Source organism: Manacus candei, unplaced genomic scaffold (assembly GCF_025592945.1).
Source record: "Manacus candei isolate 608988 ecotype Guabito, Panama unplaced genomic scaffold, ASM2559294v1 h1tg000034l, whole genome shotgun sequence".
NCBI classification, from domain to species: Eukaryota; Metazoa; Chordata; class Aves; order Passeriformes; family Pipridae; genus Manacus; species Manacus candei.
Genome location: NW_026138082.1, coordinates 11,502,712 through 11,791,069, shown reverse-complemented (window position 1 = coordinate 11,791,069; position 288,358 = coordinate 11,502,712). Strand labels below are relative to the sequence as shown.

Here is a 288,358-nt window from a genome sequence, read left to right as displayed (position 1 = left end):
TTGGTGCAGAAAATTTAATTAACTGGTTGCTCTGTCTTGATCCTACATGAGGTTTAGAATTTTTAAATTTTTTTTAAAGGTGTTTTTCTTCAGTGTGGCCATTCCTGGGATGAGAAAAGGGAATTATTGATTTTATCACCAGAACTAATACAATGATTTTCATAAACTGATTTTTAAAAGTGTCTGTTTAAGCCTGTTAAGACCTATTTTTCTGATTTGAAACAGGAACTGAAAGATCCTATCAGCTGTACAGTGGAATGCCAACTGAGATGCGCATCTCAGTGCAGCACTGCACAGAGACTGTTTTATCAGCTAAATACAGGTCAGCCATGCCCATGTGGTTCTGCACCAAACCAGTTCTGTCCTTCAGCAGAACTTAATTGAGGGGAGCATAAACAAATAGGATTATATTGCATCTAGCTCTAAAGACAAATCAGGAATGTCCCCATCCTCACTCTGGGATGAGATGCTGACATACTCTAAACTTTTTTCTTGAACTAGAAACCCTTCAAGAATTTCCATGTCCTGTCGCTTCTCCATGTCTAGGCAGATTTATTTTCTGAAATGCAATCATGGCCAGAATGTTCGCTTTATACACAATGCTGAAGATTAAGTAAGTAAATTTTTTGCTTTTTTAAAATCTGAGATTAGTGTACCTACTTTCAGGAGGTCCAAAGTGAAGAAATTGGAGGGAAATGGAGCATCTCTCTGTGTCGCCTAAGGGGTGTTTGCGAGGTAGTTTACAAACATACATCAGCTTTTTTTAAGGCCTACTTTAAGAGTTATTTGTTCAGTAGGCTTCCAGTGGTATTGCCTCACTTGCATCATAGAAAATTTAGGTACAACATTTCAGAATCTGCATTCTTGTGGGCAATCAAAATTTAGGTACAGTCATGCTAAAATTCACAACACTTAAATCCAGTTTACCCGTGTAACCCTCAGCTACCCCATGCAGAGCAGACTTTCTTGGCTGCTGAGCAGAAAGGAAAAGTTTACCTCATAGAAATCTACATAATTAAAAAAAGGAAAATATTTCTAAAGATTTTTATAGAATTTTATAGGGAATCGTTTCACTAGAGCATTCTAAAGGATAGATCCAAACTACACAAATCAATCACCATTCTGCTTAAGGTTATTTGGCCTGCTATTTCAATATCAGTTTTCCAGAAAACTCTGGGGCTTGGGGAAAGGGGTTCAGACTGCCAAAACCAGGCCTTTTAAAATCTCCAAAATGCATTCCCACCTATGTGTATAATGTGTTTCCGTTTCAGGACAGTGAGAGTGAGCTACAACTGCCTTATTCATTTTGTGAGGGTAGGGTTAATAAGAATTGATTTATTTATCAATATTCTGCTTTCAAGGACCACAAGCATTTTAGCATTAAAGGGGAAAGGTCAGCATGAATGTTTGAGTTGCTAATATTTTACCCTGTGCTACACATGTTTTTTCAATATCTGGCATTCGTCACGTTTGCAGCTATTTTCACTGGATCTTTGTCTATTGTCTGCTTCAGATTGTAAAAAGGAGACTCAGTGGTGGGATGAAAACTTAAGAGATGGGATGGAAGGAAAAAAATCAATAAAAGAATGTCTTCAATTTGCACTGGGTTAATACTTGCTAACTGTTGCCTTCTTGCTCCCATCAATAAGAGGAAGCAATAGAAGTCAATTCATAAGGGCTCATAAGTACACAAAGTGCCAGATCACCCCAGCAAGTTTTATAAAGCAATGTAGGAAGGGACTTTAACAGTCATGGAGACTGTGCAGAATTATTTACTTACTAATATAAAGTGGGATTTTATGATGAATCAGAAAAAACTCAGCAGAAAAAGCGGGAACAGAAAAAAAAACCCCAAACATAAAAGCAGCTACAAGAAGCCTAAGGCAATAAATATTTGAAGGATGCATCCAGGTATTTTTGTCAATCACACACTGAACCCTCACCCCTACAGAACTCACCGAGAGAAACTCCAAAGGAATTTACAAACCCTTCATCCATAACAAAACTTCAGGCAGAAGTGAAACAACAAACAGAACTATGCATAGTAGTAGGACCACAACAGAGCTGTTTGTAACAGCTCTTCAGTGCTCCACCCATAACACGCACCAGCATTTCCCTGCCTTACTACCTGGAGCTGGAGAATGTGGACAGAAGGAAAGAGCTGAAATAGTGAAAAGATCAAACAAGACAATTTATTTTGTGGATAGTTCACTTTTGTTTTTTGATGAAGTTTGTAAGGTTTTTACCCTGATATACTAGTCAAGTTTTTATCGCTGACTTAACAAGATGTCCTTGCTAGAGAAGTAGCCTAGGAACTCAATGGGATTTAAGCATCAAACACTCAAGGTTGCCTTAAATTGGAAATGATAAATTGGAAGGAGAAAATCCTTCTAAAAATCAGTTAATATTTTCTAGTTTTCTTGTTAAGCAAGGACTCATTTACTCACCACTTGAACATCAATACTGAAAAGACTCGTCACCTTCTATATAGAATACTTCAGTAACACTGCTTTTAAACTGATGCGATTAGTACTCTGAAAAGTGAGGTCTCTGTGTAACAAGGAGAAGGAACACCAAAGAAAAACTGATAAGTCTTTCTTTCAGTAGTGGTACCACATTAAATGACCTTTGCCTCTTCCCACCTACCTTCAACACTACAGTGGTGCCAGCCTGTAGGAAAATGAGTGGACAGAACCTTTTTGCTTGGTTATTCTGAGCCCCAGAACTATTCCCCAAAGCAGCTTGTTATGTCACCTTTGACTAGGTTACTGGCACAGGCTGAGGAAGTGTGAGGGCAAGTGAAAAAGGAGAAATAAAGAAAACAATGCTTGAACTGACACTATGGAGACGAAAGTTCATCCAGTGCTCTCAGTCTCTGGGATTGGGGTCTTATTGCAGCAGGGTGAGATGGGGATACTCTAAACACATTTTTGGCCTTAAGAATCACACTTCAAATTCCTTAAACAGGGCAACAGTGATTTTAATGACCGTTCAGAGTTCAGGAAAAAGGCTGCAGGATTTCACTGGGTGTTTTCTGAACTTCTTTTCAAAGAAATCAGAAGCATGTTAGTTAAGTGCTTGGTAATGAGGGTTTTGGCTCTGTTGTTTTTCTGAACAGTTTCTCAAGGCCTTGCACATCTTTTATATTAGTTGTGTTTAGATTAACAAAGAACTATTACATGCAGGCAGCCCTTGTTTACAGCATTTCATTGCAAAGGACAGAGCTGACTGAGGTCATACCTCCTCTGTTTGTCCTGGAGAGCAGTGTCCCCACCAGGGTGACAGCCTAGCAAACTCCCATATAACTTCCTGCACAGGGAAGAGGGAAGAGGTGGAGCCCCTGACTCCTCTTTTGGTGGTTCCCACCCCCTCAGAGGCACAGATATGTGCTTCCCAGAAATGATTCCAGGTTCTGGAGGGGCACAGAAAACTGGTTGTTCCCAGTTGGTTGCTCAAACAGCACAAGGAGTGCATGCAAAACTAAGGTACATGGTGCCCCATAAACAGAAGTGATCCAACAGAAAAAAGGGAACAGAGGAGTGTGCCCTCGCCAACCTGCAATGACTGAAACTCTGTAAATACCTACACCCAAAGGCCCCTCTCGCAGGGTTCAGTGCTCCTGGTAGCCAGGAAATACCATGGTTGGGCCTGCACAGGCAGGACCTACTTGTTTTTAGACAAGCACAGACGAGGCTGCTGTGGGGGAGACCGAGGCAGCTCTGGTAAAGCAAGGTCTCCAGGACTAAAAGTGAAACTCGCATTGTTGTACCTTCTGATATGACCAGCAACAGCAACAGATTTCCCTTCTATTTGTTTCCTTTTTATCGCATATCTTAGTTTCGGTCTTAACACTAGAGTTCAACACCCTGCTGCTGGAATGCATTCAGCCAGCACCTCAAAAGCATTGTTTCATTTATACACAAGCTCAGCCTACCTGAGACCTAATTTTAAATCAACCTGAGCTGAGCTCTCTCCTGGCAAGACTGTTACTGAAAACTGAGCAAAGTCATTTCAAGCCAGCATGTTAGAAGAGACGCGCCTTTATTTGTGGTCTGTCTCAACACTTTTCCCTGCAGGAGCTACCCCAACTATTCATCAAAGTTTGCATTACTCTGGGCTTCAAAGAGCCAAACCAGTCATGGTATCATGCACTGCTGCTCCTTTGTGGCATGCCTAGGCATGTTCACCACACACTTAACAATGAACCTGATAGGGACAAGCCAAGACCTGCATTACAGTTCTCCTTGCCTGCTTTCAGAAGGCAATTTAGCAATCTGAGAAAAGAAAACAAACAATGAACTCATACCAAAGTGGATTTGTAAAGTACTGGAAATATTTTTAATATTAAAAATAGAAATTTGTAAAGAAATTTTTCATGTCGTTGTGTAGAGGAACCATGAGAGGCATGTATGCAGTAAGTAATCATTGTTGCTGTCACATAAATGCTTAACTCATGTTCCAAAAATTCAGTTCATCAATTCAGAAACTACAAAATGTCAGGCTCTCCACAGTAACTTTCATTTGGAGGTGCTGACTTGCAGAACTGCTGCTTATCTTCCTCTCAACATCAATCCCAAATGGCTCTTTCAGATTAGGCACTCAAAATAGCTCATATCTTAAATGTAATTAATTGTTTTCAGACTTAAGGCATCATCCATCTGGGAACAGCAAATATCTATTAAGGTAAACAGAACAGAAAACACTTATGTCAGACCTTACAGATACCAGGGGTTGAATTTTTTTCTTCCTCCAAGCTTACTTCCCTCTGATACAACAGACATAGCTTTAAGCAGAGGCATGAAGAATGAAGATGGTTTCCAAACTAAATCAGTTTCAGAGCTTACATGAGCCTTAGAACTGTCCCGCAAATGCAGTTCAGGCTAAGCAACACCTGCCTGTAAAGGGTAAACAGGAAAAAGTTTAAATTAGGCTGAATAGAGACCCATATCAGACCCCTTGGACTGAGCTGAGCAAGCACTTTTAAAGGTATCACATACAGGAGAACTTCACTAGGGTTTGCAGAGTAGCACAGCCTTGCAGTGGTGCTTCTTCCTCACCTCGTAAGTCAAACGCATACTGCACAATTCCTTACTTCTGCAAAACAGAAAGCAGTGACTGTTTTTCTTGTGCTCTGTGTACACATGGTGTCATGGGCTCCTCCTGGCTGTGGGTAGAGAGATCAGGCATTTATGTATTATTCCCATGTTGTCAATGGTTTAGGCCATGGTCTGATGAGAATGTACCACCTTAACTGGTTTTAATGTTTCCCTCTAGGTAGAAGAAGAATGTAGGATTCTGCAGGGCAATTCTAGAAATACCCTGCTTTTTTCTTTAGGATAAAAAAAAAAGAAAAAAAGGAAAGCATCTATGTTTTTGATGTTCAGGTGCATAGCACAATTCTTTAGACTTGTAACAAATGTGTCTGCTGTTACAGAAGCCCTGCCTATTCCCCAAAAGGAAGTGGATTCCTTTAGTGTTGCCACTCACTGACCATGGAATGAAAAAACACTGCCAAAAGTAGGGGAATAAAAAAAAAGGAGGGAAGGGAAACAACCAAAAAATCCTGCACAGTGATGTAAGTAGGGAGGCACGGCCTTTTCATTCACATAATGAAAAGGTTAACATGAAGACTGTTAGCACAGAAAAGGACTCCATTTTAAAATCCATGGTGTTTGAGTATTTTTCTTCCCATCTGAGCTGTCAGAAATCTCCCTCATACTTTCATTCTCCACAGAAAGGTACTAAATAGACACTTTAAAAGTATGTTGCTATTGTGATTGAAAACCTTCCTGACCAAATGAGGTCTCAGTCAGCCACAAAACACCAGTTTTCTGACTCATAACCCTTCTCACTCACTCTGATCTTCCCTCCACTTTAATCCTAAATGTCGATTTGTCTGTCTTCAATTGCTCACCAGGCTGAAAAAGACTGCTTTTAAAATATTGAGTCCACTTTGTTCTAGGCTTAATACAGCAGCACGATACAATCTGCAATGATACAGACTTTTTTTCCTCCACCAGATAAGTCTCTGGGGCATTATATGGAATGAAGTATTTTTAAAAGAGCATCACATAAAGGAAGTTTTTAAAATAGATTTAAAAAACAAAGAGCAATTCAGCATATGCATTACCCATGTGGAGCTCGTTTGGCAAATGCAACATGGAATTACTTAAAGCTTGCCCACAGCTTTTTTCTTTCCTTTTTTTTTTTTGATTCTACTTCTGGCAGCATGACCATGGAAAACGTTAGGCTCAGACTGTTATTAATACAAGTTTGTAACCTAGGAAGTTATTCTTTATTTCTGCCTGCTGGTTTCCAGTTTCATTAGATGGTTTTGCATCTGTTTACAAGTAATGCCATTTCAAAGATATGGTATCCTCTAGCGTAAGTTGAAAAGAATTGAGCACTTCATTAAATTTAATGCTGAGTGTGGTATACAACCTTTTTTTAAAATAAACTCATATAATTCCCCATTTCAGTTGAGTGTACTCTTGCAGAGGTGATAAGACTAAACAAATTGACACAAGTGAGCCAGAAAAAGAGAGAAAGATTTTGAAGGACTTTTTTTTCTAGCAAAAAGTAGCAAATGCTTCACTTAAAAGACAATGTTTGCAAATGTCTGCAACCATTCCTAGTTTTAGTGAGCTAAAGACACATTTTCAAAACTGCAAAATTATCTCACTTAAAAAAGAAAATTACTAACAGAGAGGTGGTTAAATTGAGACACAGCCATAGAGGGAGAAGAGGCTGCAGCTACTCTCTTGTCATGGGATGGGGAACAAAGAACATATTTGGTGGTGCTGAGGAAACAAGGGTGATGGCTGTAGTCTACTAAATCTCCTCTCCCTGCAAATACATCATTCATGCCAGTGCTTCAACCGTACCCAAGAACAGATGTTTACACTTGCATTTACAACTACATTTATTGAAGTAAACTTTCAAATATTTGGAGTGAATTATAACATGACCAAAAAAGGTCGCACATTAGTTTCCATGTGTTATGTCTTCTCCTCACAAATAAATAATTATTAGTTGGGTTTTTTTAAGAACCAAAAAACAAACAAAAAGAATAAAGCACAAATAACAAAAACACCTGTGGTTGGTAACGGTATTGATAATAGGTAATATTTCTGCTGCTGTGTTCTGAATATTATCTTACAGCCTGTAGGTTTGCAACACCTACTAACCATAAATAATAATCCCTTTTAATACGGTTCAATTTACAGATTTCTAAATCACACTGAAAACTTGGCTAAGAGCAGCCACATCATCCATCTTCAACTACATATATATATGTGTATATAAATGTACAGAACTAGGCAATACTATGCGCTGGGTAAAAGAAACTCTGGACTCTCAATTCCCTTTTAGATTTTTTTCCTCCCCACACACAAACTCATGTTCCCAAAATTAAACTCATTGAAAGAATGGGAAGCTGTGAGTTCCTGAGATGCATTTTCAGTGGGGCTTGCAAACACATAAATGTAAACCATGTTATAAATTCAAACCATTTTGGCTACAATTCCAAGTTCATTTTGAAGAAGATTTGCTAGAAATAAAGGGCTTCTCCTCTCTGGTTACTTCTGTACTCCCTGACAGACCAGCCAAACATTGCGCAGTCGCTGAGGGAAAAGAATGGAAGATGGAAACCAAATTAAAAGAAAAAATTCTTGACCCATCTCTCACTCCTCCCCAAGAAATAGCTGTTGATACTCATGACTCAATCACAACTCAATGAGCTGTTGGTACTCAATGACACTGCATTTTGGAAACACTCTTGAGTATCTTAAGCTCCTCCCAAAACAAATAATTCACAAACTCCTTATGAAGTGACAACATCAAATGTTTTACAAGATCCTTCATAAAATAATGGAGATGATAGTAGTAAATGAAATACAAGAAGCAATGAATAAAAAATCGTTCAGCATTGATAGCCAGCATAAACATTTTAAAAAAAAGTGTTATTTTTACCTTTTGGGTTTTTAAAAATTGGATAGTGACTGTCAATGTTATGAATAAGAAAAAATCTTTTCTTGGATATGCAAAACTAAAAAGAAATTATACAGATCAGGTCTTTAAGAAAAAAAGAAAGAAGCTTCTCTCCAGTCATAAACCCTAAGCATAAAGTAACTTTACACATGGCACAAGAGATCATCGAATCTTGTGCAGTAAGTCTGCACAAGCTGTACAAGTGTGAGCGAGAGCGTTCTTTTAAGGGTGGGAGGTAAAATGTTTGTGTCCTGAGAATCTGCAGAGTTAAGGAAAGTTGTCTAAGTAGCAAGGCTATATAAGGTTATATATTTAAATATTACACCTCCCTTTAATAATAGAGGAGATATTCATCAATCCTCAGCAGGATATGAGTAGCATTGTAGTTTTCAATGGACGATTAATGGATGAAGCAGAAAGGTTAATCTTTATGCTTATCTTGAGTGCATTGAGGGTATAAGTTGCATACATTCTTGGATTTCATTCATATATTAGGGTCTCTACTCTCTCTGCTGCTTTGTGCTGAAGCAGGCCAAAGTCACAAGCTTGAATCTTTTCAACACTTTGATCTGGAAAATGCAGCTAATGAAAAGTAGTTCTTGATCTACTTGTAATGGTGGCAGAGATTACAACTTACTTGAACAAGAACCTTGTAATAGACATGAAAAAGGTATATAACTTTAAAAAAATACTAACTTGTATGTACACTGCAAATACAGGCATATGTGTTGCCTTGAATTCTGTAAAGTGACAACTTCTGTAACACAATTTAGAGTGCCAAACTCCTTACAAGTAATAGCGCACTTATGGTGTCACTGACCTCTCCCCAGCCTCTTGGTGCAATCCTACAGCTTTTCTAACACTTCCCCAAATCCAGCCTTCATTCTCTTTGCGCTAGAGAGTGAGCAAGTATTAGACTCACATAGGAGATTGCATGCCTGCTCCCAGATGTTGTCTCCAAATCCATGATTCAGTCACGAAAACACAGCAATTCCTCCTCAAGACTGTTAGGGTCACAAAAAGCATCTCTGAAGTTCCAGGTACTGTAAGAGGGCATATATGATTCACTGAAAGATTAAATAAGTCAATTTTCAAAGCAACCTCCCATTCCCCTGACCAAACATTCTTCCCCAGTCTTCATAGAGGTCAGGTGCAGGTGACAACCCTTTTACAGCACACAAAGGTTGCAGAGGGAACATTCGAAACGTTAAGTGAAACAGTTTTGTTCTTGAGGTGGGTTGGGTTTTTTCTTCAAGGGTGGAGGTGGGGTTTTTGTTTGTTTGTTTGTTGGAGGGGTTTTTGTGTGTTTTGTTTGTTCTCTTTTTTCATTTGTTGTTTGCTTTTTTTCAAGGAAAAACTGAGCCGATCCAATACAGGGAGAGATAACATGAGACTAAGGCTAACAGACCATTTGTACTTTAACTATCTCAAATAAAACAAAAAAGCAACACTTCACTAATATGGGTACTATTGGAATGAGGAGGTTCTCAGTCTAAGCAGAAACATGTCAAAGAGTACACTGCCAGCAACAGTTCAATTCCTATAATCCCCTGCACTCTTTTGTCCCCTTAAATACTGTATTTCAGTCCACTAATTCTATTCCTATACTTAGAAATTAAAACTAACAGAACCAGCAATTAACCCATGAAATATTTAAAACTAACAGCATCTTAAACAAGAGAATCGCCATCCTCTTTTTAAACTCGTCAAAAAGGTAACTAACAATTGAAGCAGGGAATTAAGAGTTCATAGTACTCTTTGTAAAACTGAATTACTCGTAAGGCTTCTCTGTAGTCATATATAGGAATAAGTCAGCATAATACTTACATCACTGGGCAAATTTACTGCTAAAAGATTACTATGCAAATGCCAGGGAAGCACTTGTCAGCTAAACTAAACTGTGTTAAAAAATCAGACTTAAATTTCTTGCTGCAGAGTTAGACAAACCTTAATGGGAATCTTACAGGTACTTTCCTGTAAAAAAGAACATGGCACAAGTACATGGGTGTTGAAAAACCCCAGTATATCTCTCCCTACATGTTTAAAAATCTAAGCTTTATTAAGTTTATCCAAGAGTCCAAATGAAAATGTTCAGAAATATTAGAGATTAAAAAACCTTCCCAAAACCTATACTAAAAAGGCATTAAGAAACTGTTCCCCTCCTATAATATTCAAGTAGTCCTAGTTTTAGTGGAAGTTATTCTCATTGGAAAAAAAGTCTAATTGGTCAATACATGACATGCCTTCAGAAGTCTTCAGTGAATATTCCTTTTGGACAAAAGAAATGCAGAAATAATTAAAAGTTGTGCATTGGAATTTTAACATGAATGAATCAACTTGGACGTATACCACAGCCACAGAGATAGAATAGTTAAAAAAGTAGCAAGAATAATTTTTATTTGAAAAAAAAGAAAAAAGCTTGAGTAGCACTGCAATTCTGCTAACTTCTGTGTTCACTTGTCTAAACTCTTGATACCAAAGCTTATACATTTCATCAAATATCAAGCTGTAAGACAATTGTTGTAGATTGAGAAAGAAAAAAAGGGAATGGGTGCACTCAGGTCTCTGTTTGAGTTCGGGCACCAGAACTAACTAGTGAATCAATGAAGAGGACAGGCAATAAAATCCGTTCTTTTTAATGGGGACAAAGTTTTATGTTGCTCATAGTTGTAAAAAAATTGGAATGGGCTTCAAGTTAAATCCAAACTTTCAATTCTTATCTTGCAAGCTTTGGAATATGACCACATACTGATTTCACAAACAGCAAATGAATCAGTCTTTTAGATAGAAACTGATGGTGGGAAAGGTTCTTGGAAAGTACAAGGCATGTGACTGCAGTTCTAAATGTTCACAGTAAAACGTGAGTTCATGCAACCATGTTATTCCAACATCCCTTCACCCATTTGTTCAGCCCATTCAAATCTCAAATGTGTTTACACCTCCTGCAGAAGACACCAAAATGTGTGGAGCCAATGAAAGCAACACAGTTCAACTTGCATGTTCACCAGCTGTCCATTTATATTCACTAGGTACTCATAGATAAGTACAAGTCTGCTTAATTAAGTAGAGTTTTTCCTTGTAGTTCAATGAGGGACAAAAGACAACCAAGTACAATTTTTTTTTTTTTAATAAAGATAAAATTACAAAAAAGGTAAAATCAGCTCAGGAAAGGCAAATTACTTTAATAGATCAGTTTAGACATTTAACATAATAACTCACATCCATTTTTAAATACTATTACATAAAGCATGGTGAAGAAAGGAATTTCTGCCTCATAATTAGAAAACTCACAATACAACTTGCCAAAAAACAGAACAAAGCCATTTGAAAATAAATACAGTCCATGCCAAATAGTACAAAATGAAATCAGCAGTCTCTCTTCATACAAAAAGTTTTCTCCTTTTAGGTGTTCTCCAACTCTGGTATTATGTTCTGCAACTGATGAGAGGCTATCTTTTGTTCAAGGGTTGCTGAGCTGTTCTGATTTTGCTCTGTACAAAGGCAAAAATAAACTGTTAAGTTGTTTTACTTTTTTAGAAATGCAATTTTGAATTAGTAGTCATGATTCTAAAATATTTAGCATTATGAGGAACTTAAAGTGATCTCTACAGAATTTAAAATATTATAAAGTATGGATTTAATTAATAAACACTCTTCAAAATGATTACATCATTCATTAATTAGTGTTTACCCTTTGGCGTCTGTCTTTTCACCACTGCTGTCCTTGGCTTTATCCTCCTCCTTAACATCTGAAAAATCACGAGATTTTAAATATACCAAAAGATGCAAGAAAGCCTTAAAATACTTAAGAAGTAAACAGCATGACCAAAGTTGGGTTTTTTTGTATATAATTCTAGCCAGAGGGAACTAGCTTTTAAAAGAACTCACTAGTTACATATTAACATACAGTGTTAAATACATCCCTCCAAAGGAGGGATCTGGGCACAATGCCAAGTGACTCAAAATGCCTCGAGGAAAGGTCTCTCTTGACTGGCCGTAATGACAGCATGCAGTAATAAGACCTGGAGTTCCCATGAGTTCTTTGTGGTAGTCTTGTAACTTTAAGATGTATCCTGTTCTTAGAAAAATCAAGAGTCCTTGGAATTAAACTGTCCCTAGAACTCTATCCAGCTTCTGTTTCAGAGAAAATTAGTTGGCTCACCCCACAAACGCAAACAGGAACAAGTACTTTGTCCAACACATTTAAAGTGAGAATCGCTCTTATCTCTATTTTCACTGAGCAGTACAGATCTCTGGCTCTAAGATTTCAAGCTTGTGGAGAAGGAGCAATATCCCTTGCCTGAAAACACTATTCTAGTGTGAATAGTTGTATCTTGAAACTGATTAATTTAAAATAGAGGCCTTAAATATGATGGAAAAAATATATCATCTCAACAGCTAATCAACCATTAACAGATAAAATATCTGTCTCCTGGCAGGACTGACATCTGCAGTTCTAAATACAGGATGAAATCACATCAGAGTCCTACCTGCTTTTTTGTCCTCAGTCTCTTTTTTGTCTTCCTCTATCCTGGCTTTCTTTGCTCCTTTCTTATGATCTGCAACATTTCGTCGTCCGCCTTCTCCTTCATCTTCAGAATCCGAAAATTCTTCATCACAGGCTATGCGCTTATCAGATGCTCGAACTAGGATTCAGATTTATGGTAATAATTAATCATAAAGTCCAATCACAACAGCCCTAATTAAAAAAAACCTACCAAATTAAGAATGAGTAATAACATACTACAGTAATTTAATGCTGATGAACTATATTATGGATTAAAACACTATTTTTCAAGATACTCTGGGTCTCTCAGCAATATCTTCCAGAAAATAGCTTTACAGAGACACAGGGTGAGAGTGGGGAATATTTTAACATGTATCAAATAAACTTCAAACACTGAAAACTAAATCACAGGAGAAAACATTATGGTTTCAACAGTTTAGAAAATGGACAGAGCACCAATAAGAGGTTATAGAATTATTCCAATCACCATCAAAAAAGGTTAAATGTAGCAGAAAACCCTTGGCTATAGCTGAAGAACAACTCAAAGTCCATAGAAAGGTTACGGTAACAAAGTGAAGGGTAGTGTTGTAAATGTGGAAAAATGTCTCATATCAAAAAAGGAAATAAAAGGTTTTTTTCCTTAAACACTGTATGTCACTTTACATCAAAGGGGGACACAGCTTCTGTCTTTTAGTATTCACAAAAAGGTACTGTATTTCTTTCGTTAAAATTCATTGAGAATTCTGAAGTATCTATTATAGGTCTGAAACTGCCAGTCTGTTTTATAGGATGTAAAAAACCATGCTCTTCCACTGCTTCGTTAGACACTTTAGCAGGTTCAGATTTGCAGATACCACCTTAAAACCACCAAGACTAGTAGACTAGTGGCAAAATGTTTTATGTAGGAAACAAAACTGCCAGTCTTCCAATACTGCACATTGCTATGCCTAAGGTTCTGAACAATTAAATCTAAAATTACTATATTTTGACATGTTCTATCATGAAATGATATTTCTTACTAGAAATGCGTTTATCTGGATCCTCTCCATCCTCATCTCCACTGTCTTCATGAACAGCATCTTCAGGAATGGCCTGCATCTGTACACCAGGTGCATGAGGTAACATACGCAAATTCTCAAATAAGCGTTGCCTGCAAGTAACAGACAAGAAAAGTTGTTACTTCACAGAAGTAACATTTCCTTGAATTTTGTATTAAGTTCTGGAAACTCTGCATTCAAATTTAACCTGCTTCACTTCAGTCAGTTTCATTTTTCAATTTAAAAAAATGTCATGCCAAGTTCAGAAAGTTTTCCATCCCTATGAGATCATCAGTGTCCTCAGTGTACTTGAATATCATTGTCTTTGTACTTTTCAAATACTTATTTTAATTCAACCTTCAATTCCCCACAGGGTCAGCACAAGTACCACCACTTGTGCTGAACTGGCAACAGTATTTCTCTATAATCAGCTAGAGTATCAACTTGGATAATAAACTACCTTCTAGTTTCTTAGAAAGAAAGTCAGACACTTGAAGCATGATGACTTCCCAGTTGTGTGCAGCAATGACATCAGAATCAAAAGTAACCCATCCAGATAAGATTCCTTACTGTCTGTTTTAGGGAGAACAGAGAGAAGTTCTGTCCTGTCTAAGCAACCTGATGTGATGGACATCACATTCCAAGCACCATGTGCAGGAGCAGGAAAGACACTTGGTTTCTCTTGGGACTCAAAATTATCATTCCAAAGTGCAAGTAGAAAGCAAGGTTTGGCAAGCATCGAATATCAGCATTTGCAATAACTACGTCAGTATCCTTCTGCAGAATTTGAAGAGTTAAGAGGCAACTAGTGCTTTTTTGGAATCTTTACAGTCTTTACCTCTGTTTAAATCACATGACCTGGCACAGTAGTTTCACCAATCCAGGGAGCTCTGTAAAGCCAGGTCTCTATGAAAGCACACAACAAACTGAAGGAGAGTCCTCCGAAATGAGGGGTCACTGACCTTGTGGGTGCTAGTATAAGAATGTGAGATTGTGTGTTTTCTATTGACAGAGATACAATCTGTACCCAGGGATGCAGCAGCAAGTTTTGCAGACTACTCGTACCACAAAAGCTCAACAATGTAAAACATACAGCAAAGAGCCTGGCAGATCACCAGCTGGAGTACTACATTACCACAGAGAAATTCTGTACAATTATACTAGTGAAAAATAAGTGTGCTTTTTTTCCCCTCGTGCACATTATTAAAAACCCTTTTATTTGATTGAGATTTATATATTTGTGCTATGAATACCCATCACAGTCTATTCACCAATCACTTCAAAAATTAGTATTTTAACTGCTTTGGTGAATTTTGCAATATGAGAGTTTAAAAGTTAAAGTAGTACCGGCAAACTTATACAGGTAATTTCACATCTTTATTCATCTATTTTTGGTAACCAAAAGAATTCCTGTGCACTGTTAACAGCCTGTTAAAACTTGAGGCAGGGATGGCAGTTTATTTTTTTAAACCCAGAGCAAGGACAAACCATGGTAAGCAAAGAGTACTTTAGGTTAACCAATTATCTTCTGTCAGGTCAGTACAGAATCAATTGTACATATTCATTACTCCATCCCTGAAGTAAAATATTTGTTTCCAACCAAAACTTCAAGATGTGAGGAGTATCAAAAGTGGCACTGGTTAAAAACACATACCCGTCATAGCTTGGCAATGAGCACTGCTCAAACCTTGTGGATTTGTCAAACCACAGTCATTTAACTGCCTGCACACGTATCATTGTCTTTCCACAGTTTTGGATGTTCAAGCTCACATATGACGTTTTATTTTTATAGCTGACAGCTACAAAGAGTGACAGTCTCAGTTCACATTTAGATACAAGGCTGAGAATTAGAAATCCTGATCATCATGGCACACCAGCTTCCTTCCTGGCAGGATAAACTTTCTAAAAAATTAGAATGGAAACTCAAGAAAAATAGTCATCTTTTTAGTTGTTGGAAATAGTAAAAATTCAAGCTGGGTCATAAATTTTCATATTTATAGTCACAGGACTTCATAAGCATACATACTGTTGTAGAAAGAGAGTTCCAAAAAACCCCTCTTTTGACAGAAATGAAAAACATGTCAAATCTATTCAGTACTTATTTTTAGTGTGTAACAGAGAAAGGCATTCAGTTTTCAAAACTGCCTAACAATTAGGCTACTGGAGAAGCATGATCCACATGACCTACTTGATAGGTAAGATAATCATTACTTACTTGATCTTCTCCATATATTCTGGTGTATTCTGATTAGTCATATTTGAAGGACTAATATGAAGCTTGAAGTCTGGCCCAAAATATTCAAAGTAGTCGTTATATGGCAACTCTATAAACCAAAAAAACAAGACAACTTTGTAATCCAAAAAAGATTTTAAATACAACAGTAGATTTGACAGAGTTTTACTTAGAGAACTATCACACCTGAAGCATTCAGGTAAGCAATACTTGAGCATTACCTGAACTGTTCAGTGTTTTTCCTCTAAATTATTCAATAAATGAACTTAAATTTGGTGGCAAAACACAAAGTGAAAGATCTCCTGTAATCACACATTAGAACAACATAAGTAATAAATTTGATAAAATAATTAAAAATGCTACTTCTGCAGGAAAGAAGATCAACTGACGATTTCTTGCAGCTGCTTTCAAAATTAGTCCAGTTTGAAAGGTCTGAGTGAACAATTCAAAATATTCTTTCAGTAAAACTTTTAATACCCATTACTAGGTTGAAGATCACAGCTAATTCAATATCCTTGGTAAGGGCTGTACAGTGGTTGAGTGCTACCCATGTCTGTCGGTTTTCTCCCTTAACCCACTTTTCATATTTTCACAGATAATGGTCCCCTGACTGGAACACTGAATCACCAAAATGAAGGTGACGAAGACTTGATAGCCAGGACAAGAGTAGTATTTTATATTGAATATGACTGTATCTTTCCAGACAAATTAAGAGAAATCTAAAAAACCCCATAGAACCCTTAAGAAATATGACACTGAAATCCATTTTTAATTGACACCTTTATCTTTCTTCATCTATGATTATTACAGGATAAGAGATCTTGTTAGGTGGATAGAAAGCAGACAGGAAGATTAAGTTGCTATTGCAACATTTAGAAATGCACTGCTATTTCTCAGAACAGATTAAAGATAACAGGGACACAAAAAGTTGAGAGGAACATTAAAAAAAAAAAATCCAAAAAACTTCATATGCCTATATATAATTCATTGAAAGGGGCATGCTAATGGGAAAAAAATCCCAAGATAAGGAAATACTACTTTCTCTTCAAAAGCTTCGACTGACAAAGAATATATGTTGACAAGAAAGATGGAAAATATATATCTTGAAAGGCACAGTCCAAATAGTCTTTTCTCAATGACAGCAGCATTCCACTCAATGGACTGAAACACTGAATCTACCAAGTGATACATGAATAGCAGAAGTTTATCAGCAAAAGCTGAGATCCATCATGGAAAATGCCAGTGACTGATGTGCAACAAACCAGTCCAAATAGCAATTTTATATAAAAGGCATTCCAAAAACATGTCCAAGAGCATATCTGGCCAGAAGCAAAGCGAGCACAGGATCTTTGGGGATCTTCCTCAGAGAAATTACTGGTTTTAAATTTTTTTAGATAGCTTGTATAGCCAAAATTGAGTGAAATGGAAGAGTGAAAGTCCATATACTTTCACAGCTACTTTTAAGTCAGATACAATGAAGAAGCAGTAGTTTTCCTATGTAAAGCAGACACTTGCATACTCGCTAATTTCTTATGAATACCATGTTCATGTTGCAGCAGTACATATTCTATCATACTGATAATATTTGTACTAGAAGTACTTACAAGTAAGGTTTCGTAAGTTTTACATTTCGAATTTTCAAAAAATGATCCACTCACTTAAAGCTCTTGCTGAGGCATAAAAAAGTCCCAAATACTTATGTTTATTTAGTGCATAAGATACTGAAAATTTATTAGCTAAATCCTAACAATAACTTTCTACATAGTTTATTCTACACTGATGCATTAGAGCTGTCTAGAGACATATCTGCTATCTGTTCACTTAAAATCTGCCATGATTATTTCTTAATAAAATATTAATTTGAATATTAATATTTACCATTAGGAATTTCACAATCTAAGGCAACAGCAGTTTCATATGTCCAGCATCGAGCGACATTACGAATTGTATAGCCTCCTCCTCCTAACATCAGCAACGGCAAGTTAAAAGTCTTTACAACTTCCACACATTTAGCATGACCTGTCAAGCAAAAAGGGAGTTGACAATATATGCAAAATAGCTATTGAACAGAAAAATATATAATGAACTATTTAATCAGACATATGCAGTCACACTCAACAAGTAAGGACTGAATTGATTCAAACAGAACTGTCTCCCCCTAGAGCTAAGCACAACCTCACAAGAAGTCAAGACCTACAGATGAGAAATGTACAAAACACAACGAACATCATCCACCCCAGTCTTCAGAGATGCATGATGGTCTATTGTTGCTCTGAAACGATCTTAGAATGTTCAGTGTTTTGTCTTTTCATAACTCATGTCATACACAATGACAAATCTAGGGACAATTTCTCAATCAAATGCAATGGGGGAAAAAGGGAAAACAAAATCAGTACTTGGTCCTTTCTACTTCTAAATTTGAACCTGTATTAGAGGTTGCTAAGTCTTGCTTACAGAGTGAACTGGTGCCAAGACAGTACACACTCCAGGGAGATACAGCATACTGAAAGGCATCTGTAGGAGGCAGCAGCTCTCTTGGTTTCCAAGATATGTAAGATGGAAAAAAATCTGAGCTGTATGGGCAACTGAAGTAGCTTTGCCACCTGGTGCAAATCAAGAAAAGAACCCTGAAACACTGCAGACCCAACAGATACTATACTGCATTTTGTTGCCTACAAAACTCTTAATTGTCTCATTAAAGAAACCCCATAAAAACAAGAAAATCCAGAAAATGAATGATTCCAATAGGTTGGATTCAAGGCTTAGCAAAAGTTCAACATACATTTAATATTTTGTCACTTAAATAAATAATAATAAAATGATAATAATAACAGTAACATTTGTGCTATTTGCTAAATTAACATCTTATCCCAATTTTGAGAATCACAATTTTGGATAGAAATTTAAGTAATCCTAAAATACAGTAATTCTATGAAAATTAATAAAAATTAATGTAAACATTTCACTCAGTATAACAAACACCACTATAAATTTAACAATGCAGAGAGTCTTCTCATTTCAGTAATAGCTATTTTACACCCAACAAGGTGTTTTATGTTTAACATCTGTAGTCTAAGTGGACTACTAACTAGTTTTGTTATTTGCCCATCACTGTCTGCGTTGCAGACAACTGTTGTCCTGTCATTCCAGGATGCTGCTTTAAAGCTATAGAAAGCCTGTACATAGAAGAAAGGGAATCACTTGAGTGGCTAGGAAGCACATGGAAAACCAAGCTTCTTAACTTTTTTAGATGGACAGAAAGAAAGAGGCAACTTCTGGGTTTCTTTTGGCCACCCCTGTATAGCAAAGAAAGAGGTGATTAATCACATTAATGAACAAAATCTTTGTGACTCCAGTCCTCATCATGCAAGTGTCTCAAAAAACAGTATGAGGGGTAGAGGTTTCTAGTAAGTAAAAAGTTACAGATGACAAACAGACACTTTTCTGTTTACCTTTAACAGTAAGATTAAAGCATCCCAGCCTGTCACCAGACAGCGAATCTGCTCCACACTGTAATACTACAGCACTGGGCTGGTACATCTCCATTACTTTGGATATAATCTACAATTGATATAAAATAGCAAGTCATTAACTGACATTATGAAAATAAAATCAAACTAGCATCTTTGCAGAGAGATTAAAACCAAAAAAAGTACTCACTGGTTTGAATATTTGCCCATATGATTCATCATCTATACCATCCCTCATTGGAAAGTTGACAGCATAGTATTTGCCTTTTCCGGCACCAATGTCCTATACGCAAAGATGACAATACTTTAATACAAACACAGAATGTTATCATGGAAAAAATCTACACAAATCTGCTGAGCTATCATTATATATATCTGTGAGGAGTAAGAGGCAAAGTTTACTTGGTTCATGTTTTCCCATAAAACCATTTTGGAGTGCAGGAGTTACACACTAAGACTAAAATAGCAAAAACACACTCAATTTTTTAATTCAAAGATTAAGACAAAAAGACAAATCATAACTGTCTACTCTGGTAAAAATAGTTAAACAAAAGCAAGTATGAAAACCAAGAAGAGCAACGTGATAAGCATGTTTTCAGTGTTGTATAGAAGATTTGGACTTAAAGAGGTTTTTAAAACCATATTATTTTGCCCCAAACATAAGATGAGGAAGCAGCTGCAGCATAAGGGAGCGAAGAAAAATCAAACTGAGGCCACTTACAGGTGCCCTTGAAGAAACTGAGACTTTTTAAACAAACAAACAAAAAAGAAATTGTAGATTATTCTCAGTTCCATCAGGTGTCAAGACAGGAACCTCAGTAGCTTATCCTACCAGCTTTCCTAGATAACATATGCATTAAGAGAAAAAGTTCTTTGCAAAAAAAATAATCAAGTGAATACACCCTGAATCCATCCACACAAAGATCTCTGCTTGACCCACATTTGCATTTCTTCCCTTTATTTCATCACCAAGACAGACAGAAATCTGTTTTGGTGACAGAAAACTGCTCCAGTCTATAGAGCAGTTTTCTGCCACTAATAAAGGTGTAGTGGAGCAGACAGTGAGAATTGATCTGTTCAGTATGGCTGTAAACTATTATCAAACAGCAGCTCTGCAGAAAGATCTGCATTTCAGGTCCAATATATCCTTGAAAAGCTACAAGTCATATGTAGGATAACCCAGCAATACAAATACTAAACTTCTCAACACTACCTACTGTAAGTGTCATGGACTTTTTCCCTCTTCCTGAACAACGCCTCCTTAGCAGTAAATGCATCAGTAAAGTGTCACTTCCAGTAAATATTTTTAACTGGAATGGGTGAGGGGAAACAGATGGACGTGGGGAGGGCAACAAATGGCCCAATGAAACATAAACACAGGGCTAACAGTTGACTTTCATTGTCACCAGAACACTATTCATATTTCATACAGTATTGCAAGACTAGTGACACTGAAGACCCCTGCTGAATGCAACTCTGGATGATTTGAAGCATAAATTATCCACAGTCTCCCAAAGTGAATAATCTAGGCTTTAAGATGCTGAATTTTCTGAGGTGATCACAGAATGGTCAGGGTCGGACAAAGGGACCTCTGGAACTCATCTAGTCCAACCCCTTGATAACTCAGGTTTCACAGGATCACACCCAGATGGGTTTTCAGTATATCCGGGAGACCCAACAACTTTCTTGGACTACTAGAGTGCTCTTGTCACCCTCAAAGTGTTTCTGTTTGTGCCCACTGCCTCTTATTCACTCACTGGGCACTACTGAAAAGAGGCAAGTCCCATCCTTTTGACACCTGCCCTTGAGATATTTGTAAGCATTGATGAGGTGATCTCTCAGTTGTCTTTTGTCCAGGATAAAGAGGGCCAACTCTGTTAACCTTTCCTCATAAGAGAGATCCTCCAGTCCCTCCATCATCTTTGTTGACCTCCACTGGACCCACTCCAGGAGTTCCATGTCTCTCTTGTACTGGAGAGCCCAGAACTGGACACAGCACTCCAGATGTGGTCTCAACAGGGCTCAGTAGAAGGGGAAGGATCACTGCCCTTGACCTGCTGGGTCACACTCTTCCTGATGCACTACAGGACACCATTGGCTTTCTTGGCCACAAGGGCACACTGCTGGATCACAGTTAACTTGTCCACCTGGACCCCAGGTCCACAGAGCTGCTTTCCAGCAGGTCAACCCCTAACCTGTTCATGGGGTTATTTCTCCTCTTGCCTTGCTTTACAGATTAAAAAAAAAAAAAGAAATCATTAAATTCATCTTATCCTAAAATACAGCAAAGTCAAATGTTCACACTATTTCCCACTAAACAGAGTAGTTGCTTGAGCTACTCAACAGATGTTTTCTGTAACTGATACTTGCAGTGGATATAAAGACTAAAGAAACAATATAGCATTCTGGTAGCTTCCCATTCACCTACAGATCAAGCTGACTCATTCGACCTGGGCCTCTCTGCAAAGCAACTTATCTGTCCATGTATATAAATGACAAAATTAGTGTTATTATCTAAGATGTGTACAAGGTCAAATAACTTACTAAGGACACTGGAAGTTTAGACTGAACAATACCTTCAGTAGAAAATGGATGAATGCTGATGAACTAGAAAATCTCAGTGAGATTCAGCTACGCTGATGGAGCAGCAATTACAAAATCATTATGAGACATGACGTTCCTGAATCAAATAAGTGTAACCTGATCAGCAATCTAGATCAACTAAAGAATGACAGAAACAAGCTGGGAAACATGCTACTGACCAAAAGAAAGATAAGATTTGGCTGTTAAAGTTGATAAAAATAACCACCAATGGCAGATCAAGTTAGGCAGAAGCAAGCAGCACAATACTGGCCTCCAGAAGGAATACTGACTTTTCAGAGAATTAGTTCTCCCTTTAGTTCTATTAGCTTTTCAAGCTCTGGACATAGGGAAAAGCTATTTTTTTCCTATGGGGATGTAATTATTGCAATAAAGCCTGCTAAAGACCGTATGAAGAAAACAATCATTTCAAAATACTAGCTAGCAGTGCAGAATAAAAGTTACCATGCCTGAGGTACTGTTTGTCACTGACACTGTGCCAAAAAATAAAAAAAACCAATAACAGACAATATTCTTCTATTTATTTCAACTGTGTTATCTTTAAATTCTTTGTTCTGGGTGTGGTGAGGTGAAGAGTCCATAAACTTCTCTGTCAACGGGAAGTGCTGCTTCTAAAAAGCCAACATATCTAGCCCTTCAAAAAAAAAAAAAAATCTAGCCAAATTCAGCAACAACAGCTTGTCATGATAAACATCCTGGTCTGAGCTGCTTTTTCTTTGAAGCACCACTACCACCTTGTGGCCAGTCAAGTTAAACCACACAGATAAAAACTCTAACCTGATTTCTACTGAAATCAATTTAGAACACAGTTTAACAGAATCTAACAGCCATAATAACATTCAGCTCCAACAACCACACTGAAATGAATGCTTAGCATCCCACTGGGTTAAAGCTCAACTTTCACGTACTCCTGTGTCCTCTGGGTACGATCAGCGCACTGGAAAGCACACATTTCAGGAGTGTTAGCCAAAACACAAACATTTGTATCTCATGAATCAATTTAAAGATAGTAGAAAAACAGTGAATTGTTTCCAGCACACCATTTTTGTAGGCCAACTTTTCAAAACTGCTTACAATTTTTAAAAATGTTTCTAACTCTATGTATAAACTGATGTGCAAAGTTCCTAACACGAGAGGTGCAACTTATCCTGAGAATACCTCTGATAAAACAGGTTTAATTTATGAGTTTGAAGTTAGGAATATATTAATCCTAATACTTGAAATACTCTTTCAAGTTGTGAAGTAAAACAATTTCCTCTTCTAATAGACAAAAGTCTACCATGAGGAATGATTAAAAATTAATATGAAAGGCCAGGAAAACTGGGTTTCCATTCTCAGCTTTGCCAGAGATTCTACAACAGCTCAAATGATAATTCTTCACAGGCAAATGCTCCCTCCCTCAGGCTGCTACAATGCTCACTACATAACTGCTTGTGGGGCATGCTAAAGTTCTTAGGTAGTGAGCATCATGAGAATTCAAAACAAACTTCATGACATAAGAAATATTCCAAAAATGAGCCAACTCATATTACTAGGCAAATAGAACACAGTAAATTTAAATTGCAACTGAAGCTTTGTGACTATTAAAGGTGTGAAATGTGTTATTCTAAAATCTGAAATAAGTTTTGAAGGCATGTGATCTCCAAACAGTTACTTTTCACTGTAGATGCAGAACTGAAATGCATAGATAATTATAAATATACCAGACTGTCTTCTTAGAAACATCTCCAAAATCTGAGTGCATTAAACTAATGATATTTGAACAAAAAATTTCAGCCAATTTATCCAGAAATTAAGGTGTTGATGTCACTTAGAATTCCCCACTATCCTGTATTATTTTTCCTAGGATTCCTTAACAAATCTATCACTCTAGACCGACAAATTTTCTGAAAACTTACTGCTGTATACCATTATTCGACATAGTTATTGTAGCCTAGTGCTAAAACAGTATCTACAAGGAAGAGAGTAAGAGAGAATTTATCACCAATGAAATTTCATGTTTAACCTTACCCTAAGGTCTCCTGTGCCTGGAAAATATTCTCCATACTTATGGAATGATACTGTCATGACACGATCTGTGGTATAAAATGCTTCTTCAACACCATCACCATGATGGATATCAATATCAATATACAACACTCTTTGGTGATACCTAGAAAGAAAATAACATGAGAAATCATCATTATCTCTTATATTTATAATAGACTGATACCGAACAAGAAAAAAACTAGTGAAAAAACCCACAACCAGACATTAAAATCCAAGATTACAATCATGTTGATGATTTTGGTTGAGGCAACCATATCCTCTCAGAATTCTCAGTCCAGTATGAATAGCAACATTATTAAGTTTATCTTAATCAAAATAAGTAACGTATCTAGTATTTACCCCAACTCATCTCACTCTGTAGAAGCTATACCTTGTGCTTCTGCTCACAGCATTTGTTGTTCACATCTGCTGAATTCACCCCTTTCACACGACACTTCTTTCTGCCTTGTCAATAATTATCAACAGTCTGTGTTCCATAAGCCCTCAAAAAATAAATTAAATACTTGTTTTTCATTGACTTTTCTTCTTCACCTCTCCAGCTTGTAAATATAAGGACATTCTTACTTTCGAGTGTATCACACTTTCTATTTGCAAAAATTTATTACACTACTGTTATTTCCTTAAATACTGCAAATTTCAGGTCATTTGAGATGGATAAAGAAACCCGTGGTTTGAAGCCTCAGAGTACTGAAAACAGTATTGACCCTTAAACTCTATGTTTTCTAATAAAGAACAAAGTCTGTCAACATCAGAAGATGCATTTTCATCATGCTTTGTGCAGTACTATAGAATATGAGTCTGAGCAGCCATAATTTTGGGGACAGTCTCCTACGGTTACATAACCTATAACTATTTGCAAGATTCCTTCCTTCACATTCACATTAAGCTAAAAAATTGAGGACTGGACCACAGAAAATCATATCACTTTTCATAGATTGCACAGATAGCTCCTGAATATATGCTGCACATTAAAAAGTGTGTCTAATTATTTAGTCTCTTTAGAAACCTTTTCCATCTCTAAACTTCCAGATTACAGCTGCTTCCCCCATTCCTCACCAGCAAACTCAGCTGTTCCATTCACAAGAATCAAATACCTAGAATATTTCTTCTAATAAATGATATTTATGTGTTATTAGAAGGGATACAGTCTTCTGAAGTGGTAAAAGCAACATTCAGGATTTGGAATTTTAGTGAAACATTACTGCTTGAAGTTAATTATACGATCACTTTTTCATTACTCCTCATTTTTTATTTTGCAGTCACAGAAGCACAGCTGTTATTTCACTATTTATTCATAACAGCCACATTAATTCATGTAATAATCCAGGAAAGCTCAGTGCATGATCTACCCTGAACATTCCTGTTTGGTTAGAAACAACTCAAGTGATAGGAAACAGGCAGGCATATTGTGAAACCACATGGATGTAAGATTATGAGCACAATGACTGCCCTAAGGGGTCAGGGTAGTGATCGATCTAGCCCACTATTCTGTCCCCCTGAGAAGATTAATATTTCCTGAAAGCAAATAAGCCTATCCATTTTCTGAATTCTGCTACTCTAGTACTTCCCCACCATCTAGACTTACAGCACATGGTGTTTTACATGGTGCACTGTTGCTTGGATCTTTAACATCCATTTGCAGATCTCTTGTCCATGATTACGTTTAATCCCTTTTGAACCTTGTCGCTGTCTGCTTCCTTAAGCCTCCTGTGGCAACAAGTTCCAGAAGTTCACTATCCTCTGCATAAAGAATTATTTCTAAGTATCTCTTTTTAACCTATCTCCTACTAGTTAACTTTTCAGCTTGCCTGTATTTAAGTTTGAACATCCTGATGAAGCCAAACCAGGCAGAGATTGGAGCCTTCTTAATTGAAACTGCAGAATTTCAACATGGGCTACGAAAACTCACTGAAATAACTACAATCCATATCTTAAAACATTTAAATACTTAAATTGGACACTTTCTATAATTTTATCTTCATCACAAACTTACTTCAGTAACTCAAGGATGGCAAGCACAATATCATTGACATAACAGAAACCAGATGCCTCCGATTTCTTGGCATGGTGAAGTCCTCCAGCCCAATTGACTGCCATGTCTGTTTGTTGTCTGTTTAATTTTACTGCCCCAGCTGTAAAAAGACACAGAGAAGAATGAAAGAAAAGGGAGTCAGAAATTTCTGATGGCCTTTAAATCTGATACATGAAATAATATTTTGTTTTTTTTAAATAAACTGATCTTAGAACTGATCTCCTATCAACACAGATACTTAATATAACTCATATTTTACAGTCTGTAACTGATATATTATAAATAATAAATAAATATATTAAAAAACCCTTATACTTGCTTGAGTTTTAAATACGCTATCAAAATTTTAAGTTGCTGACATAAACCTACTAAAGCTACAAAAGAGCTGGTAAACAACCCAGACTTACCAACAGAGCCTCCAGTTGACAGCTGACAAAACTCAAACAGGCCATCAAATACAGGACAATCTTCTCCAACATTAACTGTGTAAGAAATGTATTACTTTTTCAAAACACCATTCCAACAGCACTGATATATACATGGATAACACAGATGCATAGTTCATTCAGCATTTTAACTACTTACCCCCCACCCCACTTCATTTGCCAGGCTAAATTTCAAACACTGAAAGCAATGTAGAATCTTTATAGTATAAGATGACTTCAAACTATCTTCTTTTTTATTTTTTTCTTTTTTTAATTCTTTTTAGTTTCTGTGGGAAGATTTGTCTACTCATTAACAAGAAGTTCGATGATTTTTAGATTTTTGAAGAAGTGCTGATTAACATAGGTCATGTTAAAAAACGCACAATTACTTAGAAAAATAATTTGCTGACAATAAAGCATCATAAAGAGGTTACAATACTGCCTTTAAAATTTATATAATAGCTGTCAAACTGCATTCCTAACAGCACTTTGAGCCTATTCCTATAATTAGAAAAATAAATTAACAGAAAGTGTGAACAGTGAAAAAGGTACAATTCTTACTATCTCCCTCCAAGAGAAATGAATAACTTCTTTTCTTGACTTAAACACACTTTAACACATTAATTTTTACTTCTCTACTATTCTAAAAGCCATTCTTTTTCAGAAAGATTTTAACGCACTTTCATAAACAGTTCACACAAAGTTTAATCTATGCATTAAGCCTTATTATTAGTAGTAGTATTTCACATCTAGAATACATCCTATGAAAGAGGAGGCAAAAATTCTTACATATGCTTAAAGAACATTTTTTCCAACATGGCTGGTTTTAATGGAAAAGTCCAAAATAGTGTAGCTAAAGGCAAGCATATGTTACTCTTGTTAAGAGTATTTCTCTAACTTCTGTATTGGTGAATACTGAGCTTTAAACAATGCTAACCATCAAAGCACATGCACATAGATTTAGCCTAATGTTGACACTTACATCTCTGCATTTGCTTGCTGTACTCAGACATATTGTCAGGCCTTATTGATCGGAGAAATTTGATATATTCATCACTATGGTACTTGGTCATTTCCTCAGCAGTTGCTTTGTGGGGTCGCTGATAACAAGAACAAATTAAAGAAATAATCAGAGCGCTCCGCAAAATCAGCTAACAATTGGCTAAAACAGGTAACTTGAAAGAAATCTCACCTACTTTGAAATGAAAACAGTTAAAGTGACAGAGTGCTGTTTCACAAAAAGCAAAGGCTATTCCATTGTGAATACACAACTTCATTAAATACTGCTTCACTTTTAAGTAAAAGAGCTCTGAATACACTAAGTATTCTCTGTTTCCACTTTCACCTCTCTCATTTGTGTGACAAGATCTTTAAAAATAACTAAAAACACTTCAGTGGATATTCTATTGCTTATACTTACGTAAATTTCCATTTTTCTGTATAAGCCATAGTTTAGCAGCAAGTTATGGGTCATTCGGATCCTGTGAGGTTTCATTGGATGCCCTTGTCCATAGTAATAGTTTCCAATATCACCTGTCAATATTACACAAAAGAATAGCTATTCATATTACAAGTTTTCATTGCCACTTAGAAGAATCATTCTCAGAAGATAAGTAAACAGGTACGATTCCAGAAAACAAACAAACCCCATAAAGGGAGTACAGTCTATTTCAAAAAGGCCACAAGGAAAACAAACCGTTGTATGTCAGAAACAAGACACAGAGGGCAAAAAAGAGCCTGAATCTAACATTTTCACTACAAGCAGACAGCAGTGAGAGAGCAAAGACTACAAGACATGGTTTCAAATCAAGAGTGACGTTCCGGCCCAATAATGGGCCAGAACTGAAGAATAAATAATGGGAAACAGAACTGGAATTAACAAGGAAGTAGAAACTACTGATGACATTGCCACATAATGACACAACAGAGGCTGTAGTAAAACCTACCATTTTGCAGGAGCTGATTTTAAGATCCTCAGCCTGTCCTGAACTACTAATACTAGCAGTTAACATTACAGAAGTCAGCTTCAGATCCACTGTGGCAACCACATGCACAAACATTCCCCGGACACTTGCTGCTAGAGATCCACAGCAGTTTAACAAGAACCTTGTAATCCAGATTATCCTGGCTCTATCAAATTGAAAAGCAACTAGACACACAATTAAAAAAACAAATTTGACACTCATTTCCAAGAAAAGAATGTCTGGTCTCATGGGCTAGTAATAAGTTTTCTTCCAAGCTTGGGTACTGTTAGAACATAGACAACCCAATTTTGAGCACTGATATTCCCGAGACATGAACCATTTTAAACAGAACAGTTTCTGGAAACGTAAATGAGCCTAAAAATTATGTCCAGTTGTCAATGGTTTTCAGCTGGAGAATTCTATAACAACTATTCACAACAGCACCTCTCTTCTTTTTGAGTAAACTTCCCGATAGGATTACTGAACTTTACCTTCTTTAACTTTTTACTTTTCTTTCACATCCTTCAACATGCTCTGCCTTGTCCACTGGGAACAAAAGAAACACTATTTTCACAATGTCATACTATTTTACAATTTTTGTCAGTCAGAGGCAAGAAGCAGCACCACTACAAAAAGAGCTTTAGTTTCACCTCTTCAGCATGAGCTTTGTGGAGGAAGGGTAAATGTCAGCTTAAGGTAGCATCATCAACCACCAAGAAAAACAAGTATTACAGCAAGATTATAAGTCTCAAAGCATTTTAAAATCCTTCAAGCTTTCAGTTTTCAAAGTGACAAGGAGAGTAAGAATACTTAAGAAAAGAGATACAATCTAATGTAACATAACAAGAAGGTATTTGGAAAGACAACCACTCAACACCTAGCTCTTTGCCATCCCATAACAATAGAAACACCAAGTTTCAGCATTAAGAACTCGGAAGAGCTTGGACCTTCTAATCTGGATACGTAAGTAGAAGGTTAGCACTTTCTGTTAGTTACTAAAACCTGGAGTCTGCAGGTACTTATTGCAAGCCTGCAGGTTTGGTCACACGCAGATCAAGAGCAAAAGGTATTAAGAACATTAACAAACTCCTTCCTTCCGTTAAAAACATTTTCAAGCATTTTATGAAAGAATACCTTTTATATTTAGTGTTTAGGAAAAATCTCTCTCAGCTCTTTGGAACTAATGCCTAGAAGATGAAAAACAACAATTCACTAGCTCTACTTTGTTTTTTGAAGTTACTGTTAAGTTCCAGATTTAAAAAAAACTTCAAGCTAGTAAGAGCTTAAATTGAAATTTTTAAGACAATAGTGACTATAAGTAATATGATGCTTTTGAGGAAACTTCATTCCAAATGCATTTGGGGCTTAAAGAATGGGTTTTTTTACAGGCCACTTCATTTTTAAACTACTTCAGCTTATATAGTCCTCACTGACATTTTACTCAGAATGCTGATGGATAGGGAAGCAGACAAGAATTATTTTGTATCTTACGTATAATGTAGAATCCATTACTTTTCCCATATGTAATAGAGAAAAAATAAAATTAACAAGTTTCCCAAATAAAATTGCAACATATCCTTCAATATACTGCAATTATTTAACTAAAAAGATTCAAATTTATGCATAGTCTATATACCATACACTGCAGCAGACACTTAAATAAACAAATCAATAAATTAAGCATACTTTTTAGCTATCACTTTATTTTTTACCAGAAAAGAGAATTTTAAAACAATTGGCACACTGGTAAATTTAATGGGAGTTTATTTAATAAAACAGAAGATCTGTGGGTGAGTATCTGGCAGAAGCTTATTGATCCTTCCAGATTAGAGGCCAGCAGTAGTGACTAGCAATAGATATCAATATAATATACTTCAGTAACAAACAATAGAATACCACTTATATCTTTCAGGTCTCAGCATCACCAACAAAAAAGGGTTTTGGTATTAGCCTCATTAAAAAAAAAAATCAAACATATGGACAAGAAGTCCATCAAGTTTCAAGGGACGGTAGTAATGTCTATGTAGGCAAGGGTGGGGAAGGAAAAGATACACAAGAAGTTCCTTTTTCTTCATTAGCACCTTGATTTTCAACTAACATCACACAACGAAGTGGACCCATTTTGGACTCATCATCCTGTGATGAAGGCAAAGGTGTCAAAAGTCTCTCCTCCTTTGCCCATTGAAAAAGAAGGTGGCTTCCTGGTACAAACACTTCATCCACTGATCCTGAAATTTATGTCTCTCTTCTTCATATGTGACAGCCTTATTGGGGCACTTAGGGGAGAAAAGCGATGTGTACCAAGTGCTAGTGTGTGTGAGGATGGGACACTGCCCTCACTAATGGAGCTAAAAAGCTCTGCACATCGTACCAGCCCAACTCTGACTGAGGTATGCTTATATAAGAGAAATGGTACGGAGAGGCCAAGCACACAAGACTATTACTGCAGATAATACGAGTACTTGACCTTAAACTTATTAATACAAAGGTAAAAATCATACAGAAGTGTTATGAGCATATTTATATATCTTACCAGTGTGGGCACATACAGTAGGTGCAAAAGAAAAATTGAATGAGGAAGTGGAGGGAAAAAATGCAAAGTAGTATATGTAGAAAGTTTGCAAATCTATTAGTCTTTCACAACAAGGCTTTGAAAACTGAAATTTACTGTTTTATATCAGTAAAAATGTCAGTTAAATGGCTCTCACTGAGAAGTAGCAACACATAATCTCTGAAAAGTTGAGTCCTTAAGTAAAGACACAAACCAAGTGCCCATTTAATGCTAGTATGAGTTTACTGCCCTGTACTGTTCAGCACCTGATGCAAAATATTACACCAACAGGTGACCAGAAGACCCATCTGAAGACTGTTACATACACTGTCACATCCTAAGTTCAAATATATATATATAAAAAAATTGTTTCTAAATTCGTACAAGTTACACACCAAAATGAAGAGCGCTAACAAATAAACTGATTCCTTCGATGAACATAAGTTTTAGACACCCACTTCTCTATCTGAGACTTTAGCAAGGCCTACAGATAATATTCTAACACACAGAAAAATACAAGAGGCTACATGTCCTAAAGGAACCTCAATTGTGTCCAAAAACATACAACCGAGCAACTACATGCTGCAATGTGCCCAAAAGAGTCTCTCCAGTTACCATGATATACCGAAAATTAACACCACTAAATTTACCCATTACAAAGCAGTCTTAAGTGCCTGAATAGAGGCAAGATATGACATTTATGCTTGTTTTTTTACTTTGCAACTTGCAAGTTACATTACTTCGTAACTTTGAACAGATAAACTGTTATGTACACAACCACATTGCTGTTTATTTTTAGTTGCCATGAATGATGAGGTATTTCAGAACTGCACTATGAGTAGAAACCTAATTGAAAAAATGGAAACCACGTGGAAAAAATATCTTAATAGCAGTAGTTACATTGAATTGACTTCAGCGATAGTAAGAGGTAAACTCACGTAAAGATGAATGTAAAAAAGACCATCAAACAAACAGCTATTCAAACAGGCCTAAAATTACTGCACTAGTATCTGAAAGGCTGGGCATTTTATTCTATTTTTAAAATTAAGCCAACAGCAGAAGACTAGCAAAGCTCTGACTTTTGAACCCTGAGCAGAGGCTGGACATCATCACCTGGTTTGGAAGCCACTGCACAAACTATTGATGAATTTCCAGAAAACACTTCAGTTTAAGTTAATTTTATCTGCAGATGTAAGCTTTAACTAGAAATGCTACTTAAACAATGTCCAACTACAGCAGCATACTGCCCTACTAAAACAGGTTTAGTCTTGTCTTTATGGGTGGAACCAACCACACTCTGATGCAGATCTCTCAAATTTTTCATGAAGGTAGAGCCTTTTGAACACCCACACTAACTTCTGCACAAGCAGAGATCTAAACAATACTGCTGGTGCACTGGCATGGAATAAACACATTCACTCACTGTAACCATGTGAGTTGCTGCGTGATTCTCTAGAACTGTGCTTTGCTGTACAGGAGCACAGAGTTGGAAAGACCATCTGGGTCCCTTGCTATGGTCAACTGTACAATACATATACCTACCTAGGAAGAGCTGAGCTACCCGGGCCACAATGTTGCAAGACCATGACAACAACCTGAAGGTACTTGGTAAGAGACTAAAATAAAAGCTATGATATCCTCCCGTATCTAGCATGGTTCTAGGCAGCGTGAGGAACACTCTTTGCTAAGCTAAGGCCATACACATACTAAGACTAGAAGCACGTATTAAAAATATTTCAAATAAGATCACCAGAGTATTTTAATTTGTAGATTTTTAGTTCTTCCTGTAGTATACTGGCTCAAATTTAAATGAAATTCCTGACTTGAACACAATTACAAGCAAGGAAGATTCCAGAAACTGGATGTGGTTGGCTGTCTATTACAAGCAAACTGTGGGTAATGAAATCAACCTTTGTCTACTTAAAGTTCATTCGTTCTGAGTACAGTATGAAGGCTATTAAAAGTATTAATTATCAAAAAAAACTGTTAACAGCAACACACTGAGAAAACTTGGCACTTTTTAAACTTAGTATACACAAGTTAATTTAAAAAAGCAGTCTTAGATGACAACCACACTGAGTTTCACAAAAAGCATGGAGAAATTTATTGCATCTCAGAAGATAAGGGTATATGCTTCTAGAACTTTTCAACACTTTTTAGTGTATACTTTGCAAGAAAGAGAGTAAAAGTATGTATGGAGGGTTAATTATGAAAAAAAATGGTATTTTACTTCAATTATGACATGCCTTTAGAGATACACCACTATCTCAGCTGTGTGCTTGAGATACATTTGCATTTTTTTTGTTTTGGGTTATTTAGGGCTTCAAATACTCCCTTTGCTGTGATTCAATGACTTTGCTGGTACAATACAGTTACAAAACACTCAGAATTGCGAGATGAACCCCACACTAGCATCAGGAATATTTACTGCATGTATTAACTCTAAAATTTCTTCTAATAACTCTATTTCCAAAAGACATGTAAAATAACTGTTGATTTCGCAATTAAATGAGACATCAGAAGTATTCTAAAGCTCTTTCTGTCATATATAAAGCATTTATTTTAAGTCACTTTCACCACAGATCCTATTTTCTCTACATTATTAACTGCTTTTATCCTAGTCTACATATTCAAGCAACATATGAGCTTCAACTGCCTTAAGTTGCCATTATCCTGCCACCTCCAAACTTCTTCCTCTTCCAGTTTCTCCCCTCTCTTTACTAGCACAGCTTTTTGGCTGTTAATGTGAATCTAATCTTGGCATCGAGTATCAAAATTCAGGGATCACAGGAAAACTGAGTATATCAATATCTAGTAAACTATAGCCATTTGACTTAATTAAAAAAAGAGCAAACTCATAAAAAAAAAAAAAGCAAACATTTGCAGAGAGAAAGCCTCTAAACTATCACTGCTGTCTTTCTTTCAACAAGGTGAAAAGTGATTCCTCTTCCCAAGGAAAAGTAAGATCCCAGCTTCACCAAAATTATCCCTAACAGGGGCCTCCTTTCCCCTTTAGGCGGAACAAAGAACCAGAGCTAGCAACAAAGAGAAGGGGGCGGCAACCACCACTCTGCCTCCTTTAGTGTGGTTAAAAAAAAAAAAAAAAAAGCCAAGACAGGCCCCACAGGATCTGCCATTTTTAAAGAATAGCAGATTTGCTACAGCAACAGACATCTTTGATATCTTAGTGGGTTTAGCCACTCATCTTCATTTCCAAAATGGTGAAAACACCAAAGCCCTATGGCCAAACATCCTCAACCTCCGTTTCCTGGCTACTATCAAGATCAGTCTCAGATGCCATTGCACAGAATTGTTACAATAGGAGGCAATTAAAAAAAAAAAAAATAAAATCTCTTAACTAATCTAACCAACGAGCTTACAAAAAGGAATAAACCAACTGAAGCTCAAGAAGAAAACAAAAAGTTCTTGCCCCTTTGGCCAGAGAAAACCTCAAATAAGTTGCTGCAAAAATCTGAAACCAAGCACAAGCTTCACGTACTTCTTCGCCGTTTCTGGCAACACAGATCACAATCCCCTGTGTCCCCACCAGACAAGCGTGCAAATTCAGAAGGCCTGCAAGCAACTAAAATTTCACTACTATTAAACACCTACGCACACAACTTTTTGCGTTTTTCAGGAAGGCAAGCTCGTGGGAGCCAGACCTCTGCTCCGATGCGACCACAGTTTGGGGAACTGGTGGGGGCAGAGTCCCCCTACCCCTCGGCACCCCACCCTTCGGTCTGAAAGCCAGAGAAAGGGAAAGGCCTCAGCCCAACAATCACCAGGTGCCGGAGCTACACATGGCCTGGACTTTCTTTGCAGAGGAGGAGCCAGACAAGGCAGCTACTCCAACGCCTCCGTGCTCAGAGGATAGAGGGGAGTGTCTCAACTTTTCCTTTTTTTTTTTCTGGGGGGGTAGGGGTGTGTTTAACAATACACACAGCACTCACCACCGGGCCCGGCAGGCCCCGCACCAACACCCGCAGCCCCCCCTCCGCCGCCCCCAGCCCGGCGGCCCCGGGCTCGGGAGCGGGGTACGGCGGGGAACCCCAGCTGCCACGGTGCCGGGACGGGGGGGATCTCCTCCCGATGGGGAAGGGACGCCCGTGCCGGCGGGGCCCGGGGGCAGAGCCCGCCCCGGGCGGCCATTAGAGGGGCACCCCCCGCTCCTACACACGCGCTCCCGCGCCGGCCCTGCTCACCGTCGTAATAGTAGCAGACTTTCTTCTTGCCACCGCCCTGACTGTACGCCATAGGGCTGCCGCGCCGGGGCCGAGGGCAGGGAGCGGGAGGCCGAGGAGAGCGCGGGGCCGGCTCGGAGGGTGGGAGGGGGCGGGAGAGCGGGAACTCGCGGCGCCGGGACCGCCAGCAGCGGGAGCGGGCCGGGCCGGCGGGAGGGGCCGCTGGTGGAGCGCGCCCAATCCGCCGCCGACGGGGGTAGGCGAGGGACAGAAGGTTGCGAAGAGGACGCACGAGAGCGAGCACGGACTCCCGCCGCCTTCTTCTTGCTGCTCTAATGTAGACATACACGCACAGCTGAGGAAAGAAGCTAGCGGGGATTCCTCATAAGCGAACTCTTGGAGGCGGCTCTTTCCTCGTCCACCCCCACGGTGCTCAGTGGTACGGTCCCCCGCGGGCATTTGGGATGTATCCCCGCCCCCCAGCGGGGCCATCTGGCGCGTGCGCGCAGCGGGCACTCTGTCCCACATGGCGGCGGCGGCGGCGGGAGCGGGAACTGGGAGCTCCCTGCGCTGGGGGAACGGCGGGCACGGCCCTGCTCGGCCCCAGAGCCGCAGCGGATCCCTTCAGCCGCCGGGCTACCTTGTCGGTAACCGGGCAGCGCTTTCCGCCGCGCTGGGGCCGGTACCTCCGGCGGGGCGGGGGCAGATGTTTGACATGTCGGTGCGTCGCGTCGTGTCCCCTCTCCAAGTGAGAACTCACCCAGACTGCTGTTTTCCACAGCAAAACCTGTTTCTGGTTTTCTTTGTTGTTGTTGGATGGTGGTTGGGATCTATTTTGGGGTTTTTTTTTCAGTGTTCTTTACAGTCAGTACTCAGGCCCTATTGACAACTGTTGCTCCTCAGTATCCTTATTCTAGAAGGAGTTTAAAGCACACTCCATAGTAACACATAGCACTTTCTCCAAAAATCAACTCTACAAGAAAGGTTTAACGTCTTGGCCATTTCAGTTTGAGATCTACCAGCAGTCTTCTCTCCTTCCCTCAGCTCAGGTACAGTCACAGGAGGAAGAAATATAGAAAGTTAACACAATCACATTTATACTTAACCTTGTGTACTTGTGTATTTTTATTTATACAGGACTTCACACTTCATAAAACTTGAGGTCTCCTATGTCTTGGGATGCGCATCAGTTACACTAAAGGTTACTGTTTCTTCAGCTGACAGGAAAGTCCTACATTTAGGGACTTACACTCATGGAAGTCTTGAGCAAACCTTTATTGATTCATGGGAGTCTCTAAAAGTACCTAAAACCCCTCATTATTGCCACATATGTCTTTTTACTTGATAACAAGTAGACATTTGTATAATTTATGTCACATGTCAAAAACAGTACACGCCCTAACACAGGTTAGATCTTTGTTCCCAGAATTAGACAACTTTTAGTCCTAGAGATACCTAACAGGAATCTGTGTCCTTGTAGATAAAAAAAAAATCATTTCATATTGTTAGAGAAAGCCAGCTGTAAAATAAGTTTGTTGACCACATGTTTGTACACAACAGCCTGAGGATAAATCTAGGACACACTAAGAAAAACGTTCTGGATTTCACCCCCTACACACACACACACCCCCTTATAACAAAAGGATACTATATTATTGTGTAGCTAGGTAGTGTAGTATTTTTAAAAAGCTTTTGTCATATTCCATTTGGAAATTTTCTCTTAGAAATAACATACAAAATTGATTTCTACAGCTTAACATACTGCTGATGGGTACTTCTTGGTGCAAACTGCAGCAAGATGCCTGCTTGACATAAGCTATATCAGGCATGATATTATTCACTTACCACTAAATTCCTTTTAATCTCAGCCTGCTTAATGCTGTCACCACATGACAACACTTAGAATGGACTTCAGAAGCTTCATACATTATTTTATATTAGGTAACCAATTTATTTTATCTTTGGCCGTTGAAATTCAATGTGTTTATGAAGTTATTCAATATTTTGTAGTTGCCTGATAAACATTTCTATTCAAACAGTATAATAACATATCAGCTGGCTCAATATCAGGAATACCTTTATTGCACCACATAGGGAATTCAAGGAAAGCAGTGATATGTTGTCCAAGTTCTTATTAGGGACTTCATATGAAGAAAAAAAAAATCGTAATTTCATTAGTAAGTTAAACCATTGGTTTCAGATGGGTACTCAGCTTCATATAAGAATAGCTTACTTTGGTTTAAATGGGCTAAATCAAGAGAAACTGTGTTGCTTTGGGGTAAAAGTGACTAGACATTTTCTTCTAACGCTTGAATTTAAGGAAGTGTAGTTCTCATTTAGGGAAACTCCTTGAATACTAACTCATTCCTGAATTGAGCAAGCATCAACAAGCATACAAAGTTATCCTTTAGCCAAAGGGATAAGAGTTCATTCACTGAATTTGCAGTTAATTCAGAATGACAGTAAGGACACTATTAGATTTTAAGGTTAGCAATGCTTAAATATCAAGTTTCACAGGTATCTGTGCAAGGGTGTCTTCCTAGCCTAGTTTCACTTCCAGAAATGCAAGTTTTTCAAATACATTCAAACCTGCTTGTTAAAGAAACGGCATAGCAACCATGCTACACAAGAGGTAATGACATGGAAGAAACTCTGGAGCATCAGTTCCCATTGTAAACAGGCGTGTACATCATCTACTTGAATCCCAGACCAGTTCAAAACCAAAAAAGACCATATAACAAAGTATCCCATTTTACTATGTTGCAACATACAGGCACTTTATAAGACAATGAAGATTTTTTTATACCTTCCTGTAATTGCTTGTTGCTGTTACTGAATGAATTTATTTAACATTGTCTCTGCATCATTATACTAACATTAGCTCATTCTTTCACACAGAATTTATGTTGAGCTTTAGGCAGTATTTGCTTAGGGGAAAAAAAAGCAGCAATAAGGATCATTTAAACAGAAGAGTAACTTTCAGCTTTGACATTTGCAGCCAGCATGGTGACAGAAAGCATTACTATTTCTTACATATTTCTCCTAAATCACATCTATTGTGACAACTCAGGAAATGCAAATAGTGAATGAAAAATGCTCTACAAGTGAAGGTTTATCCCTTTATTTTTCTTATCAGAAAGCAATCCAGAAGATCTACCCCACCCCCACAAAACAGAGGGCTTAAATGGAGGATCTACAGCACCTATTTTTTTCTTAGCAGTTGCTATAGAAAAGTGACATTACACACCACAGAAATATGCAGATCACCTTCCTCGTCTCTCCTTGCATTATCTAGAAGCAGAAAGATACAGCTTGAAAGCTTGCCATCACCTAGCTCATTACTTCCCAAACTGTACAATGCCATGCACACTTATACAGGTATAGCTACCTCGGTTCACTTTAGCACAACTTAATAACCAATCAAGTTAACACCCCCCCCAAAGAAAACCCAAAACAGACCCAACCTCAAATGAAATCCATAACAAAACCAAACCAACCAACAACAAAAATCAACCAAAAAAAGTCTTTAAAAAGCAAAGGAAATTGATCACCTAAAAACTGATGAGTCTCCTCACCAGCAAAGGTCAGAAACTACCTCATTACAGACCATACACTCCAAACTCACCTAACTTAAAAATACATACAAAATATACTGATTCGGTCACCTCCCCGTAGAAGAGTCATCCCTTATACTATTAAGTACAACTCTATTCCTTCCTCTAACCCTACGCCTCTCCTTACACCCCTGCCAACTTTTTATCTGTGAAAGTAAGCATTTTCAGGCAACACCCATTAGCAGCATTCACAGCTGCAAGCTTGTAATCGCACATACCCAAATGTAAGGAGAAAGTCAGAGACAATATTATTGACTTGTTCTATTGTCTGTTGATGGACCTTGCAAGAATTCTAGAAAGGCTAAGTGTAAACAGGGATTTAGGGTCACTTTCCTGAGAAGGAAACATGCTTCTTCATGCAGGTGTCCTGCTAATGAAATCACTTTATGCAGATGTCAAAGTCATTAAAGAACAAATAAAGGGAACTAAACAGAAAATTACCTGTGAGGTTCAAAGTTTCTCCCTTGCTTATTTATGCAATAAGCACTGGCAATATTGCTATCTACCAACTGCTTTTGAATTTCAAGGGGGTAGGCTGCTGAATATTCTTATTGCTGGAAAGTGCTAACACTAATAGTGGTTTTGTTTTAATACTGTACAGTAGTCTGGGAGCTGAGGGAACTTGCCCTGCTCCTGCAGTTGTGTGCCTGGCAGTCCAATAGCCAGGAGAAGTCTGTCTTCAGTGCGCAGCATGTAAATGCAGATGCAGTTTTTATTCAAAGTGGCATAATATAATGCAATAGGTCCAATTCTTGTCTTTAAAAAAATGGCTGTAAGCATTAATATTCAAATATTTTCTTTTAAAAACTTACTTTTTAAAGATTTGTTAAAAGTAGGAAGATGGATTAGAAACAAACTGCAACTATAGGTATAGTATAATGAGAGTAATATAAATAACCTTTCCTATTTGTACTGAAAATTTTGACAGACCTAAAGAAAATGGTATGCATTCAGCTTCACAAGAACTTTGATGTCTGTCACTAGCTTTTTCAGTTTAAATACTGTTTCTTGGTGACTGCTAGAGTGCCTGGTCTTCCAGTGCTCATTCTTTGCAAAGACAGTTTAACTTACAGTAGCTTTCAGTGAGTTGACTGAATGATATTCTCTGCATCTGGTAATGCCTGAAGGAATATAGACTTTTTTTTTTTAAGAGAAACTCTGAAAGATATTTTTAACATTCAAAAAATATAGATTAAAAAAGTAACTATCCATCACAATTTCCCAGAGCCACATACCTCCATATCAAACACAGTACTTGTGGCTTGCTGGTGTGTGCTTTACTTTGTTTTATCCTATCAACTTCTGAGCTAAACACTGAAGTTGGGTGGAAAGTAAACTTGTGTTCTCACTAATAAGTCATGTTTTAATAGCTCTGTATGCTTACAAACTGTTAGGGGGTTTTTTTGTTTGTTTCTAGAACAGTATAACTTATAGAAATTGGTATGGACATAGGCAGGTAAGTCTTTGCTTTCAGTAAGTAATGGGAAACTTGTACCGTGCTAGTGGGAAACAGTCTGCTGTTAGAAAATCCCCAGAGGACATGGATGAGCACTGTGCAGAGCATCACACTTCTCCAGCAAATCCTGAAGAGTGAGCCTTGAACTGCTATAACCTATAAATCACTTCCTTATTTCTCCTCTATCTCAGGAGCTGAGCAGGTCACAGCTGATAAGACATTCTGGTCTGTGCATGATGCACTCTTCCTCTTGATTCTTTGATTAACCATTGAAATCTCAAGCAAGCAAAAATGAGTGAGCACTGGCTATCTCTGCAAACATCCTGTCATATTAGGTGTACCTAATATTTTTTGCATATTAGGTGTACCACATGAAATGTTATTAAATAAAGATATATCTGCATAAGAAAATTGTACCAATTTATTTTAAATCCAATTTAAAATCAATTTATACTGCTGTGAAGCATGTATAAACACTATTTCAATTTGACAGTGGTGGGTTAGCTTCAATATAAACTGACTCTAATCTTTGGAGACTAATCTGATATAAAGCGGCATCCACCTAGTTATTTGTATCAATTAGAAAACAATTAAAGGTAAACAGGGGCAAACTTCTCACAGAAATGGTATCTATCAGTTTGAATTTCCTGTCTGACTGAGTCTTGGCAATGAAAAAAAATTGCTGATGAACAAAACCAGACAAAATAAATGGAATTCTGGAGTCCATAGGCAGTTCACTGCTCAGAGGATAAGACTGCTTATCACTCCTTTAGCCATACCAATACAAGGTTTAAAACCAGAAAGAGTGATCTGAGGATTGATATGTCTGAGGAGATGTGCAGTTGTCAGCATGCAGATGAGATCCTTGGCAATTCTATTGGACTTTATTTCTACTGTGAGGGAATAACCAGCAGGTTGTGGATCATCAATCTCACTATTGCAAAGTCATGAATGTTCCTTCTCTCCTCATCCGTTGTCAGAGTGAATATATCACAGGTGCAATGTACCACAACATTTCTTTGCAGCACAGCAAAACTGGGTGTCAAAGAACAGAAACAAAGGTGAGCAAAGGTTTCTTGTTACTTCTCTTAATCTAATCAAAAAAGGTCATCATTTAGAAGTTTTTAAGCATCTATTATTTTTTTTTCAGGAAGCCCAGTGGAAAAAAAATCATTATCTCTCCCAAATACCAAAATATCCATTCTATCCCACTGACTCAATATTACATTCTAGAAACCACATAAATTTTCCATTTTAGGACCTGTGCTTTTTTGGTAGCCATCTCTAACATTGTGTCACATTGTATCCAGATGAAAATACTGCATCATATATACTGTGCATATTGTGTCCTTTTACATGCAGTACTGCCTTTAGTAAAGGAAGCAAATTCTTTACACCTTTCTGCTATCATTTTTCCTGGAGCCATCAGAGTTGATGGGCTGGCTGTACTCTCACATCTCTGTTAATATTTCTGTTTCCTCACCTCACTCCACTTGATAAGCAGATTTCTTCAGGAATATCATATTCATGTGGTGGGTATCTGGGAGAGCAAAGCATCTGAAGGGCAGGATGAAGGATGTTTCTTGGCTTTGAAGTGATCAAGGAGCAAACTAAAAAAAAGGAAGAAGGAGAAAGTTCCTGTTACATTTTATTGCCCATCAAATTTCCCATACAATTTTATTTACTTTTTAATAATTTTTAGCCCATATATATTTAATATCAGGGTTAAATAAACAGACATCTTGGAAGGCTGTCTGACAGCTGGCATGGCCATAATCTATCTTACTAAACCCTACAGCACTTTCTGATTTCCAGATTTGGCTGTACACCTCAAAATCAGACACCTGGACCAAGAAAAGTGTCTACTTTATGCACCATCCTCATCTCTTCAGTCCCTTCCTTGGTTTCTATGCAGGTCTGTGCATATTGACACACCCACCAGAATGCCACTGTGGACAAAGATCAGATAGCCAGGTGTGTGGGAAGGGCCTCAGATTGCTTCACCAGTGAGAAGACTGTTGGGACCAGTGTTCTCCAAGGAGAACAACAATATGGTGTCACATCTGCGGAGTACTTGTATGATATTACAATAATAGTCAGTGTCCATCAAGCTGAAAGCTAAGAAAAAGAGTAAATGTAATGATGTAAGACTAATAGAAGTGTTACATCTAAAATGATCAGGAGTGACAAGGAAGGAGTGTGCATTAGCAAAATTATAGCTGAGAGGCTGTGACTAGTTGCATTTTACATATAGCCAGACCCTAAATCTAGCCTGATTCTTTCATATCTCCAAGCCCAAGTGTGGTCTTTCACTCTTCCCAGCATCACAAATTCCAGTCTCCTGGTAGGCAGTCATGTGTGTATTTTAGGTTTTCCATGATACTTCTGCCTGAAGAGATGCGGCAAGTCAAAAAAATGCATTGAGGGCATGAGAGATGCAGAGGGAGAAAGCTGGTTCAGGGTCTGAATTCTTAAATTCTAATCTTTAGCTAGCTTCTATCAAGCATCTTTTTTTACCTTGTCTCAGTTTGATGAGACTGGAATGTTTGCTAAAGAGGATGAGTTATGAGGTAGACCAAACTCCTCTCTCAGCAATTATAAATCCAAAATTAAGGGGACTCTAGTCAAGGAAGTATGGAAAAAGAAGAAGAAATAACAACCCATTATTAAAAGATATATATATGTTGGGAAGGACAGTAACAGAACACAAAAAAACAACTAGACAATAGTCCTGTACCCAAAAAGTGCCCTTCAAACAAAAGGAAGAAACAGTCTGAACACTTCTCTGTCCTTCAGTGCGGTTCTAATCACAGTTGGCAGAGGCGCTGTTGGATCACTGGAGGTGCAGAGCCTGCAGTGCTCTGTCGTGGCCTGCAGGGGGTGCTGTTGGGCTCTGGCAGTCACCATGCAGGGGGCTGGGGGGGGGGGTCGGAGGTATCGGATCACAGGAGAAGACAAAAAAATGGGGACCCTTCCCCCAATGGAAGAAGAGGAAAAGAAAAGCAGTCCACCCCACGGAACTCACTGTTGTTCTCGGATGACGGTGTTTCAAGGCTCCTCCCTTTTCTCCCAGTGAGCACAAAACTCTCTGATGAAAACACAGCAGGTTCAGGCTGGAGGCAAAAGCAGCTTGCAAGCAAGCCGACGCCAGTGGTCAGGGCTGACCAGGTCGGGAGCCAGAAAAACCGGCCTCAAGGCTTTTTCTCCAAAATGCCCGCACACAGACCCTGTCTCCGTTCCAGGGAGAGAGACCCAAAAAACTCTTTTTTCTCCTTTGTGAGGAGGGCCAGCTACCAAATCAAAACTCCTCCCCCCTCACTCCAGTCTTCGATGGGCCATTAGCTAGGAATGTGGCTCTGCTGGCTAGATCTTTTGTAAAGCTAATCGCCCCCCCCTTTCCCCTTCCCATTCGAACTCCATCTTTCTCCCAGTGGAGCAGGGGAAGAAAAAATTCCCCCCTTGGATTTATAACCTATAACATACCTTCTCTTCAAACTTGGTTTACTTAAGCCTATGCAAACAGCTCATTTAGCACCTAAGCTAATTATACTGGATGAAGGTCTGGACAAGTTACATTCCAAGTGATCCCCAAACTGCCTACTTTCACTGCAGTTTACTTAAATAGCCAAACCTATTTTGAGAGCACTGAGTAGTTATTTCTGCTAGTGTATTTGTGTCAAAAGTTTTTAACAGTTCCAAATATATATTTAGACTCCCAAGAAATTAATACTTTAAAAGCAATATATAGTAAAAACCAAAGACTCTAATTCTAACATGAAAAACAAATAACAGAACTAAATCTCATATCTTTTTTTCAACTCAGATATTCGATACTCAATCCTGGACAAGATGAAAACTTGAGCTTACTCTGTCATACATAACCTGATGGCCTAATTTTCCACTACTTACTTCTTCATGGAATCCTGAATTAAAGTGGGACTTAAGACTGCCTGTGAAGTGTCCATGGGTTCAGATTTTTAGGTGGCAATGATTAAACATACAGAGATGTTGGCATGCAGCATGCACAATGTTGTGAACTGTATTTTTGAACTATAAGATAAACATATGAAGCTGCATCTGCCTACTTTCTATGGCAGATGTGGAAAGAAGTAGCTACAGATTTCTTTAGCAAAAAACTAAGGAAACAGATGTTTTCACAGTCAGCACTTGAAAAGAAGAGAAAATAAATTTGCCAGTTAGAAGAGTCCACCCAATGAAGTTGCTGCATTTTGGGCAACTGACAAATTCTCCACATTGTCCAAACTTCAAGGAGTTTCCAAAGACTGAGAAAGACTTACGCCAAAACCTGATGTTTTTCAAGAGACAAGAAACAAATCAAGTCACATTTCTTGGTGCTTTTTTAGAAGAAAAATATTGAGTTCTATTGCATCTGAAGACAAGTCCAGTATTATTTTAAAGTGTTACTCTAAGCTTTGAACTGACTTTCTCAGGGGACTATATTTCACAGGAATTGGCTATATATAACTGAAAATTTATCAGTGGGAAGTGTTGGGGTTTTAATTTTTGTGTGTTTTTAGCCATTTAGAGGTCTATTTCAGTGTTCAGTGTGCATATAGGAAGAACTCACTGTACTTCTGTCCCTGATGATTCTTGAAGCAGTACAGACAACAAACTGAGTCATCTTCCAAAAAAGCAGAACATTGGAGTGGGCTGCCCAGGGAGCTGGTGAAGTCACTATCTCTAGAAGTGTTGAAGAAATTATTTGATGTGACACTTAGTGCTGTGGTTTAGTTGGCATGGTGGTGTTTGGTCCAAAGTTGTACTCAATGATCTTAGAGGTCCTTTTCAACCGTAATGATTCTATGAGTTCCAGGAATGATGATTCCAGAACTTCCCTGGGCAACCTGTTCCCATGCCTGATCACTCTTTCAGTGAAGAATTTTTTTCTGATATCCAGTCCCAATGTCCCCTAGAGTAACTTGAAGCTAGTTCCTCTAGTTCTGTTACTTGTTACCTGGGAGAAGAGCCTGTTCCCGGCCTTGCTACAACCTCCTTTCAGGCAGCTGTAGAGAGTGATAAGGGCTCCCCTGAGATTCCTTTTCTTCAGGCCAAACAACCCCAGTTGCCTCAGCCACTCCTCATAAGTCTTGTGCTTCAGACTATTCACCAGCTCCATTGTCCTTCTCTGGACGTCCTCCAGTCTTTCCTGTTGTGAGAGGCCCAAAACAGAATGCAGGATTGTGGTGGGGGGAACCATGACAAGGATTCAAGGTGTAACCTTACCAGGGCCAATTACAGGGGGATGATTGGTGCCCTGGTTTCCTTTTACTTAATACCGTAGCATCATGACAGATAAAATTTGGATTGCTTTGCTTGATTGCTCCTGAGATGTGTTCAAATCCATGCTATAACCCCAAGGGATGACACAAAACACTTCATTTAGGAGTAGGTAACTTAGCAGACAGAGCATCCTGAAAGAGGAACTCTATCAGCGTGTCTGTAAAGACTTTCCTCAGTTCTCTTTTCTTGTACCATGCATGTTCAGTGACCCCTCTATTCAATGCCACCCTACCAAGGCATAGTGCCATCACCCAATCTCAATGCTATAATATCTTCTAGCAAGCACACTGATATGATATGATATCTGATGTTCCCATATATTTTTCTAAAAGTTAGGCATTTAGTCTTGAAGCCATTATAAGGGAACTTTCACAGAGCTTTATTCATCATTAGGTTAGCCACCACAACTCTCCTGTCTAACACAGTTTCTGGATTTAGATAATGTCCTTGGACTAGGAAGGAAAAGCTCTGAAAGAAGCTATTGTGAGAGCCTTTGAAGTACAATTCTGGCAGTATGTTTCCCGTTAACAGATGTGTGGAATAGAAACAAAGGACTTTTGTTTGGGCTTCTTACAAATCCCAAGGTTGTAAATTTAACAGATTCCCACTTCTTCTAAGACAGAGAATAAGGAAGAATAAAGGATGATAAGTAGAAAATACCTCCAAATTAAAAAAAAAAAATAAAAGCAACTTTGGTATTTCTTGTTCCATCCATAACAATAGTTACTAAATGTTTGCCTCCACAAATCTACTCGAGAGAATTTGTCCTTGTGTGAGAAGTAGCTATATTAGTAATTGATAGTATTTTTTATTTATAACATAAAAAAACCCCTTTAATAAAAAATATTTCCCGAGATCCAGTGGTGTCATATGATCAGATGACCAATGCCATATGCATGATCTCGTGAATATGTACCACACCCTCCAAATTAATGTTGGGATTCCTGAGCCCAGTCCTGCTTCAGACCTTCAGGTGTCCTTCGCTCAACCTCATCTTGCAAAGGCAGAATATCATTGGTAAGTATTTTAAGGTTTTTTTCAGTCTGAGGGTTGGGGAAATTTGTTGATATGTTGCAGTCATTCCTTTTCTGTCTCTGATAAGCAGTGATAGAAGGATATTGACATTTAAAACATTATCAATGGGTAGCTAAGTTGATGCTCACTGAGAAGGATGCAGGAAATTGTTCCTCAAAACATTTTTAGTTAAGGTTCCAAAAGTGCAAGCAGATGCCACTACATCTGTTACACCCTCTTCCTGTGTTTGAGTGTATGTCTCCCACCACGTTAGCTGGAGATTTCATTCTGAGGCAAACAGCAACAAACACACATATTTCCCCTCACCTCCCAAGTCTTTACGACCTGGAGAACAAAGAAATAACATTTAAAAGATGCCAATATATTTTACAGCTTACTTGCCAAATCTAAACTGTGCATATGCTAACTGCTAATATTTACACATGTGATGCAGAAGATATTTTTATACACTTTGGGTAAATAGCTAAAAATGTGTGTGCTAAAAACAATGTGAGACCTAGAATCTAAGGAAATACTTTTCTCCTGTATGAGAAACATACGGGACAAAATGCGTTACATGGTCTATTTGGCCAGTTTCACAAAGAGAATAGCAAAAGAAATAAGCAGTAAGTGGCCAAGTAGGAAGAAGCATTTCTTAATGATACTGCTTGCAATTATGGGATAGTTATAGGTCATCCATAACAAGAAATGTTATGTGTGCTTTGTTATTCATTTTGTTGAAGTAATTCGACCTTTTATATATATATTTTTGTTTAGCATGTTCAATTAGTTTTCCCAGCTTTGAAATATTTCTGCATATCTATTAGTAGCATTGTTCTCATCATCACATGCTTAGGACATACAGAATTAGGGTCTAAGGACTGTGAATCATAATTTAAAACAATTTTTAAGTTATGATTCAAGATTTTGATTTATCAAGGCAATAATTTTCAGTAGCTGCACAAGTTCTCTCTTTTTACTTTTGTAGTATTGATACCACAGTAAACCCCAATAGAATTAATTCTGTGTTGCAGCCAATGGAATAAAAACAGCACATTGTTTACATACAGTTATTTAAGTGCATATATCAGGGAATCTGTTATAAAAGACCCCAAGAAGCTCTGTTAGGAGTCAGGAGGATAGACATATATTAAAGGAGAGCCTGTGGAAGGGAACACTTACTTCAGTTACACACTGTTTAATTCCTTTAAGGCAAGGTATGCAGACCAAGAAAACAAGAAATTAAATCTATAAAAAGGAGATTGGTCTACAGAGACAAGAATAGGCACAGTATAGGGCTCCTCCTTATACTTGCTCTTTCAGCTTCAAGAAATCCTGAGTTCTTTCTGCAAAGCCTCAATAAAAAACTTGAACAATATTGCTTTTCACTCCTCCAGACCTGTGTCTATAATTTAGCTGGCTTCTGATGTCTGGGAAGACGTGTGATAGTGTCTGAGGAAGAGGAGGGAAGCCTCTGCTTCCTATAGGTGCAGTTCCAAAGAGAGATCATCCCTACCAAAGGCTGCAGCTTCCACCTCCTCCTGGGGGCCTCACGACATGCTGATTGTCTTGAAGCCACTGGGTTTCTCCACACACTAATTCAAACCACTAAGCAAAAAAGTAAGCTTGCGAAGGCAGCAGGTGATTTTGTGTTGGATATGTCAATTGAATTAGCTCATAGGAGAATCCTATGTGCAGGAGAAAGGACGCAAAAGACATGGTTGGGAATGAGGAGAGGAGCATGGTCAGCTAGTGTGGGGAGAACAGAGTAACTGAGAGGATCAGGAGATAGAGGAGGAAGAAAGAGGAAGGGAGAGGAGGAGAGGTCTTGAGACCTGGTGACAACAGGTGTGCTAACTATTAAGTGTGCTAACTATTAAGCAGGTCACCATGGGTGAGACCATCTGGGTCACCAGAAATGTGACTTTACTGTCTTCATTTATCAGTGTCTCCAGTGATCCCTCATCTTTACTAATTTCAGTACTGGTCACACACCTGTATAACTGTCTTGCTTAGGAAAAGTTTTATGTCTAAGGATTTAAGCCATAAGTGACTGGGTTGGTGGTGTTAGAGCCTTCTCTGCCTGTCCACACGTAGTGAATTACAGCTTTCGCTGTGGAACAACTCGCCACCAATTGTGATTGGCTGTGCAGAATCTGTTTTTAATTTCACCATTTCTAGGGTGAAAGAAGAAATCACAAAGCTTAACTCTGACAGGGTGCATGTAAGGCAGGGACAAGAGCTGCTTACATTTCCATCGCTGTCAGAAATGTGCTGTGCTGTAAGCGTTCTATCTGGTAAGCTATTATACAGAGGAAGAAAGACAGCTCCAGAGATGCCTTAGAGGAAAGGTTCAGGAGAAACTGCAGTCAGCACCAGCTATCCAGAGCAGGCTGTGGGTTCCAAACAGACAGAGCACCTACCTTGGAGAAGCTTCTGAGGTTTTTATTAGCTGGCTGTGGGTGGCTTTCCATCAACCTGGAGACCTATGCAGTCTCCATTTACCATACAGCCTGATATATATTCTTATTCCTCTCACACACAGTGGGGGAAGACTTACTGAAAGTTCTGGTTTTCAGAAGCTTTTCTGAGTTTCTGAACTGTGCTGTAAAGTTAACAAGACAGCATGTAAGCATTTTGTATTTGCTGTAGGAATTAATGTCTGCAAATTCTGCATCTATTGCAGCAAACTGAACAGTTGCAGTGTGTTTTCTTAGACATTGCACCTCAAGTGTTTGTGCTGTACAAGTGCCTGTCATTGCTGGTTTTGACCCAGACTGATCATCAATCTTCCAAGCATAGGCCTTGGACATGGCTCAGAATTGAGTATGATTATGGATAATTTCCAATAGGCAGTTTGGATGAGGCCATCCAGTTTTGAAGAGTATGGTAATTTTATGTTATGAACATGTGCTGTACTCTTCCAGTTGACTTCAGTGCCACAGAATTGCCCTGACCTTGATTAACTGATCCTGAGATTAGCTCGGTTGGCTAGAGCATGATATTAATAACACTAAGGTTGTGTGTTTGATTCCTGTATGGGCCATTCACTTAAGAATTAGACTTGGTGATCCCTGTAGGTCCCTTCCAACTCAGAATATTCTGTGAAATCTGTGAAAACTCACTAGCAGAGAAATAGGAAAATAATTTATTGTATTTAGGGCTTACTGTGTTAATGCACAATGTTTAGTATTAGTGCTTAATTTGACCAGAATCAAGCCTAAATAAAGATCCTTGTGCATGAAGTCTATCTTTGCAAGTTTTGTTTCAGAAAAAAACACTTGGGAGTTTATTATTTTGCTGCCCCATCCATTACAAAGGACATTTTTTAATTGACTTGATAACACAATTAAGCAAAAAGTTTCATGTCATTGGGGCATACAGTGGTATATTTTGTTTGGTTGTTTTTTTAAAAGCCATTCAAGAGAGATAATGCTAAGTGTCTTCTCCTTTCTTTCTCATTAGGAAGAAGGAACATTATTTCTTTTTTATTATTATTTTTTTATTCTCTTTGTTGTCCTTAGTGTCAATTCTGACTTTAAAGTGAATGTCTTCCATAAGATTCTGCTAATGATTTTTTCCCCTATACCATGCAACCACTTCTTTAGACTGTACATTTTTTTTTTAATTGACTTGCTAAGCTTTCTTCCAAAAGCCTCTTTTCTTCTCCCTTTCTTTTGAAATTCAGAGAAGGCAATTTGGACTGATTTCAGTCTGCTATAGATTTTGGAAAGATTCCAGAGGCAAAGATAGGACTAAAACAAACTGGCAAAATCGATTTTTTTAAAGTTTTAGCTTTTAGTTTAGACAATTTTGACACTAATGCTGAAAGAATGTTGGAAAATGTCACAGTCTGGTCAGGAAACTGCAGTATAATGTGTGGTGAATAAATAACACACCAAGTGACACTGATAAAAGAGTTCTGAGGAAAATGACACCCTCAAAATGTTTTCAAATTATTATACCTCAATTTCTGGTCCACTTACATTGAAGTAGGTCTGTAGCAATTTCACTGACAACATCAAGATTGGATTCTTTATTCCCATAAACATTTTTACATGAAAGGTGAGCCTCATCCAAGTTATTTCAGTAAGAAATAGATATAGCTCAAGCTTTTATTGAAGGAAGGTACACCAGAAGCAGAGGGATCATTATGTCTGCATTTCACCTAAGCAGTGGGTGAATGGCACAGACTGCTGGAACATTTTCCCTTACAGCAGCAAGAAGCATTCCCAGGTATTGGAGGTCTGAATGTCCAGGCTTCTTCCCTGTGAAAACTATAAGGAGAGGAATGGGGCAAAGGAATTGGGCTGAGACATTTTGACATTTTCTGATACTGATACATGTAATATATACATGTAATTATATTTACTAGTGCTTTAGAATATGTAAAAGTAATTCATCAGCTCAGACTAAGCACTTTTCATACATCATGAAAAGGACTGGTTGATGAGAAGCTCAACGTGACCTGGCAATGTGCGTTTGCAGCTCAGAAAACCAACTGTATCTGAGACTGCATCAAAAGAAAAATGGCCAGTAGGTCTAGGGAGGGGATTCTCCCCCTCTGCTCTCCTGAGACCCCACCTGGAGTACTGTATCCATCTCTGGGGCCCCCTACACAAGAAGGATGTGGTCCTCTGGAGCGAATTCAGAGGAGGGCCATGCAGATGATCAGAGGGCTGGAGCACCTCTCCTATGAAGACAGGATAGGAGAGCTGGGGTTGTTCAGCCTGGGGAAGAGAAAACTCCGAGGAGACCTTATAGCAGCCTTCCAGTACCTAAAGATGGCCTGCAAGAGAACTGTAGAGATGCTTTCTACAAGGGCATGTAGTGATAAGAAAAGGAGGAATGGATTCAAACTGAAAGAGATTAGATTAGACATTAAAAATAGATATTTTACTGTGAGGACAATGAGGCACCAAAACAGGTTGCCCAGAGAAACTGTGGATGTCCCATGCCTGAAAGTGTTCAGGACCAGGCTGAATGGGGCTTTTAGCAACCTGGTCTAGTGGAAGACGTCCCTGCCCATGGCAGGGAGCTTGGAACTAGATGATCTTTAAGTCCCTTACAATCCAAATTTTTATATGATTCTACGATTCAAGCATGATCCTTAATTCTGAGGGTCTTGATGTAGTCCTGATTACTACATTTTCTGCAAACTACATCATTGCAGTTTTCTGCCAGTGTAATACCTTTCAGCTTCATGAGCTGATGTTGTGCAGTGGTAAAGCAGGTGTAATGTTCTCTGTCACCCAGCTATTTACTGGGACAACAGGTGTGTACAGGCAGGCCCATGTCAGTCCTCCTAGGAGGGAGACCACCTACTCTTTGAGAGGCAATGATGTTCAAAGAATGTCCTATTCAGCAGTATTTGGGATAATTACATAAAATGGTATTTTAACAGATTTTCTACGAAGGAAGCTGGGGTAACATTCCAATTTACTTACATGTTTCCCCAGAGATGTGTTTTTCTTCTTACCTCTGACCTTGCTATGAATTTCTTCAAGCACCACCTCCCAATCAAACAAAAAGAAAACCTCAGGCCTCTTAAGAATTGTCTGTTCCTTAATGCATGGATATGCTTGAATATATAGCTGAATATATGGCCAGGAAAATAGAAATAAAATGGCTTGTATTAATTCCATGTGGAATGATGTTGTCTTTCATGAGAACTGAGTTTTGTCAAAGGTAAACCTTGAACCAATGGGATAAATTACTGAAAATCCATAACCAGCCAATTCCACAGCAGAAACATGTCACTACTTTGTATTAAACCTAATTTGATCATACTTTAATCCTTTTCTTTCTATGTAAGGTATACATAATGTGCTCAGTCTGAGCTGATGACTTGCTTATATGTCTTTTGTAACAATAATAATAAATGCTGCTGCTTTTCTTTCTATGTTTGCCTCCTAAAAGCTTCCCGATCACTACACACTTTCCTTTATTCTCAGAAGATGAAACAAGTATTTGATTCACACTGGCTGAGGCAGCAATACCAAACCTAACATTTTTCCCCATACAGGCTAAACCTGCCTTTATATTACTAAGGAACAAAAAACTCCCACAGCATAAAGTGTAGACAGCAAGAAATGGTAAAGGCAACACATCCTCTCTGGCTTTGAGGAGGGCAGCAGGTGCCATTTTCTTGCCTTGTCTCCTTGTTGTTTCCAAGCTCCAAGTTTGTCGCCCGTCGTCTTTCATAGGGCATGAGCTTGGCTGAGTCCAAATGCCACACATTGCTATTTTTGCCAGCAGGAGAACTCTTGGGTCTCTGAATGGATGTTTAGAAAAATTGCTTTTTATGATATTTTGGTTCAGCTGGCTCTGGGGCGGAGTTCTGCTGCAATTGTTTGAACAGTTTGCAATGAAGAGGGCATAAGAAATAAATGTTCACTGACTCCCCTGGGAACAAAAGGAATGCATCTGGCGGTTAAATGTCTCAGAGTTTAATTCAAAGAGTAAAGTGATCCGCCCAGCAGGGTGCATCTTATCCTCAGAATTTAAAATACATAGTCCCTTAGGTTGTTTGGGTTGTGCATTTATTTTTGCTTGTTGTTTACTCTTGACTCTCTGTCATCCAAATGAATTCCTGAAGTAGGTACAATAGAATATCTCGTTTTCTCTTCCTGCTAAGTGGTTTTGTTTGCTAAGCTTATGCATAGATTAACCTTCCAGCACCATTGGGATTTTGCTTGAGATGGCTGAGTTCACCCACACAGGGTTAAGAGAGCCTGTTGGATTATTTTGCATGACTTCAGCCTTCACATGGCCATTTGATTACCTCAAGCAGCACCAATACTTTCCTACTTGATTTGTGGCTTGACATTCTAATAGAGCAATGAGGCAAGTCCTTGACTCATCCTTAACTGGCACAGCCCCTTTGATTTTAGTAAAATAATGCTAAAGTGACAAATTGTCCCGTACTTACCCTACCTTGAAACTGCCTGTGTAGCTCCAAACTGCATGTTCTCAGCCTAACAATATTCCAATCTATAGGATTTGAAAGAATTAAGGACTATTCTAGTGCTAAGCATGAAACTGGTATTTCAAGTTGGGTTTTTGTTTGTTTGTTTGTTTGGGTTGCTTGTTTTGTTTTGTTTTTTTATTTTTGTGGGGTTTTTTGTTTGTTTGGTTTGTTTGTTTTGTTTGTTTGGTTGGGTTTTTTTAATGAATGACTATTTAGATGTTAAATGTTATAACTACATCTCTTCAACTTCTTGCTGGAATGGGCACAATAAATAGGCTTGCCAGACATTTAGACCTAGAAAAAAAATACCATTCTGTAACCAAAATAAAACACTGTTACCAGGGGCAACCTCATTGGCTGAAAATTTTAGCAGACAGACTGGGTGCTGATGGAGTATTGGGAGCAATTCACTCAACATGAGCAAGGAATCTTTCTCAGGACAGTGTAGGAAGGATGCTCATGCTATACTTGCTTTGTGTAAGATTGCAGAGCCAAAGCTTCTAACACAGGTTATCCTATAGTAAATTACTTTTAGAGTAAGCCAGAAATAATCAGAACAAAGCAGGCTATAGCTGCTGTCATCTGCTTTCATGTCTCCAATGGGAACTAAATTCACTAAAACGAACTATGAAAAATAGCGGGGGCGGCTCTGTTCCTTTTCACCGTTGCCTGAATAGCTGGCTTCATCCTTAAGCTGGGTTCAGGCTAATTAGTTCATTGAGGGCAACAGCCACCTTCCCTTCAGACTACTGGCAAAAGTTTAAATCCTTTAGTTTAGTGAAAATTGCAGAGGCCATTCACTGCCAAAACAGTTCTGCGGGGGGCTAAAGGACTGGGATATAGGTTAAGAAATAATTAGAGGGAGGCAGTGTCCAGTGGAGATCTTTTTGTCCCCAGAATGTCTCTGGCCTCAATTCAGAATAAAGAGATGCAGGATATCCTGAAGGCAGCCCTCTAGGTTCACCCAGATGTTAGCACAGAAGACAAAACACACTAGAAGCAGATGCCTGTATTCACCCCATGTACATTAGTGAGACCAATCCACATTCACAACAGCTAGACTGTGAGCTAAGACATGCAAAAGGATGGGACAGCAACACTAGGCTGGAGGTCCACAACACTGGCAACACCCTCTGAACTGGCCAAACACTCAAGCAGGAGGCCTTAGGTGTCATGTACTGAGCATCACCTGAAGCCAAAGAAAAGCCAGGTGCTGCAGCTACAGCAGGTCTGTGGGGGCAGGAGCAGGAACACCACAGCAAAGAGCCTTGAGAAGTCAGTCACCACAGCCATCACACATCTGCCCAGCCCCATCCATAATGGACTTGGACACTGCACAGGCTGCAGTGGGGAGTTGACCAATGGCCCTTGGAGACCTGCAATTGCTGCAGCTGCTCCTCCCTCAACTCCCCCATTTCACCCACCACAGACACAGTAATACTGAGTAGCCCCTGGTGTTCAGCACCTGCTCATGCTACATGCACCCACACAGAATTTCTTGGCCATTACTACCATTACTCTCTTTCCATCTTTGTCCACTTCTGATCTGACATGTTAGCCAAAATTTAGGCACACTTCCTACAGCACATCATTCCATATATATATTTACTTTTTTAATTTGTCCTGGAAAGAATGGCAAGTTTCTCTTCAATAGAATTTTACATTATTGTTGCACTCTACTTAAAACTGTCGGTATTTATTGTTTGTTTTTAATCTTTCCCCTGCTGTGTCCTAGAAACCTCTCCATGTCAGAGGTCATCATTTACTCAAGACAATGATAAAATATTTTATTGTGTTTTATTTTAGAATTATAATGAAGAAATGGTGCCTCGGTCCACAGGGGCTGGAAGCTCATAAACTAAGGATTATTTAGCACAGTAATTGACGTGGTAAGTTATTTACCTCTGAAGATTCCAGAATGGGTGAGGGATTGTTTTATGGGTTTGTACCAGGATGGCATCAGTGGGAAAAAATCACTTCATTGATGAGCAAATACTTGGGAGATCTTTGACTAAAAGACAAAAAGTTACAGGGTGAGTGAGAAAAAATAATAGGAAATTTATTCCCAGGAGGAAGCTTATTTATGTGTAAACACTTCAAGCAAAATAAAGCAGATGTGATTGGCATAGGTAGAATGCTGATCTAGACTCAGCTGTCATGGGCATAGCTACCCTTTTCTGAGACATCTGACCAGCAAGTACTGTACCCCATACTGACCAGACCCAAAGTCGCTTTTAAGTATTCTGTAGTTGCTACAACCGCAGATTGTTCAGGATTTGTACAAAAGAAGGACATTCATACAAAGTGTTTGCTAATGTTACATATTCCCATGCCTGCACTCACTGCTCAGTGTGCAAACTTGATTTTGAATAAATTATTTTGCAGTAATCAGTCACATTCAACCAAGAATAAACCACTGGTTACATATTTAATTTTACTGTCATAGTTCATCTTTGATTATAGATAATCCAAAGGCTGAGATGCAGTCAAAATTTCGACCTCAACAGAAGCAAAGACCACTTCACTGCATTCAATATTCATACATTCATATCAAAATCCTCTTAATTTTGTGGAAATTTCACTCTTAGTGTAAAAAAAACTCATGACAGTTCTCACCACATGACAATACTGTAGGGGGCGATCTCTGAAATCAGGAGGTGATTGTTTTAAAACAACTAAAAGAAGTAGTTTTTACACAGTGGATAAAAAATGTAAGAGAAAGGTTGACAAACTGGACTGAGGAAAGGGAAGCAGGAGAAATTCCAATTAGGAAAATGTTTTTCACCAGAAGCATGGTTAAATACAGGAACATTTTGCCCAGAGAGGCTGCAGAATCTCCATCCTTAGAGATTTCCAAAGCTCGGGTGGGCAAGGGCCTAAGCACTGAAGTTAATTCTAAAATGCATAAGATGTTGTACTAGGTAGTTTCTAGAGATTTGACCAATCTGCAATAATCTATGATCCTGCATACTACTGGATTTTTTTCCTGAGGGTGATGGAGGGATACAGACCATACCAGGAAATTCATTCAGGGATTAGACAAATCCATTGACAATATTTCCACAAACAGATAGGAAAGAATCAGGCACAGATGTACCCTCCGACATCCCTGCTGATTGTGAATGCTGAGGATGAACTAAAAGAGTACTTGGTAGCACTATGCTCACTCTAAGTCACTCTAAGTAGCACCTCCTGTTGACTTAACCAAGAGGAAAATACTTGGGAAATGTATAGTTGTTCTGATCCACGGGACATATCTTTTTATCATTAATTCTTCTTATTTAACTATTTGCTTGGACACATCACTAATGCTGTTGTGCCTCTTACATTTCCTGGATCCAGGATTTGAATTACAAATGATGTTCAGTGCAGGAGATGTGAGCTCTGGCAGACTGGAATTTACTGTGGGAAAACTGAGCTTTTTATTTTGAATTAAGTCAGTTTTTATCTTACTAAGACAATAGTTTTCAGCCTTACTTATGAAAAAAATCTGGGCTATACCTCAGAAAATAGAATCAAAGTCAGTGTACGTTTAAAAGATTTTTCATACTTTGATGGGTTGAGCAAAAAATCAAATGAAAATCTTAGATGGCAAATAAATACCTATAAGCATTTTTCAGCATACATTTGCTAAGAAAAACCTGTAATCAAGTGCTTATATTTAAACTTGTGTGGTAGTCAAGCTGACTTAACTATTCAGCAGGCCTGAAGTGCCCTCTCTAAAAGGCATTCTTTCTAGAGTTGGGATCTAAAGCTTTCACTCTGTAACAGTCTGGTCATACCCAGATTCTTCCTGCCCTGCAGGAGACATTGTGATTATCCAAGCTATGAATGCCTCCTGAAACTTCTTCTAGCTAACATGCAATCTTAGCCTTTCTGGAGCAGTCCCATCTATCTGTAGCATAATAATTCACACATTATTCCTTAGTAAAGGGTAGAGAAGGTCATCACTCTGGGAATTTACAATCCCCTTTGGTCATCCACTATGCCAGAACCATAAAAACAGCTTTCATTATTGTGCTCTAGTTTAAATGGATGATCCTCTTTATTGCTGGCTGCAGTTGCAGTTTGAAGAAATAAACCAAAAATTATTCATTATATTAAAAAATTCTCCAATCTTCATTAATGTTGCTCTCTTTAGTGTTATTTATTGAATGATTAAATTACCATTAGCAGATGGTAACTGAAGTATATAAAATGCAAATGCCTACGGTATCAAGCAAGCATATTTTACTGACAAAATTTAATATAAGTGCACATCATGATTGCTCCATTTTTGTGCAGGGAATGGAAGATAATGGGGATGCGTACCACACCTCTCTTAGATTAATTAATCTATTTATTCAACAGATCAAGCTGATGCCAGTAGTTTGGTTAACAGTATGGAAAGATAGGTGATATTTGAGCATATGGTCTGCAGTTAAAATGAACTTTTTTGCTCTATAATAGAACTTTTTCTTTGTAATTCTAAATTTTAATGGTACACCACCAGAGGCTTAAGGCATATTAGAGAACAAGATTGTAAATTGTTTCACAGTCTTATTCTGAAGCCTCAATAATCCTATTTTATAGATGAGACTCAAAGCACTGAGATGCAGACTCTAAATACCTGAGTAGCACAGAAAATGTTCTTTTTATGGTCACCAGGGTCCTCCACATTCCCAATGCAGTTTATTTGAACTTGTAGACTGAATTCCCACTGATTTCAGTGGAAATTAGACAAGTAACATATATGTAGAGCTGTAGCCTTTGCAGGCTGTAATATAATGTTACTGGAAATCATACAAAGTATCCCTATTGTCTCATTTCCTGATTCAGCAGGATTAGTTCTCCCCGTATGCACCTGATTCAGCAGAAGCCTTATGAAAAGTCCTGAAAACATTAGGGTAACTGCACAGTGGGGACTCCCCCATGCACACATTCTTTCTTAATGTACCTGGGACTGGGAAGGCTCCCTCTGTTACAGAGACAAATGAAAACTGCTTGCTTTGGTGGGGGTAGCAGTAGCAAAACAAACTGTGTTTGCTGCATTCTTCCTTCCGTCTCTAATCGCCCTGTGATACTACAACCTTTTCAAACCACAAAGCCAGCTGACACAGGGCACAGAATTATTTCTTCTTGCATGAATAGAAATTTGTGATGCAGCCTGGACGTTACAAGCTTGCATTTGCTTAGTTGCACGTTGTTTGTGATGAATGAGAGGCCAGCAGTAATGAGAAGATGCTGTATAAATGTAATGAAAGAGTAAATTAACTGTTTGCAACATCTATATGTTGCATGTCCATGGAAATAAAGCTGTAGGTGAGGAAGGAAAGGGTTTAGTCAGTTAACAGGCAGACAGTAAGAAGAATCAAAACAAATGTTCTCTAAGAAAAAAGAAAGTATATATAGTGTTGTTGGGTACAGGGTATTTCTACAGTTTTAAGGTCAGACAGTTTGAAGGTCAGACAGTTTGAAGATCAGATCCCTTTACTTGAGGGATTCAATTTGCATTTAAAAATAAAAAATCCTACTACAATTGCACTGCTTTCGAAGTATAAACTATGGCTTCCACAGTATAAACTGTGGCTGTGAGTAGAGACATACCCGGCTGCTTACCATTTCCCTCCAGCTCTCCATAGGTAGATTGAAACATTTGGACTTCTCAGATCATATCCCAGAGGCCATAGCATAGAGAAAACATAGGCAACACCGATGTTTTTTTTTTTCTCAGTAAATGTGGATGGGCAGGGAAGGTCTATCAGCTGTGGAGAGGTATAACTTCGGCATTCCCCTCAACGTCATATATCTGCAACTTGAAATTTAGCCAAGAACCTGAAGGTCCATACTGCTACAAGAAAAAAGAGCTGTTGGGAAGACCTTTTTGTTCTAGGTGACTATAGAAGAGGTGTACCATTACAGATGAAAAGTAAACTCAGGCTTGACTTTGATAAAGAGTCATATTAACATTAAGGTAATTCTTGGGAGAGTAGCTAATCATTAGTATTTAAGTTCTACAGAGTGCGTTGTATAGCATAGAACAGTAGCTTTGTTTGCACCAGCTGAACAATAATTAACTAAATTTGATACAATTAAGTCAATTAAATCCCTTCTGTTCATTTAACTGTAGCTTATTTCACTTTCAAAGAGTTGTTACTCTTGTATTTTTTCTTTTACATTGAGTGCAAGCAATTCTTCTGTCTCAGCAGATTCTACAGCTGTACCATACTTACAGGTAGGTAGGTACAGCAGGTTCCAGGAAACCTTCCAGTTTCACTGGCTTTGTCTGCCCTGCAATTTCTGTTGGATAAATAAGCATATTGTATTAGCTATTCGATCTCTGTCAACCTGGCTCCTGAATGACTGAGAATTTACTTCAGCTGCTCAGGAGGAATAAGAGGCAGTATCCTATTGCAAAGTTCCAGGATTGAGCAACCAGTGCAGAGAAGATGATTACCTCTCTCACAGAAAGACTGTATGTGTAGAGCCTACTGCAAAATTATGGGGGTCTGCAAAATACAAAACTTCAATACTATGCAACAAAAATAGCAGGAAACTGTACCTTTTACGGGGGCTGCTGGACTGACATTACTGGGGCCAATAGTTTGTGTCATTTTGCTCTCTGTCTACTGTACAACATTAAAAAAAAACAAAACAAGTGACAGATGCTGTGTCAGATTAAGCTTTTTGAGTTCATTCACTTTCTGGAAGAAGTGAAATTAAAACCAAATTCTAGCAGCTAATCGTACCATGCTGAACTGTTCCACAGAGTGCTAGAAGTGGGACTAGGTCCCTGGAGAACATTAAAAATAATATTCTAAAGTGTTTGTCATAGATCTAGGAACTTAAGTGCATAATAATGCATTGGTCAAACATAAGCTTTAACCAAGATTTTAGTGAGCAAACATCCAGTCAGCATCTCCTCCTCTGCTCCCCAGTTCTCTGCCAAGTGATTGCAGGGACCCAGCCTATGTGCTAAGAAAAAAAAAAAAAAGAAAAAAGAAAGAGGCAAGAAAACCCAATAATTTTAATGCTGACAAAACCGGGTACCCATCCCCAGGAGGACTGGACTCCTTATCTTGCTAACTGCCACAATTCGAAGTAGAAATCAAAGAATAAACAAAGTGAGAATATGGAGAAACAGCTATAGGTGGATCCTACAGCCAGAGTGGCACAGCCAGTATTCTCTTGACTTGATGTGAGGAGGTGGAAATAGTCACTGCTAATATTTACTCAACAGGAATGTTCTTTTAGCCAGATCTTTCAAAATTTTATATAATAATAATTTTACCACCCTGGTATGACTGAATATGGACAGGCAGAGAAAGCTCTAATGCCACAGGAATTATTGTAGAGAATGTCTCAGTCAAATCCTAAGAGTCATGGACATCTTTTCCTATGTAAGATAATTTTATAGTTGTGTAAGTTGTCCTATGTCAGGTCAAGGTGAAGGGACACCGGGGGTACTAGAGGCACTGAGAAGAGAACAAAGTAAAGTCCCATTCCTGATGATGATGGTCTCATTAAGGCTCACATGCTTAGTGATAGTTGTTTGGCACTGGGTACTTATTCACTCCTTTCACTCAGCCCTCCCTGTCTGGGTATCATCACACTATCAATGATGCTGCAGCACAAATACAACCAGGTGACTAACATTTGTCATACGTGACTTGTTCCTCTCCTTCACCCAAAAATAATGATGTACTGTGTTTTGTTTGATATATACTGTTGTTTTGATAGGATTTGGGTTTTTTATCTACACTGAAAAATGTCCGTATCAGAGAACTAAGACTGAAGAAATGCAAAACTTAAAGCATTAAACTTAAAGGTCTTCATGTCTTGGAAGGGTTCCTTCCACAGTTTTGACCAAACCTAGAGAATACTTCTGGACACCATGACCTGGACCTCCATGACAGAGTGTGGGCATCTTGTCCTTCTGTGTCCTCCCTCTTTGACACTGGATATTTTCCGACCCATCGTATCTTTTGAGTGTACTGTGTTGGCCAACAGTGAGCAGTGGGGCTGCTGGAGAGGTGCTCTGCTAGGAGTTCCATACAGTGACCCAACTGGCAGGTCTATTTAAGTTTTACTGAAGTGTGAGGGACAGGGCTGAGCACAAACATACGCTTTTTCTACTGCAGCAGACTGTGGGTATCAGACATTTTATGGTACAAGAATTGTACTTGAGTAAAATCATATTTAAATCCCCAAAGTCACTCAGATCAATGTTCTAATCTTTTCTGGCCTATGTTTCTTTATTTAAGAACAGCCTCACTTCTACATGAAATTGCTTTGCAAACTATATATCAGAAGTAAACGAGGGAATACGCTGAAGAAAATCTCTAAAATTTTGTTGGTTGGGTTATAGGTATTCTTATACTCAAAATGAGTAATCTGTCTTATATTACAAAACTAGTTTCCCATTGTATTCCTTGAGGGGGAGCTCCAGTTAATGAAAATGACTCAAGGTGAAATCCACTGAAAAAAACCCACCCTACAAAGTAAAGAAATGTTTTCTAGAGACACTAATAAGCCAATTGATGGAGAGTTTCTCACTCATATGTAACAGGTTTACTTTTCTAGCTGATACACTGCTTTTTCAACTGTCCCAACTTCAATTAGTATACAATAAAGTGTTGTAATCAGGATTTCTGTGCCATCTTCAGGGGAGCACAACATTCTCCTGTGCTCATAGCTCATGCTCCTCACGTGCACAGAATTTCTCAGTCTCTCCCAGTTCAGAGTGAATGTATTACTTTTAAGGGAATTCCAAGCTATTCTCTGGGGAATAAAAATTTCCATTAAGGTAAATTTAAAAAAAAATATTTTATGACAGACAAAGAGAAATCAGTAAAATCTTTTATATTTTAAGATGTTGTTTGTCTCAACCTTGGAGAAAAAAAGGTGCAAAAGCACTACAAATTCTGTATAGAGTGCTAACCCCAGTCTTTTTGAATGTAGAATGAACTGCATTTTAAATTACAGGTTCAGAGGTTCTCATAGTAAGGTAGAATCTTTCAGCTGTAATTTTCCTTCCTGGAACTTATTTCTCTTTTATTGAAACAGTAAATTCCCCCCCTATCCCCACCTTATTTTTTTCCTTTGTTTTTACTCTGCTTTGTTTTTTTCCTTTGGTTTTTTTGTTTGGTTGGTTGATTTTTTCTACTTTAGTTTTAACATGGAATTATAATTGCACTATGTAAGTGATCTGCTACAAGATTAAAACCTTACTGCATTTGAAACTCAGGTAGATTAACCCTCACAAGTGTGCCTGGGGATCAATTTTGCCTATTATGCTTAGGAACAGGCTAATTTGCCAAATATTGAGACCTCAAGGATTCCCATCCTTGTTATCCTGTATTTCAAAATACAAAAAACTCCTAGTATTTGGATACAAAAGCCATGAACCGTCATACCAATCACTTGCATCTACATCCTCTGCAATACAACAAAACTAGCAAATTTAAATAGTTTTATGGCCTTTGTGAGTGACATGGTTTCTGTAATACTGTTTTAGGCAGGCTTTAGGCCTCAATGAGCCTCAGTGCAGCTGGAAAGAAAAGAATGTTTGTCTCTGTGAGATATAACTATTTTTACATGAATAAAAGCAACAAGATTCAGACTTATAGAATCTAGATAAAATTCAGTATAAATATGTAATTTTAAATATGTAAATAATGTTTATTATTTCCTTAAACTGTATTTAAATGCTACTTAGTCTGTATTGGTTGTTTTTCACTTTTTCTGATATGACTTTTTCTGTTTTCTGCCCTTTATGTCCTACAAGAATAGGATTTTGCTTGTAAAGAATGTATCTTGCTGAACCTGCTGCTCTTCCACATTTGTCAGTATTCCCTGGCATCAGTTATTTTCTTGACAAAAAACTCTGAAGTTATGAATTGATTGTCTAGCTTGCTCTATAACTAACATCTTGAGTAGCTGCATGATCCATTTCTTGAAGACTTCATTATCAGTAACCTAAACCATTTTGTGTTCCTTACCTATGGACCAATGAGACTTTTCATTTAAGTACTAGGCTGTAAAAAATGGCAAGTTACTCTTCTCCAGCCTCAAAATCCCGAATGTATTTTGTGCAGGTTATTGGAAAAGCAACATGAACTCCACTGGAAGTATCCAGTTTTAATGAAATATCTTCACAACCATGCCCTTGAGAGCAGTTATACTGGGCCTACCTAGGACATTTCTTTCAACAACAGAAACAGAACGGAAAAGTTTTCTGACAACTCTCTGAGTAAAAACATGAAATGATTCTGTGATTACAGCATTACAGTTCTTGCAACACAAAGCCAGATCCAATTTGGTCCTGGCCGTCTGCAGTGAAGACTGGAGGATAGAATAATATGTTAATGGTGACTAGCTGTTCCAACTAGTAGGGCTGGCTACAGCATTCAGAAATCTGTGAGTTTTTGTCCTACAGTATATATGTAGCATGGTCAAGACTTTGGCTTCATTTCCTTGGTTCTGTATAAATTTCACCTTTATAGCCTTACCTGTGAGATCTTTGAGCACCTTCAGTCCCAGTTGCAAGCTGTACCTAGGATCTGGCTCTGCTTCCTTGCTGGTTCACTGACTGATGAAAAAGGTCCCTGTGTACAGTTCACACTGCACAGTTAGTAAAAATCTCTAGACCATGAATTTCTGTATTTATGTATAACCCAATAATAGTAAAAATCGATAAACAGTAAACCTAGAAATTGGGAATCTAGCATCATTTGCAAACAAACATAAATCAAACAGAAACAAAAGGCAGCACACAGATGAATTGTTCCTTATCTCTGCAGAGCTATGTTTGGTCCACAGAATATTTTCCAGAAATTTTTCTTCCTTCCTTTCAATAAGAAAGAAAATGTAAGGATAAATTCCACAACTGCAACCAGTGATATGTTACTGTTGTATCAGACAAACACTTAGCATTCTGTATGTTATTTTGCTAATAATCATATTCTGTTCTCCAAATTTCCTTAATTCATGGTTTGTTGGGTTTTTGTTTGTTATCTATATCTATATTTGTCTATCTATATCTCACCTTGGTCACTGCTTTTGTTCAAATTATCTGCTTTAAATGACACAATAACTTCATTGCAGTCTACAACTTCCTTGTGAGGGGAAGGGGAGGGGCAGGCACTGATCTCTTCTCTGTGGTGACCAGCGACAGGACCCAAAGGAGTGTCCTGAAGCTGTGTCTGGGAGAGGTTTGGGTTGGATACTAGAAAAAGGTTTTTCACCCAGAAGGTGGTTGGGCGCTGGAACAGGATCCCCTGGGAAGTAGTCACAGCACCAAGCCTGACAGAGTTCAAGAAGTGTTTGGATAATACTCTCAGGCACATGGGTGTGACTGTTGGGGATGGTCCTGTGCAGGGCCAGGAGTTGGACTTGATCCTTGTGAGTCCCTTACAACTCAGCATAGTCTGTGATTCTGTGAAACCATCTTATCTTGGGAGAAGCCATAACGTCTTTGGTATCCAAAGAATGTTCAGGTTCTTAGTTGCAAATATGAAAACTTCATATTCTTTACTGTCCCTAACTACTGATGTGGAGGTAGAGTTAATAGAGAAATAAACTCTATTGCATTTGCAATTACACATGTAGGGAAGGAGATCCTATAGCACCAATGGAGTCTGTCTTGACCCCAATACCCTTCAAATCTGATTCTTCTAATGGACTGAGAATACAAGAATACATTTCTAAATTTTTAAAGTAGAACCTCCTGCAGAGGGGATCATGTCAGTTGTGTAGTTTATGGCACCCTGCCTTGGGAAAGCCAGATGTTTTTGATAGACAAGTGACTGAAAAGCTGACATTGGTAAAATAAGCTGTAGAGAAGAAAGTTAGCAGGAGTGTAAATCCTTAGCTAAAATATAAAAGTGTTATCATCTCCATTCTGAGGTATGAGCTGTTCCAATCAGTTGCACCCATTAGCTAAATCAATGTTATTGACTAGAGCCAATTGTATTTTGGAGCTTGTAAGAACAGAAAGCAGGAGATACCAGTGACAGATCATTATCTCTTTCCTATTTCGCTTTTCCAAAGTATCAGAAATATTTCTGTGTATTTTTTTCCATGGTGACACTTTCTGAACTAATGTGACATTTTGTCATTTCAACCATAAGGTCTGTTTGACCTTATGAACTTTCAGTTTATAATATTTCACCAGCTGTCTCCAATTCATTTACACAAACTTGAGCTTTCTGTTACTGCTGTATCAACCAGCCTCTTGAGAAAAAGAACTTGTATCTATATATCTATAGGTTCACACAGAAAGGGATGCACTCAGACTTGTAGACACACACACATGCAAACAAATTTAAGTGAGGAGTTATACTTCACTGTAAATTCATTCAGCACACTCTCACTGCCTCTATGAGTAGCTCAAGATTTTGATTGAGGCAACAGTTTGACTTTCAGGGATTGCACATCTAAGTTGTTTTGCACATAATTAGCTAATGCAGCAAGGGTGCAGAACAGGTGCCTTCTCTCATGTGGCATCTGCTACCTTATCAGGCTGCAGCTCAGCTACTGAAGCTGGAAGATGTTTTGTAGTTTGGTAAAAGTCCAGCAACTCCAAATGTCAAGGAAAAAAACCAAACCAAAACCAACATATTTATGAATTGTTTTTCTTTCACAGTAACACAGACTTTTGTAGCCATCAACTTCTGTGATATATGTCTAATTTATTTGCTCCTTATTTCTGTGCATTGCCAGGCTCAGATGTTAATGAATTTGCCTGGTATAACCTCCACACAGCACAGAAACATGATTCCCATTTTGTTGTGAAGAAACTGAGACATAAGTGACCTGCCAAAGGTTATACAGGGAGACTGAAGCAGAGCCAGAAATTCAACCCATAGTGCTTGAGTTTTCAGGCAGAGCTTTAATAGTAAGATGAGCCTTTCCTTTTTTCTGATCATATATGTTTTTTAGAAGTCAATAATTTCTCACTAGAATGCCTAAGGTTAGAAACATAAATCTGTATTTGTGTGTGCTTGCATAAACATTTGCTTTTCAGCTGCTTCTTCAGCTGCTGACTTGCTGCTTGTTTTGAGATTTTTGTTGATGTTTTCTCTGAGTTGTAAAATATATTCTTTAAAGTGGTGATACCACTTGTAAAAATAGTCTTCCCATATTTTACTTTGAAGTTTATAAACAGGCACTTATATCAGTCTTGTTTTCTGACTTTAAATGGGCAAACTAGTATGGATATTCATAGACATACCATTGTTGTCAAAAGCTTATACTGCATTAATACTAGAAAAATTTCTTCCATTTTCCTCACAGCTCATAACCCTTTACAAGCACCACAAAACTTTGTTATGCAGTCACTGAAGTTTTAATTATGCTATCTGTACCCTTTTGATGTACTGAAGATTAATGGAAGTCAACTGCCTTATTACCTTTCTAAGTGAGACATAATTATGCTTCTTTCAGGAAGGTGACTACCCTTAAATCAAAATATTTTCTCTTTTTTAAAATGTTCCTGTCCGATCTCTAAAAACTGGTACTTAAAGCTTAACTAAAAAAAAAGTAAGACTAACTGTTCTATAATCTCTGTATTCATAGGATTTTGTCTTGATTAGGACATTAAACTGGTCCATTTTCAGTCTTCCAGGGTCTCTGTTGAACACTGATTCAGTGATCTTTTTTAAAAAACTTCTACTAAAATTTTCACCAGTTGGTAACTACTGTTACCTTTAGAAACCTTGGCTGTGACAACATATGCCCTTATTCCTGACTCAGTTTACTGTAATGAAATGTTTGGGTTCTAAAGTCTTATTGTCTACAAATAGGAGACCCTGTCACATGAATCAGCTGAAAAGTAAAGGATTTGAAAGGAATATGAAGAGTAGATCAGTCACTCTCCTCTTGTCCTGCTTTTTCCAGCACTTACTGTAACTGTAGAAAAATTCGTGCTGCTATTTGGTGCTATTCACAGCAGCTTTCAGTCAAGACGGTTGTCAAACAAACCACTTCCTTGTACTCTGTGGAATGAGTTCTGAGGCTTCTTCATGAACTAAATGAAATTGCTCTCCTGGAGCATGTGTGCTTTTTTTTCCCCCTAGAAATTTCAACCGAGTACAAACAACTTTGACTCGGAAATGATTTAAGGATCTGGGCCACTGATTTGGGGTTTCCAGATATTCAGCATCTCAAGTGAAACTGTTGTGCCTAAGCCAGTGGAGTCACCAGATGTTTGGAAATCCTACCCTTGTCAGCACAACTGCTGTGCATAACGGAGATAGATCATGTGCTGAAGACACTTGCAAAAGAACAGAAATATCGTAATCCCCAGATAGCTATAAAAACTACCCTGCGTCCTGACAACTCATCCTGCAGATGGCACAGAAGGGACTGGCACATTATCAGATAACAAAGTTTGAAGGAGGGTTGGTGATACTAAAGTGGACATAATGTAAATGGTCTTGACACTGATGGAGCAATTCTGCATAGAAACTGATCTTGATCTTCTTTTTGTGTCAAGTTCAATAAACCAGTGATGCATTTTTGGTCAAAATGACAATAAAATACAATCATTGGGTAGCAGTAGCTGACTTTCTGATTATTTATTTTCTCACCAACTTTTGTATTATCTGGAATTGGCTGGGGAAAGAATTTTATGCTCATCAATGCTAGTAAAATATTAAATATCTTTGAGCCATTGAACTTTCTGTGTTTAAAAATGTAATTAATTGTTGAATAATAGTGTATTTAAGATATCACATTTAAAAGATGCATCATGGAAATTATGTTCAATTTGATGAGCTTTACAGCAGAAATGGCCTTGGACAAAATTATGACCTGCAGTACTACTCATAATATATATATATAGAATGTCATTTTAGTTATAAGTCTGGCCTTTGAATAGAAAACTGACACCTCTACTTCTTCACCAACTCTGTTGGATAATTGAGCTCTTATATTCTCATTATTTTCACTACTGTTGTTTTTCTTGTTATTATTGTTAGAATTAAAGCTGCATTAGTTCTTCAGAATTAGGACTACCTGCCTTTGTAACAGCCTAAAGTGACCTAATTGTGAACCCAGTTTAGCAGGCACTTTCAAAGCAGAGAAGCAAGAGGCAGGGGCTGTTCCAGAGAGACCTGTGTTCAGCTCTGCCACAATTACATTTTCTATGAAACCCTGACGGTGAGGGCTGCAGGTGGAGACCAAGATGCCAGATTCCAAAAGCTGACAAAATTCAAACCTAAATATCCAGATGCTTTCTTTTGTCTCTCTGTTGGAAGTAGGCTGAGGGCAGAATTGTTCAGAAGTTGCTGGGAGCCAGATAGGAAGCCTAGCTCTCACATCTGAACTGAAGAATTCAGATGAGGAAGTGGATCCTTTAAAAATTTGGCTTATAGAGGGAAATTGGAAAAAAAAAATCTAGTATTAAACTGAACAGGTCCACTTCAGGGAAGTTATTCTTATTTACAATAAGAAGGGATAAGACTTTGGTAGTCTTCTGTGTTCCTAACTGGAAAAGCAGAATAATTGTGTTGGTGGGCTTCTACCCTCATTCACACAAACACAAGGGTGCAGAATTCAGCCAGTGTCTTTAGAGAGCACAAACATGCACAGGCACTTGGGATTATGTAGGGGTGCATAATCTACAGAGCAACGGTCACCTGGAGAAAAGGCAAACACAAAAGGCAACATACAATAAAACACAAAAGGTAACATACAATATGTATCTTCAGTTTATTTTACTTCTTGTTTTTGTACTATATTTATTTTTCAAATCAATCTTTGATGTTTTTCCATTAATCAGGGAATGTATGTCCTGGTTTATTTGACATTATTTTCTTTATCGTTTTCTTTCTCCCATATGCCTGTAAAAAGCCTTTTTGATTCCTCTTAAATACTTTGTCTGACATTAGTTTTGCTTATTTCTAGCTTATATATTGTGCCCTCACATATGGCAACTGATTTATTTTATGCTTGTTTTCTATATTAAATATATCTTTTTCATACTTACAGCCACAGAATTTTACTGCTATTTCTTGTCAAATTACGTCTGTGCTTGCTTCTATATATTCTTTCCTTTCAAAGAAACTAGTGCCTTTTTTCTATTCCTTTTTTCTTCAGTTTTTTTTACATGACTTTTTATTCTGTGATACAGAAGCTGTTTATCCTTCCAAGATGCAAACTACAAGATTATAGCAATGATTCATTTGAACAGTTCAAGTTGTTTAGCTCCATGCATAAAATTTCTCATCCACAAGTTTTGCAGATTCCCCTTGCCTCCTGCAGCCTGACAAGTTCACTGTCTTGGAGATATAACAAAATCCTTACGTGAAAGGCGTGTGTGAACTGTACCTGAGTAAAATCCATACAGGTCAGGAGTCACAGCTCAGTGATGCCTGTTTTAGAGAAGCTCAGAATGTGTGCGGACACCTCTCTTCATTTGAAACACTGAACTGACAATTGGAATGAGCTCCTTTTAAAGTGGTTAATTTCTCCTATAAACTTAGTTTTAAGCTGGCTGCTAACTTGTAGACCTAGAGCTTCGTTTCACACATGAGATTTTGAAGTTCAAGGTGTTACTCCAAGACATTTGGAGTAACTGGGGATCATTTTTGCAATGTCTAAACTTTGAAACCACCTCACAGAATTTGTAAACCAGGAGTAGCTGCTAGGTTACCTTTACCACGAGTAAATGTCTTCTAAGGATTCAGTAACCAATACAGTCCATGCCAGACATACCAGTATAACCAAGACTTTGTGGCATCCATCCATTAGGCTTCCTGAGGAAGTTGTACAAGATCAGCTGGTGCTGAACAAGCCTAGCAAAGAGTCCTAGCACACAACCTTATTTTGCCAACAGTTCTGTTTTGCATTTGACCCCCAAAATGCCTACCTTACATTCTAGAGTTTCCTTAGCTTGGGGGAATTTGAATGCTTGTCTCATATATTCAAAGAATATCCTAATCATGGTGCAAGCAGCAACAGCCTTTAGATGTAACTCAGTGCATTTTTGAGATTGAACAAGAAAGCTGTCATGTAGAGTCTTGTAGGCTTACACTTTGGAACAACCAGGAAGAGCAGGTACCTACAGTTTTAACCTACTCTTGTGATTATTTTTACTCTTTTATGCAACATAAAAATGCTTTGCCACTACTTTTATTTATCAAGTAACTTAGCATTTTGTGCAATTATTACTCTAATCCATTAAAATCAATTGAAAATAGAAATCTGAATTGTTTAGGTAGCTCCAAGGCTTGACAAGATGTCTGCATGGTTATATTCTCGATTTCTTTTAATATCTAAGTGTTAAAAGTGGAAGTGAACATGAAAGCTATGAAACACTCAACTCCAATCTTCAATTTACAACATTTTAAAATAAAGCCCATGTGGCTTTGCAAAGGAAATTTTGCTGGATCTTGAATATAAATGAATTTGTATAATTATCTGTGCTTGCTCCCCTATTGTTATCAGTGGATAGCATGGCAGATTACTGTACCAAGGCAGACCACATGCATGAAGGTGGCAATGTTAGGGTCCATGATGGAAACATAGTCAGACTTTTTACCTAATCAGCGCTGAGTGCAAGTTTCTCCTCCAGTTAATCCTCAGGGCACCTCAGAGCAAATTGATTTAAATGAGCCTGAAGGTGTAACCGCCCATAGTATAGGATATGCATTGCTAATTACTACTGATGGCAATGATAATTACCTGTGGCTACCTCTTAGAAGACTGGCCTTACCATTCACTTAAAAAAAAAGAAAGAAAAAAGATATTTTTATTTCCTTTATCTCCTTGATGCAGACTGGCCGTTTCAGTGCATACCAAATATGGAATTTTTCTTTTTTTTACACAAATGATGCTTTCACTTCATCAGCCTTATAGATCTGGGCTGCTTCTTTGCAAGGCATCGTGATGCACCACAACCATCCAAAGTAAAAAGGTTTTTTTCAGTTCCTATAAAGCTGTTATTACTAGTGGAGCTACACTGAGGAGCTTGAAATAACCGGAGCAATTTCTTGAAGATGAAGTTAGTAATGGTGCTGCTACTAGTCCCACCTCTTATGAAATGCGTACCACTTTTTTCATATAGTAGGGAATTGTAAATTAATTCTTCTGTCTCCATGGGTTTGGAATAGAAGCAATGCCTTCGCAGTTCAGTGAAGTGGAAAGTCTTTCATCAGTAGAAAATCAACCAAGGAATTGGATGGCAAAGGCCTCATACATTACAAAACAGTTGTTTGCAATTAAGTAAGATGTGCATGATTCTGTCATGTTTCTTTTTGTTTATTTAATCAACCTGAGGCATAACATTAGATGGCTTGAAGTAGCATTGTTTCCTTGTCATATCCTATGATTTGCTGTCTATTATGTGTACAGTATCTATACTGCATTAAAGGACTTCAATCTGTTCAAAATATAGATGCTTCATATCCTCATCAATAATCAGGACATTTTCACAGAAGCACTAACCTTGTAAAGGAGTGACCACTGCTGCTCTGGGGATATTATTTTAAAAGTTGTTAGAGGGAATCATCTAGAAATCATAAGGACATCAGCAGAATTAAATTCCTTGTACCACAACCTTTCTCTGTGGTCACAGTGACAATTCTTCTGATGTTTCTTTTTCTGTCTCACAAGACATGCATTTCAGGGAGAGTTTTGGATCACTGTGCATCATGAGAGAGAACTTTGATAAGAAGTTGAATGGAGTCAAAGGTGAACTGAAAGTAAGCTAGTCATAAGGTAAAAAGAGTCCAGTAGTTTGGTCACCATCAGCTCCTAAAGTCATGCTGCTGCCAGTTTTAATAGGGATCTCAGAACAGCAGGTAATCTTATTTACCATATGCTAAGCACGGTGCAGCAGATGGACGATGGCATTCTAGTCTTTTCTGTGCTTTCCTTGCACTTGTCAACTCAAGCCCTGGGAAAAAGGCTGGTATCCAGATTGATAACACATGGATGTTCTCTAAGGGCTTGGCTCTTTCATCAGTGCACTATTGCAGAAAGAACTGAAAATCCTTTCTCTATAAATGCAAATGCAGTTAGGAGTAGCTGGTAGTTCTGAAGATGGTTTATTATGTCTGTCTCAGAGTTGTCAGAAGGTAAATCAGGCTTTAAAGAACAGATTAGCCAGAGCTGATTAGCTGGTAGAAGAATGCTATAGAACATCACATGTAAAGTATTTCTTCAAAAAGACTCATAAACAAAGGAAAAATCAATTTATAGGTAGTGATGATGGTTAGCCCGGGCACATCCCTATTTCAGTAACATGCATGAGCCTTCAGTAACAAAATTAGGTCTTTATAATGCAATCTGAGTCTTGCTAGATCTACATTATTAAGTTTTAAAATATTTTTTTCTTGTCTGTGAAGTAAATCTTACATGACAGACTCTAAACGGTGACACTAAAGTAGAAGATTAATAGCAGTATAGCCAAGCAGCTAGTCACTGTCCTTGGAGTTGATGAGTACAATAACAAAAAATGTGTGAGATTACCACTAAAATCTCTTTAAAGCATTTACCTGAATTCTTTTTCTCTGCAAACAAGCTCTTTCTTTTAAAAGTAAAATTTACCATTATTTATTCTATTTCTGCAGTCTTTTACAAATCTGAGAACCAAGTCTGCTTAAGGATCTTCAATAAGTATTAAGAAGTGTGGCAAGTGTTTTTTTTAAGAAAACAAAAAAACCAATTCATAGCATTTTCAAAATGAGTTAGGAAGGAAGATAAAACTTCTATTACCATTATATTCAATTATATTTCATTATATTACAATTATATTAATTAATCATATTTTAAAGGTACTAATTTCTCTGATTAATTTTATACATGTATTCTTGCTAACTGGTGACATAAGGGGGCTTAGAGCACATCTTGGGAACACATTTTCAGTGGGTTAAAGGGGTTTCTGGCTAAGTACACAGAAGAGGAAGGCACTCAATGCTGTTGCATCTGAAGACTATCCGCTCCCACTGGAGACATCCAATGATTGCAAAACATTGGAGCCTGGAATTGTCTTCATGCTTTCTTTGTCTTTATGTCCTGCCTGAAGCATTAGCTATTGGCCACTTCTAGTGACAGATCCTGGTTTGGAAAGACCTTTGCTCAGATTCAGTACAGTTTTAGTGACATTACTTATCTTTTTAAACAGGTTAGTCTTCTGTCTAGCTAGTGAACTGAAGCAGCTCCATGAGGAAGGAGAGTAAGCATGAGAGCAAAGGCAAGGGAAACAGCACATTGTGTGAGGAGGGAGGCTGGGACCTTGGCAGGCATGAGCTGGGTTGACTTAAACTGCCATGGGATTGTAGACACTTTCTACAAACCTGGTTTCTAAAGTTATTTTTACACAGGAAAGAAATTGCATTTTATCCCATTTTAAATGAAAGCAGAGGTAGGACTCCCTATAACATTCAGCTCCTGACCTCTTCTTCATGAAGAAGGGTCATTTGCGAACTTCCTGGTCTTTGCAGGCTTCTCAATTACTGTACCAAAACTAGAAGAAGTGATTTGTAGGAGTTATTAACAAATGATGCTTCTGGATGATCCTTGCTCCAGCAATAACTGCTTTAGGAGAAGCTGGGTCTTGAACATTTTCAAGTGGATATTAAAAATCCCTTCCAGTGTTGTCTCTGATTTTGGCCTTCTCCAAGGAAACAGATAATTCATTTCAGTGATGTGTTGTTGCTGGAGCAGTCTCTAGTACTGCTAATATGTCAATGAGATATATCAGTTAAACTACAAGCAAACACCTTTTGTTAGAGCACTCAACCCTACTACATGGGAGATAAACCAGTTATATGTGTGAAATCATGTCTGCAAAATAACTGGATGCAATGACTTCAGCATGGGATAGGTACCCCAGTTTAGCTATAAGTTTATTCCATCAAACTGAAAATGGCTGGAAAAAAAATTGTGGAATTCAGAAAAGCCTCAAACTCATGAAATTTCTGAGCTTAGCATCTTAGGCAGGCACATGAGCATCTAAGTAGTAAACTCTCATCTGTTATGAAAATTCATTTGAAAGTTTCACTCAAACCATCTCCCAGGTATTTTATTGGAGTTTTATTCTCTCACTGTCGCTAACATTTGATTGTTGGGAATAAAATAGATCTAGCCTGCTAATAAATGATTTCAACAAGACCCATTAATATCAAGGAGCCTGTACTGAGGACAGGGAAATTTTCTCTAAAACTTTACTGTCCTGTGTTTGTGGGTTGATCAAACTTTTGCTTCTGTTTTCTTCAAATTATGGTCTTGTAAGGTGATAGAAGGGCTACACAAAAAGAGAAAAAAACTCCTGATGGTTTTCTGGAAGAGCCCAGTACCTGGGGAGACATTCCCAGAAACTGATAAGAGGATTAAATGAAGAAACGAGTGATATGGAGATAACATGGCCTATTTTTGCAAACAGAAACACAGGAAAATGATCTTTGGGCCCATGTCATCTGTCTATCACCACAAAATTAGTTTATTGACTATAGCCACTCAAACTTCCTAAGACAAAAAGTATAAAAAAGATTGGACCTAAGCAAAAATGGGAGAGAAATTCCATCAACTCTGTGGAGGTAACTGATAAGTTACCTTGTCTCCTTCCACTTCTGGGGACACCTGGAAGGTGAGATGTATCTTATGCATGCTAATTACTTGTTTCTAAATAACTAGAGCTTTCTTTTGCTTCATAGTATTTTTAGTACATTTTTATACTTTAAAGTTTTTTGCTTATGTTTCTTCATAGTGTTCTTAGTGTTTTACTTTAGAGTGTGTGTTTAGGTCTTGCTTTATTATTGTTACTACACAGTTTATGTATAACTTTTGCAGTTAGACCCTATTCCACAATAAATCCTATAAATTGTCACAAATTTGTGTTAATAAATGTGTTACTTCAGGAACTATTAGAGTGAGTCCATTTTTAGGTGCTGATAGATTCATTGACAGCAAAATAACTCCTAAGAGAAACTTGCTGAGGGGTTTCCCTATCGCTATTAAGTGCAGTCCCTATATAAAAGGTATCAAATGTCCTGTCCATCTCAGTGAATCTCTTAAGTGAAGGGTCTTCTCTTAATGAGATGCTAACAGATTGTTTTGGACATTAAAAGGCTTTGATCACCTCTGGGGGGTGGACACTGATAGACAAAAAATACAATAATATAGGTTGGACAGAAAATTCTTCTTTTTTGCCCCTTTTAATGGGACAGGTCTCCACTTTGGTCTTACATATAACTCAAATCAAAAAGGAGAAGCAATATAAATTAAATCTTTACCATGTACATTCAGATACAAATCTTTTGCATTCACTCAGCAGCTCTATATATATTCCTAAGGAATGTGCTCAATATAAGTAGGTGATAATTTGAATATGGAAAGAATTTAAAAAATAAACATCTATGAAACAAATTTTAATGACTTTATTGCCCCAGATTATGAATTTAAGTCTTGCTGTAGAGAATGCCATGCAAGAAACATTGCTCCTGTGAGCTTGTTGAAAAGAGGTTCACTAAATTCTTTTTCCTGGAACTTTACCTGCTATGGACCTTGTATTATTATATCATCTGCCACTCTACTGAGGTCATCCAGGATGGGAAAAAGAAAGGTTTCTCCAAGTTACTTCCTCATCTTCTCCAATCAGAGGGTTCCAGTAAGTTGCCCAGGCTGCCAACATGAGTCAGATCAGCTGTTCAGGGAGTAAATATGTGCACTGTAGTGCTTCCACTGCTTGGGTTTGAACAGTGACAGGACTGGCTTGTGGCACTGGGCTTGGACTTTCACTGTGGTCTGTGTAACACCGAACTGACGGACACTACCTAATAAGAACTTAATGATAGAGAGAGATCTTCACAGCATCACAGAATAGTTGAGGTTGGAAGGGAGGTTTAACCCCCCTGCTCCAGCAGGGACACTCAGAGCCCAGAAAAGTGTGGTTTTGAATATCTCCAGTGATGGAAAATCTGCAGCATCTCTGGGCAGCTCATGCCCGTGCTTAGTCACCCTCACAGTAAAAAAATGTTTCCTGGTGTTCAGATGGTGTTCCTGTGCTTTCAGTTTGTGGCCATTGCCTCTAAAAAATCTGGGACTACTATAATAAAATATGATACTAAAAATTATGTATCTCTTGTATTCTTAGACATCTTGGCAAAAATAAAAAGAACCCATTAAAGTAGGGTAAATGCATTTTCATTATGCTTATTCTGCTTTTCTGAAGAAAATGCAATATAGTGGGTTAAAGGTAAATGAATTGCTGATCTCCAAATGACAGTCCTTTATTTACCTATATACTGATTTCTGAAAATACAATTTAAAATCCATCTTCAATAATCCTTTATACTGCAAATTGTTGCTCTATGTAGTTTAAATAGCAGCTGGGAAAATCTGATAAAAATGCACAGAAATATTAGCAGTTTTAATCCAAACATTTATCAGAGCAGTGAGCCTGTAATTTTAGAGAACAGAAAATATTAGACGCAATGTCTTCCAAGAACTTGAATGCCATAAGTTAACAGCTGCAACTTCATATAGCTGTTCATCACCCTGCAATCATAAACTCAAGCTAAGAATGCTCTTCCCAGTCTGAACACTCATGATCAATTTGAATATAAATGATTCACTCAGGCAAAGCAATGAAGCTGAAATGAATTATTCACAAATTGCTCCTGAAGAGGTAAATACCATAAGGTCAGAACTTCCCAAACTGGTTATGAATACTGCAGCAAAATCCCCATTAACCTGGGAGTATATTTTGGGTGATGTGTTGTATCTATGTATTACGAACCAGTTTTGAAATTTTCTCTTCACTGGGTTATGTCAAATAGAGTTGAGGATGTTGCACTGAAGGCTCAGTGAAAGTGAATCATTCTCCTGCTCTTTTACTCTTCTTAATACATTGCAATGCCTCTGAACCCTCTTTGCTCCCCTGCTATTCCTTACTATTCCTCTGTGCATTTTTGAAGCAGATTTATCTAAGATATAACCTAAATTTATCCATGTCTCTCCAAAACTGCAAATGATAAACTGGAGTTAAGCCAGCTGACTTTAACAGGAATGTGCGTAGTCGTGCCTGTTATATCACAGTCTCTGTGATTCTTCTGATCAGTGCAGAGAAATATTAATTTCCAATGCATTAATTCAATGCATCAATTTCGTGCTTGCAGGTAACTCTGACCTAATTTGTCCCTTTCATTGAACATACATTTCAGCCTTCAGACAGTTTGTAGCCACAACTGTATGAAGTCAGTAAGTATCACCCAAAGCATCTGGAATCTGTCTGCCCACCTGATGACCATGAAAAAGTTAAATGGGATAAAATCTCCCTGTTGAACACTATTAGGCAAGTTAAATATCTCAGTCTTTTTGTCTGGAAGTGGGTAAGATAAATGGCTCTCATACTTCATATAGAAAAACAGTAGATACTGCTGAAAATTCCACATATGCTCTGCCGTGTTGTGTTGGAAGGGCTCCAAAGAAGCACGAAGAAAGGGCACATTGCTCACAGTGCTAGCACATATGATTAAAGATACAGCAAGACAAGCAGCAATCTCTCACAAGAGTTTTAAAAACCACTTATTTAGAAAAACCAATGCTTCCAGATCACTGAACAAAATAAACAGCCCACAGGGAACACTTGATCTTATTATAATCTGAACTCCCAGCCACTGCTACCGTAGCTCAGAATATTCAGATGTTCTAGATACCTTCCAAAATCTGTGTTCCTATCAGTCTTTAGATGGTGGTTTCAAAGTGGTTGGGATTTTGAAGGTGTTTTTGGTTTGGTCCTTCTTTCGTTTTTCCCCTCTTTCTTTGTTTCTTTCTTTGTTTCTTTCTTTGTTTCTTCCTTTCTTTCTTTTTCTTTCTTTCTTTCTTCCTTTCTTTTTTCTTCCTTTCTTTCATCCTTTCTTCCTTCCTTCCTTCCTTTCTTCCTTCCCTCCTTCCTTTCTTCTTTCCTTCCTTTTCTTTCTTTCTTTCTTTCTTTCTTCCTTCCTTCCTTTCTCCCTTTCTTCTCTCTTTCTTTCTTATTTTAAAAGATTATTTCATTTGCTTTTATTCTTTTGCTTATAAATCTTTAAGAGCCATACAATGTATAAAGCATGAAAATACTAATTTCCTGAACTAATTTCTTGTCACTTATTGAATGGAAATATGTGCTATATGTTTATACCAGTACTAAGAATACTGTAGGTGTTTTCTGGAGCAGGTGCATGCATAAACAGATGAAAGCAAAGGTATCACAACCAAAGTTTCTTTGACTTCTGAAGCATCACCCTCTCTTTGTGATGAAATCTCTATAACCCTGCTTCTAATTTTATCTGTCTGTTATTTTGGTTTTAATGAGGGCTTTGCTTTTTTGATATACCTGGTTACAGCAGGCTTTTACTGTCATTCTTTAACCTCGTGGGCTACTGCAACTGAATTAATTTTAGCAAAGTGCTGCAATAGAACAGCAATAATGTTCTTTGAGGTTTGCATTACACCAGATTCCTAGATTGATGAGTTTTTTAATAAACTCTGCTTCACCACATGTATCAGTATTCTCAAATGTCTAGAAACCAAGTTTACATGTGTAACTCTTTCACACACATAAATATGATCTAAGGGATCACACTGATGTACATCAAGCAAACATGAAAAGCTCTTGCACATAGAGGTAATTTTAATCCATTCCATCTTTAAATACCACAATAAATTTAATTTTCACAATAAATTAAATAGCCATATTCAGTTTACAAAATAGAATTACTTAGTGTGAAACCAGTATTTACAAACATTGTACACTATGTACACAACATTTAGCTTTGCCGACACACAAGTATAGAGAAAAAAATCATTTGAATTTTTTTTGACACATGATTGACATGCTACAAGTGACATGATGGTCCATACAATAAAACAATAGTGCAAACTCACCACAGGAACCCTAAAACAATGCAGTTTGTATGAGATAAGATATTAATTTAAAATAATAAGAAAATAGTACTATTCACTCTCATTGTAAAAAATCAGCACTGTGTTTAAAGGGTCAGCATTCCTTTAGCAATACACATACCAAATATAGTCTCAAGATTATGCTTACTCACAGCTTTACAGACTTTTGACAAGAATTTTAATGGCATAAACTAATGTTTTGCTTGGATCAATAGGTATGTCACATAAACACTTCACTAAGTGAGAGGAACAGTGACCCTTTTAACAGTGTCTGACTTTGTTTCCCTAAATACCTCCTTTCCCTTTATTATTATATCGTAAAAGATGCAACTATATTGACAGTAAATTTATGTTAGTTTCTATTCTGTAGAAAAAAATCGATCCCACTGTATATTTGGTCACACACTGCATTATGTACACGTATGCATGAAAAAAAGTTACTTTGCTAGCCATGTCTATGAAAAGTGCATATTTTATCAGAGACATCTATTGCATGTCTCAGGTGCAACAGAAAGTGTTGTATGAAGTTTAGTTTAGGGCCAGTTAAATGTCCTCCCAGTGATCTGGTAAAATTTTTGATTAAAAGGGTGAAAGAACTTGCGCAATTTGGTAATGACAGAGGTATCCACCTCTGGATGGATGCGTCCCTTGCTACCCGCCAGGCACTTGTTAAAGACAATGTTAAATCGCAAGCAGTAAAACCCTCTGGTGGCATTGAAGTATAAATTGTACTGACTTATCCTTGGAGGAAGATTTAGGAACTTCTCAACCAACTGGAGTTCTGGCAGTGGTTCTGTGATGAGCCGGTCTCCATCCACGATATGAAACTGCTCAATTGGGAAGTATTTTAACCACCTCTCCAGATGTTTTGTGTAGATGCTGGTTCTCACTGCCTTGTACTTAGTGTTCACTTCACAGGTATTAGGATCAATAGCCAGCTTCTCAAATTTGTAGTAAGTTTTGTTCTTTCTTTCCTTGCCTTCCAGCACCTGAGTGTAATCAGAAATTGCTCTTGTGGTAGGTTCCCTGACAATGATCAATAATTTGATAGATGAGTTCATTTTGTAAATCCTTTCAGGTACTTCCTCGGTGATAAAATATGCGGGGCTTTTCTCAATTGTTATTTGATGAGGGTAAGAAAAAGGCATTTTTTTTCGGTACCACTCAATTCCCTTGGCATAGTTTTCATCATTGTCAAAGAAGTGAATCTCTTGAGAAGCTTTGACCACTGAAGGGTGAAGGTTCAGCATCTCCAGTAGTGCTCGGGTGCCTCCTTTCCGCACCCCAATGATAATGGCCTTAGGAAGCTGCTGAACCAGATTGTGCAGTCGTATTTGTTCCTTAGTGGCATTGCCCTTTCGAAATTCATGGAGCAGACCTCGCTTGAACTGCAGAGCTCGCAGTGGGATTTCGTCCTGGCCGCGGGGTCCAAAACGACCATCGATGGGGCAGAGGGGCTGCAGTCTGCAAGTGAAACAAGAGGTATTTGTAAAAAGAGGATATCTCTTAAGGCAAGTTTTCTGTGTAAGGTGATCATGCTCTTGGAAACTTTTTCCAATGTAATGTGATATGCCCATCTTTCAACTTTTATTTTACTCTGTCAGTGATTAAATGGTTTGCAATTTTTTTTATTATTTAATCCAGTATTGTGCTCTGATTTAGCTGGGTAACTCCTAACTCCGCCCTTCTGCTCTCTGCCAGCGTAGGCACTATGATTACTGTTCTTGGGCCTTCTTGAATGTCGTCTAACTTCCCACATTCTTCATTATTTTCTGATTGATTTGGCATTTTTTAAAGCATTCTAAGATGAATTATATTTAGTCATTTTGATCTGAAAATCCAAATCATTTAATTCATCTCTTTCCCACACTTTTCCTATTCTAGACTGAATTCTTTCCTGTGCTCTCCATTGTGTTGATCCAGAGCTGGCCTTTTTAGTGAAGATGAGCGAAAGTGATGCTTTCTAGGCATCACTTTTCAGTGATTCTTTTTCTCTTTAGAATATGCCCAGTGTTTTCCCTGCCAATTAGAACCAGAAAGTCCTAGGTTCTGAATCAAACATAATTAACAAGGCATAAAAAGAATGGCAAGAAAAGTTGTTAAAAATGCATTTATTGCATTATTACCTCAGTATTTTCTTATCCTCACTTATGTATCCTTGTGTTGATCCTTATTTTGTGCCTTATTCGTTCTTCTTTTGCACCTGTGCTATTCTTTTATATTCACCTATTTTCCCTCTTTTCCACTTCTGTAATGCTTCCTTCTTGTATCTGATGCCACTGAATCCAAGAAATGATTCAATAAGAAAAATACTAAAATTTTGCTACTACAGAACCTGGAATAAACCCTCACCTCCACTCTCAAATCAGTGCTTTGGACATCATACAGGCCACTGTTTCATTGAAGATTAAATTGGTATGTCACATAGGTCACATAGAAAAATACTATTACTAATTTTGTGGAGCCATGCTCTCCAAAATTAAGGATATGTATGAACAAAGGTTGCCTAGGCAATTTTTGTGTGAGCTTGCTGTGCATATATATTATGATACAGTTCCTAAATTACACGGGTGCATGCTATTATTTTTCACAGGACCCCTGCCTTAGCCAGTACACCAGATGGGCAATGCTCATTAATAGCTGTTTAGGTATTCAGTATTTATTCTGGTTTCTCAGCATGTGGTCCCTCACTCATTTTCTATATATTATTCAAACCCTGCTTTCAGGACATAATTATTTATTTCTTTATGGCTTTTCCATCCATCACTGCTTGTTGGGGTTTCTAATTTGACACTGATGCTAGGACAATGGATGGTTGGGACAAAGTAAGTTTGATCTCCCTGGCTGACCTGCTAGCTGTTTCTCTGATGATCCAGACGCCAAGAGATATAACCTGTCTGGACAGAGCTGAAAAAACAACCCAGATGACATTGCTGGGTTTACATGAGCTCTAGCTAAGTCCTGCAAACTAGTTAGAAAGTGTGATGACAAGTGAGTTCCTGTTATTTCTTTTTTCAAGTTTCTAGTTTCTTCTTTCCCTTTGCTCTCTGTGATCTACTGAATAAGCCCGACTTGGTGGCAAAGGCTGAATGATTGAAATGCTGATGCAAACCGTCCATATGAAAAAAAAGGAAGAAATGTCTTGGCTTAACAATGGTACAATTTCATCAGATTGTGGTGTAGCTGGTGAGAGTATTTCTGCATCAGCAGGCGGCAGTTAAGAGCATAAGAAACAGAAGCTGCAATTGCTATCTCTGTTCTTCTTTTCCCTCTCCTTCTGTGTATTTGTTATTTGTTTTCAAGCAAAGAGGATTCCACAACAGCATTTCCAGACCCATCTACACTAATTTTATCTCTTGCTCAAAAATACAGCTAGCACTGCCTTCAGTGTAACACAACAGCTTGTCAAACAGGGTGGTTTCCTTTAAAAGTAAATAAATACTCAAGATATCCTCTAGCCTAAGGGAAAAGATTGGATGTTGTTAAAAGTCCTTCCTCAACACTTTACATTTCAGGTTTTTTTACTCTTTCCTCCTTCTCCTCTTCTCTCTAAACAATAAAAAAATAACTTTTAAAAGATCGTGGCAGTGGTGGTATAAGGCAGATCTTGATAGTTGAATCCCATCACTATTTACTGTTATATTGCAACATGCTAATATTCTTAATTCTGAGTAATTTTTCCATTAAATAACAGTCCTTTGCTAAGAAAGAGTATATGACATTTATTATATCACTGAGTTGCTCTCCCAAAACAGACAATTTGTCAAGCTGCTACAGTAAAACTCCACAAACATTCTTCTTGAGAAAACCCACCACAGGACAATTCATCTCAGGGAACTGTATTTCTGAAAAAATTCAAAACAGCTAAAATAAGTCTGGGAAATCTTAATGAGCTGTTTCTCCTGACCCAGGATACTTGCTAATTTTCTTCCAGTGGAGATGTCACAGCGGCAAAAGATTATAAGCCTAGTTCCAGCAGGAGCAGTTTGAAATCAGATCTGGATGCTCCAGGTACTGTCAATGAGGGAGACAGGTAACTCAAAGACTGATCCAGTTATTCTCATAATTGCCAGGCACAGAATCTATCCGGGCTTTAACATGTGAAACATCTCCACGCACTCAGGAGTTGACTTACGGATGCCTTCTCTGGAGGGAAGTGCTCAGCTTATCAGACTTTATGATTCAATGAATCAGATAAGCTAGTAGTAATTTCCCTTCGGGCCTAAGAAAACTCAAGACACTACCATTGAAGAGCCTAATCTGAGGCTATTAAAAATGAGCCATCCCCAGCTATCTTGTTCAAATTAGATCAGCATAAATTAAGCATAAATGAATCTGGATTTCTTCCTGAACAATTAGTTATTCCAAAGTCTATTGAAGCCACTCAGCATCCTCTTACTGACAGATTCAACAGTGATGAGGCAGAAGAACATTTCTGGATAATTCATCTGTGTCTCGTTCTTTCCAGTACTTTCTCTCTCTATTTCATAACAAGTCCATACCCAGGACTGCTTTTTAGCAATGTGGTATTCTTCACACTGGGTAATGTAAGAGAATGAAACTGAATTTTGCTGCCATTGGCAACATTATATATGAAACTGGCAGAATTCACTGCTACAGAAGGTCAGCAAGTCAAATACTGTGGCGAGATAATTTTATAGCCATCAGTAAATTCTATAGATGTGCAAGCATAGATAATAGCAGAAGGTTAATTAGATTTCATGCCTTTGGTCATAAAATATACATTTGCAGGGACCAGTAAGGATTTCTGCATCCGTTTACAGAATCACATTAGTCTCAGTGAAGTTTCCACCTCTGAAGTATCAGAGATGTTTTGGCCATCAGGGGAAAGAAGATATAATTTCTGGAGTGTAATTTGCTGTGCAGTTGGTTCTAGCTGAGTACATGGTCTCCTTCTTCTTCTGGAGTGGATTTAAGCAATTGAAGAAAGCACCCAGTGACCTCAGATGGAGCCCAACATAACCTAGCAATGGACACAGTAGCTACGTTTTCGACTAACTTTTCATGCACTGTATATTCACACAACATTGTGTCACTATTTTGAACTCAACTATCATTATTCTGTCTTTGAAAAGAAGGACACTAATATAGCATTAGCACTTGTAAAGCGTCTACCAGCTTCTGGAAATCTTGCAGCCTTGTGTTTCATTCAGTCTTTTGAAACAGCTTTTTTTTTTTTTTTTTTTACATCTTTTCACCTTTGTGTAATGCCTACCAGAGCAATCCCAGGCCATTTTGGAGGTGACAGAAACAGCAGTGTCAGTGCAGGTAGCACTAGTGTTGTACTGTTAATAACCAGTCAAAACTCAGCCTGGTCAGAAGTGCCAAATACTCTTTGATTTTCTCTGCTGTATTTTCTACTACTCTCTAGGAAATCATTTGCAGAGAAACCCCACTTATTTAGCACATTCAGCTACAGAAAATACCAGCTAATTAACATAGTTAAAATTCTCAAACCCTTAAGCAATCTTTCAAGTGAAATAGTATTCAAAACTTGACAAGCTGCTCTGCAGGCTCATACTTAATTTTAACTACCACTGCAGCACATTAATTGCTTGCTCACAAATTTAGAAAGGGAGATATATAAATACATCATAACCGTTTCGCTGAAACTAGAGGTCAACACACAGATGCACACAGAAAAAAATGAGCTACTGTAATGACATTTTTACTGGATGCTGGCTTACTTCTTCTCTGAAAACAAGTGTCAATGTGCTTAGAATACAAATGGACAGACAGAAATACTTTGTCAGGGATGATTTGTGACTATTTTCCTACCCTCTCTTCCAAAAAGTAGGAACAAATAATGAAAATCACTACTAAAATAGACAGTGTTCCTGTACATGAGGAACATAAAAAAATCCCGAAAAACAAAAGAGAAACAAAGAATAAAAGAAACCAGACCCTTGAAGCAAAAACTCAGACAATCTTAGCCCATTCTAAATAAGAGAGCAGCTACTTAATGACTTACCTATCCAAACTCCCAACTCTGGCAACTAGATATAGGAGACTTCCAATAGCAAGGCTGCCTAGCACAAAGAGCTTCTGCCTCAGCAACACCTGCTGTTTGAATAGCATGGCCCTCCATCAATCTTCAGGACTTCTTCAGTCTGCAGAGACAAGAACACACTTATCAGAAAGCAATATGTAGGGTAATGTTTAATCAGGTGTTGCAGCTGATGAAGCCACACTTGCAAAATCTTTTCAAAACTGCAGAAGTAGTTAAACTTCTTTCGTTTGTTACTGGTTTTCTGTCCCACATGGCAATGTGTCTGGGATAGGGTGATAATTCTGGAAGTGACAATTCAGTTGCACCCACTGTTACTAAGGCTGTCTGATAGTCACACTGTGTGGTTTGGCTTCTACAGAAGCTCATATTGTAATAGAATCTCTTGTTTGGTAAATAAGTTTAGATTTTAAACCTTTCAGAATCAACCCAAGCTAGATTTCAACAGAGATTTGAATGCTCTGATTTCAAGTAGGGCAGAAGTAACCAGGAGTTAGGCTTGCAGGTGTAACTGGGTACACAGTATACGTGGGCATGTTTAATGCGTCTCTATGACTATTAGAGTGTATGCTGCAGAGAAATCTAAAATTCCAGGATATCCTGATCCATGCCAGCAAGTCCAGGATAACAAACCTGAGAATCATGTAGCTGGGGTGGGCACAGTAATGATTTTTTGACATCATGCTATCCTATTAGCTGTCTCTATGGTGAGCGTCAGCTTACGCTGCTTACACAGCTCTCTTAAGCTCCTCATCCTGACACCAACCTTTGCTGTGATCTCAAGACCTGATGGGATGCAAACTGGCATCCTTGAAACAACCATGCCTATATCCCCAGTTTTTGGTAACACCAAAGCATATACTTAAATTTCTTTTTCTGATGTGCTCCAGAGACTGTCTAAAGCCCATAAATGAGCATTGCTTCAAATACTTTAGATATGAGGCAGGCAGAAGTAAAAAGATCTGACGTTATATCAAGAACAATCAAATTTAACCAGGAGGTCCCTAGGTAAGGTAGAAGGAAGTGCTGAGTAAAACTGTTTATCTTTATACTGACTCTTCCTCAGACATGAAGTTTTTGTTCAGGACTGCAGATGTGTTTGGGAGACTCAGAGCTGGATGCCTAATACATTCTTACAGGAACTAAGGAGAAAGATCAGCTTCCCCTTTCAGAACAAAGCCAAAGATGACATGGTTCTTCACAGATCCTTTCAGATCCTTTCACTGGCTCAGGATATGTAAAGCCATATTATCTACCTACCAAATGAATGCTTTAATTACCAAATTGATCCTTTTGATATAAATATAATAAACATGAACAGTAATCACCTGAACTACTGACCCATCAGGCAATGCTTACTGTATTATGGAGCAGTTTGAACAGAAACTTTTTTCCTGAATTTTGACTGGACTTATTTTGAACAATTTTTGGTGTCAAGTTCCTTATGTTTTATTACAGCAAAGTTCCTTTTTTTCCAGCTTTAGGATTTACATAAAGCAAAACTGGGATAGATTATTATAAGCATATAACTATATAAAGAAGCAGAATGGTTAGCAAGACTTCAAGGTTTGACTGGCTACTGTTAAACAGAGCCTGAAAATGTTTCTTTGTCTTGCCCATGCTGTTAAATTTTTGGCCCAGAAAGCTCTCACAGGAAACCAGGATACAGTTTGGGAGATACTACAAGCTGGAGACCATTCGCAAGAGACAGCATTTACGCAGCCTTCCTTAGTGCTGGCTGAGCTTAAAGGTGCAGATGCAGGTCACTCCCATACTGGTTTTCTTCAAAGGTGGTAGAATAGGCATTTTCAGGCACATATGTTAAACTGCTATAGAGAAAGCCCTTCTAAGACCAACCCACCATCTCTTGATAAAATAGCCATGAAACACTGAAGCTCTAAGTCGACTTTCGCTAAAAAACTTCTGGTGCGATAATAATAGTAACTCCTTATACAGCCAGGTCATAGCTCAGGGTAACCTATCATACAGGATAATTTATCATACAGAATTTATTGCTTTTTACATAGAAAAAAAGCAACTCTACGATAAGAATTCTTAGATAAGATCTTTATTGCAACAAGAGTAATATAAAGCACAGAGTAAAAGGAGTTTGCAATGTAAATACAGACGCAGAAGAAGTATTATCATCCTTTAAAAAATAAATGAGGAACAGAGGTACAGAGAGATTAGGTGATTAGCTCAAGGTCACAGAGAAAACCTGTAGTATCAGTGGGATTCAGTGTGAAATAATTCCTTTCTAGTGTTTTAACTACATGATAAACTTTTGGCTTTTTGTAAAATAATTTTTCTTCATAAAAATGATATATGAATGAGGAATTCTGTACATTGAGCAAGGTAGAAAACACACACCTAAAGCTTAACTATTAAGAAAAATGCACAGATCCTCTATCTCTATGTCAATATGCTATTGCTAATTATACTTTTAATTATTTAATTAAAAAAGATGAAAGAGAAGGACATGATGATGATGATGATGATGATGATGATGATGATGATGATGATGATGATGATACATTTTCATAGGTTCCCAGTTTTAAATCTTTCCATACTGGTCTCTCTCTAGATGAAAGTTTCACTTCAGTGTTACAATTGGTTCTGAACTTCATCTCTCAGAAAACATATACATATGCAGGCCTCTATACATGAAACTAAAGTGCTTTCCATGTGTTCTCCCTTATCCAGGCTCTTGGATTTCCCAATTAAGTCTTACCTGCAGGCCTCACTAAGGCAGTGGAGGTCATCAGGTCAGAATGAAATCAAATTAATGACAAACTGTTTCCTGGAATAGATTCCACAAGGTCTCATGACCTCAATAATAATGTTTGAAATAAGAGTCAATGCGAAAAAATCTTGCGAAACAAATGCAAAGCAAGTCAACCAAGCAACCAAAAAAAGCCCAAACCCAAACCAGTTCCAGTTGCTGTATGTTTGCATGTACCTGAGTACAGAAAATTTTTCCACAGTATGACAAGTATTAAGCACATGCTAGAAATGTAAATATGACATTATTTATATGTTTGTTTCATTTTTGTTATCACTTTTAGCATCTAATTTAAAGTCCACAGAGGGGGCTTTATTCCAGAGGAGTGGTCTTGATAAAGCTTTCCCCAGGTGCTAGATATTTTCATGAAAAAAAAATGTAGACAAATAATATCTCAACTTTGGAAAAGACTACGTCTTACAATGGATGTACTGAGATAGCTCTACATGCCAGAGGAGAGGAACAAGGAAACATTTCTATTTAAGACACAGAGTTAATACAACCAGAATGTGATTGAGGTGAAGGTCCCTAGGGCAAAAATGTTGCTGCAGACTGACATGGCAACACTTAAATGAAATGGAAAGAAGAAATTAAAAGGAGGAAATTAAAATTCTGGGATATATTATAAGCTGCACAAAGTTTTCTATAAGGAACACGTACTTTTAACTTAAGAAGCCGGAAGGCAAGATAAAATGTAATCCAAAATGACAAGATTTTAGCAGTTATTTGAGGTAAATAAGGGTGTTTTTAAAAAAATGTTGCTCTCTTTTAGGTACTACAACTGAAGTGGCACAAAAGCTGCTGACCAGTAGGAGGAGTGTTGGAAAAGCCCCAGCAAAACTTTCCCAATAGCAGAATGTGGAACCTCCCACCAAAAGAGATGACAGTGAGCTGTTGCACAGCTCCAGTGGGCTTACATCGGAAATATCTGTCTTGAACAATCGATTTAAATATGTATACGAGAAAGTCCATTCCTGGCTATCTAAGAAAAGTCGCAATGCACACAGAACAACACAAAGAACTCATAATGTGGAATTCATAATTTGTAGAAAAGACAGTGTGTGCAACATCATGCAGATTAAAGAAATGTAATGTGCTTTGTGATTTCAGATGTACATCTGATCTGAATTGTTAGATTGACATGGTAAAGTTAAATAAAGAAACGTATATTAGTAACAATGGTATTACTGATAAAAATCTGAATTTGATAACACTACAAGTTGTGCAGAAGCACAGAAAGTAGAAGCTGCTGCTGTAATCAGTTATTCCAAAAAAAAGACAGTGAAACAAGATGATTACCAGGAACTTGTTTGAAAATGATCAGAGGGACATTTTTGGACATGTGGAGCACAACTGAGAAGATGCTATGGATAAATAAATAGCATGTGGTTGATTATGGAGAGAAGTATAAGAAAGGCAACATACAATACTTTGGCAAACAGGCTGAAGAAATACAGTCCTGAGTGATGTGATTAATCAAAATTAAGTACAAACCTCAGGCAAATAAGCACAAACAAGGCTGGAAAACTAATAAATAAGAGGGCAATTTTATTAGTAAAATTTATTGTTTGACACGCTTTTATTTTTTTTTTTATTTTGCACACCAGCAGGGGTCATCTGTTGACCAACAAATATTTGTCTTCATACTCTGCAGAAAGATCTTTGAGTTTATGTGGGATTTAAACACAGTGACAGAAAAAAAGTCAGGGAACCTATCACTTGGCATGTTTGCATTATGTTCCTTGAATGTTAACTACAGCTTCTTGCATTTGTCACTGTGACTAAAATTCATACAAATCAAACACTTAGATTTTTTCTGGGATAGGAAATCACGTGATGTTTGGGAAAGGACATCCCTCAAACTGTGTGCATTCTTATCAGTTCATGATCTTTCTCAGGGTTTGCCTGGAATAGCCAGTGATCCTACTGCTCCTGCTCCTCCTGCAGGTCATCCCCTTTTCCTTTGTTCTGTCTCACCACTGATGAAGGTCTGGGCTAGAGTGGCAAGGAAAAGCTACAATGCTGACATACTTTTTCCCCAGTAGCCTTTGCTTTGATGGCTTGCTTAATAGCAACAGTACTAGTGCAGCCCGTGAACTGTATTAAAGAACTACAATAATCATGATAAAGCAGAACATGATTTTTCATTAGAGATAGGATTTTTCATTTCTAATAGCATTGAATAGTCTAACAACAGAAAAAATTCTTCCTTTTTCTGACACAGTAAAATTAAATGCATAATAAGAACTGAAAGCTTTGACAATACCAGATTTTTTAGGTAATGGTAAAGTGCTGACTCTGCATAAGTGGAATTTGCTTTTTTTAAGATTTTCCTTAATAGTTCATAATTTCAATATAAAAAAGAAATTTAATTCTTATGAGAATTCTTAATTCTTCTCATTTTTCAGTTTTTTTCTCTGTAGCATAAAACTGAGATGGGATGAAATAAGATTAATGCACTCGATCAATTCACGTTGCAAAGGAAGAAAAGAAGGAAATATGTTCATAACATGGAATAAGTTCACAGATTCATGGAAGTGTCCCTGTGTGCTAGGCATATCCTTTTCTCCTCATGACTCATATTGACTGGAACGATGGAGAAGAAAATGTCAGCAAAGTTGATGGAAAACAATAAATAATGCAGATAAACTCCAACATAAAGATTTCCTATAATCTTATGCCACAGCTGTGACAATAACTTAAAACCACCTTTTTTTTGTCTGCTATTGTAGAGTTTTGAGATTTTGGACTACCTTTAAGCAGTCCTTGAAGCCATTTTTTTGTGTAAATAAGCGGTAAAACCCTATCTCCAGAAAGGCTGAAAGGTCTCTCTCTGGGCGACCATCCACAAAATGAGCATCTGTATGTGGATACTAGATAAGAAAATACATGTTAATTTCTCAGAAGTTAGCACAATATCGGTGTTGAAAGAGCATTTGTGACTCATAGTCCCCCACTTAGCCAGATATCTGGGTTCTCTCCAGCCTATAGAGAACGGTAATGACTATTTATTTAGTCCACTGCCTGCAAGACATTTATCTTCAGATACAGTCAAGACTCAATCTATCCACAGTTGTACTATCTCTAGGAAGCTGCTGTGTCAAGTGACAACAGTAGATAAGGCCATAACGAGCTCTTCATCACATTCTGTTTTCAGCCTGACCCCTTCATTTTTTTTTGCATCTTACTGAAAGACATTGAGCAATATGGTGTTGGGAAGAGAGAAACAACTCAAAAGCTTGCTATTGACTTTGCAGTGCCCTGTGCCAAACAGATCTGCTGCCAGATTGTCAGGGTAGTTAGGAATCTCAGGCGCTTTGATGCCCTTGAGGTCTCACACACATCTGCTTAGGAAAACTGCCTTATTGCATCTGAGCTGGCAAGGCAGGCAGTCGTGTTCTGCTGAATGATGACTAGGTTGCCATGATCCATGCGTAGCTACAGTGCTCCAGGAACATTTCCAAGCACATAGATCTTAATAGGACTTCATTAGTCCAAAATACAGATGCCTGTCTCCTTGCCAGCATCCTTAGTTTATTACCCTGCACTGCTCTTCATGGAACATGAGATTAATCTGATCCGATTGGCCCTTTTCTGTGGATTAATGGTATTTCCCCAGCTACTTCCAAACTTTTCTTCTGAAACTATCACTATGATCACTTTCCTTGTCTGCTATATTTCTCAGGAATGGTGGAGCTGATGATACCTGTGGAAATCCAATTCTGATTGTAGAGAGATTATAATAGATACTAATTTCACAGTCCTCAAAAGACAACATCAGTCTCTTTTCCTCAATCTGGCACTACAACTGCAACGAAAAATAGCAGTGATAAAGGAAAAAGGAAGTTGAGGAACAAAATGCAAGGAAATGGAAGAAAGGGGAGCAATGATGGCAAAAGTCAAAAGAGAAATCTTAAAGGGAGGCCAATAGCCCTGTCACATTAGAAATAAGTGGCTTGGTTTTCAGCTCTGGGAAAGACTTAAACAAGAAGATTATGAGTCCTCTGAGGGAAAGGTAAGTAGGTAAATATCCAGAGCTTTTTTCTTTTGTCCTTCATTTAGAGTCCAATTTTTGTCATGAACAGTTTCACTTCATTGAGCAGGATAGGAAGGCAGAGAGGTATTGTTTAATATGATTCTGTGTAAAATAAATTTACTTTTTTTTACATACTAGTAATTTTGAAATGTTCTTTCTACTACTTAGAATTATGTCCACAGATTATTACTCCTTTTTTTTCTTGGAAAAAGTTACCACTTCCCAAACTATATCATACCTTACTTGAAATAAGACATATGAAAGGCTGTTTGAAGGTTCCTTAATTAATGAAAACTGGCAAACAATTTAAGTTAAATTTATCTTAGCTATCAGGCAAAATTTAGATGGCTTTCTGCAGCTCCTTGTAGCTCTGTTTTCTGTGACTTCTCTTTAGAAAAGCAGCAAAACTGACTTAAATGCAAAACATTACTCGTAGTCAAAAACATTAATGGGAAAACTAAAAGCAAAAACTTTAAAGAGCTGCAAATATATTTTGCTGGTACACTGCATTTACAGTAAAAACTATCTGAATAGATTTTTCCTCATGGCTTTGACTCCCCAGTGAGAAAAAATACCAATGTATGAGATAACACCCTCCCCATCCCTCTGTGCATATATGAACATGTTATAAAAAAAAATAATTTGACTGAATCTGGACATTTTTTGCAGCCTAATCTTAATCATTGTTTCCCAGGCCAGATACTTTGGCCTAGCCAGACTGCTGTCAACCCCATGCTATGCATACTGTAGCATCACCTACCACCTGCACAGCTGTGTCTTGTTCTAGTTGCTCAACTGCAGTAGAGCAGCAGTGATAAAAGTCCTCTCTGCTACTATTGATGCAAATGACGAGGTGCAGTGAGATGAACTCATATTCTGGACTACCCCACTGCTGATGAATAGACATCATACTGTCTAATACAGAACATCTACATTTGTTCTCGATCTGTAGCAGTCTGTCTTTTCCTCACACCCTTAATCTGAAACATAATCAGCTCAGACTACTCTCCATAACTTCATATGCAGGTTAAATTTCATAACTTCTTTATGCATAAATGTCCCAAAGATTCAGTCTGTTACGTACCTATATAAGTCTAAAATTTTCCCATGTGCCCCCTTCACCACTTTATCCCAACCACTGCAGTGGTCTTTGTTCTTGACCTATATAACTATGCTTCATTGACATTCATTCTGAACAGCACTGCAAAGAGTATTCTTCCAATCCATCTCTCTGAGTACACCAAATCTGACCAGGCACACTTTTATTGCTTTTCCATTTTATCTGTCATATTTATCTGTATATTTCTGTGTCTGGATATTCCATGGTGTTTCTGCTAGGAGAACAGGGAGATATGGAGTTTAAAACCTAGACCCCAAAGACCACTTAGCTATTTTTCAGAATGCAAAGTCTCAGTGCTTCCTTTGTAAGTCCTGACCACAACACTTCCCTAAGAAGTGCTACTTGTTTTAATGTGGAAATCTAAGTGAAAACATTAATGACAGCTTAAAGAAGAACTTGTTACAATGCCTCTGTGAAAAAAGCAGACCTATTAACACTTTTCTCTCAAAATGAAAGAGCTGGGATTTTCTGCTGTGTGTGTGTTTTAAGCGCCAATATTACACTGCTGTATTGACCTGAGTGACAGCTCACTGCCCCCATTTGGGTGGAAAAGAAAGGGGAAGCAAGGAGAGATAGCTCATGTCTGCAGCAGCCCAGTGTTACAGAGCTGTCTGGTGCTGGAGAGTTCCCCATAAATGAGCTCTCTGAACACTAAACATCTCTGCTGCCCTGGCATAACCCATTCATCTTTCTCTCATTGGGAAGCCTGAGCTGTAGAAGTAACTGCTGTCTTGGGTCTGTGTTCACTCCCGTACATGTACCCAGCCTGGCATATATGCCTGCTTCATGGTTTTTAATTAAAAAGAAAAAAAAAAACCAACATAAAAAGTTAACTGAAACATCTTTGCATATGCTTTACTGATGAGTCTCTGAGACAAGAACAATGCCCGTAGAGAGGTGCGTGCTTCTGATTCTCACTGGCAGTCACACCTGAAAAATTACAGAAAGGCTGCTCCTCTGGGACGAGATGTCTTCTCTCTCTGTGTCTTTCTGAGCAACTTCTCAGATAATGCTTTGCAGTGTACTATTCATGGTCCTTCTACTGATTTCATGCTGTTGCAACTTGATTGGCTTGGTGGACTTAATCTAACTTGGGCTCTATGGAATAGAGAGGATCTAATCCTTTCTCTGTGGGTGCTTGTGACTTAGTATCACTTTCCTAGAGATGTATTTTTTTAATTAACTTTTTTTTTTCCTGACCCATTGTAATGACAGTCACCACGTGGACTATTCATATTTTTGGATGTAGATATATTTTGCCTGCATGGTAAGATACGCTAGAAATGCCGCCACTAGAAGAGGCTGTCACGTGTTTGCTACATAGGGGTGAATCAATGAGAGAAGAGAGAGAAGCCATGGATCTAACTAGATGTAAAACTCATGTAATTGATCCAAGAACTTGAAATAACCTGTGGCCTATGCAGTTCATGTTTGCACTGGCCATTAGTCAAGGTATCTGTCTGGTTTGGCTTTGCTCCTGATGCTCATTTACAGCACCTACATCCTAATACCTTTTGGGATCATGGGCTGGATCAGCTTCAACCCTGACTATTTAGTACAAATATAGAAAACCATAAAATAAGCTGCTCTTTTCAAAATATATTGGTTGGGAGAGAATTAATCCCAGAATATCTTGGCATTTTGTTTAATTGGCTGTGAAACCTAGAAAAACACTTCCTCGTGTTCTAAAGGAACTGTCATATAATAAATACAATAAAGTTAAACTAGTTCTGTTTGTCTATGAAAAAATGGGTCCTAAAGGGTCCTGCTTACAAACTGTGTAGTTATCAGAGTGAGTGACATCTTACGAATGTCTCAACAGGTGCAAGAGTTGATCTAATAATGAAAAAAAGAATACTCACAAATAATTTATTTGTCATATGGTGGGGGAAAAGAAGAGTGAATAATTTATTTGGTCAATATTATTCAATCATCAATAGAACTGGTAGAATTATTTATAAATTTACTTATGAATAATTTATTCATCAATTGATGGTAGGAGGAAATTAACGAAGTAAGCAATATTCAAATAACACTCAACAGGCTCTCAGAGGCAGACAGGACAGTCAGGGAGGAACTGGGAAAATGGAATCCTTTTGTCAGCGTCATGACAGCCTGTGCACGATCACAGGGGATCACGAGAGGGCAGCTGACCCATAGTCACTTCTGTAGCTTGCTGACAATAGTGACCTCCTTTCTCATTTACCCACCCAGGGCAACAGATTTGCAAAGGTACCCCGAGAGCGCTGTGTGGTTCTTTACATCTTTGATGGTGGTGGGAAACTATGTGGAAATTCTTGCTCTGGTGCTCCACCGGCTCCTGCTGTGATTGCTCGAGCCAGATGCTGCTTGCTCTGACATAGGCCAGCAGAGGCTGGGGGGCCACCTCAGCCTTTCAGCAGCTTGAAACTTTTCATGTAGCTGAGAAGTGTGCTGGGCTCTGCTTGTGTACGCAAAGTAGGAGACAGAGGGTTTCCCTCAGGAAGACACAGGACACTGTCCCCTGTTTCTAGACAAAAAAATGAAAATCAAAAGACATTTTAGAGAAAAAAAAAATCTTGGTTGTGTAACTGAATTGTACTGTGCCAGAAAATATGTAACAAAATGCTGACATGCAGAGTTGAAAATAACCCTCTTGCCCACCATGTGTCTTCAGAATATGACCTCACACGGCTGCGACCATCAAAATCATTTCAAGGCAAATCTTATCTGAATGTGATTTTTAGATTTCTTTAATTTAGTAACATCTTTCAAATGTGTCTGTGAGAGAGGGAGATTTCTTGCTATGCAATGGATCTAGAAATATCCCACTGCCTTCAGATAGCATCCACTGGTTTGCTTTGACTTTGCTCTGCTACCATTGAATGAATCTCTAACAAATCCAGTCTGAACATTAACCAAGAGCCACAACAGAATAATTTTAATACAAATTGCCCAAAAATGGTTTTTGTTGTGTTATAATCTCACATTGTAATAGCTGTCATAAAAATACTTTGTGAGTAGAAGGGGTTTTTTTCCTTTTTCAATATATTAAGTTTAATGGCACATATATGTGCAGTTTGGGATAACAGATGCCCTTTATGAATAGATTAAGTGGAGGAATCAGCTGGTTTATGTTCTCCTTTCAACTCTCACCAGGATTTTTCCACTCTGTTCCTTTGTTAACTGTAAACTGTAAGCACTGAAAATCAAAAAATGAGGGAAAGTTTATGAATTATAGAGTCACAGAGTTTGTTAGTGCTCCGTGCTTATACTCTTGAGAGCCACTGGAGGAAGGGCTTTGAGCAATTTCCAAATTTTCAAATTTCTCTATGTCTTTATCTCATTCAGCTTTTGATATGATGCATACATTATTTATCAGGACTATCATTATTTTGTTAGCTCGTGTTGTCCTCTGGCACCATATCTGCACAATGATATTCATTTTGCATTTGCAATTACTAAACTTAAAAGAAAACAGTTAATTCTTCCTCTATTCAGCTCTCTTGTTTCATAAAATGATGTAGGAAGGACCAAGGTGTGGACAGAATTTCATTTTGACCTTGAACTCTAATTACTGTTTTCATTCTTCCATTTCACCAGAAGATGTAAAAAAAGTTAATGTAAGAAATATTTCTATATTTCTTTCTCTCTCTCTCTTTTTCTTTAGGTGTGAAGAAGAGATAGGAAATAAATTTTTCCACATCATAAATTCGCTATCAGAGCTTAGTGAATTATGTGCTATGCTAGTTAAGTTCAGAGAAGGACTTTTTTTTAACATACTTTAAATCTGTCTCCAGCTAGTTAATTTTTGAGGCCATCTCATACCTTCCCAGTTGTAATAGCATCTGAATGGAACACCTCAATTACTTCGCCTTACAGCGTGTAAGAGAGAAACTAGTCTTTTTCCACACCCAAACGTACAATATATTCTTAAGCAAATGTTCGTTATGATTGACTTCCTCCTGTTTTATTTCCATTCCGTGCTTACACTTCTTCCTGCCATCTCTCACCCTGCACTGCTGATGCAATTACCAATTAGCAGGCTACCAGGAAGATTTCCATTTCACAATATATACAGGTAGCTTTACACTTAAAAGAATGTGCTAAAGAACTGGAGCCAGATCATAGCTTAGCCTGGTGGAAAACTTTATCCTCACTGTTTGGTACAAGAGTAGACTCAGTTATACTGGTCCAAAATAATTTCCCCTCTGCTGGAAAGCACCAATGCAGCGCATCCCTCTCTTGCCCCTTCCACGAGTTCCTTGACTGAAGCTCTCTTGCAAAAAAGGAGGAAGAAGATATTCTAGTGGGAGTGGGCTTGTGGTCATTTCTGTCCAGCTGTGGTTCACTTTGTGCAAAGAAGACCTGGTGATATGTACTTAATAATCCACGTCTGTGAGTTGGTAACCATACTGAACAGCTGGCTGTGAAAGATTGTGATGGAGCTGCCTGTGCTTCAGAGCAGTGACACATTCCCACCTGAGGTCCCAGGCAGGATGGAGGATGGATGGCAGTGCCACACTCCTTCCCCTGTGCTGAAAGCCACTCAGACAAACAATTCTTGAGAATGGCAGGCACTTTTACTCTTCTGTGTTTGATTAAGTTTAATGTATTTAGTATGGGACTGATCACAACTAAGAATCCAAGTGGGTGTGATGTGAGTGTCCATGTTGTTGTGATCAACAGAATGAGACTTCAGGAGAGTGTTGTATGAGATAGAGCACCTCTTACCTCCAAGTTAATGGTCCTAATGTTGTCTATTTAATAGTTGCCTAACAGACTGCAGTTGTAGACATGACTTAATGTTGTATTAGGTGAGGTAAATAAGTCACTAAATTCTGTTTTATAAGATACATGTATATATTAGGTAAAAAATGTACCACGGAGCTGAAGTTTAATATATGCAGAGAACCTTGTTTTCCATTGTAATGCATGCTTCTATCTTTCTCCCTGGTAGGAATACTTTTTTATGGCTCTGAAAGATGTTAGTTCAGTGTCCCCATCAGCTAAATCTACCTTCAAAAAATCTGACAAAATAGTATCAACAATAGCAGGTTTATCAAACTACCCCATATCAGAGGAACCTGTCCCATGGTCTTGCTGTAACACCAGGAGCAAAATGTTTAGGCAAGTACAGGTGTCCTATTGACTCTTTGCTGTGGGGTGACTGCTCCCCACTAATCTCTGATTCTCCCCAGATGTGTGTTGGTGGGAATCCCATCCAATGGAGAAGGTGTCAGGCTCCTGCCCAATCTGCCCACACTCCCCGGCCACCAGGGACAAACTATATAGCTGGTTCCTCTGCTGCCAAGTCCAGTCTAGTAAGACCCAGTGAGGGAGAATTTCCCTACACCTGCCCACCTTGAGATTCCTAGGGGCTCCCTGTGCTATTTATATATACGGGTTGTGGAACTATGCAGGGATCCTTAGGCTAGTATTACTTAAAACTGGCACTAAGCATCATTCTGCCTAGCTTACCCCAAAAGGTGCCATTCCACATCAGTTTACACAACGCCCAGCTTCAGGCTTTATTCACACTATTGTGTGAAGAACAGGGCTGCCTGAAAAGAAACCAATGCTCCATGTACATTCACACTCCTTGTCCTAAATCCTCACAGCTCTATCAGGATATGTTGGAGAAACCAGAGGTAGAACTATGAATGTGTTTGTACCCTTTGATGCACCAGGCAAAAAAAAAAAAGGGAAAAAAAAAATCTCTTTTATCTCTAGGACTTCTAACAGTTTCTTTCCATCTATGAAAATAACAAATACCTGCTTTCAAATTAAGTGTGTCAGCTGAACATTAATGAAATACTGAAAAATGACTAGTATTTAGTTTGCAGCATAAAGGTAAAACAAAGGAAAATTAAGCCATCCACTCAATTGTATTCTGTCAGTGAGAGAGTGCTCTGCACAGAGTTGAGTATCCTGCTCCTTCTGAGGTCACTGAAGGAGCCAGCCCTGGTACATGGAGCCTCTGTAAAGATATAAACACTATATCTGTTATTGCAGCCTCTGTAAAGATATAAATGTTACACAACAAGAACAGCTGCCAGGCTTATCCCTTGAACAAATAGAAGATAATGCAATTGAGTTTGCTTTTGGCCAAGGAAGGTCTGGTTTAATGCTTTAGACAGAAATATGGATCAGATGTTTGATACCAGCTTTATACCAGGAATCCTAGAGCAGGCTCTAGCCGCTCTCTTGCTGCATTCCTACACATTTCCAGCAGTGCCTCAGCATCCAAGCCTTGATGGTTGCAATGCTGTGAGAATGCCCCAGTCCCTCCTGCTTGTAGCTGTCTCTCAGGTTGCAACTTTGAAAAGACAAACTCATTCCACTGACAACTTCTTCCTTTGTTCAGGGTTACCATTTTCTTCTACCAAAGCCTTCCCTTTCCAGATAACAGAACTAACAGAGCTAAGATATCTGCTGTGACTCAGAGTGCTTTGAGCTGCAGCAACTATCTGCTTATAGGAAGGCAGATCGGTTTCAAATTCCTATACGAGAACAATCTTATTATTATTGCTACTTAACAGTAGGCAAGGGCACAGACCCATTCCAGATCAAACTAAGTTCCAATCAAAAAATGTCAAATGTGATTTTTAATTGATTGCATTTTAAAATCAATCACTCAGGTTGTGTGTGTTTTTTCACAAGATCCAACATCTTACTGATGTTTGTCTTTTTAGGGAGACCGAGATTGAAACAGAACTGTGTTTTTGTCTTTGTTTTTGCTTTTTTGTTTGTTTGCTTGCTTTTTATTTTGTTTTGGGTTTTTTTTGTTGTTGCTGTTGTTTTGTGGGTTTTTGTGTTTTGTTTTGTTGGGGGTTTTTGTTTGTTTTGGTTTGGTTTGGTGTTTTTTTTTTTTTTTAATGGCATCGATTTTTTTAAAGGAAGATCCATTTAAATTAAAATTTTACAGTGATATTTGCAAGCTCGTGTTCCTCTGGATGTTTATTACGAAGCTATGTGTAAAGAAAGATGCTCTATGTGCTTACTATCTCCCAAAAGGCCAGATGAAGTTAAAATGAACCTCTGTGCCTGCTAGCATGTACAGACCCCCTGGGCCTCCTAAACTCCTGCTCAGCAAAAGCTACTTCACATTGAGAAAACAAAATATCATTGTCTTTCTTCAGAATTGCAGATTAAGTTTTCCCTGGTTCCCCCTTTCTGAGAATCAGACTCCAGCATAACATATATGGGTGCTAAAGAGCCGAGATGGTTGGTGAAGTTTTAATAACATCAGCACTCCAGTCAAGTGCAGAATGATACAATAAAATTTGTTCACCCTCACCCGTTCTGTGTGTTACACTGATAGTTTAATTAGGGCTTCTGGCTTTCCTCTTGCCCAGCTTTCAGGGAATTGTTGAATAGCAGGTACCTACAATTGGCTAAGAACATTTATAATTAGAAAGTTGCATTCTATGTTGCACCTTGATTCAGACTGTGACACAAACTCTTGAGAAGTTACAATAGTATAACTAATAACATTGGAGTTAAATCTTTAATGCTACAGGGAACAACTATTGCAAAAGTCTAAGTCTCCAAACTCCTGAGCTCTAGGTAGCTCATGACTGTATTTCAAGAAGAGGTTAGTAAGGAAAGAATACAATATAGACCAAGCACTCCATATTATGAAGGATGAATGAAGGCATCCCAAATAATAATAATTTTGGTTCAGGGGAAGTCAATACAACATGACAAATGCAACACTGATACAGGTAAATCTGTTGCTGAGTGAGCCTTTAGAAAAACAGGTCAATCATTCGTTAATATGGAATAACCATAATAAACCAATAATATTAATATTAATATTAAACCAATCATTCATTAATATGGAATAACCATAAAAATAATGGGGTTCAGTATCAGAACACAAATATTTTAGATAAAGACACATTATACTTTTAGTAAAAAAACCCCAAATCTACATGTCATTGAGACTGAACAATCAAATTTATGTCTCAGGCACAAAAAATATCAAACTCTTTGGGACTTACCTGAGGGAAAGAGTGTCTTACACTGGTATGTACAATAACAGAGAGGTCTTCTCTACCTGGGACCCCGAGCAGATGTCCTTGTCTACAATATACGTTATTTTTTCTATCATTATTTCTCCATGTTCCCAAAACACAGTAAGTTGCTGAGGAATTACTATCTATCTCTTTCTTGCTATTTTCTTCTAAATATAAGGAAGGACAGAAACTGGCTTTGATGTGTTACGTTCCAGCATTCCTAATCAGGTGACATCTCTCTGCTGTGAGTTGAAGGCCATGCTCCCAAGAGACACTGTGGTGCACACAGGTCTGTAACTTCAGTGCAGCTCCAAGACCCACCCTCCAGAATGCAATTTTCCTCTCTGAAGAACATACCTATCAGTCAATAACTGCTCTTCTCAATTCTTGCTTTTAGGAGAGGTGGAAAACTCATTATATTCTTCTTGCACTCTCTATGTTTTCTTTAACTAAATTATATTTGCCACTGTAAAAGACCTATTGATTAATTTAATAGGTCTTTTGTTCTTTCCACAGGTTAACACCTTACTTTTCATTTTACTTTGATGTGCAATCTTCACTTCAGTCTATTTAAGCATTCTGAAAGCTTTATAGCATTTTTTTAAACTCTTCATTCTTTTGTCCCTTATGTATAACTCCGGGCAGGGGTGAAATCACAGAAGCACTCAGCAACTACCAACCACAAACAGACCCCTTTTCCCCACTAGAGTGGTGTCTGGTGCAAAGATGACAAGTGCCAAAAGTACTTGTCACTCAGAAAGCATGCATCACGATTGCTGGGCTAAAAGTTGACACCAAACCCCAATGGAGCTGGGTAGGAATACATATAATTTTCCTTTTTCATTAGCAGAAAAAATTCTGACACCACTTCTTGTCTCTCATCACTACTTTGGCTAGAGCCTTGGGAAGTCAGTCTTGGTGTGAAGGTGCAATAAAATACGAAGATTTCAGCGGAGGCAACAAGAAGACAACTAAAATACCAGTATGATAATCTGGTGAGCACAATGTCGGGGTAGGAAAAGCAGGATGCAATGCTTAACGATACAAGTATCTCCTCGGCCAATGCCCTAAATGCCAAAAGTCTCACCAAACAATTTAATAGAGACAGAAATTTTGTTTCAGAGCCACATGGTGGAAAGCCATATTCCCCCATTTATTAGCCTTAAACCATGACCTCGCAATGTGCACTGTTCACACTGAACTGAATATCTAGGCTTTTTTACAAATTTCCCATCTGCATGCAGCAATTTGTTTGCTGATGTTTAGACATGATTGACATAATTTGACAATCTGGCTTATTAGTTTGCTTTGTAACTATGTAAAACGTTGACAATGACTATCCCAATTGACTGAGGACATGCTTCTTGTGACACAGTAAACAAATGTAGCAAAGGAGGCTTTTTCCAAATGATTGCTCCAACCCCCTAATGAGAATGCTAACTTATTTCATCAGGCTCGCACTACATCGAGCGACTTAATGAATCCTCAAGTCACACAGCTCCATCTCTTGAGCCTGAGGTACAGTAGCTAGAATTGTATGCCTATGGACTTTTCTCCCATTTTTAGCAGCATGCTGCATTATAATGAACCTATTTATTATACTGGCAGCAAAAAGACATTTCTTTGAAAAAAAAAGTATTTCAGAGATTTGGTTTCAAAACCTACCAAACTCCTTAGAGGAGTGCTTCTTCCTATAAATCAGTGCCCCTTAATGGAAAGAACATGATGAAAGAATGAGTAATGGTGGGTAAAAAAATAAGGATAAATCAGCCTTCTCATTAACCTGCTTGCACAGTAAATTCTCTGAGCTCTGAAGGCCGGGATTTAAGACAGTTCCTCTAAATCAAAGGATTCTTATGAATCCTGTTCTCCAGCTCCCTTCTATAAGTTATGTTTGGGTAGTCAATGACCATTTGTAGGGGATGTTTTTCAGGTCTTCACAAATATCAGCATTGACTTATTTGGAGAAAATAACACATGGTGTTCCCAGGTGAAAAAATCATTACCTTAGTTTTGGTGCACCTAATTACGATAAGTCTCTATCATACTCACCATCTACCCTAACTATCGGGGGAATTGGCAGTGTTTAACAATGAAGAAAAGAGTGCTCCAGTGTCCAATTAAGGTTTTCTTTGAGGATTAATAAATCATGCCTCATCAGCCCCACTGACTCAGAGGTGTTAATCTTCACCTTATCACTCTAATCTTAAAGCCAAATTCTGCAGATCAAGAGAAGTAGAATGGTTGAGTTAATTGTTCCATTAGGCTGATGAAGTCTTTATACTCCTATCCAACCATACAGTATTCCCTGAATGTGTTTACGTGCTCCATTACAGAGCAGAAAACAAACAATAAAAAGACTGCTACAGCTATTTGGGATAGATGACCAGTAGCTTGGACTTTGCTCCATACTCAGCTCTTTTGCTAAAACTATGCTGCATTCACATACTGTAACAAGGTACTGAGAAGATGATAAACAGTCAAGAGAGGTTTTAGCACATCTAAATGCAGTTGCAAAAGGAATTAAATCATGTAGTCAATAATGGAAAGAAGACTTAACAGTTATCTGCCCTGTAAACAATATCCTTGATTAGAAGGCATAAACAATACTGTTTTATTTAAGGGCAAGGATCCAGATGTTCCACTGTGAAGAGTTTTTCTCATTGACATGTCTAGAGTAATCATGGAGAGCATGGCAAATTGAGTTAAAATATGCTCCTAAGCACTACAATAAATTAGAAATCGCATTTTAACTTGTTCCCAGCCTACATTTATTTGCTCTTGTTTCTAAGTAATCAGACAGGTTAAATTCTTTTGGCATGAACATTCACAAAAACTACTGAGCTTACATTAAAAATCCATTTCATAACCATTGCTTTTCAAACAGTTCCCTCTCCTGATCTGAGTTAAGCAGGAAAGGAAATTAGAATTGATACCTTTCAGGGTCACATATTCTGTGTCACTGAAAAAAGCAGTAGAGAGAGAGAGAGAGAGAGAGAGAGAGAGTGAGAGAGAGAGAGAGAGAGAGATGGGATCAAAGCTGGAATAATTTCATGGGGTAGGTAAAGGGAGGAGAGCTGAATTTCTGAAAGGCTTTTGAATGTTTTATTCCTATTCACACAATATTTCCTTCCCTCTATCTGTCTCTTTTTCTTCTAAACAAAACACAGAACTTTTCTTTCCCTCTCCTCACTCTGTCACACCACCAAAGCAATGGGACTCAAACTTTTCCCTCTTCCAGGTGTGAGAGACTAAGTAGTTTTTTTGAATTCAAAGGGACAGAAGCATGTGCTTGAAAGTTTTAAAAGAAGGTTAAAGAGTTGGGTTAGAGGAGAGGAAAATGAATAATGTTTTCTTTTCATGTTTCTCTTTTCTCTAAAATGTGTCACACGTTATTTTCTGAAACTCATGCACAGCCTCTTCTTTTATGCCTTGAATTCACTCCTGAATGTAACACCTGAACAAGCAAAGAAAACATTAAACAAGAGATTTGTTTATATGGTTTGTCATAGAGATTTCTCAGAGAAAGTAGAGCTCTTGGACAACCACTGTTTCATCCATATTATCATTTCCTTTCTTTTGCATATTGGAGATATTTCAAACAGATTCATTTAAAAATAAAAACAGATAAGCTATTATCATGTCTACCCCCTGTGTCCTGTTCTGAGAAATGGGACATATCATTATAATGACTTCAAAGCATTTAATCTGTAAAAAAGACAAGTGACTTACACATAAAAGTGTGCATCTTATAAAGCACATAGATTGGATCATTTAAATGATTAATTTAACTAATACAGTTTTGAGATAAATTGATTTGCCTCTTTCCCTCTACTTAGCATTCTTTATTCCCTTCAACAATTTAGCATTCAACAAAATACTACCAGGCATACAGCATTCCCAAGGTCACTCTTCTAACCCTCCTTCAAGACCCCCATTAAAATCCTCTTCTAGAATAAGACTATGAACAAAACAAAATTAATCTTCCCTTGCCCTCCAGCCTAAGAGGATTCAAACTCACATATATCCGCTCCCAAGAGAATTGCAACCTCTTCATCTATGTGCTGGTGTCTTTTTGTATGCACATGCATATGTGGATACCCAGAGACAGAGAGACAGACAGAGCACTCTGAGCCGCTCCTAAGCAAGCTCTTTTGTTTTACATTAAATGATTAAGAATTTTTTGAGCCAGAGAGCAGGACAGAGCATGACCATAGGGTAGCCATTAGGGTACTCATATGGGAAAGTGACATATTTTCTCCTCTTCACTTCAAAGATTACTTGCTATTTAAACCCATGACTGCTCTGAGTCCTTCCCTCTACCCTGTCTGGTGAAGCATGTGAACCCTCACCTTCCAGGCGGCTGGTTAGGTGAAGTAGGAAGACTACAAGGAAAAGAGATCTTGTTTGCTGCAGTTTGTGTCTGCATTGGGGCAGCTTCTGCTACTGAATGTGTGCCAGGTCATTATCTGGTCAGGTCACTGCCTCAAGGAATACCCCAAAAAGTCAAACAGTGTCTCAGAAAGCTCAGGACTCAGGTAGAACTGTGTTGCTTTTATTCTGTACTGGTGTTAGACTGGATTCTTTTCCCATGGGTTGAAGGAGATGCTAGAACTGGGACAGTGTTTTTCTTTGGGCAGGCTTAAAGAAAAGTGTTGGCACCTTAGGTAAGAGTCCTAGCACAAACCAAAGATCCCTAGTCCTTAAAGCTGAATTCTCAAACAAGGCAACTCTCCATCGATTTTTCTATCCATTTTACAGAGGTACCTTCAGAACATGTGTAAGGCTATGGTTAATTATTGCCAACAGCTAGGTCATTCAGCTAGGTCATCGAGATTCTAGTCATTGCTCCAGAACAAATAATTAATCACACTGTGTGAATGAATGAATGAAAGAAATATCAAGGAAAAGTGTGAAACACCATTGTGTCTGATTCATGAAATACACAAAGAAGGCTTGACACCAAGCTGTAGGGCAGAGTTTGCAGTCAAGATTATCAAGAGAAAGGAGATGTTTGTCTGGCCAGAGGCAGATGCCTCTTTCCCATTCATTTCATTCCTGGCTAGTTCGCATGGCTTCCTGCATAGTTCCAAGGTGGAGCACCACACCAGGGAATTAGAAGTTCAGGACATGCTAGTTAAATCCTCTGCATATCAGTACCTGTGTTCTACATGCCTGAGCATCTAAGTGTGTCTAATTTACAGCTCTTCTGTGTAATTCTTAAGATCTACAGAAGAAATAGGTGTTGGCTAAAGTCACTGATATTTAATTGTTGTGTCCAGAATAGAGAAGTGTGAGACAGCACTGAAAATTTTGGTGGTAACAAAATAAAATCATTTACACAGAGAACATTATTGTGAGACAACTAAAATGTTTGGAAAGTAATTAATGTCAGATCATTCCCATTCATACATTTTTAAAACAGATTTATAAAATGTATCCATTTCATAAGTGTTTTGCCTTTCATATTTCTTGTTAGTTTCTTTTGCTGTAGAATTCCACTGAGTGAATATCTCTGCACGTTATGTACAGAACATATCAGTGGAATAGTTTTATATTTTCACCTGTCTCCCTCTGCCTGAATTTTAACAATAATAAATCTGAATGGTCATAACACAAAATTGAAAGCAAGCTATCTGACAAACCAGGCAGAATGCATGAACAACTCAGTATTGCCTTATTTTCCAGATTTGTGACAAATTGCATCTAGTTTATACAGAAGATGTTACTACACTCATGCTTCTTCAAAAAATCAAAAAAAGTTACTACATTATGGTTCTCATTCTGTTTGGCAACAAAACGTTAAAAAAAAAAAAATAAGGAAAAAGAAAATAAAGGATCAAAAGCCTGTCTGACATGATCAAAAATAAAATGGGAGCCAACCATGTGTACATCTCTCACTGAATAACTTTCAGTTCATCAGCCCAAATAAGCAGGCATCCATTTATAACTCAGTTGCAGCCTCTAATAGAAGGCCAAATTCAATTTGCTGGAGTATTAAAAATGAACTTTCATTTTAATCAGCTGCATCTCATCAACATGCAATTGATCGGAGTACTTCCACACACTTAATATGGTTGGAGTTGCACTTTTGATGTGCCAAGCATTTTGCTAGTTTGGGGCACTTTTTTCTGCCAGTAGCTGGAACTGCCATTTTGCTGCTGAGGTGCTTGGTTTGGTTCCCTCTACAGGTTACAATTTAATTTCTCCATTTATTTATTTTCAGTTTGAAATACTTCTTTTGTCACCTCAGTAAGACTACAGTTGAGGTAAGGATTTTTTGTGACTAGATATAGATACAGGAGAAATGTTTTTTTTTCATGGAAAGAGGCCAGTAGAGATGGATGAATGGAGAGAAGGAAGCCACTACCATAGATGAAGCAATGTTTCTTCTGCCCAGGAAGCAAAGCTAGGAGCTGTGGGAGTGCCCCAAGCCTTTAAAAGTGCCAATAAAGTTAAAAAACCCCATCTATCACAGCCTGCCTCCACACAAAATACAACCCTCCCTTGTGGATCGCTGTTCATTCTTAGAAGATCAGAGCTGCAATGGGCTGTCTGCCACATCCTGTTGTCACCTCTAAGTGAGGTGTAAGCAACTAGTTGCCAGATTTGGTGGCACAGATTGAGAAAAACTTATCTTGGTTACAGAGAAGGAATTTTTGTCAGAGACCTGGAAGAATATTACTTGTTGAGGGTTAGCAAGGTAGAAATTTTAGTTAAAACGGCCTAGCTGCAGTTTGCAATCTAATAGAAAAAGCTATAACATTGATTTTGAGCACAGTGGTTATTGCAGTTTGCATCTGATTCTTCGGGGGAGAAAATATAGGCAAATGCTAGCTGTATTTTCCTAAACTGCCTTGTGTGTCCCAGATAAGAATGGTGCAAACTCAACAAATAGTATATTTGGATTACTCTTCAGGGCTCACTCATTTCTCTTCTGCTAGCCTTCACTCAAAAGTGAGGCTTTTGTAGGTCTTCAACCTGAAAACTTCATCTTTCTAAAGGGAAATTCTTGCCAGGTCTACTCCAACTGAGTGCACACCTCTCTAGGGACAAGAGGATGCCCTTTCTGCCCTTTCTTTGTCCTTGGCTCTCGCTGAGTATAATTTATATTGCTACACAAATCTATTGCAAGCAAAGATTTTTTTGAGAAAGATTTTGGTCTACTCTGCAAGTATTAGACTGCAAACTCAGCCCAGCAAATTTATCTTCTCTAACATTTGATTTCTTCTCTATCATTTCTTTTTCTACACCTAACAATTTTCTCAAAAAACCAAATTTTGTCAATAGCTGCTCCCAGTATGCTGTCCATATTACCCCAGTAAAAGAAGTAAATTTGATGTCTGGACATATATAGTCTTGTGGAAAAGGGTCTTACTTCACTCACTGACAAGCCTAGAGGTATAGCTAACAGCATTTCCCAAGTGGGGTGGCCTTGCTTTAAAAAAAAGAGAAGAAGAAAAAGAAAAAGTCAATATTGACTCTTGACACATTTTCATTTACATCACTGCATGGCTTTCAGTCTGGGCACAAATCAATAGGCAGCTTTTAACACTGCTCAACTAGTTTGTTCTATGTAAAAGAAGAGACATTTGCCTCTAGTGGCTTGTTTTTCCCTTTGGGCTCCAGGCAGACTCTCCACCACTAACAGTGTGTGATTCTTCGAAATGAAGTTGAGTTTGTTTGACTGCTCTTTCTGTGACTGATCAGAAGAGCTTGAACTGTAATATTAATCACACAATGTTTTCTTCATCACCACTTACAGTCAATTGACTTTGTACTTAGTGAAAGCGTCTCAAGCAGCCAACTCAATGTTACCAGAGGGCAAGAAGTCAATAGGAGAAAGAAAGATGTAGTTTCAAAACACACAGAACACAGCTTATGGAGCTGCTGACACACACTCACATCAGGCACCTTATCACACTGCGGGTGTGCTGCTGTTGCATGTTTTTATTTGCATGATGAAGGCATCCACGCAGCCTTTTGCTCAGCCTCCTCAGTTAACTGCAGCTTTTCCTTCAATCTCAGGTTTATGTGGAAAGTGTAGGGACCAGGTAGTTTCTCCAAATTGCACTAGATTCAGCAACTATTTAGTTTCAATTTAACTCTCTACATATTTCATCAGATAACTGATCCATGAAGTAGGGATCTTCTGTTTTAAGATACACTGATGACTGCTACTCAAATGCCAGGCATATGTCATGCTAATAATACTGCCCATATTCTTAACAAATACCAATTTACCTAAGGTATGATTAATGCTATTTTAATAGACACTGGCATACAGTGGGCCTTTTAAAACCACATCTTCATCATACATTGATTTTTGAATATAGAAGAGTGGGAGTCAAGATACTCAGAGGTACAGCATTATGAGCTTTGTTTCCTAGAGTCTCAGCACACCACCTCAGAGAATTTTTAGCTCATGAAGCCTCCACAGAAGTTTTCACACTAAAGACATGCATGCAATATTGAAAACAAGAGCCTAGAGGATTCATTTATTGCATGCAATACCTTAGAAATGTTCTTTTCTAGAAGCAGACTCTGTGTGAAGTTCAACATGCCATAAAATGGGTAATCATGTCTTTTCTATGGCACATTTTAGACACGCGTGAGCAGAGTCTTCCCACTTGTATAAAGCAGCTCGTTGACTGCCCTTACTGCTTTCATGGGGATTCTCCCTAAATAAAATGGATTCCTCAGTAGTGCAGAACTGATGCAACACCCAGCACAATGTTGTCTCCACTTCTCTGGGCTCTTTGGGATGAGGTCTCTAATTTTCTACATACATAGACACATTTAATATTAATATAATGTATAGTAAAAGAGGACATGCTCATACTAAACAAGTTTGCTATCACTTTATTAAGCAAAAGCATTGGTTTCTTCTCTGTGAATGAACCAAGGTTTATTCAAGACTCTGCTTTCAGTGGATAAATTTGTCTCATTTGGATGAAACACACTGAGAATATTTTACTTTAGATAGATTTCCATAGAATGACTCACAGCTGTATGAAACAGCTGTCAATCTTAGACCATGCAAATCAATTTTGATTTAAACATCCAAGTTTTCTTGACATTTGTCTCTTCTTAGCTTAGAGTTACAGGACAACCTGTGTTTCCTAATGGAAAAGAATCATAATCAGAATAAAGAAGGACTTTCAAGGACACTCACAGACAGTCAAGACTTTCTTTAAGTCTGTATTCTTATTCTGTTACAGGGTATTCAAACCAGGTTTTTTCAAATCAGTGAAGGAAAAAGAAAAATTAACTCTCAATTCAAATGCATCCAAACATTAATCTGGAAATCAACTCTGAATACTAACAGTTTTACACCATTCTTTAGTCCTCAGCTCCTGATGTAAATACAGCATCCACTTGTTCACAGTTTCATCTCCTGACATTTGCAAAATAACAGGCAAAACTAAATTAATTGTTCAATTAAGAAGCATAAAATCGTATTTCTTATGAAACGGATCCATTTTGATACTGCAAACCAGTACCAGATACATAAAGCTTGTACCACTACTCACCAAAAAGCCCATTAAATGCCAAGTCTATGAGCGGGCTTCAGCTGTTCTGTACTGCTCCACCAGTCAGAATTGAGGTAAATTATCCCTGTAAGCCAGGGGTTACAAACGTAGGCAGTGCACAGACATAGCGGCCAGCTCTATGGAACAGCAGGAGGGTGAGGGATAAGGGCAGGACTGCTGGGAAGTCTATTCTGTTCCTATCAGATGACAAACAGTGCGCACACCAGAAAGGTTGCAATCAGGCTGACCAGCTCCCCCTACATCCCTTCTAAAATTCATCTGATATTTAGCTGCAAAATGTGATCAGTATTTTCTTCTCCAAATCTGTAGCAGATATAAAATTTAGCACCCACTGGAAGAACAACTCAAGCTCCTGTGATTTCTTTTATAGGTCTCTGATACTATATACTTTCAAAATTCGTTCTGAATACCTATTACACCAAGTAACAAATGGATACTATATAGCTGTTGACAGTTGATACAAACATAAGAAATTCTGAGATCTAAGATGAAAGATCACCAGAGTAATTTTAAATTTGACTTTTCTGTCAATTAAATAGGCTCATTCTAATTACTGAGGAATACACTAACACTGAAGATCTTTTGCCATGACAGAGGACCTTACCACTATCATTTCCCCATTGTATAGAGGCACAGATGGGATGGAAAGAGGGTTGAAGCGTCTTGTCTGAGTTCATCCATCAGACCAGTGACCAAGAGATCAGAGACACAGCCATTGTTTCTACTGGATCTGTGAGAAAATCCCACTAACTCCAGAGCTGAAAGATCACTGGGGAGAGCTGAGGGAAGTGATGGATATGTGGAGCTGGGTGTAGGAGCTGGGTGTAGAAGATAGAGAGAGACTAGAATTGCCTTTTTAAAGCTTGCAGCTCTATTGGATTAGGCACAGCATGACAGACTGTGTTTCAGCTCTGACTGTTCTAGTTTAGCGGTACAGTCTAGCAGAGATAATAAATACTAGGCAGGATTTCAGTGGCCTTGGGGTGAAAATAGATTGTTCTAAACCTCCTGTAACAGAGCCTAACGCTGTCTCCCAGAGACCACACCATTGAAGTGCAGCATACGTTTAAGTGGACAGTCAGAGTTCAAACATATGCAGTCATGCTGGTATTTCACAAAGGACTCCATTTGGAATGAAAAAGAACATGAGGATAGGGCCATGGGAATTTTTCACCATCTGTGATAATAACTCAGAAAAAGCTTGGCATGCAATCTGCAAAAGAAAATTCTCTTTTGGGGATGTGATTCCAGCATTTACTTCCAGGATTCAAGTATTATATTTTTTTAATGCCTTATGATCATTCATGGAGGCAGATGATTTCTGTGCATGGCACAACTCTTTGAATGAGCTGCTAATTGGTGTAAAATATTTGGCACAATGTATTTTGGCCCAATACTCTCAACTGACCATACTTAGGCTGATTTCCAATACGATACTCTACTATAGATTGTCTGGTTCTTTCACATCACGTTTTCTAAAATGAGAGATTACAGGCTGATGTGACACAAAAAATTTTACATCAATTGATTTTCTGAGTATGTTTCTTTACACCTGTTTATATGCACAAAAGTTTAATAATTGTTAAACAACAAATCTGTGCAGGTACATGTGAATTAAGATTACCAAAATTCATTACATTGTTAAAAATCCCAGAAATTGCCATTAGGAACAGGGATATTACCAGACTAAGCCAAACTGACATCTTGCCTAGGTAGTGATTCTCTTTCTGCAGTCGGGGTAGGGCTGTGCAGGTTGGAAAGTTCAGCTCAAGCAGCTGCCACCACCCCAAGCAGTGTCCAAACTATCCAATAAAACCTGCCTCTGGTACCTCCTGCTCCCTGATGCCACTGCCCCATCATAGGGTCTGCCTGACACTGTGCTAACTCTGCTGCCTCCAGGCATGCAGGATCAGGACTATTTCCTCCGGATTCCAAAGTCTGCTGGCACTTTCCTTCTCCCTACTTCTCCTTGTCCCTGAAAATGAATGGAACAAAATGAGTAAGAAACAACATAGTGAAATATAACCAAAGTGTACATTTGTAGAAGAACCTGCTTAATGAGGAAGTTAGTCCCTAACCCTCTCAATCAATGATTGGGTTGTGCTCAGGATATGGTACTTTTCTGCTTACACGGTTTAAAATTCTAATGTCAAATTTAGTCCTATTCAGTTCATGTCCTCAATCATTTCTTTGGCAGCAAGATCCATTCACTAATCATTTATTCCTGAGTTGGTTTGGGCTTGCAACACACTAGTTATTAATCAGATTGGGTTCTGTATTCATTAATGGTGAAATGCAACTGAAAAAACATCCCCCATCTCAACCAGCCTAATTCCAGTACAAATGTGAATGTGGATTGAAATGAAACCCCCACAGTGCCGAGCAATTCTGGCCTCAGTGGGAACATCAGAGAACCCAGGACAAAATCCTGCTCATGACTCATTCTCTGTTTTGGCTTTGTCTGAAGTTCAGAATTACAACAACTCCTATCCTGAGACCATAGGGCAAGTAAGATACAACTAGAAGAAAACTATTTGGGGAACATCCTCTTTTCCTTTCTTTACAATCATTAAACAAATCTCATCTTTCAAATTTTTGCAGTTGACTACAGTACACTATATTGTTGTTAGAAACAGGAGCACTTTGTGTGAAGCCATGGGCACTTCAAGGTTTAGGCAACATTGAGTTTTGTTGGCCTGGGTGTCTGGTTCTCATCACTGATGTCTGCCACTTGTTCCTCTCAAGCCAGGCTGGCACAACACCCTTTCACAGCACTGTGCTACTTCCCTGTTTTGTGGCCCTGCATGTCAGGGTCAGCCTCAGGTACCAACAATCTCCGCTTGGCACAGAGCGCCCTGGAGCAGGAGAAATAGTGCTGACCCTTGCTGCCCACAGGTGTGCACTCCTGGTATTTCCCTCCTCTTCCACTTGTGAGCAGCTGGCCCTCCAGTGAGATATTGCAGGCTTGTGCATGGGAAAAGGCAGATAGGAGAGATTTGCCTTTGAAAAGCCAAGCAAGCATCTGCCTATTTATATTTAAAATCCTGGCACAGATGCATGATGGTAAGTAGGTCTACATGAGTGTTACAGGTAAGGACATAAATAGGTAACCAGATGCAAAGGCACAAATGAATGTTGCATATCCTATGTCTGCTGTGATATTTATGTCCTTTGTTATCAAGTAAAATGTACGAAGCAAAATAAGGATAACAAACGTCCCAGCATATTTACCCAGCAATGGAAACATCTATAAGGGGAACATATTGGGGTAATTTTAACATGCTTTTATGCAGAAAGACAGTTTTTAAAAGACACACAATTACCTGAAGTCTATATGGGTTTGGAACAATTAAAAGTCTGATGTTGATGAACAGGTCTCTGTAGAGTAGTGACAGAATTGCAATGGCATCTCTTCAGAGTCCAGGAACTAATAACAATAGCTTTATTTCTTTTATGCTTCTCAGGTGTAAGAGATTAGGAGAACAATTTTCTTGCCACAAAGAGTACTAAGAATTACTGAGCACAATATTGCATCTTTATGCTACTAAAAAATATTTTAAATAGCCCTCTGGAGATACAATTTAAGAGAGATGGATTTTCTACTAAAAGGTGCACATACTTGCCATTACATAAGCATTTCTCCCTGTATATCCATAGCAGTGACACAGGACACATGTCACTGCATGCACACATGTCACTGTATGCACAATTTCTTCATGTTAAAGGCTGATATTTCACCATATGATAACACTACAAAGCAGAATGCAGATGTTAAGTGTTAAGATGTTAAAGCCATGAGGTGTCATTGCTATTGTAGTATCCCTCACTACAATTAGATTGGTAAATTAAGCAGTCCATAGCCTGCTCTGTAGCCTGCTCTCTGACCTTAAAACAGTTTGCACCCAGAAGGCTAAATACTCTTTAAATCGGAGTGACCACAACTGTTTTGCTTACAGCCTCCTGAATAGTACTGGAACATTGGGTTAGGAAATTCTAGGTGGCAAAGTGCAGGTCAGGGAGCATGCTATCTATTAGTGAACAATCCCAGGATAGTGTTTTAGCCTCTGCTTTACTGTCTTACTGGTGTGGCTGCAGCCCTCTGTATTTCTGATCCTGAGACTGTTCTGCTCCATACAGCCTGGTGTTCCTGCTGGTGCTGCCTGCTCTCAGGATACCTCTGGCTTCATGCCTTGCAAGGCTTCCTTGTGAGGTTGGGATGCATCAAATCTGTTTGTCCCATCCAGAAGATTGCTTTTCTCTCCCCAGAAAAGCTACTCTTAGTGAGGGAATGCTGGGGGTGTGCAGGTCCTGGGAGAAGGAAAAACAGTGTACTGAAATAGGAAAGCTAATATATTGGAGATGAACATTCCCACAATCATATTGTGCTAAAGAACTCCCAGTGAGCTAAACATCTTGGACCTTTACTGAGATCAGATTACCTAGGGACTGGGACAAGTGGGAGGAAGAAAAAGAAATGGGCTTTTCATCCACAACTCCACTCATTTCTTGCCTGAAGAAGTTATACAATGTTTACCTGGTACTACAACACTCTTATCACTTTTTGGCATTGATTTAGTGAAAGACTCATGTTGTGTTGCCTGACAGTAACTTTTACGGAGATTGTTACTTGGTGTAGGGGCACCAGGTATTTATATTCATCATCTAAGCATAAATATACATAAACCAGATCCTTTGAAAAAACAAGGCTATGATTTTGCAGTATTACTGCTCCACAAAATATAATTTCTCCTGTCTTTAGCAGGTGTAGGAACAAACTTGTTGAGGATCATCAAATATATTTCTATAAGAAATAAATTTGTGAAAGTCAGGGATAATTTTAGTTGAGTTATTGAGTCATACTCTAGGAAGGAAAGATTGAAGTGATGTGTTAGCTTGTGTTTCTCCCATGCACCTTTTGGCGAAGTGTCCAGTCTGCTTTTGAAAAGCTCTTAACAGGAGATTTGCCCAGGTGTTCCTGAGGAAGATGCAGACAATTACCTGTTGTTATCAATTTCTTGCCACAGTCTCAATCCAGACATGGATATTTTTAAAAGTAAGGTGCATGTAAAACAGCTGTTTTATCTTGTATACCCTAGTTCTTATAAAACTACTGTTGTATCTGCAATTGTTACTGTTCATGCAGCCACTGCCCATTCCAGGCAAAGATTTTTTTTGTCATCAATATTGTGATTAGCTATTTACAGGGTTCTGTGAATGTAGACTTGTAGAAAATATAGAATCACAGAATCATAGAGGTATAGAATCATTTAGGTTGGAAAAGACTTAAAATCATGGAGTCCCAATGTTAACCCAGCACTGTCAAGTCCACCACTAAACCATGTCTCTAAGTGTCATGTCTACACATCTTTTAGAAACCTCTGGGGATGGTGACTCAGCTAGTTCTCTGGGCAGCCTGTTCCAATGCCTGACAACCCTCTACATGAAGGAATTTCCCTAATGTCTGATCTTACTGGCAAAACTTAAGGTCATTTTCTGTTGTCCTAACATGATATGGTCCTTGTCTGTAGAATGATAGAAATGAGGCACCATTCCCTTCATATCGACAGTAAACCTCGCAACCCGATCTCATTATCCTGAAGTTACCAAACTATCAGATATATATAGAAGGGTGCTGCCAGCACTGTCACAGCAGGAATTCCTATTCTCTTGACAGCCTTTGCCAAGAGCAGAGTGTGTGTATGGGAGGCAACAGAAGAAGCTCTACCAGCAGCACCCTGTGCTCCATAGTTTCCTACTTTGCTTTTTCCTTGGTGCACAAGGGTGCCACTTTCTTTTGCCTGTGACAAGGAAAACAACTCCTCCAAACAGACTTACTATGCTATTTTTACACAATAGTGCCTGCAACTTCTGTTTTCCCCTAAGCTCCTGAAATTGCAACTGGTGCCAGAATTTGGAAATTTGCTCTAAACAAATTAGGTATCCAGTTTCTACCGTCCTTCTTTCTTTAAGGTACTGTTGCTCTCAGTGAGAGCAAATGACCCTCCATCCCTTTATTGCTAGGATCTCAGTGAGTCCCAGGCTGTCATTGCCTTGCAGCCCACCTTAAAGGCAGCTGGAACAGGCACGCTCACATCAGCAAGTGCAGAATTTAGCCCACAGCTTTGAATTTTCAGAAGACAGCTGTTTTCTAGGAAAGATATTTTGATAAATCAGTGTGTGGTGGGAGGGTGAGATTAGGATTTGTGATGTATCAGATTCTCAGATTTTCCTCTGTGAAAAGTAGGGAGGTCACAATGGACTTCATATATGTACATATATACACAAACATATGTGAAGAAAGATCTGTATATATTTTAAAAATATTTGCTTAAAAAATTATATTTGCTTCTATTGAATTCTGGAAACACATCATTCCTATTTCGTGTCAAGATCTGTTACAAAAATATCATTGAATGCGGATATATAATAATATTTTTTAGCAGATAGCAGTACTTAGAAACACAAGAAAATATTCATAAATTTAGTTTTAAGTGACTTCAATATGTGCTACTTTCTTCTTAATCTCTCATGTCATTTAAAATGCTACATCTTTAAAAAATGTATATCTTACTAGAAAATAACGTAACAGAATTAGCTTCTGCTAACACAATGACAAGACAGGTATTTGTTTTCTATTATCAGTCTTCAGGTTCATACTTACTGCTCACCTTTTATCTTCTGCCTCCCTCCCCATAACTATTTTCCCCTGTACTTTCTGACACAACATGTGCTTACACTAATTGAACATCTAAATCACAGTAAAAAATTTATATGTTGTAGGCTCTACCTTCAAAAATGCCAAATATCACTAGTTGAAATGACAAAAGATGTGGAGAAGGGAGAAAAAAAGTATCTTAATAACAGAGCAAGGAAACCTTTTCCTGATCTGATAGAATTGTGACCGTTTGGATAGAACAGATTATTTGGATAAAATACAGCTAAAGAAATAACGTCTTTTTCTCAAAAATTTAGCAGAAAAAATATTCTACAAGGTATAGCTCCATTTGAATCACACCTGTTGCCCTTACAAGCATAAAATTTCTGTTTCTTTCAGCAAGAGCTGATTTTTTCTTCTCTATATCACCTTCATCTTTTTATGGTGCATTCGATAATATTCAGTGATTAAATTTTTTTATAAAACCTCATTTCCTAGATCCATGAGTATAAAGAGGAGAAACAGAATGGAAAAAATCCCACTCAATGTGTCAGCAGCCAATTAACCAGCTTTAATGGCTGTGGAAAATCGCTTGCAAACATTATTGATGTGTTGCCCAAAAGGTAAGCTCAAAGCTGATAGAAAGCCAATTTTTTTCAACATTTTTAAGCAATGTCATGATTTTTGTGGCCTAACTAGGTATTCTGGCTGACCATGCTGAGTCCAAGTAAATCCAGTGTGAGAAGGCAGCTACTGAGCAGGGTAGGACTGTGAAAGGCTTGTGGTGGTGCTTTTGAGGGGATAAGAGAAGGCTTTAAAACCTCTTCCTTGGTCCTGGTGCCCAAGGGTATGTCTCCAGTGCACATCTGAGAGACCACAGGACAGGCGAGATAGAGCAGTCCATTGGAAGGCACCCCACAAAAGACAAACCCGCAAAGCACTGGCATCATGACGATGCTAAGCAACAGCACTTTGGGCAACATCAGTCAGCTTGATGCCACTGGTTTAGTTGCTTAATCTTTTGAGGATGACTGAGGGAAATATAAGTTCCCTTTTAGTTCTCTGTTGACAGATCTGTAGTTAAATTTAAAATAAATTTAAAATAAATAAATTGGTAACAGCACCTGACATCATTAGCTTGTTAATGCAAGTTCTATCCTCTGGCATCAATATTATCTTTGACTATTATATATTCTGGCTGAAAAAAAAAAGTACAGAGCTGTATAAAATAAGACAAAAAGGGGAATAACACAATAGGATTTACATTAACAGAGAAGGATGGTCATTGAATTTAAGATACTTCATTAGGACTCAGGACATCCAAGTCTAGTTTCCCCTTTGCTTAATGTCTGTTTACCGATGGGGAAGTGATTAAGTATATCTGTGCCCCAGCACCATATCTTAAAATATTTCCTTTCTCTATTTCATCTAATTACATTCAAACTATTCAAGTTAGGGGCTTTTTCTAGCTATGTACAATGATTAACATGAAAAGATGTGTTATACTGAGTGCATTGGCTACATAGGCACTAGTAAATTAAATACTGATACCAATATCTTTAATAATATTAACCTCTAATAGTGTTCACATATGCCTTTAAATGATGCTTAACATAAAACAATACTGTCACAGTCTACATAAGTCATATATAAGATGAAATATTGTCATAAGGCTGTATAGTATACTCATACCTTTTTGTGCATTGCATATAACTACATATTATATACACGTATAAAATTGTGTATTAGATTAAGAATATGGAACAATGCACCTTACTCTTTTTTCCTGGTTCAAGGTGCAGGACTAGCTGTCTAACCCTTTCACTTTAAGTTTTGTAAGAAGTGACAGTTTATCTCATTCCAGAATGTAAGCCAGGATAATCAACTGCATATTATTAATTCTACATATGTTACTCTCATTTGTATTGTTTGTTTAGAATTGTGTTTTACCTTTTAATATTTATTAATCTAATGAAAAAAATTATTTCAGTAAGATAGTGCTGGACATAAAAGGAATGTTTCTCCTTTTTGTTAAATTAGGTTTTGATTTACACACAATTACAACAATTCTGTCTTTGATATAAATAAACCCACAGTAGTTGCTAGGAAGATATTGTTGGAGCTCCACATCGAACTTTGTGCAGTCATTTGGGGAAAGAATTGAAGTGATTTTCTGCCCCCTAAATGTGTGTTCTGATACTTCTCCTTCTTCTGGAAAAGACTGTGTAGTGGTACGGATTTGATTAGGTCATCTCTTTTCTTTTGAGTCAGGGACAGCGAAAATAATTAATGACTAATCACTTCAGGTTACTGTTTTTTACACTGAGGCTATTACAGAACCAATTAAAAAAGTCATACAAAAAACTATATAGATGTGATTAGGTTATAATGCTAATGTAGGGAATTGTGTATAGATAATTATTCTGCAGTACAGATAATTTCAACAAAGACTAATCAGAAGACATATAAAACACCTAAGAATCACAATTTTGTCTGAATTCCTTTTAAATGTCATTTAAAAAGCTGCAGATATAGTGTGACTTTTTCAACAAATATGCTGGGCTCTTTTTTTCCTTGCCATTCACAACCTCGTCATGTAGCTTTTATAGAAGCTCAGTTCACACTACATTCCTACATTAATCACAGCTGGGGTGTAATTCAAAGCAGCTTTGGACCTTCTCTAAATTCCATCACCCAGTTTTCTAAGGACTAACCCGGAACTGCAGACACCACAGCACAGACCATAGCTCACCTGATGGAGGGAATCACACCTCTGCATCAGGAGCTGCTGAATGAGACTTGGAGGCCAGCAATAATGACACACTAGCAGCAGCCCAGATGCAAAAGGGAAAATGGCAGATGGTTAATTGAGGTAGTGCTATGCCACTCTTTGTGTTTGATTTCTAGGAATGGAGAGAAGGCTGGAACAAACTTGTTTATATTGTTCTTATCAAATATGGCCACTGTGCTAACATCACATTTTGAAATGCAGAAGAAAAGTGCTTGTCATGTGTATGTGACTCCTCTTGACCTCCTGCATCATATCTCCTTCTCCTCTCCCTTGTCACCTCTCCTGAGTCCTCTCCTCTGCAGCTGTGCTCAGAATAGGTTCTGCATCTCCCTGCCAGCAACTCGTATCTTATCTCCAAACATATGACTCAGTACATCTCCTTCTCTTTTTCATTATTTATATCATGTGCCCTACACAAAGTTGTGTTACTCAGTTCAGAAAAACCCTGTTGCAATTCAATCCACATCAAAGTAGTCAGTTTGTCAGCTTCTCCATCACCTAAAAGCTCTATATTCACTGCCTGACCTCCCTGAGCATATCTGCTACTTTCCTGCCTTCTGCCACATAAAAAACCCCAACACTGCTGCCATGCTCCTTGCAAGGAATTGACTGATTTGATATATAAATTGTCTGTCGTCTTCCCTTTTTTCAGTGTCTGCTGACTATTTAGCTGTCTTCTCTTAGTGTGCTTGTTCCTCAGGGCAGAAACACTGCTCAGAAATCATTTAGCTTTAGAAGTGCTTAAGTAATGATTACTAACTTCATTGTGTGGCTGCACAAGGCAACATCTATAGTTTCTACTTGATTCCAAAATGCATTTTTAGGTAAGTCCTTGAAATGTTTCAAATAACAACATTTTCACAGCAAATGATGCCCTGTACATGAAATAAAACCTTTGAAATAAAACCTTTTAAAAACTGCTTCTTGGGATCCGTTAATCAATGGGCATGTCCTATATAAGGACAATTTTAAACATTCTTAGCATCAGCCAAACCCCTGTGAGCTCAACAATGTTGCCACATCCTGCTTCTTGAAGTGTCCAACTGGAAATCCTTTTCTGGATGAGCACAGGCTGTAGTCTGAATGGCTTCTGAGAGAGAAATGAGTTGCAGGATGAAATACAGTAGCAACCTAATAAACGCATAGAAAATTGCAGTCTTCTATCTTCCTAAGGTCATCTAAAAAGATAAATTCTTAATGTAATTAAGCCTTGATTTGACCCATTTCATGGACTTTATCTTTCAGTAATTTTTTCAGTCTTAATTAGTATTTAGCATTTATGCAAGTCTGTGTGATTTAAGATGCTGAATGATATATGAGTTCAACAGAGTCCTCAGCTGAAGGACAAGTATTTTAGTGAATGCGAGACTTGACCCAAAGGCTATTTGCAGCAGTTTGTCATTTAGTACAGGGAAGGTTAGGTAGGTTACAGTGATATATGATCTTTCGTGTTCCGAACCTAACAGCAAAGTTGAGCTGCTCCTATGACTTTCATTAACTGTATGCAGCTCTTTTCATATACACACTGGAGACGTGACAACCTTTCTCCCCATGACTGAAAGAAAAGTGAAAACTTCTGATAGGTTTGGTCAGTCCATCAAAACTCCATGTTCAGTCCACGAAAGCCTGAATGCAAATTTTTGCTGAGTTTATTTTGCACTCACTCGTATACTAAGGGGGAGAGAGGAGAAGTCTTGGCGATTGCTCCATGTGGAGCCCTGCCAGCACGCTGCATTAAACAGTCCCCCTGGTGTAGAAGCAGCCCAGGGAGCGTCAGTGCAAAACAGTACCTGCAAGTGTTCTGCAAATGGTATGGGGCTATGGAGGGGATGCAGAAAGGATGTAAATGGGAAAAATACAATGAAAAATAGCTAGGAGCCATGGGCAGGCAATACATATAGGCAAGCTTTTGTGCTTAAGAGGACAAGTTAGTGGAACAATTCTTCTCTTCCTTTCATTTATGCATAAGAATTGGAGCTGTTAAAATTTCACAGAATGAGAAATGGGCATTTTTTCTAAACGAACAGTATTTTGAAAAATATTGCTTTTTTTTTTTTTTGCATTGTTTGTCATTTTTCTCTTCAACATTTTTCACCAGAAGACTAACAAAAAAAAAAAAAAAAAAAAAAAAAAAGAAAGAAAATCTGGAAGATACTTATTTACCTCTAGCCAGCTGGACAGATACCAACAAAACCAAATAAACAATCATATCAAGAGGCAATTCATAATATAGTTTATAATCACATTTTCATCAATAATGCTCCTGTTTTTACTGAAAATCTTTTCAGTTGAAAAATTTCCAGCAAACTCTAAGCATAACATCGAAGGTCTGATTCTCCCTCTAGGCTGTGAAACATTATGTGAAACTCAAGTTGCTTTGCATACAACCAAGCTGAATGGACAGCTGGGAGTCTTTTGTGTGCCACTATGTCAGCTTAGGGGTTAATATATGAAATTTCTCAATAGTGGTAGCTCTTTTTAAGAAAGTATTCTGATGTATGGTTACAAGACAAACAAATGTTCAGGTACGGATAGCAGAGTAAAAGGAAACAAATGTATAGTAATCTTTCTTTCTTGAAAGGCAATGTTATAACCCCCCAGCAACAGCTAAAGAGGGAGACCAGTTTTCAGTCAAAAGGAAACCCAGTCTCAAAGGTAGAAAAATTCTAAGAGCTATAAATTATGAAAATCAACAACTTGTTTACAGAAAGTGATATGTGTAAACAAAACTTTCCATTCAGTCCACAGAGAGAGTGGACTGCGCCTATCTGTCCCTAGCCTAACTAATGTCCATTCCCATAGCAGGGTTGGAAGGAATTATTGATGAAAAACATAAGGATTCTCCCATCCATACTATAATGCCCTCACCAAGGCAAGACTGAAGGTAGCATGCTGGGAACAAATGATGAGAGATCCCTTTCTCTCCTACATTAACACACAGGCAGCTGATGCAGTCTGGTATCACCATCAGAACGGATCTGTCTGGTGAAGTTCTGGATGGCATTCACAGGACAGCAATGTTTGTTTCATTCAAGCAAGTCATGTCAGTGGGAGCGTGATTCAGGCACTATGTAGAGGGATACATCCCGGTTTATAATCTCTTCCTGTTGCATGACATCAATTTGATTAGGGAACAGTGCTTACAGTCCCTTTAGTACTGGCTAACCATTTTCTATAATGATTTTACTAAAGTGACTAAAATAAGCTAGTCTTGCTTAGTCCTGTAAGGCTGATTGTCACTAGTTGTGTATGACCTTGCTGCATTCAATCCCTCCTTCGCTCTAAGAGACTGATTCGGTGCCAAGTACAGGATGAGTCAAGAGCATTATGCAGTTGCCTTAACTTCTATAGCTTTGGAAGGCAGATATTCCACATTGCCTTCCACCCCCTCACAACAGACATCTGCATTTCTTCTATATATAGACTAGAAAGAAAGCCTTTGAGGGAAGGAAGCACACTGGCATAGTGAGCAGCTGCAGGAACTTGTGCTGGGAAGCTCCTCTTTGCATCATTGACTACTCCCCATGTCTGCAGGGAGTCCCTGACTGGCTGAACTTTTCTGATGTCAGAGGGGATTGTAGCAGCACTGACTACACCTCTAGTTTTCCATGAGGTTGACACTTGTAGCCAGCAGTAGCCTGAGGGGTATTGCCTTTAATTGTCTTGCATCAAGGTAAAACTTTTTGTGGTTTGGTTTTTTTTTAATTTTTAGAATTTGTTTAACCTTAAGGTCAAAGTACAGTAGGAAGCACGATTTCTAGTTTCCTTTCCTGGCTCTGCTAATTCCATTATTGTTACTTGGGGTATATTATCCCCTGCCTATAAAGAGAGGATAATATTCTTTTCTTTCATACAAGGCAAGCCTAGCTCCTATAAAGACTCTAGTATGAAAAAAATTCCCTGTGTACCAGACCAGAATCTTAGCCAAGAAAAAACACCGGACAGAACAACCCGTAGCTGTGGTTATCTGTATTGTTTCATGCAATGTGCCATTCATCATGGTTGGGGACTGCCTGCAATATTCAGTGCAACAGTGAAGTGTGAGGGTCCTCCCACAGAGTGCTCTGGTGCTGCAAGACGAAGGGGAACCTCCTCCACCTCCACTGCATTCTTCTAGGGGGTCCAAGATGTTTTGTTAAGGGAAAAGCAATTGCATTCATGGAAATCTGGAATATAACTGTGATATGTCTTATTAGATTTCTTGAAGAAAGGTGTTGTGTGGAGATTTATAGGACCATTTTACTGGTCTACCTATGGAAGATTTAAAAAATAACACTTGATTGACAGGGCACTCCTGTAAGAATAGTACCAGTAACCCAAACCAGTGAAAACCACTTTTGAGGTCTCTGGAAATTAAAATCTGTCTCTGCTTTACTGCACCAGTCCTCCACATTGCTTTTAACATTCAAGAATTCTCTGAATTTCCTCTACCAATTTGTGACATTTTTACTATTTGCATGATATATTTGTTATTTTTAACCTAAATTTCCAAGACAGCTTTGCTGAGAAAATTCTAGCACAGAGAACAGCTTCATAAAATTAGAATGGCCTTCAGGAAATAACAAATCTACAAGGCATTAAATAATGTATGAAACTTTCTGTTTCAAATTGCCTTTTACAGCAGAGTGATAAGACAGACTATTCGGGGATTTCAGCTACTAAACATTTTTCAAAATTTCAGTAAATCTAAACTATTTCTTTAATTTTGATTGGGTTTTTTTTGTTTGTTTGGGGTTTTTTTTGTTTGTTTTTGTTTTTGTTTTTGTTTTTTTTTGTTTTTTTTTTTCCCTTCACCAAAAGTAAGTGAGATGGTGTTTGCCAGAATAAAAAATACCTTATGTTTTCCGATAGATATAAGAAAAAAAAGAGTCTGAATTAATCAGAGAAATTAACCCAGTGAATTATATTGCAGAGACAGCACGTGCTATCTAAGGCCTTCTCATGTGCACGTGAGAACGGGAAGAAGTTGTAGTGCTCTAGCATAGACCAGAGATGTCTTCTGAGGAAACACCCTGCCCACCTTCAGGCAAGGGACCTGGTCTATTCTTGACAAGCACATCTCTTCTCCAACCTGCTGATGTGGGATTTCACAGTAAGTGGCCTGAGAAGGTGTTGGGGATAAGAGGCTCAATTGGTTTTGTCCTTTCTTTGGTTTTGGGGCATGGGAACTGGAAGAGTGTGCATCAGGATCCAGAGACCTGAAGGCAGCCCTCGGCAGCTGGGGCAAATGCTGGCGAGGGTAAAGCTACCTCAAGTACCACACCTGGCCTGTTGCCAAATGTTGTGCTTACAAAGGAGTTTTCAGCTTTCCCAGACAGCTGTTTTCCAGGGTGCCAACCCTGAAACAAATATTTTATCTCCAGGGAGTTGGATCCCTTGCCTGTAGGGATTTCTCCCTTCACTCCTATCTCTGCCTGACCGGCTTATTTGTTAATGCGCACTTGTGGAAGGGGCTGAGAGTCATTAGCTCCCTTTGAACTCCCTATGAATAAAAATAATTCAGCATCACAAGCCTGAGATGATTTTGAGTGAAATCCTGGCATATTTCAGGCAATAAAATGAATGGGTTGTTATTGGGTCTTTTGTCCAACAGATGCATAATTTTACCACCTGAACAGGACCCTTCTCATTTCTCGCCTCTTTGGGATCATACCCTGCTCAACTAGAAAGGAAGGACTGAAGGTGAGATAGAAATTGCTGACATTAGTAAAAATTTCCTGATAATTCTCAACAGCATGACATGGTTTTTGTGTCTTCAAACTTTCCTGGATTTTTGAATAAGCAGGCTTGAGATTTGCATTGTGGTGTCTCTCGGCCTCATTTTTGGGTATGGAAATTTCATAGTCAAAATAATTCAGCTGTTTAAGAAAACAAGAAGAGGACCAGTACTGATTGAGCCTCACAGCAGAATGAAATTGGAAAAAGCATGTGGAAGCTACGATGCAAAGAAAGGGGCAGAAGCACAGAAGCCAACAAGGAAAGCGAATATGAAAGAAATAACTATTATAGAGATGCAGAGCATAGGATCTGAATTGTGTGCTAGAATGCTCATAAAATGAAAACAAATCATGTCGTCATTTTCAGAGTGCCGTATATGTCTAGGAGTTATTTCATGCAGTCTTTTATCAAACTCATGCAAGGTGACTTGCAGACACAGAGAGGTAGGCAATAAGGGAACATTGTCTCGTCATCACCTCTTTCTGATTACATTTGAGAGCATTAAAACATTGTTTCTTTTGCTAGTAAAACATGCCTCTGTTCTCAATCTATTCAATTTAGCAAGCCTGTTGAAGTGGGAATGCTCACCTGTTTTTTGAAAGTAAAAATCATTATAAGTGTGCAAACTATTCGTTTGGTGTCAGCATGGCTACAGACATCTTGAGGACTGCTCCAGTATGCAAACCATCTACAAGGTTCAAAAAATTAATATTTAATTTTAATTAATATTTTCTCTTAAAATCTCCTTTCCCTTTCCCACTCCCCACTTATGACTATATTTTATGTGTGTTCTACAAATTAAGAGGTGTTTGTGCTTATATGGGTAGAGAAAGTTCAGTCCCTTCCCTTTTAACAGAGGGAATTCCCCTTGTTTATTGTATTTTACTTACAACGGAGTATTTTCATGACTTGAGTATGATGCTAATGACACCAAGGTCGTGGATTTGATCCCCATATGGGGCAGTAACTTAAACTCAATGATTCCCTGCGGGTCCTTTCCAACTCAGAATATTCTGTGATTCTGACTTCATCCCTTAGCAAAAAATCCTTTCTTTTAGAATGAAGCAAACTCCTTTTTGTAATTCCTCATGGCACTGAGCAAAATAATTTCACTCAATGTAGGATTTCTAAGAAAGAAAATAATCCAAATATTTACTTTCAAGGAAAAGCTTTCTATAAGAATGACAGTGAAAACACCTGTAAAAACACCTGTGAAAGCAGAGTAATTAAGTAATTATTGTTAATGTACTCTATTGTTGTGGGGAGCACACCTACCCATCTATCATAAGAACCTTCCTTCACCTTTCATTGTTTCTGTGTTAGCCAATCATCCTATGTCGCAGTTCGAGGGGTTTCTGGGGGGTCACTGCCGGCCGCTCTGCGAAGGCTTTCAGGGCTGGAATCATCCCCCCGCCGCCCATCCCTCGTGGCAGGGACAGGTGGTGGAGGTACTTAAGCCAGGAGACAGAGACCACGCAGCACGCAGGGAATCCAGCAGCGAAGAAGAGCCTTTATTCAAATTTCCCGCATCTTATAAGGGCTGCTGGGCCAAAGAGGGGATTGACCATTTGGCTAGCCAATGCAAGGAGACAGTATAATAACTATGGCAACACAGAAACCAATGGTAGACAAGTGAATTAAAAACTTCCAAACCCCGACAATCCTAAAATTATGAATTTGCTTTTCTTGACAACACTTTCAGGATTTCTGTTGATACGACACTACACTGAAGAGATTAGAAGAGACACAGGGTGATAGAAATTGCCAAGGTAGATTGAATCAGAAGTCTGTGTAATTCATTGCCTGCAAGAAGTATTAGATAACCTACAATCTTTAGGTAACTTTTCTTCCATGGAAAGTTGATGTCTGAGATCTAGCTTATGAAACAAAATGGATCATGAGAATGGTGACCTCTCTTCTTGAAATGACAACCAACATGTGAACAACAAATATTCTTTGGGGGGATATTATAATGCACACATTTTTAAGTATGAAAGCCTCTTGAAAGACTGTTATTTTTTAAACACAAACTCATATATATCATGCTACATACTATCAAGAAAATGACAGTTCTTTCCTCTGATGTGTGTTGGTTGTGTTTCATACTTTACATGAAAGCAAATTCAAAATATATTACAATCTTCCAGAAAACACAGCATTCAGTTGATAGCAATTCAGTAATTCTAACAGGAAAAAAATATGTGGAAGACTTTAATAAAGGCTGTACCTAAATGTAGGGTCAATTATGGTTTTACCATTTTGAAATATTTTCTTTTCATTTTTTTACAGCTGTTGCTGCTTGCATTACAAGGTGCATTCTATATACCCAAATAATTTTCTCTTTGTAGCTAGAAATGAGTCTTCTACTTTCTGTCAAGTTTGGTTAAATGTTTCAAAAATTAAGAGGAAGGTATAAGAGACTGCCAGAGAAATACAGCATATTTAAGTAAATCACCTTTTCTTCAGAAAAGAAGGGGTAAAAAAGTAGATGCTTTCATTCATCTCAACAAGTAATTCACATAGCTTAGTGTGTTTGTTATCAGTTCTTGCTCAAGAGACATACTCACATACATGATGGTTTTTTTACTGAAGAAATGTACCACTCCCAAATTTTACATGCATATATAAACTGAAAAATGCTCCACAAGTTTTTGACTTTGGTCCATCTCTGGGAAAGAGTTGTTTCTCATCTGCTGGCAAGGCATATTTGTCACATTTCAGACAAGAGCATCTGACCATGTTTTAGTTATCTATTTATTTGCTTGCCAGAAAGAACAGATGATGTTAATCACAGCAGTGACAGAAGAGAGCATCCAAAAGGTCCACATAGCTTTTGATTAAAGCATGTTAGATAGTATTGTAACTTCAAGGGTTTTATTGTCACAGATCCCTGCAGGGATGCACCTAATATATCTGTGCCTTTTCACCAAGTAATGTTATAGTATACTAGCTCTTTTGCTGTTGCTTGTCGTATATCTTTTTCTATTTAAATGCCTTGATTCACACCTAAATCTTTATCCAAAGCTTTAAATATTTTGGAAAGCCCCAGAACTGAGTTTGCTGACTACTTATTCCCCAACTACTCAAGAGATTCAAGATTCAGCTCCAGAGTTCATACTGGGACACAGAGAAATGCAGCAAAGGGCTCTCAGATGTATTAAAATCTTTATGGTCAGTGCAGAGAACAGAGTCCATCTTCACTGGAGAGTGGGACTGTAACCACTTGGAAGGATTGGTGTAAGGGTGTTTGGAGAGACTGGAGGGCATCACCCCAAATACTCGCAACCACCACTGAAGGAAGCAAACACTGGTTTAGTCCCAAACTAATAATATGAAGGAAGTCACCTACCTGGAGTAAGGGATCAGGTGAGGATGTATCAGAGAAAGGAGACTTTGAGGGGTTGGGACTCAGACAGAGACCTATTACAGACAGGTGGGAAGCTAGAACTCTATAAAACTGCAGTTCAATGACTACATCAAAATTCTGGTTCTTTCTAATGCGTGGGTTTAATAAAAAATTAATCTCTCTAAAGAGTCTCTATTGTGATCTATTATTACACATAGACAAAACTGACTTGAATTGTGAGGTTGAAGAGTGAAACAGTTGCTATCACAAAAATTTCATGTTAGTCCAAAAAACCCCCCTGATTAAGGAGAGTTGCAGAAAGAATTTTTGAGCAAGTTGGTCTAGTGGAAGGTGTCCCTGCCCATGGCAGAAGGCTTGGAACTTGATGACCTTTAAGGTTCCTTCCAACCCAAATCATTCTATGATTCTAAGAATTTCATGTCACCAAATGACAGGAAAAATGAGATGGCAGACAAAATTTAATGTTGAAAATGGCAAATTAATCTATGTTGGTGGGAACAATTCTAAGTATACTTGTGCACTAAAGAACAGTCATGAAAATCAGCTCTTACTCATAACAAGAAATGGATGCAAATAGCTGTGTGCCAAATATCAGTCATCTTAGTGCTCAGGGCCATTGAAATAACAAAGAAATGGTAGAAAAGAAAGGGATAATAAGAGAGGAAACATTGTGTCGCCCTATGTGTTCCTGGTGTGTCTACATCTTGAATTCTGCAAATAGTTCTGGTCATGTCACTTCAAATGGGACCAAGTAGAATTACAAGTTCTTCCAAAAAGAATTGTAAAGCTGGGCAATGACCTTTCTGTAAAAGGTAATTACATAAACTGGAACTCTTAAGGTTAAAAAAAAACCTGTAGAAGGAAAATATGATTTAAGTCTATAAAATTACAAACTGGAAGATACTGAAAAAGAGACTGATTATCCTTTATTTTTCAGGATGTAAGAACTAGGAAGAACCAAATGAGATTATCATTAGGAGGTTTAAAATAAACAAAAGGAAGTACTTTTCAAACAAGGCATAATTCAGATGTGGAACTCTGCAAATGTCAAAAGTATAAGTGGATTCAAAGGCAGACTGAAGACTTTCAATGAAAAATCCATCAAAAGCTATTAAATACAGTGAAGTGATTACAACATACAGCTCACAAAGTCTCTGAAATGCAAATTGCTCGGAGTAGCAAGGGTACAAGTTAAAGTATCATTCTGTGTTTGCCCTGTTTCTATGACTTCTTCCATAAGCACACTTTATTTATACTTGCCAGAAATGGGGGTACTGGAGTAAATGCACTTTTGAGCTGATCCTGCACAGCTGTTCTGTGTGTAATGTATAACTCAGCTTTCACTTAATCCAGCAGGCTAATTTCACTGATTTTAATGGGAACTGAATTAGGCCATCTGAGAGAATGAACCTTCCAGTAGGATGTTTTGCTAAGGATGGGAAAGCTAAACTTGTTAGATTGATAAGTGTAAATTCAAAGGAAACAACAGTTGCTCAAACCACAGAGTGCTTGGAATGTAGCCGTAAAGTGAAACCACTGTAGGGACTTATTTTAAAACTGTATGCAATATCTGTAAGTTTATGATTGATCTATTACTGAATTTAAGTGACTGGTCAGCTGACTCCTTTTGCTCTCTCGAGTGGTAGCTGATCTGGTTGTATGACTGTTCATCTGAGCTTGTAAAATTCATGGTCAATTCAAGGTCAGTCTATAGTTTTATGAAATTAAGATGATAATAGATATGGTCAAACTAAAAACATGTCACTGCCTTTTCCCAAATTATTTACTGTCCTGAGACACTCATTAGTTAGTGCACAATTAGATCAATATTATTTGATTTTCTTTACTTTTGGAGAAAGAAGAACTCTTTTAGAAAACAAGTCATGTATTTGTGGAAAGAACATGTTCTTAAAAAAGAAAGAAGATGAAACCAGACCAGAATAATTAATTTTAGAGTATAAATCACAGAGTTATTGTTTCAGTCCTACTACCATGACTAAGTTTGTTACCTAAGGCAAGCTAAATACCAGTGAGCTATTAGGGTAGATAAATATACAATTATCTGGAAAAATATTTATTATTTGAAGGAAGAATATTTTTAATTTCAAGGAAATGTTGCTTTGCATGTTCTTTCCATGTGCAAGCATGTTCTCAAGACATCTCTCATCCAAGCACTCTAACATTGCTCTTGTGTGTTAGACTCACTGTATGCCATGCAGGGAGAAAGCAGAATTCCTTCCACTGCCATGCCCTAAAAACATGAAGAGTAATTCAGGTACCTAGCATAGGCATTTAATACCAATGGAAATGCTCTATGGTAATTCAAGATACATGCATGATGCTAACATCTAGAGCTGCAATACACTGGGGCACCTCAAAATGTATTATGGACATATATATTTAGATATTTGATTATTTCCCTAGGTTTCAAGCGTAAGCAAGCTATAAGGTCCCTCTCAATGGGGAGTGATAGGTATGTTCCAAAGGCACTTCATCTCAGCCTTGTTGCATCATTTTCAGATAGGTTGTTATCTGCCACTTGTGGAAGGTTGTCTTTATCTGTAGAGAGAAGATTTTAATGGGTAACTGACTAATTCAAGTTTGACTCCTAGTTCTTCTTCAACCAGTGTCAAGAGAGGCGAGTCCTGTGGGGTGACCATTACACTATTACAACACAAATATTAATAATGCAAAGGGGTTTTGTTCCTGAGCTCACAACAAGCTCTGAGGACTTAATGTTAAATGTTTCTCTTTCTTGATGGTGGAATGGAGTAAGGGGACTGAAGTGACAAAACCTAGTCAAGTTGACAGGCTATCAGCAGAGCTAGCAATGCAGTCCTTGATTGTGAATGGCTAACTATGGTATATAAAAGCTACTTTATCCTAATAGCGAATTGTTATTAACCTGGCTCGAAAACAAAGATGGAACTAATTAGATTTGTTTCATGTTTCATTTGTGAATTGAATATTAAATATAACTAATATAGGTGAATGAATTAATATTAAGCTTCACAAGGATGTTTATTATAGAGAAATGCAGGAAGTTGAATGGGAAATAAGAGCAGTAGGTTGGTTTTACCACTACTGTCTGGACTTACTGGGAAGGTGTTAATATGTATCACCTCAACCAAATACCATAATGAAGAGAGGAAATTCATTACTGTCAGAGGGAATTTTATTAACTTTACTGCAGTCTTCCACCACTGAGTAGAATATCTCTCTAGAGAAGTATATCAGGGTTTCTGCACACTGGGAACACCTTGATGTCCTAGGTACAAAGGAAGCAGGGTTTTGTTTTGTTTGGTTTTTTTTAATTACATCCTGTTAAAGGAAGACTGGAAGGATAAGAACTTGCAAGTAAGTGAGAATAATATTTCCACCTTTCTCTGGGTAATAAAAATATATTTTACATTGATTTTACATTGATTAATAGTTTCTTTGTTTTTAACTTTTGCATTTAGTACACAGTGAGAAAGATGTTTTCAAAAAGATCTTTTATTTTTTAGAAGTAAAGAAAGAGAAGGATGTAATGGAAAATGTAATTTTTTAAACAGTAGATGCACATGCAAAACCATACTGTGTCTGTTACAGAGAAAAATTATTTACTATGCATAGAAGTCTCAATATGAATATGCATGGAGGTGATATGTACATGACAAAAGTGTTAATACTTCCATCTGAAGTTTCAAGAGGTGTTAATATGACATCTAAAAGCAGTATGTGCCATATTTTTACCAGTTTGAGGTTCACTAAATGTATGCTTTGAATATAGTCATATATTGTTCAAAACAGGACAGTATAATCTTGTTTCTCATATCTCTATGTATGTTTTTATTTACTTGCACCCACACATGCAAACTTATACCTTGCATATTCTCAAAGAAAATTATATAGCAAAATTAAAACAAGAAAAGGAAAACATCTAGCTTTTATTTCCCTATTCCTACTTCTCTTCAGAAAAAAAAAATGAAAGAAATTCTGTCTACATACTAAATAATATTGAATAAAATGGCCAGTCAACACAAAATATTTTAGACATAAAAATTTGAAAAACTATTGTAGAAATCAAAGAATGTCTTATGATCTGTAAACACAATTAAAACCAAAACCAACAACAATTACTCCAGTTCTAAAAGCTGAGTTCAAATATGGTCTGACACAGTCCTTTTGAATTCGAAACCTGAATGCTAGAATCATTCCAGATTCCAACAGGCCAGGGAAATGTGAACAGCAAAAATTTTAGGTGTCCTTTACTTCTTGAGTTTTACAGATGTTGAGCTTTCTTGGATCCATCAGTCAATCTTGGCAAATTTTTGGCATCTAGATGCCTCGCTGGGTGATAGATCACATAGTATTTCTTATGCATTTTCTCTGAAGTCTCATTGAGACCATGATGCGATATCTCTATATTTTTCAAATAACTTTGTGTTTACACATGTACATCTGTACAAACAAACAGTTCTTTAACTCAGTTTTTCTGCAAGCCCAGAAACCCATACTACTTCACACCAATAATGGGCTTTGCCAGCTCTGAAGACAGAGTGGAGCTCCTCTGCTGTTCTGATGCATCAATATGTAAGTACTCAATTGGCAGCTGGATTAGTGCACAGCATGCATTTTCTTCTTTGTGAGTATTTTTTTTTAAATTCAAGGGTAAATGTCAAAACAATGCTGTAAAACCAATTAAGGAGAAAGAAAACAAGATTAGAGGTGCTACTTGAATTATTTATTGTTGTTCGCTGTTGCCAAGTCTTTAAATAAGTACTTAATAGACCTTACTGTAACTCTCTGAGCAATACAGTAATTTATTTAATGCACAGTTCAGCACTTTCTTAACATTAAACTGAAATAGTCCATATAGTATGTTGGGAGCCTTTTTGAAGCCTCCTAAATTCAGACTGTTCACCATTTATGAAAATCTTCATGCAGAACTAAATTTATTAATTTCATTCAACAGTCTGATATATTAAACAGCTATTGATCTCTGTGGAAGGGAATATCAAGATTTATTGACCAGAAAGATTAATTCTGACCAATTTAAAGCCAAGGTCAATATTTATCTTGAGGGGAAATAAATCTCGTTATTCAGAAAAACAAGAGACTGCTACGTATATGTTGTTATTTATAGTTGCGGTGTTTTAGCCAGAAATATATGGAAATCGCTCCTCCATGGATTTGAATTTCAGGTATATGACCTTTTTCATTGATATTAATATGATAAAGTGGGAAAAACATTTATAGGACTAGGGAAAACATCTTTCCTAACTCTTGTCCACCAAGATTTCTAAGGAATATACTAAAGGAAGCCAGAAGCATTTACTTTTAAGAATTAACAGATTAGTCAGCATAGCCACAGATTTACTGATTTGTGGTCTGATAAAACTAGAAACATTGTGGTGCACATACAGCTCAGCACTGTTCAGCATCCTCATGAGAATATTCACAAAGGCCATATCTGAATCTTGTGGAGGGTGAAGAGGGTGGCACACTCTAGGGTTCTGCAGAGGGGTCCAGATAAGGCTGGGTCACACACCTCCTTACGGGGCCCAGAGGCAGATTAACTCCACGTTTTCACACACAGTGCCCAGCCTGTGCCAGCTACAACAGGAACATGCCCTGTTCTCCTGCAATATAACTTATTTCTTATCCATAACACAGCACTGCCTTTTGTGAACTATTGTTTATATAGGACCTGTGTCTAAAGCATGAAGCAGGAATCCAAACATTACATATTATAGACTTAAATTATTTCTCCACGTCACACAGAAGACAAACTCGAAAAGGCTGTACCCTCCACACTGCCATGCAAATCAGGCTAACAAAATGTAGGATGAAAATCTGCAATATCTGTGAGGTGCTCGGATTGAACAGTAGGTTGCCCTTCACACAGCCGGAAGAAAAAGAGTTTCTGATGGTGAAGGGGAAGAAGTTCTGGGTTTGAGGGAAGATTATTTTTGATGCCATTATCTGACTATTTGAGCTGTAGGTGCCTTACTCTCTAAACGTTTGGGCTGAGTTCCAAATCTTTATCTGTACATGCACCTGCTTGAAAAATACTGTCAGACACTCATTAGCAGTAACCTACTACTTTTGAAATTGACACCATTTACCTACAGGAAATTGTCTTTTTGAAATAGTACTTTGTACTAAACCATTCTGAGATAATTGTTCCAATTAAAAAATACATGGGGCATTGCTGTGCACCTCAGGATGGAAACTTTATTGTGCTACGAAAGAAGTCAATGGGAGTTCAAAGCATTCAGCCACCTGCAGAACTGATGATAGAGAGCCAAAAAATTTGTAATTCATGCTGGAAAAAGAAACTCTTCTACATGCAGATACAGTGTCGAAAAGGATGGGAGTTTTAGCTGTTCCTTCTCCTCCCCCACCCTGTCTCCCCCTTTCTCAGCTTCCAAAACAAAAAAAAAAAAAAAAAGAAAATGAAACATTGAATTTCTTATGTCTTTGAGTATTGCTGAGCTCCACATAACTAGGAATATGCTCGCTGTAGGGAAACAGCGAGATTCAACCATTCCCATTAAAATGCTAATTACAGTCCTTTTATATATCTGTTGGAGAGGATTTGGGGAACAAAAATAGCACCCAGAGATTATCACAGAAAGAAAAAATATCAAAGAAGAAAACATGACATTAAAAAACTTTGCTTCTAAATTTAGAATCCCACTAAAGTGAGTCTAACCATTTATTCTCATTGGAGCTGCTCCATATATTAAACTGATACTGAGAAGTCATGAATTCCTATGCTTCTAAGCACAGCTCACAATCTGGATTATTGTACCTTCATATATTTTGTGTTCCATCCAAGCTATCACTGGCATCTTAAAAGAAAGTCCTCCGGTCCTTACTACATAGAAATAAATAGTGTGGGGCAAAAGCATTAACCAGTATAATCATAAAATTACCTGTTATTAAAAACAGAGCACAATTTTTTAGAGGGAATATATTACTCAGCTGTAAAATAATATGTTTGCCATTCACTCTAATGTTTCAACATTATGATTCAATCTTCTAAAAAGCTGACATGGAAAATAACGGTGTAATAAACCAATTCATCATAATGTGTAAAAGAAACTACTGGAATAAATTGTAATAACCTTTCAAAAACTAGCAGCTTTTAAAAGTATTAATTTCTACTCCAGATAATTGGAAAAGACACCTGGGTGGCCAAGCAATATTTTTTATGGGATTGCCCTGTCAGGGACTCAGATTGTCTTCAGAGTCAGGAGCGATCGTTTAGCACTAAGTGACAGTGAATCTTGCAAATGGGTCTTCCTGGATGCTGTTTGCCATAAATTACCAAACTTCAAGGTCAGCCACAAAAGAAGGCAGGTATCAAATGGCCTTCACAGACACCCAAGGTAGTATTCAGGCTTCATGTATGCAGGGACTGGTTATGTTGGATTCTATAAAATTGACTTAATAGACTGACAATATAAATTATTATCAAACTTTGAAGATATTATTGGGAACTAAATAGCTGAAGAACATAATTGGGAGTTGTAGTTCGCAGAAATAAGGACTAACACAAGTTACTCCTTATTACAGAGCAGTATGTGCAGCAAAACTAAATTAATAGCATTAGAATTGAATATATCAGCATTTTTCAAGTCACACATGCAAAACAACTTCCTAAAGAAAAGTAAGACATCCTAAGTCTATCAACTTCTTTTACTTTTTGCCTTTCACAAAATTTCTGGACATTTTTTTCTCAAAGCCATCTGTGTTTACACAAGCATTGTTAGTTCCAATGTTTCTGCTTTTAAGTCCTAGTTCTGGATTAATGAAAATTTAGTCAGTAGGGTTTATAAAAAAGGCAGCAACAGATCTTATGTTAAAAACAAATAAAAATAAAGGTTTGAGGATTTATAGAGAACTCCAGCTTAACTACCCCACCTCAGCCAAATATCCTCAACACCATCCCTGTCATAACTGTCTTATTGTGTAGTATGAAAACATGGCTTCTTTAAATTAAACTCTAGATAGTTTTACAATAGTTTTTGCAAGAGCCCATGAAAGGATTGAAACTTTACTGAACAAAGCAAAGGCTTTTGAACTCCTGTGGTTACCCTTATGAATAAAATGACTGACAAAGCTTCATACTGTGTATGTACCTTTCTTTACTCTGCATGCTACTTTCCTCCTTCCCTCCCTGTATAGTGAGCCAGTTCTTCTTGTGCTATGATAATACTTTTGTGTTTGCTATGACCTCTAGAACTGAATAGCTGTTTCATGTAATTGCAAAGCTACCCCACTCTTTCCCACTAGCTTCACCTCAATCCTGAGAAATGAAACAAAGAGAGATTTTCCTCATAGCTGCTCTTCAGTGAGCTCAGATGTTTGAGCCACCGCCAAAACTAGGTCAAACAGCCCGCTTCCACATCACATACTGACCTCAACAATTTTGCTCTGTGATATTCCTAGTGGGTCTTAGCACAGACATTTACAAGAAATGAGAGGAATAAAATCCTCTCCAACGCTTTCTCTAATTTTGAAATAAATTGGTGACATAGTTTGAAGTTCAGTCTAGAGATGTGCTAATTATACAGGGAAAAATCTAATTAACTGAATCAGGAAACCCATAGCAACTATTGTCACATTCTTGTATGACAGAAGCATCAATCTGGCAGTCACTGGAGCATACGCTCAATCACTGCCTGAACTTAGATCCTTTTTCACCGAGACCTGCAAAGTTAAAATGAGATACCAGCTATGACAACAGTTCAGCTTCACAGGCCATATTGTATGAAGCAGCATTTCCTTCTCTCCTCTTTTTTTTCCATCTATAAAATAAATAAATATATAAGAAACCTCCCAAGCAAAATACACTTAGCATACTTGTAGGTTGAAAGTGTTGAAATGTTATGAAAATGACATTCCCTGCTAGTGAAAGGGGATGAAGTTTAATATAATGTAATAAATATCTATTTTTCTTTCTGCAGTACTTAATATATACCACTGAAAAACAATGGAATTCCTGATAGAAGACAATGGTCAGATTCCTTCCTGATAGAAGACAATGCCAGAAAGAAAAAAATGTGATGTGTAGGAGAGATGAAATTGTACCACTGATAAAAAGGACCACTTTTGCTAGAATTCAGCTCTTACAGCACTCATTACTCTGACTGAAGGAAGAAGTCTAAATATTATGGACATTTTGAAGGCCCTTCCCTCTCCAAAAGTATCACTAAAAATGGGAAGAAAAACGCTAGTCTCAGATGCAGGGAAATATATACAACTTGTAATACTGTAAAGATGCAGGAGTTATTTAAATAGGTTTGGTACATCTGTCTTGCCAAAGCTTTTACCTTTAAAAGGCTTATGCAAACAATCTCTGGCATAGTTGGCATTGCTGGTTAAGAACCACAGGAGGTTTTTTGACAAGGTAAGATTTTTTTTAAATCAGTTGATACAGCTAAAAGGAATACACCTGCTTTCAGGCATAAAAGAAAGTCAGTATACTTAATAGCATGACAAGAATGATACAGATACAGGGCAACACAACATTGTGGGGAACCTAAAACCCCCTGCAAGGTTGATGTACGTTTTGCTGATATCCATGAATTAGCAAGCTCATGCATAAGATATATGTAAAGAAGAGACTATCACTGAAGCAGTAAATTCTCAGCATAGTTTAACACAAGAACTAACAAAAATCTCATCCTGGAACACTGCAACATCCATAGGTAAAAAGAGACCTGAAAGAAGTGTCGGTCTGTGGCAAGGAGCACACAAGGTGTTTGGTAGGATATGAGAAATTCAAATAAGGATTAGACAGAATTTTGTAAGTAAAAGCAATGAAAGGCGTCACTGGCTAGCCAAGATTTTTCAGAACTGATATAATGCTAACAGGAACAGTTTACAGCAAAAGGAGATGAACTGTATTAAGCTTTGAGCAGCCACATCCTTCCGTGGGAAATGGCATGCATGATACACATCTGGTTAGCAACACTGCACTTAGAGTTATTCTTCAAGAGACTCACCCACACTTCTTATGAAGCAGCTGAAGTGAGATACCCTGGTTACCCATGTATGAGGCTTCACTTAAGGAAAATAGGATAAAAAACACCACAGAATTATAAATCAATTTCTGAGTGTGTCTAGGTCATAAATTTATTAAACAGCTAATGTCAAATATGGATTTATGTGTTCTACTTCCACTAAGACATAGTAAACAAACGAACACAATAAAAGGACACATATATTTCAAAGATTAGGGCAGTTTTCTAGATAATGTATTATAGAAGACACTGTCACAGACTTGGTAGTTGCACTTGCTGCGCTTTAAATCCTTCATGCATTACCCACTCAGCTAAAAAATTCTGTAACTTAAAAAGCATCAGGTAAGTTTATTTACAGATGGTTCTCATTGAAAAATACAACATTTTAAACCAGAATGTGCTAATCAACAGACCTGAAGGAAAAGGTTTTAGACAAAATGCAGACACATCAGCTCTGGACTCACTCCCAGGGCACACAGTAACTCAGTACAAGAGGTCAAAAATTGATCTAAAGGGCCACAGGGACCAGTAGTTTGGGTACTCTGTGGACCATCATGAGAAATCCCCACAGATCTGCCAGAGCATCACAGAGCTATGGAGGGCGTATCCTCGCAGCACCAACCCCTTCCACAACGGAAAACTCTTCTGACTCTCATACTGGAAAAATCTGCCACATCCCAACTAGACAACATTTTTGTTTCTGTTCTGATTTTTGTTGAGAAGGATTGAGATTCAATTTGGGTTTGAGGAAGAAATTTCTGTTGAACTGTTCTTTGGTTGAGGTCTGACATTAATATTACAAGTTTTGTTTTTTTTTAATAAATGTGTAATCGATTTAAAATGGCTGCAACCCAGAGGACTTGTTTTAGACACCAGTCTCAGAGTGTTCACAAGAAAATGTTCAGAGTTTCCCTGGCCCCGAGGAAACAGTTTGGGGTCAATCAACACAATTTTGCTCTGTTATAATGAATATCTGGAATTTTTAACTCTGGTTTTCGTAGTTAGTCTGCCACAGACCTGTTTCTAGCAATACCCATGAGAGGCTGGGCACTATCTGAGCAGTAGAAGGTACCTGACCTGCATTGTGGAGCATTTAGGAACAAACTGAGAAAGTGGGAGACAAGTGCCTCCAATGCAGTAGTGGGATGCTCTGGCAGACACTTGCTACATCTTTTACATATGCTGCATTGACCCATGTTTTGTGAAAAGTCTATGTAGTGTAGCTTTAGATATAAGTAGCTGAAGTGCTCTGTGGGACTTTATTTGACCACTGCCTGACTCTTATTCCCTACAACCTTCCTGTGATAAACTGGTATGTGATCTACACCTGGAGGTAATTTCGTTTAGCAAAGGCCTGACATAAAATAGCAAGCATGTATTTAATAAACAGATAAAATTATACAGTGCAAGCAATAAAAGGAATCCTGGGTTTCTTTTATTTCTCTGCAAGGATTGAGAGAAGGAATAACAAGCATAAGTATTTTCAGGTGCTGAATTTGAATGGAACAATACAGACATTGCACTGGTCGGTGATAGGTGAGTCATAGTATCCAAAAAGAAAATCAACTGGGAAGGGAACAGTAGTTTCAACCACTGATATAGAAAAAAAGTTATAATGGATTTTTAAATAATACTTGAATCAATTTTCTTAAATAGTCTAAAGTTTACACACCTAAGCCATTTTATAATTTTCTGTAAGGAAAGCCTATAAATGTTTTGAGTCAATATCTGAATTGGTAACAATGAAAAGAAATGAGTAAATTAATTTTTTTTTCAATTTCAGAAGGAGAGCCTTCCTGTCTTGTCCTGTTTCTAACAGCATGAGTACTTCCCATATTATATATATATAAAAAAAGACAAAGTAATTGACATTGTCATTGAGCTGAAGGTGTTAGATCAGTATTAGCTTGAGAGGTCCCATAATTCTTGCAGTTTTAACATTTAAATGACATTGCTGAATATAGAGTGTATCAAATGTAGAGGATTTAAGTATTAATTCCTCATTATTGTGGAAACAATGATTAACTTTATTGAACCTTTGAGTGAATTTCTTTGGCAGGGCATGAAAAATTGATCTTTATTTTCTTACTTTTCTTTAAAAATCCAGGTACAGATAATAAAATGAGCATTCAAACTTAGATTTTTTTACTTATTTATAGAGACAAGGATGCCTATTTTGCAATGATGTGAAATAATAAGGAATTTTATGTATTCCAATTTAAACTGTTGGTATCATTGCTGCTAATAAAATCTCTTCAGTTCACAGAAGATGGTATGCTATTTCAACAAGACCAACAAAATACGTAAATCAACATGTGTGAAACAAAAAGGGAAAAATAAATCCTGGTGCTGGCATATTTCCTTCTGAAGATCTGCAACAAATTAGAAATAATTCCAAAGAAAGGGTTATCTTTTACTAGATGACACTTTTATGAAATTGTTTTAGGTTTTCTCTTTAGTGCAGAAAAGAAATAATTACAAATAGGATACAACTGACCTACAGATGATAAATCTCCTCCTACTATTTCTTTGTGTTTGGCTTGTTGGGCTTTATATTTAATAAATACATTCATTTTAAATATGTTTACTTATATTTAATTTTGAAATAATTACTACAAAAATATGTAAGCCTTGATGTTATTGCCACAATGATTTCACATTCATAATTTATGAAACAGAATATAAAGCATATTAAAGCTTTGATCATCAAAAGGCCTAGATATAATCTGGCCTCTTTGTTGTTTTTGGCTGGCGGTTGTCTACAATAATCTGTTTATATTTGATACTATCACAGTGCTCTGAGATACTAACATACAGCAATATTAGAAAACTACAATGGATGGAAATTTCCATTCGCTTCAGAAAATATTCATCAACTCCGCAATGACAAAAACCATAATCACTGCAATTAGGTTGTTCAATATACAATGAATTTTGATTAATCATTCTTAGCCGGATTATCTCCAGTTCCCCCTATGTCAGAGACTGAAACAGTTAATGATTTACACATTCTGAGATCACCAAAAGACTTGGGCAAACAGAAAAGAAGTACCTGCTCACCCAGCAAAGCCCACCCCCACCCCTGAACACTGCTAAAAGATCAGATAAGTGGGTGCCATTGTTCAGCTATCCTGGGTGCAGATGCCTGCCTGAGGAAGGGAAGAGACTAAGAAGAGGCAACTCCTGCAAGGCGGTAAAATCCCTTTTATCATGCCAATGTCCTCCCTTTACATGAACTCTGCGCATCTAGCCTGCGCATCTCAAATGTTGGACCATGGTGGACCACGATTGATGCTGATACAATCGGCAGCTGCAGCTGTCTTCGGAGATGTCAGAGGCTCATGGCATGACAGTATCCATTGTAAAAATCCCCGCCCTGGAGAGGTACAAAGCGTTCCCACCTGAGCTAGAAGTGTACAATAACTCACAACTTCTTTGAGTTTTGTAGGGGGCTTCCCCCAGCCCCAACGGATCAAGACGACCACTTCAATTAACAAACATGGAAGATACAACTACCAAGTTTCATCACTGGATGAAACCGTGGGCAGTGACTATATATATCTTTCCACCTTTATCCTTTCTTTCCCTTTCTCTCCCTTATGCATTTCCTTAAGTGTTGTCTTTATGCTGCAATGATTGCTATCTTGCTAGAGATGATATTGCTATAGATGTCTTAATATTGCTACGCTTTAATAATAGAACTATATTGCTATGCTTTAATAGTGTCATATTGACATGTTCTAATGTTGTTTTATTGCTATAGAATGATAACACTCAAAATGGCAACATACCAGTTTACCTTCTGAAACAAAGTTTTTCCAAAATAAACTCTACATATATATGTTTACAAACACTGATTATTCAGTGTTGTTTCAGTCTAATCCACCCCAAGAGATTTATTAGTGAGAACCGGGGTTATCCTCCCCTTTCTGGAGTGGGTCGCAACACCCTACTCTAGCAAAAATACATTTATTTTTTGTCTTCTACAGAAGTCATTGTTATTATCTCACAGTGATTCTTTGAGATGCTTCGGAAACAACTGTAGTGATACTGAAACAGCTAGACATTTTAATATCAAAAGTTCGCTAATTCTTAGTATCATTACACCGATTCCACTTTTGTGACTTGAATATCCATATAGTTTCACAGGTTTGGTCATTTAGAAGATGATTATTCTGGCTGCCTCATATGGTGTTCAGAGTTTTCTCTAGAACAACTTTCATTGATGTTACTAAGCTCTGGATCAGGAATTTTTGGCCATTAGTTGACTGTCTTTACAAATATCATGAAGATATCTGGACGGATTTACTAGTAATGTCTACACTTAGGAAATCTACTTATAGGACAATAAAAGACAGAAATGCAGAATTTTCTGCTGAGGTTATCTGAAAAAAGTAGTTCTCAAATGCCGCAATCCTAAGGTCATGGTAATGGTAGTGACACAAGAAGTCAGGCAGAGCAGAAATTTCGCAGGGCCAGCAGAGACTCTTGAAGGGAAGCAAAGAGTGCCTGATGAGACAGCATGCCCTGGGTAGCAGGACCTCCTGGCTCTGACATCATCACCTGCACCTGGGCTGGCTGGCACACTTTGAAATGTGTGAAATTAAAACAAACAAACAAACAAACAAAACAATTCACCAAAACCCAACAGAAAAACAACCTCCCTTGGATTAAATGACCCAAAAAACTCAGCATAAATTTTAATTCTCTGTTTCTTCTTCAGCACATTGAAATGCAGTTAACAGAAGCAACTGTTCATATTAGATAAGGGGAGTTGTTGTTACTCATATAATTATCCTGTTTCTCTAGCTGGGTCTGGCAGAGAGACATCGAATCACACTATTAGGATAGTTAGTGACTTTGTCAAGAACCCATTTTCCAGTGATCATAGGTGTAGTTTCTATTACTTCTTCTGTGAAAACTCAAATATCAATGAAACAATCATTTTTCAGAAGACAAGTTGCTTTCACATCTTTTTTTTGCAATGTTGATGTTTTTAATGTGTTTTCATAAAACTGCAACAAAGACAAGTGTGCAGATCAAGAAGTGCATACAAATAGAATCTTTAATCTGTATCTGTAATAGGAACTGAGCTTTCTCGCTATTGCAAGGATACACTTTTTTAATGACTCAGACAAATACTTTCCTAAATATATTCTTTACTTTGGGGTTCTTCTGCTTTTTCCTTACCTAGAATAACATCGTTAGAAATCTTGATTTTTTAGAGTAATGTTCAGAAGCTGTACACAGTAAGTCATTTGGGGTACTCAAGAAAGTTTTGTTGTTCAAAACTCTGCTCCCCCCGCCATGAAAACCCCACTGCTGTGGACTCGTGCATGCCATCTGCTGGCACTTTCTAAACCTCTTACAAGCACATTCCTGTTTCGTGGCACCCCTCCCGTGTTCCTCCCAGCGACAAAAAGCACTTCCAGTATCTGCTGAGGTCAATCACAGTCACCGCTCACAATCACTATCCCTAAAAGGCAACATCTCCCCAGTGGGATGCCCAGCTACCGAGCTATCCACATTTACTAAACACTTCCAAAAAGATTTCTTTGCCTTAATTCCTTTCTCTTTAAAACATGTTTTTTAATGATGCTGGTATAACTGTTTCTTGTGTAGCTGGGAAAAGTGTTTGAGAAGTGTTAGTTAGGATTTACATATTCCTTTATGGAAAATATTTTATTTCCATGTGATTCAGTGTTGTACACATACATCCCTCCGTGTGGGGCTTTGGTATATAGACACATGCCAGTGTCCCTGCTCATGGTGGGGTGGCTGGAACTAGATAATATTTAAGGTCTCTTCCTACCCAAACCATTCTATGATTTATAAAATCTTGTGACAGAAAAAATGTTGAAAAAGGAATGTTAACATAATTTAGAACTGCATTTGAAGATGGTAGTTTCTTTCAAGGCTACATTTTAGGTCTTTTCAATCACTTTATAATATGGCAGTTATTTACAACTTTAAATGTATGCACTTGCAATTAAAAAAACTTTTTTTTTTGAATATATTAAAAAATGTATGTCTATAAATGAATATGGAAATGCATGTATTTATATAAAGATAGATGTGGATGTTTGTGCGTCCATGCGTTTGTGTAAGTAAATCAGCAATGACTGAAAGATTTTCAGCAGTACTGGAATTTCCTTGTATTTAAAGGGATGAGCATACACAAAAGTATGCACACCATGCTTATGTAATATCCCTCCTTGTGTGTCCTGTAGGAGCTGAAGTGCTTGCTGCTGTTTCACCTTCCCTAACCACCATTCTTCAGGAAAAGATTGAAACCCACTTGATGCTCTCGTTCCATAGTGATAGCAGTCACTGCTAGGGAAAATGTTAAATGGCTGAAGTGTTAATTTAAGAGAAGCACTGCATAGTAAAGTTTCTTTTGGATGAAGAAAATGTATCATGATAAGATCAACAAAATAAATGGGGTCTCCTGTCCCAGGGACGGAGAAGAGGGCTTGTGCTCTCAGCTCTTACGCAAAGGTGCCAATCTTATATAAACAATTTACCACACATTAATTTCTGGTTTATCAGAAATGGTATCAAAATAACAGAGATTCAGACAGGCCTTGGTTCAACCAAAAACTTGAAGTGAGTCAAAGCAGTAAAACCTCTCCATATCCTCACTGGCTCTTCACTGAACCAGCCCTTGGTGTCTGTTTTGTGAACTCTTTGAAGGAGGAAATACACTTATTGGCTTTTTTGCAAGGGTTTGATGAAGTAACTAGTTCTAAGTAAGGAGAAAATAAAAAGGCAAACAAACATGCAAGGGTAATTCTATGTAAACAAGGTATTGCAACACTCATAGCAATGCAAACACATCTGAGCCATGTTTCTTGAAACATAAGACATGGCTTCCCTGAGCCAACCAGTCACTGTACCTCTAAGATGTCAGTCTATGGAAATTCAAAGCTTAAATGACATGCATTCCAGTTTAGGAAATGTAATAGTGGTTAAGCAAAGTAAAAACATTATTCAAAAAATAATCTCTTAAAATGCTAGCATATGAGAAATAACAATCGATAAATTCTGTAACATGCACTGAAGAAAAATGGTGAAAGAATAAATCTTCTAATCTCTGCCCCTCACTCTTCCTTCCACACTATTGCAACAATGAAAGTCTTATTTTTTGGATTTTCTTGTTTTACTGAGGTTATCTCCAAAGTGGAAAACCAGCACACATTGAACTTACATTGGTTTCTAAAAATAAATATATAGTAGTTTTTTAAGAACTGGTTTAATAATCTTATAGAACAGTAAAGTTAATCCTCTTATTAAGATCATATTTAGAAAAATGTCACAGTAACACATTTTTGGGAATCATAATTATGAGAAAAGAGACTGAGAGAGAAGACATTATTCTTCACAAAGGAGTAGGAGAAGTAACATAAAATAATTTTTCTGTTACTTATATAAATCATTTGGTGCAATTATAACGGTGTTCAAGGATTAAAATTGGAATGTTAAAATGATAACATTTAAAATAATTGCTTTTGTTCCTTTAATCTTCTAGTTCCATTGTTCTTTCATCTTCTACTTAAATCCAAATGTCTACATTTGAAAACTTTTAAAAACATTTCACCAGAACAGCTCATAGAGATATATTATCTCACTTTCATTTCTGTCCTGAGGCTATCGTGTTTGACAGTGACAGAAAATAGTTTCAAGGACAATATAATGACAGAGATGGAATAAATTAAAGGAAACTATAAACTACTTAGCTGTAGAAATAATTTGCTCTTATTCTAAAACTGAAGTCTGAAATAAATATTTTAGACTAAAAAAAAAGCCTTTAAACCAAGAGCAGGCTTTTAAAAAGCAGCTACTATTTAATTCATGACAGCACTGTTTTGAAAGAACATTCCTAACATTATCCAATTACCACTTTCTCTGCAAACTATAAAATTTGAGTGAAAAGTTGATTACATATATATTCTGAAAGTATTTTATCATATCATCAATGATGTCTCGCTAATCAGACATAAATCTGAGGGATTAGTTAAAATATGGTGGTTATTTTCTCAGTGCTGAAATACAGCAGATAATCCTCTAGTCACTATTTCTACAGGGGCTAAAGTTGCTTCGGTATGCCAGTAGGGAGTTGAGGGCTGCAGACTTTTACCTTGATACCTTCAGGCCTTTTGCACACCCTTTTCCTCTCCCTTTCATACCACACACCACAACATTTTCAAGTATCTGTATGGTTTTTAGGTGATAGGAACCTCTTCTGTTAGAAGGATGTGTTGCTTGGTCATCTCTGTGCTGACCAGTGTGTCTCCATGCTGAAGCCAGTGCTCCTGCTGGCTCTCTGCTACGTTGTGCCCTTGCTCCAAATATGCCAGTTAATGCCTTCCTTGTATCCCAAAAGTAATCCAAAGAGGGTATAACCATCCACTTGGAAATATTCTAGGCGTACGTGGGGTTTGCAAAAGCAGGAGCTTCAGTACCTTGAGGCTTCAGGTTCTGAGTGAGTTAGGCTGCAAATTCTTCTAAGAGAAGTTTAAGTTCTTGCTTTGCTAGTTGAGTTTGGTGCCTTGAGGGCTCCCCAGCTGTAGCAGCACTGCCATGGGCAAGAACTTGCTTTGGTTAGGAAATTCAGTGCTGGGCCCATAACACAGCCAGAAATACCATGTGTGATTTAATGTGTAATGAAATGGAGACGTGAGTTTCGTGCCTGGGGGTGAGTTGAGCAAAACAGAAGGAAACACCAAGCACATGGGGATAGGTACAAAATCCCAGCCCCAGCCCTGGATTAGGGATTTGGGTCATATGATGGACAGGTACCTCCATGACCCTGGAACTGAAAAAACAAAACTAAGGAAATGATTTAGGGTTAATGAGATCCCAGTAACAAGTGTGTACCAACTTACAAATAACTTTGAAAGGTGGTGCTTTATTTCAGACCGAGAGATTGACTTTTCTAATTTTAGTGCTTTAAACAGTCTGCTGACTGGATCGTAGCTACAGAAAAATAATAGTAGGGTTTGGTGGTTCCTCTTGATTAAAGAAAAATATTTAAATTTTCTAAGGCCAAAATCCTTTGATGCCTCTGCAGAAACATAAAAAATGGATAAAGAACTTTAAAAACTGAAATAAACAACAAGTGCTGAAAGACTTTCAGCACCTCAGAAATGGTAACACAGGTGTGAACATCCTTTTTGAAAAAAAAGGTTGATGTGGAAGTCTCCATGTCTATTTTCTGAAAATAATTTAAAGTCCTTTATTGTTTCTAGCTTTCATAACAAGGTTGATTTAACCCAGGGTGTCCATTATGCTTTTATTTCTTTTGAAAGTCTTTACCATAATTAATATTTTGTATAGTAGCAGCAAATGTGATTGTTTATTACTTTAAAAACAAATGTAAGAATTTACAACCTAATATATCAAATTTGATAAATGATGCCAGGTAGCTAAGTTTACACACTTAAAGTAACCTGGTATTAAACACTGATTTAATATTTTGTGGTTTTTTCTATGCATATCAAATGGACCACTCAGCTTGAATTACTGACTGCTTTTGAAAGTGTATATCTATTTGTCTTTCAACTTTCTGATTAATATACATAAAGGTAACAGTATGCAATTCTGCTCAGAGTGGCTATGCTTGCAATGCCTAGATTTAATACTTTTGAAGATCTTATGAAGAAAAAAGAAGACAAAAAACCCAAGGCAAAACAAACCTGGAACAGTATTACAGTGTTTTAGAAATAGTTATTAATTTCTTTGTGTGTGTAGATTTATTCTGTTTCAATAAAAACACCAAGATAAAGACTTGACTTCAAGTTTATTTTGGGGAATTATGGCATAATTTTTAACTACTGTATGACTACAGTATCTCTGTAATAATTACATAAATGAATCCTGCTTTATTTCATACTATATTCCCACAATGCCTTGCCTTTTCCTCAAGTGCCATACCCTTTCTATTTTTCTTAATATTTCCTCAGTAGCAGCACACTAAAGAGCTTTTAAATAACTTATGCAAACCCTTTTTTCCTTTGTATTTTTTTTTCAATTAATCACCTATAAAACTGCATATTCTCTAGATACTATGAGATGAGGATTGCCCCCATTTTGCATAAATTGCTTTTTTTGTTACTGTTATAAGGCTTATAGGATCAGCTTCTTGTTAACATGGCTCACAATGAAATTGAGTTTGCCCAGGTCACACTAGAGACTAACACTTGCCCAAAGATATTTCTGTGCTTATTGCCTTTTATCCCCAGGAAATCCTCCTTGCTGAGCAATAACGTTGTTAGATTTGCATCCAGTTCACCTGGGTTTGCAATCTGGGGACATTTCTAATGTACTACCTTCTCTTGGTTCCACGTGGGCCATAACTTTCACTTTCTAATTTCCTTTGGCTGACTGACAGATCAGCAGTGGAGGGAGAAGAGGAAGCGTTTCTCCATTCATCCATCCATCCCTCCATTCTTCCTTCCATCTATCTATATGAGGAATCTTTCATTACCTTCAGGCTTTTCTTTTTAAGTCCTTCTGTAATTTTGGTTTTGATTGTAATTTCGGTTTTGATTGTAATTTCTGAGCAATGACAAAGGTTGAAAAGATGTCACTGCCAGGGTAAATGTAGGTCAGATCCTGCTCAGGGGGGTGGCTGCCTCCTCAGCTGCTTGCTGGAAGGTGGCAGCAGAATCTGAGAGGCTGACATTTCCTTCCCAAAGCTTGAGATATCTCTGTGGCTTGCCCACCACTATCAGAAGAAAAAATACAGAATGTCACATTAACCAAAAAAAGAGTATAGACATTGCTCCACAAGTGACCTCATACAAAACTATGTTTCCTAATTTATTTTTCTGCTTCTATTCAAACAAGAGGGGTTGCGATTCTTGTAGAAATCAGGCCTTTTGATTTTACCAACTTGTTACTCTGTTTTCTAATCAGTATCCTGATATATTTCTGATCAGTATCCTTCAATACTGGAACAATTCCATTCCAGTGACAATTCAGTCATATTTAATACAGAGTGTATGCTTTTCTCCAACTTTCCCCTTATTTGTAAAATGGAATATAGATAAAAAAATATAAATTCCTAATTTTAATATACATAACACTAAAATTCCCACCTCTCACCATCTTTGATACATAAGGTAAGCTTTAATCTCTTTCTAAACCGGTATGTACTACAAGAAGAAAGTACAGTCAAGTGAGAAAAAAAAAATCTCATTGCTCAAATAAGCAAGATATGTATATTCATATATTCACAAAGAAATTCAGCAATGTTTTTAAAATGAGAGAGTTTTGGAAATTTTCCAGCTTTCTTCTGGCAGTATCAGTAGGGGATATTTCAAGCTGCTGTTTCTTCATCACAAATGCAGTGTCACTATTAAGCTGCACCCAAGAAGACAACTGAACTGATGGGTCTTGCTTGGTTCACTCTATGATGATCAGATCATAGGAATGTAAACAATTCTTACACATAATGATAACTTAAGGCAAATTTCCAGAAAATAAATCAACCATGCACTTTACTGCGTTATCAGCTTAACTAGTATCAAGAAAACTTGTCTTGTGGACTGAAATCAACACATTAGATACAGCTTGCTAGTAACCATATCAGTTTCCTGATCAACACTACTTTGAGTTGACAGAATAACACTAACCAGTATGGAAAGCAGGGCACACACAGAAAGGCGCTTGCCAGTATTGGAAAGGAAGCACTCTGTGCTCGAATGAAGAAAAAAGAAAAGGAAAGAAAAGGAAGACAAGTCTTTTCATACATCCTTTCACTCACACATTGAAAGCGTGAAAAGGATATCCAAGCATCATTTGCCACATGCTCTGAAGAGCAACTTAAAAAAAATTTGTCATATTTTTTGTCACGTTCAAGAATTTTACAAGTGTGAGAGAAAAAGCTGAAATCGGACAGCAGTACACAACAGATGGGCTGAATTTCACTTTCTACCTCTAATAGGAATGACAACTTCCTTAAATGAAGACTTTCTGTTATGAAGTTCTTTTCAAAACCCAAAATACGTATCTTAGCAAGGCCCATGCGAGGTGAGATTATTGCTAGTGTCCCCCCACAGGACAGGGAACTGAACTACAGGTGTTCAAGATGAATTGTTGAATGTAACAACTAGCCTGAAAAGTCAGTCTGAGGAGCCTACAATCTGCCCCTTTTCTACTGGCATCCTCAGAGGAAGCTACCCAGGATCTTAAGCTACGGTGGAGAGTTGCTCACTGTTTCTGTCAATAGGCCCCAAGTATTTCCTTTTGCTTAGCCAAATGGAATGAACTGGGAGTAAAATGCAGTCAGAGGACAACTGTGAAAAAATTCTAGTCACCTGCCCATCATCACCTGGAAGTCTGTGGCAGAGTCCAGGAGAAACACAATGTAGAGTTTTCTCTCTAGGTATGTCTTCTTTGGGATAGAGTTAAACCAATTTCAGGAACTGCCCTCCCCTGCTGTTACAACATCCACAGCTACACTGTTTTAATGCCCTCATCAAGAGTTTGAGTTGGCTTCAGCACAAAGCCAATTTTAAACTGTCAGCAGTGAATGCAACTTAGTTGTGAAGGCAGAAAACTCCAGCTAAAGAATAGTAATGAACAGCTGGTGGGTAGTAACTGCTAAAATTGCTATACCCACTCTTGAAGACTCAGGTGCTTTACTTTTTATTTCTGCATTTTTCTGCCTTACTGTCATATGACTTTCATTTTTACCACATATGAGACAGGCATCCTACAGAGATTATCAGATTTTTTTCTCTGTGTTGCTGGTTTGTCCTCGGTGCACAGTCCCTCCTGTACACTGAACGAAGCAGACAGAGGTCTGGAAAAAACAGAGTGTAATCTTGAACTAAATACTATGTTACAATACACACAAACAAGAGAAGTAAATTAATGCTGCATTAGGCTACCCTAGTCCCTGGGTGCTTATATTGGCTACATTTCAGGACAAAATCCTGTCATTTCTCCATCCACACTTGCTTTTCATGGCAGAAAACTTGGGCTTGTAGGTAAGAGGACTGCATTCTTCCTTCTGCGTGGGAGTGCTAAGAGGTGCACGGGAGCACAAAACATCATCTCTGGGCCACTGCAGAGAAGGACTAGTTCTCCACATGGCATTAGTCTTTTCTCCTTGCTCTACTCACGTAACTGAAACCAGACGTGTACTACTTTATGAAGGTCCCACCAGGGAAGAAGTAAACGCTTCAGAAAGTGGAATGAATGAATCAACTACAAAAAAATGCTGAACTAAAAAATGCCAGGTTTATTTCTTGCTGGTTGTCCTTCTGCTACTGTCCCCTACACCTGCCTCCAACAAGCCCTTGCCTCATTCTGCAACAATTCTCATGGGCTTTACTGCTTTTGCAAGTTTTAAAATCTACCCCTTTCACTCTCCCCAGCCCATCATGACCCAGATTTTACTCCCTGCAAAAGTTTGTTTGTGTACTCCCCCAACATTCACCATGATTCCTCACAACTGGCAGTAAACAACAGAAGGAGGAATGCCCTGCAAGCAGATGCCCATTGTATTTTTTCATATAATTTAATCACAGGCCTTTTGTGTCTTGAAAAATCCACATTAATAACACATCTGTAGAGCCATAGAAGTACATTTAAAGTACAAATTCACTTTTATTTGCACACTACCCTGGAGAACCAAAAGACCAGAGGCAACAGAATGAGGAAGAATGAAATGTTATTTGCAGTTCATTCCATCTTTGTCTTTCCAAAAGGTTAAAATTATTCTTCTCTCAAACAGGAGATTTGTTTGTGTCTTGACTTGTGAGCTTCCTATTTATGGCTTTTCCTAAGTTTTGTCATTTGCTTTGCTTGCAGTGTCTGACTGTGGAAGCTGCAATATGCTTCCTCTGTGAAGAAATTGCAAGAATTTTTAAATATTATGAACACATGGGGGATCCCCACAACATGGGGGATCTACATGGCGGTGAACTACACTATATAAGCTTGTCACCTCCTTGTATGTGGGGAGGTCCTGAGGAAATCATCTTAAAAGTGCCAAAAGAATATCTACTGATGATGTCTGGAAACAAAAGATCCTCTAATGAACTGAGAGAACCGACAAATACTGAATGGAAGCACAGGTCTTCATGTAGTAGGTGATTCCAGAAGCTGAGGTGTTAAGAAACCCACCAAGTATCATGGGACTGAAGATAACATTGCAGCGATGGCAGAAGTGAGCAATGGAGAAGTGGGAATGACTTGTGTTCACAAGCCCTGTTCCCTGTTAGTAGTGTACTTATTCATAGAGAGCTTATTTTATGTATTCCCTGTTACCTTCATTCATTTTAACCTGCTGGCTGTAAACAAATTTGTTATGAAAGGCATAAACAAAAAAAAGAATTCGCAAAAAGTCTCTGTGAAGCCGCTGTAATCTGACTACTGGACTAGTCATCACATTCCCATTCTCAACATAAAGGCACTGCACTATTTGTTATTAGTAGATAACACGAGAAAGAGAGGAAAACAACAACAACAACACAGAAAAAGAAAAAGAGAGAGAAAGACAACACAGAATGGAACTGGGAAAATGAACAAAAGGTAGAAGAGACATGGTGGTGCTGGAGGAAAAAGAGAAGGGACAATGTCATGACAGAGCAATGAGACTCAATTCAACAACAGACTCCTTTATAAAGGAAGGTACATATGTTTTCTCTTGCCTCACCACTTTTCTTATTATGATAAGGTGAGGCTTTTGAGTAAGTTTGAATGGTGTTGTGGCAGTGATTATCAGCACAGTCTCATGTGTACTTTTAGCCAAATGGTCTTCCAAGAAGTTCCCAAGTCTATTTTTTCAACTCAATGGGAATTTTAATTGACTATTAAAATACAGTATTACACAATAAAGACATTACTGAACTGCTGCAGAAATACCAGCAAATGTGCCATCGACAGAAAAGGGATTATCTTCTGTGGGTTTATCAGAACTGCTACAACAGCTTATATAGCCTGGAGCAGCAGTAATTGAGGACTGAGAAGAGCTTTCCACATATGCTTTTCCCCCAAACATAAGCAAAGCAAAACAAAAATCCAATCATTAAAGCATTAACTTTACATGATTGGGCAGTTTCTCCCTTCTTACTGCATATGTGAGGATTTTTGTGTCCTTAGCTTCACAAGTTCACAGGGGTGGACTGAATCCAAATTTCACCAGAGCCCTGTCTCATCTGATAATTCTACCCATAGCAGGTTCCTCTGAACAACACTGAGGTGGAAACATGCCTCATCATTCCCCGTGAGCTCTCCCACGCGCACAGCAAAGGAAGATGTGAAAATGTGCCAGGTATAAATATCAGTGACAGTGTGCACCAAAATCAGCTTATGGGTGAAGCCGGTGAAGCTGGTCATGACTCTGCTGTGCTCAGTGAGTGGTGAAGGTTACAATCAGAACCAGTGTAAGTTATAAACAGACAATTTGCATTTTGAAAAAATGCTGTGTTCTCAGGAATGTGCATACCACAAAAATCATAGTAATCACCTAAAATTTCATTTTTGGAAAAATGAAACCGCATTTTTCCATGCTGTGCTTGTACTGAATCCATGTAAAGAAGCAAGCGACCTTCCATTTAATCACAAGTTTGCTCATTAGACAGCTAACAGTTGAGAAGAAAGTGTGGCAGGCTGTCAGTGAGCAGTATAAAGACCATACACAGACAAAAAGCAGTATGAATATTATACCACTGCTGGTCTCAAAGGGCTTTATTAAAAACAAAAGCATATAAAGTAGTTCCTGAACAGGGTGATTTTTAATTATGTACTCTTGGGAAAGCTGTACAAGGCAGACTTGCTTGCCTCCCTTGTACTCTTGAGGGATCTGACAAGCTCTCAACAGTTTCCCTTTGGTCTAAAATGAGTTGCTGCTGAGTTTCTGGACTCTAGTTAAGTCTCAGTGGCAAATTATGTTTAGCTGGTTCTGAAACAAATGAAATTTTACTGACATCTTTTTTAGACTAAAATAAAACAATACCTAAAGGATTCGGTGTGACATCTAGTTCTACTTTTATATTAGTGTAAATCTCTGAGCATACACAAACAGCACTGTATAACTAACAAATAGTACCCATTTAAACATGGGTACTGCAACATGCCTGACTGCCACGGGATTGGTGACCAGCCTGCAATGCTTTGCACTTCCGAAGAAGCCAAGTTACCTGTTTTCTTTGGCCTTTGTACAGTCCAAGGATTCTTGAGCCAGACCTAGAGCTGGGTACAGCCCTGTAATGCCACATTTTATAACCCTCTGTCATCTACACGCTGTGTGGTGCATGTAACATAGGGAATGCATAACAAAGGCTGGGAGGAGGAAAATCTGTAATAACTGTGGTAGCTGAACAACATGGGGGAGAAAACTCCTACACCCTGTGAGAGAAACCCTCTGCAGTTAACCAAGCTAAACAATAGGAAGTACCAATGGAAAGGATGTGACTTAAATTTTGATCCTACCTCTGTGTCATTTCAGATTTTTTTCTGGGCTAGCAGGGGTGCTTCCTTCCCATTGGGATTTACAGGCTAACATCTGTAGCAAGATCAATTATTTATCACAAAACATAAGCAATGGAAAAAGAGCAGAGCCTTCCTCTACTATCCCTGTCTTATTTCACAGCTTTATATATAGTGTCAGACAAAAAACATGCACCAGACAGGCAGGACTCTTTCTCTGATGATTCCACTTGGAAAGAGGCAAACCAGGCTCCAGTGTCTACTTGGCAGAAGATGGTATAAAGCACTTCAACAGGGAGGCCTGGCACTCTTCAGTTTATGTTACCAAAATCTCTGTGCCAAGAGGTCTCCGCATGAGACAGCCTGTAACTGGACAGCTTCTACTGAAATCAGGTCAGCTCCGTTCTCAGGCACCAGCTGAGGATCTGTCCTCCCAATTATTTATGTTTGCTGTGATACGGTAATGATATGGTACATTCCCCAACCATCCCATTGCCTTACATTGATCTCTCAGATGTTGTGAAAGATGATGAAAGTAGCAAGATGAAAGAAAAAGGAAAAGTGCAAAACAAGCTCACATTAAATATTCATAACTGGTAGTAATTACAAATAGAAAATAGGAAATAAAGAAGTGGTGATTATGCAGGGTCCAAATCATCTATCTGCAACTGCCTCCAGGAAGTTTTCTCCATAGATTTCTGCTGCTGGAGTTGGAAAGTGAGTCAGTGTTTTTGGTCTGTGTCTGGAAAGTAAGCCAGTGTTTTTGGCCTGTGTCTTTGGTCACATTTTGTTACTTTCTTTATCTGGTGTATAAACATAGGCTAGGGTGAGTTGAAAGCAAAAGTAAGTCTCTACACCTTATTTTTGATCTCCACTAAAACCTATAATGAACCTCTGTCTTCAGTACAAAATGACATCTCTACTGTGCAGAACTTTATATTTCAACAGCTAAACATTGTGCCTGTCACTTCAGATATTAAGTATCTTCTTTTGTGGTTTCATAAAAGGAACTGACCCTTAATTTTATTAAGTTCTTATAGATTAAGGTTTTTAATATGATTTCTGCTTACTGTGATAACTCTAGTGATTCTGACTGGCCATCGTTAGGTCTGTTTACCAAAATCTTTTAAAAAACCCCATGATTAAGTGGTTCCTTTTCAAATACAAGATAAGACCAATCTAGGAGCTATATCTGAAGAATCTACATCTCTTTCATGTAAAAAGTGATGAAAATGCTGACTTTCTTGGCATTACTATTTTTTTCAACTATGTAAAATCACAAGTTTATTCCATTCTGTCTATGTTTCTATGATCTAAAAGCTGGTGTTGCTTAACCGATGTTAAATATCAATGTATATAGAAAAATCATGAAGTACATTCGTAGGATGTTCTTACAGGCAGAACTGCTGGATTTGAATCTCATACCAGTGCTAGAAAACAAGATGTTCTGTTAGATCAAGGCTGTAAAGTTTGTTGAACTGCAGTATTATTTTCCTGAGCTATAACAGTCATCTCAAATGACAGAAAATCACACAGATAATTCACCCTGTTACTACTTTACATCATTTTAAGGTCCCCATGAAGTAGTCTTTCCCTCTAATATGGAGCATCAGTCCACAGAAAAAAGCAATACTTCTACAGTGAACTTGTCAGTTTTTGCCATCTGAGTGCTCCACTCAGCTTTGGAGACCACAGTAGCCTTGTTAGGTTTCTAAGGCACCCTAATTACACACATCTGAGATTGCAGAATGCTTTAATTTAAGCCAGCACACAATCAAATGCTGTGCTTTCACAAATATTCAGAAACATCATCTGCCAGGATCAAGAGTAATTGAACTGATATCTACTGGGTTTTATCTGCAGCTTTGGCGCATAATTTTTCATTTTCTTTAGAAGGCTTTAACACAAAGAGAGAACATGCCTAGAGTCCCACAGAGGTGTTTTGACATTAGGCTTAATAAAGCATGAAGAACTCATTAATAAATAATGTTCTGCTGGTTAACAAGTAAAGCTGAATGCATTCACGAGACACAGAAGTAGATCACATCATGCATGCAGCCAAATAACTTGTTAAAATGATTGCAATGGTCCCATTTCTTCAGTGTGTTTGGCACAGCCCAGCACAACATTGCAGAAATAAAAAACACTGCAGCATATATGCATGCATCTTCAATTATAATGTTACCTGTCAATTTTTATTTGCACTCAGTGGGATTGAGGGATTTGTAAACAAGCATTCATGACAGTGACAAAGAGCTATTTATATATTGTTAAGCTTTGCTGAGAGTGAACACTGCTGTCTGGAGTTTCAAAGGAAAAGACCTCTTGTATTCATCGAGCTATGCATCATCCCATTCCTGTGTCAAAGCTACAATCTTGATACATTTTACTACAGACACATTTGAGTTACAGCTTTCAAGGCTGTGTCAATATTTCCATATGTCCTTATTTTACAAGGTTAAACATTCTGGCGAGTTTTGAATCAAGGTCTGAGGAGAGCTTCTATTTGCTTGGGGTCAATTACACAGCTCCCATCAGCTTCGGCTACAGTCAGATTTCATGCGGAATCTGGAGTAGGATTGTGGCAACATTAGGGTCTGGATTCACCCTCCATCACGACGACTTTCTCAGTTAAGTGACTAAGTTGGGAGCTGAAGTCACCCTAAAGTCTCCCTATAAGCAGTGCCAAGAGATAAACATTTCCAGAATGTGATTCAGATCTGGGCTTCTTATTACAGAATCAGCTTAAAATGAGCAAGTTCTCAATTTAGAGAGTTCTGCTACATGCTTATGATTCTAGGCAGGAAAACTTCTCAGTCCCTCCAATGAGGCCAAGGAACAGATTGTACAATTCAAGTTTGGGCCCGTGAGATCCACGCAATTTGTGAGGGGAAAAAAATAAAGGAAAATGTTTCCTTATCTTATTTTTAGTTTATCTTTGAGATATAGTCATATTCTAAATAAAGGAGTCATGATATTCAGAAACGGGGACAAAGAATCCAAATGCATGTCTCCAAGTCTCCAGCACAGTTTCTGTAACTACAGAAATGCTACAGTCTTCTGTGTTAGTTCACTGTCGTTTGTAGGTAGTGCAAATATCTTGGAATGAATATCGAAAAAATAAAAATTCATAACATTTATTTACTGAAAACCTAACTTCCAGCATATTCAGAGTGCTTATAAAAATTAGATTATTTTTCACACCTGACTGAGCTGCCAGGTTCCAAGAGTTACTGAGAATAAGAGGATTGGATGAAGCTATAATAACTTCTGAAAACAACTTAAAAACTCTGATGTATTTGATGAAAGGAGTAGCTACTTAGATGGGGCAATCCTTCCAGTTGTTTGGGGATTTTTTAAAGAGAAGATATGAAGAAAATAAACTTCAGATCCATGCCATTTTTAGAATATGAAACTGAAAAGTACCAAACCATTTAATCTGAGTCACAAATGGGGTGATATTCATGTGACATTTTGAATTTTGCAAAACAGGACAAAAGTAGAAAGGCTTTTTTTTCTAAACATCCACATATTTAAGCTGCCCAGGGATCTGAAATATTAAAGAAGCATCTGTGATATGGAACAGTAAGTATAAGTTGATACATTTATTTTCCATTATTTTCTTCCATTTACCATTGAACATCATTTCTATCCATGATAACACAAGAATACAAATGCATGAGCAGAAGTAATTGAAAACTCAAGTATTTTAGTGAGTACACTTTCTATATATTATCCTATGACTTCACAGTCTCTGCTGGTTTGCTGTTGGAAAGCAGATTTGGTGTCAGTTACCTCTCAAAATGAGATGTAAATTTTAGAATTCAGTTTCTATTCCCTTTTCTTCCCAATTAAAGCCTAAGTACTCAAACCAGGAAAATCTTGCTCATGTTCTTAGGTGAGAATCTCAAGATTACTGAGAAATTTTCAGTGTCCAATCAATGCAGAACACAAGTTTTTGGAGGTACCTGTCTTGTGAGATCTGAACTGCCAGCAGAATGAGAGTTAGCTGAATACACAGCATAGCTAATACAGCAATGCTTCTGGGTTGTGTGATCACAGGATTTGAAGTGACAAACTTTCTTGCAAGCTAAGATGGTTGTGAATCCTCAAATGGTAGGTTTTTGTATTCAGATTCTTCTTGTACTATACTTCAGCTATTTACATCCTTCTAGGACCATGCCAATAATCCAGAAATATATATAAGGACATTGACTTTTGTTCTTAAGGACGTAAATTAGGAATAAGTTAGTGTTACACAACGTTGGGCAGCAAAATTATAACAAAGTTCTATCCATTGTAGGAATTTGCATAGTTTTAGAATGCTTATATCCACAAGATGTTAAAAAAGCAAATATTCAAGCTTTGTTTATGGTAAGCTTTATGACTGCATGAGGGTGCAGCTGACATTTTCAAACAAGCTGTAACAGATATTCACGTAGCAATATGTATATATTACCATGTGATGGAATCACACAAATACATACAGCTGTAAAACAAAGTGCATTGTGGAAAGAAAATACCATTGTCACCTCATGTTGACACACATTAATCTGCAAGGAGAAAAAAATCAGCGAATAGTATTTGCACTACAAAATAGTAAAGTTAGTGCATCAAAAACGGTAAGGAAAAGAAAGCAAAGCTGCTAAGGCAGGGATCACTTTGTCAAGCCCCAATAGCTTTCTTGATCTCCATTAAGATACCAATATATTAATAAAGGAGGGAAAATGCCACCCTCTATCAGAACAAGGAGGAAGGACAGAGCAAACTTTAGTATACACAACTTGCAATTGGGTTTGTAATTCTCTTTTAGGGAAGGAAGGAGGATTTAAGCTTCCAAGTAACCATTAAAATATAGAAAAAAATACCAACCAAATCAACAAGCATAAATTCCCCAAGGAACCTGGTATTTTTATGGCAGCATTTCCTGTGAGTCTCCTAGCAGATCAAAGCATGTCAGCTCTCATTACATCCCCTTGAGAGCAAAATGCTCTGCAGCTTCTGATTTGCAAAGGCTCCAGGAGGCAGAGGCTGATCAGGAAAGGGTTTTGGGGTGTTCACTTGCCCATCTCTGCTGGTATTTCCCAAAGTGACAGGGCATTTTTGGGAGGGACAACACCGCTAGACCCTGAAGTGGATTGGTTGGCTGTTCATTCCTCAGGGAAGCTGGGTTACACAAATGGTCAAGGAAAAGAAATTCCCATATTTTTAGAGGAGTCCCCTGTGCCCTTTTAGCTGGTCAGACTGCAGCCAGGATTTATGATTATACCTTATGATTCGAGTGCTGAAACAGGAGAAATTCTGCATTGTTTCCAGGCCTTCTCTAACAAGTTCTGTATTTTAAATACCCCTCTAAGAATATACACACAATTTAGAAAAACAAATCCTTTATTCATGATGGCAGTAAGTACAGCATGGCTGTACATATACCAATTAAATAGTACTTTTGCATTTTTAATTTTATTCCTCCCAATAACTACATGTTCCTACAAGTGCCTCACAAGCAGGCACTGAGTTTTCTACACAGCCTTTAATGGAGAACATTTTAAAGAGTTTTCATAAAGTGAATGAAGTTGGGATAAACAGCACAGCTGTTGAGCCAGTAAGAGACTGCAAGGAAGGACTTACCAGGAGGAAAACATTCTAGGAATGTATTTTCCTCATGAGGCCCAAAGATTAACCAATTAAAATTAGTACTCCAGTTCACATATCCAAAATGTATATAGAAAAAAAAAAGGGTGACTTGAGTACTGTATGAATAGATCCTTGCTTTTGAGACAGGAATTTCTGACAAGTTATCTACCAAAAATCAAAACTATGCAATCACCAGAAGAAAAACAAAAAGCTGAAGAGCTGCATTGTCATTTTACTCTTGTGTATTCCTTAACGTGATCTGGAGAAAACAAAAGAGAACTATTTATTTACTTGGGTCATGTGTTGACCTCAGAAAATCCAGGGCAATAAGCTGCAGGTGATGGCTTACATCCACAAAAATCCTCATGAGTGAGGCCCCAGGAAGTCTTTTTTCTGTTCCCTGTTGGGGAAACTGAGTAAAGCAAAGATAATGCTACCAGGGAAAAGATTTGAGATTTTGACAGTAAATACCAACAGTTTTACAGTTATTTCTGCTCCATAAAGATGCTTGTAACTTTTCATCAGTGTTTGGCGCCAGGCTCAAAGACCTGTTCCATCCTGAAATTGGACTCCCAGCTTCCCCAAGAATATTGTGTGTGGCTTCTCCAACTGTGTGCTTTCATGGGACATTATTTGCTTACAGCTTTCACATGTGGTTTTACCTCTACTCACCAGTTATTTATTCCTATAGGAACTGTTGTATGCTGAAACTTCACAGATGAAGGATGGTAGTATGATATCCCAGAGATAAATTGGGATACTTGTCTTTAAATTTTACGCCATCAAGAGGAGAAATATTAATTTTAGCAGACATACAGAACTTCAGGAAGTCAAATTCTTTATTGAAAGACCTTTTCAGTGCGTATAGACCCTAAAACTCACTGCATAACCAGAAGAGAAGCATTATGCCTCTCTCAGGAACCCTCTTTGCTTGGAAGGTTTCAGATTGTTTCTTGTAGAATCTGTCCATTTCTAGAAAATGAAAAAGTAATCACAGATATCAAGAAATTCAAACAGGATGTACCTTTGACAACAAGATTAGTGCTTTCCATCCTAATGCCTAAGACAGCCTAAGAGACGCTGCACTGCAGAAACAGTGTTCTCTTATTGTGAAGGGTGAAACAGCCCTGGATACAGTGAGTTTTACCAATCCCTTAAAAAGTAAGCAGAGATCTTTATGGCTAGGCCTTTTTCCTGGAGGCATGTAAGAATTTTCTAGATTTTGTTGGTTTTTCTGCCTCATTTTCTATGCATGGTGAAAAGCTAGCAAGGACTGAAAAAAAAAATGCTTTGCAGATGCTTTTAATTGGACTGGAAAGAGTTCTTGGTTCATTCTCTGGGGCCACAGCTGAGCGACGTGCTTATTCCTGTCTTTTTCCAAGGACGTGAACAGCCTCATTGCAAATCAATGCTTAAGGCGTACACCTAGGAATCTTGCTCAACTGGCTGTTTGGATCATTTCTGTCTTTCAACCAATATTGTCTGGATCTCACCCAAATTCAATTGCAGCCAGATGCTCTTCTCCAGGAGCCACTTTCCTCTAGGCAGTGCAACATCTTTGTGATGGCTCTGGTTACATCTGTGGAAAATGAGATATACACTTGGGTGTCATCTGCAAAGCCTGTAGCAGCTTAGCCCCTCTCTGAAGAGTTTTCTGGAAGTATTGGAAAAGGATGTAGGGAAAGGATTTACAACCCTATGGTCAGACTGCAGGTGCAGGATATTGGAAAAAAAAATGATGTTACCAGTTGTTTTGGGGTCCTATTGAAACCAGGTCTTGTGTTTGCAAGGTATACAAGATTGTGATATATTCACTTAGCATTTAAAGGAGGAAGAAAGATAAATAAGTCCTCCACCTTGTCTGAAATTAAAAAGTCCTTGCAAATTAATACAGCCACACAAAACTGGATTATTAAACTAGCAAATGGAAACATGGTGCACAATATAAAACTCTGCACAAAACAGATAGAATAAAGACTATCATTGCTTACTGCAATATGTTTTGGCCACTGTATATTTTACATTTAATTTTATGGTGCAGGAGATATTACTGAAGGAACAGCTTTACTTGATAATTTTCTTGTTTGGTAGAGCTGATATATTAAAAGGTTAATGTCCTAAATTTACATTTTTCTGGACTGATTATTTCTTATTCCAGTCTCTCCTTCCTCATTCTTAACCTTCTTAAATAGAAATGATATAAAATAGGACTTCTTTTTGACAGTTTTAGCCAGAAAACCTTACTTTCCCTGCTGATTTTCATGCTCTACAAGCTTTGCCATCATAAACCACTTTGCATGTATTAAGAAGTATTATATTAGATGAGGCAATTTAAGTGTATCCCATTTCACTTGGTGAAACTAAGGAGCTTTGCATTATAACTAAGTTGAGCTCATGAGAATATGTTTAAAGCATGTGTTACCTGAAACTGAAGTTAGCTAGTCATTCAATACTGCAACCTGTGGGTTTGCAAAACGATGGCAGGAGTCCTGCTGTGAGTGAGATAGGAAAATTATTATAATCTGCATTTCTAAATTGAATGAGTATTTTGCTCAGTAGAGGCCTCTTGACTGCAAATAGTCTGAAATTACATCCTGCTGTTTAAAGTGCCTTTTTTTCCAAGTGAGTAAAAATGCCCACATTTTCATAAATCAAATATTTTTTAAATCTTACATGAATTAAATTATCGATAAAGTCATACATCCTTAGTACCTCTTGTAAAAGCTTTTTGGTATTCATATTTTTCATAGAAGGGACAAAATACCTAGAATTCATGGGTTTATACTTTTAATTATTTAATTATTATATTGTTACAACTTATTGTCATATTTCTCTCATCAATTTATTGCTGAAAAAAATTCCATGTTTAAGAGTTTCTTATTTTGTACAGGAGAAAATTGCAATACAGATATTTCATCAGAATCAGCATAGATGTGGTGCTCAACATACTTGTAAGGTAAACTTTTACATGAAGTTTCCAGAAATGACTACACAAACATGAGCAAAAGACTATGAACTAGCAAGAAGACACAGGGAACAAACTTTTGCCACAAGAGTAGCAGGGTAAACTTAACTTCTTTCATGTAAATTCTTTATCTCAATAAAGCTAGAAATTACACCAAAAAAAAAGAAATAAAAAGGCCTGGAGTTTAGGATTAGATATCATAGTATGTTCTAACATGTAAGAGAAATAAATACTGTAAATAAATTGTGTTTTACTGTGTAAAACCAATAAATACTATAAATACATTGCATTGCATCCTGTCTAAGAGTCCAAAATGGAAGAGGAGGTGTCTCAGCTTATCTTCCTCATATTCTCTGTCCTTTAAGTAGTGATCAGTGAAAAGATTGACAACAAAAGAATATGTTGAAACAACTTGCATGGATGTCTGGGCTCCACAACTAGAGTCAGTGGAAGCCTCAGCTTTGCAACACTCGGCTGTGGAAATGCTTCTAAGTTAAATAGACCAGGACTAACTCTCTTGCCCAGAGTGTGGGTAACCCTGTCTCCATCCCAAAACAAGGTGGCTGTATTCTTAGTGGCTTCCTGGAAACTGTCCCTTCCCCATGCTGCTCCCTGAAATCTACTGTGCATTGAATGGGACTGTGGGCCAAAACCATGCTAGGGAACATGTGAATGGATGGGATGGATGAGCAGGAGACAGGGATCAAACTCATGCTTAAGCCTTGTTTTGCTGCTATAGATAGATGTATGCAGCTCTAGGTTTTCTGATAAGAAGTACTGGTTGAGAGGAAGATGTGGTTACTCTTGTGTGAAAGGTGGTTCTCAGGAGAACCAACAAGACAGGCAAAGGTGATGACAAGGGCATGAACGTATCTTAAACACAACCTGCTTTTCTGCGTCTTAAGGGACCTTATGTTTAGTTTCAGTCTTGCTGCTTTAGATTAGGATTCACAGCTCTGACCTACTTCTGAAATGGTGGACAGATCACTTCTGTTTTTCATCCTCACAAAATATATTTGACAGAAGACATTTTTCTTTCTGCATATTAAGTAAACCTCGTAGGACATGGAAGGGCAGAATTCAGTCTTTCCCATGTTAGGGGACTCTTCTCTCAACCTCTTGCAGGAAGTTATACCCTCCAGGATGTAGTCTGTATGCCATAGGTTTAGCATAAAATCTGCAGGATCAGTTTTAAATCTCAGGTTATGCCAAATGTTCCCAGGTCATGCCAAATGTTCCCAGGTCATAAGCCATCATATTATTTTTTTCTTCTTCAACAAATCCACAATGTTTCTTTTGATTTAATAAGCTAGGTACTCAATTCAGTATAGCCATCAATTCAGTATAGCCATCATTTATTCCCTTATATTCCCTTATATTAGGGAAATTTCTTACTTTTGTTACCTAAGCTCCTGCAGGCCTTGTGGATAAACCTCGCTGCATGCATTTGATAAAATCAGCCAGAAACAAAATTAATAATGGAAAATTTGTACAGGTGAAACTGCACTTGTTTTGCAGCCAGTCAGATAATTTAGCTTATTCTTTTTGATTTGCACTGTTTAAATGAACATATCCATTACCTGTCAAAGACAGTTTTTTCTCCAATCTATAAGTAAAGTTTGTAACATTTTTAGCACAAACTAAAAAATCCACAAAACTGAAGAGTAAAACAATTTTTTTTTTTACATAATTTTCCATCCAAATTTTTATACTGGTATTAATGAATGTGCGCTTTAGTAACAACACTTTAAGCAAAATGAAAGATATATAGGATCCTTAACCTCATGAAGTTCTACTTGGACTTCCAAGTGCAAGTTGTGTCTAGGTCGGGGCAACCCCGGATATAAGTACAGATTGGGAGATGAACTCATTGAGAGCAGCCCTGCAGAGAAAGACTTGGGGGTTCTTATGGATGAAAAGCTGGAGATGAGACAAGAGTGTGCACTTGCAGTCCAGAAGGCCAACCGTATCCTAGGCTGCATCACCCAATATCAATTTTACTTTCTTGGAAAATATTTAGGCATCACAGTGAGGGCACCTCACAGAACTGACAGCTCTCCTCCATACAGAAAAACACACAATCTTGCAACTCCTCTAAGCTTCCACTTTTGAATGAAGTCTGTATTTTTATATTCATATTCCTACTGAACTCTATTACAAAAATTCTCAGTAACTTCAATAGAACTGGGGTAAACCAAAACTGTATTTTTTTTTCTCCTCTTCTCATATCTGGAGTAGACATTTGGTGCCAATGGGGAAACAATGTCTTTTGATAAGGGATGATATTTTTGTCTTCTAATTATTTTATGCAGGGACTAGGCATTTAGAATGCAAACATAAATACTAGCTAGAGTAGCAGACAGAAGGAGATTGATTAGAAAGCTATTATTCAGATGATATCACTAGAATCCTTCCACAAAAATGAGAAAGCAGAACTCAATTCCTGTAGTTCTAATTACATCAAGTTTGAGCTCCATTTACTTTAGCCAATAAGTTTCCTGAAATTATTTTAATAGGTTGTGGGGATGTTTAAAAAGAAAAAGTAGTATTTGTAAAACTAATTATTTTTTTTAAATGACCATATGAATTAAGACAACTTTGCCAGAGTAAAACTGAAAAGAACTTTTCTCCCTCTTTCCCCAAACCAAGATGGAGCATTAATCCTGAAGAATATCCTGCAAAAGACGAAAAACAGATGGCAATCATAGAATAAAATCAAGGTTACATGATTGTTCACTTTCTCTACTTCTCATAGCATTATCCACATCATTATAAACATAATTTTTTTTATAATGTTATGATTAGTGCTAAAAATCCTGATGTATCTTCATGATCTTGCTACTTGCCTTGTCAGTTATGTGTCTGAGACATGACTTGTTGTGCACATATGCCCACACACATTCCACCACCTTTCTGAGCATGTACTGTTTTCAGAATTATTTCTTCTACATTTTCGATCATGCCATAGAAAAATTATGTCAGTGAATTATCCTGATCAAGGTTGATTTCCTGAGGTGGTAAAATAGTGTCAGAATAATATCTATAGATTATATAATATTTTAAGAGAGATCAAAAGATAGAAAAAGAATTTTATTAAAATCTCACAGCTTCCAGAAAGTGAATAGCTGCCATTAGGAAGAAATTAATTTTTTTCTAACATGATATGTATGTTTTTGCCATTCCCCTCAAGTCGACATGCCATCTAGAACAACTAAACACACAGCTGAGCAAACACCTACCCCGTCATCCCCAAACAAGAACCATCTTGTGAATAAAGGTAAGCAGAACACTCTTTTCCCACTTTTACCTGTTGTAAGCCAGGTGAGGGTGATTGAAATGCACTAAATCCAAGTTTAGAAGAACTACCACAGAAATGTTTAATGGTAATCAAGCTCAGAACATGGGTAGATCTTTCTCTTGTTGGTCAGAGAGTCATTCAGAGGGCTTTAGGTTGTACCAGCTAACTAAGCATGTTTATCATGTGGCAGTTAAAAGCATGATCTCAACTCTGTATGTGATCTCAATTCACCATTTTATTCACTTGTGTCTCCATCTAAGCAAAAAATTGAAACATATTCTGCAGTGCTAAAGGTTAAACGAAACTTCAGGCTTTTAAGGAAGACACTAACCTTTGTGTCCTTATGCACGTCCAGAAAGTCCAGCACATCTATGTTTGATGAAGAACATTCCAGGAGAATTTAACTCATCTGTTCCGTTGTTCAGTCTCAGGAAGTCTTTAGTGTTTACTGAAAAGACCAGTCAGGGAATAAAGCATGTCCAGGTATGCAGATGGAAAAATCAGGCATCTCTGCTGAAATGGTGTACAACTTGCTGGCCCTGTACAAAAAGAGAAGACACTTGCTACGTATTTTAAAAAGAACCCAACAAGCTAAACTAAACAACTGAAAAAACAAGCACTCCGTTGCCCTGTTTAAGAATGAAAATAATTTTTTTTCAGTAGGGGCCCAGAGGTAGTACTTGTCAGCTCATGTTTTTTGAAGTACTGTCTCAGTATCTTGTAAACATTGGCAGCTTGGAATCTAGAGTGCAGGTTAGGGAGGAAGGGGAAGAGAAAGGAAAATTACAGCAAACGTTTCACAATACGAAGCCCCAGACAAAAGCCATTCCTGATGACAGAAAATTGCTAAATACACTTATTTTAAGTGGGTTAGAGACAAAAGAATGTTAGATCTTTACTGGTAAGAGGCAATATATTGCACGTGATACTGCTACTCTGCTACATTTTACCTTGATACTGGACAGAAATGTATTTTACAGCCATTTTGTAAATCACTGAAGAAACTACTTTTATATTGAGAATAACGCCAGATCCATCTGGAGAAAATGTTAAAAATATTTAGTGAGATTGTCTAACTGATCTTGCTTTTTCTTTCTTCTGTTTTTTTGTTGTTTGGTTGGCTTGGGTTTTGTTTTTTTGTTTGTTTGCTTTGTTTTTGTTTGGTTTTTTGTTATTGTTGTTGTTTTTTGTTTGTTTTTTGTTTTTGTTTTTCCAGTTATCTATGCCTCCATATTGAAGAAATGGGACACAGATACAAACGTGAATATGGTATTTAATTGCAAATTCCATACTACAGTTTCTAGCTTCAGGTATGAACATATCTACTTTCTTTCAAAGTAAATCAAGCATCAAGGAATTTGCAATACAGATAAGCCCTCAAAATCATCAATGCCAATGTGACCTGCCAAAAGACATTATCTCCACAATTATTCTCTTAGCTGGCAAAAAATACTTTTGAGTAGAGGGTCAGAATTAAATCAAAAGGTTTCTACAAAAATATTACAAAGAATGACCAGTTTAAGCACCTTAGATTATGGCTGTAGTCTAAAAAGTGCAGTTGCCTTTGCACATGTGAAATTAAATTTTGCACCAATAAAGGAACAGAAATGTACAAGAATCTTGTAAAAGTCTAGGAAAACAGCAGTCGCCCTTTCTTTGCAATGAAGTGTTTATTTCACCACATAATTTCCCTCTACATTACATAAACCACTTACTTGGTTCAACAGCAGTTTACTTCTGTCTGCTGTTGCCTGTATGATACATGATTTAAAATGCTGTGTATTGTGTTTTTCTATCACAAACACTTATTCATTAATAATTTATCAGATAAATGGTTTCTGATTGAGCAATTTAAAAAATATAGGCAAATCAATGGCAAAAGACACCAAGCAGCATATTATAATGATACAATAATTCGAGCTCATACATTAGACCGAATTGATAGTGTCCCAAAAGCCCTCTTTTGATAGCTCAGTTTCATAGAGTAAATGTTCAGCTGAAATAACTAATAAAACATGGGAATTACTGCTCTGAGAAATCATGCCAGTATCATGAACAGTATCTTTGAGAACTAATAGGTTGGCTATAGAAAGTAAACAAATAAACCAACCCTACAAAACATCTCTGTAAGCCTACAAGCTCTCCCTGGAGGAAGGTTAATAGTCACATGAAGAAGACAATGAACTCATCTATCAGATGTGAATGGCACTTTGAAAATCATAAGGGTCTGATTCCTTTGATGTCAGTGATACTTAGAGATATAGATTGTAGCATTAGATCCAAACAGTGTTTGTTATCACTTGTATGTGTGACACAGACTATGAGGGAAGCAAATGTGATAAATCCCTTAAGAGAGAGCTCTCAAGGGACTCTTGATGTGTCACAAATAAGCTCTGCTCCGAGTTAAAGGATTTTCAGCTAAGTTGTTCACAAGGAAAATAAAATGTATTCTAAGGGCTTTGCTATGGCCATGATCACCAACTTTGAGGTTTTAGAGAAAAGAAGAGAGATTTGAAAACACTTTTGGAGAAAAGCTGCATATATACATTTCCCCTCTTTCCAACAGATGGATTACATGAATTAAATAACTTAAAATTTTCCAGAGCAGTACTCAACCTCCCTAAGAATAATGTTGTTAAAAGTTGTATAATTTTATAGGCATTCTGGCAGAATGAACTGGTTTACCATCAGGCTTGAGGAGACTAGTCAATAATGTGTTGACAATAAGTAGACTTATTTATAAAATGGATTCTGTTCAGGTTAAATGGACACATATATTCTGCCAAGAATAGATTGTTTTCAAACTTAGAAAGAATTTCTCTTCTGTTATTTGATGAAGTCTCATACTGATAATAAACAATAAGTTTCAGGAATGACAGATCTACCAATAAAAGCTGCCATTCAACATGAAATATACGCTAATATCAATACATATAATTATATATAATGATCACGAATGCAATCGATTTATTTATTGTAAACAGTTTAAATGAATACATATGAAGTGAAAAATCAAATTAAATGGAGTAACATATTTTTTTTTCTTATGTGATTTCTAACTTAACTATTTCTATTTGTGGTAATGAGAACACTAGGGATTTTTGTTTAATGACTGTCCATTTTTAATGTACATTTATCCACTCTAACTAAGACTAGAGTCTTTGTCTAATGTATCCTTTCAGACTTCATGCCCAGGATCCAAGGAGTTCTCTATGCCCCACAAGAGGGCAAAAGGACCACTTTTCTTTCTTAAAGTAGGAATCCTTTCAACAGACTGATTGCTTTTTGTGTAAGAGTGCCAGTATTAGCATTAACACTATTAAGTAGTAAGTTGTGTAACCCTTTTTGCACAAAAAACACCTCCTAGATGCTTTTGTTCTAATAAGCTAAAGTTGTTTGAACACACACCAGAAAACTGTGGTCCTTATATAGTCCCACATGCCCTTATGAGGAGGGATCTCCTGCCTTTCTTCCATTCACTTAGTAAAGAGACAGGAGGAGAGGATTAAGCAATAAGAGCATAACTCATTGATGTAGCTGTATCATCACTCTTCATTAAGAGAGCAAACTCCCTACTCAGATGCTTGATGACTTAAAAGCATTTCAAAGTTCACAGAATTCCAAAGCAAAGGATATTGTATCGCATTAGAAAATATTCAAGACGAGTCACCTGCTCTGCATAAAGGTTTGAGCTGGTTCCCACTCCTGCCAAGGGCAAGGCAACTAAATACTGCATAGCTATCTGGCTGCTCCAGTGTCCACTATTGTGGACTTGAACAATTAAAAATCATAAGTCAAAGCACACCAAAAAGTAAGTCTTGATGGTTATGTTTGTTTCTTTTAAATAATGAACCTGAGCTGGTTTACCGGTTTCCTTCTCTGAATCTGTTAAATGTGGGAGTTTTTGTGTGATTCAAGAAAAAAAAAGTTTATAAAATTTTATAAAAACAGGTGAAAAGACAAGAGTCTTTCATCCTGTAAAGGCAGAATTTAAAAAGAAATTTTCTTCTTTTTTTTTTTAATTTTTAATTTATCTTTTTTTAGCTCAGAAAATAGCAAACAACTGAAGACTTGGAAATTTTAAGAATTGATCTGCTCTTTATTCACAGATGAAAGTTACTCTTCCTCAAATAATACACAAAGTCTGATCATGTGCACACACTTTGTCCTTTTCAATGAAAAATAAAATGAGTTTGATTAAACCATGACAGCTGAATCATACTTAACACTTCTACAGAACGAGACAGAAGGCATTAACTCTCAAAGTGTCAAGGCTACTCTGGAAGGTTCAAGTCACAGTTAGAATTGGTCCCTACAAAAATAACGAATTTGCTCTAATGCCAAGAAAAGAGATACAGAAAGCAATTATGTGACTGGGGACAAAGGAAAAAAAAAAGTAAAACAAGTCTCACTCACACAGATTTTCATTTCCAGGCTTCCCCTGGCTTCTCTCTGCAAATACCTGGTCCATCCTGTACACATTCACCTTTCTAGTATTTCTCTGAACTCCCTCTCACCCTAGTATGTCATTTCCCTGACAGCTTCCCTGCCAGCCCCAAGATTTCTTGATTTGAATTAGGTTTACCCTCTTTCTAAATTATGCCATGATCTTTAGCTCCTGGGTTGATCCCAATTCTCTGCTCCATAAAAATAATTTTCAGAATAACCTAAAATTTCTCAGCCTATGGCATCTCTCCAAACCTGACAATCAGACTGCCCCAACTTCTAAGAAGCCAGAGCTTCTAGTATTTATATCTCTGGGGTAAATCTTTCCGACAGATTGCCTTGGGGTAGCAGCATTGGGAAGCCCTGCAGCACAGTCCTGCAGAGCTGACTGCACGTAGTCCAGAAACTGTTGATGAAATCTGGGAGGAATTTCTATAGATTGCTTCTTCCACCTACCAGATATATATAAAATGCAATTACCCTCAGGGAAACAACCCTCCATTGTTACAAATTTTGACATGTCACATATTACCTACTCAGCTGGTATTCAAAATGTTTGAGAGATATGTGAAACCTTAATGTGTCATAATGAACACATGAACATATCATGTGTTCATCATCAGCTTTTCAGTTCCAAGTTAAACTCAGGCTGCAGGACAGAATGAACTTCAAACAGTTCAATGATTTGCCACCAAAAGCTGAATACTAGCAATCCGCACCTTAAAAAAGATACATTTTTCCTTTTGAACTATTTCAGTGTAATAAAACACGGCTTAGACTATTTGCATCAAGGTGTAATAGAGATTGGTAAACACACTGTGCTAGTGTGTCCACATTTCAAAATAAGCACAAACCTTCTCTTTTTCCTCTTTAACTGCCAGGCAAAAAGTGAGATCAGCATTCCACAGAGTAATTTTTTACTGTGGTGTAAACCCAGTGCAGTGTGTCTACTCTGAGAAATTTATAACAAAACAAAAAAATGATCAAACTAAAATTACATTAAAAAAGGTATGAAATGTGCACTAAATCTCTTGAGGCAGTAGTCTTAAATAACAAGGTTCTGTTGCAATAAATATTTAATAAGAAAAGCAAGAATAAAATAAGCATGAACAAGTACTTTCAAAGTACCCTTCAACAGGGTACAATACATAAAACATCATTTATATCTGAGTACTGTTCAAAGTACCACAAAAGAGTATATATATACCTTTAATCCACCATATTTCCTATATACACCATATAAGTATATACAATATACACTTTATGTCTGTTCTTGTGCACTAATTGTGTAACAACTATTCAGTGCAAATTGCTACCTGGGAAAATAATAGTTGCTTTACTGATGTAAATTCAGCACATTAGCACAACTGTACAGCCAGTTACAGCAGCTGAAACTCATGTTGCATGATCTACAGAAATGGGTCAGCTTTATGAGGAAATCACTAGTTCTTGTAGAAAATAAATAATGAACTTCCTCTTGGGGGGAGACCCCTTTGAAGACACAAGGCCAACGTGAATTTTCTTAGCAGGAAATGTGTTTTCTATGAGTCAGAGAGAGGAACAGCCAGTGGCCCAGCATCCCTGCCTCGGTGCGGAGAGATGCCTTTTAGCACACGAGACACAGTGCAAAAGTGTACAAGGAGTGGATGGAGCTATGACAGCATTCATGTCACAGCTCTGGTAGTGGGGATACACCATGCTCACTGGGAAGGGAAGGCTGTAACACATAGTGACCCTTGGCAGCTTTGTGTGACAGCGAGAAGACGAGGAGGGCCAGTGGGACTCACATATGCTCATCAGCACATTACAAACTGACAACCTGGTCCAAAGATTTCATGACTGTCATTAAGGTACCTATATCTAAAAAGAAGAAATTTATTAAGAAGATATTTCTCATATATATATATATATATATAAATAAATATATATATATATAAATTATTTATTTATGTTAAAATATGTTTAAATACATGTGTTCACAATACTAACTATTTTTGGACAGAAAGGAAGAGTAAAAAATCAGTGTATATTATGACAACTGCTATGGATTTTTTCCCTTCAAAATCTCAGTACATAATAATATCAGCTCCTTTATCTCTTCACGGCTACTTATTACATTTAATCATGTAGTGCCTGATACAATCTGTAAGGGAACAGCTGAAAAACCACCATAAGGGATTCTTCACTTCCATGTCACAGCCATTTTGTCTTTCCTAATCCATGAGCCACGGTTCACAGGCAAGCTCTTCTTTATTTTGGTGTTAGGCAGTGTGGGGGTAACTGTATATTTGGTCCTGTCTCCTGCCCTCTTAACTGCAGCTTCCAAATATTTCAGTTATCTGGATTTTTAAAAAGAGGCAAGAAAAACTACCAGAAGACCCATTACTGCAGCACATGAGATACAAGGAGAGGATGAGAGAACTGGGCTTGGCCAGCCTTGAGAAAGGAAGGCTAATGAGAGACCTTGCTGTGGTCTACAGTCACCTAAGAGGAGGATGTGGAGAAGATAAAACCAGACTCTCCTTAGAGGTGCACAGCGGGATGGTGAGAAGCATTGGTCACAATATGCAACACAGAAAATTATGGCAGAATAAAAATGAAAAGAATTGGTTGTGAAAGTGGTCAGCTGGAGCAGATTTCCTGGAGAGGTTGTGGAGTATCCATCCTTGGATGTAATCAAAACTCAACAGGACAAGGTTGAGCTACCTGCAGTGTGACTGGCCTGTTTCCAGTAAGAGCTTGGATGTGAGGCACTCTGAGTTCCCTTACCCCCAGGCGACTGCTGAGAAAAAGTCATGGCTTCTCTGATAGATAAGCACTGCCTGTAGACCCAGTGCCCACGAAATGCTAGGTATTGCTTGGAGGAAAGAGTTCCTTATCTTTCTGAGTGAAATCTACACAGCAGTTCTCTGAATCCCAAACCAGATTGTATGCACAAGACCTAAAGAGTCTCAGCCCCGTCAGCTTTCCAGATGCAGTCCCACACAAATGTAACTTCACAGACCCGAGCTGACTTACAAAGATGCATAGACTGTAGAGAGCAGTAAATATAATCTGAATGCAAACATCAGAATGGCTTATCTTTTCAGTACTTTTGCTCAGTAAGTAAGTTCTTTTCTCATTTGGAAACAAGGTACAGGCCAATTGCAATATCAGTTTTATGTGTCTCCTTGATCACCTTCTTTCCCTAAACTGGTGAGCATATAAATTATTATTTTCCAGTTCTAATTTTTCTGCCTGGGCAGCTTATTTATTTCATCTGTTTTTCAGTAGTTTTGCATTTTATCAATGTAAAAGGTTTTGGGATGTTTCCAGGCAGGCAGTGAAAAAAATGTAATTGTGCACTGAACCTCCTCAGATCTGATTCAACCACCCTCTCTCAAAGGCAGCATCCTTCGATCTCAGTACCTTGCCTTCAGACCCCTTCTGTCTCCTGGCTGCAGCAGCAGTTGCATACAACATCTGCAGCTGGTGGGAAAACAGGAGTTTTCCACAGGCATGGAGAGGGACATCAGCCAGGTGCGTGAGGCAGCACTGTGGGTATGGATGCATTGTGTATCTATCTGCAAAGGCTATAAAAACAGCCTATTGCTACCGAGCCAGTTGTTTAAACAGTCTAAATGGCCACTTTTTCAGAAATTGGTTCTGTACTTTGAGCAAAGACACTGTCAGCCAAGAAGAATACAAAAAATTGCCTATGCTAAAAAAATTATCTTGCTGTTTCTTGGTTTCCTTCATAAAGCCACACAGAAAGAATTGTTCTGCAGCCACATTTGAGACAGAGCAGCAACCTTTGTTTCCAATTTGCTTTCATGTCAGTCCCCACCCTGTCCAAATGCTGCCAATAATTATCATATTAACTCATCATCATGGCTAGGTTTTGTGAATGAAGTTTTGGGAAGGATTCTACCCATGTTTGTTACAAGCGCGCTGGTGGCTAAAAAGGCTAATATGAGATAGACACGTCCGATTGCAAACAGCACAGCAGAAAGACTCCTTAGGTGGTATATTCTGCAAGATACGATTCTTTCTGCGTTGCCTTTTCTCCTCAAGAGTGATCCTGCGTGCGTTCTCAAAGGAAGCAGCAGCGTTATAGATGGTGTGTCTCCAGACCTCCCGATTGGAGGCCAGAGTAGACCAGTTATGTTGATCAATATGGCCAAGGCTGAGATGTTGTTTCAGGGAGTCCTTGTATCTCCTCTTTGGGGCTCCTCTCATGCAACAGCTAGTGGCAAGTTCACCATAAAGCAGGATCTTAGGGAGGCGGTGATCCTTCATCCTGGAGACATGTCCTGCCCAACACAGCTGTGTTCTCAGTAGCATGGCCTAAATGCTTGTGATTGCTGCTTGTTCTATAACAGATGTATTGGTCACATAATCTGACCAGTGGATGTTTAGGATTGTGCGGAGACAGCGTTGATGGAAGCGTTCTAGGAGCCAGAGGTGGTGGTGGTAGATGACCCATGATTCGAATCCATATAAAAGAGTAGACAGCACAATGGCTCTGTAAACACTGATCTTTGCGCTTTTCTTCAAGTGTTTACTTTGCCACACTCTCCTGTGGAGTTTTCTGAAGGCATGTATGCCTTTGCTAACCTGTTGTTTATCTCTCCATCTGTCTTACCATCCGAGGAGATGAGGCTGCCTAGGTAATTAAACTGCTGGACTGATTTGAGCTCTGATTGGCCAATGGTGTTATGGGGATGATGGAAGACTTCATCCGATAGAGAACTTCTGTTTTCTTTAAGCTGCCTTCCAGCCCAAAGAGCTCAGCAGCGTCTGCAAAGCAGGATGTTAAACGCTGCAGAGCTGCTTCTGTGTGGCAGCGAGGTCCTCAGGACGTAGGTTTGTTTAGAGTGACCTCTTAGATGGATGGCCTTACAGGGTTGACGAGCTCCATCTGCCTGGGGTAGTTTCCCTGAGGGGGAATCGAACCTGGACCACAGCGGTGAGAGCGCTGCATCCTAACCACTAGACCCCGACAGATGAACCTTAGGATTAAAGGGTGGGCTCAGTTCAGCACACACTGTATCTCACCTAAAAAATCCATTGCACAGGCTCAAAGGGTAAAGACCTTTCCCAGATCTTTGCTTGCGAAGACAGGCCATACATGCTTCTGTGCGGGCAACAAGGGCGTCGTCATCAATATAAAGCAGCTCCTGGACAAGATGATTTAAAGTCTTAGTGTGGGCCTTCAGTCGCCTTAGGTTGAATAGGTTTCTGTCAGTACGGTATCGGATGTAGATACCATCCTGATCCTCGAGGTCTGCCATGGCCCTTTGGAGCATCATGCTGAAAAAGACTGTGAATAGGGTTGGTGCAAGAACATAGCCTTGTTACATATCATTGGTTATTAGAAAGGGCTCAGAAAGTGCATTGCCATATCTGACTTGACCTCATGGAGTGAGATGATAATTTTAAGGAATTTGGGGGTACATCCTAAACATTCCAAAATCTGCCATAGACCTTTTCTGCTCACAGTATAGAAAGCTTTGGTGTGGTCAACAAAGGTTACATTGAGACCTTTGTTCTGTTCCCTACACTTTTGCAGTTGTCTAAGAACAAATACCATGTATTAACTGCAGATTTGAAAAAACCTTTTTCCTTTGCAAAGCAGAAATATTCAGTCCAGTCTCAGATGACATGGTTGAAGTTTCACAGTGTTCTCCTGTCACATGTCAGATCAATTAACTCAGCCCCGATTAATTAAAACTAGAACTTTCTTTTATTCAACCATCTAAAATACCAAGTTCCAGTGATTTCCTGCAGAGATACACAGGCACAACAGCTCCCACTGCAATCATTCATTATTCTTTACAGAGATACCATGCCATATTTCATATTCCCACTAGAATTTTACTGATGTGGCTATACTGACACTGGTAAAATTATTCTTGATTTACTTTGGCACAAAAGGGGTCAGCATCATGTCTATTGGGATAAGATAGTTCCTCCCCGTGGTCATATTTACTTTACTTAGGACTACAAAAAGAAAAGTATTGCTCAATATACCATCCTTTCTCATGAAAAAAAGAAAAAGAAAAAAGAAAAAATAATTGCAGTCTGTTCTAAGGTGAACTGCTGCTTTCTGTGGTTACCAGGAAGAACAAGAGCAGTATCAATCCAGCTAAATATCTCTGATGTATACACAATGTTCCTTATTCAATAGTGCTTCAGACATAGACAGTTCTGAAAAAAACCAAATCTTTCCTCGAAAATAGGGAGGCAGCTTTCATTAAAAATTGAGAAGGCAACTGAAATGAAAACAGTTTAAGCTGTTCCCACTTCTCATGTTATTTCATGTTGTAAACATCCACGTGTTCACCAGCTTTGGTAAAAAACAGCAGATCCTCTAGAAACACCACCAAGAATTGCTGTCTTTGGTGTGTGGTGTTTCATCAGCTGAAACTGATAAGAAGACTGGGGAAAACAACTGAAAAAGAAGCATGTGATAGATGAAGATTGTCAGGGATAGGCAACTGAGTGACAGAAACTGATTCACTGAGAAAGGAAGATGAATGCTTTAAAAGACTTTCTTTTCACTTTATTGAATATCTTCTCTATTTCTGTTTAACATATCAAGATCTGTACTATCTGAAAAATTATTTGGCTTTTTAGAAGCCAATTAACATTAGTGAATAACCACATTACTTCTCATGCATGTTAGTTTGGAAATCAAGTGTACATCCTTAGGGTGCTCAGGCATGAGTGGTAAGAACAACACAAGACCTTGAAATGAGTAGAAACTCTAAACATATCGAAATAATGCCATTTGTGATAATGTTTCAGCAGGCTGTGTGGAAGAGTGGCAGTTTCTATGGATGCATAGAAAATTTGTTTAGCAACATAACTTGGCCAATAAATCTGCTCTTTCAGCACTAGTTTGCAGCCATAATATCTCCTAATTAATCCATGAAACTGCAAGTTACGTGATGCAGCCAAGAAGCCTTAAAGGCAATCCTCCCAGGTCTTTCTCATCAAAGACTTCCACTGATATTAATATGAGTACTATGCATAGAGAGTTTGCAAATGGGGTACAAAAAGTTAAACAGAGGCTTTGCTAGCCCCTCATCCTGATATAACAATCTCAACCTAAAGAACATTTATTAATCTACAGATGTGTACTACTCAATCCGTGAGCTTTAAAGACATGCAGAATATAAATTTTCTTAGGAGTTCTCACAGTGTTATAGTACAAAAAACATCTGAAGCTGAAAAAACTCTTTTGAATTAAAATACAATAAGAGGATTTCCCCCCTCCTCTGATAAAGAGGCATTATTTTCTCTTCTTTTATGGTGACCAAGCATTTCCCATGCAATCAGAGTGTGCTTTTTAGGTTTTACTCTGCCTGCAGCTTGAGGTTTATTTTAATTCCAACTTCAGTTAAAACTGAGGCTCTTATATGCTCATTTGTCTCTGGACTTTACAAAACCCCCATAAAATATCATTGTGTTTACAAGAAAATCAAGAGCACTGGCAATGCTGAAAAAACACAAACAAAATACTAATCAGAAAAACACCATCTTTTCAAAGCAGGTGCTTATGGAGAGGCATCTCTCTTCTTGTCTTACAATTCCCCCTTAAATTAATTTTGCATTACAGTTTATGGTTTACTGGCAGATTGGGTTGATCTGGCACAGTGTGTGACCCAAGTCACCATTCTCCAGATCCTGAGGCCCTCTCTTCATGCAGCATCAGAGATTGAAATGGATGTCAGAGGCAGTTGGATGCCAGAAAACGGAAATAGTTGTGTGGGTCTACCAAAATGCTAACGTCAGCTCTGGTTCTTACGCTTCCTTACACTCAGGCTAAAGCAACACTACTGATGTTCATAAATCTTCCACTTCTACCTCTGGTTTTCTTAAAGCATCAAGACCAAGGCAATGAAAAAGGCACCAGGCAGAGCTGAATTAAACACATCGACATATTTTCAGCTATAGCCTCTATGCCCTGCCCTAAACAGATACGGTTTCAGTACAGGGAAGGACTGAGGCATGTCTGAGAAAGAGGTTTAATCTACCAAGTTTATTCCATTTAGAAAGACTACTTTCAAGAGTATATAGAAAGAATCACTCTTAAATCAATATATTGAAGAAGATCTGTGCTCAGTAAATGCTTACTCCTTTTTTTCATACTCTTCTCTAAAGACCTGTAGGACAGATGGTTCAAAAGACCTAAGCTTCATTTCTCCAGAATAGAAGGCTGTGCCCTCGAGCTTACTGCTATCACAGCATGCATATAACCTCCACTCCCATTTTTCTGAAGCTCAGTTTGCCCACCTGTGGTGACTCATATGGACAATAATGATTTGACATCAGATAAGCTTAAAATTAGACATAGTAAAAAAAAATAATTATTCTGTATTTTTGGAGAACAAATTTTTAAACTTTTCAAACTAGCTTTGCTAAAAGGTAGAAGAGTAATCTTATTTGTAAATATGTTTATGCAAATGAATTATACCTCTCAAATGAATTATACCTCTCAAATGAAAACTTGCATGGACAAACTTTCAGGTTCAAGAACCCAGGTGTAGCAGGTGAGGTCATTTAATTTCTACAGACATATTTCTGATGAAATAGATTGATTTTAAAATGTGCAATAGGGACTGAGATGCAGCAGTTAACACTACATTCAAAATAATTCCTGCTCAGCATTGGTAATTAGTAAATCCCAGAAAAACAAGAAATATGATACCTTATAACACTGTGAAAAATATGAAAACTAACAAATTCCAAACACTCCAAAAGTAAAGTCTTAAGAACTCCCAGTGCAACAAGTCTTTCTATACGAAAGCTTTACAGCTCTTGTTCAAAGAGTCAACAAATGCAAATATCATCACTGCATATAGACTTTGAGCTGGTGTAATTTGCCATGGAGTTCGCTGATGATATATTGATTTCCACTAATGAGGGTCTGACCTAAAAAAATGCTGCATTCATTTACCAAAGAAATGCTTTATTCCCCCCACTTTAAAACTTTATTTAGCTTTTCTCTAGGGGAGCAGAAGTGCTGAATTAGCATGTAAGTACATTCAGAATCTACTCCCTGAGCCAAGCAGGCTATAAGTGCAAGGAGGGCATAAGAAATTTCCCATTTTGTCTCAAGTTAGTATAGATTGAGATAATCACTGTCATAGAGATGAAGAAAGGGCAACAAAGAAAGTGTTCTGGAAAAGTTTTCTGTTGCTTAGAAAACCCATGGTGGTAATTGGGAAACTCCAAATAGAAATAAACTTATTAGCATTTAGGAAGAAAGAATATTAGAAAAGAGTTTACTTGGCTTATCCCACAAAAAATTTTCCAGAAGAAAATTTCAGAGAAACAAGATAGATTGGAATAATAAAAATAATTTAAAACATATCCTACTGTTTTAGCAGTACTTTTTTAGTCCTATCAAAGTACTTTTTTTCCCCTGATATACTGTAAGAACGGAAGTATAACTTTTCTTAAGAAGAATGACGAGTGACCCAGTTTTAGAGTTAGCATTCGTACTGTTATCCTCTGGGGTTTATGTTTAAAAGATTATCTTGACATTAGGAAAGAAGATTTTCTGTATTTTCCCAGTTAAATTTTGGACTCTATGCTTACAGGGAACATTAAGCTGATAAGAGAGAAGAAAAAAGGTTTCAAACAAGACTGCCATTTAAAAAAGAACCACCAAGCCCTTATAAAGATACAAATTTCTGAAATTTTCTTTTGGGTTCAACTTCCGAATCAAAAAAGCACTCTGGGTGACTTATTTGATACTGGTCCCCATCTAGAACTCAAAACTTATGCACAGTGAGACTCCTTAGGTTGCAGCAATTTTAAGTAGGACACTTATTCTCCCCACTGAAGAGAGCAAAGCCCCAGGCACCTGGTGTACTTTCCTGCCACTTGTCAGAAGTATTCACTTTGTTTGGTTTAGAAGCTGGGAATCTACCATAGCTGAGAGTCACAGCCATGACTACTTAAAGAAACTATTTTATTCTTGCACCTTGAAAGAACTGGAATTCACACCACAGTCAGATCTCTGTTTCTTTCATTAAAAAAAATTCCTTAACCAGTGTCACAGGTACAAAACTCTTATTATCCAAGAAAGTAACCTATAAGTGTAATTTATGCAAGAAAAATAATTTGCCTGTTCAGGCGACAGTTAAAAACATATACCCATTTTGTTCACATGCTTTTCTTTCTTGATCAATAATACAAAGATTCTTGTTTGAATTTAGCTGGACATGAGATTTGAATGAGATGTTGGTTGCCGGCCAGACAAACAAATTCAGCCTCGTATCAGTGTTTCAAACATCCTAATTGTTTTAAAATTGAATACCTTTTATACAATGATGACACATTCCAAATCTATTTTTCTTTTATTTCTCTTAGATGCCTAAATCATTAACTGTGCTCATCATGTAGATTCTGGAGAGCTTACTGCAGTGGTTACAACCTACAGAGGTTGACCAGAAATATACCACAAGCAGCCTGATTTAAGGTCAGAAAGAAACTTGTGCCCTTCACTTTTATATGAGAGTAACTCAAACATGTAATGTTATTATAATATCTTTATAGTTTTGAAATGTAAAAAACCAACCATATAATCATCACTTTCTATTCTACATAATTATAGTAATTTTGTAACATATCCAGAATGTAAACACAAAAGAAATGTAATAGCAGTTTTTTTTGCAACAGTTACTAAAACCACTGTTATAAAGTTAAAAACTTTAAACCCACAAAACCACTGTCATTCCTTAGGCTAGTGGTGTGTGGAACAGTAGAAAATAATCCTAAAGCATTGTTGTTTTAAAAAATGTATTGATTAAACAGTTCACTGAAGTTAGAAATTTCAAATAGTGGAACATCTCAAGTGATTTAAGAAGGGTTTTGCATATTGTCAGTGGAACAAAGGAGCACAGAGCATTTTCACAAAGCGATTTTGGTATCAATAGGCTGAATTGTCACAGCTATGAATCATCATAAAAATCTGCTGTAACAAGTAATACAAGACTTTATAAGACGTTCTTTAGTGACTCATAGATTTTAAAACCCCAACAACTAAACCCCAAATCATTTCAATTTCTTAACTGTTTTTTTCCCCTATCAGAATAATTTTACACAACACAGAAAACTAATTTTTATATTTTTGTGCCCTATTGTACAAGTCTTCAAAGGAACAATAATTCTTCTCTTTTCCTTTAGGGCACCAGTGAATATTTCAGAAAATACCAAGACTAAAACCACTCCATCATTTCTTTCAATACTCTTGTTGGACTGATTTGATTGAAATATTAACATCCACTGAATTGTTCCTTTTTTTTTTTTTTGTGATAGTTTCATAGTATCACTTGTGTTTTATCTACTTTTCATATCTCAAGAAGGCAGATAAATACTAGGGAAACAATGTTCTAGTTATTTCAACTTTTCTCATCAGGATGAAAACGGACACTTTTGTGTGGAATAGGTAGGCTCCAGAAATAACGCATATCAACCTTACCATGGTGACATGAAATGAAACTTGTATAGATAAATCAGACAAATTGTATGCTGTGTGTGCAGTCTTCTGTTTTTCCACCACTCAAGCTACACCAAACACAAAACTGATTTATACATATTTTCAAAAGGAGATGATGCTCCAAAGAGGCTGGGTGGCATGAAACAGAACTGCATGGTGGCACAGACATACAGTCGTTGGACCAGGGGAGCACGACTGATTCAGCAGGTGCATCTATAATTGCATGCAGGACCCAAAGGATTTCTTCCTCATTGTCCCAAGGGAAACCTCAGTTCCAAGACCAGATGCTAGAAACACTCAGCTTTGCAAGTTTGGTTTGTCTAATATGACACTTGCATACGGAACAGAACTGAATGATGAAACTAAGCAATGAAATTTTTTCCGTTATTAATTTTTCTTCTTCTAATAAACTGGGATCTATTTTCTCATGAAAAGTGTAGAAGTTTTGCAGAAGCAAATGCTATATAAAACAAGCAGCAGTGTGGTTTTAGTGGGAGCAGTAAATTGGAGAATACCATTTCTAAACCACAGCAGCTAGCAATTTTACTCTTTCATACTACAAATATTTGTTCAGTAACAATCTGTTATTAAAAAGTCATCGACTCATAGAATGGTTTGGGTTGGAAGGGACCTTTAAAATTATGTCGTTCCAAGCCCCCTGCCGTGGGCAGGGACAAATCCTACTGGACCAGGTTGCTTAATGCCCCATCCAACCTGGCATTGAACACCGCCAGGAATGGAGCATCCACAACTTCTCTGAGCAACCTGTTCCAGTGCCTCACCACCCTCACAGTAAAGAATTTCTTCCATATACCTAACCTAAATTTTCCCTCTTTCAGTTTGAATCCATTACTCCTTGTCTTATCACTACAATTCCTGATGAAGAGTAAAAAAATATTAATGAATCCCATGCTAGCAAGTCCTGTGCTCTTATGCAGTAAGGAATTTGTCATTTTCCTATATCTATTACTCAAGGTATTAGAATCTCCAGGAAACTGGAGCTGCTTTTGGTTACACTGTAACACATATTCCCCTCTAAAGCCAACACGACTTGAGAAAGAAAATTATCTCAGGTAAGAGAGAACATCCTATAGCAAAGAGTCAGGCTGTTCTGCTGGTGGCTATCCTTTCAGCTCACGTACAGAAAAACAGACCATTCCTGATGAAAAGTGATACAGTGCAGTGTCAGCGTGCCACATCTCCAGCTGCCCCACCAAGACTGGCTGACACCAATGTTAACACCTTAAAGTGCTGCTACATACACAACTCTACTTTCTCTGTGGAGGACTGGCTGGTACCCATGAAGAGGGTCATTTCCTCCTGCCACAGGACAGATACATTTTTCCTCACACTAAGTAGCTCTCTTTGTGTAGCTTTATCAGGAATAGTGTAGATTCAGCAGTTCTGCTTGTGGATCTGCTCAAATTACCAAAACTCAGATGAAGGATACGTACACTTCAAAATTCTCTAACATACCGTGGAATCTCTTTCATGATAAACAACATTGATTTCTAGTCTGCACTTTTCTCTGCTGCTGCTCCCATAGACAGTATAGGACAAGCTCTGAGACTGATTGTAATCCCTGACATAAGTAGCAGGATTTTTATCTGTCCTTTAACAGCACGCTGCCAGCAAGAGCCTATTTAAGCCTGTGAAACGTGTAAGGTCATTCACTCCCATTAAACTTTTGTTTTCAAATTTCTTTGGGAAAAAGAGCTTTCTTCATTTCTATTATCATTCTCCTAATGTTTTCATTCAGTGATGAAACTTCTCCAGACAAAGGAGAAAATGGGGCAATTTTCATTTTAGTCCCTTTACTACATATATTACTGCTACCCTATTAACAAATATCTATTACCTTGCAAAATCATGCGCTAATTTCTATAGCAGCCAACACAGGAGGTTATATAGTCATTTTTAGCACTCCACAGATACGCGTTGTCCATTATATTATACTGAGAGCTTTTCTCCCTGGGGGGGCTTCTAATGTGATATTTAGCTGGAATCATGAAGTAGCTAAGCTCCATCAAAACCATGCACATGGACTCAAGGGTAGCTGTAAATAATGCAAAAATAGATCAATGCTAATCTTGAATTGTTTATGTGTAATTCTCACAGAGCTCTTATGAATCCAGCCACATCCTGTGCCATAGGATCTGACTGGCTGCTTCTTCCCAGTTGTGGCAAGGACCTCAGGAATATGCAACGTCAGCATTGCTCTTACATATCATAAGCAAAATATAATGTGAATTGAATTATTTCTCTGTAAATATATATAGGGATATATAGCATATATTCTCTAGAATATATTCTTTTCTATAGATGAAAAAATTAAAGATGTATAATAAAAAACTACACTGTTGCTCACTATTGTGGGGCTTAACTTTCTGATCCTACCGGTTGATTTTTTTTATTTATCTAGCCTTTCATGAATAAGCAGACTCAGAAAACAATGATAATTTATTCTGAATTTTAAAAGAAACACACTGCGTTTCTATATTGTACCTGTTACATCAGTAGACTGTATCTGCGCATGTATATTCTATGCTAGAACAAAAGTCAACCATTCACAATCATTTATTGAAAAAAATATTTGAATCAACTGTTGGACCCCATTAAGTACTAATAAACATTTAGTTCTTAGTATTTTCCTTTTAAAGCTACAATCCCATGAATAAACTTCTTTAATTATCTTCTAAAGATGTTCTATTTAAAAAATCATTCTGAATTATGCAGCTCCCCGAACAGTAAAATGGCTTCACTCTCCTGTCTTCTTCTCCCATTTTGTTTATTTGTTGTGATTTTTCTTGTTTTGTTTTTCTCTTCACCAGCTCTTTTTAGGAATACCAACCAAAAAGCTGTTTTTTCAAACACCAAAATAAATATGATGTTGAGGAAAGCAGCTCTTTGCAGGGTTCTAAGCAGTATATTTTGCTCATTAGAAAGCAGCAGACAGATTGCTGATGAAAATTCTAATAAGTAATATTAAAGCATGAATACCACGAGCTCAGGGTTTTGTACAACACAGCAAACCGTATGCTGCAGAGCTTGGGATCTCTTTCCAGCTGTCAACTGACAGTATCCCTGGGTTCCTGCTAATTGAAGACACACCAAGGCAAACAAGTCAGCTAATTCCAGAACAGTGAACTGATTAACTTCGGGTATATATACATATTTATAAAGAGAGTGTTGTTTTTGCCTCAATAATCAGAAATAGGTTTAGTTTTCAATTTTAGAAGTTGCAGACTACAAAAGTATTAATGGCATAATGACTCTCATAAGAGACACAATTATCTTTCTACTATGCGATAAAAAAACCCCAGAGATTTTGTAACAATATAACATTTTCTCTAATCCTGAAAAATTAGATTAAAATAGATTACTTTTCAATTTTTGTTTCTTTAAATTCATATACTTCTGTCAGAAAGTCATAAGATAAAAAAAATAATATCTTTTTAGATCTATAACATCATAAAGTATTTTCTTCGATTTTCTTTAGTGTAAATATGAATGATTGGGCCAGCAGGTGACACTCTCCACTGCCATGTACACTGGGAAATCTCTTGGTTCCATAGTCAAAACTAATGTTTGGAGAATACAAGATCCTATAGAGTAGCCAGGAAAGCAGTTCTGCTTTACGGCCAGAATTTTGTAATTTGGTAAAGAAAGAAAACTAAAGAAATCAAAGATCTTGGAAAGTAAAGCAACGCTGATAGGCGGGCTGCAGCGCGATGGCATTAGAAGCTGAATGGTGAAAACAACCAAAAAGGAACTTTTGATTATATTTGTCTCCCATGGATGATCCCCTCACAAACTGGAATGTGCAGCTTTGGGTTGGTCTATGTGAAGGTCATCCTTTTTTATTATCATGCTGAAAGCAACTGTGGTCTATTTTCAACACATCAGAAGCACGAAGAGTTCTGAGAGCAGAGGCTGAAATCCCATATCTGGTTAACAGAAAGTGTTTTCAATTTTAAGCCAGAAATGGTTCTTTTGTATTTATACTTCATCTAGCCCCATCACTTCTGTATTCCTGGTTTCAGTGTGGCCCAATTACAAGAGAGAGCTGGAAGATGCTCCAGGAGTCTGACCTGCTCTCCTGGTCTAGGGAGCTGTGATTTTTTACTCCTGAAGATGGGAATGGCCTGGAGATTTGGCCTCCCACCTCCCAGCCCAAATCAACAGAACGGATCTATGGTTACAAGTAGAATTATTGTGCTGATACATGTTCAACTATCATTAGGTTCTTTATTTTTGAGAAAAAAATTATCAGACCCTACTTTCTGCTCAAAGATGCAAAATAGTGTTTAACCTATAATTAGTCCTGTGTTTTACAGTCAGGTTATCTACATTTATTAATGTGACTTATCAATGAAAAATCAATCAGCTCGACCACAACTAAGTTCAAATAGTCTAGAAGATAGGAAATATTACGTTTTGTTATTATAGAACTGAAGACCTTATTTCTAGGACTACCTCTCCATCTCTATAATTTAGAGGAACTCCACACTAGCAAACAAACTTTCTGCATCAGTCCTTGCTATTGTGAGTTTCCAAACAACTTTTCTTCTAACAGGTTTTCTTATTAGTAAAATGCTGTATATGGCAATTATTTTTAAGTGCTTTGTTTTTTTTCTTTTGCCCCCGAAACTAATCTTAATTTTATGTGAACAATTCTCTTCCTGGAGATCATAATGTCCCTTCTGAACACTGTCCACATTCATTAAATAGAGCCATTATATAGCACAGCATGCTGCTATGGCTGCAGGCAGGAGCAGGAACCCTAAAAGATATGTGTTCAAATATTAAAAAAATTACATGCAATATTTTCTGGTTCCCAAATAAGCAAATCAACAGACGAAAGGCTTATGCTTATATACAGTATTTCAGCTTGAGTGTGACAACAGTAATTATCCACTGTAACATGCTGATTTATAATTATGAAATCAGTAATTTAATTGGCATCTAATGCAGTAAAAGCATTCCTGCCAGTGTCATTATTTAAGTGCCAGTGCTTGATGCTTTCAAACTTAGTTAAGCTGTCAAAAAATATTATTCTGTTAAATGCTTATACCTGCAAAACTGATAACTATTTAACAAAAAAGTTTTAAAAACCGCTACTACATGACCAATGAAGGTTCTCTTTACACATTCCAGGCAAACCAGCCAAGCTCACTGCTGGTCATCAAACACGTCTCACTGTTGATGGAAATAGCATCTATGCTCCTTGGGAAGAGAAGCTGCCACTGAATTCCATGACTGATATTTGGATTACTGATTATGTCAATCTGACTGTCAGGGCTTAATTCCTGGGTGCAACTGTGTGGTGACAACTGTGTGTTTCTAGGTTTGTGATGAGTGGTACAAACTACAGATTAACACACCCATCAAAAGATGAAGTAGTCACTTCGACTGAAGCAGAGACGAGCAGTACAAGAGCTGGGATCAGGTAAGCCACTTCACTGTACTTGAGGTACTATATGCTAAAGAATCTGGGGACTAGTTTTATTCCTGCTAGTTCTTTCACTCCTGAACTAGAGATCACAGCTAGTACATCAGGCAGTTCTTCAGCATTGTAGACTTGGCTGAAGGGCCTGATCTTCAGAGAGGGAGTCACACAAAAAAAATAGAATAACCTTAACAGGACAGTGATATGCATGAATGATGCTCTGTCAAAGGAAGAATCCAACTTAAAAACTGGATACAGCAGGTGGTAGAAGGCAGAAAAGAGAATAAAAAACCAGTGCTGTAGTCAGTAAATCATCCTACAATGGTTTCTTAGCCCTGCTCTACATGACATATTGGGCCTGTGCAACCATTTCTGTGATGGAAGGGATTCCTTCTACTGAAATTTTTTTACATCTCCAGCAGCTAATGGGTCTGAAGTACTACCACTCCAAGCAGTTCATTAAACCCTATGGGAACAAGACTGGATAAGCAAGATATAACTGATGACATAACAACATGAGCTGCTGAAATATTTAGGCATAATTTTCAGTTATTGCATACTGGCCTTTTTTGGTTTCCTAGCACAATTGAACTGCAGCAACTGCTGAGTGTGAACAAGACCATTTTCTCAGATCATTTTAGAAGAGTGTCAGTTCCTTACAGAATATGTCATTTTGACATAAAGTATTCTACTAAAAGCTGCTAAGCTAAAGATAGATATAAGTATAACCAAGAAAACATAGTATTACCAAGAACACGGTCTATGAGGATTCCTGAAGGCAGATAAATAACTTCACATTAAAAGTATCATGCTGTCAGATGTGTGTATATGAAGTAGGATTCAACTTGTATTAACAAAAAGTTAAGCAACAAACTTCAATGGGAATCCCTCTGCAGCCAGTGGAGACAGGTATCTCCCTGGGGTGGTCCATCCGTTCCCAAGGTAGTGGTGCACAATGTCTTTGTGTTTTCTATCACGAAAGGCTTTCTACTTCTAGCTCTACAGCCTGTCTTTCACTTACAGCTCAAGTCTCACCCTGAAGTCACAACAGAAATGTTTTCTCAAAGCCTTATGAAGTATTTTCCGATTTTTATTCTCACATTCTTGCATCTGAAAGTTGTTGTTATGGTTTGTTCTTGTGGGAAATTACCACCGCCAGCATGAGAGTCGCCCTTCTTCCATCCTTTCCCTACACTTTGGTTACTCAGCAGACCAAATAGCATGCATGCAGACAGCTTTACTGGCTGCAGCACCTGCTCCCAAAGTGTGCTTCCACCGGCACCAACAGCATCATGCCCATAAACAACTGACAGTTTGAGCAGGTCTTGAAGACACTGAAGTTTGTGTGCACATGTGTTGGTAAACCACCTGCTGCTGACGGGAGCAGGACCTGAGGGTGCTCAGCTGTGGACCCTGTCAATTCTCTCCCCTGATGGCCACCAGGGATGATTTTTCATTTTCCCTTTTCTCTCTCTCCTTCTGTTTTTATCTTTCCCCAAAAGCTACTTGACTGTCAGTGTATGCCACCAGCTATGGAGTCCACTGATAAATCTCTGTGCATGTGAATCTGTCTCCTTTGTGCCACAACAGGTGACTGATACCTTTCAAACACCTAATTTTCTGACAGCTAGAGTTAGGTCAAACAAATCCCATCCTCAGGCAGTGCTGAGAAGGAGGGAGTTGGCAGAAGCCCTTTCCTAACATCTGGCTTTTAAATACTTAGCTTATGTACAGAGTCCTGAAGACTGGAAGTAATACACACTAACAATAGGATTACAGCTTATGCTGGTAGAATAACCTGATTGTTTATGCTCAGTCTTTCCAATATTTCCCACAGCTTCCATTCTGTTTGAAAGTAAGCTTCAGCCTCACAAGCACTTTTAAGTATTTGGTAACAATAATAGACTATAATGACAGAAAAATTGGAACTGTGAGAAGTAAACTCTCTAGTTTAGCACTTATAAATCAAGATTCACAGGATGCTTTGATCACTATAAAAGTAATTAACAGGAACACGAAAGAGAAATAAATGCAAAAAAATTAATGAAAAACTAAGCAATTACTTAGACAATTGAAAAAAAACAGGATATGCAAAAGAATGTGGAACACTTAATTTCATTTCTTTGTGTACTTTTATTATTGATTGTCGTCACTAAGAAGACTGACAATGGGAAACATCATCCCAATTTTTAATCCCTTTAAATACAGATTTGTGAAGCATCACATAATTACCTTTTATTCTCCATTTTGTACAATAAGAATGATAAGAAAAGAGCTGTTTTTAAAGTAGCATACTGTGATACATAATGGCCATGTATTTATAAAATATTAACTGTTAGTGAGACTCCTCAGTATAGTGATTTGTTACCCATTGTCTAATGAAAATGAAGCCAATTCAAAGCAGTCACTGCTGCAAAAATACCAACCTCAGCACGGAGTGCAGATTTTAATGGAAAACATAACATCTTCAAAAGAATAAGAAAGAAATGTAAAATACAAATAGTTTAGGATTAAGTATGCAAAACACAAAAGCCTGCAGTTATAGCATTTTTGAGAGGCCTAACCCACCAGCCTCCCAAACCAGGAAGACAGTAAGTGAGACATAGCAGAGCAAATTAGCAACCCGCAGACATAGTTATGTAGTTTCTGGAGCAGAGTTGATTCACATTCAGCCTAAGAGAAGCCTAGGAAAAATGCTAGCCTGGCAGAAGAAGTCTGTTAAAATATTTGCTTACTCATTTTGCTATTAGATGTAATTCATAATTCAGCATTAAGTAATTTGTTCGAGACAACTCAATGCTTAGAGCACTCATAACTTTTTGTGAGTCACTTGATGTGCTTTTATTAAAGAACTAGCTTCTAGGAGTTAGCTTCTAGGAGTTATTTTTACTTAATTGTTAAGTTATAATTGTTAGGCATATTGTTGGCCTCAATAGTTGTGCTAGATTTTGAAAATATGATCAGAACATATAAAACCAGAAGGCAAATAAAAACACATGCAAATGTTGTTGCTTTGTTTTGACTTATTTTTATATTGTGATTTTTGAACAGCAAAGCTTAAGAACATGCTTATGTGTTTTGTTAACTTGAGCTGAAATCAGGTGTAAAGCAGGGAAGAGAACTGGAGTGAATAGGATGCAATAGGACTTCAGAATTGAAAACAAAGGATTTTCAGGAGTTAAGAACTTGGTCTGTCTTTTATATAAGCTAATTTAGATTCTATTTATCTAAAACACAACTCAACAACATATTAATTTGTTCAAATTGTTCAAAAGTAATTAATGAATAAGTCAAGAAATAAAATGAATCAACATTACAATATAGCATGGGTCTGAAAAAATAAAAAACAAGCTACAAAGTACATAAGGAAAATGTAGTTTTCATTTATATTAAAGAAAACTCACTTCACATAAATAGTAAATGTCGGTTAAAGCCAAGGGAAATCTGTGCCATGTTCAACAGTATTAAAACTGACATAACATAAATGATTGTCAAAAACTGATGAGATCTGGCAAGGTTAAGAAATATTAAATAGGCAAGAGATTTTTTATAATGTTTTACCATTTTGACAGTTTATATACCTAGAAAGAAGGCTTATTAATAGTTATAAAATGCAACCTATTCAGTTTTGTTTCATATTCTCTGAGACACTTGAGCAGCTATGAAAAGATGATTTGGGCTCAAGTAAAGGCTTTTGTAATCGCTGTCAACTTGGCCAAATACAGTTTTGAGCAATCCGGACAAGAAGTTTGACAGTATACTTAGTTCAGTACAAAATTAATAAAGGCAACTGAAAGCAAAAGCTTTTCCTTAAAGGGGGGGAGGGAAAGAGAAGGAACCTGCTATTTCCAGACTTTTTGTCTTTCTCTCCTGCTAAGGACTAAAACCCATTCATTTTGATCAACAAGTTTCCTTTGGATGAATGGGTGCCTTCAGGAGTTAGTCTACATCTGAAATACCAGTTTCTGAAACGAAAAACCAAGTCCTTGACACTGAGCCATTAATTCACTTGGGATTATGTGAACACAGCATTTACAAGTTAATTCTCTTCCATGTACATTTAATAAAATATAGTTGATTGCCAGTTCCTGTTTTAGCCAAGTGACACACAGGTTTTTTTCCAAAACCACTCCTGCTTCTTTATTCCACCGCCCCCCGTCTTCCCCTCAATTGCTAATTTCTGTTCTAAAGGACAAGTACACTCAACAGGGAAACAGTATCAGCAAAACTCTAATGCTGGGTCTTAAATTAGTTGATACAATTTTTATTTGACTATTAGGACCAACATTGCCCTAGTATTTATGGAAGATGATATATTTATTTGAAAAAAGAACATGTGACCTACATAGAGAGGATTAGAACCAAAAAGTCTAAAAATCCCACACTTTCCCCTCCCTCATAGAATATAGAAGTTTTAGAAGACTACAAAAAAATAAAATGTGACATTAACCACAGAAGCTTTTAGCAAGACAGAGATGATTAGAAAATGTTGCTTTATTGTCTGAAACTGTATATGAACTCCAAAACACAAATTCTCAAGAATATACATAATAAATACACACTTGAGCAAGAAAAAGAAATTGAATTCTGTAAGGCCTTACAGAACAACTGCTCCTGCTGTCAGCATTAGTGATTTTTCCTTTCTTCCTTAAGGGCTGATTGCTAACACTATACAGCACTAGAGGTTTCCATCAATGTGATGAAAGAAGAAGCTATTCCAAGACCCAAAACTTACTTCACCCCACTCAGAGCTATGCTTTGTATCCACAAGATCACATTCTTCAAATTAAATGTTTTCTGATAACTTTTACAATATAATAATTATTCCAAAACACTATAGTCTGGACACTAACAACCCTTGAAAGGAAAATAAATATAGTCACATCATTTTGAAACTGCACAAAAAACCATTCACAAAACCTCAGCCACTGAAGAGGTAAAGAAAAAAGCAACGACAAAGTGGCAAGAGTTGTAAGAATGTGAACAGATTGTCTCTCATCAAAGGTGTATTTTTGTAGTGTTCTGCTCCTCCACTCATACACTTTAAATAAGAAAGATTTATGCCTCTGGAAGAGAGATGTGGTTGAGTAGGTAAGGCAGGATACAGAGGGCAACCAGCCCTGTGTCTTTCTGTGCCATTCAGGTGCAGCTGTACCACTTCAGGTATACAACCCTGCAGAGAGCTATAGAGACAGATATCTCAGCTCTCCTGGGGTTGATGAATCTCAGTAGGTTTTATGGGAAGAGTAGCTCAGTTTGCACTTTGACATGTGCTATTTTCCTTCTGTCTTTGTCTATTTGGAACATTTCATCCAAATCTACTGGTGTTTAAGTCTTTGCTATTTGGATGACTAAATAGGACTACCTTAAACCTAGAACTTTATTTGGATCAACACCTCTCCCATTTTGCAGTGAGGATACACCACTGAAAACAACTTTTGCAAATCTGGTTTCCCCCAACTTCCTTCCAGGAAGCCAGAACAAGAAAGTGTTATCACAAGTCACCACAGCAATGTGTATTTACCTCACCACAAGAAGACATAAAAATATTCCTCCAGAAAACATACCAAGCATGCAGGAGAGCTGCGAACATTGTTTATTTCTGCTCAGCAAAATGATCTCTCCTATTCTAAAGCAAGTACCCTGAAACTGCAGCAAAGTCACCAGACAGTTCTGAGGAGAGGTTGTATAGTCAGAGTCTCCAAACTTAGTGAGTCTTGCCCCAGGTTTAATTAATAAATATAGTTTATACGGGTAGACAGGGGGAAAAAAGTGTTTTTAACATCCCTGGCCTCAGAGAGAGAGAAAATTTTTAGGCAATGTGCTCTAATCGGGTCTGGTTGACATGTATCTCTTCAGTTATGTAATGACAGCCTGTAGTTATCTGACTCACATCCTACCTCTCAGTGTTAGGTATGAATCAAAGCCATCTCTGGTCAGAACGCATTATCCTTTGTCACTGAAACACCATCTGACGGAGCAAGAATTATATAAACTCTCAGAGCTTACATTTTAGGCAGCTACACTTTTTCTCTCAGTGGCAAAAAAAATAGTCTTCAAAAACTGAAAGCAGAATTAATTATGAATTTACTTGTTCATGTAGAATAATCTGCCTTTAAAATAGCTCAGCATTGAAATTGCCTCAAAGGCAGAAACATCTGCTGTAGAGCACAAGCACATACACCCTGGCTAAAAACAGAAACCTGAGATTTTACTGTTGAACAGCTTTGCCACTGCTTGTACTTAACATTGGTGTCCAATTGCATTGCGAATACTGTAGAAGTTTAGTGATTATTCTTAGTGGCACCTAAACCACAATATTCAGGTAGGATGAGTATGTGGAAGCAGAAACTAATGACAAGATGCATTCACATAAAATGATACAGTCCTAAGAAACCTGACTCTTCAGCAAAAAAAGCTCATGCATACATAGATCTCAGAAGGATTGTATTCAAGAAACAGATGGAAGTTTGCATATTTTTCAAAATGAAAAGTGAAGCAATAGGAAATAGCCTGCAGAGAGCTAGACAGTTCAGATTGTTCACAACTAGCTTACCATTCAGGAACTAGGAGGGCAGGGAAGGAAAAAACCTAACAGTGAACAAAATCTGGCCACCAAAAATAGACTGTAGTATTTGACAGAGGTTGCTTATTTCATTTTACAAGAAGGAAGGAAAGTTCATTGTGATGGAGTGAGAGACACTAGCTGTGCAACCGAATACTGCTCACAGTACTGACTAATCAGCTAAAAGGAATCTGCAACAGGGAACGAGTGTGCTATGCAGCCTCTTGCCTTGAAACAACAGCTGGGCTTATCTTGAGACAGTAGAACTTCAGCAGAGCCTTTCATACCAATATGAAAACGCACAGGAGCAGGTAAACATACATATCGGCTGTCTATGGCCATTCCCTGCTACTTGAAGGTCAGTTGGTGACTGAGCTGGATCCCAAGGAAGCTTTGAAGCTCTTCCTGTGTACTGCTCTGAGCAGTAGCTCCCGGCTTTGTTTTCACCATCAGTGGAGCAATGATGATGTGTTCTCCTCGTAGAGACCTCTGTTCTTTGTGATTTCTAACCCTTCTCACAGTAACATGGGGTGAAGGCAGCTTCACCAGGCAATAGTTTTTGTGTTGGACAGACTCACTGAAAATTTACTGCCGTTTACCGTTCTAACCTCCTGCAAGAACATAGCTGTTAGAAGCCTATTACAGCTTTCAGTACAGATGCAGAGATTTGTTATAGTCAGCTCTTGGTCCTCTGGGATAATGGAGGGCCCCAGAAAATGGAAAAAACATGGAGAACACACAACATATGTAAGTGTATATAGTTAAAAGTAAGTGAGAAAACCACACAGTAAACTTAAAGAAAACTTAAAAGCATAGTATTGACTTTGGACCACAGATATCCTAAGTGAAAATGACAACTCGCTCTTGAAGCATTACAATACAGAGCATCACATCATCCATGGTACAGTTAACTTGCAAGCCAGATAACTTTCCAATTCAGAAGTAAATTTATTGAGTTTAAATTACTGAAGTACAATCAGAGTGACATAACATGTCTTTTCTGATAGCTGTAAAGAATTGCAGCTATTCTTCTTCCTCAATGTACGTAAGGAAGGAAAGAAGAGAAAAGAAGAGAAAAAACACTTATATACCTGAATATCAGTCTTATTTTGCCTCTGATATCAAACAGGAAAATCCATACAAAATTAGTCTTTTTGTGATGTGCACCTGAGATGCAGACAGCAGAATTTTTTAGCGTAATAACTCACTGTTAGATTTTCACTTCGCAAGTACCTGTGACAGAGATGAGAAGAAACAACATCTGTGCTTCCTAAATATCTGCAAACTTAGAAAAATCCTTCTAGAAATGTGGAAAGCCAAGGTCCAAGAAGGGCAGAGTAGAAAAGAACTTGTATGAAGCATTTTTAACCACTGATTTAGGCCTGGCTCTGTTAACAGCAGACTCCTATTAAATCAGATGGAATGACCACCAGTGCGGTCCTACCCCATCACTGGTTAAGGATAAAGAGACCTGGATGTCCCTAGATCTTCAGCCTGCACAAGACCTCCACTACCTTTAAAAGGGAAGGAGTGAAGTACATGCAAGTGAAAATGGTCATATTTAGCAGTGGACTTATACAATCCACTGCCTGATGAATTGGAAATCAAGTGCAAACCAAGGGCAAACATTTTGGAGTTCAAAAAACTGAGTCCTGAGAAAAATCACACATAAAAGATTTAAACAGTAGTCAAATCACAGGCTATGGCATGGAGCCCATAATGGAATCTTATTTAAGGAGAAAACAAACAACATAGAGGAAACATGCTGAAAAGCTACATTAACTGATGAGATGTAGTCAGTGGCTTTTTTTTTTCTCCCCCTCTTGTTTTTCCATTACATCTTCTGGACAAAGAAAGCGGAAAGCCCCAGCCAAGGAGTTCCCCTGTGTCATAGTTAGTTCAAGTGCTTTCCCCAAATCCCACTGGTGTAAAGGAACATATTGGAAGGGAAGGGACATGGTTATACTGTTCTGGCAAACTCCATCTGGCATATTTGTCCCAGGGGTGCTGCAGACAGCTGGCATTAGTTTCAATAGTCAGATTCAAACCTTTCTCTGGATCAATGTGTACAAATCAGACCTGTAACTTCGTTCCTGTGCTCCTGCACAAAAGGCAGACTGTGTCACAATTGGAAAAACAGAGTTTTATCTTATTTGTTCGTTTTTAGACCTAGAATATTATCCACTGAAACACCAGTCACTCAGCATCATCTTCCCATCTTTGTTGTCCTTCTAGCAGAGAAAACTGAGTTTAAAGCCCTTTAAAGGGGATCTATCTTAATCTGTATTAATCTGCTGAAAAAACCCAAACCATTATAGCTATAGCTCAATCCTTACCAATATCTGAACTCTCCCAACAAAAAGGTCAAGTCAGTGAAACTAAACCTCTTCTTCCACTGGCAATCTCTACAAGATTCTCCATAAACAAAATCATATTCAATGAAATTGTGTGCTACCTTAAAAATTTTAATGAAGAAAAATTTCGAATAAAAGCAAAAGCTGTTACTTTCTTCTTTGTCCCAGATATTCTGAATGAATACTTAAAAACATTAATTTAGTTATTTTAATAATTTGATAATTTAAATTCATATCAATGTTAGAGCAGAGTCCATTAATATATATGAGAATAGCTGTTCATTACAAACTGTATCATTATGCAAGACTGTGATGCAATACTACAGAAACATGGACAAAACAAACAGCCAAAAATATTATTAATAATAAAAAAGATACCTATTATCTACTGCTATAAAATTTCACTAGAAGGAAGAAGTGTAGCAGATGAGATTTCTTTGACAGTCCTACATCAGGGGCTAATAAACTGTCACCCAATGCTGCAAACATTAGCCCTTGAAAATGGTCCCACTGAAATTAAAAAGCCTCAAATTCTTTTTATACATTATGCCTAGAAAGGCCTTTTTAGAAAAAAGAACTTTGAAATCATTCCAATATCTAAAGCCATTGTAGAGGACATAACTACTGCTTCCATGTAAGATTCATTCTAACAGAGAAGAGAATTCAAAAGCTGTCTTCTGAAGTTCAAGAAATGCCTTCATTTATGTAAAATTTGCTAATGGTATAAATAATGATACAGAACTGGAGAGCAAAAATATTTTTTAAAATAAGTGTCAGGTTTCCCTTCATGCTGTTTTATGTGCCTATCATTCTCTTTATAGTTACACGTCAGCAGAGCACCAACTGAGCACAAATTCCAATTCTTTCATGACTCAGCTACTTAATGTGAAATTAGCGTCAAATGTTCATATTATAGTAACAAACAAGAATTTGCTTGAGCAGCTTCTATGTGGCATCATACCCAGATTTCATGTGGCACTTCTATTACTTAAAATTTTAAAATATTATGATGAAAAGGGTAATTGGTCTTGAAAAAAACACCAAAATCCTAAAATACTCCCTCTTCTTTAATCCAATTCTTCCTTCCCTTATGGCTACTTGGGAAGCTGTTCAAGCTTAACTCTAATCCAACAAAGGAAGGAACAAGATAGGCTTTTAGATCTATCCGCTGTAATAAGACAAGGGAGATACAGATTTTTCATGGTGTGTTTCTTCCATTATCTGCATAAAAAATATGCTGTTTTATACAACAGAATGTTTTCTCCCTCTCTGAGACACTGTTTGCAGTGAGACACTTGAACTGTCTCTCAGCTACCAACATACTTCTTTTCTAATATGTCCATTAGAACTTCATTGTAGAAACTGAGCTTTAAGGAGGTGTGTGTGTGTAAATCTTAAAACCAGGGGTGAGGGCACAGAAAAAGAGAGAGAGATTGGCATAACTTGACTAATGACATTTCATTCTCTAGTTTGCAAAGGCATTTGAAGCAATCTTAGCGTTAGTATATATTAAAAAAATTTCTCTGTATATCTCAGAGTTCCTGAGTTTTTTTCCCCAGATAAATACAGTCATTTTGACAGAGTTGAGGTAAAAATTGTAATGCAAGTAACTTAAATATAATAGTTGTGATCAGAAGTCCATTGCCTTTGCTGGGAACATTTTCATTGACCTTGGTGAGCTTTGGCTGAGATCTAAAGGAGATTATTAAAGTCTTTTTTTTCAAAATCTAACTAAAATGTGGAAAATTAGGACTTGTAAGAGACAAGTTTGTGGCTGTTGTAAATTTTCATAGCTTTATTGACTTTGAGAATGTTTAAATAACTTATAATAGATGATTTACCTTAAAAATTCACAAACAACTTTCATTCCCCTTCTATTTATCTTCCACACTGCACATATCACATTTTGGAGAGTAAATATGAATGTATGGTCAGTACTTTGACTTATTTTTTTTTATTATCAGCTCTTAGAAGATGAATAAGTTGTGTGCACATTGATTTCGTGCTGTTCTGTATGTGGAATGGATAATAAATCTGTATCACATCCAGTGTGCTTTAGAAAAAGATGCACTCTGGATTTTAGAGCATATAATTAGGTCAAAAAGGCAGCCTAGATAGCTGACTTGTCTGGAATCAAAGAGACTATCTGGAAACAAATTAAATATAACTTGTAGACATTTCCATTGACAAGACGACTGTGAATTTCAAATTTGTATGTATTTTAGTAAATCTATAGGTAAATCCAATAATATTTCTTTGTAATCTTCAATTACAAAGAAAGTAATTTGGAGATTTCTCTTTGTGAGACAAAATTCAAAACTTTAGATATTGAATTACAGTTGTAGGAAACAAAGGTTTCCTAAAAAGATTATATTCTTTTGTAAATCTACAGAGAAGAAAGATTTGAGGGTAATGGTAGAGAACTATTATAAAGTTGGGAAGCATGCTGTTTTATACTAGAATCATAAAATAACTCAGATTTAAAAAGACCTATGAAGGTCACCTGGTTTGACTCCTTGCTCAAAGCAAGGCCACCTTTAGAGTAAGATCTTACTCTGAATTTAGATCATGTTACTGAGGGTAATATGGTGTCAAGTTTTAAATATCACCAAAGAAGAATTATCCCTCAGCTTCCCTGGGCAATCTGTGCAGTACTTGACCATCCTTACTGTGAAAGGATTAAATAAATTTTTTCCCAGTATTTAACTGTGATATCAATCATTACAATTCATACCCTTTTGTTTTGCTCCTTTCAGAGGAGCCTGGTTCCACCTTTCCTGCTATCAGCCTTTCCATACAATTCATGTACTCCATCCCCTTTGTCATTTTGGTGTCCATCCTCTGGAATTCCTCTACCATGTCAACATCTTTCCTGTATTGGGGGACCAAAACTGGACACCCTTCTCCAGGTGAAGTCTCACAAGCACCAACATTAGGGACACAGTCACCTTACTTGAGTGGCTGCAAATAACTTGGCAATGCAGTCTAGTCTGTAGCTAGACTTCATCGTTGCAACAGCACACAACTGAATCAAGTAGTACATTGCTGACCATGCTCAGATATAACCCAGGTCCAATCTTTTAAGTGTCAGAGACTGAAGTTTAAGCTCCAGTCAGTTTAAAGTGAGTTATATCTCAGCAGGGTTTGTATTAAGAACTGCTCAGGTCTCAGACTCAACTATTCAGGGTTTTCTTACCCCACAAAATTATGTAATTTTTTAAAACACAGAAATATGATCAAACCTACAATTTATGGCAGACCTAGAAATTTTTTTAAAAAGCCAATCTGTTTGATGTGCAGATGACCTACTCTCTTGCCTTCTAAATTTTTCAAATACTTAACTACTTAAAAAGGGATCTTTCTTTATAAACTTTTAAGCATTATTAAATTCTAAATGACAATGAAAGTGAACTAGTCATGTCAAAAATACCTCTGATGGTATCACAAATGTTTACAAAAGGCTGGTGTGCAGATCTGGCAGGTAGACCAAATGTTAACTGATAGTGGAAAGCAGCAGTGTGAAATTCATAACCTGATCTGAAGCTCATTGAGTTTCTTATTTCAAATCTTTGAAGCCATCTAGTTTGAGAGACCTTAGACTGGCCTTATAAATGAGGTTATTTCAAAAAACCAAACCTTTGCACTGAGCTATCTGTAACATGAAATGGCATATTTAAGAAATGGATGGTATGCATCATCTTTTCAATGTGTCCCAGCCATCTGAGCAATGATAAACATCAGCAGAAGACTACCTATAGTATTATTACCTTTGCTGGAGTATTTTAGTATTACTAGTTTCAGAAAGGTCACTGCTACAGAAGTCTCAGGGAACAAGCACCTCTCCTGAAGCTCCCAGCAGGCAGCTGCTCAAAGGACAGGGAGAATGGAAAGGAAAGTACTTTGTCTCCAACAGGCTACTCTTGATATAAATTATTAAAACTGGAGGTGGCCCTTGAGAACTGGAAGAGTATAACTTGATTTCTGAAAGCTCACACTGTTTCACTTCCCAAAGATGAAACAGGAGATATCAATGAATGTCATTATCATCCCCAGTGGAAATTTTTATGGCATTAGTCTTTACCTGGACTGGTGACAATAATTTTGAGAAATAAAACCACATTGCAGAAAATCGTATAAAAATTAGGTACTGTCGTAGCTAAAAGATAGCTTTCATAAGAAAGCACAAATCTAACCTATTTTAAAAACTTTCTTCTCTCAAGACAATGTTGCTGTATTATACAACAATTTAAACAAGAATTACTTACCTCATAAATCTTTTGTTCTTCATTTTACTGTGTGATCCATCTCTAAATGCAAGTACACAGTAATTAAGCATCAGCACTATCCATTCTGCTTATCTGACAGCACCACACCTGGTCTAAAATCTGTAAACACAGTCACCCACCCACCCCACTGTCTCGCCTGAGCTGAATCACAAGAATTTAAACTTGTCTCTTTTTTTTGCATCAGCAGCAGACGGTCTATATCGATGGAAACAAACAGCTGCTGATTTGTCACTGACCCCAGGGAGAATACACAGAAATTTGATTCAGTCTGTATAGTCTCCTGACTCTGAAACCTTGTTAAAGGTTTGCACAGATGTGTATTACATAATCTCCAGGGTAGGGCATGGGTTGTAAGATCATTTTTGATACGTTCCAAGCTTTGGTCAAAGAATAAATATACCGTGGAGATCTGTTCTTTAACTTGAAATTAGTAATTAGTGTTGTTGTTTATAAACACTACATGCATGGTGTTCTCTAAAACAGCAGAAAGGAAAGCTATGGAAAGAGAAGCTGACAAGAAGCATACTAGACTGAACACACTATCTGTGGGATTCTAGGCTTTATAATACTGGGAATCTTTGAGCCCTCACTAAAATGTGTGGATATTGAGATTCTCCAGTGCAAGGTCCGGGATTTTGTTGTTGTTTTTTTCCTCTTTTTGTTGTTGTTGTTGTTTGCTTGTTTGCTTTTTGTTTATTTGGTTTGATTTGGTTTAATTCCATTTTATAGTTTGAAATGTTTTAGTAGTAAGCATATGTTCTAATAATAGGCTATCTATCTCCAATAACAGTTTAAAATACAAAACTTCTCCTTTTAGTATTTTCCAAGCTGCTTTTACTGTAATTTCAAATGAAATAAGGAACTGTTTTCTCCTGTTAAATACTGACATCTAGACCAGCATCAGTAATATCTGACCCCTTAGCCAGCATTCTCTGGTTTGAAGATGTAAGGTTTTCACACATCCAACAAGTCTCACAACACCTAAAGTTTAATGTACCCAGAAAACAAACATACTAGAAAATATAGCCTTGGAGTGTAGCATTTAACAGAATTTATTTCAAGTGTCGCACTCAGATATAGTTGAAAACTGCTAATTATTTAATATGGAAAACTTTGAATGTTGCTTTTCCTCCTAAATGTGATTAGATAATCTGTCTGTGTTTAAAGACCAAGAGGGTAAAATACTTCTCACGTTTTGGGGAGGACAGGTGCCTAGTTTTCCAAAGATGGAATTACTTTGCACATCTTTAAAAAAACAGAATATTGAAAAACTGTTTGGATTTCCATTTCTTCAATGACCAGGAAAAAAATATTGATCAAAGTAATATCATCCCTCTTTGCCATAATGTCAATGTTTTCAAAGAAGAAAAATTGATTATTTATTTCCAACTACTCTGTTATTTTAATATTATCTGCACAAGCATAGGGAAAGTTCTGTAACACTAGGAATTTTAATGGTTTAAGAATGGGAGTAGTGTGATAATTGGAGATAGCCAGGTTACACAAGCAGTATAGTGGCAGATGCAATTTCATGAGCCATTCAATTGCTTCTAGAGGTTAATCCATGTGCTGGCTGTTCCGAGTATTGTTCTCCACTACTGTTGAATAAAAGTCTACTTCCAGCCATCTATGAAATTCATAGAAACACTTTCATTTAAAGTTTGAGTGCCTGAATCAAACATTTCCCAGAATTATGCTACCTATTAAATTGCTTTAGAACATGAGGCTTCTGCTCTACTCCTTTCTTAGAATGCTTGTTAAGCTTACCCTCTTATTTTCTATATTGTATTTCCCTTCTGGATGATTTGAGTGTATCACAACTTTATGGCTCCTGGTGTGTTAAGATCATAATGAACTTTTCAGTAGTTTTCTTATCATAAAAATGGAGTTTAAATATTATGATAACCATCATATCCGTGTTCTGAATAGAGATCACTATTGACAGAGAGCACCAACTGCTATTCATGATCTTAGACGTGATCAAGAACTTATGACAATCTCTGCAATGCACCATTTGCTCTACACTCTTTTACTGGAACAAAAGTGAAATTCACTTCAAAATTAGTGACTCTTTTTTCATAATTATTTTATTGCTTTGTATTAAATATAGAAGTAAAATATGCCCAAATCATTTCTGTAAGTGAACTATAAATCCAGAATACTGACAGTTGCAAAAGAACTGTCATTTGTTTTGTAATTGTAGTTATCCTGTAGAAACTAGATTGCCAAAAAAATCAGTGAGTGATTTTCCAGACACAGCTAAAAAACTGAAATGTACGTTCTGAGTCCTAGACTGCATTTTGACCATGCATTGTATTTTAAAGAAAAGATTAAAAGTTTAATATTCTTTTTTCTGCACTTTTGTCAGAGGAGAAGAATGTTGTAGAAGAATGGAAGTAGACAGAATTCTTCCTTTAGTCAATATTTGCCAAAAAATTAGATAAAACAGTACTAAGGAGACAGAAAAATATGGTTTACCCTTTTACAAACTAAAATAAATGCTTATTGCTTTAGACTATAGATAATATCATTTAAATCTCATTTGTATATACCAAATTTAATAAATTCTAACAGGATGAACAGGAAAGTCAGATATTTTCTCATGGGACTTAGCTTATTTTTCTGCCCCATTTTTCCCTGTTAGTCCTTCCGATATAACCACAACACAGAACAATCTTTCACATATCACTGTGAATGTTTCCTTTAACATGATTCACTTTAATGTTTGCTATGAGTTTGATGAGCAAGTAGTGGTAGGGAGAATACAGATTGCCAATAAGCAATGATAAATACATTAAAAAAAGGCATTCCAGTTTTGTTTTCTTGCTTGTTTTTCCTAGGAACAATGTTCCTAAAGCTAAAGGGGGAAAAAAAAGAAAATGCAATGAATCATCCCAACAAGAGTTATCTTTGAGATGATGAAAAAAATTTTCTGCTGTGACCAATACTTTGTCTCAACTTATTATTCTGTCTTGTACTTTATGTCATCAAAGATACCAAGATATTAAAGTAATGACTTTAGAGAGTAGACTGAAAAAAAGGAGTGGGTGAACTTTGTCATATTTTGATGTGGCTGGACTTTGACTGCATCAACAACAAATCAATTACATGGTCCAATATGGATCTAAAGTCTGAAAAGCCTTGATTTCAATTACTTGCATCTCACTTCTCAAGAATGGGATGTGAATCTGATTCACAAAAAGAAGAGACTGAGTGATTTGCCTATGAAACATATTACAGGCCACTGAGTTTGGAACTATATTTTTTTAGACAAGTCCCAAGTGGTATCTTTGAAACTAGACAAGAAAAGTGATGTTGCAGCTGTTCTGAAGAAAAAAGAATTTAGTGTTTGTGATTTCTCTGTCCCATATAGTACTGCTTAGCAAGTACACACAAGCACGAGAAAATTTCATTCCAATTCATCCAATTGAAAGTATGTCTAGTTTGTTTGACGAGGTCAACTCGATCAAATAAGATACAGGTTTCAAATTCTAATTCAGATGTTTTGGGGAAATATAATTCAGTTGTGTATTCACACACATGTATGTATGTGTGATAAAGTAAACAAACATTTATTCTATGTCCTCTATATAAATTGGACAATCTCTAAAATTATGCAAATGATAATCAAACTAATTCTATCTAGCAATATTTTTTTTAAATCCGATATGAATCCCTTGCTCACAGGCCTCACTGTTCTGTAAGGACAAAACTAAACAAAGTGTCTTCAGAAAACTTTACTGATTTCTACTCATCTTTCTGTTATCACACTGGCGTTATCTAGTCAGTATATTTGTGAAAATATTATACTTTTTGACCTTCCAAGAATAATCTAATAGTAGTTTTCTCTCTTTTTTAATTCCAGTTTTTGCTTGTTAATCTTTTTACAAATTTACTTAGTAACTTTTTTTTCGAGAGAGAGGCTTTTGTGTCTGCCTTAATGGTATCTATGTTTACAGTATCTCTATGGTTTTTGTTTTGTTCCTACTCTTTGTTTATAGTAATCCAACCTGGTTTTCCCTTTCTTTATTTTTTCTGTTTGTCTGACAGTCAATAAATATCCTTGGATTTAGCCATATTGGTCCCTTTCTGTATTTCCATAGGAATGGAACAATTTGAACCCCTGCTTTTAAAATTGCTTGTTCTGCCTGTTCTACCTAACTCCTTTCCACTCCAGCTTACTTCTTAAATCTCAGTGTTTGCTGGCTGCCTCCTTATTTTTGGTTTGTTATTCTGCTCTCTGAGCTCTTTTCTGAAAAGCTGTGAACTCTGTCAATTCGCTGTCATTCTCATTCATGTTGCCTTCAGCCCTCATAGTATCCGTGAATATCTTTTTGTTGGCTGGAATCAGTTTAGAAAAATATCTCCCTCTAACATTTTTATGAAGTTTTGTACTGAAATCTTCTCACAGCCACATTCTTAGAAACTGCTGGACATCATATCCCTGCAGTACTCCCTACCCACAGTCAAGATCCTCAATTGTCAGTGGGTAATTCTGCCACATACTCAAAAAACACAAAAAAGTTTTATCCATCTGGTCTGTATGACAGTCTTCTAGTCATCTAAGTCTGAAGTCAAAATGTGATATAACACAAAAAATATTTCCCTTATTCCACTGTCTGTCCTTGGACAAACACTGTAATCTTTTATTGTAATATTTAGGTCATTTGAATTAATTACTATGTCTCTCTTCTACAAATGACATCATATTTAGATTTTGTAATGTGACCAGCTCTTTTTCTTTATTCCTGTATTATCTATATTAGTATATTTTTATATATGTTTGATTTTCAGTAGACTGAACTATTATCATCCTCTTATGAACCTATTCTCATTAAATTTTTCTCTGTGCTACTCTAATAGGAGTACTAAATTAAAATGGAATACACATGAAATCCACAGGTATTTTCTCCAGTTTTTAATCCTTTTGCAATGTCCAAAATTTACCTACTCCTTTGTTTCTTTTTTTTTTCCTATTAAGAATTAATTTTGGCTTTCAGTTTAAAGTAGCAAGGATCAACTTCTGTTAAAAATTATAAACAGCAAACTTCTTGTCAGGTTCTGTGGTGGTGCGGCTTTCCAGATTAGTCTTACTTCTTACTAAAATGCAGTAGGCAATTGCAAATCATGCCTCCTGCATTCTCTTCTCTCTTTCATACATACCTAATGTCAACATGTTGACATAAGATATATATACGTACACATAAATCCTTTCTTGTAGTTAGCTATTGCTATCACATTTTCTTATTCAATCTAATTGATATTCAAAAAGCAGTCTAAAAAGATATGCTAAACACTGCATGAATCAACTTTTAAAAGTGTTCACTGTACCAAAAACAATAACTGCTGTATATTGTGCTGGTGCCTGAAAATGACAAACACTTTTTTTGGTGCTTTTTGTAGGCTCAGAGTAATTAGCAGTTGATCAGACTTAGAAGGGAGGGTTCAAAGATTTCTTCTAGATACAGATATGAAAAAATTATTAATGGAATAAAGTATAATTCTAAGTTCCCTCTACAAACTAAAGATTTTACCTTGAACTTTGCATAAAGCTGGTCCTGCCTTAAGAAGAATCCAGTCAAGTAAGACAGCAAAATAAAGAAAAAAATATTTTAGCCAGTCTTTTATATACTGATACACAGTCAGACTTCAGAAAACCTGCTTAACTAAGAAAATACATATACTGTATATCTGTTCGATATTTAAGGAAGTTCAGATTATTTCCTATTATGAACTAAAAGTATGAATCCACTTTTATTAGCAAGCAGTCATAGTTACTACGGTTTATTTCTGCACTTTTTTCAACAGCCCTATAGCAGCAACTAAAAGGAGGAATCCTTGTTGCTACTCTGCAACAGTGAAAGTAACATTTCTCTTCAAATGTGCCACGAAGAGTAGTTTGAAGAAGCAACAGTGATGTAAACTTGTACTGAAGGACAAATCTTCAACATTTATGGATAGTTATTATAAATAAAAACTTTTTTTAGCAGAATGTTCTTGCACTGATTAATATTGTAGGACACATAAAAGTAATTAAGTCAATGGAACAATCTATTGCTCTAAGGGTAAAATTCCAACTTTGAATTTAATCAGAAAAATATGACAATCCTAAGCAGAAGTGGACCTTGATTCTGAAAGTTATAAGCTTATACGGGGATGTTAAATGAACAATTCTTCACTACAGGAAATTTTTTTAGTAGTTTCAGTATAAATCCTACTGGAAATAATACTATAGAATATATAACTGGATTCAAAACTGATTATTTTCTTTTCTTACTAAACAATGCAACATTGACATAAAAAAATACAATGTAAGTACAGATTCCTTTTTGTGAATTCAGCAAAAATGTCTACAAGCTTAATATTTCAACAAGTATATATTTTTTTAATCTTATTCTATGCATAATCAGTCTTAAAGAAGGCAGTAATGCTGTAAGATAAGCAAACCATAATACCTATCTAATTTTAACAAAAACTTCAAGGGAGAGAAATAGTAAATCAGTGACCACAGCTAGCTCTTGCTTTTCAAATGTACAATCCACTTTTCCCAAGCTTGAGAACAAATGTGAAATATCAGCCACATAAATAATGATCATAACCTTTCACTGCTGAGACTGCCAACGACACAAAGCCAAATAGTAAGAAGAAAAGATCACCTCACTCATCATTCATGGAAGATTATGTCCGATATGAAGTTATATGTACCCTCTGGTATATGCGTTTGTTGTGTTTGGGTTAAAATTACATAGTCTAAACACCTGGACAGTTGTTATGGCTTCAGATGTTTAAGAATATATGAAGTAAAACTTTAGATGAATAGTGGAGAAAAGAAAGCCAATGTTTACACTAAAAAACAGAATTGGGAGGAAAGGAGGGTTTCAGGTGTTGGGTTCTTCAATATTACTCTTATTTCTAGTACAACAAACTGCATAAAAGCTCCAGCATCAAAGTCCAGGTCTACCCTTACCATAGGATACCCTAATTACACTCTGAGTGAGGTTTTCTTCTTGGTACTTGTCCTTTCCTGATGACTTGTGTTATTTCTCTCACAGCTGAATTTTTAAGAGGATGAGGGAGGCCACCCACCTACCACAACTCTAAGCGGAGGGTCCGGTTATGATGACCCTTATGTCAGGGATAGACTTGGACTCAAACTCAAATCTCTCTCTGTCTTCAGGAAAATAAATAAGGCAAGGTTTGCCCAATATTTCATTTCAAACACTGTTGTACATTCCTTATGTTTTTTTTCTTGGCTTTTTATTTGTTTGTTTGGTCGATTTTGGTTTTGGTTTTCATTTTGGTTTTTCCTGCTTTGCGATCAGTTTGTTTCTGCTAGAGTTAAGGAAAAAGAAGTTCATTCTATTGATTAAAATAATCAAGTCCTTTTTTCCAGTATGAGTACTTAACTGTGCTGAGTTTGTTTGAATTCAATGGTTCTAGTCACAAAGGAGAATGAAGTGTGACTGAACTGTACTGCAACCCCAGCAGTCATAGCTTTCCTAATCTTGAGGTTTGCTTGTGAAAAGTCATACAGATAAGACAACGTCATTGGCACATGCTTTATTTAGTGCTAGGAATGAATAAACATCTTGATATTGCTTATAATATAAGGGAGTTTAAGACCAGCTGTCATTCAAGGGAGGGAGCAAGAGAAGTGGAAAAGGGGGTAAGGAGTAACTGAAGCTGGACAAAAGAGAGGAAAAGCAGCGCATGCTGATACTTTGGGAAACACACCTTTCATGATACCTATGCAGTTACATAGATATTGTGGTTCAGCTCCATCATTCTTCTGCTGTCTTTCATCCATCAGAATATGACCTTCTGACTACTTTCTCTGTTTTAAATTCAACTTCTGATCAGAAATCCACTGGGAACAGGGAAGCAAGTAAGGGGCTGATCCTGTGATTATGACCTGCAGACTGTGGTTTAACAGTAATCATGACATTTTTAGCAGCCTAAACATGATTCGTCTTTTCTACATTTAGCCATTCATGCTAGTTTCCCCTTGGAGATTTCTCTCAGTTATGCTGATTTAGCTCTTCATATGGCTGACCTCTAAACTGAACTTGCAAAATGAAGCACTAAAAAAAAAAAAAAAAAAGTAAAAAAGAAAAAAGTAAAAAAATCTAGTCTTTAAGTAAAAACATGCCATTTCACCAGTCTGATTTATAGTCAGGGTAAAAAACTGCCAAGTTGGCATAAATAAATGTCAGGGCTCAGAGGGAGGCAGGAATGCATGGCTACTTGTGGGGAGGGAGGGAGACATCTTACATATGATATGCTGCTGACAGAATAGGAGCAAGAAGAAACTACAGGCTTAATTCAAGCATTAGTTTAGACTTGTGAATGGTGTAGACAGGCAGCAGATTAGACTGCTTAGGGAGGTTGTGAAGTCTGCTTTGGTGAAGTTTTCTAACAATAATTAGACAAGAACCTGCCAGGATGTGCACAGCTTATCTGAACTTGGGAGGTGGGGTACTATAGCTTTGTTTTCTACCAGTTGGTGGATTGTTCTGAAATATTGTCAATGATTGGTTATATCTGTATTCCCAGTATATCATCAAAATTGAAAAAAATATTTTAATGTAGTTTTGTTTGAAGTAGTAAAAATGTGATAGAATGTTGCATCTTTTTGTGGATCCTGTATCTCCATGAAAATTCCTTTTAGCAAAGGGATAATAAAGCCATAAAGCAATAGATACTGAACCTTAAAGAAAAAGAATCTAAAACATTTTGAACTTGAATATCCACATTTATGTGAACTTGACTTATGTAAACGTCAGTAGTATTAAATAGTGGAAACCCATTGTAATTAGGCAGGCAATTTGCTATATGCTGTCAAAAAGACAGCTTTACAGATCTGACTGCACTGCAATTGTTAGATGTGATACTGGGTGATACTGGGTGTTCCTTTCAGGTGTCCTGGAGCTGGAACAGGATCCCCAGGGAAGCCAGGGCACAAGTATGTCAAGAGTTCAAGGAGCATCTGCATGATGCTCTTACTCATATGGTTTAATTTTAGGTAGTCCTGTGAGGAGTGGGGAGTTGTACTCCATGATCCTTGTAGGATCCCTTCCAACTTGAAATAGTCTATGATTATTTTGCAAGCAAAACAGGTCTGGTCACTTCAGGCTGCTTTGAATACTTAAGACACAGTTTCAGGAGTGCTAGATATTTAGCAGTCATGTAAGAATATCGAATCACCCAACTAGTAAGTTTAGACATCTTCCACATAAATAATGGATGTAATTTCATATCCTTTTTGATATTAAGGACATCAACACAAAAAAAAGTTGAATATTACTTGTAAATTAGGTCATGAAAAAACAAACACTCTCCAGATTTTAGAACTGTGTAAACTTATGGTCTGTTTTTCATATTGCTTATATCTTATCTAAAAATACAGACTTTCACTTGCAGTATCATATTCATTTTTACTGAAACAATTTGTACTAAGTTAGAGACTGAAGGAATGAAAGCCAAAGGAAACAGATTCATAAAGACAAAAAGCCTGAGTATTACTCTTCAGACATTAGATGCCAAGGGGAAAAAAAAAAGGAAGACAGGAAGGATGCAAGGATGGAAAGAAGGAAAGAAGGAAGGAAGGTGAAGAGAGAAAGAAAATAAACAGTACTGTAAATGGGGTAGGTTTATTTCCCCAGTCTTCTTTTCTGTACAGCATTTTAAAAAGCAACAGCATATTATAAATTTGTGCCAAAGCTACTAGCCACTCAAAAGATTCCATAGAGAACTGATTGATTCTTTTCATGTCTTCTGCATACTTATTAACTCTACAGCTATTAATTAGGTCATCGTCAGAACTTTGTTTCAATATAAAAAAATGTAAAGTTGTTTAATACTTTCCATCAAAAAAATCTTAATTTGAGTTGTTTGTAACCTCCCCAAATTTGAATAAGGAACTTGAAGTGTTTATCCTAAGCATCTGATTCAGACTTCTTCATTTTGGTAAATTCCAACCCTTTCAAAGAAAGAGACTTGAGAAAATACAATGCTAAAAAAAACCCTCTAAACAAACAAATAGGAAAAAAAACCACCAAAAAAGACCTGTAGGGACAACTCATTTTTTAGATTTTAGCATCCCCAACGGTTTGGGAGAAAAACCCAATATTGTACAGATAAGATCAAAGGTATGTTTTTTACTTTTTCTCACATACAGACATATGTTTTCAGGGGAAAAAAACCCAGATAATCAATACTCATATATTTAGTAGGTTAGCTTTTTGTAGCCGTTTTTTCTTCTTCATAATCTTGTTCTCAGAACCAGCTCTGGACTGTTTTGTGGCTCATCCAAAGCACTGATGGTGAGCACAGGGAGCTGGCATCCCAGTCAGCTGGGGTGTAGAAAGCCACCTAGCTCAGGTGGCAAGCAGGCAAGATGTAGGTACACTGCCTGCTTGTGCACCTGCTGATGAGGAGCAGCTGTGAAGCATGGAGAATGTCTGAATGTTTGGAGGTGAGGAGGGAACCTGCACAAATGATGTGGGCATGAAGCACAAGCCTGTCAACAGGACAGTTCAGCCAGAGGGGTAAGAGATGGGGATAGGGTGAGGAGAGTTTCAGACATGGATCCATTAAATGACTAGGATTTACTGGGCATCAGTGGTTCTCAGAGGTATATTCAACAAGAATACCTGGAAAACCATGTAGCAGATGTGGGGCCAGGAGTCTAAAAAGTTAAGAGATGGAGCAGGATAAAAAAATTTGGAATGCGGTGTCCAAGACAGACTTAAAGCTGAAGACGCTGAAGGAAAAGAGGCAAAGGGCAAAATGAGATATGAAAAACTAGGAAGTTGAAGAGGTAACTAAAAGAAAAGTGGTCAGGGAAACCTATTGGAGAGGATCTGAGAAAGACATTTCACAATACAATAAAACATGGGAATAAATCAAGATAGGAGAGACTAACAGGCTGCATTAGGAGATGGTCTAGGGAATAACATCCAGAAGTATGAGAGAATAGCCTGAAATGGCTGTCATGGTGATCTGTGAAATCACCTGGCAATCTCTGCTTGTTTCACCTGTGGTGCTAATCTATGCTAATCATAGCACCTCACTTTCACTGTAAGTTCTATATGCTACAGTGGTCTCCCTATCTGTATATATAGATCAATTTTTGAAGGATGTAACATATTATCTTCAAATTTTATTTCTATTTTTCTATTTTAATGAGAACCTTGTCTGGTTTGGTGACAGACCTGCTGTACAAAAACTCTGGAACATGCAGAGAAGACTGAGAGCTGCAGGAGCTTTTGTTTAACCTCCTATGGAAGATGGAGGGTGCTTAGTGATAAGGCAAACGATTCCAGAATTGGAACAGAACATATTAAAATATGGTAAAGATACTCTGGAGATATGATCAAGTCACAGAACTTGTATGTGAATCTCTGTGAGTTGTTTAAATCAGATTAATGGCTGGTCATTTTTTCCTTAGTATCCTGGTATAAGATTTGCAGACATTCTGATGACAGTAAGTGAAAAAAATGTTGAAGTTTGATTAATCGAATTGCTTCACAATGCTGCAAAAGACCTAGTTTTTCAACATCTCAAACAGGACTTTCTAAACCAGTGGACAATTTTAATCTCCCTATATTTTAAATCTGTAAATTGGAACTAATAATTAACATTGTTGTGTAGAATAAATAATAATGTTTGGGACTCAGGCAAAATGGTAATGAGCTGGATAGGGAAAAAAACACTATTATATTCAAAATAAAAATAGATAGTACACAATTCAGGGTAAAGACATACTGAACCATGAGGACAAAGAATCAGACCATGCAGCTTCATATGATACTCTTCCCTGCCCTGGAAAAGTGGATGGAAATCAGGCTGTGACTGTGTGATCCTTGTGTCCTGGTACACTCCCTGGGGAACTGAATGAAGACGTCATAAACACCAAAGTTCTGGCATTTCCTAGAATACCACTCCTTCGAGTACAGCTGTTTTGTGTATGTGTATTTTTATGCCCATGTTTCTGTACAATGTAACTGTTAATGTAAATGTCTGAGTTGGTATTTATCTCTAAGTGCAATACCTGACATTTATATGCTTCTACTCTCTCCTTCAGATTTAATGGCAGGACAAATCACATGTTAGAATGGTATCTCAAAAAACCTGCTTCTATTAAACTGCTCCTGATTAAATTCATCTCCTCCATTCAAAAAAAACCACATTTCCAATATTCGGTGGTTCCCATGGACTCCATTATTGATCATTTTTACTCTAAAATCAAGTATCTTCTATCAGAAAGAAAAGCCACTTAGCAACCAAGACCTTAATACTGAAGTTATTTTAGGATATGATAACAGGAATGGGGATGTATTGTGTGCAATGGCCACCATGCAAAGTGGTACCATCAAAATCTTGACTAAAAATTAAGAGATTGACTCTTCCTGTAGAAGAACTACAGGAATCTTTGACTGGTATACATGAGAAATTGAGTAGCCATCAAATCAAAGCAGTTTATTGATGGGAGACGATTGTGTGGCTTTTGAGCAGTTCAGCTGAGGCTTCCCTGCCAAGCTCATATGGCATGGCAGCAGTAGCACTGCTAGCATGACAGATTCTTGTTGCAGGAATGAACAAGGTAGGCTTACTCGGATTCAAAGTATGAGGACATACTTGAACTCATCTACAGGTTAATTCCTTCATACAGCAGAGTAGTAGTATGCATGAAGAAACACTGTCTTCTTTAGTCTCATGTATTTGGTTTGCCTCCCAATGCTTTCCTTGAATTCACAGAACAATGTGAACTTTATAGTAGAATGGGGAGGTAGATTAAAAACTGCCTGCAGCATTGGAAACAATTTACATTGGGTAATTTATTCAAACAATTGGCAGCTCAAAATAATTAGATCTCTATAAAGAGTTTCCTTTAAATTAAGCATACCATAATAATGACTGTAATATGCATACAGGTTTTGCTAAAAATTTAGCTGTCTGATAACTGATCTCTGTCTTCAATTTTGTAATTTACAAAAAGCTGTCCTTGTTTCGGACAGGTTGTATTATTACTACATTTTCACACATTTGTTTTCAGTTTCAACTGGGAGACATTGATCTAAAAGGACTCCAAAGGCTGGTCTTATAGGTAGTATGTTCAGATAAAATTAGGGTTTTTCCCAGCTAATGTAGTCTGCCAGAATTCTTTCCATTAGTGGTATCTTGGCTTTTTACATACTAATACCACAGTGCCCTATAATTAAAGGGCATTTATGTCTCCACATTGCCATTAGTATAAAATATACTTGTACAGCCAAAAACATGTTAAGCATTTGGTTGAGCCAAAATATCTGAGGGAAACTGATACCATTAAGCTCTCTGGACTGTTGAAAACATTCCTAGGAGATTAAGGGTTATGCTTTACCTTTAACTGTGCTCACATAAAGTATGCTGCAGTTAATTCTATGTAATTTGAATTGAAAATGACACCATTTAATTCTCATGTAAGTTTTAAGTAGCCTGCATTTTCTCTCCTTGAACTGAGGGATTCTGGACAGTGTATAAGACTTCTGCAATGTTTTATGGAAAGTATGTTTAACTCACATTACCATTACTGCTTCCTCATGTATCATTGATTTCAAGCAATTTAATGCCAGAGAGAACATTCGATCGTTGAGGCTGACCTCCTCAATATCACACCTCACTAAATGTCATCCTTTGGCCAGTTTAGAACATAATATTTTGACTGAAAATTTTTTTTTTTGATCTACAGGTGATTTACCTGTTGTGGGCAACTGTGACTAGGCTGTCACAGTTCTTTGAAACCATAGCAATAACTGAGAGTTGAGCAAGGATGGAATGCCCGTTAACATGCTCAGTTAATTTCACTACAAAACTCATACCACACAGTGCAGAGAATTCTAATGGTCTCTGCTGACCTGTGGTGGGAAAATATTCTTTTGTGGTCTCATGAAGACTGTAGCAGCAGGTATGTGAACAAGGCTGACCACAGAAAAGTATTCTTTAGGTTCTTCTTAACTAGTAGTCAGTAACAGCCAACATGCTATTTTCAGTTGCAGCCTATCTCTAAAACCTCAAGAAGAGATGACAATTAACTCCAAATATATGAGGGTATTTGCCTTTTTATTTTAGCAATACAGACTTAAAGTAATTCTCTAAAAGTATAGAGAATGGTTGCAATTAAAGGTCTTGGTTTACACACTGAGACTCTCCAACTGGTAAACAACTGTTTCAGGTTTGAATGCAAAACCAGCTGGGTGAGATTCTACAAAATCACTGGTCAAAATTTATTTACAAAAAAAAAAAAAAAAAAAAAAAAAAAGACAAACCTTCCCAGTACTGGTTAAATTTTAATGAACAGTATTCACTGTTGTCAGTGAACTCATTCCATATTTTTCATGTTTGCTTCCAGGAGAAAAACAAAACTCAACACAAAACTCAAATAGCTAGTTGTGTAAAAGATCTTTACTATCTATGAACAGTTCTTAAGAATATCAAAGTACAAATAGTTCTTGTATCTATATAAAAAATAATAAATTTACTTTTATTGTGATCCCATTACCATTATGTGAATGATAATCTGTATTACCAAATATTCAAGTAAATGTGGCTGCCAATACAGCATTTTCATCCATCTGAACTGAAAGTAGGAAAAGGTTGCTACTGATTCCTCCCCGTTTCTGAAAAGTACCCCAGCTTTACCTCTAATTTTATACAGGTTATTCAAGGGTAAGCATCGAATTGCCAATGCTTTTGTTGGAGTGTAGGTTTTCTGAGATACAGGACCTAAGTGAAAATACTGTAGCTCTTCAATGTTACACAGATGATTATAAACACATTTCAGGTATGAATTAGCAATGTCAAGATCAGGAACCATTATATCAGATGTTGATTTTCAACACGGTAGAATAACTGCAGAGTCCTGAGTATTTGTTCCATCATAAAGACAGAGGATGTCTCCTACTTTTGAACATGACAAATGTGAGAACTGAGATCAGAAAAACTGAGTAAAAGTTACTTGGATTAATAACATTGTTAGTTTAGTCTGACACACTTCAGCGCAGGCAAAACCAATGAAGGACAGGATTCCTGAAAGACATGCTGATGAAAGCAATATCTGATAAATTCTGGATAGAAATTAGGAAGAAATACACAGTATTGCAAGTTCTTACTAAAATCCCAAAATAAACGTGTCTGAAGAAACAGGTTTGCTTTAAGCATTTTCTTCGATCATTGCAATTACATTAAGCTCGCAAATTATGCTATTAAAAAAAAACAAACTCAAAAAACCAACTAATACTAGAGTTTTCTCTGTGTCATACCTATATATGTCAATATATCTATATAAAATTTGTCTTGAAGAGAATTGGGTATAAAATTGGAGTTCTCAGGACACAGCATGGGATGACCTCAGGCAAAGGAGGATATAGCAGAGGGGATCAGAAACTGAAGTGTAATCAAAATAAGGTCTTTATGTATTCCAGTAAAAACAAACAAACAAATAAAACAAAAACCCCCATAACAAAAAAAACCAAAAACCCTCCCCCCAGATCAGAACAGTAAATCCTAATTTACAAAAAAAAGTTATCTACAACTTCCAAAGCAAAAATTTGTGGAGTCTAAATATTGGTCTAACCAGAACTTTTTTTTATACAATTTTACACAACCACTGCAGTTATTATTTTTAACTTTTTTAGTGTAAGGTATATATTACTATAAACCCTGGTAAGACCACTTACACAGTGAAAAGTTTTCTTAGGTCAGGGCCAACGTAAGAGTTCTTTGTGCTGGAATATGACAAGCATAATACTTCTTTCGAGAAAGCAACTTAAATCGGCAAAACTCTATTTCAGCCAGTATACTTTCCTCCAGCACACCTTTCCTCCTCCTATGATAAATAAGTTATCTTGAGAGTCTGGCTGCACTTCACAGGTTTGATGATAAGAGCTACACTGATAGAATTACACCAGTCACTCCTTTGTAGTACAGAAATAGTTCACTTTGATAAAGTAGCTTTCTTTAGAGGTGCTGCTTAAGCCAGCTCCTTGAGTAGAATAACATATACTATCAAATTTTTTTTTCTGGCTTTTTGACTATTACTTCTGCCTTTGTTACTGTTTTGATTAAGGGGTTTATATCTAAAATGACCAGAAATGTAACATCTTTGAACATAGACTACTACTGACAAAATCTTAAAATTCTTAGTTCAACTGCTTCTTTACATGCTTTTAGGTATCTTCACTCCTATAGTTGTGTCTACCAGAGTGTGCACTGTCAGGCTTTTGGCTAATATAGCTATGCCAGTAAAATCTGTAATGTAAATTTAGCCTTAGACGGGTGTGACTTGTTCCCTTTCCAGGTGGGATAGAACTAATATATGACCACTTACTACTGGGTGACTGTTGAAATCATGGATTGTACCAATATAGATTTTAGTGTGTACTAATGCCCTAATACTGATGTTCCACCTGCAGGACAGAATTGCACTGATTTAACTTAAATTGGATTTCAATCTGGCATAAATCTTTAACACACAAATGTAGTCCTGGGAATCAGCTGCTCTGATGTTCTTACACATTATCTTACTCTGCAGCATGCTTCGTACAAGTCAAGAAGCTTACTCTCCTTAAGAAGGGTAACCCGTATCAAACACCTCCCATTTATCACGAGGAAATGGAGCATGCACAATGCACAGTTATCACGGAGTCACTGAGGCCTGGTAACATATTGTCACCCAGTCACTTGCTAATATGTCAAAGCTGATAGTTATATTGTGATAGACACCTGCACCGACATTAAAACAGAGTATGCCTAAATGCTTCACAAGTAGAGTAAATTACCCTGTCCCAAGGTTTATGTTGACATTACCATTACAATTTAGTAGTAGTCTATAAAGTTTAATCCTAGATGTGTGCCTACATGTTACAGTGTAATTGTCTCTGTAGCTGCACTGTGGACTTATCCTTTACTCTTCAAGCATATGAATACATTAATTTCTGACAAAGGATGACATCCTTACCCTGAAGAGCTTCAAATTCTTAGAATTATGAAGCAGCTTCCTAAAGAAGTAGGTGCCCCCGCTGCCCTAAATGAGGGTTAACATGAGAATTTTTTTTTTCATGAAGTTAAAGTGGAGTGATTTGGTTTATGTCTTGACCTCTGTGTCTGTGTGCATATATCCATCGCTTAATATCAGTGAAAGGGCAATTTCATTCATAAATCTGGTCCCTGCTGACCCATAAAACACAGATAAAATGAAAACAGTGTCCAGAGACAGATTTTCACCTATTTAGCAAGGTCATTTTAATTAATCTTTTTGGTTTGTACCTACATAATTGTCCTGCATGGCCAAGGACAGAGAAGGAAATGCAGGTGGTAGAAATAATTTTTTTCTTTTTTATTGCTGTGTTCTCTTTTTCAAGAGATAAGTGGAAAAAAGAAATTTGCATTTTTATTTAAAGCAACAAAAGTGAATTTGCATTTTTCTGAGAACTGCAGCTTCTTTTCTCAATGCCTAATAAAATATTAATATTAAAATAAACAATGAGGGCACTTGAACAAATAAAAAATTTTAATTAGTGCTGCTAAATGATGAGTTATTTTTTTTTTTCATATTCAGAACCCTTTCAGATGTTGCCCACTGCTCATTTTAGATTCCGTAAAATGTAGGGGTTTAACAAGTGCATCTAAAACAGAGACAGAGCTTAAAGAACTGGAAATTAAAAATAAATAAATTAGCTGTCCGCTGCCATAAGCTAGAGCTTCAAAAGTCACACTTGAGCTGCAAAGAGAGATTAGAAAGAATGTCAGCATGGAAAAAGGGTTCATTGAGGTGAGCAATATGTATAGGGGACTCCAGGAAGGACTCATGAAGCTTTCAGGAAAGGTTCTGGCTGACAGGAGAGAAAAAGACAGTATATCGTTCCTCTTCTCTTTGACTGAGGTGAAGGATTGGTCTTGGTTGAAGGTGGCTACTTTTTTCTTGGAATTGCACTATTGACTTAATAATGACAAAATGACTAAGTGAAGTTTTTTGTTTTCTGCAGTTTTTGTACACTGACTTCTTCCAACTCTTTCACCACAATTCCTTGGCTTGTGCTAAAACTTAAATCTCATGTTTCCCTTTTCAGTGCTAAATGGGCTTAGCCATACTTTACACTGAAGAGTAAACAGCAACGTACAGTCAACACAGGGAGGAGAAGTGCCTTGATTCTAATAGAGCCTTTTGAATTTGCACTACTGATTCCTCATTTCCAGATCAGTAAGAGTAAAGGAATAACTCTCCTCCAGAAAAAAAAAAAAAAAGAATGCAATAGATGACAGATGGAGAATGAATTCATGGAAGACAACAGAGAACCCAAAGAAAAAGTAGAGTAGGTTTAAATAATGGAGTATGCAGCAGCTTCTACTGTGATTCCAAAAGGACACTTGCAAGGAAGTACTTTAAATTAATAAACACCATTATAAAAATAAGGCATTTGCATCAGTAAACAAATGAATAAAGCAAGTATTTTAAAGGTATACTGTATGCATTCAGTGTCCCCTTGGAGTATGGACTATGCACTTCTTATGATTTACTTACTGTATATATGCAAGAACAAAAGCAGCATCAGTATTCATGTTAGTGATGATCTTTATAAAACTATTCAAGATTATAACACACTTAATATTGCATAAATGTCTACATTAAGATTTTCAAACCCTGGTAGTTTATACACCTAAATTTTTCTTTACCCAAACTGGCACACATCAAGAAATCAATTCAAAAAGGTGTATGTTTAGGACTTCATAAAAATTGGAATTTCAGGGATAATTCAAGTTGGGCATACAGAAGAAATCAGTTATTATTCAGGTGGTGTTTTTTCAGCTGCTGTGAGTAGTTTTGACATTTTCAATGTGAGAAAAAATTATGGATGCTTGACGCATTTTTTTTTAGAACAAATATTCTTTTGAACATCTAGTGGACTTTTGGTTTGTATTACCTATGTCACAGTTTGTGGCCTGCTTTTATTGTCTGTACTCTGTGTTTTCAAATTGCTTAAGAGAAGCTAAACAACACAGAGAGTGGTGCCTCACTTTTCTATTGCAAACCCTGAGTTCTTAGTAGTAGTTTCCTTATCTAATAAATAATGTATTGACTGCTAAACCTACTGTTTATGATGACCTTATAAGCATAAATATTTTCTTCAGTAAAACTAATACATGGCCCCCCTAACAGGCAATCACTTTTTTGTTTCTCTCGCTTATTGACAGATAAGGATACATATATTTCTGAAAAATCATGGGTAAACACCTTGCTTTACTTGTAATGATATACTCACCTAAAAGCAATACCTGGTAATCTTAAAGCTTGACTAAGTTTTGATAGTTTACAGGTACCAAGTTGGACAGACAAATGTGAAAGGATCATGTTATACAGAGTTCCAAAAATATCCCCAAAAGCTGAAGAGTAGAAAGATTAAAAATGAAAAAGCAAAATAAAAGGGGAGTAGTGGAGACAAAAAAAAATCAGTAACAGAATGAGAGGCTAGGATGAAAAAACTCTTCTTTATCCCTGTAAAAATTAGCTTGAAATAAATAATATATACATATTGGATGATTGTAGTAAATGTGAATGATCCTCAGCTTTTGTTTTTTCAGTGCCTCTTTCTATTTTAGCTTTCCCTCTCCTCTTTTGTGTTCCATTTGTGTGTACTTTACAATTCTTATTACTTATTTGTAGCCTTGATGACTGCATACAAGGTCAACTGTTATCATAACATCCTACCTAATCCTCCCACTCTGTACTTCACCAGACTCTGAGAACTGTATAAGTGGGCCATACTACCTGAATATCTTTGCCAAACAGGGCATTATGCAGAGAGCCAAGTAAGCTGTACACAGCCCCAAAGTCCAGCAATATGATGAGAGTGCAGGTTCATTACGGTTTTGGATTCAAACCTCCTGTGGGCATACTGTAAATCAAACACTGAAGAAAAGGCCAGATAAAGGAGCTTAACAAATAGATTTTGTAAATCCTTTTTCTGAATTGATGTCATGGAATAAAAAACTTTTCATTGCATGGCATCTTAGCATAAAGTTAAAGAGGTCTCTCTGGATGGCAACAGGCATAGTAGAAGATGGTATCTCAGCCACAAGCAAGATTATCAGGAATTAAGGGCAGATCACAGGGCTCGTGTGACTGACTATTCATATTATCCTTGTTGTTAAACTGGGGAGTTTTATGTATATATGCATTTTTAAGGAGCAACCAGTCTATGGTGTCTGACCCCTCTTTGTCTATTTAGGTACTAGTACAACCTCAAAATTGAAGGATTTTCACCTCTCTGTGTTTGCTAAAACATTTGTGTGGAAAATCACTTCCTATGTACTATTCCCTGAAAATCTCACAAGAGAACTATTTGGGGAGAAGTATTCCCCTGATCAGTGTAAAAGCTTATGCCTTGAATAGTCATTTCAGGGAAGGGAAAATGTACTAAGCATATAACATTGCAAGTCAGGCATGACTAGCTAAATCCCTTGAATACTAAAGGGAAAAAACTCACCTTATAAAAATGATCTGATAATTATCTAATTGCTGTTATTTGTTGAGATCTTTAACATACAGGACCCTGCCCCAAATAAAACTCATAAATCAATTAATTTTATTAAAAGCTGATCATGCACCCCTTAAAATCTTTAATAGTCTGTTGCAAGAGAAGAGGTACTGCTCCAGCGAAGGTGAGAGCTACTGCAACATTACTGTGGTCAAGAACTGCTGCTGACCTGGTGAAGCAAATGAGCTTTGAGTTTCAGCTGACAAAGCAAGTTTATGTTTCCTTCCATACAGTTTTCTAGTTCCCCTCACGAAGAGACTGTAATGAGGCCTAGCAAAATGAACCCAAAATTATCTCATGCTGCAGTAAGGCAGCACTAGTCCCTATCTCTTCCAAAGTCTTATCTTGAAAGATGCTGAACCCAAATAAGACCTCTGAGCTTTCAAGGGAACAGTAGTTCCTGAAGTCCTCAGTAAAAAGCCCATGCTTGTCCAGTCAATGCTCTACATAACTCAATTATCAGGGGAAAGAGTGAAGCTTTTGACACCTTGAGGAATGCAATTTGACATTTTCAGATGAATGTCTGCTGTGTGGATTATATTATATTATTATTTCTTCTGCAAAGAGAAACATGTTTAAGCAGCATTAGAATCAGGAAAATGAACAAGAGTAGAAGATATAATTTCCCACAAACACAAGTCATTGATATCCTCTTCTTCTTTAAAACTGTTGAAATGAAGACTCTCGGATGGACAGAAAGAAGATATTGCCTGCAGCTTAAATGACTTCTTCTTACAACTGTGTTGGTAGAACAGACAAAAAATATAACTTCTTCTGGGTCAGTGGGGCACAAAAAGCAGGACTACACGTTTCTGAAACATGTTTAAAGCACGGACTGAAACTTTCAGCTGTAGCTAGTTAGTTCCCACTTATGGGATCACCTCTCCAGGGTACCTACTTGTGAAGCAACACATATCCACTAAAAAAAGGGGCTCCAGTGAAGTGTGTTTTAACACTAAATAATACATATATAAGCACTGTGGCTGAAATCTCTGGAAATTTACTAGAGATTAGTCTGAGTTCTTTATCAGTTTGTAAATAACCATTAAATTACGAGGACACTGCTGATTAATTTAAAGCCTGAACTTTTCTTTCTTATCCTCTGAAATACTTACTGATGTTAATAGAAATTTTGGGTATGCAACAATGCAGGATTGAGTCCAGAATACTCAGGCAATATTGAAATATTAAAAGGTTATTCCAGATACTTAGTGTTCTTGACTGCAAAATTCTACAGCTAGAAGTACTTGGAAAGCATTTTGATTGTAGCAAATTTACTACTTGCAGCCAGTGATTTATTTCATGCCCTAATGCACCTAAGGTCAGTAGCCCAAATTTATCTCAGCGATTTTCAGCAGATTATGGCTTCTACAGTGTGTTCATACATCAGCTACCTTGGGATGTTAATGTTTATCTTAATCTCTAAATTCGTCCAGTTAATGGTAATTCTTTTAGATCTGAACTTTGCCTTTTTTCTTCTTCTGTATTAATCTCTGCATAAAATCACCTTGCAGCAAGACATTATATTCTCTATTTTTGCCTTGCTTTGAGATGCTACTAACAGCTTTTAATTTGGAAAGACTATCTCTGAGTTTACTGTGCCTGACTGGTTTCAGCTCAATTGTTTCCCTAGCCAATAGAGCATTCATTTCTCCTGAAGGTCACTGCAAGCTGCCAAGGCATTGAAACACATCAGCTTTTCTTTCATGCTGCAATCTAATGTTACAGTAGCATTAAGATAAATGGAAGTAGGCATGTGTGTATGACTTCCTCTATCAACAATTACCAAATTTATTATAATACAAAAAATTTAGTCCATCAGTGAATGAGCAACCTACGTTCTTTGAGTCCAACACTTTCTTCAAGTCACTAGAAATTAATCCTTTCATTACAGTGGTTTGGCTGCATGCTGATAATTATTTGTATAAATTACACCATCATGTCATCTGCTTGTGAAAGTGGCTCTTCCAACTGCAGCACAACTGTTGCAATAAGATGTAGTAAGCTGCATAGACTCAAACTATCCCATAAAACAAACACAGTGGCCACCTGTTGGAGAAGGGCAGCCATTAAATATTTTAAGGGGCTGGACGTGGTCCAGTATTGTTCATTCTACCACCAAAATGAAATGACTATTCTAATCAACAATATGCATTTTAAAATTGGGTCATCATATGTCTCCAGTGCCTGTGTTGTTTGGAATCAATACATGTGGTGCTGACTCATGCTGCCAAAAGCCAAACTAGCCTGTTTAAGCTGAACTATTTTCATGTTGGTGTGCTCTCAATTTTACAGAATTCCTTTAATCTGAGAAATTGCTAAAAATTTTGTTATGACTCAAATTTAAATTAGAAAATTGAGACTAGAGAGTCTGCCAAAAAAGGCTTACTTTTCACTGAAGTTGTAAAATGCAGTGGTCAATAATGGCAATAAGAATAAAGAATACCTAAGAAGCAACAATAATAGCAAAAAAAAACCCCAAAAAACAAAACCGAAAAACCACCAACTCAAAAAGCAAACATAGAAAAGAGAAAAATATTGCAGTCTATGCAATAGTTACTCTAGTTTATTTAAATTTTTTTCTCTACAGTTTGTTTAAAAGACAAAACAAGGAAGGAGTTTATTTCCTTGACCTTCCATCTTTGCAGTTGAATATTCTGTTTGAATTTGGACTTGTGAATGTATTTGGAGATTTTTAAGGAGTTCTTGGATCTCCTGTTGCAGTGGTGGGAAACGCATTACCTGGCTATGAGAATAATATAGTGTAGACATAACATGGTAAGTTTCCTCACAAAAGTCAGCCAAAAGGCATAAAATGGATCTATCAACACCTTTGTTGTTTTACAAGTGTTACCTTGGGAAATGTTGCAAGTTATGCCAAGGTGTCTGATAGGTTTATCATACCGATAAATACTTACTACAATCAAAATCAATTAAGCTAATTTTATTGATGATTTCAGTCAAAACTAAGTGCAAATCACAAGCAGTGAATAAGTAGCAGAGTACATGCAGTCCAAAATCAAAAAAACCTTGTCTGATGATTCCTGATAGAAAGTGAAGAAGGGTGACTTGTTTCACACAGATTTGTTCCTTATGTTAAACTTTAATTAATTAAATTTTAGATAAATATTAGAATAAATAAATGTTGTTTGCAACTGAAATTAAGGCACAGAAAGCTGGAGCAAGCTTCCATATTTGAACACTGGTACTAATGTATTTATAAAGTAAATATCTAAGGAAAAAAATAGCCTTTTATGTGATTTTTATCTATCAAACCAACCGTATTATAGACTTATTACTTGCAGTAAATATCTAAATGATAATTCACCAGTGTAACCGGTCTAGTCCTTATCTAATAGTATGGCTACTTTTCTCATCTGACTGAAGTTCTGAAATGGAAAAGTAAGCCAGATTGTATCTAATCACTTTGGGTCAAATCATTCTCAAGGCATGAAGAAAACTTGCTCAAGTACACCAATCCCAGAAGGACAACTCCATATAATTCTTTTAGCTTTTTTTCACAGAGAATATATTTTTTGGTTAAGCACATGGAGGGAATGATAACATTTTTTCTCTCCAAAGTACTGAGCTAAGTCTGAAGTTCTTGAACTTGCAGAAGAGCTGAATGGTTTCTGATCCTCCAAGGGGGAAGCTTCTTGGACATTGGCAATGAAATACTATTTTAAAGATGAAAGCCATACGAAGATAGATTTTGAAGTCATGCTGCCTCAGGCACAGAGGTCTTCTGTAGAGTTGAGTAGCAGGTATATACTGGAGAAAACATTATCCAAACAGCATTGTTTTACCTAACTTACATGGCTAGTTTGTACACAATGGATGTACAGCTAAAGTACTTGTAGGTTTTTCAACTCACTCTTGGGCTCACACTGATGTCCCTACTCTGTATTTCATTCAATTATTTGTACTCAGACAGTGGCTGAAAAATATATCATTATAGTATTTTATGAGCTGTTTTGCTCTTATTTTTAGTAACTTGAACTGCTGTCCAGATAAGAAGTGAATTCAGGACAGGGAGCAAATGTGCATCTTCCTTACAACAACTTCACTGTTTTATGAAGAGGGGTGAAAAGAGTGGAACAGAAAAACACCGGTCTCACCAACTATTTTATTTCTGTGTGTGAAATAGCTGCAAGGAACAATCATTCAGTGATAAAGTTGGATCTTTTCAGTAAAGAAGTGAGTCAATTGTAAGTAATCTAACAGTGGGCATGTTAAAGTCAGTGGGAACATTTGATTGCCACCAAATAGAAAGCAATTATGGTAGACAGAAAAAACTCAGAACCAACATAGTTCTAAATCCAGTTTAACCGGTGACCTGTGCTGCTAAGATATTTCAGCCCCACTCCTTCAATTATCTTCTCCCTCAAAAAAGAGCAGTATGAATGAGTGTCTCATTCACTGGGATTCCTAGATAAGTGATTGCCTCTGTTGGTGACTCAGATTAGAAACCTAATTTAGAGAAGCTGTGGAGGATTGCTCTCCTTCTTCCACTGACTGTGGATCAGCTTGCTCATGGCTTAAATTAGCCTTTGTTTAATATCTCCCAAAGTGACTGACTGGCTGCATGTGGTGCTGACTCTTCTTTTACATATATTTTGGATCTGTCATTGTTCCTCAGCTCTAGCCAAAGGATACAGAAGTAGTCTACAACTTAGTCTTGAAGCATACTTGGAGGAAAAGTACCTGATGGGATCTGTAGAGCCACCCCAAGGTCCTGTTTCTTTTTGCTCATTTTTCAGACTGAAAAGTCTGCTCCTCCTGCAAAGCCAACAGCACAGTTCATACAACTGCTTCCTAATTCAATGGCAATAAAATCAGCATAGTTCACACTAGCAGTTTAAACTGTTTAAATAGCCTGATTCACTCTGTGCTGGAAACTGGTGAGGGACTTCTCACACACACACCACTCAGTGAAGCAGTGACAAAGTGTGGAACAGTCAGCCCTGCAAAGTGTTCACTCCTGCACCAGGAAGAATCCAGCTAAAATCTCATTTCCTTCCGACCTCAAGGTTCCAGCATCACAGAGATAGCAGAAAAAGAGAGAGACAAAAAATTCTTCCTATTATTATGTAAAAAAGTCCTAAGCTCCTATCTGAACTTTTACTTCATTTAATTTTTTATCCTATCCCTGCTCAGAAAGAAGCAAGAAAAATAAGAAAACTCTCCCCTCTAGTGATTTTTCTCATTAGATTTTGGTCTCTGGTTAATTAAATAGATCCAGGTTCCAGATAGAACCTTGTTTACAGTAAATTACCTTGTTTTGGTCAGTTCCTCAACTCTCTTAGCCAACAGCAATGCAGCAGATACTTCTTTCTACTGCTGTACTACAGTATAACAAAATTAGAGGTAATTAAACCTTCTATTTGAATTAGCATAAGTGGCAAGGCATATTTCTAGTTCCTGCCACTTTCATTGCCTAAAGAAACCTTCAATATGTGCAGGAACTTGTTCTTTCTTTAGACCATGGTTTGTAACAGTAGTAGAATGGATTACACTGTTTGACCTAAATGACACAGCACTTGACAGGTATCAGCAACCTAACATGATAAGAGTCTAATAGATTTGTTTCTTCTCATATACTGTTGCCTATTGAAAGAGTTAACTCTGAGATAACACATAAGGTAAAAGAACAGGAGTGGCAAGTTATGAGAAATCTCCAGGATAATATATGTGATGTTACGTTGATTATGTATTGGAAATCCCCAAAAGGAATTTTGCAATATTTAGTAGTAAGAGCAAACACCATTAATGGCTTGGCAGAAGATGAGATCTTATAAAAATATCTATTAGACACAACTGAACGAGATCTTATTTGGTTTTGAATAGGTTATACTCTCCTCACACTGAGCTTGCGCTGTGCTCTGGTCCATCAAAAGCTTGGTAATTTCAACCCAAAATCCATGAATCCTAGGGAAATCTCAGTTCATCTGGAATAGCATTATGTTTCTGTCACACAAAACTACATCCCTTGCTCTGACTTTAGCCTGCATCATTTTTATAGATGTAGAGAACAGTAAAGTGGTCATGCTGAAGTAATTGAGGAGACAGTGTAATCTGGTGGAAGACAGTGTCCAAGCAGCTGGAAGCAGGCTTTCTGTTCTTTACAGGCAGCAAATAAATAAGTTAGAAGCACGGTGATTGTTTTACTGGCAGAGATATTTGTTGGACAGAATAAAGGCAGTCATGGAGACAACTTCACGCGCAGGAAACTCTGGTATAACAACATCTCCAGTTGGGCATTATGCTAAAATGGGGTACAAATCAGACCCTCCCAAGCAGAGCAGCAGAGCTTTGACATACACGGAAGAACAAGGATGGCTTGGGGAGCTATAAAATATTCCTTGTCTGAAGGTGCTTGTTGAGACACAGATGTTTTTATTTACAACATACAAGTAATATAGGCATAACTCCTCATATGAATACTCTCATTAAGAACGGTTCTGGTTTTTTTCTTGTAGTTTCATATTTCCTATTTAAATTGAACAACAGCAACAAAAACCTTCAAAAAACTCAACCCAATTTAAAGTTATTAAAATGAGATAATTTAGAAATTGAATTTAGATCTGTAGACTTAGACAATTTAAAACCTTGTCCTTGCTTACACTAGTTTACTTTCCCTAAGTTGACAAGTTCATAACGTTCAACAACCAAACTGTGCTCTGACTCCAGTGAAAGGTGATGTACTCAAAATGATGTGAGAAATGTGCTGCTGTGAGGAAAGCTGACCTACCTCTTTTCCAGTGCACAAAGCAGCATGCACCTTCCTCTCTCAATGCTATGAAGAATTTCTGTGAGCTTTACAGAATATTACGGAACTAGGTATTGCATGGATAGCATAAAAAGAATGTCTTGAATATGAAAATTCTACTATATTCAGGAACTAAATACCCTCAAGAATTAAACATAGCAGTTTCTTGATAAGTAATTGACTTTCTCCCACCCACTGAAAAGGAAGAGATAAAGGCTCTGTGTAACATATGTCTGGATACATTCGGGTCATACATAGTGACAAAACACAATATGCCAGGGATTATTAAGTAGCTTCATACTGTTTGGCAGAAATGAAGAGGGGAAGTCATAACATTTTGGCACACATTCAACTAGACAGCACATCCTTATGGAATGAATACACATATCTGAAAAGTGACCACTCAAGAGGCCAGTATAAATTGGCTGTACAGCAGAAAAAGTCCTCAACAAAAGGTCAAATGAACTTGTTCCAAATATGACATAGGGATACTTTTGTGTGGTCACTTAAGAAAAAGGTTTTTCACTGGAGGTGAATGATAAGGTCATCAAAAGCGAGAATATAAGGGTTGATTCTTCTGAAAGGCAGAAGGCATTCTCTGGGTTTACAAGGGTTTGCTGAAAAAGCATTATACTACATTTACATTGGTAAATCCTGACCATGGAGGCAGAGTAACAGCAAAGGAGTTTCATTCCAGGCATAGAATAAGCTGTACTTGCAAACTGGCCTTTTTTTGCTGTTTTAGAAACATTTCTACATGCAGGGAGTTGCTATCATACTTATGTCAGTCAATATGGTGAAAACATCTCACTCCTCCCCAGCCCAGCTATGTCAGCAAATTGTTTTAAGGGCAAGTATGGTCTAAGTAAAGAATTGTCATAGACCCTTTTTTTGAAGTTTTGCTTGTTTTAGTAGGACAAAATGGAAATTATTTTGGATTCATTGTATTAGATTTTATTTACAAGCTATCAGTATAAACAATACTTTGGATTTTTAAGGATTCCTACTACTGTGCTCCTGCTTTATCCTGTCATTCTTTTTCTACCATTTTCCCACCCCCTAGATAATAATGTCCTACCACTGAAAGCAGAGTTCATTTGTAGGAAAAGACACAAAGAGTAATGTTCAACATTGTACAAGAAAGCCAACTACTTGTTGGACTACATGAGAAGTAGTATGACCAGTAGATCAAGGGAGCTGATTCTCCCCCTCTAATCTGCTCTCCTGAGACCCCACCTGGAGTACTGCATCCAGCTCTGGAGCCCCCAACATAGGAGGATGCGAACCTGCTGGAGCAAGTCCAGAGGAGGGCCACAAAGATGATCAGAGGACTGGGGCACCTCTCCCAGTAAGATAAAGGTGAGAGAGCTGAAGTTCTTCAGCCTGGAATAGAAAAAGCTTCAGGGATATGTTATCGTGGCCTTTCAATATTTAAAGGTGGCTTATAAGAAAGAAAGAGAAAAAACTTTTAACCAAGGCCTATATTGACAGGACACAATGATTTTTAATTGAAAGAGTGTAGATTTATATTGGTTGTAAGGAAGAAATTTCTTTATAATGAGGGTGATGAGACACTGAAACAGGTTGTTTAGAGAAAGTGTGGATGCCCCATCCCTGAAAGTGTTCAAGGTCAGATTGGATGAGGACTTGAGCAATCTAATCTAGTGAAAGATATCCCTGCCCATGGCAGGGGTGTTGGACTAAGTATTTTTGAAGGTTCCTTCCAGTCAAAGCAAAGTGAAAAAAAAAATATTCTCAAGTTAAGGTTTAGATAATAGAGATTACTTGTATATCAGCTCTCTACAAAAATGGATTTCCTCAATTAATTCTACTCACTAAACAGAAATTCCTCATCTGAGTAAATATAAGCATAACAATTAGAGTTTCACATTTGTTCTAGTCCCTCTAGGTTTTCTTTGTAGTGGAGGTACTTGTTTGGCATGTTTCATCCACTTCTATAGCAGATATCTGAAAGTAGTCAGATGATCCACACCCTAAAAGTGTCTCTTTCTTTTCTTCAGCTACAAAGACCACCTAACTGAAATACTGTAGATGTTGAGAGTTAGGTAAAATGAACTTCAATCTTACTATACAAAACCATGAAACCACAAAAGACAACAATAAACAGAAAGAGAGACTTGTTCACAGAAAGTGAGAAGGTAATCTGAGCAAGCTTCATAAATTCATCTGTGAGAACTAGGCCTCGCTTACTTATGAATGCAGAAAGGCAAACAGGAGTATTTACCTTTGCTTACTGATCAACCATGTTTATAAGACCTCTGGTTGAGCTTGATACATTTCTTTGTACATAACACTTTTGCATATAACATGATCCATTTTCCAAATTCCAGAATCAATGGGCAGAATTGTATTGATTTCTCAGAGGAAAAAAACTGGAAATCATAAAAAAAAAATCGCACATTAAATATTTTCCATCTATTTACCTAAGCAGCTAGAAGCACCTTTCCAATTATCTGCAGTACAAAAAATAGAACTGATAACATAAATTAATACCTTGCATCAAAACTGCTCTCATCTTGGTTCTAACCATCTTCCCAGTAGATTTTTGTAGACTGATATTCTAAATGATATATCTCTCAGAAGCAATAATAAAATAAAAAAAAAAAAAAGAGGAACGACGGACTAGAAGATGACAGAGCCATAGGGGAGAGGATAACTTTTAACCACAGTTAGAAATTGCAACTTCCATGAAACTGAGAAAAACATTAGACTCAGCATGGCTGGCCACAGGGATCCAAAGCTCTAGGTACATGAGAAGAGATATGACAAATCTTGATGTGAGGATAACAGAACAGAAAAGAAAGGGGAATATCAGCTTTGGGAAAGATGGTTTGGGAAGAAAAGGGAGGCCAGAATGTACAGGGAATCACATCAAATGATGAAAAGTGGAGGCCTGGGATGGGAAGCAATGAAAAGCAAAGTGCACACATGTCTACAGGGAAACAAAACAAACAAAAGAATGGACTTCAAGAGTCCCTGGAATAGAAAAGAAGTGCTGGTCAGTACACAGGACTTACATTGGTTACGGACAAAACATGAAGGAGTCAATACACTGAGTGCTTTACAAACGAATAGAGTTTGAGGAGGCCATATATTTTTCTGCCTTGGCTCAGAGTTTCCATATGACACATCTACTGTTAAATCTTTAGAGGAATATCAAGAGGTTAATTTAAGTTTAGCATATTTATCTTTACAAATCTTAATGACACTGTCCAGTTAAACAATATATTTCTTCCAAGACTGTTGACAAAGCAAGCTGTTAGGCATTTTGCTTTCAGGACAGTTGACCAATTTTTTGTTTGTATTTTTTTAAGAGAATTTATGAGAGTCTAATAATATCACACCTATCATTACCATCAACTGCAGTGTCCTCTCAGTAGTTAAGGAGTTTAAGTGCACAGAAATACTCTAGTCCAATGTCAGTAGAGTAAAACTTCAGCTTTAGTTTAAGGATTGCTAACTTTCTTAGGACAATTAATTCATCTTTTGTTAGAGAAAAGCCTGTCCCAAATCATTCATTGTGGATCCAAATCTCAGACAGGACTTTACCACTGAGTTCAGTCAGGGACAACAGAATACTTGGAGCCTGTTGCTTTATTTAATATGGTCTAGCTCTTTGCAACCATAAACTTTTTCAGTTTAAGGCATGCAAATAAATATTTTAGAATCACTTTACCAGGAAAACTCTGCAACACCTACAAGTTAAACTTGGTTTACATTCTAAAATGGATTAATTCTATTTTATTGTTTTCTAGGAATTTGCACATCATCTGTGACCAGTTTACAAAGGCTTTTCATGCTACTGTTCCTAAGCATCAGCCAAACATACTCACCCCGGCTTCTGAAAGCAAACCTGTGCTCTTTCCTTTTCACACATCATCACCAGTAACAAAGATTCCGAAGGAAAGATTAAACCCCAAGATAATACTGGGCCACCCCACTGTCTTTAGATTAAGTCCACAATGAAATTACATAGATGTAATTGACTGGAACTTAAGTAAATAATTCTACTAGGGAAGAAAAGGGAGAGCAGCTCACTCCATATTACCCAAACTGGTCTACAGTACTACCAGACTTTCTTAATTTTTTTTCTTTAATTATTAAGGGTTTTTTATTGGATTACCACTGATGAATTTCATTTTATACAACCACATTGAAATAATTTCTATAAAAATTTAATTTTCCAGAAGTAACAAATGCAGCCATTTTTCTATTTGTCTTTGATCTATAATGAGCTTGAAGATTCATTGTGAAATTTCCATTCTTTTGGGTAATTATTGTAATAATAAGAAATTAACAATCAATTTTAAGCACCAACTTAAAATGAGCCTAAATTAATAATTCCTGCAGAAATGCCCTCAAATAAACCAATAAAGGAAAAGAAAAAATGCCTTTCCCAACAAGTAAGTGCTAGGAAAAAAATGTTAATTTGTTAATTTGGCACTTTCTTTTTCATATAGGAACATAAGGAAAAACCACAGCTTCCTGGAACTCTACAAAAAAAATTGCGCTACATGGGATAAAACTATTGAAAACTCAGTGCTGAACAGAACAAGCTGTAGTTCACTCTCACGTCACTCTTCCTCTCCCCAGAAAGATGCATAAATTTCTGTCTAAATCAGATTACACAGTGCTGTGTAATCAGGACTGTGAGGAGTGTGTGAAGAATCCAGCCCAAGACAATGGGTGAACTCCAAATTTCAAGATAAGAAAGGATGGAAGACACAAAGCATTAGGAGATAGGAAACTACAATCTCTTTGACACCTGGCTTCTCTTTGGCACTGGGGATGAGAGCACGAACAAAAGCAAGGATCCCTGCAGAGTTTATATAACCTCATTTGCAAAGTCACTGAATCTATACATCTCCCATTCATCTTAATGGAGTGACACTACTGCAAGCAAAGCCACAGTTCCAGAATGTCTCCCGACCCCTTGCTTTCAAAAAACTGTCAACAACCCAGTTCTCCTGCCTCTCTCTCTATGTATGTCTAGGCCATTTCCAACAAAATTGGCAGGTTTCTGGCCTTTAGGAAATCCAAAGCCACAATGATGCTGAAGGGTAATTTAAACAAGAAAAAAGTTATAACCTATTGCTAAGACAGTTGTGCAATTCTATGTACAATATTTTGTAGTTGAAGACTTAAGTAAATAAACAGTGGTACTAGTTAAAGAAGACAAAGAAAAAAAGGAGGATTACACAGAGATGTTAAACTACAAAGGGTCGTGCAAGGTGGAAAAGAATTCTGAGAGACAGTTTCGTTTCTCCCAACTAGGCCCTTCAATTTTGCATTTCACATCTTATTATAGCTCCTCTGTCATGATTTAACCCCAACTGTCAGCTAAGTACCACACAGTTCACTTCCCCCCCCCCAAAAGTGAGATGTGGAGGAGAATCAGAAAAAAAAAAGGTAAAACTTGTGTGTTGAGGTAAGAACAGTTTAATAACTGAAATGAATTAATATGTATTAATAATATTAATAGTAATAGTAATGGAAAGTGGACAGAGAGGAAAAAACCTCAAGAACAAGAAGGGATGCATAATGCAATTTCTCACCACTCACTGACTAATGCTCAGCCCATTCCTGAACAGTCATCAGCGGCTCCTGGCCAACTTCCTCCAGTTTATACACTGAGCATGACATTCTATCGTATGGAATATCCCTTTGGCCAGTTCAACTCAGCTGTCCCATCCATGCTTCCTCTGGGCTTCTTCTGTACCTGTTTGCTGATAGAGCTTGGGAAACTGAAAAGTCTTTGACTTAGGATAAGCATTAGTGAACAACAACCAAAACATCTGCGTGTTATCAACATTATTCTCATACTGAATCCAAAACACAGCACTATACCAATTACTAAGAAGAAAATTAACTATCCCAGCCAAAATCAGGACATCTTCTTAATAAAGTATTATGTTTCTGGGTTCTTCAAAGTCGTTAGGAAAAAAATCAATGATCATATTACAATGTCCACTTTATAGAATGACCCATTGAGCCACATACAATTTACTCTATAATGGCAGAGGAAAATATTTACCTAATCCTTTAATAATCTTCTGATAACTATGACTACTAAAACATAGTGAAAACATAGCTTTTATCTATTTTTAATAATGGCCACTAAAAATAAAGCTCCCAGAGAAATCTGAGAAATTACATGAAAATGCAGATGCGAACACATGTTTGGACATAGCACTTCAAGTAATATTTGTGTCAGCATTAAATAGTAGTCACATATGTGTCGTCATTGCCTCCAGGCACACAAGGCAGAAATTGAAGAGACACGTCAAAAGATATAGAAAGCTTTGCATTTATTAACTAATTTGTTATTTTGTGGACAAACTTCAGACTTCCTTAGTTCAATAATGAACATAATCACTTTTGACTTTTGGACTGACCCCTTGTGACAACCCACCCCTCTGGGCCTCTACACACCTTGGTCACAAAAATGTCCTTAGTATTTTGGTTATTTGTTGACAGATTTACACTGAAGTGTCAAAAAACTACTTAATGTATTTATAAAAAGCAGAAAGAACTCTCTCCACTCAAAAAATCCATATTTGAGTGGAGACAACCATGTTTAGGAGTTTGTTTCCTATTTCTTTTGAGTTTTTTTAAGGTGCTACCTGGTATGGGGGAGGGGGGGGGAGAAAAAGAAAAAGGAAATTGAGGGATAATATTCCTTTGGGGAGGGGGGTAGATTTTAGTGAGTTCCTACTGGCATACAAGCTGTTGCCTCACAGCAAAGTGACCTGAGAGAGGCAGCAGCTCCCAGCCCCTGCTGAGTTCCACTGGAGAAGGCAGCCCCACACTGTGACAAATTATCACTCTATGAATAACATCATTAAGCAAACTCAGAGGGAAAAAATAAATTGCCATTCAGAAAATAGCTATATGCTAAAAGAAGCTGTAGCTTGATGTATCGCCTCATGGTAGTTCCTGCATTCACTGGGAAAAGTTTTCTTAAAAAGAATCAAATACTTTTCCTTAAAAAAACCCCCAAACTTAAAATTAGGATGAACTAAGGCAATGTATTTAATTTGTCTAACATGTTAAAATGCTCTGTAAGATACTCTGTCATAGCTAAATCTAAAACAGTACATAATAAAAGCTTATACAATTGTTTTTGCTTCAGATTAAGTACTTTCATAATGCATTTATGGACTGCGTAAATGCCTCTTCCAGCTTTTAGTTATTCAGAATAATACACAAAATTCTCCTACTGTTTCTGAATACATAATGTAATACAACGATCACAGTTATCATTAAAGTAACTTGAAAAATTCTTACAGAGTTAGCATCATATAAAAAAGAATGTGAATTACTTTATGAAATTTTCAAAACACATTTTATTAATTTTTTTCCTACATCTTTATAAGACATTAACCCATAGTGCTTTCTCTACGATAACAAAGTAATTTTATGTAGGGATTTATGGTATGAAAATCTCGTGTCTCTCCACTTTAAGATCATTTCCCTTACTGTCAATGAACACCTCTGATTTTTCCTAATGAACATCCTGTGTGGATTTTAGAAATTGGGGCAATGGTAATGGATGTCACAGAAGTAAAGTTAGCCCATAGAAGTTTTAGGGAGTGATAGTCTTTGTCAGTGTTTATTTAAAAACATTTCTGTTACTGTAAACTTTAAAAAGGCTATTTGAAATGAATTCATGTTATAGTTTTTTAAATTAATAGTTATGCCACATAAAAATATTTACTAACTGTCCTTTCCTGTTCTGGACTGGAAAAGATAGCCTGACCCGTAGCACTACCATTCACCTACCATAACCACTATATCAAGAGAGAAGATTTAAAAATGAAAGAAAAAAAATGCCCCAAACCCTAAATAGGGTCAGATACTGGGTATATAACAACAAAAATCTAACCATGACAATGTATTTGTTATACAGGATGGCAACATATTACCCAGATAATTATACCCTCTTCCAAACAGAAGGGAGAGAAGTGAGGAGTGTCAGAGCACTGGAACCTATCCTTTTGAACCTTATACCTTTTGACAGGCATCCTTAAATTGTGCAGCTGTCTTCAAACCCACCAGGGACTCCAGCAGAGTCAGATTCCAGTGGCCAAGTCCTGCTCTGGTAGATTATTTCTGGTGTCAGTAACACAGGCTCTGCAACCCAAAAGAGAAGCCCCTGTGCAGCCACCAAAATGCTGTGCATCTGAGCTTCCCTGTGCACCACCTTCTGCAGCAGGGCTCTGTCACTCTTCCAGACCAGACTCTTTGCAGCAATAACTCGTGCCAAGAGGTCAGAGTTTCAAGAGACTCAGTAACAGTATGGGGACTTGATACAAGGTACTTATATCTACACTATCACTCCCTCTGCTGCTATCTTGACAGAGTGAGGGTAGAGAAAGATATAGATTTGTGGCACTTGCACTGAATTAATGACCCTTCCAAAGAACAACAGTAATAAATACTTTTTTTTTTTTTTTGGTTTTTCTGAGTCTGACCATTGCTTTGGTGACTTTCAATCAACAGTTATGAACAATGGGTAATAATTACTTGTAATGCACCTGCGTGTCTCAAAACCCTGGTATTAAAAAAGTCACAGTATCATCATGGATCATGATGCTATTAAAACTTTTGGACAAGTGTCATTAGAGTTTGGGGAGATCATGTGTAGGAGCAGTGGTCTTTCCTTGCCTCACTAATCTTCATGATAATCCTGTCTTGCTGCAGGCTAGGACTGGAGCCAGCTGCAGTATGATGTGGCATCAGGACCTCTATTTTTCCTTCAAGCACCAGGTTTTTACACCTGCTTAGTTTTTGGCCAGACAAGTGCTATTTTACCTGACTGGTTTTATTTTCTGCTTGATTTCATTCTCCAAAGAGAGAAGCAATTAGCTTGTGGTGAGCTGTGCTGCCTTGACATATAATGGCCTCCTGCCTTTCTTAATGTACCTTTTTGTTACAACAAGACTCTGTCTTCAAACTCTCTCCCAGTGAGATTCTGTCCTCAAATCAGTGCCTCCTCAGAGTGCTCTTTGAAATGGAGGTGACAGAAAAGGGCCAAGCCATGTATTTGTGCTAAAGCAGACAAGGCACTGAGATTCCCCAGGATTATGCAATGCTGATTTAAGACCAGCCCTTGCCATTTGGAGACCAACTCTGATAAAATGAGTGTATCAAAAGCAGCCCAAGTTGCCAGGAACATTTTTTATGTTTTTCAGGGGTAAGCTATCCTTCTGGTTCCAATATAACAAGGAAGGCTACAGTAACTCCGTCTAAAGCACAGCAACACACCAAGGTGGAGGAACCAGATCTCCTAGAGAGACTGTCTGAAAACTACTAGCCAAAGCCCATTCAGAATTCAGAAGAAGCTACCACCTCAGCATTGGTCTTCAAGTTGATACTAGTTATCTTGAATTACTGTGTAATTCAGATATACATGGTGTGTCCACAGGGTGGCCTGGTTAGCATTTTACAGTTCTGAGCCATATAAGGAGAACGTTCTCTCAAAATCACATCACAAAACCCAAACCCATGTGAATCCATCACTCCTTTGGCTAAAGACCCTTGGGTCCTTCCTCCTTTACACTACTCTTACCACTGGAAAAGACTCAACAATTTTAATATAGATATTGATCTTCAACATCTCTTAGAGTGGCACTACCGAGTATTTATAGTTGCAAGATAAAACAGAGTGGGAGAGAGAGAGAACCAGTTCATTAAGGGCATACTCATCCTTTGTTGTCTCCTAAAACACAAGATGAAACACAGCTGCATCATGTATTTTTAGTTCCAGCCCTATTCATATAATTATATGGATGGATTTTTAAACTGTAAATTCGCTGTCATGTATTGCATCATGTAGTTTCTGTATTTCACTGGGGTCATTCTCTGTTATATTAACCAAGTGGCAGGTGTGGGAATCAAGCAGAATGCAGAGCTTGTAGTAAGGAGACTGTAGCAGCAGTGTTTCAGAGGGAGCACCAGATGCTCTGATCTTCACAGGCCAGCTGTGACATTCAATAGACAGGAAAGTGTGTGTATCACCCCATTTCCCCCCAAGTCGAGAGCACCACTTAACAACCTTGGGCACATCTGTGCCAAGGACTCTGATTATTCCTGTCCTCTGAAGGGTCAGTAAGGTCACAGGAATCTTCAAATCCATTTTGGTCCATCTTTATGCTATAACGTTGTCATGTTACTGTGCCATATGTACTACCTATCACTCATTTAAAGCTTGGTCTTTTTCATTAATTAGAATTTACAGTGAAAGATCCGATATCCTGCAACAGGTAAGCACTGTTCTGAATAGCCAAACTTAGTTTCTTGGAACATAGTAACATTTCTACAATTATTTTTCCTCAGAGTTGCTGAAGAAAATTAAACTACATAAGAAATACATAACTACATAAAATTCAACTACAATAAGAAATGCAGTCTTTTCCAGAGGGCAATGTACATATGATTCTCTATTTGCTACAAATCTAAATAAAAAACCAGTCTTTTAATTTGAAATTTTGGAGAAACTATGCAGAATATTAATTAATCAACCTGGAACATAACTAAGACACCAGAGTTTAGCATTCTTGCTCTTGTAAAATGTAGCAAAGTATATTTTTCCTATGACAATAGAGGTTGAGGACCTTGAAGAAGAATACCCATATGAATGCAAAACAAACTGTCATACTAGGGCATTTTTTCATTTGTTCCTTTGGCAGAGTGGGAACCAAACCCAAACCAAATCAAACCAAACCAAACCAAACCAAACTAAACCAAACCAAACCAAACTAAACCAAACCAAACCAAACTAAACCAAACAAAACAAGATAGATGTACTATTAGAAATAATTGCTTCAAAGATCATGGATTTTTTCTTAATTCTTTAATTGCATCTTAATTGAGTAATAATTGGAATTTGATAATGTAATTAATAAAACAAAAGGCTCCTTTCAAACAAAGAACTTCTGGTAGGAGAAAAGGTCCATATAGTAGCTGTTTCTAATATGAGATGTGTGGGAACAAGAGAATAAAAATAATTATTGAAAACATGTATTATATTCATACAGTATATTGATAAAATAGACGGCTCAAATATAGAGAAAAAAAAAGCCTGGCATTTAAATTCCAAGCATTTTGAAATTATAACAGATCCCACTTTAGCAGTGTAACATATTGCCCAACCATGGTCCCATCTACTCTCATATATTTTCTGAGTTTATTAACACACACATACACACCAGAATTCCATATTTCACAAAGTAGAGCTCTCACTTTCTTTTTTTTTTTTTTTTTTTGTTTCTTTGGTTTTGTTGGGTATTTTATAAGGAAAATCAGTTCTATGGTATTGGTTTTAAAAGTGAGAAAATTGCTTGAATGAGTCATGTTCTGGATATGAACATTTGAAGACCTAGTATGTTTGTTCAGGAGAATTTTTTTAATATGAAAGAAACCAGTAATCTTCTCCACCTCTTCCTTTCTTTTTCCCTTTGAGATCTTCATACTTGTATTGTAGAATTTCAAGCTGAAAGCAAAATCAACTTCACATCCCAATATTTAATTGAGCTTCAGTTCTGAACTATAAAAATGGACTAACAATAACACGTTTCATCATCAAGATTTATGAAAATTAGTAATTACAATTTTGCAATAGACTTTTGCAAATCACAACAACGCACATTGGAAAAAGCCGATGAGAAAGGCAGGATTTCTATCTTCAAAATAAGGCCTTGACAGCATGAAGGGAATGAGGCATGGGTTCACTCAGTAAACAACAATAAGAAAAAAAATTTGAAACACTGCTTGTTAGAGAGTCCATTCTAATCATCATACTCAATGAGTCAAGTTTCCTTCAGAAAAAAGTACTGCACACTCATGATACTGAAGTATGAATCATAATGCATCCTTATAAGAAGGTTGAAAATGAAGTGCCCTGGTCGTGATGTTTCCTAACATTTGAGCTCTTGATTTCAAAACCTTCTTATTATTTTCAAGTGTTTGCCATTTGTTATATGGCTGCTCACTTGCATACAGCTTGGTTAAAAGGCAAGTTACTGGTTTGACATCATGATCCCTGATTTTCATTTCTTCTGGTTTTGGATGATTAAAGGTTTCTTGAACTACACAACTGAAAGCAGTGGCTATTATTAAAATTGTTCTCCTTTTATACAGACATGCTGTTAGTGCAACCAACAATTACATACATTCTCCATCATTGTAAGATTGTGTAAGATTACACAATACAAAAAGGATTATTAAGAGAGAAAAAATTAGTACACTAATGACTCAATTTGACAGTTTCATTATGTATAATGTGGATAAAAATGATGGAAAACTCCTTTTAAATTACTTCTGCCATGTTCTGAACAAGACCACTGAACCAACCTAGAATAAACTAGCTTATGTTCTTTCGTAATAAATTTATCATAATGGTGCACATGTACACAGCCATATATTTTTCTTTTGATACCAAATGTTCAGGACAGTATTTTGATCTAATTAGATTTCATCTAATTATAGTTCATCATGGTTAAAATATCAAATTGATGTCATGGATTAACAGAATAAATTGATTTCTACACTGTTAATTAGAAGTTACATTTACATGATTATGGAAAGTTATATATGAATTACAAAATTAATACTTAATGTTTAAAAAATCCCTTCTACCTATTTCTAAGAGGATGTGTAGATGAGTTAAATTATTAAAAAATATATTTAGGCATTTAAGGTCAACTAATGGGTTTCTTGAGGAACATTATACAAGTGAAAAACAAGTTAATAAGAAGTTAACCATTCATGGTTAACAAACTCAAACATAAACTTGGAACATCCTAGGGATTCTCCAGCTAATTAGCTCCCTTGTCTTTCTCTTCCAGTGCACATCCACTGGCACTGAGACAGAAATCTCCCCCATCCCCTAGGTGCACCTACACTGCAGTCTGGACAGAAGTAGAAGCAGGAGTGTCTGGATGTGTGCTGGACAGACCTGATTCCAGGCTGCTGTGGTGCAAAACCATGCATATCCCATCACACCATCATCTTATAGGTAAGAACAACTCCACAGCTAAAGAAGAAAGATGTATTTGGGATTTGCTAGGACAGACAAACAAACACAGCCATTCCAACCCAGAAAGAAGAAGATGCCAGTAACTTCATGAAAATAGGCTATTCTGGCCTGCTGCAGACCCAGAGCAGATGACTTTATGGTGTCTAGTCAGCTGAAAATGTGCCTATCCTGGTTGGAGAGAGAAGTTATTCCATGGTGTAGGGCTATCTGACATGTGCTGCTCTGCAGTTAGGTCTGCCCTCAATATTTGGCCAGGAGCAGATTTTTCATCACTAGCTTCTGAGCTGCAAAAAATTATCAGCTCCCCTAGCTTAAGTGGAGCTAAACGGAGCTTTCCATACCAGAAAGAGTGAGCATGTCAACAACAAAATGTTGACAGTCACTTTGCAGGCTGCAGTCAGTCATAGGAGCAGTGGCATATGACACCATGTACTGTGCAGAAATATGCAAAGTGCTGAAGATCCAGCATTCATCTGTAGGGACAAGCGGGGATTTAATTCCTTCTCAGTGACATAATCATCAGCCCTGTTTGCAGTCAGTACAGGAAGCAAAATAGTCCAGCAATTATTACAGTGGGTGAAGAAAGCCAGAAAAGGAAAGAAAGCATATTTTATTCATTTTTATTTCTTAATGTATGGGGAGTTAAGCTTCTGTGGTAAGTGATAGCCCACTGTCACGTGAGAGTCACACACTATGTAGCTGACTATAAGAAAATGCCTCATTGTGGGGATGGTTTGGTTTTGGATTATTTTAGAGTACTTTAACACATCACAAAAGCAATTTTTTTCTCTTTTCCTGCTTCTATCAAGATTTTGCAGAAATATTAGTTACTTGTGTACAAATGCAGAAGGGTTATAGATATGCAAAAGAAATTTAGGTACAAAGTTCTGCAAATCATGGAAGGACACAACTGGATCATTGGCCATCATGACCTTTCTCTGAGTTTAAGACTTCAGATTAATAACTTAGTAAAAATGACATCAAAAGAATAAGAAACACATTGTTTCCTAGTCCTTTTATCCCCCCCCCTTTTTTTTAACAAAGAACAAAGAAATATGGAATATCTCATGTTTGTATTCAATGTCAATAGAAAGAGAAAAGTCACTTCCATCAGGATAATGTACTTTTATTTCTTTTCCTATTGCACTGGCCTTCTCTGAATTCCTCCCTGTAAAGAAAACTCAAGAACAAGCAAGATGAAAATGTAATACCATTAAAAAAATAAAAATTAGGAGTCATCTGGTTTGAGTCTTAATAGTATAAAATTGGAGTCCTTCAAATAGTACTGATTCAAACACATTATCACTCTGGGAAAGCTTGGCACTATATTACACTTTCAGAAATCCTAGGGAGGTAGAAAAACAAGCAACAGGTGGAAAATATGTAAATAAGACTTTTCATCATGTAGTGACTGAACCAAATATCAAAGCCTGGATAGGGCTAATTAGCTACTAAGGCAGCTGTTGAAAATTTGTCCTACCTGAGAATCTCAAAGGGATGCCTACACTGCAGTCATGCTGGAAGCCCAGCTCACATCACACACCAGATCACATAAGGGAGAGCCGCCACCACAGGGAGCCTGCTGTCTTTGTATGTTTTCACCAGAGGTGGAACCTATCTCAAATCACAGACACCACGTGCAGTGATCAGAGAGAGGTCCATCATCACAGTTTACTTACTGGTATTGGGGATATCACAGTCTCAAGCTAGGTTTACCGGCTGGTTGTACATTAAAACTCCCTCCTATGCCACAAGTTCTCTTGAGAAAGTAGCAAATATAATGCAGCCATAACTAGTAGATTGATTTCTTTTCCTCTGTCTCTCTTTCAATCCAGCCTCAAACTCTGCTTGGTAGATTATGCTTAGTCAGTTGGCACCTACAGGTCCACCTAGCCATACAAGCTATTTTGAATCAAAAGAATCACCACCTTTTCCTTTGAGATGACACCCTGCCCTTTTTCTGGCATCCTCAAAGCCTTTCAACTCTTGTCCTTGACTACACATGTTCATGTTTATGCCACAGAGAAGGGTGTCCACCCCAGGTCTTCCCCACATAACCACAAATGTTTCTGTGCAGACAAAGGACATCCTCCTCCCCTAGCTGTGGGGGTCATCCTGCTGCTCTGCAAGGTTGGGCAGAGGGGATGGGAGCACACTTTGGGCACCTGAGGGTTTAGATGCTGTGCAAGTACATATGAACTAGCAGGTTTGAGAAGAAAGAAACAAGTAAGAAATGATTCATAAAGTGTGTTGTTGGAAAACATCTGTCTTCATAGGGATACTTTTTTTGCTATAATCCTTAAGGACAGTGAGCACAGGCATGGCTTACCACTCAGTCGTGCTTTGTTCCATACACCATTCTCAAGTGTGACAAGAGGCACGAAGGTACTTCAGGACACACCTCTGAATTAGGAATATAAACATTATGGTAGTTATACTCCCCCCCCACACACTTCACTTTTCAATGTAGTCAGACTTCAAAACTTAATACTGGATCAGATTATCCCAAAACCTTATAAAGAAACCTATACATCTCACCCTAGATTTTACTTATACATAGAGTTACTGTCATTGATGCTGCAGAAGCTGTGATTAACTGTTCATATGATAGACTAAATCTTTAGATTTCAAAGTCTTCCAAAAGCAAGGCAGAGGTTTTATGTTTAGTGAGAGCAATGTTCTGATGATGGGACCATGCTCCTCTTACCACACTGGGAAGGGGACCTGCAGCATTCTCTTATTTACCCACACTGTAATAAGCCAATTCTGCGAGTGACTAACTTTGTTAGAAAAGGTAAACAGACAGTTCTCTTATTTTAGATGCAGGAAATACTTGAAGAATCCTTAGGGTGGACATGGTAAATTTTTGGGGGTGGGGGGAGGGTGTCCCATGCTTTTCTTTAAAATCTTTTTTAAAGCTTGTGTTCTTTATTTCAGCAATCACTATAACTTTGTTTAATTAGGACATAATTTCCAGTAAAAATAATTTGTTCTAGTTGCTGGTCACATGTTCAACTGGCAGGTGTGAAAGCTAATAGATGAAACAGTTTTATGAAATACTGTTTGTCTTATCAGAGAGAAGCCTGTGGTTTCAATCATATTAAAAAAGTGACAAAAGCTGTTGGTCATTTCTAGTACAGAAATCTCCCTCTTACTAGTGGAGTAGTGTCCTTTTTTACTGAGTATTTGGACACTTTACATCCAATTAGGTATCTTATGTCTCCTTATAAGTAGTTGTGAATACTCCATTTTGAAAAACAAAAATGCACAGATATGTAAAAGGAAAGAAAATAAATTCAATAACTCAGCTAGATGAAAACCTAATTTGCTCCAATGTACTTTCTATGTGAATGTCCTGAGTAATGAGTTTTAATGATAGAAAAGTCTAAAAATTTTTATTCCAATTTATACACTGGAAATACTTAAAAACACTTGTATTTTTTAAATTACTATTAAAAATTGGAGTAGAAATAATTCAACATCATTCCAAAATTCTGTGTCTGTTGAAATATAGTACATGCCTGTACACAAATTGGTTTATATGTGTAAAAGAAGGAAAAGACTGAAACAGGAGACTAAGCATTTAATTTCATCTAAGGATGTTCACACTGGCAGAGCCAGTAGACATACTCCTATGAAAATCATGGATGTGATAATGTTCTGAATACATGATCAATTAAAAAAAAAAAAGAGCAAATATTTTTATAAGTTAAGAAATTTCCTCCTTCCCCCTGTTCATATACTGGAATGAACATGGTAAAAGGATTTGATAATCAATGGAATAATTAAACTAAAATATAAAGCTTATAAAAAAAAAAGAGGTTCTGAAATAGGGCAGAGAAATCAACTGTAATAACTTCTGCAATATTTTTTATATATTTTATTATTAACAACATACTTATTTCTCTGAAAAAAATAATAATTTCTCAGGTCATATACTTTTTAAACACAGATCTCGTTTTGGAAAATTAAGTGAGCATTCCAGAGAAATATCTTGCATATGAAAGAAATTCAGAGATGATACCGCAAGTCATGCTATAATTTTATGAATTTCTATCACTAGGAAAATTATTTGAATGATGGGATTCTGATTATTTTTGGAATTTTTCCTTATTTAAATTATTTTCAGTTGATATTTCTTCAGAAAGTCTCTTATAGCAGAGAAGTTTTTTTCTCAATTGACTGGAAATAAATGAGATGGTTTAGTTTTGTAACAAGGTTCAGGTAGTAAGAAATGGAGCCAGAATCCTTGCACATCATAAAGGTGAATTCAGGTTCAGTATAGATACAAAGAGGTTTGCAATATGACTATTCACACCTAAAATTAGACTATGTCAAGTAGTAAAATTCAAGTGCCAATCACTTTCTCAAAAAAAAAAAAAAAGACAAAATCTAAACTTTGTTTTGTTTGTCATGGTCACAGCTAGAGATTTATGCTTCCATCTCCCCTTTATCCCCTTCCACCTTTATCCCCTCCACCACATGCATATTCCCCTATCCTAACTCCCCACCACAATTCTCTACTTTTATTTAAAAAAGATAGAACCTTCAGAAAACTACCAGAGAAATGCCAGTGCCAGGTTCCAATAAAAAGTAAAACGTGCTGACACAGATTTTAAGGTTAGGAGGAAAAATACGATAATTTAGTCTGGCCTTTTTCAAAACATAGAGCACAGAAAATTTGGAGGTAATACTTGCAATAAGTTATTTTTACTAAGTTTACATTTTTTGCACAATGCCAGCTTAAGTTTTCTTCACTAGTTGTACTTTTAGTAGGATTTTTCCAAGGTTATCTAGTGATGCTTTAAAGAAAAACATGAAGGTAACAAGAGAAAAAAGGATTTCTTAGTTTCAAATATGCTGACTGTGTCCTACACAAGGTCATTTGACTGCCTATCTCAGATATAGACTCTTCCATTTTCTGTAAGTAATCCACAGGACACATTCTTCTTCAATGAAAAGGTGAAAATGTGCATTAGGACACCCTTCATGCCAAATACAGAGGACAAGAGATCTCTCTCATTCCTTTGAATGCTCAGTATATTCCAAATAATTGCAAAAATATATAGAGAGTTACATTTATTTATAAACTTAGAAAACAATCTTTTCATTGTATACTTTTTGAAAAGCTGGAGCTTGGTCAAATGTCACAGGCATGACCAAATATATTTTAAGAAAAATATATTTGGGTGATGGGTTTGGATTTAACGTTTTTAGTTATTCAGCTCTGGAAGTTTCAGTTTTAACAGGCATTAAAAATATTCAAATATATTGATTTTTAATGATTAACACAATTGTGGAGTTTTTCTTTAGAATTAAAAAGCAAGCCCATTTTCTTTGAACTTTCCAGGTACCTACAGCAAGAGGCTGATCATGGAAATTTCAGTTCAGGGATGTTTTCAGAAATTTGTAAACCCTTCAAAACCACATGTTGACTCCTCACAGTTATTAAACATAACTAAGGTAGTTAGAAGTGCCTCAATGATGATATTTGTATGGCAGGTGTCACCAAGTGATGCCGTCACATACACTGTTCCTGTTCTCTGTGTACATACAAACATTTTGCTTTGGCTATGCCAGGCCCTATGCAAAAGGATTTATCTTGTTCCAGCAGCTTTGCATGAGCAACTAAGGAGTTTGTTAATTACAGGGTCACTTTTTATTGCAAAGCTGACACATAAGAATGAGGTAGGAACTTTGGCCAGTGTCTCACAGAGACAGTGTTGGATGTTTTCTGCCCAGGAGAGATATATATTCATTCAGGAACAAGTTACACCTGGGATAGATCTAGATTATCTGTCATTCAGTTCATTCAGCTAGGGGTGTAACTGCAAGGCTCCAAATAGTTGTAACTCTTCATAAGCAACAGTCACATCAGTGTGCATTCTCCCTGTCTGCTTGCATGTGCGAGAGCTGCATGCTTTAAACTCATGACATATGATATAAAGTTTGAGAGGACTTGAGTTAATTAAAAAAGGTAGTCATAATCTGTTAGGTTTATTATGAAATCTTTAGAGTGACAATACAAAATCATTCTGCGGCAATCCCAAGAACTCCACACAAATGAACTCAGTTGATAATATTTGTTGACAGAACAGTGGTATAATATCATTAATATTTGCAAATTTCAATTACAGGGAGGGCATGAGGCTGTTAAGTAGTCACAGTTTTCCACTATGATTGGAACAAATACCAATTTATTAATTCGCCATCTAATTTTGAAAAGGTGAAAGTGTGATGCTGCTAAGAATGATACATGCTCAAGTAGATTATTTTTGCATAGATACTTTGAAATTCGGAGTTGAATTCTGGGAGAGAGGAAAGCATAAGAAAGCATAGGTCATTCTTCATATAAATGAAAACTTGAGATGGATCACTAGCATTATGAAAGCAAGTAATACAGTATTCTATTACTCAAGACCTGAATCTGTTGGATAACAATCACAATTGCAGTTCACAAAAAGAGGAATAACTCTATGTGCATTTACCAAGAGGAAGCAAAAGGCAATGAAATTACAATTTGATTTTTTTTTTCTTTTTCAGCAAAGACATCCCCAAATGAGGAAATGGGCTACTAATCAAGTAGAATGATTTGACAACAGGACTATCCTCATAAGGACCCCAACCAAAACTTTTGAAAGAGGAATCTGAGCATCAAAAGACATAGGGATTTTGTGATATATCTTTACATCTTCTATACAACTGTAAGCTTATAGACATTAACAATTTATTTACTAAATAATAGTTTATTTGTAGATTATTTTCTTCTGGTTTGTTTTGTAAATAATATAAAGCATTATCATTACTTTCTTCTTTGTATTATTTGGAACATACTTGTACCAAAAGGCTCCTGCAGAGAATCAGAACCATTGTCTACCTCAACTAACAACCAGAAAATCACCCAGTTCATATGGAGGCAATGATTTTTAGACTAGGGCAAGGATAAAATAAACACTCTGAAGCAAACTCTGCCCTCCTTCTACTCAAAGAGCAGAACTGGTGTGTTATGCATCACATATCTAACACAAAAGCAGCCATTCAGCCCCAGAGAGAATAGCTTACAGATATCACTTTCAGGCAGTTTGCTGTTAATCTAAAAATAAGATACACGATCTTAAAAGGCACCAAAGAAGCATTCTAGAAACTCTTTGCTAACTAGCAAAGGACTGGACACATGGCAGAGCTAATAAGCCTTTTCTAACACAAGGTAGATGAGAAGTTGCTAAACCTTCTTCCTAGAGCCTGCTGGGGCATTCAGAAAAGACTGTGACTTGTCCAGGTAGCCAAAGAATCTCTTTTTCTCACAGTCCAGATACAGGGCATGCTGCAAGATTTCGTTGTAGCTGCCACCCTAGGCTTTTTACTACATTCTGCTCCTGGAAGTACAATAGTGAAACACATCTGTTTTGGCATTCTTCATTAGATGTGACAAAAAAAAAAAAAAGATTGGAACCACAGCCTCATCACCTATCATGGAAGATGACACTCTGTCTCATCAGGGTGCACAGTCTGAGTGGATCTGGACTCATAGCTCCTCAAAGGGAAGATGAATATATTTGATGGCAGCTGGTAGAACAAGGAATATATTGAGCTCATATTTCCTTTCCCTCTGGCTCAGAAAGACCTCCTCCCAAAGGAGAACAGCTCCAGTCAAGCTGAGTAAGATGTGCTGTGAATTAGGAACTGTTTTCAGCTTTTCAAAATCTGATTTCAATACAGAGAACATAGAATGCTTATCATGCCCCTAAAACTGAAAGTAAGAAGTGGTTCAGATAAATTGGAAAGGTACACTTGCTCGAGGCCTTGTTAAAAACTACCTCTGGGTAGCCTTTGTCCCTAATGATCAGGCAGAACAGATGGTTAACGGGTTTCAGTCTCTGCCTGAAAGCAGTGGGGTTTATTTTGTGCCCGAAATCTGGTCCCATTCCATGGCTGGATGCCCACTGCATCTGCGGTTTGGAAAGAGTCTGAGGGTATGGTCAGATCGGAGGAGGTAGGTGGTAGAGGACCAGAGGAGAAGCCCAATGAGTTGAGCTGGACAAGCAAGTATCATCAGATTCAATTTTGAGGTAGGAGAGGCCACAGCAGAAGAAGAAGCTGTGAAACACAGGCTGGGGGGCATGAAGACCACTACGTGATGAGAATCAGTAACAATACAAGTCGATCACTGGGAGAAGTAACAGTAATAAGCTAAATAAGAAATACTTACATAAATCTTTCTAAAGACAAAGAGGCAGTAATCTTATTTTTTCTTTATATGCATGTAAGACAATGTATTAAGGAATGTTATTGGTTGGAAAAACCGACCTGTGTCTTTCACCTTGCCTACTTCCAGATTATAAAAGGATCATTTCCTTTATAGGTTTCAAAATAGTCCTACATGTTTGAATAGGCAGTCAACTACAAAACCAACAATGCAGAACAGTTAATTCATATGCAAATATTAACAATTACAGTAACACAGAACTCATAGAGTTAGCACTGTAGGACCAGATACTCAGATAATGAAAACTAAAATAACTGCTGGTGTCTATAAATTCAGAGATTCTTACCCTTCATTTTTATAAATTTCAGCCTGCATATCAGTGTGCTGTTAACTGAACTGAGCTTAATATTCTGTATGCAGTCTTTAAGATAATTTTTGAAAAGGGTAGCCTTCTGAGGATAGTTATTTAAAATTCAGAAGGCTGCCCAGAATATCAGAGTAAGTTCAGCATTAGTGTAATTTTTCAACCTGACCCCAGAGGCCTACAAACTAAAATGCCAGCAGATTAAAATGCTTTTTAAGAACCATACTGCACTAAATATATGTATGACAGAGTTATACTTTGAGTTTTAAGCAGACAGTATCACATTGGAGGTGGCAGCTGAAACAGTCAGGCTAGGACAATTTTGAAGCATGTGTCAAACAGTTGCAGGACCAGGCTAATAGAGAGGTCTCCATCACAGTAAGAGCAGCTTCAAGGTTAGCCTGGGGAGTGGGGTCAGAGTCAGGCCTGCCCCCTGCTGAAAATAGTCAAGAGGAAGGTACAATTTTGTCCAGAGTAACATCTGTTTTTTCACAGTTTATAGGAAGCTATTGGCACCAATACCACATTGTCACCAAATGTGTCATGATCTTTCTCCCTGAATGTCTCAGCCTAACATCTGTTCAAAGTACCTTTATAAAATAGACTGAAATATTTAGTAGGCAATTTATTGCCACAAATTATGATGTTTTGATACTGAGGCAGCCTGCAAAGTGATTTGCAGAGCTGGATCATAATTGTGGAGCTTCTCCCAAGAAACAGGCTGGGTGAAAAAGCCTCATCTTCAAAAGAAAGGCACCTCAAGAAATCTGACTTGTGGCACATTCTTTGTCTGACCCAGATTTGAGACTGGCTACTAGTTTGCTATCCGTTAGCTACTGTGTGATATGAATTCGCTGTTTTCTGGACTGCATGACTGGTATTCACCAACTGAGAGCTACCATCCCTGCGGACAAAACTGAAGATAAAGGCAGAGGCACTAGAGGCGTTACAGCAGGATACAAGGAGCAGGATGCTCTTTAGATCATGAATTACAGTTGTAGATAGCAGACATGCTTCAGACACACACCAAAGAAGCTCCAGGCCAGCTTTAGATCTACTTACTTAACTATTCCTTTTTAAGTATCGCTGATAAATAAGTTAAACTTTTTAGAACACACTCAGGTCTCCTTAATCATTACATGCTATACCAACTGAAAAAATGCATTTATATTTAGGTAAGAGTTTGTACAATATATATTTAAGAATAAAGTAAAAATCAATATGCAGATATATATCACGAATAATCATACAGTATGTTTCTCAAATTTTTACCAGGGATTTTTCAATATCCGTTACTACCCTATTGTTTCTAAATATATTTGTGGAGTTAACATGCTGGACGTAATTTTCCAAGCGCAAAGAATTTTAGGGAACTCAGTGATTTCACTAAAGCAAAGTAAGTGACATATATCACCTCAACTTCCAAACCAAAGCTAACCTAAAAATCCTGGTATGCTTCATTAAGTTTCAATTTTCTAAAAAAATCTTCACTTTGTTGATCAAGCCAAATAGCTCCTACTGAATAATAAAACTGATATTTGACTATTGCCAATTTATCAGATTCAGATCCTTTTTTTTTCAGGTTGGGTTCATCAAGTTCATTATATATGTGCTTATGCTATAGTTAAATCAGACTCCTTGAAACTCTCTTGAGAGATATTCTAAAGGCATCACTTAGAGAAAGAAATGGCTAAAAAATTTAGATTTGATATTTCTCCCAATTTGAAGCCTCCAAAAGTAATAAATAAATGCAGCTTGCTGGAGCCCAGATTGAAAGCAATGTAAAGAGAAGGCACTGGCACCTCATGACTTTCCCCCTTAGATTCAGTCTTACCACACACTTGGGGTCACAGCATTTGGAGGCAATTATTTTACCATTGGTGAGAAATTATTAGCTCTCTGGTAGTTATCTTTCCCCCAAGAGCACTACAATTTACATATGCAACCCATGAACCACAAAACTGGTATTGAAGGATTATGATGAGACGTAGAATCTCTTCTAGGCAACATTTCAATTTACCCACAACCAGATTAATAGTCGCTATTTTTGAAATTGTGCTATCCTGCAACAGTGAGAATATAAAACCTTGAAAAAGCTCACCAATAAAAGATGAAGAAAGAGTAGAAAAGATGACTTTTCTACTAACTACATCATACTGAGTAGATGTTGCAAAAGATGCAGTGATGCTAAATACCGAGAAATAAAAAAATTCATATCTTAAGATAAGAATCGCTATAAATTAAATGTATTTCCCCCCACAACTAAATTAAATACTGTTTTTCTTATGCAATTAGTCCACAATCATACAATTACTTATTAGAACTGTATCCAACTATCTTGTGTAAACATAATTTTCAGTTAGCTAAAAAGACTGTATTTTAAAGCAGAAAGGAGTTTGATTTCTGAGACCACACTCTAAAAGTTGTTTTGTTTTTTTTCTGACACACAGAATACTCAATATTCTAGCAAATAAATATTTTTGTCTTCATTTGCATTCTTGGCAAAAATTAGTAATGTAGTGGGTTTCTGTGGCTGGGTTTTGGTACTGGGGGGGCTACAGGGGTGGCTTCTGTTAGAAGCTGCTAGAAGTTTCCCCTGTCCCAGGGAGCCAATGCCAGCTGGCTCCAGGATGGACTTCCTGCCCCTGGCCAAGGCCAAGCCAATTAGGAGCAATAGTAATGCCTCTGTGACAACATATTTAAGAACAAAAGATTGTTGCGCAGAAGAAATTCCAACCAGGGAAGAGCGGAGCGAGAACATGGGAATAACAACCTAGACACCAAGGTCAGCGCAGAAGGAGGAGGTGCTCCAGGTGCTGGAGCTGAGGCCCCTGCAGCTCATGGTGCAGACCATGGTGGAGCATCTGTGCCCCTGCAGCCCATGGAGGACCATTGGGGTGCAGAGACCCACCTGCAGCCCATGGAGGGGCCCATGCTGGAGCAGGTGGATGAATGAAAGAAGCTGTGACCCCGTGGGAGGCCCAGGATGGAGCAGGGTCCTGCCAGAGACCTGTGGCCTGTGGAGAGGGAAGCCCATGCTGGAGCAGGTTTTTCCCAGGTAGGACTTGCAGAGCCTGTGGGGGACCCACGTCAGTACAGCGCATTCGTGAAGGACTGCACCCCATGGAGGAGTGACCCACGGGACAGCAGTTTGGGAAGAACTGCTGCCCAAGGGACGGACTCACACTGGAGAGGTCCATCAAGGACTGTCTCCCATGGGAGGAAGCCCATGGGAGCAGGGGAAGGACTCCTCTCTCTGAGCAGTGGCAGAAACAACAACTGACCATAACCCCCATTCCCTGTCTCCCTGTACCGCTGAGGGGGAGGAGGGAGAACATGGAAGGAAGGAGGGGTGGGGGGAAGGTGTTTTTTAAGACTATTCTATTTCTCACTCTTTGGCTCTTATCCTGTTAATAATAAATGTAAGTACTATCCCCACTTTGAGTCTTGTTTTGCCCATGAAGGTAATCAGTAACTGACCTCTCCCAGCTCTTATCTCTACTCATGAATTCTTAGCTGCTTTTTTTTCTCTCCTCTGTCCAGCTGCAGAGGGAGAGTAAGAGAGCAGTTTTAGTGGGTACCTGGTATCTGGCCTGGGTCAATCCACTACACTTTGAAAAGAAGTGCTTGTACCCTCACTTTTTTGTACCTCTGAAAAAACAGATTTTTCAATACTTTATAAATTTCTGATAACAAATGCACTGTAAATGGATAATAGCTTTCCTAAAACAGCAATTTCTGTATAAAATGAAACCCAGCATTATGAGAAATGTAACTATAAATAATGCAGAACACCATTTCCTGAAACATTTTACCACATTCAAATCTTCCACTGCTTTCAGAATATTATTGCATATACCACAGTTAATGACTGTTACAAACAAATATTAAGCCCCTTGTTCACTATTTGCAAAAATTTCATGCTGGGCTGTAGTAGCACCACTTAAATGAGTTAAGTTCATTCCTAACAAGAAAAGTAAATAAACAATGTCCATGTGTTTGGAACCACACTGACCAAAATAGTACTAGGACTACATCTATGGAAATGAATTAAATAGTGGTAGGGCATGGATTCATGCCCTGGAACTATTTTTTTTCTAAAGCATAAAATCTCAGGGCAGTTTCTGACACTTTCATGATCTTGGCTACTTGACTAGCTGTCTCCCAAGGGTTTCCTGGGCACAGCTAGGGCACTAGCCCAGCCTGGGGATTGCTCCCAAGGGACAGACTGGATGCAGCCTGTGCTTGGGAGGCTAAGGGAACTTAACCATATGGAAGCGGCCACGCTTATCTGACCTTCAGGCTAGAGGGAGGCCTTGTATTGTTCAATTTACTTATGAAAATTATAGGCAAGGAGCAGAAATGCAGCTGTAATAGAAAAAAACTCTCAAACATGTAAGCAACAAACATTCCCAAATACTCTCCCAGCAGTCAACATTCCCAATTAATCTCTCATTATTACTGGAATAAAAGAGACAAACCCTGACAAATCTGTTCTCTTGTGTCCCTGGGGGATAAACAGACGTGAGTGGCCACCTTCTGTCTACCACCATGCTGAGGATTTACACTGTTTCTCCATGCTGTGCTTTACATATTGACCCAGTGCACTGGTGCTGATCACACAGCCGAGTCTAGAGGCAAGCTGTCTTGTCCATAAGCACTACTTACTGATCCATGTCAAGTCATATAAACAACACATATTCAACTTAAGATGCTGAAAAACTGGACTAAGAAAATTAGATTGTTTTCGAGCTGCACACGAAGTCTTTACCTATATTTTAGTTCTACCTCCTGAGCCTATATATTGTTCAGTCAGAAGGCATTTCCCTCTTAATGTTGTTAAAAAGACACACCCGATTGCTCAGTCACTACTTTCTTTTGCTATAGCAAAGAGACAATTCCTTTCCTCTTTCTTTCTCTTCTCACCTAATGTCTTCCTCAATGTATTTAGGAATAAAATAATCAACCTGCCATGAAGCAAGTACCTTTGGAAGAAATCACCTGGAATACTTCCAATACTTCCACTTTATCCATTAGACTAAAACCGTGATCTACCCAGTGTTGTGTCTGCTCTGAAATGGGTCAAGAAGTATTCTCCCCATCGGGAAAAACATCTGGAGCTTTTGAAATTCTTTTTTGGAAGTTGCAAAACGAAGTTTAAAATCTTCAAAGTTTTAGGAAGAAAAAAATAGTTTCTAAATTTTCAAACCATTTTCTCTTTTACAAAAAGTAAATATACCTGATTAATGTCTCTTTATTATTCATCACCTTGAAAATATTCTGTATTAAATTAAAAAAAAAATCCATTTTTCTTAGGTCACTTCAGAATGGATCAAAACTTTTTACTCTAAAAATCTTTTCTTTGAAGATATTTCAGTCAGCTCTCAGGAAAAAACTTGTAGCTGGTTGAAATTTCTCTGAAATTTAGATTTTTCAGGCATATAAGTTTATTGAAAACAGAGCTGTCCGAAGAAAAGACATATTTTCATATTTTTTTGCACTGTGATCATATATTAATTAAAAGGTATATTTCCATTTTTTCTTAATTTATAAGATGATTTTTTTGTAAAAATAAAAAATAAGAAACCGAAAGAAGTCCCCAGAATATTGACACAAGATTCTTGATTTATCCCAAATTAAAATTTTTATCATCTTTTCTTATTTCTCCTCTTTTCCTCATTGAAATTCTTTCTTGCTTCCACAAAAACAAAAAATAGCATAAAAAAATAAAATACACACATCAGTAAAAAACATATATGCTATTTGTTTCTGAAACAAACAAACAAAAGATTTCTAGTTTACTTTGTTAAAAAAGAAGAAAAATGACAAATCGGAATGCCAGATCAATCTTTTCAATCCATTTTTGTTACAGAAAATAATTTCTGTTCAAGGATAATTCTCATAAGTAAAGCTTCTGCCAGGAAATTCATACTTTGTTGTTTCTTGCTATTAAGTTGTGTAAGGTGGAGGTATACAAAAACTCTGAGGTATCTGCACCATAAACAGTCCCTTCGCTAGCCACCAGGAGGGACACAAAGGCAGTTACCATACTGTAGGTCCAACATATAAGGGAAGAAAGAGTTGTTTGATTTATATTTACCTAGATCTACCTCACTAGTAGCCAGGGAACAGTCCTGAAGGAACTGAAATGACATGTTTTTAGGCACATCAGAATGAAGGTCTGAGTTTCCATTATCTGCAGTTGCACAGTTCAGCTTTTTGAAGCCCATGTTTTTGGCTATACCGGAAAGAAGTGAACTTCATTCTTAGGTCAGATGATTGAATACAGTATACTGAAAGAATAGCTAGCAGTCAGTTGTAACCAGGTTTTTTTCATATGCAAACTGAGAACTTCTAATCCCAGGACAAATTTTTCACTAATTCTCCTCAAATCTTCTTTTCCTCTGAGTGAAAACTCTGTGGTTGGTAAAAAGCTTATCAGTCATATTTTCTTTTGCAGAATTATTTGCCAAAAAGATTAGAATAGATTATTTTATACAGATTCTGCATCACCACTCGAGGATGTAATTTTCCACCAAAAGACAAATAAAGACATATTGTTTGACTATACTGATATTCTCCACTGACAGACTTTTTTCCCACTGCAAATCTGGTTTACTTTACATTTGAGATTAATCCTTTTACAAGAGGCAGGAATGTGAAATTATAAAGAGAAAGGATTTGCTGCCACCTCTGACATTATTTATACTTATACAGCATTTACAAAGGTGAGGACATACAGCACCAAATTGTCCAACATATTTTCCCCCAAATCTTACTTCTGATATCATGCCAAAGTTAGCTCCACTCACTTCAGTCAACTGTCTTTTCAGCATCAAAAGTTGTTAGGAAAAAATTATATATCTATTTAATGTATTTAAAAAATGCTCCAATAAATACTCCACTGCTCTACTGTCATTTTCCATTTCCCTAAAAGCTTCACATTACATTCACTGATAATCTTTCCTGTTTCTCCAAAGTAAGACTATAGTTGCTTTTTCAAGTCTTAACAGCAAGATCTTAACTGTGATTGCAGATGACACTAGCCTATAGCTGGCAAAATATCTTTCAGATTCATGTTTTTCAGGACATAATGTAGCACTGGCTTCAGACACTTACATGCAGGTACATTTTGTCTTCTTCCTTTTCAGGATTTGGCTACTATTTTTTTTTTTACTTTGACAGCACTGGCTATTATTTATAACCTTGGGTTTAAAACATTCTGCAGGAGAACCATTAGACCCTGCTGTTTTACCTTCAGGAAACAGTTTAACCACTCTCAGCTATTTATTGTGCTGTCATATCTTCCTCTGTAACTTGATGGTCATACAGGAAGAACAACCACCAAATCCCTGCTGGGATGAGGAAATCAGGCAGTAACAAAGTAGAGCATTACACAGATTTTTGATATTAAAAGAAAAAAATATATATGTATGCACATGTATACACACAGATAAATGTGTATACAAACGCATACAAAATCTGTTAGGGCCATCTGGATTTCCAACAGAGGAAATGGTTATTTTCTGGCTTTAGTCTTCTTTTTAGCCTCCTGCTATATCAGTATGTCAGCTTTAGTTACTTCTCCTGTGGCCAGAACATGTTAGGTAACTCAAATTTCATAATTTTATTTTTAACCTCAGTTGCATGTTTTGCTTTTGTCTTAAGGATCTTTCATAAGAGTGCATTTTTTTGCTCCTTGAAAAAAACCCCAACAAAACACATCATATTTTTCATATATCTCTACCATTTCCAACTTTGTTGCTAGGTTTATTCTGGGTTTTACCAAACTCAGCTGTGCCTGTATACCTGGCAAAAGTCATGCCTTCTATAATAGTAAGAGGAAAAATAGAAACAAACCTGTCTGCACAGAATTCAGGATGCAGTGTAAATCCATTTCCACTGATGTAAACTGACTTGTCTCCCATGAGATGCCAGTTTTCTAATGCTGTCATCATAGCAGCAATGTCAGGTTGCAGAGGAAGGTTTTGATGTAGGTTGAAAGTCCATCAGCTAGTGCAGAAAGTTTACATGCTGCTGAGCAAGCTTAAGTACCTGTTGTAGAGGACAAATCCCTTATCTGTTGTTTCACTTTCCACTTAATTCTACATAGGATTAATCATGAATATTAATATTTAATTTGCATAATTCCAAAGAGAAAGGGTGCATATATGTGTATTATAAATTGGTTTATTAAGTCCTTTTACAAATAATTTTTTTTATTCACAGATATTTTTTAATAATTTGTGCTGTTATGTAAAATCCTGTCATCCCTTGATAGACTCTGAATATGTGTTTGATATAATACAGCCTAATAATTTTACTTATGACAGTTCTTTGGAGACTCCAGCAACTGTATGCAGTCAAGATTGTTCAAGCCATTATAATGTAAGATTGTATTACAATGATTTAAATGGATAAAAGTTCTTTAATGTCCAAAAAAAATGAATTGATAAACACTGTTCTGTAATGTATTGGGACAAATGTGTTACTTTAATCCCCCAGAGCTGTATTTTAAGCAACACTGTTGCAAAAAATACAATCCATAAGGACTGTGAGCGTTGGTGTGCAAAAACTACAAGAATTATCTATTTATTTATTTTTTTATTTATTTGTGTGAAACATGCTGTATCAACTCAGGTACCTTAAAAAACTTTAAACATGTTTGGGGATATGCAACAGTTTAAACATGTGGGAATACCTTCAGTTTGACTTCTTGAAAAATGTCTGAATTTTACAAGATTGGCTATTAAAGTCTACCTTGTGCAGTGTTAGTTCCTGGGATTATATATAAAGTTCATTTTGTAGTAGTCCTTCACTATAAACTTCAACATTTACATGTTATATTTGTTCTTTTGGATTAGAAATATGAAAGAGCACAGCTGTGCAACTCTTTTAAAAACAGTTAATAGCTTGCAGTACTTCTAAAGTATACAAAACACTTTAAAAAAAAAAGTAGAAATATTTAAATCTTTTCCCCTGGAAGTTAAATTTGAAGTTGTCTAATGCGGAAAACATTTTATAACCATGAATTCAAACACTTGAATAAACTTGGGAAAATTATTACTTTTCATGGTCATTGATCACGAAAGCATCTTTGTTCAACAAAATGTGATTAGGTCCCTTTGAGGTCAACAGATGCTTAAGGACTAATATTTATTAAAGGGTTTTGCTGATGTGAATCTTTCTGCAATTACCATTTCATCTGATTGTGTTAACAATGCACAGTAATGTTTGTTTGTTCAGGAAGAAACTTTGTGCTTACAGACTTGTAAAACTTAAGAGAGAGAGAGAGATTGTGGAGCTAACACAGTATTTATGCAACAGGACAGAAGTACTGTTAAGTGCTATTGCTGGGTTGGGCAAACCAAGAGCACAAATAACAGAGAAAAAGCCAGTCTTGGTAGTAAATGGTGTCTGGCCATTTCCCTTAAAATATTTTCCTTAAAAGATTGAAAGTTCTGTTCTCATTACTTTTTGTTTAATTTACGTGCATTTGTGTTCTGAACCCAATCTGAACTAAACTAGTTTTTCTTGTATATTCATCTTTATTTCATTTAGCTAGTAGCATATCATTTCAGTCTGCGTGCTTTTCTAAGGAAGATCATATTATCAAGGAAATGTCCTGACTGCAGTAAGAGAAAATTGAACACACACACGCACACGCATATACACACACAAAAACAAAGCACAGTTGAGACTAGCCATAGTCCAGTGATTGATATTTTAAGTTGCATGTGACACTCTTTCCTTGTTCTGTTGCACTGTATTTAGATATTGTATGGCTCTCCAGACATGCTATGCATAATTTTACATACCATCTGCTTTACATGCCATGTTCCATATGTACAATGTATAACCTAAACCCAATATTTTGATTGATTTGAGCGACAGTGGAGGCTTTTGTTCTTAAATTGTTGAATAGAAGAATATAGTTCTAAATAAATTATCTGACGAATATGTTCTAGGACTAAAAAACAATAACATTTACTTTGAAAATGTTTTTAAAAGTGTAGTAATGTCAAAATTCAGGTGACTTTTGAGAATCTGACTAATATTGCTTCCTAGATTCAAATACCAAGAGACTTGTAAATACTGGCTATCATTCACTTAACAACCATAGCAATACAAGGGCATAAACATGTTTCAGAGTCAGACCAGGGACAGCAAAAATAGTCTCGAAATAGTAATGCGAATAAAGATGAACAGCACTTATTCCTCAAAACAGGATGAGGTTTATAAAGATGCTACAAGTGAGTAATGGTTATTCAGAATCATGTCCTGGAATTTCCCAGTACTTCACTACCTGGCTTCATTCAACCCAGCTTTAAATACTCAAATCTTATATACTCTTCAGTTACAGGTAAGCCTTAAAACCCTAAATTTCTATTTTGAAGATGCTGTCCACAAGAACATATCTGAGTCTCTACAAACACAGATGAAGAGTAAGTATTGAAACAGCAAAATGAAAAAAATAATTTCAAAGAATTTCAAACAATGGCTCTCCGACAAACCCAAAGATTTATTCAAATATGTATCCTCAATTTTAGAACTACCGACTCCCTTCATCCAAGAAAACAAAGAGCATTAAGCACTGCTTTGGACACTGAAAAAAGAACCATCACCCCCCTCTCCCCCACCAAAAAAAAAATGCGCAAAACCCTTAAAATGGAAATGATTACCATATCTTTCACATTTGAGTTCAAATGGAAGTATTATCAACAAAAATAGGTTGTGGCATTACAAAGTGTTAGCAAACAGTAGATAGAGTGTAAAATAAAGGAAGCAAAAAAGTAGAGTGAACAAAATTTTTCTCCATGCAGTGTCTCATAAAATATGTACCCTTCACTTCCATATAAAGCACATGATAAAAGAAACATTTAAATTCAAAGGAAAATTGGAAAGAAACCTATAATATGACAATTAAAGAATGAAGTGTTTGTCTTGTCTTTGTACGTGCAAGGAGAGAAGAGATAATCAGGGAAGCATTTGTCCATTTTGTAGGGGTTCTTTTCCCACTATAACATGAACATCTTAATCTGTTCACAGTTAAGTATTAGTGATACATTCAGTTCACTTCAACGAGAATTCTACCAATACCTACTAATAAAGCTGAACAAGAGGTGCAGCACCTCAAACTTTTTTTATCCTTGCCTATTAACACAAACTTGTACTTAAAAGGGAAATATTATTACTGGACCATTACTGAAAAAGGTTATATTTCTTCTTGTATTGGGTTTTGGTAGTGGCAGGAGAATACAGGGGTGCTGCCTATGAGAAGCTGCCAGAAGCTTCCTCTGTGTCCAACAGGACCAATGCCAACCGGCTCCAAGATCTGCAGCTGGCCAAGGCAGGTGAACTATCAACAATGGTGGTAGCACCTCTGGGATAACAGATTTAAGAAGAGAGAAAAAAAAACAACCTGAGCAATAGAAACTGCAGTCAGAGAGAAGAGTGAGAATATGTGAGAGCAATAGGTCTGCAGACACCAAGGTCAGTGAAGAAGGAGGGGGAGGAGGTGTTCCAGGTGCCAGAGCAGAGATTGCCCTGCAGCCCATGGTGAGGCAGCTGTGCTCCTGCAGCCTGTGGAGGTCCATGATGGAGCACAGATCCACCTGTAGTCCATGGAGGACCCCCTGCCAGAGCAGGTAGATGCTCAAAGGAGGCTGCGACCCCATGGGAAGCCCATGCTGGAGCAAGCTCTTGGCAGGACCTGTGACCCTGTGGAGAGAGGAGGAGTAGCATCCTGCTGTGGGGGACGCGCTGGAACAGTGTGTACCTGAAGGAGTGCACCTTGCGTATGGGACCCACACTGAAGCAACCCATGAAGAGCTGCAGGCCATGGGAAGGACTCACTGGAGAAGTTCATGAAGGACTATCTCCTATGGGACGAACACCACACTGAAGCAGGGGAAGAGAGTGAGGAGTCCTACTCCTGAGAAGGAAGGAGCGCCAGAGACAGTATGTGATGAACTGACCACAACCTTCATTCCCTATTTCCCCTGCTCCAATGGAGGAGAAGAGGTAGAGAATTAGGGTGTGAAGTTAAGCCTGGGAAGAAGGGGAGTGGAGGGAGGTTGAGCAGGTGTGTGTAGGGGAAAGGTGGCTGTTTAAGATTTATCTTTTATTTCTTGTTATTCTACTCTGGTAATAAATTAAACAAATTTTACCAAGCTGAGTCTGCTTTGCATGTGAAATAACCACTGAGCAATCCTCCTGTCCTTGTCTCAACCCACGAGCTTTTTGATACATTTTCTCTCTCCTGTTCATCTGAGGAGGAGAAAGCACGGCTTTGGTGAGTTCCAGTCAATGTCACCCCAACACGCCTATAATGTAATAATCACATTCTTCATATAGCATATTTCTGATACTTGACAAGTTTTTTTATCACATTCAGCATTTTGGGGGTTCTTTCAACACTTAGATTTGAAAAATATTAAGAATCACATTTTCTTTTTTAAGGCATTCCAAGCAATTTACAGTGGTTAGTCAGGTTACAGAAATAAGACTAGCTTTTACCATTTGAATATCAATACTTTTATTTGGTGCTTCATTATATATCTGACTACTCCCAATCTAAATACTACACTGAACAGAGGACATTCTGTGAACTAGAACTTCCACTTGCTAATGGATTTTTCTTTTTTGCACAAAATCTTCTTTGTAGTCCATATGAATATGGGCATTTTAATTATTAATCAGAAGTATTCTTTGTTATTTGTATCTGTGCTGTGAAAGAGTTCTTAAAATGGGATAAAAAATTAATGTACATTTAGATTTTTCTTCTCTCTAGAGGGAGGGTGTTCATGAGTTAAACGCTTATACAACACCTTTCCTTACAAACTGTACTACATTTCTCTTGTTACTTCTCTACTGAGCCTTTCTGGGCCTGATCACAGGCCACTGAAGTCAATGGGAGCCCATCTAATTGTCTCAGTGGTCTCCTTCTGCTTTCAACTTTTTAGTGAGAACAAAGATATACAGCATTGGAAAAGTATAAGGTACTAAGTAATACTTTATAATGTCTGTGGTTAAAGCAATGGGCTTCAGCCCATCTCGGTATCACACACATTAAGAAATCATTCCAGTATTTTACCAGTGCAAAGTGGCAATGAAAATCTAGAAGATATTTCTGGCAAAGTGCTGCTAAAGCTCTTCAGTTAAAAACCCTGCCTTTAAAAATTGAGTTTCTTCTATACATCTCTCTCCACGATCTTTTATACATCTCTCTCACTTCACCATCCCTATGCCTTCTGCCCATTCCCTTTCATTCTGTATTGACTACAACCGGTTTCCTCTGAAGTTAATTGTGAGTTTTGTCATTGACCTCAGTGGGGCAGTTATCATACCCAGGATGCAAAACACACTGAGATCATTGTCAAAGTACAGATAGTAAAAGTAAGAAAAAAAATTTCAATGATTTACCGAGGTCCACTTAAAAATCTCCATCAACTGTGAGCTTTTATGCGTGTTTCCCACAAATCGCATCAGGCAATCTAGGAGAACAAAAAGCCTCTTGCCCGATATCCCTGGCATTTGGTAGCCGGAGCTGAGCTCCTGCCTGAGCGGAGTTATCCGTGCGCAAACCCGAGCTGAGCAGAGCCACCCGCTAATTGAGAGTAAACATTTTGCAAACATTACGCTTCCCTAAGGGACGAGCGTTTTGCCACCGGAGCCCACTGCAGAGCAGGAGGAGGGAGCATCCAGGACGAGGAGAGGGCAGGGGAGCCGCGGGCACCCTCTCGTACCGGCCAGGGCTCCGCTCTCCTCCCCACGCCCCGGCGCGCAGCACCTGGGTGCTCCTCTCCGCAGGTGAGGTGCCCGGCGGAGCTCCCTCTCTGTCCAGTCGGTGACACCGCGCCTCCCGAAACGCTGGACCGCGCTGGCAGCCCCTAGGGACGTGACCAAAACCGAGGTGGGGAGCAGCAGAGGACAGTCCCTGGGGCGTACCGGAGGCACCGTTCCCTCCGTGCCCCGGTCCTAGCACGGCGCGGAGCGGAGCCGCCAAGGAGGGAGCCCCAGACACGGCAGGGCACCCTCCGCACCTTACCCGTCCCCGGGGGACCCCGTCGAGACGCGGAGCCCCGTACTCACCGCGGTGCTGCAGGCAGCAAACCGCAGCGCAGGGGAAGGGCCCCCGCCCCGGCCGGTGCCCGCTGCGGTGCACAGACCCCGTCCCTCGGCGCCCACATTCAAGCCCCGGCCGCGCAGCTAAAAGTCCTTCTGAGGAGCACCCGGCGAGCCACGCCGCCTCCTGCCTCGAATCGCTGTCACCTCCCCTCCCCTCCGCTCGCCCCGCGCCCCCCCGGCGGGCGGCAGCAGTATAAAGCAGTCCCTAACCCCTCAGATCACGCACCGGCAGAGGTGCCGGTCCTCGCCGCTACTTACCGGGCATCCTTCAGAGCGGCAGGCGGGAGCGAGGGAGGAGGAGGAGTAGAGAGAGAGGGAGGGATGGAGGGAGGGAGGAGGCTCCAGGCGGGCTGCGCGGCGCTGCGCTGTGCTGCTCGGCAGCCTGGGCAGCTCGGCAGAGTCACTGAGTGAGTGTCTCCGTGCGTGACGGCGTGTGCCTGTGTGCGCGACGCTGGACACCAGCGAGCGGAGACTCGGGCACCGAGGGGCGGCTGGGAGCGGCGCGGGAGATCAGGGAGCGCAGCCCGCGCATCGCGGTGCGACCAGGTGCGGCCCGGCGCGCCCCCGGCCCCACGGCCCCCAGCGCCCCGCCGCAGTGGCGGGAGCTGCCGGGGAACGGGCTGGGGGAGGCGCGCATCCTCCTCGCTGGCACACGCACCGCCGGGGGAAGGGGGAGAGCGGGGGGAGGGATTAAAAATAACGATAATTAAAAAAAGCCCAATCACTAGGAAAGGAAAGGGGAAAAAAAAAAAAAAAACCACAAAACTCTGTCTCTACTTTCCAGCCGAGGTTTGAGCCCCGCGCCCTAGAGCTGAGGTCCCGCGGCAGCGGCGCGCTCCCGCCGCGCCGGGAGCCGTCACCGCCCGCGGTGCAGCACGACAGCAGCTGCCGCTGCCGGTAGCGCCCAGCTGAGGAGCCGGAGCCTCTCCCCGCGTATGGAGGAGCCTCCCTCTTTCCCTCCCTCCCTCCTTCCCTCCCTTTTCCCCTCCTTCTCTCCCTCTCTCCCAGTCCGCTAAGGCGGGCAACGCAGCCAGGTGGTGCCGGCTCGCCCTGCGGCCGAGGCCCCTCCGCCGGCGCTGCCTCCTCCGCGGGCAGCGGCCGGGCTCCTCCGGGCACTCGGGCGGCGCTGGGAGGCTGCCGCCGCCGGGACGCGGCTGTAGGGGGAAAAGCGAGGGGCGGAGATGGGGAGCCGGCTGTCCCCAAGAGCTGCCGGCAGGGCCCGGGAGCAACGGCGGAGGAATGAGGCAGCAGCCGGGAGGGCCCGCCTGAGCCGGGCAGCGGTGCGGGGCCGCACCGCACTCCTGCAAACGCCGTTCCCCCTGCTCGGCTGCTCACCTCCTGCCCTAGCAAAGTGACCCGCTGGAGAGGACCGAGGATGGTGCATCATTACTGCCGGGTGTTTTGGGAGAGGTGGGGGAAGCAAGCGGAGAAGGGAGGGAGGGCATGATTTTAAGAGTCAAAGGGAAAGCGGGGCGGGAGGGGGGAGGTGAGAGCAACTTACACACCAAAAAAGCCCATCCTGGGGAAAGATAAAAAATAGCCACAACAGCATTGAAAGTTGCTCGATTTGTGATTTGCATTATAACGCTGCCGCTGCTGCCTGGCTTCTCCGACAATGTGCCCAAGGAACATGTAAGATGGGAGAGGAGGAGCTATATACTTAGTGTGTGCTTTCCCTTCCTGGCGGCAGTTCGCTCTTTCAACCTCTCTTTCTTTAAAAAAGAAATAACACCCAAACCCCAACCCCCCAACAGCTCACACCCCACACACCCCACTCCTTTGATGGAGAATGGCTCCAGGTGGTGATTTCGGAGTTGCAAGCGGAGTTTCCTTGGGAAAGGGGTGTGTGTAGAGCACCCCTGAGAGTGCCCCTCTCGGGTTTTGGGCCCTCGAGTTTGGCAGCCCGGGAAGAGGAAGGAGCAGGCGCCCATGCCTTCTGGAGGAATGTCAGGTAGTGCCCGGCGGCCACGAACGGCGGCAGCGCCCCAGCCCAGGGAGAGGGGAGGCCGCCGCCTGTTTTCTCTTGCTCCTCCCGCTGTGCGAGTCGAGATCAATGATTAGTGGTTCTGTTTTCGGCGAGGAAAAGAAAAAAAAAAAAAAAGGAAAAAGAAGTCTGGATAAAATCTAACTTTTATTTACCAAAAATTCATGCCCTGATTAAAAAAATAGAACCAAACCTTAACCCAGATTACGCAGTTAAACATATCTAATCGGAGACAGCGTGGCTGTTTGCCAGATCTATGATCCATTAACCTTTTTGGCTCATTGTTGGCAGGCAACAATAGCACACGATTAAATTCTTACATTTTACAGACAAGACATTTTCTTTCACAGTAAGCTTCCCTATCCTACGTTGCAATTAAAACTAGGGTATATTCAACAATAAAAATAAGGAAGAAATACTGTAAGTTTTTAGCTACTTTGTGTTCATTTTACGGGTAAAAACCTTGTGCTTTGCTCCAGATAATATGTCAAAAGATGGACAGTAGCATATTAAAAATTCTTATAGCAAGTATTTTGGATAATTTTACCTTCACAAATGAATTATACACTATTTAGACTGTGTACCACTCAAAGTTTTAGTTGCAGTTCTTTTTACAGAGAGAAACCAAGCAAAACTCAACATAATCAAAATAAAAGTATGAAAATAGGATATATAGAGCCCTTTTTTCTTCCATATGTTATAGATGTATATACACATATATGCCCTTTAGTAAAAAAAATCCTGTCTGAAGTTATATATTCATACATAAATGTTTGTGCATGTGTACATATTATATATGTATATATGTATGCACCCATTATATCAATATTTCAAAGTAATTTAAAAATTCAGAATAGAAAAGAAGCTAAGCTAAAAATACAGCTCTCAACCACCTGCCAAGCTACCACTTGGAGAAGTCGTAGAATCATTGATAGTCGTAGAATCATTGATAGTCATAGAATCACTGATACAGAAAGAATATGAAAGTTATACCTTGCACCTCATTCTTTACATGAACAACTTGGGTAATAGAAATATATCCATGGAAAAAAGGAAGTACAATGTTTTCTGGTTTGGTTTGTTTGTTTTTTTGGTGTAGGACATTAGGCTGTGGTCCTAATTGCCAAAATACTTGTTTTGTAAAGTCTGCACTCAGAGAAGTTGAATCTGTCACTACTGTCTCTCTGGAAGCGGAAGATAAATAGCATGTGCAAAAAAGGATAACTGATCCCATGAGGATCTGTGGAAAAGGAATGGGAAAGGTGATGGGGAGTAGGGCTATCCAGGTGACAACAGTGAATACAGGAAGCTGGTATGTTACAGAGGAAGCTGGACCTGTTAACAAGTGCCATCTCATGTGGAGGAGGCAGCAGGAAAGAAGACCTTCATTCCTTTTGTCATGGTCAGGCTGTGCTGTAAAACACAGCCTACTGCTCATTACTACTGTTAATTAGGTGGTAAGATAATGCCAACCTCTTCTCAAGACCTCCACACATTGTTTCTAAATCCTCTGTGGTTTAGGGAAAGTCCTTTCAAGAACAACAAACATGAGACTGAAAAATGCTAGAAGGTCTAAGTTCATAGGACTCATCTTCCTGAGGAAGGTTTTAGGAATGTATTTTTTGTCACCCTAACAACTCCTCAGACATGGTCAGCTGGCATTGTGCTGTCCTAGCCCAAAGAGAGAAAGGCCTAAGACTCTTTATTGGCTATTTAATTGTTTTAATCTGGGAAAATGTAGTCTTGATCCCATTTTCACTAAGATTGGTAATAAAATTAAGAAGTGACTGCTACATTAACAGAACGTTTTGTGTGTGAGACTGCCTCACTTCAAGAGCAGACATTAGGGATGGGTAAATCTACACTGTATAGTGTTAAATTTAGGATATATTTTCACCTGTGGTAGCAAGAGTAGTTATGAATAACTCTAAAAAGCTTATTGCTATGGTAGATAATATGTTAAATATTGAAAGCAGGTATATTTCAGCTGGTTGCTTTTTCTCTCTGTTTTCTTCACTAAATCCAAAGAATTTTCTCCTTACTTAAGAGCTGTCTACTGTAGCAGGAGAGAGGTATAAGGTGTTATACACATTGTTCCATCTTTGCATATGTTGCATAGGATAATCACATTGATATTATTTGATGCAAAACTGTAAAATTCCTGACTATCCAAAATTCTCAACTTATATGTGGTACAAAGGTAACAGATATTAGATAGCCATAATTTTAAGGAAATACAAAGTTGAGCCTCTGTTCTTTAATAAAGTTCTGTTTGTTTGCTTTTTATCTTTTTCTACTACAAAGGGAATTATCCAACAACTTTATTGTATTCATTTTCAGTATTGTAACTTGAAGAAATATGTACCATTTATTACAAACAGGCTTTGATGAGAAATAACAAACAAAGAAGAATTACAAGATTGAAATGCCAGCCTTTATTATATTTGCTATATGGCTACATTGGTTTCCAATCTCAGTAACACCTTTAAACCAAGTGAGTTTTTGGCACTCAAAAGGTTTTCCAAGAGAGTCAAAATGCCACCGATTAGTATAGGATGACTACTCTTCCTTATATAACAGTATGGAACCAAGATGGTAGCATTTTTTAATGTAAAATTCATGTTTCACTAATAATTCCGGAAATTAGAGTGTTGCTTTATTTGTTAAACATCTAGCCTGTTTTAAATGTATGTTTTATGTAATTATATCCCAATTTTTCAAAGTTGCATTCTGTTCCATGCAAAGTGTCTCATCTGCCAACTTCTTATTAACTTATGTCATGTTGACTTATTTTTGAAAAAAAACCTGTGCTTTTCAAGAACTTCGTAAAAAGTTGATGCGTTTTGATGCCTTAAGCCCCTAATGTTTTTTTTATTTTTCTAATATTGGTAAACCTTATAAGTTTTATAAGTAGATTTTAAAAGCAGCAACCCACCCTCCTTTGTCTCTTGTCCCTTTCCCTTTCCCTCTAGCACCCTTGTTTATACATTCCTTAACCCTTTTACCCTCGAATCCAATAGAAATGTTTAGTCTTTTGTCAAGGCAAGGCCTAGATTGTTGGCAGAACAGCATATCAGGACCTAAACCACAGAATACGGTCAAAAACTGGGTGATTATGTACCCTTTGTGCTCTGATGAAGATGAAGATGGGATGAACAGAGGGTACCGAAATGCACCCCAGACCCATTTTCAGGGGATGGACCTGGGGCAGTCCAGACTAAAGGCCACAGGGTGGACACATCTGGGATTGGATGGATGGTATTATAAAATGTAACATCTCAGGCATGACCTGGGCGCGCGTCTTGTAACATCTTGGCCTTGGCAAAATAAACCCTTTCCTTATCTCACCCCTAATTAACTGCTCCGGAGATTTTTTCAGCACCTAACTCCCACGGCAACAGTTTAAGGATCTTATAGGATTATGTATACTCATGTATTACAATAATAGACATAATTTTTAAGAAATCTAACCAATTCTGTTAAGAAATTCTATCAGTTCTGTTAGATTGGAACTTGCCTTCATAACCCACTAAAAACATGCTTCACTGACTCAGTAAATACTATATGTTTGAGCTGTCTGCATATTATTGACTTTTCTGGTTTCTGCAAAGCATTACATCAGAAGTCCCTTCCCCCCATTGTTTTCATACTAGAAAAATCAATTCAAATCTTAGATATACAAAGCAACAAAGGTAAGCTAACCTTGATATATTTCAGAATTTATAAAATCTCCTTGTTTGTTTTGTTGAAGCTCTGCTTTGCAGGTTTATCTTCAGCACCCGAGAGTTTTACAACTCTTTCTGAATATATGGGAAAACATACTAAACAATAATAGGCTGAGAGGCAGCTTATTTAAAATCATAGGGGAGTGTGACTAGCATGTTAAAAAGAGACTTTCACTTTGGGGAAAAAAATTTCAAAGGTACTAGGCTTAGAATCATGTTCTGCCTTCAAATGTCCAAGCATGATTCCCTTTAGGAAAAAAAAGATTGTATGTAAAGACATAACATTAATTTTAATGGAAGATCAATGGATATATGCAGAGTTATTTGGTCATTGGTCACCAACACTAGTCATCTTTTTCAGAGTTTTATGATGGTTTTGCTACTCTGTTCAGTTCCAAACTAACAAACAAAGCCTACTGACTCTTGTTTTTCATTAAGATAAGTATTGACAAAATAAGTGAGGTTTGCATATCTGAGGAATAACTCTCAGCTATCTTACTGCCCATTCCACATTTCTTCCTGACACTGCCATGGTCTTATCCTGCTTTTAACTTATAAGTTTGCTAAATTTCAGTGATTCAACATGAAATTCAGTATGCTGTCTCAGGCTGCATGTCTTTAGCATACCCAACCTAAAAGGCTCTGCTATACTTGAGAATGAGATTGAGGGACATTATTTTGTTTCAATTCTTCCTAATATATTCCTTGTAAGGTTTATTTCTTTAAGAACTCTAGCATGTTTAGGTAATGAGGAAGAGACTTATAAGTTGGCAGGGTGATAAGTATTGGTTAAGTTATTCATTTACATTTTTCCAGTTCATGAGCATTTGGAAGTTCAGTTCACACATGCTAAATAGCACTTTGTTAGAGTTATGCAATTAAATGCATATGTTTAGCTGTTCTTCATCCAGGTAGATTCAGAAGTGGCCTGGATTTGTCTCTCCCAATGCTGTTGCTCTTAAGCAAGAGGGTCTGTTTTTCCTCTGCTCTCCATTTTGTTTAGAGCCAAAGGTGCACTGAGAAGTAGTTCTGTTGAGTGCTGGAATGCAAGAAGTCTTCTCTGGATTTCTTGGGACTGGGGAGCTGGCAAGGATGAAGTGAGAGGGATTTCAGTGATAAAGAGTGTAGAAAAAAGATCTGAGACCTGAGAGGAACTGGTAAGGAAGAGATTGAATTCAGATGACTAACTGCTAGGTGCAGAAAAGGAGCATCAGACAAGACAATGGATCTCTCTGTGTGGCAGTCAGATGGGAAAACTATGTGAAAAGTTTATAACTTTGGATATGCTGATAAGGAAAAAGAAGAAATCAAAATACGGAAGACTATAGCTGGCTAAGAGAAAAGTCAGGTGGAAACAAGCCAGTGAAGATGAGAATGAAGTCCCAGAAGTGGGGCAGAGAGCAAGAGAACTGGAACAAGATATAAAAGCAGGAAAGTCTAATAAAAAAGTCAGAAAATAAATACAAAAATCTGTAATACTAGAACATACTGCCAGGCAGATCTTGGAAATGAACCAACTATCCCAAACCTCAGCATTTCGCTATTATCAATAAATATCAGTTGTCAAAGTGTGCTCCTCACTCTCCTGTGGTGTTGCTCTATACAAGGGGTGACCATCTGCTACCACTGTCAAACCTCACAGTAGCTCTACTGGCAGAAACATACCCTACAGGTCTAACTTCCCGATTTCAATGATGAATCTTGTGGTTTCAGGCCACTTTTTGAAATACTTGTGTTCATTCTTTGAAGAATAGTAAAGACATGGAAAATGAAAGGGAAAAGAAAAAGAAAGAAGAAGGAAAATGAAAGGGAAGAAGGGGGCCCTTTAATTCTTATTACATTAAGATGTTGCTGTCATATATTAGGGAACATTAGAACTCCAGTTGATTTTACTAACTCTACTCAACTTCTTCCCTATTTGTGAATATACATTATAACACACTTTAAAATTACAAAACCATGTACTATTTTTTCTTCCATCAACATAGGAGATTATCACTGCAGAAGATGAGTCCTGGCTAATGACTAAGCAGGTTTACAATGTTTTGTTTTATTTTCATTAACCTTTGGCCAGATTAGACACTTTTTACCAATTTATTCAAACTCTACTGAGAAAAAATGTTAATTGAGTTTTTAGAGGACATTTTTCTGAAACCAGTCAATATGGCAGCTGCATGCCTTGCAAATAATTATTAATTTACTTTCACGGTGCTTCCATCATTTCCATTGCAGAGGTGAGAACTAAGACATAACCAATTAAAGCACGAGTATTCACCATGTTTTAGTGTAAAGGTAAATTATCTAGGAATTTACATTTTACTTTTTGAAGGGCTATTGTGTGCTCACTTCAACCAAGAGGTGAGCACTTCTACAAATGAGACCCAGGTTTTTAAGTAGGGCATCCAAAACAAAAATACTTGTAACTTGTGGGAAGTATGTGACCAGTTAACTTTTGGTGGATTTTCTAGCTTACTAGTAGAATTTCCCAGCAATGCAAGGGGATAATATCCTGCTCTTCAAGTCACCTTTCCAATAGTTTAAGAATGAAACATTAATTGAAATGCATACTGAAACCTCTTTTACTGTATATGCTCTAATAATAATAATAATAATAATAAGGCAGCAAGAACAATGATGACGGCATCATTATAAAACTCATCCTGCTTTGTTTCCAGAGGTGATGATCAGAGGTCCTGCAGAAACAAAAGAGATTTTGACAATATATGTACAAGCTACACTGGAACTCACCCATGGTTTAGACTAGGTCATAACTGAGAGTTAGTTCTTCAAGCATAGTGAAACTCTAAATCCCAGAATAATCTGCTACCTAAAAGTTTGCTGAACGTTTATTTTTGAGCCAAACTGGAATAGTTTGTCTACAGTGAGAAGCACCTGCAAAATTTCCAGCTTTGAAATTGACAGCCCACTTCACTTTTGGCGCTGTCATCTCATTTCTTTGAGCATTTAAGATATTGCACTTATAGGAGGAGAAAGGATCCAAGCAGAGCTGGAGGAGAGGGAAATTGCTTGGAATTGTGGGGGTTGAAAGCCTTTGCTTCTCCCTCCACATTTTCTAACAACAGCAATGTCAGGATAACCTTTCCTGTTTTCTGATTTGGAACTAGCATGGAAGAAAAAGTGAAATATAACCATTTCTTCCTTTAGTGTTCACAACAAGAAACTTATTTTGCTAAATTTTTTCTTCTGGGAATTTCAAGGGGACAGAAAATGTTACTGTTATTTTCATATTAATTTTCAAAGGAATCTGTAAGCCAAATGTCTTCAGCTTAACAAGGACTGATTACCATACATTATGGGGGCTCCTTTTCTTTTCTAAAAACCACGGGGGGAACTTCTATTCGTATGAAGTTTTGTAAAAAATCACCAAGTGACTATTTCCTCTGAATTGATATCTTGTTGGTTAAGATCGTTTTAGCCAGGAGTTGTTTTGCTAGACCAAGATAAACAAGAACCTGATTAATCTGTAATCCAAAACCAGGTTAGTTAAAGTCAGGCTTGTGAAGAATAAAGCTAAGAACCCTATTTTTTTCACTGTGTCTGTAACCACCAGCGGTTTTCTAAGTTACCAGTTCTGTTGAAGCTACACTACAGACTGCTACTCTGAACTTTGACTGAGCCAGGTGCCTACTTGAATCCACAGATCTTGTTCACACTTGAGAGATACTGCAGAGATGGGACCTTTGCTCTTCTCTACAGAATTCGTAAAATTCATCGTGCATATCTTGGCACTCTTTCCTTGCTGATTTATTTTTCTCCTTGAACTGTTGATCCACAAGCAGCTCTGGACAATAGAAGAGGCTGAATTTCTTTAGCTCAGACTCTAGGTTTTTGGAAAAATAACAGTAAATATGTACAAGTATGTGTTGAATAATGTATTTCAAGGGTTGCCAGCGAGCGTGACTGTTTACATTTACTTACATATTTAACAGTTTTTTTTTTTTAACAAATCCAAACACTCATAATCACATGCTTAGTAAATTTACATTTCATGATACATGCAGCTGGTAGAACTAGAGAGAGATAAGTGGCACCTATACTGCAGGTGACATCCTATAAAGTGTACAAAGTGCTTCCAGATGCCATATTTAGAAGCTGGTGTACAAATTAACTTTAATCTTTCAGGTTCATTTTTGGTAATCTGATCTTTTCTTTTATTTAATTTTTCCTTAAGAGGGCATATGTTACTAAATATATGGGTTCAGTCTCTATACATTTAGGTGTTACAGAATCATTAAGTGGTTCTAGAATTACTTAGAAGCACTGATGCCCCTGGAATCTTGCTGATGAGAATGAAAGTGACACGTCATGTATCTCATTTCCAGCCTGGCTCAGGCATATGCTAAATAATCTCATTCACAGTGGGATTAGATCGACCAAGATCTCTTTAAAAAGTTTCCTTCCTATTTAATATAACTGGAAAAACACTGTCAAATTTGCTTGGTGTAGTGGTGAAGCCTTTTTAATTTCCACTTCAGTACGTTTATGTCCATCTAGAATGTTCTCTGCTTCAGTATTATGATATGAGCTGTTCTTACTTTAATATATCCACTGACATATTTATGGAGTTCAATCACCACCCTCTCTGCTTAATTTTTTTATATATTTTCCTACCAGAAAAACAGTTTCAGGGACATCCTTAAAATTGATTCTTTTCTTCTGTTTTCTTCTATAACCTTCTCTCTACCTGTTCTCTTTCAAGGTTACCTTTCCTGACCAGAAATCTCAATGCTGTACTGCAGCTGAGGTTTGACCAGGGCCTAGGGCAATGATACCAGTGCTTGCCTTTCTCTGACAGATTCACCTTTTGCAATACATTTTGAGTGTCTGCTTGCGATTTTTATGCTGCATCATACAGCTAATTCTTTCATTCAGAGACTGACTAACATGTCCCATTTCTACAAAACAATTCCATCTAGTAAGCCTCCAGCATACCAGAGAACTTTTTATTATTAGGTCCATGTGCATGACCTTGTATTTCAATCTATTCCTATTTCTGTTCATCTGCATCTTTTGGTATTAATTTCTTATCTCCTCTTTCCTACCTTCCATATGCATAGTATCAGCAAACTTTATCGTTATGGATCTGAACCTGTGCCTGATTGAAAGCAATAAACCAGATGAGTTCCAAGATCGTATTCTGAGGAACTTGAGTAGGAACTACCTTAATACTACTACCTGAAACATTTGTGTGCTGCTATCCATAAAAACACATCTTTGCCAATTTTACAATTTCTACATTAATTGTAATCCTTTTTCAAGATATATTAGTAGTATATCAAGTGCTACTATGTCAAATATATCTAGCCAGTGTCTTAATAGAAAAATCCACTACATTGTCTGGGGAAAAAGTTACATTGTCAAAGAAATACATAGACAAAGAAAAAAATCTCATAATAGTTCTCCAGGAGAGAATAAATGGTTGTCACATTGTTTTTATTGCCATGAGAATGTTTTTCAGCTGTTTGAAAAATAAAAATCAACAAACAATAAACCACCAAACCTATTTGTGGCTGCTTAAATATTCAGACAAAACAAAACATTATTTCGATGCTGGAATAGGTAAATATTAAATGATATATGGAGATTCTGTGAAATCAAGGTGATCCTTCCTAGTTTTCTGTCTGTGGATGACTGTAGCTTTCTCAGAAACTTACCTTTTGAGCTGAACTTTTCAGAGTTAGGTGAACCCAGGTTCTTTCACTAAAATCACAGGGTGATTCTCTTACAGCAAAGATCAATTAATAGTAATAAATAAGGCACTTTCTGAAAAAGTGACCAAAACAAAACGTGTCTCGCATCATAAAAGACACAGAGTAGTCAGGGAAATTAAGTTCCCCAGGTATTTAACAAGAAGACCAATTGACTTTTTTTTTTGTTTTGAAGAGCTCTAAAGCAATGGTGACACATAAAATAATAGTAATAAAAAAATAAAAGAAAATTAGGTCCAAGAATTAATCTATAATATATAGTAATATCCTAAATATTCTCTGAAGTCCTGTAAGCAGGATTACTGTGGTAGGCAGTGATTATACAATCACAGAATCACAGAATATGTTAAGTTGGAAGGGATCTACAAGAATCATTTAGTCTAACTCCTGGCTATGCACAGGGCCATCCCCAAGAATCACACCATGTGCCCAAGAGTATTGTCCAAACACTTCTTGAACTCTTTACCATAAAATCTTTTTACCCATTAATTATGCATCTCAGAATACGTTTTCAAATAATAAAAGGGGTATGTTGATTCCTACCCATTTTCATTTTGTGTTGTGTCAACGTAATTCATATATCTGTATTTCTTTTGTGACTGTTAATATATATTGCATAGAGTTTGAAGTGAATTATTAAAACATTATACTTTGTATAATTTCTTTTGTACACAGCTGTGTGGACTGCCAGCACTACCAAATCTTGAAGCGTTTTTTTTTCCCACAGGCCAAGCTCTCTTTTGTAGCTTTATATATATATTTTCCACAGAGAAACAAATGTTCTCATATTTAGTTTAAATAAGCCTTTTAGCAGGCATAAGTTTTGCTTATTTTTGTCAGAGCAAAATTAGATATTAATCCTATGCCAAACAGAGTTTACAAGAAAATAATTCAGACACCAGATTGCAAAGTGCTTTTAAGTACTGCTGTACTATTTCCATATAGAGATTGGTCTCTTAACATTCTGAAGGAGAAGAGCTGTAGAATGTACAGTGAAAATATGGAGAATATTTCTTCCCTGTTAATTTATTATGGTGAATTGGCATAAAGAAGGATGAAAAATAGGTCTCTTTTCTTCATCCACACAACACTTTTCATTAAAATGTGAATATTTTCTGCATGAGAATCAAGAATAACACATTTAATTGCACAAAAACCATGCGTCATATGTTGAGAATGTAATATGGAGGGCAGCAGAAAATGTAATGTGCATTACTGAATAAAGTGTTAAAGGACCTACACTTTAAAAGCAAGCCTCTGTAGTGTTTGAACTTATTGAATAAGAGAATATTTTTTCTTCTAAAATGTGGAAAAGTTACATAAAGACTTTGTCTTCAGCTTTTCTTCTACCTTGTAGGATTGAATTTATTGCCATCATTACAAATTAGAGATTGGTATGCTGAAATATCCATATCTAATATTAAAAATAATGTAGTCTCTGTAAAATAATAGTATATAATGATACTTTGTTGATTATGTTTATAGACTGTTTATTGTTGATTATGTACATAGACTGTTCATCATTCTCAATATGCAGATAAAATATTCACACATATTAATAAGCACATAGTAAAATATATTAATTCAAATCTTCACTGAATTTGATGAAAATAACATGGATATAAATTTAACCTTGTTTATTTCAATTCCTTATCTAGAAGCTCACTATGAAACTTCATAATTTACCATCTCACCTGTTGTAAAGAAAAGTGGTAGTCATTAGCACTGTTCCTTCAGTAAAAAAACCTTTATAAACACCTTTGTGTTGATAAATTATAGTAAAAACCTCATATTTTTCATGCTTTATGTAGTTACAGAAATTTGATATCTTTATTTGATATCTATCTTTTATCAGCAAGACTAATAGAAATAGAGTCAATATATAGGGAAGATTTCAATAGGTAAAGCATAGTTAGTACTGTTAAATATAGAATTTTCTTATTTGATTTCATTAAGCATGATACATTTTTTACTGTGTTTACATCCAGTAGGAAGTGCAAATTCCTATGCATGATGCAACAAAACTAAATATCTATGAACTTTAAAATAAATGCAGTATTGAAAAAAACCCCAACAAATAAATTATATGTGCTCATCTGCAGTTTGTGTACTTTTGCATGATAGCATTTCCATATGTTTAATTTTTTTTTGCTTGCCTTTCTTTATATGTCAATGAATAAGAAAACATAATTGTTTGCTTGGTGGGTTAGTTAGTTTTCTTCTTTACCTAAGCAGAGGTTTTTGTAAAGGGTACTGAGACTTCAGAAACATACCTACTTGTGGTTTAGTGAGCTCACTGAAGAGCCACTGAAGAGCCACCGAAGAGACCATCTTAGGCCATTTTTTTTGTAATGAGAAATTTTGGTAAGATGCATGGAGCATTACTAATCTATTGCTTTTACTGGAGAATTTTGGTCCCAGATTCAGGAGTTTTTACTCTTTCAGCTTATTTCTAGCTGTTTCTTATGTTTTGCTTCCCTGGCAAGGGACAAGTAGCTGTATTGCAGTGAAAACATCACAAATATAAGAGCACAACTTTCATTGCTGCCTTAATCTAAACAGATGTGTTCACAGGTCTTGCTAACACCCTGATTTGTATCTGAAAGCATTCTTCTTTTCCATCATGATCCTTTGCTCTGCTTTGACGTTTTTAGATTAAAAAAAAATCTCATAACTGTAATGTTTATAGGGCACTACTACTTCATAAACTAGTTAGGTTAAATGAAACCAAAGCTAACATGACAGCACTTGCAAACCAAGTGTCATTTAATTTTTTTTTTCACTCCTTGGATACACAAAATTACACATAATTTAAAGAACTTGTCTTGCAAGTACACAAACACCTGAAATGTTTTATTTTATAGAATAAAATTGTATTTTCTCAAAGAATCAAGCTGTTAGAAAGCTTTGCCATCCATCAAGATTCGCTGGCACAGAAGTTTATTAGAGTGGAAGGTTTGGCTTAACAAAAATAAGCTAACTTAATAGGTCTAAAGCCCCTGTTTTCTTCTAGCAGTTATTTCACTTTCTTTGCAGAAAATAACCTTTTTCTATTTTACTGTTCAGGGACTTATATTTAAAGTACTTTGTCATGTGTATGTGCTATAAGAACCCTGTTTTGAGTGCTGACCCTTTGTAGTTCATAAATCTTTTGGATTTATGCTATAATTTTATTTGAAGTAATCACACAAATTGATATATTTTGGTTTAATGCAATTTAATAATACCAATCCTTTAGATCGCTAGTTCTTATTCACTTCTTTTGTGTGTCCACATCATCTTTTAGTGCCTACATTTAATGATTTTCACTGGATCTAAGTATATTAAGTGAATGTACTACTATGTAACAGCACGAGTCTATCTGAATGCTTTCGCAATCTCTCTTTAAAAAGCAGGGATCAGATTCATGTCATGAAACCACAGACAGCATTTGAGGTCAAACCAATGTCTGAAGGTCAGAAAAATGGGAGTTGGAAACGCAAGGAGAATGGGGTAACCCAGCTCACCTATCCATGTGGAGCCACACAGGCAGGCAGGTGTGAGTGCCAAGGGAAATAGTCAGGTATGAATGGCTGTGAATGAAGTTTGCGCATTTAAAAGAATTGCTGATGACACCGCATGAGTAGGATGCTCTTCATTGAATGGAGTAATCCATGTTGTTATGAGAGGGTTGTGTGTGTTGTCCAGTGCTTGTGAGGCTGAGGGGAAACCCTGCCAGTAGGGTGAGGAGCTTGAGTGGGTGAGCTGAAGCACTTGAACAGCCAGATGTGAGGATGGTTTTACAGCCTAACAAGGCAGTGTTCAGCTGAGAGAGGCCCTCAGAGAGCACCTGAGAGAGAAATTCTGCATTTACGATCCATATAACAGGAGGGTGGTTTTGTCTCCACCATTTCTTGACAAGTTAACAACTAATATTGAACGTTTTTATCCTGTATAATTAACACAAAGAATGAAGTGTAATATATTCAGCGGTGTGTACTGCTACAGTAAGATATATTAGGCTTAGGTAGAAATGGCATTGTGGAAAGTCACTGATACACTTGAATACATAGCAGCTACCTAACCCCACATATTAATAAGCCCACATAGCTGCTGATAGATCAAACAAATCAGAGAATTTTCTTTTGCAGCCTGAATTGAGTTGCAATGTTCTCTGAAAAATTTCAGGGGTGCTTACTTTTATTCTAAATAATAATATTTCTTCTGACTGTTAAAAATGGTTAATCTATAATGTTTGTTGTGTGTCATGTCTCTCACTTTGTATCTGTTCATTCCTGTAATATTTAATACCATCATATGAAAGTATCTGTTCATTCCTTTAATATTTAGTACCATGATATGAAAGTATTATAGTAATACAGTAATCAAGGCAGGAAGCAAGCTTTTGAAACATAGTGACAGGCACAATAAATACTTATTTTTCATATTACGGCATGTATGTCTTCTTGAAATAATTATATACAGTTTTCACCAAAGATGTGATATGCTGCTGAAATAAGTCCACTAGGGCTTATTGTAAATGGTATTTTTGTGGCTTGCTTCCTTATGCTTTTGCCATTTTACCCTTGATTTATAAAGAGGTTCATGGAAAGTCATAATTATTTTAAGAAGGCAGCAGGGAAAGTGTTCTTTCAACATGTCTATAAATCTTTACTTATGCTCTACAGAGAACTCTGCTCTCTACGTCTGCTTTAACAGTGTAAGAGGAGTGTATCATAATGCCTTGAGTTGTCAGAGATTCCGGAATCTTTATAATATGAGATCAGGAGTGGATACAATTTCATTGTAATAGTCCTGGTAACAAAGAAAAAAGGATACCAATTCAGCTGGCACACTGACATGATAGCAAGTGTATGTTCTTTCGTAGAGTTAAAATACGTGTTGGATTGGAATGTGTGCGTGTGTGTATGTATGTATAGACACATATATACTCACATATGTATGTATAGCTAGGAACTAGTAAATCTGAGATATATAAAAGAATATGACTACTGAAAATATGGACAAATTTAATGATAATATTTTGAGGGAATGCAGAATATGAAAATTCCCCCTCTCTGAACGGTAAATAGCTACCTTTCAGAAGAAAAAACATTGTTGCTCCTGATGAAATCCACAGCAGATAGCACTTGGGCTACTGTTTTTCATTGTCCCAAGCACACATTTACAAAAGACAATTTTCCTTTTCTTTTTCTCTTCTGCGAGGAACTATCCCTTTGTAGGGCTTACAGCCTATTAGAGAAAAGGTGTAGTTCTGATGGTTACATGTGGACACAGATTTCTTGTGAAGATTAGGAAATCTTTTTAATGAAAATTTGGGGAGTTATGTAGAGAAATATTTGTTGGGAATTTTTTAGGTGGAGCTAATTCTGCTTTGGGTAGCAGTTAAGCTAAATGATTTTTTATGTCCTTCCCCTTTTTTTAAGAGCTCCCTATGAGATCATGCTGGTAAGCAAAAACACCTGAAAGCTATTCATCAAAAACACTTTGTTTTAAGAGCAACATTATATTTATTGCCTCTGTTTGTGTGAAGTCACCTTACGGTAATTTGTAAAGAATTAGTTGTTTGTCACAGGAGAGTGTAAGGCTTAGACAAAGTTTTAAAAAGCAAAGCCTTTCTGGTGAGTCTGGAGGTGCAGAAAGGACTCTTGCTTTCTAAACTTTCTAAACCCCTTCCTTCTTAGGGAAGGATTTAGGCGCGGCTGAATCCTGTTTTAACCTCGGACTATGTTAATGGTTTGAACTTAAAGGAATTATAGAGGTATGATTAAACCACTTTGTCCCACAGGTTTTAATGATGGCAAAACAGATATATTTCTATAAATGAATTATTTATTATGACAAATTAACAAACAGGTGAACAGATGAAAGACCTTAATCAGAATTACTTACTACACAGTGTAAAAACTAAAAATATCTACTAGTAGAATATCATATAACAAATAAATATAACAAAACAATTATATTAAAGTAATTGTATCAAAGCTAGCAAAAGAAATAATTATTAAGTACAGATTGATATAACTCACCATAAGACACAGTGGGCAGATCTCTCTCTTTCTCTTAACCCCTGGGGAGTGACCATGAAGAGGCATTTCTGCTTCATGGGAGAAGATCTGCACTTCAAGCAAGTATGTGGAGTTGCCATATGGAAGCTGGACTGGGTTTTTATAGTTATGAAGTGATGGACTGGTACTCACAGATTTACAAACTCACCGACTAGCTTATCTGTCACATCTTGTTTCAAAAGAAGGATATATATTCAAAGTCTGGTGAACCAGGATGGTCTTAGCGTAATTTAACACCAAGACAGCACCCTGGTGCCAGCAGCTGAACTTGCATGATAGCTTGCATGATGGCCTACATGATGGCTTGCATAGTATCCATTACTGGATTTTACATCTGTTCAGGGTGGACTATCCTGCTGCATTGTTCAAGAATGGACTTTGCTCTGCAAGACAGGTGCATTGGACAGTAAATACTGTATTCTGAGTGCATATAACAGAATCAGAGAATGGTTTGGGTTGGAATGGACATTAAAGATCATCTAATTACAACCCCCCTGCCATGGCAGGGACACTTTCCACTAGAAGAGGTTGCTCCAAGCCCCATCCAACCTAGCAGTGAACACTTCAAGGGATGGGACATCCACAATTTCTCTGGGCAATATGTTCCAGTGCCTCACTATCCTTGCAGGAAACAATTTTTTCCTAGCACCTAGTCTAAACCTGCCCTCTTTCAGTTTAATACCGTTGCCCCTTGTCCTGTCACCATGTAAAATGTCCATCTCCCTTCATAAGCTCTCTTAAGGTACTGGAAGGCCACAATGAGGTGCCTCTAGAACCTTTTCTTCTCTAGGCTGAGCAACCCAGTCGTCATAGGAGAGGTGCTCCAGCCCTCTAATCATCTTTGTGGCCCTCCTCTGGACCCGGTCTAACAGGCCCATGTCCTTTTTGTGCTGGGGACTCCAGAGCTGGATACAGTACTTCAGATGGGGTCTCATGAAGGCAGAGTAGAGAAGGAGAATCACCTCTCTCGATCTGCTCTGTTGCTTGTTGATGTAACACAGGATGCAGCTGGCCTTCTGAGCTGTGAGAACACACTGCTGGCCAATGCCCAGCTTTTTATCCACGAGAACCCATTCATATTGATGATATGAGAATGAAATAAAAAGAACCTGAAATATTTTATGTGTTGCATTCTGCCACACAGACATTTCATTTTGATATTTTACTTTTAAAAAAGCAGATCTAAAGAATAAAAAAATATCTAGAGAAAGTTGAGAAAGATAAAAATTAGGATGGTCAGAAAAAAAATAACTGGACTGCCAATATATTTTTTAAGAGTTCCAGTCTAAAATTTTCAGACATGTAAAAAAATTTATGTATGTCTTAGTGGTTATGTAAAAAAACTTATATGTCACAGCATATATTTAATGTATAGCTCTTTCTCTTTATTTTCCTTTTTTTTCCATTAGCAGTATGACTGTGAAAAATTAAGTTCTGTCACATTTTGCCTTATTTTTTTTATTTATTTTTTAAGTATGAATGTAGCATAAGCATGTATCCTTCATCAGTGAAAAGTTTGCAATAAAATCTATTTTATTTATGCTGGGGTAAAATCTAGGAGTGTTCTTTAATGTCAGTCTTTCATCATGGTGCTGCAACTGAAAAAAAACACCAATTTATATATAGGAGATTTATTCTGCAGATTAAATCCCTTTCTATTTTTGTTACCTCAATAAAATATAAAGAAGTAATAATTTTGCTGAATCATGACATACTTAACTTGGTGGTTAAGGAAAATTTGTAATCTTCTCGTTATTGCAATACAATGTATTTAGAATATTCATAATCACAGCATGAAAATTTTCTCTTTGTAAACTGAATAAGAGCCTTTCTTTACAAAAGGTCCACACGCCAAAATTTATTTTTATAGCAAACTTTTAACAAAAAGTATCAATAATTATTTCCTAGTACATGTAGATGTATGCTGTATATAGTTTATCTATAGTTTAACTAAGAAAAAGACTATTATGACTATCAAAATACTAAATATATATCTAAAATAATTGAGTAAAAAGAATTACTTTTGTTACTTTTCCTCTTCTAATGTTCAAAAGCTTTATGAAATCTCAGTAGAAAAAGAAACAGCTGTTACAGTCCTTCATGACTGTGCAACTTTGACGCACCAAAACACAATTGAGTTCTATCATACAAAGTACCTTTGTCAAATTAATACCTAACCCAGCTACTGCCAAGACAGGGAATTTGTCTCCAAAGACACTGTCTGACTGACAGAAAAAGTAGAGAAAGAAAGAAGCACTTGACATCAGAGCAGATCAGAAACTTGTTTAGTGAGGCCTCTTTATTTTTAAATAGTAGGGCTTGGTTAAACGATATTATTAATAGTTTTTGTTTCCAGCAATGTGAAAGTAGAGATGCTGGTGCCACTGACCAGAGGGACTAGAATTCCTAAGATGTAGCCAAACATATGACTGCCATAAACTTGGGAGAACCCGGTTTTGAAGGGCGTTGCTTCTTCTTACTAGCCTAATTTGTATTCCTGGTCTTGTATTCCCCCTCCTATTATTGTCAATGACTTAGTCAGACCTGGTTACTTTTGAGATTGTGAAATTGTCCTGAAGTGTTAAATAATGATTGGTGGCATTAGAAATATTCTACATGAATCTGGTTATTTTTCCATGTTCCTTAAAGAAAGATCATCACGTCTCATTGTCTCATTCAAAACCTCTCTAAGGAGGTTCCAACATAAAGTTTTTTGTTTTCTCTAGATGCCAACCTCACATGGAATACAGGAAACTGGATACCCCATGGATTTCAGTCTATATATTGGTCCCAAATCTTAAAACTGAAATAACAGTTTATTTCAGTCTTAGCCCTGATGAAGACAACAGGTAGAATCAAATCTGTCCACCTGAGGATTATGGTGTAACTGCCATTCAGGTTAGGACACAGCCCTTCTTGTACTCCAGATAGATGTGGCAAAGAAGTATTTGTTCATCATGGTGCAAAATCGTTACTGAAACAGATCACCAAAGTTAATGGATGTTGCATTTTTCTAAGGACTGTATACATGACGCATGTGCTGATCTAAGATATTTCCATCTGCTTTCAATTCTAAGTACTCAGTTTCCAAAAAAAATCAAACTTTGCAATATATTTTCCTTAATTTCTATCTAAGTGATGTTTTTCTTAATTAAAAAAGTACAACCTAATTATATTTTATATATGTGGGTAGTTGAATATATAAACAGAAGAGAAAAGCCTTGTATTCAACCATAACAGGCTTTCAAAGCAAATTCAAAGAAACAAACATCATATGTCATGATTTTTTTTCTTTTAAAGTGACATGCCAAGCTGTTCAAGTTTGGCTTTTCATTCCTATCATGGTAACATAGCTGCTATGTTCTCTAGCTCTCCCCTGTAAGTGATTTAGGCAAGATTACAGTGTGGTATAGTCAAAATGGAATTGACAACCAGTTCAGAGAGACGAAGTGTGGGGTTTTAATATGAAAAATTGTCTGCTTCCTCGAATTTTACCAGTCATGTCATGTTACATTAGACAGAGTAATAGAACATTAGCTGTGTAATGAGACATGACTGCTAAAATGTAAAGGAGAACACACTTTCAGATTGGCTAGTCCTGTTGAAAGTGATAGCTTGCATCTAATCTGCAACGCTTGTAGATATTGTGCAAACCAGATGTTTGTGAATTCCAGTTCATTTGGAAATTGGAAGAAGTGTCAGATACATTATCAACTGCTCAAAATATTTCTCTATCTTACTTTTTGTTACTAGATAAAAAGAGGTTTTTGAGAAACACAATTATAAGTTATTTTCATTTAATGCTTGACAGTTTTCTTAGACTCTTTGGGCCAGAACTTCAGTTGAATTATAAGGGGTTTGTTTTACTGAAGTCAGCAGAGCTCAAGACATTTGAACACTTTTAAAACTACTGCGTCTTAGAGGTGCAATGACATGAAGTTTCATAGTCCTTAACAGTATATCAGTTAACAATGTTGGTCCAAATTTAATTTTACCTTGTTATGAGATGATGTTTCATTGCAACTGAAATATTTCATTAAAAGTCTTCAGAGAAATTTTATCAGGATGGAAGAAGGTAGAGATTTTAATTTAAGATTATTTTGAATAAATAACTAAGTAAATATCTGACTCTTGAACTTCAAGGTGTGAGGCATGCTCTGTAACCACTGAGTTGCCAGATATTCTAAGGCATATTCTCCTCTATTCCATGACAGATAACAAAAGGTTTTTTTTCTTTTCACCTCCCGACCACTAGCAAAGAAGAACAAATTTCAGACCCTCGATGTTTTTTGTGTGCTATAACTCTGGGTTTCCACCATATCACACAGCAAATCAAACCAGCTCTTTTAAAATCTGAACATTTCTAATATTTTGTCTTTGCAGTACTGCTGCTTGTCACAGCAATGTTCTGTATCATGTGGGAAACTCTTAGGACTTGATCACATCCATAAGTTACATTTTGTGTCTGGAAAAGGAGAATGAAATGGTTGGCATGTTGTAATGGACCCTTAAGAACGTGGCACTAGATTTATGTTTTGACTGTGTTGATTAGCACTGACAAGATAAATGATGAAAACAACCCTAGCAGTGGGAATATGAGATTCATTTGCTCAGAAGAAAGAACATTAAAAACTGGAAAGATTACATATATGGAAATGTACATCTAGAGAAAGATGCAAGCTTCTAATGCTATCAAATCAAACTGTTCATTATTTCCCTCACATTCAATATTTAGAAAAGTGATTCTTCTTTCAAGTACTCCAGTATATTCAGAGTGCTGCCATTTTATTAAGATATGCACCCTAGGCAAGCCTAACTTCCTCTGAAATCACTAGGAATAGTCAATCTCATAAACTGCAACTCTTACTTAAAACAGGAAAAATAAAAACAAGAAAAAAAGAGAATGATTTTTGCAATGCTGATTGAAAATGTATGTTTAGAAAGAAAATGGAACAGACTGAGTCTATGAACTGTTATGTATGTAGTTTTTGTGAAAGTTTCTCATTTATTATTACTGTGCAATTACAGTCTTATATATCTATACCAACCATAATTTAGCATCAGTGTAGATGAATTGCCAATACTTGGCTTCCCCTGAGCAGAAAATGCCAAATTGCTGAGCTGAATTATATTATCAGGCAATGTAAAAATTTTTAGCTGTTCTGTCTTTAGTTGCATCTTGGGAATCACATTGCTAAATCTTCAGATAGTATCTTGAAAGAGCACCCCTTTACGACTATATTTTTCCTACATATACTTTCTATTTAAATTGAAGTTGTCTCAACTTACATTTTTAATAGCATCGAAATCCTTTGGGTTCTTATTAGATGGAATCCAAGCACAAAATTCTCTTATCTGCTCTGCTGTACAGATCTTTGAAGGGGAAAGAAATCTCTTCTATATTTGCAGTTGTGGTTAGAGACTGATATGCTTGTGTCTTTACGTTGCCAAAATGACAAGGTTTTATATAAGCATTT

At 37.5% G+C, this 288,358-nt stretch overlaps 2 protein-coding genes across 6 annotated transcripts; both read right to left on the bottom strand.

Annotated features, from left to right (window-relative positions):
• Nucleotides 1-11,098: 11,098 nt before the first annotated feature.
• HDAC2 (histone deacetylase 2) lies at nt 11,099-35,240 on the bottom strand. Its single transcript, XM_051792207.1, has 14 exons — nt 35,061-35,240; nt 27,764-27,876; nt 27,326-27,443; nt 26,326-26,400; nt 25,880-26,018; nt 23,848-23,989; nt 19,427-19,519; nt 19,219-19,327; nt 17,645-17,785; nt 15,749-15,857; nt 13,516-13,646; nt 12,480-12,635; nt 11,681-11,738; nt 11,099-11,480 (listed from the first exon to the last, which is right to left on the bottom strand). Exons 1-14 carry the CDS (start codon nt 35,110-35,112, stop codon nt 11,450-11,452), a joined length of 1,467 nt encoding a protein of 488 aa, XP_051648167.1. The 5' UTR covers nt 35,113-35,240; the 3' UTR covers nt 11,099-11,449.
• A 43,736-nt stretch (nt 35,241-78,976) lies between these two features.
• HS3ST5 (heparan sulfate-glucosamine 3-sulfotransferase 5) lies at nt 78,977-267,136 on the bottom strand. 5 transcript variants are annotated; one of them, XM_051792261.1, is made up of 4 exons: nt 266,711-267,136; nt 168,008-168,215; nt 85,259-85,397; nt 78,977-80,730 (listed from the first exon to the last, which is right to left on the bottom strand). In XM_051792261.1, the coding sequence occupies exons 3-4, from the start codon at nt 85,363-85,365 to the stop codon at nt 79,800-79,802; spliced, it is 1,038 nt and encodes a 345-aa protein (XP_051648221.1). In that variant the 5' UTR covers nt 85,366-85,397; nt 168,008-168,215; nt 266,711-267,136; the 3' UTR covers nt 78,977-79,799. The 5 variants fall into 5 exon arrangements, with proteins under 5 accessions (XP_051648221.1, XP_051648218.1, XP_051648220.1 ...); XM_051792258.1 differs by lacking the exon at nt 266,711-267,136 and adding an exon at nt 265,634-266,289; XM_051792260.1 differs by lacking the exon at nt 266,711-267,136 and adding an exon at nt 265,340-265,517.
• Between the last annotated feature and the right edge of the window lie 21,222 nt (nt 267,137-288,358).

Bases quoted from the DNA above. Each gene is read 5' to 3' on its own strand.
- HDAC2 (XM_051792207.1), bottom strand. From the start codon at position 35,112: ATGGCGTACAGTCAGGGCGGTGGCAAGAAGAAAGTCTGCTACTATTAC. The intron at 19,520-23,847 runs GTAAGGTTAAAC...CTTTGCGTATAG, and splicing joins CAGGCACAGGAGACCTTAGG to GACATTGGTGCCGGAAAAGG. The intron at 12,636-13,515 runs GTAAGAAATATC...TCTGAATCCTAG, and splicing joins TCCAGATAAACGCATTTCTA to TTCGAGCATCTGATAAGCGC.
- HS3ST5 (XM_051792261.1), bottom strand. From the start codon at position 85,365: ATGCTATTCAAACAGCAGGTGTTGCTGAGGCAGAAGCTCTTTGTGCTA. The intron at 80,731-85,258 runs GTAAGTCATTAA...TTTCACTTGCAG, and splicing joins AGAGTTGGGAGTTTGGATAG to ACTGCAGCCCCTCTGCCCCA.